Source organism: Canis lupus, chromosome 29 (assembly GCF_003254725.2).
Source record: "Canis lupus dingo isolate Sandy chromosome 29, ASM325472v2, whole genome shotgun sequence".
NCBI classification, from domain to species: Eukaryota; Metazoa; Chordata; class Mammalia; order Carnivora; family Canidae; genus Canis; species Canis lupus.
This window is the reverse complement of record NC_064271.1, coordinates 4610340-4898697: the sequence shown is the minus strand read 5'-3', so window position 1 is coordinate 4898697 and position 288358 is coordinate 4610340. Positions and strand designations below refer to the sequence as shown.

At 36.9% G+C, this 288358-nt stretch overlaps 2 protein-coding genes and 3 pseudogenes across 5 annotated transcripts; 2 read left to right on the top strand and 3 right to left on the bottom strand.

The window, feature by feature from the left end:
• Positions 1-50482: 50482 nt before the first annotated feature.
• On the bottom strand, positions 50483-52643 carry LOC112678443 (heat shock cognate 71 kDa protein-like; annotated as a pseudogene).
• Positions 52644-57264: 4621 nt separating this feature from the next.
• Positions 57265-180753, bottom strand: LOC125753964 (collagen alpha-1(I) chain-like). Its single transcript, XM_049103733.1, has 7 exons — positions 180608-180753; positions 180272-180538; positions 178954-180193; positions 123494-123550; positions 122309-122428; positions 67532-67657; positions 57265-58475 (listed from the first exon to the last, which is right to left on the bottom strand). The coding sequence occupies exons 1-3, from the start codon at positions 180751-180753 to the stop codon at positions 179173-179175; spliced, it is 1434 nt and encodes a 477-aa protein (XP_048959690.1). The 3' UTR covers positions 57265-58475; positions 67532-67657; positions 122309-122428; positions 123494-123550; positions 178954-179172.
• On the bottom strand, positions 71472-72647 carry LOC112678355 (40S ribosomal protein SA-like; annotated as a pseudogene).
• On the top strand, positions 86940-88745 carry LOC112678354 (meiotic nuclear division protein 1 homolog; annotated as a pseudogene).
• Positions 179893-277981, top strand: RB1CC1 (RB1 inducible coiled-coil 1). 4 transcript variants are annotated; one of them, XM_035708324.2, is made up of 25 exons: positions 179893-180033; positions 193763-193846; positions 205791-205905; positions 206979-207100; positions 208348-208474; positions 208648-208818; positions 222546-222748; positions 224076-224502; positions 229884-230054; positions 239067-239251; positions 239421-239607; positions 239691-239772; positions 240025-240086; positions 241410-241513; positions 241945-242071; positions 242161-244061; positions 256568-256733; positions 259483-259591; positions 259692-259932; positions 267973-268027; positions 269109-269156; positions 270887-270945; positions 273058-273194; positions 276165-276235; positions 277026-277981. In XM_035708324.2, exons 4-25 carry the CDS (start codon positions 207030-207032, stop codon positions 277101-277103), a joined length of 4782 nt encoding a protein of 1593 aa, XP_035564217.1. In that variant the 5' UTR covers positions 179893-180033; positions 193763-193846; positions 205791-205905; positions 206979-207029; the 3' UTR covers positions 277104-277981. The 4 variants fall into 4 exon arrangements, with proteins under 4 accessions (XP_035564217.1, XP_025333515.1, XP_025333514.1 ...); XM_025477730.3 differs by lacking the exon at positions 193763-193846 and having other exon boundaries at positions 256589-256733; XM_025477729.3 differs by lacking the exon at positions 193763-193846 and having other exon boundaries at positions 273058-273185.
• Positions 277982-288358: the final 10377 nt, after the last annotated feature.

Sequence of the window (288358 nt, the reverse complement as noted above, 5' to 3'; positions counted from 1 at the left end):
GTTCAATATTTTGTAATTGTAGAAGCAAATACTTTTTAAAATTTTTGTTTTCTTTTGTATTGAAGTATATAATAAAAGCAAATATGTTAAATACTTAAATGCTTAAAGAGGGAAAGCCTCACTAATCGTTTCCTTTCCAGACCAAACATCTCAAATTCCTCCAACTAATGAAACATGGATTTTGCCTTTTTCACCATCCAGATAACTGTCATTTTTAACAAGTGCCCCTTTAATACATCTCTTTTAAGAAGTTGAAGGCCTTCTTCCATATGTGCTCTGACCACTCAGGGTAGAACATGGCTACCATTCCTTAAACAATAGAATTTCTTGCCTAAGCAATTAGAAGGATTATCTTCAATGGAGACTCACATGTTAGCTATTCAGAAATGGCATCCAGAAATCTCTCTGAAGTTCATTGTTAGTCTAGAAAATGGTCAGCTTTTGTACACTGTATTAGTTTGCTAGGGCTACCATAACAAAATACCATGTACTGAGTGGCCTAAGTAATAGAAATTTATTTTCTCACAGTTCTAGAGACTAAAAGTTTAATATCAAGGTGTCTTCAGGGTTGGTTTCTTCTGAGGCTTCTCTTCTTAGGTTGTAGATGTCCATCTTCTCCCTGTGTAGTCTTTCCTCTTTACCTGTCTGTGTTTTTTTTTCTCATAAGGAACCAGTCATATTAGAGCCCACCTAATTATTTTATCTGAATTACCTCTTTAAAGACTATCTTCAGTCACATAATAATGTACTGGAAGTTAGAACTTTAATACATGAATGGGAGACTGGGGGGACAAAATACAGCATATAAAGTATCCGGAAATCTCTCTGGGGTTCATTGTGATAAGTCTAGAAAATGGAATATGGGGGAGGAAGGAGGGAAATAATATCCTCAAACATAAACTTTAATGGGTAAAGATAAGGAGCTCAGACTTCGTTCCTTCCCTTCTCTTCTCTTTCATCAACTCCTAGCAACCTTTAGACAAGCAACTGGCAGGCAACCAGATCTGCCAGGGATTCAACAGCAGGATTCCGTTTGGAGAGCGGAAGGCCCCTCTGGTTACAATTGTGTAGTTTTTCTTTCCAAACCTTTGGCTAAAGCCAAGTGAGCAGAAGATCATTTGAACCCGAGTATTTTGTCACTCTCTGGTACAGGCCCACAATGTACCATGTAATGACACCACAAATTGTCACTGGCTTTGAGGGAATGCTCTACTTTATCTCAAATGTCACTTTTGGAAATGATTTGTGGTTATCAACATAGCAAACTATGTGCCCAAGGAATTGACAGATTGAAATGCTAAAGAATTTTTTTTTGAAATGCTAAAGAATTTAATGAGTCACTGCCTCTTTCCTATAATTTGACTTTTATGATCTATAATCCACTTTTTGATCCAGAAAACAGCTGCTTCCTCTTTTCAGCCTGTCACTGCTTAACAAAATTCTTCAGCCAAAGCAGAAAGAAAACAGTAACACACTTGTAAGAGAACGAACTAAAAGCAGAAGTACCAGTATAATGGTGTGGCTCAAAGTGTGGATCCAGGGGAGAAGCAGACTTGAGAACCAGTCCCAGCACTGGCCTCGCCAGAAGTGACCTGGGAAAAGTGACTGAACGCTATGAAGCTTCAGTTCCCTCCTCCTTAGAATGGGCACAATCACAATGCCTGCCTCATTAAAGAGTTGTACAGAGTAGATGAAATCATGGACATTCTCTGTACAGTCAGCTATTGGTCCACAGTGACAGGGAACAGCTAGGTATGGTGTGAATTTTTTCCCCACATAGATGGCTATGCACAATCATTCATACACCCGTGTGCCCATGATTATGAGAACAGAATGCAAAGAGGGCACAGTGTTGGAGCTTGTTTATTCATTCAGTCTTTCAGCCACTGCTGCTAGATCTAGAGGGGCTCACAATCTGGTAAGGGACAAAAGCACATAGACATGTACAAAGCACAATGATCAGTGCTGTAATGGAACATGGGCTGGTTAGAGCACAACCAGGAAGACACTACCTGGAAGAGCTGGAAAAGGCTTCTTGGAGCTGCTGGCTGAACTGAAGGAGGGAAGACACTGTACACATAGAAAACAGAATGAGTCAATGCAAGAGAAAGCCGTGATGCACTGCGAGGAATTGGAAAAAAATTTGGTTTGTCTAGAGAGTAGGAACACCAATGAGAGAGACCTAAGGGAGGGCCAGGTTGGGCAAGGTCAGAAATAAAATGCAATGATGCATTTTGACTGTATCCATTAGTAAGGGGTAATCAGGCAAAAGTGAGGCATTTATAGTTTTTGGTTTTTTTTAATAGCTATCTAGACAGGTGTTTCACAAGGAGTTGCAGGAGTCATATTGGGAATAAAGCCCATTGGGGAAATACAGTGGATTCAGAGGATGAGATCCCACTTTCAATTCTGGTTTACACACTAACCTATTGTGTGAAATTGATTGGGTTTTAAATTTCTTCATAAAATGAGAGGAGAATACTAGATTAATTACAAAAGATCATCAGACATTAATGTCTTTACGTATTGCTGAAAAACAAAATTTCACTTTTCTAATAGTAAGTTATTATTATTAATATTATTTTAGAGAGAGCACATGCACACGTGACGGGGAGGGGAGGGAAGAGAGAGAAAGAGAGAGGAAGAGAGAGAGAATCTTAAGCAGGCTCCATGTCTAATCCAGAGCCTGTCTTGTCTTGATCTCATGACCCTGAGATCATGACCTGAATCATAATCAAGAGTCTGATGCTTAATCAACTGAGCCAACCAGGCGCCCCTTTAATAGTAAATTATTATTTAAGCTAGAATTTTCTAGGTTATTCAGTGCTCCACTCTTTTTCCTTCCGTATCATGTTTCCTTAAAAGCTTAAATAGAAATAAAATTACTTTGTGAGGGCTAATTTTAATGGTGAAATTTGTAGGCATGTAAAATGTTTTGCCCAAGTATTTGCTTCCATGTGCTTTACCCAAAAGTGGCACAAGTAAGTAATGAAAAATACATTTGTAAAATTGGGTAAACTTCTAAAGGCACTGGTAAATGTACATCATTTCATTTTATTTCACTTTATTTGTGCTTAATCTGACTACCAAATGCCCAAAGGGAATTTAGCATTTAGAATTTGTTGAAATCATCAGCAATATATGTATTTCTGTGTATTCAGTTATGATCACATGGTTGCAGGCTTGGAAAGTGGTTTCATATTTTAAAAATTTTACCTTTGCAGAGAGGAAGGTGAAGTTGACATCTTAATTTTGAAAGTTATTAGCAAAATGCATATAATATAATTTACATGGAAACATTTAAATTTTTAAATTAAGTTGTGATAAATTCTATGCCTCCAAAGTTTCTTGTGGGTGCAGTGTTCAATAGTCTTCAGGCTCTTATTCTGTGGGTTCACCTTTTCTATAATTACTGGCATTTCTCTTAAGGTTACAAAGGAAAAAAATCTTAAAAATAAAGTTAATGAGTCTATTTTCTGGGCCTCCAAAAGGAAATTGATGTTTGATGACAATCTAACTGCCCTGTACAAGGACAGTTAAGATGATAATATGCTTTCCCCCTTATCAGCTAGGCTCTTCACTGTTTAGCCACTGACCTTCTGAATGGATTTGAAGCAATCAGGGAGGATATATCAAGCAGTATTTTTATCTCCGATCCATTAAGTGACTACATTTAAGCACACATCCTGACATTTACTTTAAAGGTGTTGCCTACAAAATCCTGTCATTAATTTCATCAAAATCTGCTTTAAAGTGCTTATTTTAATGGGCATATTTTGGCTCTGCACCCCGAGAATTTCACTGTTTCAAGTGACTCATCGATGAAAAAAAGAGTAAAGGAAAACTGTCTTCTTTCTCATTTAATTCAAGTCGGTAGGCATTTATTGAGCACTCATATAATGTAGCCACTAGCTTAGGTAAGTTTCTCTCTTTTTTTAATTGAGGTATAATTGGCATATAACATATTAGTTTCAGGTGTACAAAATAATGATTCAATATTTGTATATATTATGAAATTATCACCACAATAAATCAACATCCACTACCACACATAGTTGCAAAATTTCGTTTCCTTGTGATGAAAACTTTTAAGATCTATTCCCTTAGCAACTTTCAAACATCCCCCATATGTATCTTGACAGGCAAGCTTATCGTTTGCTCCCATAAAGGTGTTCCTCTTTCTATATTCTTAACTTAATGAAACTATCACTTAAATGATCATTACTTATTTCACTTCCTCTCCTCCTCCATCTAGATTTAAGCGGTTACCAAAATGTGCTGATTTTCTCAAATCCCTAGCCTTCTTTCCAACCCACTCTCCACTTTCAGGCCTGTTCTATTACAACAACTTTATTATCATTCTTTCTGCCATCAGACTTGTCCTGCTTCATTCTGGACTTCATACAAGTTCCAGACTGCTGTGCTTGCCACTGTCCTCCAGCCACCTTTTCATGGGGGAGTATTAGCTACATCAGGAGGCTGCAAGGCCACCTTGATAGGGAGTCAACACATTACTGGTATTGTTATTCTACTTTCAGCCTCACTTCACACTTCCAGATCACCAAAAGGCTGGTAGTTTTTGGCACAAATCACACTGCTTTTTACTTCATTTATTCATTCATATGAGAAAAATTTATTAAGCCACCTGCTCTTTACAAGGCCTAAATATTATGGTGAACTAAATATCTATGCAGAGGCTGGAGTCTAGTGAACTCATCTAAAACTCCATCTTCTCGCTCCAAATCTAGATGGATTTTACTTATTGTTAGATATCATCTACTTCTCCTGACCAACCAGGATCCCCAACCCCCACCTGCTTCACTCATACCTATCTCTCTCCCCATCTCCCCCATCATGCTGCATGCATGAATGAATATATAAATTAATATATCTGCTCTCAGAGACCTATAATCCATGAGAGAAGATAAGAAACATGTACATGTCCCCCCAAAAATGCAGAGAAACAAAGTGTCCATACTACAAAAGGGAGAGATTATTACAAAGAAACATTCCCTGGGCACCTGCTGAGAACTAACTATACATTGGGATGAGAGGAGGAAGAGATCTGTCACACTTTTGAGGGAATTAGAATCATGTGGCTATCAGAAGCCTGCATAGGGGGGAAGCATTTGCAATGGGGAAAATTTCTAGAGAAGAAAGTGAGGAAAGAGAGAGCTTTTTAGGCTTGAGTTTGGATCACCATAGCACGGAATGCTCTTCTGAGAGGTGTGGATTTCATGAGCAGACAATGGGAAGCCATTTCAATTCTTGAGCATGGAGTGAGCCAATCCCAGGTGCACTTAAGAAGGTATTGAAAGAGAGTGGTGTGAACTGGGGAGAGAAGAGTTCGGATAAATTTTTAATTATCTGAAGTAATAAAAGATATCACAAAAGATAATTTTGTGATAATCTGTGTGAAAGATGTTGAATGCCTGAGCTTGGTGGTGGAAATAAAAATATTAAGACAGAAAGAAAGAAATATGAGAAATATAATAAAAAGAGACCTAAGAGCAAAAGAAAATTTTCTTGGGTGATAAGAATTCATTTGGAATGTGTCCAGACTTCTAAGAAATAATACAGTTGACTCTTGAACAACACAGGGGCATAAAACTTTTTACTCCCCCAGAATTTAGCTAATAATAGCCTACTGCTGACTGAAAGCTTTACAGATAGCATAAACAGTCAATCAACACATTTTATGTGTTAACATGTGTTATATGATGCATTCTTACAATAAAGATAGAGAAAAGGAAATGTTATTAAGAAAATCCCAAGGAAGATACATTTACAATATTGTACTGTATTTATTGAAAAAGATCTTACTTAAAAGTGTATGGTTCAAACCCATATTGCTCAAGGGTCAACTGTGTATGTTGCTAGAATCTATTTATACCTTCCATTCCCAGGGAGAGCTGGGAGCTCCTGGAGGGCAGGGACCAGACCTGTTTTAGCAACTTTGTGTCCTCAATACCCAGCAGAATTCCTGGTTCCCAATGAACACTCAAGGACAGTTTTGGATTAGTAAATTAGCTATCAATTGATGGTATATTCTATCTTCCCTTAAAAAAATATCAGTTAATAATCATGTAAACTTTGGAATCCCACCCCATTTTCCTTTTATGTCTACTAAGAAGAAATATATTTAGAAGAATTGTAAATCATTCCTTTTTTTTTTTTCAACAATTCCATCTAACATTTTGACTAATGGCTATTGTCTTGAATCCATAAATTAAGTTGCTGGAGAACAGGTGCTCTCCTTCATGTGTAGACTCAGACTCTCAATATCTTTTAACTGTCTTGGAAAGAAGTATAAAACATTGACTAACTGCCCTGAAATGTATCCATCTGCCTGGCTTCCAAACACAAGGCAAGAAAAATAACTTTAATTTCTTCTGCTTGCCTAGTGTTAGTGCCTGCTTTGAAAAAGTTTATCTGTACGGCTGGCTCAATATTTGTCTAGTTGCATATTTCTGGTTAATTTTTAGGAATCTTTATTTGAATGACTGAGGTCACTGCCAATTCAGTACAAAATACCAAACTGCTGATTTTTCTCCTGAATCCTTCTTCCCCACATCTTTGTTGCTGGTGGGAAGAATCTATTTTTCAATCCTAGATTTCAGGATAATTTCTGATTCCTGAACTGTGCTGGGGAAAGATGATCTCTAATATATCTTTTTAGTTTCCCTCTCCTTTTTGTCACTGTTCTTTCCATGTTTCTGCAGCTTAATATCTCCATGCACATGCACTCTCAACAATGCACTAATTTCATGCCTTATATGATGAGAACAGCCTAGGACAAAGCATCAAAAATCTAAGAACTGAGAAAAAGGTGATAAGCACTTAAAATTGTGACTGTCTAATCAGAACTATCCTTTAATTTTGTTATGTACTTTCTTTTCTCCCATAGAAAAGCAAGTTATATGTCAGGCAAAATTACATCAGCTCAGCTTCAGAATAAAAAGAACAATTTTTTATATTGTTTTAGGATCATTAGAATAAAAGTTATATGAAATGTATAACATGAATCACAATCCAAATCAATTGCTGTATATTTTTTATTTAGTGGAGTAGGCTGCCTAGATTGAATCTTAATTGAAAGTGTGGCTTATTGCAGCAAGTAGAATTTCATATTTGGAACTTTTAAATGAAACACAGTAATTTAATAGTTACTGCAAAAACAAGCATGTACTTAAAATTGTTACTTTCAACAATCAATACCAAATTTATCTCTTTCGTCTACCACCAGCATTTTAAGGCCATATAATGTTCTTCAGTTGAGAAATATTACTTTGCTCAGATCTATTTACAAGTCTTCAGTACCCACTTCCAAAAAGGGACACTCTCCAACCCATGACTCTTTCAGCTCTTTTCATAGACAAGAAGACGTAGCAGATTCATCTCTTGTGCTAAATATGTTTCACTTTTAGCCATTTATCCTAGTAATCTCTGAAACTATGAACTTTATATGTTTACAGGATGTTTATATTGAGGGAAAAATACTTCCAAACAGTCCTCTGGAGATAGTGCAGAGGCAGTGACAGGGCCTTACAGCAGCTCATCTCACCCCTGGGCCCTGGATATATGTTTGCCTCACGTCAAGAGATGCTCAGACCCCTGCTCCCAGACTGAATGGTGCAGTCTCTGAGAAAGAACTCAGGTATCTGTATTTGTTAAGCTCCCAAAGTGATTTTGACACTCAGAAAGTTCAGAGAACCACTGATATATTTACAATTTCTGCATTTCTTAGCAGAATGTCTGCCTTCCATATTTAAAAGAAAAATCCATTTTCATTAAGAGTAGTGCCAAATTCTCCTGCTGCTTTTTTTTTTTTTTTTTAATTTTAACATATTGGTAATGCCCCGCTAGCTCTATTCTTGTCTTTGTTTCAGTGAACTAAAACGATGAGTCCAAATTTTTGGCAGCTGGGTATAATTTTGTTTAATGTCAAAAAAAAAAATTTTGTTTAATGTCAACTGTCATAAAGAAAATAAATAACAAGACACTAATTTCAAATTCAGTAAAATATTTACTTTTTCAATGATATTATTGAGTGCCTACTGTGTGCTATGTGCTTTGCACCTATTAGTGAACACTGCATGTAGTCATGGCGCTGCCCTCATGGCAACTGAATTCTTTTGTTGTTGCTGTGGTTGAGATGTGTGGGTACAAGAGCTCATATTTATTAAGTGTGTGTCACTGTGCTAAGTGCTTTTTCTACATTGTATTGTCTAATCTCTTTTTTTAAATAATAAATTTATTTTTTATTGGTGTTCAATTTGCCAACATACAGAATAACACCCAGTGCTCATCCCGTCAAGTGCCCCCCTCAGTGCCTGTCACCCATTCACCCCCACCCCCCGCCCTCCTCCCCTTCCACCACCCCTAGTTCGTTTCCCAGAATTAGGAGTCTTTATGTTCTGTTTCCCTTTCTGATATTTCCTACCCATTGCTTCTCCCTTCCCTTCTATTCCCTTTCACTATTATTTATATTCCCCAAATGAATGAGAACATATAATGTTTGTCCTTCTCCGATTGACTCATTTCACTCAGCATAATACTAGCAACCTAAAAGGTGAGCATTATAATTATGCCTTTTTTTACAAAGACTAAACTGAATTTTAAAAAATTCCTCTACTTCCACTGGCCCCAGCCGAGATCACAGACCCCAGGGGTGACAGTGCATAAGATTTATAGAAGTGCATATGCTTCTAAATACAAGGCTTTCCTCAAGAATTTGCAATAAATTCTCTGATGTTCGCATTTTGAGCCAAGTCTTTAGAAATGCTTAACATCATCCAGTAAACCCCACTCAGTAAAAGAACGTCACAGTCTGGAATAAAAAAGTTAACTAATTACTTTAAGTTACATTTATTTGAAGTTTTCTCACTAAAAATTGTATTTCACTTATTCGGTTATTAAGGTAACTAAAAAGGTAAAACAGTTATTTTTCTCCCACTGGAATTATTTCCATATAAAATTCAAAATGGCCAGGTTGTTATCTAAATAACGTATCACCTGCACATTCACTGCCACACTTTGAGTCAGACTGAGTCCCTCTTAACTGCTTTCTGGTACCTCTGGCACGTTAGGTGAGATCATATTTGCCTTTCCCAATTCATTTACAACCATTCATCAAGCACTCTCTGTGTGCCTTGTATGGCAGGTACTGGAGACTGAGCAAGGAGCAAATCCAACTTGCACGTATACTTACATTGTGTATGTGATGACAGTGTTGACAAAAGCTTCTAAGAGGAATAAGGCAGAGAAAGGCCATATACAGTGCTGGGAGAACTAAAAGATGTTCTTACGTGAGTAATAGAAACTCCAATGAGGTGACATTTAAACAAAGTCATAAAAGAAGTAGAAGGGCAAGTCTTATGGGCTGATTGAACTAGGAGTCAAAACTCTCCCAATGAAGTAAAGCCCAGAACCAGATTATCACCTGGTAAATTATACCAAACATTTAACCGATTAATGCCAATCCTTTTCAAACTCTTCCAAAGAATTGAAAAGGAGAGAACTCTCCTTAACGTGTTAGGAGGCCAGAATCACCCTGATACCAAAGACAGACAGAGACATAATAAGAAAAGCACTACATCACAATATCCCTTATAAATATAGGTTTTAAAAATTCTTAACAAAATACCAGCAAACTGAATCAGCAATACAACAATATTACTCTTCATGAGAAAATGAATTTTTTCCAGGAAGATAAGGTTGACTTAACATCCAAGAATTAATTAATGTATTATGTCATGTCATGTCAGCATAACAAAGAACTAAAATCACATGAACATCTCAATAGAGGCAGAAAAGGCACTTGATGAAATCCATTTTTTATGAAAAAAAAATTTTCAACAAACTAAGAATGGCAAGAAATTTCTCAGTCTGATAAAATCCATCTACAAAAAAACAAAAACAAACAAAACAAAACAAAACAAAACAAAACACTACAAGCATCACACTTTATGAGAAAGCCTGGTGCAGCCACTCTGGAAAAATGTGTGGAGGCTCCTCAAAGAGTTAAAAATAGACCTGCCCTACGACCCAGCAATTGCACTGTTGGGGATTTACCCCAAAGATACAGATGCAGTGAAAAGCCGGGACACCTGCACCCCGATGTTTCTAGCAGCAATGTCCACAGTAGCCAAACTGTGGAAGGAGCCTCAGTGTCCATCGAAAGATGAATGGATAAAGAAGATGTGGTTTATGTATACAATGGAATATTACTCAGCTATTAGAAACGACAAATACCCACCATTTGCTTCAACATGGATGGAACTGGAGGGTATTATGCTGAGTGAAGTAAGTCAGTCGGAGAAGGACAAACATTATATGTTCTCATTCATTTGGGGAATATAAAGAATAGTGAAAGGGAATAGAAGGGAAGGGAGAAGAAATGGGTAGGAAATATCAGAAAGGGAGACAGAACATAAAGACTCCTAAGTCTGGGAAACGAACTAGGGGTGATGGAAAGGGAGGAGGGCGGGGGGTGGGGGTGAATGGGTGACGGGCACTGAGGGGGGGCACTTGATGGGATGAGCGCTGGGTGTTATTCTGTATGTTGACAAATTGAACACCAAAAAAAAATAAATTTATTATTAAAAAAAGAAAGAAGTAAAACTATCCTTATTGGCAGATGACATAATCTCGTATATAAAAAATCCTAAGAAATTCACTTAAAAAAAGAAAATAAAATGAGTGCAACAAAATTGCAGGATGTGAAATCAATTTGCAAAAATAAATTTCATTTCTCTGGGCTATCAACAAACTATCCAAAAAATAAATTAAAAAAAAACTCTATTTACAAGAGCATCAAAATAAATAAAATACTTAGGTAAATTTAATGAAAGAAGTACAAAACATATTCTGAAAACAACAAAACATGTTGAAAGGAATTTTTTTAAAAACCTAAGTAATTAGAAAGATATGCTAGGGTCATGAATTGAAACATTTAATAATGTTAAGATGTTAATACTCTCCAGTTTGACAGATTCAATGTAACCCATAACAAAATCCAAGCCAGTGACTTATTTTTTGCAGAAATTGACAAACTTATCTCAAATATATAAAAAATTTGGTTATTTGCAAATAGCCAAAGTGATGTTGGAAAAAGTTTTGGAGTCACACATCCATATTACAAAACTTACTACAAATCTACAGTAATCGAAACAGTGTGATACTGGCATAATAAGGGACAGAGAGATGAATGAAAGAGAACTGAAAATCCAGAAATAAACAGTCCCCTTTATGGCCAATTGATTTTCAATAAGGGTCTCAAGACATCTCAATAGAAAGAACTGTCTTTTCAACAATTTGATGTGAGACAATAGGATATCCTACCTCATACCATATATAAAAATTAACTCAAAGACCTAAATATAAGTGCTAAAACTATAAAACTCCTACAAGAGGCATAGGCATAAATTTTGGTCATCTTGAAATACCAAAAGCACAAACAACAACAGAAAAAAATAGAAAATTTCACTTTATCAAAATTAAAAACTTATACTTCAAAGAATACCATAAAGAAAGTGAAAAAAATCACACAACTGGAAAAAATATTTGCTAATTCTGTATCTAATTAGGGGCTTGTATCTAGGCTATACACAATTCTTACAACTCTAAAATAAAAAGATAAATAACCCAATTAAAAATGGGTAAAATATCTGAATAGATATTTCTCCAAAGAAGATACAAAAGTGGCTCATGAGCACATGAAAAATGCTCAACACTATTAGCCATCAGGGAAACACAAATCAAAACCAGTGAGATGCCACTTTACACCCACCGCAATGACTCTGATCAAAAAGAAAGATAATAACAAGCGTTGCAGAGGATGTGGAGAAATTGGAACCCTTATACACTGTTGGTAGAAATGTAAAATGGTACAGCTGCCTTGGAAAACAGCCTGACAATTCTTTAAAAAGTTAAATATAGTTACCATATGGCCCAACTATCTACCCAGGAAAATGGGCATATAAAAACTTGTTCACATAATGACTTGTACACAAATGTTCATAGTAGCTTTATTTGTAATAGCCAAAAAATGAAAAAGAAAAGTGTCTAAGAGGCAAACAGATAAATATAACATGGTACAGCCATACGGTGGAATATTATTCCATAATATAAAGGACTAAACCACTGATACATGCTAAAATGTTAATGATTTTTGAAAAAAATGGGTTAAGTGACAGACATCCATCACAAAAGAGCACATAATATATGATTCCATTCATGAAATGTCCAGGATAGGCAAATCAATAGTCAGGAAGTAGATTAGTGGTTTTCTAGCATGGGGATGACTTCTAATAACAAGGGGGGTTCCTTTCTTGGGTTGACAAAAAATGTTCTAAAACTGACTGTGGTGATGACTGCATAACTCTGTGAACATAATAAAAACCACTTAATTGTACGCCTTAAAAGTGTGACTTGTGTGCTACGTGGATTTCATCATAATCAAATTAAATTAAAAATGTATTTCTTCTCAATATCTGTGTACACACATATAATTAATTCAAAATCAATTCATCCTAAATATATAATGTACATCTGAAAAGAGTTTATGGGGTGGTAAAAATTGCCAATGAAGCTTATTTCCTTTGTTATTATTTAATTAAAAATTTCAAAACTTTATCATCCCTAAAAACGATGTCTCTCAGAAAACTGATTATCACAAGAAAAGATATTGTGTCTATAGCTAACAGTGAATTTTAGGAATGAAATCATTTTTAAAAGAACTTTATTTCCAAAAGCAGATTTTTTTCCAGTTTTACTGAGAAATAGTTGACATATATCACTATATCAGTTTAAGGTGTATAGCATGACGATTTGAGTTACATATATTGTGAAATTATTGCCATAGTAGATTCAGCTAACGTCTATTATCTCATATGGATATGATAAAAAGAAAAGAAAAAAGCTATCATTGTGATGAGAACTGAGAGCATTTACTCTTTTAACAACTTTCCTGTAAGAGCCTGGGTTAGCTACAGTCGGCATGTCGTACATTATTTATCTAGGACTTATTCATCCTATAACTGGAAGTTTGTACCTTTTGACCCACTTCCTCCACTTCCCCATTCCCCCAACCCCTATCTCTGGTAACCTGATTTCTTTTTCTATGAGATTGGTGGGGCTTTTGTTTTGATTTGTTTTTGCTTTGTTTTGTTTTATAGTCCACACATAAGTGAGATCATACAGTATTTGTCTTTCTGTGTTTGATTTATTTCACTTAGCATAATGCCACTGAGGTCCACACATGTTGTAGCAAATAGTAGGATTTCCTAATTTTTTATGGCTAAATAATATTCCTTTGTGTGTGTGTGTATATATATATATATATATATAATCTTCTTTATCCATTCATCCATCAGTGGACACTTAGGTTATTTCTATAAATTAGCTCTTGTAAATAATGCTGCTATGAACAAGGGGATGCAAATATCTTTCTGAGTTGGTGTCTTCATTTCCTTTGGATAAATACACAGAAGTGGGATTGTCAGATTATATGGTAGTTCTTTTTTTATTTTTTTATTTTTATGATAATCCTCCATAGTATTTTCCATAGTTGCTGTACTAATTTACAAATCTACCAACAAGTGCACGAATGTTCCCTTTCCTGGTCTCATAGAATGAATTTGGAAGTTCTCCTTCCTTTTCTAATTTTTGGAATATATCGGATAGAATGGGTATTAACTCTTCTTTAAATGTTTGGTAGAATTCACCTGTGAAGTCATCTGGCCCCGGACTTTTCTTTGTGGAAGTTTTTAAATTAGTGATTCAATTTCTTGGCTGGATATTGGTCTGTTCAAGTTTTCTATTTCTTCTTGTTTCAGTTTTGGTAGTTTATATGTTTCTAGGAATTTCTTCATTTTTTCTGTTGGCATACAGTTTTTCATAATATTCTCTTTGAAAAAAAATATTCTCTTTGAATTGTTTGTATTTCCATGGTATTGATTGTTATTTCTCCTCTTTAATTTGTTATTTTATTTACTTGGATCCTTTCTATTTTCTTTTTGATAGGTCTAGCTAGAGGTTTCTCAATTTCATTAATTTTTTTAAAGAACCAGTTCATGGTTTCATTGATTTGTTCTATTGTTTCTTCCGTTTCTGAAACATTTATTTCTACTCTAGTCTCTACTATTTCCTTCCTTCTATTGGCTTTAAGCTTCATTTCTAGCTGCTTTAAGTGCGAGGTTAAGTTGTTTATTTGAGATTTTTCTTGTTCTTTGAGGTAGGCCTGTATTGCTATGTACATCCTTCTTAGGACCGCCTTTGCTGCATCACAGAGGTTTTAGACCATTGTGTTATCATTTTCATTTGTTTCTATGTATATTTTTATTTCCTCTTTGATTTCCTGGTTGACCCATTCATTGCTTAGTAGCCTGTTGTTTAACCTCCATGTATTTTGGTTTTCCTAAAATTTTTCTTGTGATTGACTTCTGGTTTCATATCATTGTGATCAGAAAGAAATGCATAGTATGATTTAGAACTATAAGCCAATATCCCTGGTGATATGGATGCAAAAATTCTCAATAAAATACTAGCAAACCAAATCCAACAATATAGTAAAAACATAAAACACCACGATAAGGTGGGATTTATTCCTGGGTTGCAAGGTGGTTCAATATTCACAAATCAATCAACATGATACATCACATTAAAAAAAGAAAGAGTAAGAACCATATGTTCTTCTCAGTCGATGTACAAAAAGCATTTGACAAAATACAGCATCCATTCTTGATAAGAACCCTCAACAAAGTGGGTTTAGAGGAAATATACCTCAACATAATAAAAGCCATCTATGAAAACCCCACAGCTAACAATCATCCTCAGTGGGGAAAAACTGAAAGCATTTCGTGTATAGTCAGGAACAAGACAGGAAAGTTCACTCTCACCACTGTTATTTATTTAACACGGTACTGGAAATCCTAGCCTCAGCAATCAAACAACAAAACGAAAAGACATCCAAATCATCAAGGAAGAAGTGGAACTTCCACTCCTTCACTATTCGATACTCTATATAGAAAACCCATCAAAAAATCATTAGAACTGATAAACAAATTCAGTAAAATCACAGGATACAAAATCAAAGTGCAGAAATCTGTTTGACTTCTATAAACCAATAATGCAGCAGCAGAAATGGGCAGAAGACATGAATATACACTTTTCCAAAGAAAACATCCAGATAGCCAACAGACACATGAAAAGATGCTCAACATCACTCATCATCAGGTAAATACAAATCAAAATGCAATATCACCTCATACTTGTCAGAATGGTAATATCAAAAATAAAATCCTCAACTTTGCTGCTAATCATAGAAAGGAAAACTTAAACAGCAATGTGATTTTACCAATCATATTGACAAAAAATAGGAATTCAGCTAAAATCAAGTGCTGATCATTATGTGAAGAAATGGAACCAAAAAAAAAAAAAAAAAAGAAATGGAACCTACATGTACTGATCACAGAGTGTAACCGGGGGACACTTTGTGAAGTACATTCTATCAATACTTAGTAAAACTAAACTCAATACATATTGTAATCCAGACATCCCACTCTTGAGTATGTCACCAGGAGAAGCTTGCTGATACGAAGACATATAAGGATGTTTGTTGCAGAATTGTTTGGGAGAGCAAAAGACAAGGGCATTTGAACTAACCAGATGTGTACAGACATGGTACAGATAAATCTGTGAATTTTGACAACATGGATAGATCTTAAAAATAATATTGTGTAAAAAAATATGTAACAAATATCTACAGTGACATATTTTATATACAAACACAGAACAAGAGGATTTATCTTTCTGGGATGCATATGAGCTAAGAACACTAAAGACATTAGACTGGTTGCTCATAAAAAAGAAAGAGAAGAATAGGAATGAGGGGAGAGGCATGGCATGAAAAGAAAAAAAATCTGAAAGACCATCCAAGACACCTTGCACAAATGGATGATGACAGTGTTCCATGAACCCAGGAGTATAACTAACTCATCTCACTGTTCTAGAAGTCTATAAAGAACAAACAAACAATAAAGTTAAAGTTTTCAAATGCCGATCATTTGATGCTTATTTAAATGCTCAGCTTGGTAGGAATTCAAATATTTTAGCAGGACCCCCAGATAAATCAAAGCCTATATATTTCTCTTGGCTTCGGTCATGTTCCTGATTAATCTCTAACATATTGGTTATGACTTTTTAGTAGCAAATATTCCATCAGAGAATTAAAAAAATATGAAGTGTCTGAAACCTAAAATTTATATATTATATAATTTTTAATATCTATATCTGTAACTTACCTTTCCCATTTTAATTCCCTCTGAAAGTGAATTCTCCAGGAAAAAAATCTAAGTATTTATCAGTTTTTCATACACTCTTATCTAAACACTAGTTCCAACCTAACAAACATATTATAGAAAATAATAGGATTAGCTTGCATCTAACATTTATATTCTACCAAAGAAGGCAAGAAATCATAGTGATTGTGTTGTAATGTGGGATGTACAAAATCTGGAGTCTGGTTTAAACCCCTAAATGCCTTCTTACCAGCCAAATGAGCAAATTACTGGGTCATTTGCTGCCTCATTTTTTTTCTTTATAAAATAATATATTAATGTTTTGAGGAGATTGAAAAAGTTACTATCTATATTTAAAATACATAAAGAAAAACCCTTCAGCCCTACTGATAATGATGATGAAAATTGTAAGCTTGCATAAATAGTAAATACATATATGTATAGACCATTCTACCAGACAATTTCATTTCTCTGACTCCTAAATAATCCTGCCACTTTTAGTTGGGTCTGTATAAATAAATAGCAAAGCTATTTTTGATTCAACTTGGAGTAAGCCCTCTGGAAGGGAGAGGGGTAGCCAGAGAATTGATGTCTTAAATAAACAAGTAACCAATCTCTTAGGAGAATGTATAACCACAAATTGGTTAAATCTGCTTGATTCTGTTTTATTTAAGTTTTCTGAGTCACCAGGGGATGGGCACCATCAATTTAGAGTGCTGGTGTCCAGGCAACAGCTAGTGATGTCAACTTACATGAATCATTCAGTAATTTACTTGTTCAATCTGGCTTTCAGAATATATGTTTTTTTCTCCTCTCTGAGTGCCAAGCATGGAGTTAACACACAATTATTGTTGGGTTTATTTCAGTTCTTGTATAAATAGATCATGTGCTTTGGTGCTGCCTTTTGAGTTATGTAGTTTTATTCCTCTGTTCTTTACCTTTAAATTTGATCTATTTAAAAGTTAAAGAAATAAATGTCTAATAAATTATCAAAAAATTCGACATGTAAAATTTCACATTTAGTTGTTAATTGTGCATTTTATAAAACCTGTTTATGTCCCAAAAAATTCGACATGTAAAATTTCACATTTAGTTGTTAATTGTGCATTTTATAAAACCTGTTTATGTCCCAATCAGAGATGGCACTATACCTCTTTACTTTCTAACATCTCTAAGTTATTCAATTTTTGAAGCAAATGAGGTGACAGATATTAAGTCTGGGTAAAATGTGTGCTCTTCTATAGGCTTAATGAATCAAACCAAACAGCCCACTGACCAGAGATTTTTAACCAGAGGCCCACCGACCTGCAAGAATTTCATGGGTAGCATCCAGTCATAAATTTAGATGGAGAAGGAAAAAAAGCAATTTCATTTTCACTACCCTGTAACTGAAGTTTAACATTTTTGTCCAATTATAAATGTAAGCAACAAATCAAAATTCTATTATCAGTACTTATGGTTTTGTCACTAATAGAAATCACTGATATTTTTACATCAAATTAATTCTTGTGAATATTGCAAAATTATGTTTATATTTCTCAGTACATTAAAATTATAATGAATGGGTTTTGTTACTATTAAATAAATACATATATTTACTTAAATATTTGAAACTATGTCATTATAGTTTATTTCCTTTGAGATCCTATATATTTTATCTAAAATGTTATTCTGAGAAGGTTGTCTATGAGTTTTCTTAGGTTAAGAGTATTATAACATAAAAAAATTTAAGAATTTATACTCTAGACCAATTTGCCTAATGTTTTCCAATTGTTAAAAATTGAAATTTAAGAATTTGTCCAAATTTCTAAAACTGAAATTCAAGATCTGTGATAATTTTCCCCTTCTCCCCATCATAAACTTGATCTATTCAAATGTGCACAAATCCTGCTCACTCACACTCTAAGTAGTCTCCATTCACATTTTGCCAAACTGAAATGCCCTCTGACTCTTGTCAATTGTCCAGGTATTAGAGTCAGTGCACCAGGGTTGCTTGATAGCTAAAATATAAGAGCTTGTTAGTGAGGGAAATGTGACAGGTCTCTGAATACTCAATCATTGAAATGAACATAAATGAATCAAAGGACAGGCAAAGACATTCTGAAGAAACCAAAGTGTAACAAGACTTGAGTATTCTGTGATTCTATTAACATATTTAATAAATGATTATGTCTTTCTGGATTCTTGGTAAGAATTAATGAGAATTAAAGTGTTTTGAGTGTTTGATATATTACAGAGACTTCTCTGAGCACTTTGCATGTTTTTTTTTTTTTTGCATGTTTTAACTATCTCATTTTCAAAGCAACTCTATGAAGCAGGTAGTTTGGTTGTGTTTATTTCATAGGTAAAGAAATGGAAATGCTACATGATCTGCTGAAGACCACATAATTTATCAGAGGCAGAGCCAGAACTCAAAGCCAGCCAACTTAGCCCTAGTTCACACTACTATTGACCGGGCTATATAGTCTCTTGGTTGGATAGAGAGGAAAGATGCCTAAGTTGGCAATGAAGTCCTGATGGAAAGATGATTGCATCAAGCTGCATTAGTCTGGTGCCTTTAAATTTTATTTGTTAATCCAACAACCTAACCCTAATTCCAAACATACTCAACAACCTCCTGATTACAATTTGTCTTCCCACATAGGAAAACCTACACAAGAGAATATGCTAGCAATGTTAAAACAAACTAGATGTTCTGGTCTCCATGGCAATTACATTTTATCAGAAAATTTTAAACCTGGCCCTTTAGCCTAAAAGAAAAAAATAGATATCCTTTTTTTTATTCCTCCCCCAAATACAACTATATATTATATAAGTGTATTATGACATTATGTAAAACAAACATAAGACTCTGAAGGAGAAAAGGCAGACTGATGAGAAATCTTAGGACCCAAGGAACAACATGGTACAGAGAATAAATTCTCTGCATTTTCTTTTTGCCTCTTGTACCCCAGACTGAAAACTGGAGAAGCTGACAGCCCAATTATGCCAATGGATGAATATTAAATAACAAATAAAGCTTCAAGGAAAACATGCTCTCTCCAGTCAATAGACCAGGCAAGAAGCAGAAGATTTTTAGACAATAACCATTTTTTCTATAACCAACACCAAATTAAAAAAGAGTGGCCTCTAATTCCCATCAGCAAAGGTCAAGTGAGGAACTTGAACCTTCACTCTCACTGGATGGTATTGGTGTGCCGCAACTTTTCCACCCTTGCAAGAGTGGCTGTATTAGAGAAGGTAAAGGAGGGATTGTCACTTCACTCCCATTAGGATGGCTACTATAAAACAAACAAACAAACAAACAAAACAACAGACCAGAAAATAACCAGTGTTGTTGAAGATGTGAAGAAATTGGAATCCCTGTGTAGGTAAGATTGCCAAATATTGCAGTCGCTATGGCAAACAGTACAGGGCTCCTCAAAGAATTAAAAATAGAACTACTGCATGATTCAGCAATTCCACTTCTGAAAATTTATTCAAAGCAATTGAAAGCAGGGTCTCAAAGAGTTATTTGCACATCCATGTTCATAGCAGCACTACTCACAATAGCCAAGAGGTAGAAGCAACCCAAGTGTCTGTCAATAGATGAATGGAAAATTAAAATGTGGTCAATATATACAATGAAGTATTATTCAGCCTTAAAAAGGACGGAATGCTGTCACAAGCTACAACATAAATGAACCCTGAGGACATTATGCTAAGTGAAATAAGCCAGTCACAAAGAGACAAATGCTGTATGATTGTAATTATATGAAGTAGCTGAAGTAGTTAAGTTCAAAGAAACAGGAAGTGGAATGGTAGTGACCAGGGGCTAGGGAAAGAGGAAAAAGGGAAGTTATATAATAAATATAGAATTTCAAATTTGCAAGAAGAAAAAAAGCTCTGAAGATCTGCTTCACAGTTATGTGAATAATACTTAAAAATACTTAACTGTGCACTAAAAAAAAGGGTTAGATAAATTTTATGGGTTTTTTTTACACTAAGTATTTTACAATTATACACCATGGCCAATTTGAGTTTATTCCAAGGATTCAAGGCTTATTCAATATTCTAAAATCAATAATGTAATATACTATATTAACAAGCTACAGAAGAAAAATGCAATAATCTTATTAATTGATAAAGAAATAGCATTTGAGAATGCAATACCCATTCATAATAAAAATTCTCATAAAAACAAGAATGGAGGGGAACTTCCTTAATTTGACCAAAAACACTTACAAATGGACCCATAACTATATGGTCAACTAATCTTCAATAAAGCATGAAGGAATATCCAATGGACAAAAGACAGTCTCTTCAACAAATGGTTTTAGGAAAACTGGACAGCCACATGCAAAAGAATGAAATTGGACCACATTCTTACACCATACATGAAAATAAATTTAAAATGGATGAAAGATCTAAATATAAGCAAGGAAACCATCAAAGTACTCCCTGGAGGAGAACACAGGCAGTAACCTTTTTGACACTGGTCATAGCAACTTCTTACTAGGTATGTCACCAGAGGCAAGGGAAACAAAAGCAAAAATAAACTATTGGGACTTAATCAATATAAAAATCTTATGCACAGCAAAAGAAACAATCAATGAAAGTAAAAGGCAGCCTATGGAGTGATAGAAAATATTTGCAAAGACATGTCTAATAGAGAAAGTATCCAACATCTATAAAGAATTTATCAAAATCAACACCCCCAAAAAACAAACCCCCATTTCAGTTAAGAAATGGGCAGAAGACATGAATAGACACTTTTCCAAAGAGGACATACAGATGGCTAACAGATACATGAAAGATGCTCAACATCACTCATCATTGGGAAATACAAATCACTGAAATATTATCTCACACCTGTCAGAATGGTTGAAATCAACAATAGAAGAATTCATAGGTGTTGGCAAGGAAGTGAAGGAAAACAAATCCTTGTGCACTGTTGGTGGGAATGCAAACAGGTACAGCCACTATGGAAACAGTATGGAGTTCAAAATTAAAAATAGAGCTGCCCTATGATCCAGCAATTGCACTAATAGGCATTTACCCAAAAGATACAAAAATACAGACTCAAATGGATACATGCACCCTGACGTTTATAGTAGCATTATTTACAATAGCCAAACTATAGAAAGAGCCCAAATGTCCACCAAGCAATGAATGAATAAAGAAGATATGGCATATATATATATATATATATATATATATATATATACACACAACCTTGACACTTGCCATATTGTTTTCCATTTTCAAACTCTGTAAATTCTAACATTAACATTCAAAAATGAATTCAAGTGCCACTTCTCAATGAATTTCTGCTGCACGTTCCTTGATCCTTTTCTGAAGGCCTCCAGCACTCTTCATTTATATCTGTAAGTCTAGAACAAAACAATTATATATATATATATATACACACACATATATATATATGTATATATACATACACACATATATATATAATGGAATATCACTCAGCCATCAAAAAGAATGAAATTTTCCCATTTGTAATGATATGGATGAAGCTAGAGTGTATTATGCTAAATGAAATAAGTCAGGCAGAGAAAGACAAGTACCATACTTCTCTCATATGTGGAATTTAAGAAACAAAACAGGGATCCCTGGGTGGCGCAGCGGTTTGGTGCCTGCCTTTGGCCCAGGGCGCGATCCTGGAGACCCAGGATCGAATCCCACATCAGGCTCCTGGTGCATGGAGCCTGCTTCTCCCTCTGCCTGTGTCTCTGCGCCTCTCTCTCTCTCTCTGTGACTATCATAAATAAATAGAAATTTAAAAAAAGAACATCTTTAAAAAAAAAAAAGAAACAAAACAGATGAACATATGGGAAAGAGGAAAAAAGAGAGAGGGGGAAGCAACCATAAGAGACTCTTAAAGGTAGAGAACAAACAGGGTTGATGGAAGGAGGTGAGTGAGGGATAGACTAAATGGGTGATGGGGATTAAGGAGGGCACTTGTTATGACGAGCACTGGGTGTTATATGTAAGTGATGAATCATTGAATTCTACTCCTGAAACCATTATTGCACTGTATGCTAATTAACTAGCATTTAAATAAAAATTTAGGAGGAAAAGTGCTTACAAAAAACCTATAGCTAGCATTATACTAAAAGACTGAAAGCTTTCTACCTGACATCAGGATCAAGGCAAGGATGTTTCCTCTGTCCATCCTGTTGGCAGAGCAATAGACATATAAATTGATGAAATGAGGATCCCAGAAGTAGACCCACACAAATAAGAACAACTTTTTGGTAAAAGTTCAAAAGCAACTCAATGGAGTAAAGATATATTTTTCAAAAGATGGTGCTGAAGCAACTGGACATCAATAGGCAAAAGAAAATGGACATTTACCTAACCTCACACTATATTTATACAAGAATTAGCTCAAAATGGATCACCAATTCAAATATAAAACCTAAGATAGTAAAGCTTTTGGAGAAAAAAAACCTACAAAACTATCTTGCAATCTAATGGTAAAAAGACTTCTTAGACACCGAAAGCATGATCCATAAAAAGAAAAATTACTAAATTGGACTTCATCAAAATAAAAATTTTGATCTATCAGAAGAATAAAAAGACAAGCTACTACAGATGAGGAGAAAATATTTGCGAATTGTGTATCCATCAAAGGACTGGTATCTAGAACATATAAAGAACTATCAAAACTCAACAGTAAAAAACAGACAAACAATCGATACAGAAAATGGTTTTTATTTACTTTCACTGAAGACAATATACAGATTGACATTTCACTGAAGACAATATACAGATGGCAAATAATCACATAAAAATGTGTTCAATATCATTAGCCATTAGGGAAATGCAAATTAAAACTGCAATGAGATATCACTACACACCATACAGAATGGCTAAAATAAATAATAGTGACAACACCAAATGCTGATGAGGATGTAGAGAAGCTGGATTGCTCATACATTGCTGGTGGAAATGTAAAATGGTACAGCCATTCTAGACCACAGTTTGGCAGTTTCTTTAAAATCTAAACATACCACAACCATAAGAGCCCAGCAACTGCACACTTAGGTATTTATCCCAGAGAAATGGAAATTTAAGTTTACACTAAAGCCTGCACATAAAGCTTTTTTGCATTGTAGTGGGTAAGATAAAGGAGTGGGTCCTAGAATGGACCTCTCCTTGAAAAAAAAAAGTAAATAAAAATCCTGTACATAAATGTCTGTTGTACCTTTATTTGCAGTAGCCAAAATATGGTAAACAACCAGATGTCATTCAGTAGGTATAACAGTGTGACATTCATACAAGAGAAATACATCAATAAAAAGGATCAAAACTATGATACATGCAACAACTTGCATGAAATTCCAGAGTGAAAAAATCCAGCCCCGGAAGTTTATAATACTGTATAGTTCTATTTATATAATATAATTGAAAGGGCAAAATTATAAAATAGAGAGCAGTTTAGTGGATGTCAAGCATTTAAAAAAAAAAGAGGTGGTAGCAGGGGGGTAGGTAGATGTGGCTATAAGAGGCAGCATGAGGGATCCTTTGGTGATGAAAATGCTCTATATCTTGACGATATCAATGTTAATATTCTGGTAGTGATACCTTGGTTTTGCAAGATATTATCATTGGGGGAAACTGGGGAAAAGGTGCATGGGATCTCTCTGTCTTATTTCTCACAACTACATGTCAATCTATAATTATCTCAAAATAAAAATGTTAATTTTTTTAAAATGTTGCTTTGATTTCATGTATTAATGTTGCGATGTTGGCTACTATGCATTCATCTCTATGAAAAGAAGAACTCACTGTGTTTACAGAATTAGGTTCCTGAGGGTCAGGTTCCAACCTGGGCAAACCCAGCAAGGGCAACCAGTCTGTGAAGACTTCTGAGACCTTTAAAAACAACCAACCTTGACACTTGCCATATTGTTTTCCATTTTCAAACTCATTTCAAAATTCTAACATTTTGAAGATTAATTCGAGTGTCACTTTTCAATGAAGTTCTGCTGCACCACCCTGGGGCTCCTTGATCCTTTTCTGAAGGCCTCCAGAACTCTTCATTTATATCTGTAAGGATAAAACAAAACAAAACAAAGAAGGGTGTATGGATGAGGCTATGGCCGTTTTCATGTATGATACTTTCAAACACTCAAAGGTGCGGGAAGTCTCATTAACCTGAACCTGGATAAAGAGCTTCCTCCCAAGACCCTGTGGCTCTTGAACTCCACAGTCTTAAAAACATTATACTTCTTATTTTCCCTGTCTTCCAGCTAGGACTTTACCTGGTGGGGGATGGGCTGGGTCTTGGCAGTGCCAGGTGCACATCAGCCAGGTGGTGAGTGGACAGAGGAGCAGGAGGACCTGGCATAGAGTGGAGGAGCAGCGCACGTGCCGGAAAATTCAAAATATTTTTTAATCTTATGTTGAGATTCTATGATAAAAATGATAATATTCTGGATATATTGGGTTAAATTATAGTAAATTAATCTCAGTTGCTTATTTGCCTTTTTAATGTGGGGACTATAAAATGTAAAATCACATATGACTCACATTTGTAGCTCACACTGTGCTTCCTATGGGTGGCACTGATCTATACACACTCAATGAACATGTGCATATGTTACTGCAGTCTTTTCTTTACCCACCATTAATAACTGCTTGTGATTTAGTATTCACATATACTACCTGTTGATGGAGAAGGCTGAAGGCTGGCTTGCTTATGCCAATCACCCTTCCATTCTGTCTTCCTGCAGTACCATAACGCTAAAATTTCATTTCTCTAAGTTCTTTGTAGCAAAGTTCTATATGAGATCAAGCTTCTACCATCAGGTTGCACAGTGTACAAACTAGAAACAAAAGAGAGAATGTAGAAGGAGTCACAGAAAGAAGATTCTCTGACAGAGAATCTGTACCACCTGGTGGTACAAGCATGTTGTTTCCTAGGACACCTGTGGCAGAGGATCTAGAGTCTAGTCCAAGCAACACAGCTGCCACACCATGGGCTATGGCCACTGTGTTGTATCTGCTCAACAGCCTGTTATGAAATTGGGCATTTCTCCTGGCTGAGTTGTTCCTTCTTATATATCTTTTGACGATGTGGCATCCCTAACTGCTTGTCAGGTCTTCTTAGGGATTTCATGAGCTGCTAATATGCTATACTATGATCTCTTTATGCTCAAATGTACTAGAATAGATGACAGGGCCTGTGGCCAAACTCAACTGTATGTTTTTTAAGGAAGTTTGAAACTAGCAAAATTTGCATGACTTAGTAAAGAGGTCAAATTTTATGACAACAATCAGTATAATGTCAGATTCTGTTGCAGTAAAATAGCCATGGGCTTTTAAGAATAATACATAGCAAGGAAAAGTTTTTTTTTTCCAAAAGTCTCAATTCTTATGCTAAAGTAGGAAAATTTTATTTGGCTTACTATACTGTGTTGTAGGAAAACATCAAGTGATAATCTAAGTCTCCTTTTGTATTTGTATGTTTAACTAACAAATATTTTTTCCACTCACTTACTTTTTTCTCCAAGGACATTTATCAAGGGTCCTAATAGCCAATGTTCTAAATTCTGAAAGCTAAGACTGGTGTCCTTGTTACCTTAAATATAAATCTTATCTGACATAGATTGGGAGAGGTAATCTGTTGTGTGACCTAAGTGTCCCCTGCAGGTTCTTGCTGGGTATGTCTAGAATACAAAGCCCTGTTTTCTTGAACCATCTCTCTGGGTTGTATTTGCAGCAGTTTTAAGGAGGGATAAGGCCTCCTTGCAGCTCAAAGAGCAGGCTCTTTGGAGGGCTTCCCAAACTCAATGTTCCTTTGCTGTGACACAACTCACTACATGTGTGGACATCCACTGGGGCCTTCATCTTCCTGGGACTTGGAGGACAAGACAACCAATGCAAATCACACTACTTGCTGTGCTGTGAGTAATAAAGTCCTTTGCCTCTGATCCAGGAGTCTTGTGTCTTCTGTCAGTATTCATCAAACACTAACAGGATAACTCACAAGCTTAGTAAGTAGGGTGACATCAAATGCCAGACCTGAAGACATCTAATATTTAAATGATTCTGTTTGGTTCTTTATACCAGTGATGAAACGTTCAAGCTCTATAGTAATAATTTCAAAGCAATTCAAAGGACTGGGACATTTCTGAATCTCCAGGAATTATGGTTCCCTAATATGGGTAATGGAAATGCTTTAAGATTTACTGCCATAAAGCCTGTTTAATTTTCAGAAGCTATTAAAAAATGATTGCATTTTATTCTAACTATTATTACCTTTTGGTCTGTTTAATTACTCAGAAAGAATATTTATAGCTTAATCTTCTTGTTCATTTTCAACAGAAGAGCATTTATAAATTGCAATTGCAATCTTTCCCTATCTGGGTTGCCACTCATACTTCAGAAGTGCCCAGCCAGCACACTTCTTTTTACTGATTTATTACACAAACATTTGTTGAGTATCTATATTTCAAAAGGCATTGTGCCAAGTGCTGTGGGAAGCATGGAGTTGTATAAGGCAGGAACACTATAATACATATTATCCACATGTTCAGAGCTCATGTTGGAGGGGAGAGACCAGAGTCAGTAAGACTCAACAGGAGGCACAATCCTGAGCTGCCAATATGCTAAATTAGTGAGTATAAAAGGAGGAAGAGTCTTATTAGAAAAAAGGTAGGTGCAGGACTAAAGGCAAGAGACAAGTAGCCTGGATGCCCATGATACCAGCTGCCTGAATAGAGAATTTTGAAAGAGTGTCTCGGAGGTGAGAATGGAAGGGACGATAAAAGGAAGGACACAAGTGGGGCAGAGAGTTTGTATAAGACAGTGAGTCCAACACCAAATAGGAAAGTTTCCAGAAGTAAGAAGAGCCAACACTTCCAAATGCTATAGAAAAGTCAAAGAAGATTCCTGAGAAAGACCATGGGGTAGGTGAGTATGTCTCTGGAGATTTACATGTGCAAAGAAAAAGTAGAGCCATGCAGGGGATGAACTGTGGAAGCCACAGGTGAGTGGCAGGTCCCAGGCACCTGGCTATTATTACTAACTTCAAAAGAGACTGCCAGATTGTCTGCCTTTCAGTCCAGTGTGTTATTACCTCTATGTCCCCAAGACTTAACTGGCTTCACTTAAAATCCAAAATCAATAACCCTTCATCTGCCATCTGCTGCCCACCATCTGGCTCCTGTCAACCTCCAGTTCCTGATCCTTGTGGTGACATCTCCTGCTAAGGACTCAGTACCCACCCCAACCCCCAAAAAAGGCCTTGGAGCTGCCCAGCTGCTCCTACCACCAACTCCTGGCTCTACTGAGTGGATTTGCTAAGTCAACACTGAACCATTTAGAGATGGCTCTTTGCCAAAGGCCTCAGGCCTCTGGCAATATTTGTGGGGCTTCACAACATACTCCAACCAAGATATGATAAGTTTTCTACTCAGTGACATGGGTTCCAAGACAATGTTGCTTTTTCTTGTCACTCTGGCTCAAAAGACACTGCTGTGGTAGCAGCCTATTTAATCTGTAGTTTGTAGCTGTCAGCTCCTCTTTGCTTCTCTTTGCTCAGGCACGTATACGTAGAGCTAAACCACAGGACAGTGTGCTGAACAATCAGAGCTGCTCTTATCCCAAGCGTACATGTCCACTCTCTCTTTTTTTTTTTTCTGTTTTTGTTTAAATTCCAGCTAGTTAACACACTTTCAGGTGTAGAATTTAGTGATTCATCACTTCCATACAACAACATTAAGTGCCCTCCTTAATCCCCATCACCTATTTCACCCATCAGCCTACCTACTTGCCCTCTGGTAACCATCAGTTTGTTCTCCATAGTTAAGAGTCTGTTTCTTGGTTTACCTCTATTTCCCCCACTGTATTTACCTGTTTTGTTTCTTAAATTCCAAATGAGTGAAATGGACTGACTTATTTCACTTAGTATAATACTCTCTAGTTCCATCTACATCACTGCAAATGGCAAGATTTCATTTTTTCTTAGCTGAGTAATATTCATTTTTTTCATAGCTGAGTAATATTCATTTTTCACGTGTGTGTGTGTGTGTGTGTGTGTGTGTGTGTGTACATCACCTCTTCTTTATCCATTCATCAGTTGATGGACATTTGGGCTATTTCCATATTTTGGCTATTGAAGATAATGCTGCTATAAACATCGGGGTGCATGTTTCCTTTCAGATCAGTATTTTTGTATCCCTTTGGTAAACACCTAGTAGTGCAATTGCTGGATCATAGGGTAATTCTGTTTTTTAGTTGTTGAGGAAACCACCCATATGGTTTTCCACAGTGGTTGCACCAGTTCGCATTCCTACCAACAATGCAAGAGGGTTCTCCTTTCTTTGCATCCTCACCACACCTGTTGTTTCTTGTGTTGTTCATTTTAGCCATGCTGACAGGTGTGAGGTGATATTTCATTGTAGTTTTGATTTGTATATCCTTGATGATGAATGATGTTCATGTGTCTGTTAGCCACCTTTATGTCATCTTTGGAAAAATTTCTATTCATGTCTCCTGCCTATTTTTTATTGGATTATTTTTTTTTGGGGGGGTGTTCATTTTTATAAACCCTTTATAGATTTTGGATACTACCCCTTAATACAAATATGTCATTTGCAAATATCTTCTCCCATTCTATAGGTTGCCTTTTAGTTTTGTTGATTGTTTCCTTCACTGTGCAGAAGCTTTTTATTTTGATGAAGTCCCAATAGTTTATTTTTGCTTTTGTTTCCCTTGCCCCTGGAGACATATCTAGTAAGAAGTTGCTGTGGCCAATGCTGTGTTCTCCGTCAGGCAGAACTTTGGTGGTTTCCTGTCTCACATTTAGGTCTTTCATCCATTTTGAATTTATTTTCATGTTTGGTGTAAGAAAGTGGTCCAGTTTCATTCTTTTGCATGTTGCTGTCCAGTTTTCCCAACACTGTTGAAGAAACTTTTTTCCATTGGATATTTTTTTCCTGCTTTGTCGAAGATTAATTGCCCATATAGCTGTATGTTCATTTCTGGGGTTTCTATTCTGTTCTATTGATCTATGTGTCTGTTTTTATAACATTTAGATTAAATTGTTTTTTTTTTCTATCAGAGAGCAGTTATTCTTAATATCTGTCTCAGTTTTTGCATCCATGACTCAAATAGGCAAACATGCTAAGCATTGAGTTATTTTCTTTGCAAAAATGTAGCAATTTAAATGACAGTAGCAATGGGGATGTCTCACAAGAGGAATTCATATTACTGCAGTGAGCCTTCTCTCAGCAATTGGACATTACTTCAGGCTCAAACAAACATTACTTGGCCACATTGCTCCCTTTATGAGAGATCTTGGTGTCTCCAAATGTGTCCTTTCCATGTGCCAGATGGATTCATTTGTGAGTGGGACTGATTTGCCTCAATTGTCCCAAATAGTCCACCACCCCATACAAACACAGGCACACACAGACAGGAAGATACTTTCTTTTATTGCAAAGAACAAGTTCTGCCTGAGGTCACTCCAGATTGAATTGTATTATATATGCCATCCATTTCAGCAGTCTTCATTTTAGAACATGTCAAAATCATGATTTTTTAAAGTTTTGCTGCATCAAATCTGGTGCAAACAATCCTGCTCTCTGACAGGTTTTTCTCAAATCCATGGTACCACATTGACATTGTTCAGCTTTGCTCAACATTCTATAAATGTCAGTGTGTTGTCAGTTTTGTAATAGACTTTGTAAACCTGTTGGGGAAACAAAACTAATCCATATGAATTTTTAGGAACTCTGCAACAGAGGCCTTGACTCTCTCAGCCCCTCGCCTTCCTGACTCAGTGTCCCATCCTGCACCCACCTCAATGCCCAAGTCCCTGAGCCAGTGAAGTGTATTTTCAAACAAATCTGCCCCTGTCTCCTCCATCACTTACGTCATAAATGTGGGTTACAAATCATGTCCTTGAATTTCTCCCTTGGCCACTACAGTTGTAATGTAGTTATTTCTACTAATAAAAGCAATAGCCATTCTTTATTTCTTATTAACTAAGCACTTTGCATATTCTGAGGACTTGTAACCCCAATTAATAGTCGTACTAATAAAACTTATCATTTATAAAATACCAACATGATGCAGATGTTTGATCTGTGGTATCTTTTTGGACCCACAAAAATATTTTATGTATTAGGTAAAATGTCATCCTGATTTTACAGGTTAAAAAATATCACCACCACCACGAACAACAGAAAACCTCTCTGCCCACTTCCTGCAGTCACACACTAGTAGAGCTGAGGTTCAGAACCAAGCCTGTATAGCTCCAAGAAGCCTCTCCTGACTCTTCCTCTATTCTTACAGTTTATTATCTAGGGAACTCCATCTTCTTCTTAGGCTTCCTACTCTTTCTTGCCCCCTTTGTTTTCCCTGAGCACAATGATGATCCAGAAATTTTAGCTCTGCTCAAGACCATTGGGGTCTGATTCATGGTCAGCCAGCCACCAAGAGGCCAAGTCAGAGGGCACAGGCATAATTGCTTCAAACACTATATACATACATAATAACATACACTCTCAGTTTTAAGAGGGAAAACCAATAGAGACTTTGAAAACTAGAATTATACTTTGTACCTATTTCTAATGATATAATACATACTCATGAAAAACAATTATAAAAAATTTAACCAATTCAAATATTTCAAAAATAAATTTATTATCAAATTATATGGGATATTGAATAAAAACTGATGTTAGGGGCGCCCGGGTGGCTCAGCACTTGAGCGTCTTCCTTCAGCTCAGATTGTGATTCTAGGATGCTGGGATCGAGTCCCTAATTGGGCTCCTCACTGGGAGCCTGCTTCTCCCTCTGCCTTTGTCTCTGCCTTTCTCTGTTTCTCTCATGAATAAACTGTGTGGAGGTTCCTCAAACAGTTAAAAATATACCTGCCCTACGACCCAGCAATTGCACTGTTGGGGATTTACCCCAAAGAGACAAATGCAATGAAACGCCGGGACACCTGCACCCCGATGTTTCTAGCAACAATGGCCACTATAGCCAAACTGTGGAAGAAGCCTCGGTGTCCAACGAAAGATGAATGGATAAAGAAGATGTGGTTTATGTATACAATGGAATATTACTCAGCTATTAGAAATGACAAATACCCACCATTTGCTTCAACGTGGATGGAACTGGAGGGTATTATGCTGAGTGAAGTAAGTCAGTCGGAGAAGGACAAACATTATATGTTCTCATTCATTTGGGGAATATAAATAATAGTGAAAGGGAAAATAAGGGAAGGGAGAAGAAATGTGTGGGAAATATCAGAAAGGGAGACAGAACGTAAAGACTGCTAACTCTGGGAAACGAACTAGGGGTGGTAGAAGGGGAGGAGGGCGGGGGGTGGGAGTGAATGGGTGACGGGCACTGGGGGCTATTCTGTATGTTAGTAAATTGAACACCAATTAAAAAAAAAAAAGAAATATAAAAAAAAATAAATAACATATTAAAAAAAACTCATGTTGGTATATTTATTTGCAGCCCCCACCTTCAGCACACACACCTCACTCTCACTCAGGCCCACATTCAGGACAGAGTGATGTCTGTTGTCTACACTGATCCTGTTATCAGCATCGGTAAAGAAAAAACTCAATGCAAGGAATAGGGTGGGACCCTTCCTCTGCAGTTACTTGGTGTGAGCAGTTGTTCTTGTGATGGCTCCAGTTCACAAAGAAAATTCAGCAGGCCATACATTGTTCTCCTGGTGCAAAAGATCAGGGGGCTAGGGTGGGAGTGACCTTTCCAGGAAGGTCACTTGGGCTTAGATTCTCTCCTCTGAAGTCTTAAGATGAGCAAAGTCCAGCAGAAGACAAATTAGAGTTTATTTGGGGATCCGAGAGAGAAGGAGTGCAGAGAACTCAGCCACCACAGTGGGAGACTCCTCGTAATCCCCAAATTCCTAGCACAGGCGACCCAGGTAGCAAGAAAGAAATGCAGAAAGGTGTTGTGCCCAAGATTGCGAATCCGAGAAACCACCAAGGAGCTGACACCGATGCAAGTGCACAAGGGTTTATTATCAAGCTCGAGATTGGGTCCAAGTATACCTGACACAGCAGAGCGGGGACTTGAACTCCGAGGTGGGTTACAGCTGGGTTTTTATGGGCTGGTCTAGGGGATTTTCAGAAGGGGTGGAGGAACTTCTTCTTCTTCTTTTTTTTTTTTTTTTTAATTATTTAATAATTCTTTATTAAGCATTTTCTTTTTTTTTAAATAATAAATTTATTTTTTATTGGTGTTCAGTTTACCAACATACAGAATAACACCCAGTGCTCATCCCGTCCAGTGTCCCCCTCAGTGCCCGTCACCCATTCACCCTCACTCCCCGCCCTCCTCCCCTTCCATCACCCCTAGTTTGTTTCCCAGAGTTAGGAGTCTCTCGTGTTCTGTCTCCCTTTCTGATATTTCCCACACATTTCTTCTCCCTTCCCTTATATTCCCTTTCACTATTATTTATATTCCCCAAATTAATGAGAACATACAATGTTTGTTTTCTCCGATTGACTTACTTCACTCAGCATAATACCCTCCAGTTCCATCCACGTGGAAGCAAATGGTGGGTATTTGTCGTTTCTAATGGCTGAGTAATATTCCATTGTATACATGAACCACATCTTCTTTATCCATCCATCTTTTGGAGGAACTTCTTCATTCTGATATGGGGAAAAGGTGGGGGAGTTTCTTAAGCTTTTAGTTCCTCATTCCAATAAGGGTGAGCTCTATGGTTTTTCTTGTTGCTTATCTAGGGGCCAGGGGTGGGGAACATTTTCTGAATTTCTTGGGTCCCACAAAGGCTCCTGGTAACACATTTTGAAATCTGGCCTAGAACAAGTCCTATGCAGAAAAAGGGACCAGAAATGAGCCTTGACTCTCATTTTCTTTTCCCTTCTGTTCGAAAATATGTTCCAAAATTTGAACAATTAAGTCTCAGGACATGCTACTGTTATCCCTGGAGCAAGAAAACAAACAAGTAATAAATGTGAGTCTCTCCCATGAGACTTAGAGCATGTTCATAGCACAAGCCCTGAGAAATTTTCCTCTTTTTAATTTTTTGATAACTTATATTGAACTTTAAAAGTGATTGCTTTTACAGGGAACCCCACACAAGACATGGCCTAATCAGTTAGACTTTACGTGTCAATTTGGCTAAGTTAAAGCCCTCAGCTATTCAAAAGCTCATCTAAGTGCTGTCAGGAGGTACATTGGATGTGTGATTAAAGTCCATAATTAGTTGACTATTAGCAAGGGAAATTATTTTAGGTAATCTAGGTAGGCCTGATTTGATCAGTTGAAAGACTCAAACTGAGTCTTCCCTAAGGAAGAGGAAATTCTGGCTTGGTATTCAGCTTCACCCTGAGCTGAGTCCGAGCCTGCATTCCTATAATTTTCAGACCAGCTTGGTCAGACCCATAGTCATGTAAGCCAATTCCTTGCAATAAATATCTTAATACATCTATCTCCTACTGTTTCTCTGGCTGAATTCTCATGATACTACAGACACTAACTGTGTATAGGACAGGGATACCTCTTTCCTGGGGTCATAGACAGTACAGCCAGGGGTACTAGAGGTGTGTCAAAGTAAACACCAGGTTAATAAGAGCAGGAAGAAATGAAGAAAAATCACAGCAGATTAGGCAAGGTTGACAGCTTCCATGTAGAATTAAAGCAAGGGAGTGCTTACAAAGCAAGAAAGGCTGATATCAGGAGTAGGGGGACAGTGGTTTAGATCTAGAATACTTCCAGACACAGGTGGGACTGGGATTGGTAGATTATGCACTGACCCCAGACATAAAACTTAAGAGGGGGTGCCAAAATCTCAGTCATCAAGATAAATAATACTTAATACTAATTTTTAAATCAAAATTAATGCACAAAATCCATGATGAATAAAATATTTAAAATTTTAGATAAAGATAGGATCAGAAGGATCAAAATGCATTCAGTGGCTGCACTCTATGTGCTGTGGTCTCTGAAATTGCATCTCTCTGATTTGATGGGCTTGGCTGCTGGTCCCACAGGATTTAGGGGAAGATGAAGAGTTTGTGGTTCAAAGACCGGAGAGTAGATAGATACCAAAAGTAAGTGATGACCTAGAAAAACTGCTGAAATTATAGGCACATTCAAACTGAGGTCATAATCAATCATCTAGATAAAGCAGTGAGCCAAAGGGTTGGATCTGGAAGGGAGGTAAGGGTAAGGAACCTAGTGGGAAAAACAGTACAGCAGAGAAGCTAGGGCCCTGTAACATTGACAATTGAACAGCACATAATAAAAAGCATCTCTTTATAAGAAGCATTTCAGAAACTAGCAATAGAGATTCTAGTTAGAATCAGCATATACTATTTGACTGTGACTTGCTTGAAAGTTAACTGAGGGGATGCCTGGGTGGCTCAGTCGGTTAAGTGTCTGCCTTGGGCTCAGATCATGTAACCAGGGTCCTGGAATTGAGGCCCAGGTCCAGCTCCCTGCTCAGCAGAGAGTCTACTTCTCTCTCTCTCTCTTTCTCTCTCTCTCTCTGCACCTTCCTCTACTTGTGCTCTCTCTCTCCCTCTCAAATAAAAACTAAAATCTTAAAAAAAAAAAAAAGAAAGTTAACCGAATCCAAATCAAAGCCAAGTAGAAACTTCACAGAGCTAAGGAGAGGTATTAGCATGTCACATTTTAATTTCTTTATTCTCTTCATTTCACAAGGATGAAACGTTAATGTTGAATAGCTGTATAGCAGCACTTTGTTGTGACGTATTAAGAACCATCCAAAAAAAAAAAAAAAAAAAAAAAGAACCATCCAAATACAAAACTTGGTATAGACCAGAGGAAGAGCTGATCAAGGAGAGATGTTGGGTCCACATGACATACACACACACACACGCACATACACTCACACATGCACATATGCACTCCACCATCTTATTTAAATTTAGTACAGAAATAATATTCTAATGCACAAAGCTTTATTAATTTAATGGAGCAAAAGCTATATTTATTTTTATGCATTTTATTATTACTGCATTTATTTTGTTACCAGAAAATGTAACAAATGTAATGTGTAATCATATAACAATGTCATTATACATCAGTTATATTCATTTTGGATAATAGAATTCTAACAAATAAAAGTCCATGCTATCCTGAGGGGCATGAGAGGTTTTGTCCTAAATTTATTTCTTTCAGAAAGTACTTTATATAACCAAAACATGTAAGCCTCATAGCAATTCATGCTCAACAATATCATTTATAGTTAAAACCAAATTTTCAATAAGATTCCTAAGTAACAATAACTATATAATATATAAGCATTTGACCAAAAATAATTCCATACAATTATTATTATTAGAATATAGGCAGATCTTAAAATAATGGACCAAATAATTATCCTAATTAACACTTAAAACCACATTTTCAAGTCCTGAGTGACCAGGCATTTGCAAGCTCACGGGAAGGATTAGTAGTAGACCAAGTGAGTCAAAGACATTCAGGTTCAGGTGCAGACTCTGCCCTTCATGAGTATCCAATCTGCTCACCTTAACTTCTCTGAGCCCATTTCCCAAATGCAGAATGGGAAGAGTTAAAATAGCTTCCCTGGGTTATTATAATGATGATATAAGATAAAATGTCACGAGCATAAGATCTGGCACTTGTAATAATGTTTGTTCCTGCCCTTTGCTGACAGAAGAGAGTGGTAGGGGGAGGCATTTCCTTCATTTCTGATGAGGAATGGACAAGGGCTAAAATATGCGAGTCCTGCCTTTCTAAACTTGAAATGGAATTCTGACAAGTTAGTAATGATGCTCAGGGCAGCAGCTGTCTGATGTCGTGAAGTCCTCTGAGGAGAGGCTGGCTCCCAGGACGTTCAAAAAAATCCCAAAGCCTCATTACCCAGCATGCTCTGTACTGTTGCTCTGGCTTATTCACATTAAAGCCAGAATGACACTGATTACTTTCATCAGGTGTAGCCAAGATGGGGAGTGCACAGAGCCTTGGGCTTCTAATAGATTAGCCATTTCTAAAAGCACGAAACATTCCACTCATACCTAATAATATTGCGTTAATGTTTTTATCACTATTTAATACCCTTTAAATATTATCACTGTTTTTATGAACTGTTTGATTGAATCATCTTATTGAATCTGAATCAAGCAATTGGGGTCAGATCCATTCCAAATAAATTTTCTGAAAGGCCATCTCAGTAAGAAATTTAGACTGAAATAATGATAAGTATTTTATATAATAACACAATTAGCATTTCCTAATAAGTATTTATGGACACTACGAGGTAATTTTTTTCCCTAGAAAAGCAGAACCAGTTTTGAATGTAAACTAATTTACTAATTAGTAAATTAGCTCCTTTGGATACAGGAGCTTTGATTCAAGTTTTTCTTCTCCAGTTTCTTCTCACTGTTACATGAGTGTAATTTACATGAATGTAACTTAAAATTTCTTTGAAGTGGCTAAAGCAACCAACAGACTTGACAAGTGTTGACAAGTCTGTTGAATCAACCCTGGTATAGACTGGCATATGCAGTATTTAAAAACAATTATTTAATTAATTAATTCACACAGTAAGGAGTTGTGTAAGAAGTGACATTGTGTGGAGAAGTAAACCAAGGGTTTTGCAAAGACCAGCAATTTCATTCCAATCTCTGTGACCCAAAGAACTCCCTTTTCTTCTCTAAACTCCAACCCCCTTATCTGTAAATGAAGTTCTATTACTAACTCCTCACATTGTCACAGAGATTACACTTTATTATATGCCTAAATGCCTCAACATCACATTGTAATAACTATGGTCTCCTTGCCTTTGCAGGCAGATACAGAAAAATAGCACAATGGCCAAATTTGGTGACATTCCAATACTGTTGGAGGAAGAGAATAAAGGAGGGATATATCAGGACCATGCATTGGATTTTCCTTCATCGCAGCATTAGTCAATACTATGCAAGTTGCAAAAGACTATCATCCAACCAGGCTATTTAGGGAAGTTATCTGAAATTTTCAAAAAACCTTAGAAAAGGCAGGTACAGAACAGGACCAGAACAACTGGAATCAAGGATTATGTTGTCACCAGGAGTCTTTGTACAGCTTTTATTTGCATTTCTGTATGTTGATTTCATTTTCTCTTCCACATGGCCAGTCACAAATATGGAAAGGAGAAAGAACAAAATGAACTCTGGAGTGTTGAATTGGAAGGAAATAGAAGTATTGTATCAGTATGACCAGATTTTTATTTTTTTAAGATTTTTAAATAGATATTTAAATATACAAGTGTGCTTTGTGTTATGTGTGTATTATCTATTTGTGTGTGTATGTGAGTACATGGGTGTGTATGAACGTGTCTGTGTGTGTGTCTGTGTGTACATGGGTGTGTATGAACGTGTCTATGTCTGTGTGCTTATGTTTTCTTTATCAAGAGAACTTAGAAGCAATGACATTCCAGTAACAATGAGCGCATCTAGCATCCAAATCTTGGTTATAATGCTATTAAAAGGAAGCAATGCTTCTTTGAGAGATAAGGATGAGGCTGGAAAAGTACCAGAGGAGCATAAAATATCTTCTTCTACCAGAAAATAAGGAAATGCTTAAAAGAAAACAAAAACAAACAAAAGAACAGAAAGTGGGAGGAAATCAAAAGGACCTAAGGACAGCCGAAGTGACTACCTTTGACCAAATGTTGCATAATTTGAGCATAAAACAAACAATAATTGCCAAAACTTGGAAGCAACCAAGATGTCCCTCTGTGGGTGAGGGGATAAACAAACAGTGATACATCCAGACAATGGAATATTATTCAGTGCTAAAAAGAGATGAGCTATCAAGCCATAAAATGATATGGAGGACACTTCAATGTGGATTTCTAAATGAAAGAAGCCAGTCTGAAAAGGCTACCTACCATACAATTCTAACTATATGACACTCTGGAAAAGACAACTATAAAGACAGTGAAACAATTAGTGTTTGCCAGGGATTAGGGAGAGAGGGAGGGATGAATAGAGCACAGAGGATTTTTAGGCCAACAGCATCATTCTGTATGATACTATCATGGTGGATACATGTCATTAAAAATTGGTCCACATCTATAGGATGTATACCATCAAGAGTGATTCCTAATGTAAACTATGGATTTGGAATGATAATGATGTGTCAGTGTACATTCATCAGTTATAATAAATGCATCATTGGTGGGGATATTGATAATGGGGGAAGCTATGCATGTGTAGGGCAGGAGGAATGTGGGAAATCTCTGTACCTTCCACCCAGTTTTGCTGTAAGCTAAAACTGCTTTGAAAAAAAAAAAAGTCTTAAAAACAAACCCCCCCCCCAAAAAAAAATAGTGGGGATACCTGGGTGACTCAATGGGTTAAGTGACAGAATCTTGATTTTAGGCTCAGATTATGATCTCAGGATCCTGCAGTCAAGGCCCGTGTTGGGCTCTGTGCTCAGCACAGTCTGCTTGTCTCTCTCCCTCTGCTCCTCCTCCTGCTCTCTCTCTCTCTCTCTCTCTCTCTCAAATAAAGAAATGAAAAATTTTAAATGCCCAAAAGAACAATAATAGAACTGTTTATGACTGTTTGAATTAGATTTTAAAAATCAATAAGACCATATAGATATTAATAAATAAATACATTGGAAAAAAAGAAATAGTTGTTCCTTACAGTAGAATGCCAACTAATAAATGTAGAAGTAATGAAATAGGCATTTCATGTTAGTGGTTTCAGATTCTGTTACACTACCCTGTTAATATATGAGCTATTGACCTGCTTTCTTTGGGACAGTAACAAGTTGGGACAATATCAAGACTTGAGACAGGTTATTGCTTTTTTCCAACATTAGAATAATAATATCCATACCTAGTAAAAATTACAACAGCAAAGAAAGGAATGAAAAGAAAAAATGACCAGGGGATCCCTGGGTGGCTCAGTGGTTTAGCGCCTGCCTTCAGTTCAGGGTGTGATCCTGGGGTCCCAAGACTGAGTCCCACATCAGGCTTCCTGTGTGGAGCCTGCTTCTTCATTCATCTGCCTGTCTCTCTCTCTCTCTCTCTCTCTCTCTCTCTCTATATATATATATATATATATATATATATATATATATATATATAAAATTCTTCTTTATTGTTTGAATATTTGAGTAAACATATTTGTAAGTTGGCACTTGCCATTTTGAAGATAGAGGAAATTTGCTGTGGAGGAGAAGCTAAGAATGTAGAAGTTATCCTTTGTTGTTTATGAGAAACCCAGGTTAACAGAATTAAGGAATTTTCAAAATGTCACACACATCAAAATGTCACTTACAAGTGGCGGACAGAAACTCTTCACTCTTTTGTCATCATTATCATTAATAGTTGAACATTAAACCATATTAAACCCCTCAAACTGACTGGCAGAGAGTCAGTTGATATCAACGTTACTTTGAGTTGTGTTTTTCTTTCAAGTTCCTTCATGGTCCAAAGTATACATTTACAAAGGTGCACCTCCATCAATAGCTTCACTTTTGAACATACATACATATGTAGCCCAAAAAATAAATATATAAATATAAATACACAAGGCATAATAGACCCTGATATATATGTGTGGATATGTGTGTGTGTGTGTGTGTGCATTTAAATGCAGGTTCCATGCAGAAAAACTATTCTTTTTCTTTTTTTAAAGATTTTATTTATTCATGAGAGACACAGAGAGAGAGGCAGAGACACAGGAAGAGGGAGAAGCAGGCTCCATGCAGGGAGCCTGATATGGGACTCGATCCCGGATCTCCAGGATCAAGCCCTGGGCCGAAGGCAGGAGCTAAACTTCTGAGCCACCCAGGGATCCCCAGAAAAACTGTTCTTTTAACAATTTTAATATGTTATTTTTCTCTCCATTTATGTGACAAAGTCTGAATGTCCTGGGTTTACCTTCTATTATCCCAACCCCCACCTCCCATCATCATGTGTGCCATGAAGAGGTAACTCACCCAATACTTCCAAAGGATTAACTTTTTCCAGTTATGACCCTGTCACTTGAAGTCACATGAAGCTGCTCTGGAGCAGAAATCTTCCAGAAGTGATGCTCTCCTGTCCCCTGTCATCACACCCTGCAGATAGCCAAGATCAGGATGAACATGATGAAAATACAATTACATAAATAAGACAAGCTTCAAGATTGGATAAAAATATTAATTAGCAGCAAGTAGGAATCATCCCTGGCTGGACATAATATCTTAATCATACTCCATTGGAAATTACAAGTCTTTTGATGAAATAATTAAATGCTTGCATTTAAAATAGCTCTAGCTATCTTATAAACTTGATAAAATTGTCTGAAGCAAGCTCACTTAAAATAATTTGTTCTTATGTCAAAACACTCAAGAAAAATGTCTCATAATGTGCCTTCTTCCTACCACCTTCTGCTCCAAACAGCAGGCAGATATTAAACATTTTAATTATGGATATACTTTGTTGTTTCCTTACACATCTCTCCTTTTCCCCCAGTAGTGCAGCCTAGTTTAAACTCCAGACAATCTAGCTTTCTTTCCTAGCTTCTTTTTTACTCTTTCCTTTTTTTAACTGACTATATTTTCACTTGGCAACTTTTGACACAACTTTTTCTATCAGCCACAACCAGTTCCCCGTATCCCTGAGCTCCATATAACTGTGCTGAGAGTCCTTAAGTTCTGGACCAAGAAGTGCTGGAAAGGTCGCACACAAAAATGAGTTAGCAAAGGCTGTGCTCAACCTGCCTCAGGAAGCTGTAATAATTGTGGAGAGCTCAGATACCTGGATATCTTACTCACAACTAGAGGCACAGCTGCCTGATCCCATGAAGGTCTTCTCCCCTCTTAAAATTTTGCCCCCAGGGTTAAATGAATGCACTCCAAAAGCTTGTTCACTTAAAGGTTCAATTTCATATTGTTTCTCCAACAACTGTAAATATTAATGAAAATTCTTGAGATTAACATTTGTATTGAGGGTACATATGTATGAAGATGATGAATGTCACCCCATCTTCATAGAGTGTCCCCCTTAAGTTGGCCGTTTGACTACACCATCAGGAGGCTGCTGCAATGTTTGATCAGGCTGGCTGGTAAAATCACCAGTGGGTCTCATTTTTGCAATCCCATTCCTATATCTAGTTTGTTCAGAAATGAATCCTCTGGTCTACTATGACCTTATATGAGATGCAGTGAATCATACACCTGAAGACTTCAGACAGTCATCCTAGCTGAGACCTTGAAAGCAGGAAAGAAAAACCTATACCTGGAGCTCATGTCTATTCCTATTAGAACAGATCTCTGGTTCTTCCAGGATAGAAGGGATTTGATATAGTCAACTTGCTGCTAAGCGGTGGTTGGTCTCTCTGTGGAATGAGATTGTACCAAGGGTTCAGTGTTGGTCTCTGTTGCAGGTAAATTGAACATTCTACAACTGCAGAACCTAAATAAGCCTTTTTAAGTGCGAACACATACTGTTGGGCCAATGCATAACCTCTCTCTCTCTCTCTCTCTCTCTCTCTCATTCTATTTATGTGCCTATCATACAAGTACTGGGGTGGCCAATGACTAAGGCTGATATCACTTGGCCAAATCATCCTGTCAACTCAGTTGTTTAGTAATAGACGTTTTTAATTGAACATTAATGTGTGATACAAAGCTTTTCATACTTTATTCCATTCCTACGTGCATGTCTACATTCCTCTACCTCATACCTCCTTATCCTAATTTTCCAATTCTTCTTCCAGGCCCCTGACCAATCACTACCTATGAATCTAACTTGTATACCTATTCCAACTTAAGATGCAATATTATTTTTGATTGATTATATTGGCTGGGGGTAGAAGGTAATCAGAGATTATCTCTTGGACTTCCCTACTATAATAACACTAGTTCCATAGGTAAAGAACCCAAGCTGGGGATTGCATCAACTACTAAGTATGTATATCACAGACACACATTTGAGAATGGAGAAAGTTCCATCAGGTGGGGCTGCAAATCCAGGGGATCAATTTAAGCAGAAATATAGACAAAACTACAATCTTTGCCTAGCTTCCATATACTCCTATTCTAGCAGGGGGACTATGATGACTCTTCAGGTCTTTGGGTTTCAGTGGTAAACCAGACTCTATATCCAAATTGTTGAAATATTCCCTCTTCCTCAGTTAACAATTATCTTAGTAAATAGCCTTAGGCCTCTTTGAGGAAGGATTTGGGGAATCATAACCATTTATGCTTGTCATGGTGTTGCAAGGTCTTTCCTCCTAGGGATTCAGCTTCCCCTTCAGTCAACAGATCCTAAGTCTGACTCAGATCCAGAAAGTAATTGTGACTTTATGGAGTGACTGCCCTCAGACTCCTGGTCATCTATCTTTGACTTCTTCTGAAGTACAAAACGAGTAGTGTCCATTAATCTTATCTTTAGCAATACTACATCCTATTCACCATCTCTTTGCAAGTCAGTCATCCTTGGTGATCACTCTAACACTATGCCTCATTATAATAGTTGCATACATATGATTTCTGGAAATTAAGTGTCATCACTTGGCCTCCATTGTTGCAGGGTTCTATTATCCCTTTTATTATTGGTGAGCCTAGTTTTTTAGTGGTCTCTTTGCAATCAGTCTTGGCTTATAGAGAGCCATCACTGAATATTTTAGTGAATCTCCTTGTCAGCACTTTGCTTAAAACTGGTAAATAGCTATCCTTTGGGCCAGCCCATGGAGCCAAATCATCTATGGGCTTCCCAAACTTTCATGGTATATCCATTCTAATACTCCAACTACTTAGAGACTGCTTGACCTTTGGATGCACCTGGAATATGATTTTTTCATGTTTCTAGTAACCATCCTAGCACTGGGACTGCACCATTTCTGGAATATAGGATAATAAATTCAGCATCTGGGTCAAGTGTCCCCAGAACAATGAACTCCTCCCTTTTTTTTATGTTCTACGTTGACCACTTTGACCAAGTACCATCAGAATCCCAAGTAGTCATCTAGTACATGATATCTAGGCCCTTGTAGCTGCTGTGAAGTATAATTTATTTCTCCCTTATCAGGTCCAGTATGCCCCTAGATGAATTATACTGTAACTTAACCCTCGTTAGAGATCTACTGGCTAGAAGGAAAGGTGGGGGTAAATCCTGAAGTGGATATATATTGTCTACCTAGAGCTCTGACATCATTGTGAGGTTGAGGTAGCCAACACAAGAATTGCCTGAATCTTCTATTCTTATGTGAAATTGTATGGCGAACTTTACTGTTAAGCCATTGTTAGTTGGATATTTTGGTCACTTACCAAAAATAATTTACTGGTTGGCAGAATCTAACCTGGAAGGTGAGAAAAAAGTGGCTTTTTGGTTATTCCGATAATATTGGTTAAATTATTGTCAGTTTCTAAGAGTACTAAATTCTTATTTATAGACATTAAAATCAAATTTAATGATGCTTTTTTTTTTCAACTCCAGCATACAGTCTTACAATCTTACATTAGTTTCAGGTGTATAATATAGTGATTCAGCAATTCCATACATCACCCTGTGCTCATCACAAGTACATTCTTTAATCCCTAATCACTTATTTTACCCATCCCCCCACCCACCTCTTCTCTGGTAACCATGAGTTTGTTCTCTAGAGCTGAGTAAATTTAATAAATTTTGTATTAATTTGATGGAATTTTAGGTAATTTTATTTTATTCTAACTACTTATTTCTTTATGGGATATTTAAACAAATAGAGAAATATGTTATAAATGTTTAAAATGGTGAAAATTGTGCCACTAAACTCTTCATTAATATTGTTTTGAAACAGATTATTGGACATAATCTTACTATTTACCTTACTTCAAAACTTACATATCATATTACTGTCCCCTCTTTTTTTTGTATGCTTTTTAGAAAGCTCCTTTTTTTGTGTGTTTTTCAGCTTTATTGAGTAATATTTTACAAACAAAAAATTGTGCACATTTAATGTATATATTTTGATGAGTTTCAACATATACATGCACTTATGATATCAACATCATAACAGAGATACTAAATATACCCATCACTTCCAAAACCTTTCCTATGTTCTTTTATGCATATTTTATTGTAAGAAGACTTAATGTGAGATGTATCCTCTTAACACATGTTAAAATAATCAAAGAGAGCAATTTAGTTAATCTAAGCAAATTTTATTTCATATTTCATGGAGTGGATAGTTTTTATTCTCAAGAGTCCAGAACACTAGACAGCAGGAAGTTTTTGCAGAAGAAGCCAATCAGGGAATAAAGAAAGAGTCTTCAGCTTAAGTTAACTGTATATCTAACCTTATTAAGAACAAGGAAATCATGATAGATATTGGCAGCTGGGGACTGACTGGCCGGATATACTGTATTTCTAGTCATGCACAGCATTTATGGGACCAGGAAAGTTACATAGATTTCGGATTGCTGACGTGGCACTCTGGGCAAGAGCAGCTCCATCTTGGACCTAGAAGTTTCAATACACATTTTTTAAATGTACAATACCATATTCTTTACTATGCGCACTGTCATCTTCCGTTACAGAAACTTTATACTCATTGAAAAACAGTTACCCACTCCCCCGTCACCCAACCCTTGACAATCACCATTCTATATTCTGCCTTTATGAGTCTGGCAATTTCATACAAGTAAAGCCATGCAGTATTTGTCTAAGACTCGTTTATTTCACTTAATATAATAAACTTAACCAAGGAAACAAAAGACTTGTACGTTGAAAATTCTAAAACACTGATAAAAAAAAATTAAAGCAGACACAAATAAATGCAAAGACATTCCATGTACATGGATTAGAAGAATTAATATTGTTAAAATGTCCATCTTACCCAAAGCCATCTGTATATTCAGTGCAATAACTTTTTTTTTTACAGAAATAGAAAAACAATCTTTTTTTTAAAGACTTCATTTATTCATGAGAGACAGAGAGAGAGGCAGAGACATAGGCAGAGGGAGAAGCAGGCTCCTCACAGAGAGCCTGATGCGGGACTCAATTCTGGAAACCCGGGATCACACCCTGAGCCAAACACAAACACTCAACTGCTGAGCCACCCAGGTGTCCCAGAAAAACAATCTTAAAATTCATTTGGAACTACAAAAGATCCTGAATAACCAAAGTGACCTCAAACAAGAAGAATAAAGCCAGAGGCATCACACTTCTTGATTTTAAAATGTAAAGCTATAGTAATTAAAACAATGTGGTACTGGCATAAAGACAGTCATATAGACCTATGAAACAGAATAGAAAGCCCAAACAATCAAGAAAGGATAATCTCTCCAACAAATGCTGTTGGAAAACCACAAGCAAAAAAATGAAATTAGACCCTTATCTTACTAGTGTAAGACACAAAAATTAACACAGAATGGACTAAAAACTTAATATAAGAACTGAAACTATGAAACTCTTTAAAGAAAATATAGGGGGAAAAACTTCTTGACATTGGTCTTGGCAGTAATTTTTTGAATTTGACACCAAAAGCACAGGCAACAAAATCAAACATAGACAAGTGGGACTGCATCAGACAAAAATCTTCTATACAAAAAAAGAAGCCATCAGTAAAGCAAAAAAATAAAATAAAATAAAATAAAATAAAATAAAATAAAATAAAAAGGAATGGCAGAAAAATATTTGCAATCTATTTGATAAGGGTCAATATCCAAAATATATTTAAAAACTCATATAACTCAATAGCATTAAAAAATGACCTGATTTAAAAAATGTTAAAAGGACTTGGCTATTTCTCCAAAGAAAACATACAAATGGCCAACAGGTATATGAAAAGATACTCAATATTACAAATCATCAGGGAAATGAAGATCAAAACCACAATGAGATATCACCTTATCACTTGTTAGGAAAGCTATTACCAAAAGGCAAAAATAGCAACTGCTGCCAAGGATGTAGGGAAAAGGGAATTCATACTTTGACGGGAATGGTACAGCCACTAGGGCAAATTGCATGGAAGTTCCTAAAAAAAAAAATAAAAAAAATTTTAAAGATCTACCATATCATCCAGTAAACCCACTACAGGGGAATTAATCCAGAAGAATTGAAATCAGGATTTCAAAGAGATATGTATCTTGGTGTTCCTTATAGTATTATTCACAGGACCCCGGGATCACAACCTGAGCTGAAGACAGACGCTCAACCACTGAGCCACTTAGGTGCCCCTGCCCATGGCATATTTATTGGGTAAAACAAAGTTGTTTTCTTTGGATGAGGACCAAAAATATCTAAAATAAGATGTCTAAAAATATCTCCTACTAAAGCTCCAGGAGACATGTGTGACCTAAAAGATAGCCCTGAGGGCACTAGCAATTCAATAGTCCCTGGTAGGAGGCAAAGCCTGAAATACACCTCCCCAAAACTCAAAAATCATAATGCTGCCTTCTCGCATCTAGAATGAGCAGCATTTTAAAATGAGGAAATCTGTGAACCAAAATATATGGTGTCTAGTCAATATCATTTCCCAAGCTTATCCAAACCCTCCATGCAGTCTATTACATAGCATGAGAGGGAAGTGTGTGCGGGGTCATATTTGGGCAGGAAAACAAATGTTCTGCCTCTGTAAGCTGAAGTTTCAAAGATAGCCAGGTGGCCTTGAAACTTGGCCTCTTGAGAAGAAGCATTAGAAAACCTTTAGCAAATAATTAATATACTTTTTAAACAATTCTTCGCAAATCAATGAGAAAATAGAAAATTATTTTGATCATTCTCAACAGACTATATTAATTGGGAGTCATTATGCTTCTCTTTGGTTATAAAAGAACAAACAACAAAATCCAGAATTCCAGACTACCATTAAATAAAACCAGCAAGAACACTGACAATATGTGCACCATGTACACACTTGTCAGGCTTGTGCACATCACAAATGTGGTTACATTCTTCTCAGGTCATGATCCCAGAGTCCCAGGATCGACCCCCACATTGGCTCCATGCTCAGCGGGGAGTATGCTTCTCCCTCTCATGCTCTCTCTCTCTCACTCACTCTCTCAAATAAATAAATAAAATCTTTAAAAAAAGAAAGAAAGAAAACAGCAATCAGTGCAAGAATAAACAAATCAATGGGGTAAATTAGGTAAATTTTAAAGAACTCTATTGTATGCTATAATTTGGTATATGATAAAGGTGACAAATGACTGTATCAATAAATGTATAGTGTCTAAACAATTGGTTAATCTTTGGAAGACAAAGTTGGAATCTTATTTCCCACAACATATAATAAACTCTAGCTATAAATCAATATTAACTATTTTTTTAACATTGTAAGTGTTTTTATGATGTCATGAAGGATCAATAAAAATGTTGAGTATTTGTTCTGGAAGCAGAAAACTATTTCTTTAGCATAAAATGAATTACAGAAATTAAAAAGAATTGTCATTATTCACAGATGGCATGATTGCTTAGGTAAGAAATCCAAAAGAATTTATAAACTCTTAGTATTAATAAGAGAATTTAACAAAATATATAACATATAAATATAATACATAATATTTAATTACTGTATGCCAGAAAATCAGTATATACCATTAATAAATGAACAAACAAACCAAGAAACTAAATCTTTAAAAATACCACTAATAGCTTCAAAATTATCAAGTAACTAAGAATAAAGTCAACCCAAAATCTGTTCGAAAGCTCTATAGAGATAAGTATAGTTATATATGAAACATATTTGTTATATATTTGTGGATTGGAAAACCCATGGGGAGGAGCAGTTAAGATGGCAGCATAGTAGAACACTAGGTTTGCCTCATTCCTTGAACATAGCTAGATAACTAGCAAATCCTTCTGATTACCCAAGAAATCAACCTGAGGCCTGACAGAACAAACTACACAACCAGAGGGAGACAAGAGGCCACATCAAATAAGGTAGGAAGTGCAGAGATGTGGTTTGGGGGAAACCAGACTGTGGTGCTGCAGTGGGAGGGAATCCTGGTCATTGAAAGAGAGAGAGAGAGAGGCCGGGGGATGTATAAGAACATTTCCCCCAAATCATTGGCTGGGAAAATAAGAGGGGCTGATTTTTGTGAGTTTTTACAACCAGTTCTCAAAGACTATAGTTTTGGAGGTTGGTAGGCTTGGCTAGGCTAGAACCCTGAGAGTGCTGACCTACTCCTGGAGAGAAGATGGGCAAACAACCCTACCTTCCCCTACCCCTCAGCATAGGTGCAGAGACACCTGCTGAGGGTAGCTAACCTGTACACTGGTTATTTAGCCTGCTTTGCTCCAAATCCCACACCCCTCTGCTCTGGTGGAACTGTCCTTCTTGGTCAAACCTACATTCATTCCAGCAAGTGAGACCTTCCCCCTGAAGACCAGCACAGGCCTCCACCACAGCATGTCCCTAAAGTTTGGAGTTTTAAAAAATCAGCAGGTTTGACTGGGATAGAGCCCAAAGTGCAGTTAACTGCCCTAGGCAGGCAAACAACCCAGAGACAGATTATATGAAAACAGCTATCTGAAAACACATGGGATTCACGAGGGAAAATTATTAATTTTTCAATGGGGTGCTTCCTTGAAAGCAGCAAGCACAGAGTTCGCTCTCTCAGGACAAAGTTGCTGGCTGGTGCCACTTCCTTCCCCTACTCTTCAGTATAAACAAACTTCAATAAACGGTGTAGCACCAACACTGGCTGCCTAACTTGCTTATACCAAGTCACGGCCCCCTGCTTATCTTGGACAAGTGTGCCTAAGGACCAGTGCAGCAGGCCTCTTCCCCCAGAAGACCAGCAGAAATCTCTACACACACTGTGTCTACCAACCGTAGAGTTCTGCAAGGCTTCAGTTTGAGTGGAAGTAGTGTCAGGTCTCATTTAGCAAGCAAACCAGAGCATACCTAGTTAAAACCCATCAAACTCTAGATAAGGTCCAAACACTGCCCACTACAAATAAGGACAGCCTCTTCAGGTAACTAACCTGAGGTAAAAAGAGTAAAACCACAGAAGTAGAGTGCACACATCAGAGACCCTCACTGAGGGTCAGGCCCTGGACACTATATGGCTTCTTCTTCATAAAGCCATTACTCTCAGGAGCAGGAAACATAGAAGGCTTTTCTAACACAAAGAAGAAGGTAGAGACCTAGACAAAATGCCAGGATAGTGGAATTCATCCCAAAAGAAAGAACCAGAAAATGTCACTGCCAGACATCTAATCAAAATGGGTATAAGTAATATGCCTGACAGAGAATTTAAAGCAACAATCATAAGAATACTCACTGGCCTTGAGAAAAGCATGGACAATATCAGGGAGAGCCTTATTGCAGAGATTAAAAAAAAAAGTTAAAGAAATGAATCAGACAGAAATGAAAAATACAAAACCTGAGATTTGAAACTAACTGGATGTAGGGACCAAATTGATGGAATAAGCAAAGGACAAATAAGTGATGTAGAAGATAGAATAATGGAAAATAAGAATGCTGAGCAGAAGAAAGAAAGAACTATAGATCATTAAAGAAGACTTAGGGAACACAGCAACTCCATCCAACATTACATTTGTATCATAGGATTTCCAGAAAGAAGAGAAGGAAAAGGGGACAGAATGTTTATCTGAGGAAATAATAGCTGAAAAAGTCCCTAATATGGAGAAGGAAATAGACATCCAAATCCATGAGGCACAGAGAACTCCTGTCAAAATCAACAAAAACAGGCCAACACCAAGACATAGAGTAGTTAAATTTGCAAAATTTACTGATAAAGAAAAAATCCTAAAAGCAGCAAGACAAAAGAAGTCCTTAACTTAGAGGGAACACCAATAAGGCTGGCTGCAGAACTCTCCACAGAAACTTGGCAAGCCAGAAAAGAATGGCATGATATATTCAATGTGCAGAATAGGAAAAATCTGCAGCCAAGAACAGTGTGTCCAACAAGGCTATCATTCATAATAAGAGGAGAGATAGTTTCCCAGACAAACAAAAACTAAAGGAATTCATGACCAGTAAACCAGCCCTGCAAGAAATATTAAAGGGACTCTTTGAGTGGGAAGGAAAGACAAAAAGTGACAACGACTAGAAAAGAAGAGAGAAAATCTCCGGTAACAACAAAACAAGTAATAAAATGGAACTAAATACATATCTATCAATAATTACTCTGAATGTAAATGTACTAAATGCTCCAATCAAAAGACATAGAGTGTCAGAATGGATAAAAAATCAAGACCCATCTATATGCTGCCTACAAGAGACTCATTTTATTTTTTTTCCAATTTTAAATACAGTTTTATTTAAGACATTGCATTTTCCACTTAACAATACAGTGCTTATAAAGTGCAATGTTTATTTCCTTTCCCTGTGCACATATTCCATATTCAAGTATCAAGAATGCCCAGTATATTTACTATAGCAGCTTGACTTTAAAACTGCCATGGAATTTGCTACAAATTTGGGTCCTTCAAATGTGTGGAACAATGCTAGACCTGTCATCAGGTTGGCTTAATCAACCTCTTCAATGGTAGGCCCAGAGGATGCACCACCAGAGGGAGGAGCTCCACCACCAGGAAAGCCTCCGGGCATTCCTCCTGGCACTCCTCCTGCACTCTGGTATAGCTTCATACCGATGGGGTTGCAGACTTTCTCCAGCTCTTTCTGCTGATGTTCAAATTCTTCCTTCTCTGCAGTCTGGTTCTTATCGAGCCAGTTGATGAGTTCATTGCACTTGTCAAGAATCTTCTGTTTGTCTTCGTCATTGATTTTGCCCTGAAGTTTTTCATCTTCAACAGTTGCTTTCATGTTGAATGCATAAGACTCAAGTGAATTCTTAGAAGACACCTTGTCTCTCTGCTTCTCATCTTCCACTTTGTACTTCCCAGCTTCCTGGACCATGCACTCAATGTCCTCCTTGCTCAAGCAGCCCTTGTCATTAGTCATGGTAATCTTGTTCTCTTTTCCTGTGCTCTTATCCACAGCAGACACATTGAGGATACCATTAGCATCAATATTAAAAGTGACTTCAATCTGAGGAATGCCACAAGGAGCAGGAGGTATGCTGGTGAGTTCAAACTTGCCAAGTAGATTGCTATCCTTGGTCATAGCACACGCTCACCTTCATAGACCTGAATAAGCACACCAGGCTGGTTGTCAGAGTAGGTAGTAAAGGTTTGTGTCTGTTTGGTAGGAATGGTAGTATTGCGCTTGATGAGCACAGTCATGACTCCTCCAGCAGTTTCAATACCAGGAGGAAGTGGGGTGACATCCAATAGCAGCAAATCTTGAACATTTTCAGATTTGTCACCAGAAAGAATTGCTGCCTGGACAGCTGCACCATAAGCAACGGCCTCATCAGGGTTGATGCTCTTATTCAGTTCCTTTCCATTGAAGAAGTTTCTGAATCTTGGGGATACAGGTAGAACCACCCACCAGGACAATATCATGGATCTGAGACTTGTCCAGCTTGGCATCCCAAAGAGCTTTCTCTACAGGGTCCAGGGTGCCACGGAACAGGTCAGCATTTAATTCTTCAAACTGGGCACAAGTAATAGAGGTATAGAAGTCGATTCCTTCATACAGAGAATCAATCTCAATACTGTCCTGGGTGCTGGCCCATTCGCATGCAGTACGGAGACAGCCCTCTTATTTTTGTTGATATCCTTCTTGTGTTTGCGCTTGAATTCTGCAATAAAATGATTGACCATACAGTTGTCAAAGTCTTCTCCACCTAAGTGGGTGTCTCCAGCTGTGGACTTGACCTCAAAGATCCCATCTTCAATAGTAAGGATTGACACATCAAAAGTGCCACCTCCTAAATCAAAGATCAACACGTTCCTTTCAGCTCCAACCTTCTTGTCTAAGCCATAAGCAATAGCAGCAGCATTTGGCTCATTGATGATTCGAAGTACATTAAGACCGGCAATAGTTCCAGCATCTTTGGTAGCCTGACGCTGAGTCATTGAAGTATGCAGGTACCCTGACAACTGCATTGGTAACAGTCTTCCCAAGGTAGGCCTCTGCAATTTCCTTCATCTTTGTCAGAACCATAGAGGACACCTTCTCTAGATAGAAACTTTTTGTCTCCCCCTTGTATTCTACTTGGACCTTAGGCCTGCCATCATCATTCACCACCATGAAGGGCCAATGCTTCATATCAGATTGGATGACAGCATCATCAAATCTACGTCCAATCAGCCACTTGGCATCGAAAACCGTGTTAGTGGGGTTCAACACAACTTGATTCTTCACAGCATCACCGATCAATCGTTCGGTGTCTGAAGGCGACATAACTTGGGGTGGTTCGGTTTCCCTGCTCATTGGCAATTATTTCCACTTTCCCGTGCTGGAAGACACCCACGCAGGAGTAGGTGGTGCCAAGATCGATCCCGACTGCGGGTCCTGTAGACATAGTTGCTTCTGTGTGGGCCAGACTCGGCCCGCTGAAACAACAGCCGCCTGCAGATCTGGCGCCGCATACAACTGAGACTCGCTTCAGACTTAAAGACACCTGCAGATTGAAAGTGAAGGGTTAGAGAACCATTTATCCTGCAAACGGATTTCAAAAGAAAGCCAGAGTAGAAATACTTAAATCAGACAAACTAGATTTTAAATCAAAGACTGTAACAAGAGATGAAGAAGGGCACTATTTAATAATAAAGGGAACTATTCAACAAGAAGATCTAACAATTGTGAATATTTATACCCCTAACTTGGGAGCACCCAAATATATAAATTAATAACAAGTGTAAAGAAACTCATTGATGATAATGCAATAATAGGGATTTTAAAACCCCACTTATGTCAATGGGCAGATCATCTAAGCAGAAAATCAACAAGGAAACAATGGCTTTGAATGACAAACCAGGCCAGATGGAACATTCCATCTTAAAGACCATAATATACATTCTTTTCAAGTGCAAATAGTACATTCTCCAGAATAGACCACATATTGGTCACTAAGCAGGACTCAATAAGTACAAAAAGATTGAGAATATGCATACCATGCATCTTTTCTGACCACAAGGCTATGAAACTTAAAATCAACCAGAAGAAAAATTTAGAAAGACTACAAATACATGGAAGTTAAACAACATGTTACTAAACAATGAATGGGTCAACCAAGAAGTTAAAGAAAATATTTTTAAAATAAATGAAAATGAAAACATGATAGTCCAAAAACTCTGGGATGCATCAAAAGCAATCCTAAGAGGGAAATATAGAACAATGCAGGCCTATATGAAGAAGCAAGAAAAATCTCAAATAGCAACCTAACCTTACATAATAATTAAGGGAAATAATAGAGATTAGATCAGAAATAAATGATATAAAAACAAAAAAATAATAGAAGAGATCAATGGAACCAGGAGCTGGTTCTTTGAAAAAATTTAATGAAATTGATAAACCTCTAGGCAGGCTTATCAAAAAGAAAAGAGAAAAGATCTAAGTAAATAAAATCACAAATGAGGGAGGAGAAATAACTAAAACTTCCAAAAAATAGTAATGGAAGGAAAATTTCCACTCATTGTATAAGGCCAGCATTACCCTGATTCCCAAACCAGAAAAGACTCCACTACAAAAGACAACTGCAGGCCAAACCCCTGATGAACACGGATGCAAAAATTCTTAATAAAATACTAGTAGGGATCCCTGGGTGGCGCAGCGGTTTGGCGCCTGCCTTTGGCCCAGGGCGCGATCCTGGAGACCCGGGATCGAATCCCACGTCGGGCTCCCGGTGCATGGAGTCTGCTTCTCCCTCTGCCTGTGTCTCTGTCTGCCTCTCTCTCTCTCTCTCTCTTTCTCTCTCTCTCTCTCTGTGAGACTATCATAAATAAATAAAAATTTAAAAATAAAATAAAATAAAATAAAATACTAGTAAATCGAGTCCAACAGTACATTCAAAGAATCATTCAGCACCATCAAGTGGGATTAATTCCTAGGTTGCAAGGAACAAGTGTTGATTGATTTGTGAATATTGAAATCAATCAACATGATAAATCATATTAGGTAAAAAAAAGGATAAAACCGTTTGATCCTCTCACTAGATGCATTAAAAGCATTTGACAATGTACAACATCCATTCATGATAAAAACCCTCAACAAAGTGCGTTTAGAGGAAACATACCTTAACATAATACAGACCGTATGTGAAAAACCCACAATTAATATCATCCTCAATAGAGAACAACTGATAGCTTTTCCTCTATAGTCAGGAACAAGACAGGGATGTTCATTATTATTTAACATAGTACTGGAAGTCCTAGCCTCAACAATCAGACAACAAAAAGAAATAAAAAGCATCCAATTAGCAAGGAAGAAGTCAAACTTTCACTATTTGCAGACGACATGATACTCTATATAGAAAACCCAAAAGACGTCACCAAAAAATTGCTAAAACTGACACATGAATTCAGTAAAGTCAGAGGACACAAAATCAATGTACAGAAATCTGTTGCATTTCTATACAACAATAATAAAGCAACAGAAAGAGAAATCAAGGAATCAATTGAAGATGACATGAAGAAATTGAAAAACATTCCACGTTCATGGATTGGAGGGAAGAGCAAATATTGCCAAAATGTCTATGACCTAAAACAATCTACACATTTAATAGAATTCCTATCAAAATATCAACAGCATTTTTCACAGCATTAAAACAAACAATCCTAAAATTTGTATGGAACCACAAAAGACCCTTTATAGACAACATAATATTGAAAAAGAAAATCAAAGGTGGAGGCATCACAATTCCAGACTTCAAGCTTTATTACAAAGCTTTGGTCATCAAGACAGTATGGTACTAGCACAAAAGCAGACACGTAGATCAGTGGAACAGAATAGAGAACCCAGAAATGAATTCACACCTTTATGGTCAGTTAATCTTGGACAAAACAGGAAAGAATATGCAATGAGAAAGACACAGTCTCTTCAACAAATGGTGTAGGGAAAATTAGACAGCAACATACAAAAGAATGAAAATGATCCACTTTCTTACACCAAACACAAAAATGAATTTAAAAAGAATGAAAGACCTAAATGTGAGACAGAAATCTATCAAAATCCTAGAAAAGAACAGACGATATCCTCTTTGACACCAGCGATAGTAACTTCTTACTAGATATGTCTCCTGAGGCAAGGGAAACAAAAGCAAAAACAAACTATTGGGACTTCATAAAAAAAAAAAAAAAAGTTTCTACACACCAAAGGAAACAGTTAACAAAACTAAAAGTTCACCTACAGGATGAAAGAAGATATTTGAAAATGACATATCTGGATAAAGGGTTAGTATCTAAAATATATGAAGACATAAAACCCAATACCCCAGAAATGAATAATCCAGTTAAAAAATGGGCGGGAGACATGAATAGACACTTTTCCAAAGAAAACATCCAGATGGTTAACAGACAAGAAAGAATGCTCAACAACGTTCATCATCAGGGAAATACAAATCAAAACTACAATGAGATATCACCTCACACCAGTCAGAATGGCTAAAATGAAAAACACAGTAAACAACAGGTGTTGGTGAGGTTGCATAGAAAAAGGAACACTCATGCACTACTAGTTGGAATGTGAACTAGTACAGCCACGGTGGAAAACATTATAGAAGTTCCTCAAAAAGTTAAAAATAGAATTACCCTATGAGGGGCACCTGGGTGGCTCAGTGGTTGAGCACCTGTCTCTGGCTCAGGTCATGATCCCGGGGTCCTGGGATTAAGTCCAGCACTGGACTCCCCACAAGGAGCCTGCTTCTCCCTCTGTCTATGTCTCTGCCTCTCTCTGTGTCTCTCATGAATAAATAAATAAATAAAATCTAAAAAAAAAAGAACTACCCTATGATCTAGCAATCGCACTACCAAGTATTCACCCAAAGAATACAAAATACTAATTTGAAGGGATGCATGCACCTCGATGTTTATAGCACCATTATCTACAATAGCCAAAATATGGAAATAGTCCAAATGACCATTGACTGATGAATGGATGAAGAAGATGCGGTGTACATATATACGATGGAATATTTCTCAGCCACAAAAAAGAATAAAATCTTGCCATTTACAATGACATGGATAGAGCTACAGAGTATTGTGCCAGGTGAAATAAACCAGTCAGAGGAAAACAAATAACATATGATTTCACTCATACGTGGAAATTAAAAAACAAAACAGATGAACATGGGAGGAAAGAGAGGCAAATTGGGAAACAGACTCAACTATAGAGAACAAACTGAGGGAAGTGGAGGGGAGGCAGGCAGGGGGATGGTGTAATTGCGTGATGGATATTAAGGAAGGCACCTGTGATGAGCACTGGGTGTTGTATGTAAGTGATAAATCACTAAATTTTACATTTGAAACTAATATTATATTGTATGGTAACTAACTGGAATTTAAAGAAATGTTGGGGGGAAAAGGAAGACTCAGAAATGTAAAGATGTGAATTCTAATTTATACAATCTCAAAACCTCAAGTGTTTGTCAGTGTGTGTGTATGTGTGTGTGTACAACTACATGAGCTCATTCTAAAATGTATATAGAAATGCAAAGAGAATAAGCAAGATACTTCTAAAAAAGAAGTGGAAAAACTTGTTCTTTTACATATTGAACCTCATAATAAGGCTATAGTAAATTGAGACAGTGTGGTATTACTGCCTGGATAGAAAAATAGATCAGTGGAGTAGAATTAGTACCTAAAGACAGGCAATAGTTTGCAAACAAAGCAGAGCAGTGGAGGAAAAAAAGAAGTGAGTTTTTAATAAATGGTGCTGAAACAATTAAGTATCCATGCAGGAAAAAACAGATTTGACTCATACCTTACATCTATAGCAAAAAGTCCACTTAAGAAGGATTAAATGCCTAAATGTAAAAGGCAATACTAAAAAATATGATGAAGATAATATTTCAGGATCTCTTGATAGGGAAAGATTTCTTAAACAACACAAAACTTTTGTTCAAATAAATACACCATAAGAGTGAAAAGAGTACCAACAAATTGGGAAATGATATTTGTAACGTACAACCACACACACAAAAAAAACCCTCTTATACAGAGTATATTTTTCAATTTTATTAATCAATAAGAGACAACAGATCCAGTTAAAAAATAGACAGACTCACACACTAGACAAAGATAAAATCCTATTGGCCAATAAGTATATAAAAAGCTTCTTCAGGGGATCCTTGGGTGGCTCAGTGGTTTAGTGCCTGCCTTTAGCCCAGGGCATGATCCTGGAGTCCTGGGATCGAGTCCCACGTTGAGTTCCCTGCATGGAGCCTGCTTCTCCCTCTGCCTCTGTGTGTGTGTGTGTGTGTGTGTGCCCCTCTCATGAATAAATAAATAAAATCTTAAAAAATAATAAAAATAAAAAGCTTCTTCGTTGCATTATAAAAAAAGAAACGAAAGCTGAAACCACAATGACATAGCACCATACACTCACCAGATTGATTAAATATTTAAAGTCTTAAAGGATTGACAAGAAAGTGGGACAAAACAATTCTAATAACTTGCTTGTGGAAGAATAAATTAGTACAACACTTCAGAAAAATAGTTTTAACATCTGAAGATATCAATATTTTATGACACAGCAAATTCCACTGCTAGGTACACATACAGAGTGTATGTATGTATAGGCGTACCACTGTGCATGTAGAAGAATGTTGACAGAATCATAGTTCATTATAGCCAAAAATATGAATTAAATTTCCATCAACATTTAGTGAATAAACTGATGTACTTTTAAAATAGAATACCATACAGCCACAAAGATTAACAAACTATAACTACATGCCACAAGATTGAAAAGTACTTCAATCATTATGTTGCAGAAGCTAGATATAAATAATGGTAGGTTATACCTATGTATCAATTTTCAATTTTAGGAAAGCCAAATTTATATGAGAAATAAAAAGAAGAGCAAGTTATTGTCATTAAAATGAGTAATGTATTGGTTATCTATTGCAGCATAACAAATCATCCCCAAACTTAGTGACTAAAAACAGCAAACATTTATTATCTCATAGTTGCTACAGATCAGGAATCCCAGTGTGTCTTAGATGTGTGCCTCTCACAGGCCCAGTCAAGGTGTTACAGGGGTTGTTGTCATCTCAAGGCTGGACTGGGCCAGGATCTTCTTCCAAGTTACTCATGTGGTCGTTGGCAGCCTCAGATCCTCAATGGCTGTTGACTGGAGATATCAGTTCCTTGTCCCTTGGACCTTTCCATAAGGCAGCTTACAACATGGCAGCTCTTCTGCTGAACAAAGACTAGGAGAGGGATAGGGAAGAACAGAAAATGAGAAAGGAGAAATAGAAACTACCACCGGACCTAATCTTAAAAGTGCCACAGCATTGTCTATCCTGGATTCTATTGGTTTGAAGGAAGTCAACAAGTCCAGCTCATACTGAAGGGAAAGGAATTACACAAGAATATGAATAACATTGGAGGTCATCATAAAGGCTGCCTATACCACAGGCAGTTATTACCACTAGAAGGAAGAGGAGTCCTGTGACCACAAAGTGAAAAAAGTGACAAAGGAGGGCTTCTGAGATGTTGGCAGTTGTATTTCTTCATACATATGAAATTGTGTGTGTGTGTGTGTGTGTGTGTGTGTGTAAAACACTCTTCAGTATGTATGTTATAATTTGCCCCAAAGGAAGAAGTAGGAAATTACTTATGTGCAGAAATTACTGATTTGAATAATAAAAAATATCTTAAACATCTTTATACCTAAAATCATTATTTAATAAATTAAGAGAAAAAATTTGGCAGTAAGAATAGCACAATGATGAGATCACTAAATTCCTTCCTCTATTTAGACCTTATATAAGCCAATTACTAAAAAATACTAAAATCACTAAAGTAGAAAAATAGGCAAAAATATAAGTAGTTCTTAGAAGAGAGTATGCACACACGCAAAAACCCAATAAGCATATAAAAATGTTCAACCTTACTGCAAAAGTGCAAAAACTACAACAGAAAAAAAAATTCATGCTTCTTAAATTAACAAATGTTAATGTTTTGAAGGACAGCTCCCACTGGTGGGGAGCACGTGATGTATCAAGGCTCTCATGCCCTCTATTAGGGCTATGTCTGTCAATTGGATGATATATCAGGATTTTTCAAATTCAAACTGCATTACCATATTCTTGAGCATCACTCATTTTAAGATTTAAATAGTATAATTGTATTATATAGAATTTGAAAATTACTAAATGAAAATTGATATTCTATAATCTATCTTTATTACCACCCAATTGGTATCATTTTTATTCATTTCCTTGAAAGATCTTTTGAAATCAGTGTTTTACATAGCTGTAATTACAGCATACTTAGTTGTGATTTTCAGTGAATAATATATAAATTTTTTCCATGTTGTCCTGTATTTTATTGCCACAAAGTGTTCCTTGGAACAAAAATAACATGGCTTATTTAATTATTGTTCCATTTTGAACATTTAATTTGTTTTCATAAATTTTATTCTTTTTCAATAATGTTGCATAAACATCCTTCAGATAATTTTGTCCCCCTGTACTAGATGATTTCTTCAGTAGAATTCATGAAATGGTGTAAGTTAATAGTGCTTTCTCAATGCTTGATATAGTCAAACTAATTTCTAAATGTTTGAGTGAACTTATAAAGTCATCAAGGAAGCATGAGAATGAATTTAAGTCCATTTTGACAGCTATGGATATTATTATTCAATAATAGTGGTCTTTTTTTCTAATTTGGTGATTCAAAAAAGCTCTTTTTACCCAGGCTTCTGATAAACTTTAATAGAGGAAAACTTGAGTTAGCCATGCTCCTCAACAGTTAACATTCTAGGACCAGCTTCAAATTGTCTGACACAAGGACAATTAGAAACAGAATACCAGCACTGAAGAAACACAAACAATTCTGAGAGAATATTATGAGCAATTATAGGCCAATAAATTAGGCAATCTGGAAGAAATGGATGCATTCCTAGAAACATATAAACTACCAAAACTGAAACAGAAAGAAATAGAAAACCTGCACAATTCTAAAACAAGCAAAGGAGTTGAATCAGTAATTAAAAATCTCCCAACAAACAAGAGTCCAGGGCCAAATGTCTTCTCAGTGGAATTCTACCAAACATTTAAAGAATAATTAATACCTATTCTTCTGAAACTTTTTCCTAAAAATATAAATGGAAGGAAAACTTCCAAACTCATTAAATGAAGCCAACATTACCTTGATCCCAAAACCAGACAAAGACCCCACTAAACAGGGAAATTACAGATTAATATCCTTGATAAACATGGGTGCAGAAATTCTCACCAAGACAGTCACTAATAGGATCCAACAGTACATTAAAAGGATTATTCACCATGACCAAGTGGAATTTATCCCTGGTTCAACACCCTCAAGTCAATAAATATGATACATGACAGTAATAAAAGAAAGGACATGAACTATATGATCTTCTCAATAGATGCAGAAAAAGTACTTGACAAAATACAGCCTCCTTTTTTGATAAAAACTCTCCACTGTGTAAAGATACAGGGAACATACCTCAATATCATAAAAACCATATACAAAAGACCAACAGTGAATATCTCATCAATGGGGAAAAATAGAACTTTTCGTTCAAGGTCAGGAACACGACAGGGATGTCCACTTTGACCAGTTGCTCAACACAGTACTGGAAGTCCTAGCTTCAGCAATCCAACAACAAAAAGAAATAAAAGGTATCAAAATTAGCAAAGAAGAAATCAAACTTTCACTCTTCACAGATGACATGATAATCTGTGTAGAAAACCCAAAAGATGCCACCCCAAAATTGCTAGAACTCATACAGGAATTCAGCAAAATTGCAGAATATAAAATCTATGCATGGAAGTCAGTTGCATTTCTATACTATAACAATGAGACAGAAAAAAAGAGAAATCAAGGACTCAACCCCCTTTACAATTGCACCAAAAACCATAAGATACCTAGGAATAAACCTAACCAAAGAGGCAAAGGATCTGTACTCAGAAAACCATAGAATACTCATGAAAGAAATTGAGGAAGACATAAAGAAATGGAGAAATATTCCATGTTCATAGATTGGAAGAACAAATGTCATTAAAAAGTCTATGCTACCCAAAGCAATCTATACATTCAATGTAATCCCTATCAAAATATCAACAGCATTTTTCACAGCACTAAAACAAACAATCCTAAAATTAATGGATCATTCCCCCCATCATTCCACAAGACCCTGAATAGCCAAAGTAATGTTAAAAAAGAAAACCAAACTTAGAGGCATCACAATTCCAGACTTCAAGGTGTATTACAAAGCTGTAATCATCAGGAAAGTACAGTACTGGCACAAAAACAGACAAGTAGATCAATGGAACAAAATAGAGAACCCAGAAATGGACCCCCAATTCTGTAGTCAACTAATCTTCAGCAAAGGAGGAGACAATATCCAATGGAAAAAAAGACAGTCTCCTCAACAAATGGTGCTGGGAAAATCAGACAGCCACATGCAGAATAATGAAATTGGACCATTTTCTTACACCATACATAAAAATACACTTGAAATGGATGGAAGACCTAAATGTAAGACAGGAATCCATCAAAATCCTAGAGAAGAACATAGGCAGAAACCTCTTTAAACTTGGCCACTGCAACTTCTTGCTAGACACGTCTCCAACGGCAAGAGAAGCAAAAGAAAAATAAACTATTAGAACTTCATCAAGATAGAATATTTTTCCATCTCTTTGTGTCTTCCTCAATTTCTTTCAGAAGTGTTCTATACTTTTTAGGGTATAGATCCTTTACCTCTTTGGTTAGGTTTATTCCTAGGTAGCTTATGCTTTTGGGTGCAATTGTAAATGGGATTGACTCCTTAATTTCTCTTTCTACAGTCCCATTGCTAGTGTATAGAAATACCACTGAATTCTGGGCATTGATTTGTATCCTGCCACACTGCAGAATTGCTGTATGAGTTCTAGCAATCTTGAGGTGGAGTCTTTTGGGTTTTCTATATAGAGTATCATGTCATCTGTGAAGAGCGAGAGTTTGACTTCTTCTTTGCCTATTTGAATGCCTTTTATTTCTTTTTGTTGCCTGATTGCTGAGGCTACGACTTCTAGTACTATGTTGAATAGCAGTGGTGAGAGTGGACATCCCTGTCTTGTTCCTGATCTTAGGGGAAAAGCTCCCAGTGTTTCCCCATTGAGAATGATATTTCCATGCTCATGGATTGGAAGAATTAATATTGTGAAAATGTCAATACTACCCAGGGCGATTTATACATTCAATGCAATCCCTATCAAAATACCATGGACTTTCTTCAGAGAGTTGGAACAAATTATCTTAAGATTTGTGTGGAATCAGAAAAGACCCCGAATAGCCAGGGAAATATTAAAAAAGAAAACCATAGCTGAGGGCTTCACAATGCCAGATCTCAGGTTGTACTACAAAGCTGTGGTCATCAAGACAGTGTGGTACTGGCACAAAAACAGACACATAGATCAATGGAACAGAATCCAGAATCCAGAAGTGGACCCTCAACTTTATGGTCAACTAATATTTGACAAAGGAGGAAAGACTATCCACTGGAAAAAAGACAGTCTCTTCAATAAATGGTGCTGGAAAGTTGGACATCCACATGCAGAAGAATGAAACTGGACCACTCTCTTGCACCATACACAAAGATGATAAACTCAAAATGGATGAAATATCCAAATGTGAGATAAGATTCCATCCAAATCCTAGAGGAGAACACAGGCAACACCCTTTTTGAACTTGGCCACAGTAACTTCTTGCAAGATACATCCATGAAGGCAAGAGAAACAAAAGCAAAAATGAACTATTGGGACTTCATCAAGATAAGAAGCTTCTGAACAGCCAAAGAAACAGTCAACAAAACTAAAAGACAACTTACAGAATGGGAGAAGATATTTGCAAATGACATATCAGATAAAGGGCTAGTATCCAAGATCTATAAAGAACTTATTAAACTCAACAGCAAAGAAACAATCCAATCATGAAATGGGCAAAAGACATGAACAGAAATCTCAGAGGAAGACAGAGACATGGCCAAAAAGCACATGAGAAAATGCTCCGCATCACTTGCTATCAGGGAAATACAAACCCAAACCACAATGAGATACCACCTCACACCAGTGAGAATGGGGAAAATTAACAAGGCAGAAAACCACAAATGTTGGAGAGGATGTGGAGAAAGGGGAACCCTCTTGCACTGTTGGTGGGAATGTGAACTGGTGCAGCCACTCTGGAAGACTGTGTGGAGGTTCCTCAAAGAGTTAAAAATAGACCTGCCCTATGACCCAGCAATTGCACTGCTGAGGATTTACCCCAAAGATACAGATGCAATGAAACGCCAGGACACCTGCACCCCGATGTTTCTAGCAGCAATGTCCACAATAGCCAAACTGTGGAAGGAGCCTCGGTGTCCATCGAAAGATGAATGGATAAAGAAGATGTGGTCTCTGTATACAATGGAATATTACTCAGCCATTAGAAATGACAAATTCCCACCATTTGCTTCGAAGTGGATGGAACTGGAGGGTATTATGCTGAGTGAAATAAGTCAATCGGAGAAGGACAAACAGTATATGGTCTCATTCATTTGGGGAATATAAAAAATAGTGAAAGGGAATCAAGGGGAAAGGAGAAAAAATGAGTGGGAAATATCAGAAAGGGAGACAGAACATGAGAGACTCCTAACTCTGGGAAACGAACAAGGGGTGGTGTAAAGGGAGGTGGGCAGGGGTTGGGGGTGACTGGGTGACAGGCACTGAGGGGGGCACTTGATGGGATGAGCACTGGGTGTTATGCTGTATGTTGGCAAATTGAACTCCAATTAAAAAAATAAATAATAAAAAAAGAACTTTATCAAGATAAAACCTTCTGCACAGCAAAGGAAACAGTCAACAAAACTAAAGGCAACCTACAGAATAGGAGGAGATGTTTGCAAATGTCTTATCAGATAAAGGGCTAGTATCCAGGGATGCCTGAGTGGCTCTGGGGGTGAATGTCTCCCTTTGGCTCAGAGAGTGATCCTGGTCCAGGGATCGAGTCTCACATTGGGCTCCCTGCATGGAGCCTGCTTCTCCCTGTGCCTATATCTCTGCCTCTCTTTCTGTGTCTCTCATGAAGAAATAAAATAAAAATAATCTTTAAAAAAAAAGATAAAGGGCTAGAATCCAAAATATATAAAAAACTTATTGGGATCCCTGGGTGGTGTAGCAGTTTGGCGCCTGCCTTTGGCCCAGGGCGCGATCCTGGAGACCTGGGATCGAATCCCACATTGGGCTCCCGGTGCATGGAGCCTGCTTCTCCCTCTGCCTGTGTCTCTGCCGCTCTCTCTCTCTCTCTCTGTGACTATCATAAATAAATAAAAAAAGAGTCTCTTATAAAAAAAAAAAAGAACTTATTAAACCCAACACCCAAAGAACAAATAATCCAGTCAAGACATGGGCATTCACATATCAGCTGGTGGAAGCACAAGTGACACAAATGGGAAGTGAAAGCAGTCTCACCTGTGAAGGTCCTGAGTTAGGATTAGGGTTAAGCTCATCATTATCATGCAGTGGTATACATTAATTCTTTCTTTTTTTACTGATATTTTTTATTTCAGTTAATTAACATATAATGTATTATTTGTTTCAGAGATAGAAATCAGTGATTCATCATCAGTCTTATATAATACCCAATGCTCATTACATCATATGCCCACCACATATCTGCAATTTGTTCTCACATCCTTCAGAAAAATATAGAATAATGTGTATGTATGTAGATGTGTAGAGTGAGAATGTCAAAGGTATACAGAAATCTTTTGTATTCTTCCTTCAAATTTTTGCACATTTGAAATTATTTGAAAGTAAAAATTTTTAAAAACTAATTTTCTGATATCTTTTTTCCAGTTTTATTGAGAAATAATTTACAGACATTACTGTACAAGGTTTAAGTTGTACAGAATCATGATTTGATTTACATGTAAAGTGAAATGATGACCACAATAGGTCTAGTTAGCATCCATCATCTCATGTAGACACAATAACAAGAAAAAAAACAATTCTTGTGATGAGAACTCTTAGGATTTACCCTTTTACCAACTTTCCTGTATACCACAGAGCAATGTTAGCTGTAATTTTCATGTTGTACATTATATCCCTAGTATTTATCTTATAACTGGAAGTTTGTACCTTTTGACCACTTTCTTCCAATTCCCCTTTCCTCAACATCCTGCCTCTGATAACTATAAGTCCAAACTCTTTTTCTATGAGTTCAGTGAGTGTTTTTTTGTTTTTGTTTTGTTTTAGATTCTACCTAGAAGTGAGATCATACAGTAGTTGTCTTTTCTGACTTACTTCACTTAGCATGATGCCATCCAGGTCCAAACAAGTTGTTTACTTGTTTTTATAGCTGAATAATATTCCACTGTACATATATACCACAACTTCTTTATGCGTCATCAATGAACATTTAGCTTGTTTCCATGTCTTGGTTATTGTAAATAATGCTGCTATGAACATGGGAGGTATGCAAATATCTTTTTCAGTTAGTATTTTCATTCTCTTTGGTTATCTTCCCAGAAGTGAAATTGCTGGATCAAATGGTATTTCTATTTTTAATTTTTTGGGGTACCCTATACTATTTTACACGGTGGTTGCACCAATTTACAATCCCACTAACAGTGCACAATGTTTTTTCTCACATCCATGCCAGTATTTTCTATCTCTTATCTTCTTGGTGGTGACCATTCCAGCATGTGTGAGGTGATATCTCAATTTTGGTCTTAATTTGCATTTCCCTAATGACTAGTGATGGTGAGCATGTTTTCATATATCAGTTGGCCAATCATATATCTTCTTTGGAAAATGGCTACTTTTTATAAAAAATAATACGTGGCATTTATGAACTACAAAGAAAATACATATGAACAAAAAAAAGTATAGAAAACATCATACTTCTAGTCATCAGAACTAATTACTCTTAACTTTTTGGTATATATTATTTCAATATTCCTAAACTTTCTAATGATTGAGAAGTCAACATTAGTTACCGGCAAGAACCCTAGATCCCTCCATTAGCAGAGCAAAGAAAATGAGCAGATAACAAGGACTCCAATTTTGCATCTTGAGAAGGTATCAATGGAGATATTCCCTCACAGTGTCTCCCGAGGAACAATTGCCCCTGCACATGTTGAGAATGACCTAGAGAAAAAGGCAAACTGAAGGCCACTCCTGCACATCTGCCTAGACACACATGGATACGCAACTCAGAAGAGAGGTGGGTGAGGAGAAGGGAGAATCCATTCTCAACAACTCTCAGGAAACATCTGTTCCAGGTCACAGAGGGACCACACAGAATTCTGACTATATTAATGGATCCTTCTCACTCAATCTCATTTAAGCTCCTGGTTGCACAACTATCTTACTATAAACTTTAAGAATCTAAGAACTATGCTTCGCAGGATTTTCCAGTGCCATGGAGGACTAGAAAGAGGAACAGGAAAATCTAAGCCAAATTAATTACAAAGTTTGTGCTTTGTCTCCGTGGATAGGTTTATAAAGATACAGAAAAGAGTGTGCTAAATGAGAAATGATGACACCATAAACCACAGCATAGGAGAGCAAACATGGAAGAGCACCCTGATGTTATAGGTATTGAGAGGGACAGCTGGCAAGAGTCAGTGGTTGACTGGACGTGTGTGAAGAGGCAGGACAAGGAGGCAAGGACAGAAAGATTGAATATGATGAAAAAAAAAAAACACAATCACAGAGAATTTCAAACATTGTAAAAGTTCTAAACATCAACATAATTTATATTTGAAGCATTATATTTGTTTATACTTAAGAAAGCAACCTTGACTTTTGGGACTTTTCAAGTTAATGGATTTAGGTTAATCTTGGCCAAGTGTCTGTTCCTGATATGGTTGGATCTTGGGCAAACTTACTTAACTTCATTATAATTTAAAGCTAGTTGCTAGGTAACTATATCCAGGGTTCTTTCTGATCCCTAGATCAAGATATCCGTGCCAAAATGTAGGTAAGCTAATTTGAAAGTTAGAGAGAGTTGATACACTTTTATGAGAACTTTAATCATCTTCCATCTGTGGAACTATCTGTGGAACTATCTCTGCTTGAAAAAAGTTAGATATTTTCCCACAGAAGCTGAATGATCGTTTGCCCGGTACACTTAGCCCTCGTTTGTAAAACATGAGGAAATAGAGTAGACTCCTCCCACTGAATGACCAACAACTCTCTGTCCGTGGTTTCATGAGGCCAAACAGTTACAGAAGAGTGAGGAGCATCATGTGAGCTGAAACTACAAATACCTTTTCCTGGAGCTTCTTATTGAAGAAATGGTAAGTCAAAGGAAAGAGCTTAAGTTGGTGAGGAAGAGAGCAGCCCCAGGAGGGTTGCCATGGTGATGGGCTTGTAGGCAGGTAAGTTAGGTATCCCTGGAAAAAGAAAGATAAGACATAGGTATCTTAATATAAGAGACATCATTTTAGGCTCCCCAGCTATTTTGTGATCTATTCCTGACCAGCACTATGTGTCCAAGCACATTTCTTGCAAAACTGCCTGGGATATGTTCAAATTGCAGAAAAATAGACTGCAATTGTTAAAGACTTGAAGGAAATAAAGAGAATGCAAAAACTCAAGTGTCTACTGACAGGCCACAAAATAGCCTGACCATATCAGAGACAATAAATCAATAGTAAAACAATTTCAGAAGTAAAGATTGACCTAACACAGATTCTTGAGTCCTTTTTGCTGGATTTAAATCCCTCTGAGCACTCAAGCTCCATACTAACTGGATCCAGAGAACTGTTGATGTGGATGGACCCTTGCTGGCCCCAGTGACCTCAATCAAACAGGACCTGGTTTTTGTTGACCTAGGATTACTTTGGCTCCAATTCTGCACTGAACTCTCCTTTGCCAAGCCCTTCCACAAATATGCCTGCACTCTCCACCTAAAACTTCCTTAATTTTGTTGTGGCAGAAGGCGTGGGCACTGACTTGGGAAATATTCATGGTGTTCTCCTTACTTGTTACAAGTAAAACCCTTCTTCTTCCCACTCTTTTGGCTTGACCTCCACCAGGAGGTAAACAGGTTCAGGACAACTGACTTTGTCATTGGGACTCTGGGTCTGTCTGTAGGAACCAAGAAAGGAATGGGATAACTAAAGGTGGAAACACGGTGCCTAGAGGACACATGAAAGGCATCCTATTTATGAAGTTACTTGTCAGCGTTGTTCTGGGTCTTGTATAGGTACTGATTAGTGATCAACATCCTATGAATAAAAGCATTCACTGTGCATATATTTTTCTAACGGCATGATACAAATATAATGGTAAATACTTCCTGTAGATTTATCTGACCAAAAAAGCCACAAAAAATATAGTGTATCCATAAAGACTATAGAGAAGCGTGTTAAGTGCGAATGCTTATATTGGAGAAATAAAAAAGAATACTTTGGAGAAAGTCACCAGAATAGGGCCATGCATCAAAACATACTTCACAAATTATATATGAACAAAATATGCCTGAGACATGGTGCAGTTGATGCAGTAAACAAAATCAAATGAGACCAGCGAATGTTTCCCATAAAATCCTGATGGTGCATTCAGTCACTCCCTTTTCTTTGACTTTATTTTTCTCATTAAAATCCAATCTATGACACATTTAAAGTTCTTTCCCACCTAACAGTAACATCAATAAAGCAATAAGCTGCATACACCCTAGGGGAGAATACTAAGTGAAGACTCTCTGATTTCCAAACTCTATATAACACCTCAATTGACACAACCTAAGATCATTACTGATTACACAAATCTGACACACTGCCTGGTAGGAGTGGGTAAGATATGTTGATAATAAATACAAGAATGTTGAGAGTCACATAATTATTTCCTGTCTTATGGGGAAGAAAAAGTTTTAAACAATTCAAAATTAAGCTTGAGGGAAAATTACTTCTATCCTGGATGGCTAAAAGCATGGATGGCAACTTAGCCCATACTATTATAATTTTTGAACTAAATCTGGTTTTCTTGCCAGGCTTTTCTTACTTAGGCTTTTTAATTCATCAGTATTCTTGCCTGAAAGCTCAAAAACGAATCATCTTTTTCATGCTGTTGCCAATAAGTTTAGCTATTCTCAGAAGCATTCCCCTCTTCCAATAGGAACCTACAAATACAGAAAGTACCCTAAATGATTTAAGATCTTCTTTTCATTTCTATTTACTACCATGGGAAAATAAGAATTCAATTTAAAAATATATTTACAAAGAAGCTCATCATCTCCTTAAGTGAACTTATTGTGGGATGTTTCCATGCTTCTCCCTAAGCAAGGTCAACATGCTATATAACTGAAGCTAAGGGAAATTCACCCTTGATAATATGTCGGACAAAGGATAGAAGGAGGTTGCCATGCCACTTCTGTGGTATTTGTGCTGCCAGGAAATAGGGCTTAATGGCCTTAGTGCAGTACTGTCATTCTTTTTAAAATGTCAGGTTTGGAAGAATCACGAATTGAGGGCGAGCCCATAAGGAACTCATCAGCTCATACAGGAGAAAACAGTGAACAGGTAGTGACAGCATAATAAATTTCTTAGCATGTACAAAGAAAGGGAGTTTACTCACTAACAATTGAAGAGGTGATGAGGTTTCCCAGTAGACCCCACTTGTAAACTGCAGTGTAGAAGAGAGGGATAAAAACCACGTAGGGATGGAGATAAGGAAGGCAGAAGGCAAAAAATGGGAAGGAAATTCCAGGTAATGAACGTAGCACATGGAAATGTTAGAGGTTAGCAGCATGAAGCTTGGAGAAAGAATCCTGCATTCAGCCTGAGCAGCAGAATTTCTCCAGGTGGGCCCAAGGGCCACCTCCACATGAGTCACCCAGCTTGTTGCAATGCAGCTTCCCGAGCCCTAAAACCCATGTACCATCTCAGAATCTGGAGCCCAGGACTTTGTATTTTAAATAAGCATTCCAGAGAACTCCTAAGCCCTGGATCGTATATCCTTAAGGAAGGCATTAAGTCTGGGAAGGGAGGAAGTGGCAATAGAGGATTCTGGTGAGGTGAGCAGTGTTGAACCACAAGATCCTTGAACACTAAAAGTTTGGGACTTGGGACTTTCCTGAGTGCAACAGAGGACCCACAGCTAGAATCTACAGAACAAAAAGGGAACAGAATTCTACTTTAGAAAAATCATTTACAGGCAGTCTGGGAAAATGGATCGGAGCTGGGAAAGACTCGGTCAGAGTCATCAAGGGACAAAAAAGCTGAAGAGAAATAGTAAGAAAGCAGAACTGACTAGAACTGGTGATTGGTCTAATGGGATATGGCAGTGAAGGGGAGGGGACATGGTTTTAGAGACAGGGAGACATCAAGCATGATCCCTTCCTAGGATCCTGGCTTGAGTATTGTTTATAGGGTGCTGATCACAAGGGGTGGCAAGGTGAGTAAGTTCAGCTAAGTTCGAAGCATCTATAGAACTCAGGTTCAGGAGACATGGGATGTAATTAGAGACCTAGAATCATCAATACACAGATGGCAATATAGAAGCGTAGGGAAAATAAAAGTTTACGTTGGCACTTTTCTTCATAAACTAGAAAGTGGAGTTATTTTCCAATACTAAGAAAAAAAGGGAGGTGTCAGAGAATGAAGGAAATATACAACAGTCCCTATGAAGACACAAGAGAAAATGCAGATTAGGGAAACAGAAAGCATTAAAGGCTCATCAAATATGGAAGGACAACTCGCAGTGGCTCCAACTGTGCTGTGTCTCTCCCACAGCATTTGCCCACCAGTGGGGCAGGAATGGAGAAAGAAGGCAACTAGAATGCTAGGGACCTAGCCTCTCTGGATAAGCAGAGGGACTAGAGGGCCCTCTGGTCTTGAAGGCTCCTCTCAAGACTTCTTACTGTACTTCTTGCTGTTCTTACTCCCCAAATTCATATCTAGGAATAAAAACCTGCCATGTTTCTCTTTAGTGTGGTTCTACCTTGCTGTTGCTTGTTAGTTTCCCTGAGTGTGCATATGTGCACGCTAACATGCACACCCACCACCTTTCTGTGAACACAAGCACGGACCCTTGACTACTTACCAGCCCTTCTTAGGCAGCAATGAATATTGAAATTTCTCCTATGTTATGGTTATATTTATCAATAGCCAAAAAGCTAGTGTGATGATTAAGCAGAACACTCAACAATTTGCAATCTCCTGATATCCTCCCAGTAAATTTTCTCAATTTTTTTTTATTTTTTATTTTTAGAAACTGTTTATTTTCCGTCAACCTTATTTCCATTCTGTTCCTTCTGTGGAAGAGCAGCTTAAGACCACTCAGTGGTGTTCCTACCCATTCAGTGGCCTGAGCAGTGGGAGCTGCAGACCAATCTTCAGTGGCTGGCTGAGCGCTCCAGTCTTCAGTAGGGAACTGCTGAATAGGCACAGAGGGCACCTGCACGCCTTCAGACCAGTCTGCAACTTCAGGCTGAGTAGCAGTGAACTCAGGAGCTGGAGCCGTCCATTCACCCTGAAATTCCTCCTTAGTTACAGCCTTTTCAGCAGCGGCCTGTTTTTTGTTGTTGTTGTTTTTTTTTTTTTTTTTTTTTTTTTTATGATAGTCACAGAGAGAGAGAGAGAGAGGCAGAGACACAGGCAGAGGGAGAAGCAGGCTCCATGCACCGGGAGCCCGACGTGGGATTCGATCCCGGGTCTCCAGGATCGCGCCCTGGGCCAAAGGCAGGCGCTAAACCACTGGCGCCACCCAGGGATCCCCGGCCTGTTCTTCCTTTTCAATCTCTTCAGGATCTCTGTAGAAGTAGAGATCAGGCATGACTTCCCATGGGTGCTCACGGGAAATGGTGCCAAGCATGCGCAGGACTTCCCGGGCCAGCATCCACCACATCAGACCCACTGAGTGAGCTCCCTTGTTGTTGCAAGGGATGGCAATGTCCACGTAGCGCAGAGGAGAGTCTGTGTTACACAGAGCAATGGTAGGCAGGTTAAGGTAAGATGCCTCTGTGAGAGGCTGGTGGTCAGCCCTGGGATCAGTAACCACCGGAAGCCTTGGCTCTGGGAAGGCTGCCTGGATCTGGTTAGTGAAGGCTCCAGGAGTGAAGCGGCCAGCAATAGGAGTGGCTCCAGTAGCAGCAGCAAATTTCAGCACAGCTCGCTGGCCAGTATTCCTGGATGATGTAACACCGACATCAGCTGGGTTTTCAATGGCAACAATGGCACGAGCTGCCAACAGAAGCTTCTCCCAGGTTCTCTTCAGATTTATGGTGTAGATACCATCACTTTTCCTTTTGTAGATGTACTGTTCCATTTGGAAGTCAAGGTTGGTGCCACCTAAGTGGGTTCCTGCTGCAAGGAATTTGAGGACATCCTCCTCCTTCATTTGCAGAACATCAAGGGCTCCGGAGATTGTTAAAGTTTCCCTTTAAGTTACGATGGGAACGCAAAACAACGCCGTATGGACCCTTCCCTGGGTAGCGCAGAAAGGCAAGTTTTCTCAATTTAAAAAATAATTCAGTCCTGCCTGCTTTCCCACTATGTTCACATCTTTCAAAATCTTCTAGGGTTCTGTAACGTAAACCCATGCTTTTTTTTTTTCTGTCATTTGAAACTGTATTCTGATTTCATAGCTAATTACTACTTCCATCCCCATGTGACCAAGCATCAGTTTCTCTGCTCTCACCCTTCTTAGACATCTTCTTCTCTGTTTCCATAATCTACTTACTCCACAGAGCCAAATATTTCTATTTTTTAAAGACTTTATTTATTATTTACAAGAGACACACAGAGAGAGACAGAGACACGGGCAGAGGGAGAAGCAGGCTCCTCACAGGCAGCCTGATGCGGGATCACCCCTGAGCCAAAGACAGACGCTCAACTGCTGAGCCACCCAGGCATCCCTTCCTTGTTTTTTTCTTTCTGGAAACCCTTTTAATTGTATGAATCCTCCATAATCCTCTAGTTTTCTTTCTTTTCTTTTTTTCTTTTTTCTCCTATTCTTTTCTCTTTGTTTTGTTATAATGTCCTGCAAGATTTCTTCAACTCTGTGTTCCAACACTTTTACTTGTAATATCATATTTAATTATTTTAAGAACTCCTTCTTCCGTTCATAAGCCCTGTTCTTTTTGTGTGTGCATTCAATATCTAATCTCTCTGAGCACATTATATGGTTTTTTGAAGTTTTCTTCTGCTCCTGCATTGCAGGTATTGCTCTTTCTTGGTGTTTGTATTGGAGGTTCTCTACTTTTGTGTTGGTGATTTTCCTCAAGTAGGATTCTTTGCTGTTGGCTGATAGATCTAAGAACAGGGACAAATAAAGACCGTTGGAGTTTCTACATATTTGGGCACACACATTGATTCCTGAGCCTCATTTAGAATGACTTGTTATTTCACTGGGAGATCTCCAGTTTTCAGAATCTGTGAAATATTTTGGGGGGGACCACTGATTTTCTCCAGAAAACAATTGGCCAACCTCATGCTCACAGAGTATTAACCTGGGTGCTGATGTTCTAGAAGACCAGGATAGGGGGCTGGAGGATACTCCTTATTGAGCTTTCACCTCTCAACTTTTAGTGCTATACCTCACTGCCCTCTCAGTAGTGGTTGGTGTCCTAGTCGAGAGCCTCCCTGGTTCATTGCTTCCAGAGTGAACCCTCAGTGTTCTGTAGGGGAGGAGGAATTGGAGAAGATGGGAGTCTGTCTATGTGAGGTTAAGAAAGACTTAAGAGAGGAAGGGTCATGCTCATATAAAAGATTAGCAGCTGGCATTATTTTAATTTTAATATCACTTTTGAGCAATGTACTGATTTCCTTTTGGAAAATTACTTCTCCCTTTGTCACCTGCATGGCAGAGCAAATTGGGTGCCCATTTCCCACTTTGGAAGCAAAGAAGCTGCTTTTTCTTTCCACTCCCTAATACATCCAAGGAGCAGAGACATGACTTAAACTCAATCACATGGTTTGTCCTTGAGGGAACATGATATAGAGAGGTATTTTCATGGTTGAAGGTGGTGGCAGCATTCTGGCCACATTTTTCTGATACAAAAGATATTCTGTAAGTTCTAGAAAATAGAAAATATTTCTATTTCTAACCCTCTGGAGATGCTTCCATTCGTTCTTGTACATTCTTGTTCAAATTCAAGATTCTCAACAATCTGCAATCCCCTGATATCATTACCATAAATTTTCTCAAGTTAAAAAAAAATTCAGCCCTGTTATCTAAGAATAGTCCTGATATTACTTGAGCTACATTCCTTCATTTGCTTTTCCAAATGTTTTTGACCTCTCAGGTGTGTTTTTTACTTCTTGTCTTTTTTTTTTTTTTCCTCATAGGTTATCTCTTTTCTATTCCTTTACTGTCATTTCGATAGATGTTGGGGAAAAGCTAGAGATGAATTCATGATTCAAGCCACTATGTGCCATCAAGCCTCTAAACACGTTGGGTATCCCATGTATGGATTTCTAGAAAACATCAACATTGTAGCTCAAGTAAATGAAATTTTCAACATTCCAAGAAGCAGAGAACAATGTTATGGGCAAATAAATAAATAATGATGTTAGATGAGGATTTATAGTCTAGCAAAAATCCAGTTTGTATAGAAATCAAATCCTATTATAGCATTATAGGGAAAGCTACATTATTCTGGACTGAGTTTTTGTGGCTGTGGATTGAGCCAATTATTTTAATTATACTCGTGGGAAAGTTATTGGAATTCAATTAAAGGTGATTGATTTCCACTGGCATTCAATTTAGCACATTACTTTTGAGTAAAAAGACCTGACACTTGGCTTTAAAATGTTAATACTATGCTTTGATGCTGAAAAACAAAAAAATGTGAACTTTTAGCAATCCAATTAAGAATTTCAGGAAACACCATTGAAACTCAGAGGATCAGGGATCCCTGGGTGGTGCAGCGGTTTGGCGCCTGCCTTTGGCCTGGGGCGCGATCCTGGAGACCCGGGATCGAATCCCACGTCGGGTTCCCTGCATGAAGCCTGCTTCTCCCTCTGCCTGTGTCTCTGCCTCTCTGTCTCTCTCTGTGTAACTATCATGAATAAATAAATAAAATCTTTACAAAAAAAAAAAAGAAACTCAGAGTATCAGACTACATGAGGCCACAGGGATCATTTATAACACAGATGCTAATATTCTTTCTAAGCAAATATATTCTTTATTTTAAAAATCTAGGTATCTAAACAGGAGAATAACCTAATAAACTGAGTTAAATAAAAACCATAAAATACAATGAGCCCATTAGAAACATGGTTGCTCTATATAGATAAACATGGCCAGACATCTAAGATATAGCATTGAGAGGGAAAAAAAAAAAAAAAAAGCTATTTAGAGCAATAACCTCCAGGAAATCGTGGGGGGGGGAGGGGACTGAGACAAGACAGTTTAATTAAAGGAATTTTTAGCCTTAACTACTAATTAACTAGTGTAACAAGAATTATTAATACATCACCTATATAGATAAAAATTATTTTAAGAATAAATTTGGTTTCTAATTTATAAATGTCTTCTTGAAAATGTTTGTAGTTTTCTAAACAAGCTGAGATACAATAATCACATTAAAAAGAAGAGGTTCCAGTTCCAGGTTAGACAGAATAAGCACATCCACCCTGACTCTTCTGCTGAAAACCAGTGCCTCCTCATTTTTCCTTCCCTGTTCCCTGGCCTAGGCTCTAGGCAACCCAAAACAAAGACAAATATTATGTGATTTTTCTTATATGAGATTTTTGCTTATATTGCCTATAATAGGCAAATCATGAAGACAGAAAGTAGAATAAAGATTTTAAGGGGCTAGGGGAAGGAAAGAATGGGGTTACTGTTTAATGTTTAGGATTTACATTTGGGATGATGCAAAAGCTTTGGAAATGGATAGTGAAGATATTTGCATAACAATGTCAAGATACTTAATGTCACTAAATTGTACATCTAAAAATGGCCAAAATGGTAAACTTTGTGTATATTTTACCACAATGAAAAATATTGAGACAACTGAAAGAAGTAGAGAAATTCACAACTATAGTTGTATTAACACTCTTCTCTCAGTGATCAATGGAACAAGTAGAGAGAAAATGGATAGAGAAGGGATATAAAAGAATTGAGCAATCAATCATCTGAATGTAACTGGTATGTATAGAATACTATACCCTAACTGGAAAAATATGTTCTTTCAGGTGCACATGAAACATTTAACAAGATAGACTACATCTTAAGTTTTAAATAAACCTAACAAATTTAAAGTAATTAAAATTATACAAAGAATGTTATTTGACAATAATGGAGTTAAACTAAAAATTAGGGCAGCCCAGGTGGCTCAGCGGTTTGGTGCTGTCTTCAGTCCAAGGTGTGATCCTGGGGACCTGGGATTGAGTCCCACGTCAGGCTTCCTGCATGGAGCCTGTTTCTCCCTCTGCCTGTGTCTCTGCCCCTCTCTCTCTCTGTCTTTCATGAATAAATAGATAAAGTCTTTAAAAAAAAAAAAAAGTACAAATCAATAGCAGCAAGATAACAGAAACATCTCCAAACACTTGGAAATTAAACAATACACGTCTGAATAATTCATGGGTCAAAGATCTCAAAGGATATTAGAAAACATTTTGAACTGATCAAATATAAAAGTACAGCAGATAAAAACTTATGGGACATAGTTAAGCAGTGCTTAGAGGGAAAGTTAGAGCATTAAGTGGTTAAACTAGAAAAAGCAGAAAAGTTTCAAACCAATAATCTAATGTCCACATTAAGATAGTAGGGAAAAGAAACAAGGAAAAAAAAAAGAAGCAAGGAAACAGAAAGAGGAAATAATTTTTGAAAAAGAGCAGAAACCAATAAAATGGAAAACCAAAACGAGATAATCAATGAAACGAAAAACTAATTCTTTGAAACAATCATTAAAGTTGGTAAACCTCAAGTAAGACTAACAAAGAAAAAAAGGAAAGGTACAACTATCAATATCAAGAATGATAGGTGGGCAGAAGGGGGGTGGGAAGATGTGGGAGAGAAGATGGAAGGGAGTGTAGGAAGGGAGGTAGGAAGGGAGGTGGGAGGGGAGATGGGAAGGAGTTGGACCATCACAACAGACTCCAAAGACCTTCCTGGAAGAAGGGGTTGCTCTGACAATTCCACACACATAAATTCAACAACTTAGATAAACGAACCAATTCCTGAGGAAAAAAAATGTAAAACTTGACCTAAACCTCACAGCTTATACAAAAATTAGCTCAAAATAGACCATAGACCTAATGTTTATGTTTTACATAAAACATAAAATTATAAAATTTTACAAGAAAATAATGGAGAAAATCCTTGTGACTTAGATACTAAAGGTACAATCCATAAAATAAAAAGTATTGATCAATTAAATAATATTAAAATCTTTGAACTGAGGACATTGTTAAGAGAAGAAAATCATTTGAACTGAGGACATCGTTAAGAGATTGAAAAAGTAAGTTACAGACCAGGAGAAAATATTTGTTTGTACAAACAACTTGTATTCAGACTATACAAAAAAAAAATGCATCTCTGTATTAAGAAAACAATCGAATTTAAAAATAAACATGTACATGTTTACATGTACAATTCACCAAAGGGGATATAAAGATGACAAATAAGCATACAGAAAAGATGTTCAACATTATTAACCTTAAGGAAAATGGGAATTATAGCCACAGTGAGATTCACACCAATTAAAATGTCCAAAATAAATGGCCATATCAAAAGCTAAAAGGATGTGAAAAAACTGGAACTCTCCTATATCACTGACAGTAATGCAAAATCTCACAGCCACTCTGAAAAATAATGTAGCAGTTTCTTAATAAATTAAACCTACATTTTACCATATGACCCAATAATCCCACTCCTAGGCATTTGCCTTAGAGAAATTAAAATTTATATCCACAAAGGGGCACCTGAATGGCTCAGTCCGTTAAGAGACTGACTCTTGGTTTCAGCTCAGGTCATGATCTCAGGGTCACAAGATCAAGCCTCACATAGGGCTCCCCACTCAGCACAGAGTCTGCTTGAGGTTCTCTCTCTCACTCTGCCTCTGTCCCTCCACTACTCATGCTATCTCTCTCCCTATTATAAAATAAAAAAATAAAATCTTTAAAAATTTATATTCACATAAATACCTTCAGATAAATATTTATAGCTGTTCAATTCATAATTGCCCAAAACTGAAAACAATCCAAATGTTCTTTGGTGGATAAATGGCTGAACAAATAGAGGCCTAAGCATATAATAAAATAATACTGTAGCAATAAAAAGAAATGAACTATAAATATACACAACCTGGATGAATCTCAAAGACATTATGCTGAGTGAAAAAAAGCTGGTCTCAAAAGTTACTTACTGTACGATTCTATTTGTATGACATTCTACAAACACAAAATCACAGTGGCAGAGAACAGATCAATTGATGCCGATGGTTAGTAGGTCTAGGAAGGAAATCATGACAAAGAGGCAGCATGAGGGACTTTTTAGTGATAAAACTATTCTATGTATTGATTGTAGTGGTGGCTTTATGAATCCATATGCATTAAAACTGTACATAAAAACAGTCCAAAAACTTGATGGCAGCTTTCAGTCAAGTCTATCTATATTTTTTCAACTACTTTTGTCAACAGGTAATTAGAATTAACCATCAAATAAATGTGAGTTCTTAATGGAAATGTCTTTATCCTTGAAATTCTCTTTTCTGATTGGCCCTTATAATGTACTAGGAAAATTAAAAGGGATTATGTTTTACAGAATCAGAAGTTTGTCAAGAGGATGCTTAAAATCCATCCATAATATTTTCATTTATATCTAAAGCTGCTGCTTGGATTTTATTCATAACATTTAGCATATGAAAGAAATGTACTCTGGAATTCCAGAAATTTATTTCTGTCGATCAAGTATTTTTGAGATTATTTTTGAGATTTCTTGGGAGCATTTTTATGAAACTGAAATGTTCCTAGTGTTTTTAATATTTAATAGTCAATAATTGTTAATTAAAATAAAGAAGCAAATTTACGTTATGTATAAATATCATAAATTGCATTTGATGACTTTCTATGATTCAAAAATCTGTACTGTTCATCAACAGAAATAATTCCTTTGCAGTGGTTCTTGAAAGCATTGCTCCATACATGTGACCTTTGAGTTTGAAAAAAAATCTAATGTCTACCTTTTATATAACATCAAAATACCCTTTAAAAAGGGCACAACTTGAAGAGAGTTGTACTTTTAGAAAATCATATTCTCTTTGTAAACCCATTCCAATTATCACTTCTCACCAGTTTAATAATTTTGACTAAAACAAAAGCAAAAACAAAACACCATAAATCACAAAGTAGGAGCTCCAGAAGGATTAAGTCTTACTAAATCACGAATCAAAAGCAGATTGGAAAATGATGAGTTGCTCCAAGAACAGAAGTGTGCTATCCTATAGAATTATTTCAGTGAGCCAATTGCCCAGATTCAGTTTCATACCAAATGTGCTTTTCTAGTTCGAAATTTATCTAAACATACTCTTTTTTTATATATAAATTTATTTTTTATTGGTGTTCAATTTGCCAACATATAGAATAACACCAAGTGCTCATCCCAACAAAGTGCCCCCCTCAGTGTGCATCACCCAGTCACCACCAACCCCCACCCACCTCCTTTTCTACCACCCCTAGTTCGTTTCCCAGAGTTAGATGTCTCTCATGTTCTGTCTCCCTCCCTGATATTTCCCACTCATTTTTTCTCCTTTCCCCTTGATTCTCTTTCACTATTTTTTATATTCCCCAAATGAATGAGACCATATACTGTTTGTCCTTCTCTGATTGACTTATTGCACTCAGCATAATACCCTCCAGTTCCATCCACGTCGAAGCAAATGGTGGGTATTCGTCGTTTCTAATGGCTGAGGAATATTCCTTTGTATACATAGACCACATCTTCTTTATCCATTCATCCTTCGATGGATGGAGGATCCTTCCACAGTTTGGCTATTTGGACATTGCTGCTAGAAACATCGGGGTGCAGGTGTCCTGGCGTTTCACTGCATCTGTATATTGGGGTAAATCCTCAGCAGTGCAATTGCTGGGTGGTAGGGCAGGTCTATTTTTAACTCTGAGGAACTTCCACACAGTTTTCCAGAGTGGCTGCACCAGTTCACATTCCCACCAACAGTGCAAGAGGGTTCCCCTTTCTCCACATCCTCTCCAACATTTGTGGTTTTCTGCCTTGTTAATTTTCCCCATTCTCACTGGTGTGAGGTGGTATCTCATTGTGGTTTGGATTTGTATTTCCCTGATGGCAAGTGATGCAGAGCATTTTCTCATGTACTTGTTGGCCATGTCTCTGTCTTCCTCTGTGAGATTTCTGTTCATGTCTTTGGCCCATTTCATGATTGGATTGTTTGTTTCTTTGCTGTTGAGTTTAATAAGTTCTTTATAGATCTTGGATACTAGCCCTTTATCTGAGAGGTCATTTGCAAATATCTTCTCCCATTCTGTAGGTTGTCTTTTAGTTTTGTTGACTATATCCTTTGGTGTGCAAAAGCTTCTTATCTCGATGAAGTCCCAATAATTCATTTCTGCTTTTGTTTCTCTTGCCTTCATGGATGTATCTTGCAAGAAGTTACTGTGGCCAAGTTCAAAAAGGGTGTTGCCTGTGTTCTCCTCTAGGATTTTGATGGAATCTTGTCTCACATTTAGATCTTTCATCCATTTTGAGTTTATCTTTGTATATGGTGAAAGAGAGTGGTCTAGTTTCATTCTTCTGCATGTGGATATCCAATTTTCCAGCACCATTTATTGAAGAGACTGTCTTTTTTCCAGTGGATAGTCTTTCCTCCTTTGTCGAATATTAGTTGACCATAAAGTTGAGGGTCCACTTCTGGATTCTGGATTCTGTTCCATTGATCTATGTGTCTGTTTTTGTGCCAGTACCACACTGTCTTGATGACCACAGCTTTGTAGTACAACCTGAGATCTGGCATTGTGATGCCCCCAGCTATGGTTTTCTTTTTTTAATATTCCCCTGGCTATTTGGGGTCTTTTCTGATTCCACACAAATCCTAAAACAATCAATGTGATTCATCATATCAGCAAGAGAAAACACAAGAACCATATGATCCTCTCAATAGATGCAGAGAAAGCATTTGACAAAATACAGCATCCATTCCTGATCAAAACTCTTCAGAGTGTAGGGATAGAAGGAACATTCCTCAACATCTTAAAAGCCATCTATGAAAAGCCCACAGCAAATATCATTCTTAATGGGGAAACACTGGGAGCCTTTCCCCTAAGATCAGGAACAAGACAGGGATGTCCACTCTCCAACTGCTATTCAACATAGTACTAGAAGTCGTAGCCTCAGCAATCAGACAACAAAAAGAAATAAAAGGCATTCAAATAGGAATGAAGTCAAACTCTCCCTCTTCGCAGATGACATGATACTCTACATAGAAAACCCAAAAGACTCCACCCCAAGATTGCTAGAACTCATACAGCAATTCGGCAGTGTGGCAGGATACAAAATCAATGCCCAGAATTCAATGGCATTTCTATACACTAACGATGAGACTGAAGAAAGAGAAATTCAGGAGTCAATCCCATTTACAATTGCACCCAAAAGCATAAAATACCTAGGAATAAACCTAACCAAAGAGGTCAAGGATCTATACCCTAAAAACTATAGAACACTTCTGAAAGAAATTGAGGAAGACACAAAGAGATGGAAAAATATTCCAGGCTCATGGATTGGCAGAATTAATATTGTGAAAATGTCAATGTTACCCAGGGCAATTTACACATTCAATGCAATCCCTATCAAAATACCATGGACTGTTTTTCAGAGAGTTGGAACAAATTATCTAAACATATTCTAATACAAACTTTGTCTTTCATTAAAACACCTTCCCACCCACTTCTGGTAATCATATCACTGTTATTCCTTTCTACTAAGGTAAAAATTTGTAAATATTGAGCTCTTCTTTCCTATTCAACCTTTCACATCCTATTTGTGTCTTCTTTGGAAATGACTTATTTATTTACTACATTGTTTTAGGCTCTTTTTTCTATGAAAGTATATTACTGAAATAGCCTTTTAGTGGACTACCTTGATTCCAAATTCCATCCAATATGCCAAAAAAAAATTCTACAACTCCCAAGTTTTAAATGTCTCTTCTCTGACCCCAAAATGATTCCTTTTATTTATTGAGTTAAATCCCAAATACTCACTTAGAGGAGATTTGAGGAGTTTCCATAATCACCTCCACCTTTTCTTTTGGTTTTCTGTTATTGCTGGGTTTTAGATTTCATCCTCCAATCTGTCCAGAAATGCTAATCATTTTTAAGTATGTATCATACTCAGTCTCATCTCTCTGACATTATTCACTGTAACCTGTTGCTTACATAGCTACTTCTTCTTGAAGAACCAGGTCAAGCCTTGTGTGACCATGATAAGCTTTCTTGAACCCTTGAGAGCTCTGAAGGTAATTTATAGATTACAACACACAATTGTGCCTCTAATTATCCCTGTGTTCTAATTTAAATATTAGCTTTTCTTTGAATTAAATTTGTAAATTCTTGGGGACAGGGCTATTTCTTAATGAGATGCAAGAAAACAATAACATTCTTGTATATAAAAGCAATAATCGATTATAAAATGTAATAGAAAAGAATCCCACTTATAATACCAAAACAATACTACACTTAGGAATGTAACTAAAACAAAACAAAAACAAAACCATGCAATTCCACTATTAAAAAAACCTTTATTGAAGGACAATATAGAAAACCTGAAAAAACAGAGATATACCATTGTTCCTGTAGGAGTCTCAATACTCTAAAAAAAAATCAGTATTTCCCAAATCAAGCTATCAATCTAAATCAGACCCCAAAAATTACATATTTTGACAAGCTGTTTCTAGTTCATTAAAGAAATAAAGCAAAAGGCAAGAAGTACCTAAACACTTTTAGAGGAAAAAAATTGTAATATAGATTAATTTGCTGGAGCAAATAATCAAACATTTTATAATTATTTAATAATTAAAATTGTGTTGTCCTGGAATAGCAATAATAAAATAATAAAAGTGATTCAAGAGGCAGAATTAGGCATTGTATTGTAAAACATAATGAAGTAGCATTCAAATTGATAAAGAGGATTGTTAAATATATGACTAAGAGTCTTATCTCATGTTGTTTATAAAAATAAGTATCAGATAGGTTAAAATCTAAACATTAATAACCAAAACTAACAATTTTACTTTCTAAAATCATAATAATGGCAAAATAATTTGAAAAGGACTGCATGTTTATCACAGTAGAAGTAGTTAAATAACGTATAGTGTCACACTATGCAACAGCATTCAGCCACTAAAGAGTAAGGTACAGTTATTTGTACTGACATTTAAAGTTTCCAAGAAACTAAAAAGTATAAGGATAGACTTATTTGTCCTGACATTTAAAGTTTTGGAGACATACTGCTGCATGGAAAAAGTAAGTGAAAAAAGCAGACATAAATCTTGACCTTACTTATGTTTTTATAATGAGAGATACAAATGTATCTCTCACAGTGAATGTAGCTCACAGCGAATGAGATAGGATGCTAGGTACCAAGCAGTAAATGCTGGTTTCCCAGGTAGGGGCAGTAGAGGTGGGTAGGTAGTTAAGAGATGGAAAAGTAAAGTAGACTTTCATGTTTCACTCCAAGTTCTTCTGTATAGTTTAAAACTAGGACTTATGTGATAAAAAAAGAAACATTTAATTAATTCATACCAAAGTGCCATTTCCTATTAGCAGAGATGGCAATCCTAAAAAATATACAAACTTTTAAAAGGAAAACATGTATGAATCCATACATACATGCATACATAAAAATGTAAGACCTCTTTAGGTCAAAATAACCCACAAACAAAATAAAACACAAATCATATCTGAAAGAAATATTTTAAAATGTATAACAGATGAAGGATAAACAGTCATAACATATAAATAACTATTATGAATAAGAAAAAGACCAAAAGCTCAATAGAAAAATGGATATCTGATATAAAATAACATTTCACAAAATTACTTGTGAAACATATGAAAAGATGTTCAAACTGTACAGTTATAAAAATGTATATTAAAACACTAAATTTGTCCATCAGGTATACAAAATTTTAAAAAACATTGATAATATTCAAAGCTGGTGAGTGTTGAGATTGACAGTCACTCTCAAGTTCTCTTCCTGTGAATATAAATTGAGCCTTTTGGGACCACTATTTGCAATATTTTAAAACATACAATTGGCTTACACTTCGACCCATAAATTCCATCCCTATCAATCTATCCCTATAGAAATAATCACATATATTTAAAAAAAGGTATGTTTGCCAGGATATTCAATGCTGTAGTGTATATGATAGCAAGCAACTGGAAGGAGCTAACCATCCACTAAAAATGTGATGGTTAAGTGTTATAGATTACCTATACTAGGAAACGTTGTAGTCCATGAAGAGAAAAACTATCAACATTGAAAGATCTTATTATATTGTTAAGTGAAAAACAAATCACAGGAAAATATGTATACTGTACTCCTGCCTATGCTGGAAAAAGTGCATTTATACGTAGTGTTATGGACTGAATTGTGTTCCCCCTAAAATTCAAATGTGGATGACTTAACTGCCATACATCAGAACACGACTATATTTGAAGATAGGGTCTTTAAAGAGGTGATTAAGATAAAATTAGCCTGTTAGTGTGGGCCCTAATCCAATCTCACTTATATCCATATAAGAAGAGGATTGGACATACAAAGAGACCCAGGGGGAAAAAGATTATATGAAGACACAGAAAAAAAGTGGCCATCTGCAAGCCAAGGAGAGAGGCTTCAGGATAAACCAGCCCTGCCAACACCTTGATCTTGGACTTCTAGCCTCTAAAACTATGTGACAATAAACTTTGTTGTTTAATGTCCCCTATCTGTAGTATTTGTTATGGCAATCCTAGGAAACTACACATAGTAAGGATTTTAGGAAGATGCACACTCAACTGAAAATAGAAGTGGCCTCTGGAACTCTGGAATGAGGGGGGAGAAAGGAAAGAAGTCAAAAAGCATATATATATATATATATGGGGGTGGGTGGGTAGGTGTGTATATGTACATATATAAATATATATGCATGTATATATTATATTTTCCACATGCTTTCATGTTTCTAGAGATGTTAGAGCAGACTTTTTATAATTAAAAAAGAAAAGAGAAAATATCACTTAAATAAGGAAACATTCATAGATGGTACACCAAGTGATACTTTAATCCATTACACAATTTTTTAAAAAGTAGAATGTAGACAGAATGCTTTGAGATCAGTTATGCAGGAATCTCAGAGACTATATATATGGGGTACATATTTTTGAAAAGACTTAAAATATCACTTCTATTTTCAGAGGGTACATTTTCAAAAAAGAAAACTCACCAGCAAGTCTAATTTTAAGTCCAAGAACTCTAGAAGGCCTAGGAGAAGGCTGTTATTTCCATTTCCATTTTCCTTGCTGCAATAAGTCAACGCCACATTTTGCAAAATCAAAGTTCTCAGAATTAAATAAACACCAACCAGAAACATCTGCACCCCATAAAGGACAGCAGAATCCACAACAAGGCTCTCCTGACTTCATCAGATGCAAATATTTCTATTACTATAGGAACATAGATTCTGATAGGTCATTTTACTGGATAGTTGTCTCCAAGAACTTTATGCCTAGAAGTCTAAAGGACAAATTCAAGAAAAAAGAAGCAGAGGTATGAAGAAGTTGTCATTTCTCCTAATTTTACAATAGCTGGAAACTTTAAATTGTTGGCTTAAAACATAAAAATTCCACTCATCAAAATGTCATTCACTTATATTCAACTGCCACCTATACCCCCATCCCACCTCACCCAGTGATTAGAGGTTTGGATCCAGTAAATGATATAGATTAAACTGAATTTTATTATGTTATTTTTGCCAATATAAATCTTGATCTCTTTAAGCTGATTGCTTCATATCACTTTAACATCCAAAATCATAAAGCAAGCAAAACACTAAAAAGTATGGAAAAGAATGTGCACCATTTAAAATCTTCTTTTAGTATAAAATCAATTTATATGTTTTTAACAGTACCCTTTAGAGGTGATGACTTTCTTCTCTTTCTATCATCACTGCATGGGAAAAGAATTAAGATTGTATTTGACTTTTAAAGCACTGAAAACATTTTGAGAGTTTGATATATACCAGACATTGTACAAGCAAAGTGAAGGATCTGGCTGATAATGGAGTAAGGCTGTCAATAAAAATAAATAAATAAGGATCCCTGGGTGGCGCAGCGGTTTGGCGCCTGCCTTTGGCCCAGGGCGCGATCCTGGAGACCGGGATCGAATCCCACATTGGGCTCCCGGTGCATGGAGCCTGCTTCTCCCTCTGCCTGTGTCTCTGCCTCTCTCTCTCTCTCTCTCTCTCTGACTATCATAAATAAATAAATTAAAATAAATAAATAAATAGTGATAAGTTGAGGAGCAACAATATTACAAAGGTGTGAATGGCATAAGAACAGGCGCTTTTTTTCTTCTTGGAAAATAAAAGGTTGAGGGGAAGTGCAGAAAGGCCTTCACAGAAAATGTTAGCTTTGAGCTTTGGTCAGTAGGAGATAATTCTGTAAGTACCTGGAGTAAAGCTTTCCAGGCAGAGGGAGCAGCTCACAAAAAGTCGGAGGTATGAGCATGTTGCCTTTGATGTTTACAAGCAGCGCTAGAAGGCAAGCATCCAGCCTGGGGGGAGAACACTGACCCCACTTGCCTGGAAAAGAATGATAACATGATTCATGTGCAGTTCTTTCCCTTATCACAAACCAACAAACTCCTCTAAAAAAGGAACTTTGAGGTGAGCCCAGTGTCATCATGTCTCTCCTTCTCAGTGCTCCTGGGCCACACAGGAGGAAAGCCTGGGGACCCACCACCTACCTTCACTCTGACCTCATCACTATCCCTGGTGCCCTCCAGGGCAGGTTCCATTAAACATTAAACAAGCTGAGCTTTGAAGAACATGATCCAATTATCATACAGCCTCAAAACGACCACAAGTCACCTCAGCATCAGTGCCCCAGGCTCCTAGATTAGGGACACCAAACGTGCAGCTGCTTATCAGGACCCAGGAAAGAAAATGTCAGCCAGCTGCTGAGCAGGCAATGTGGGACATCCCAGATCCTGAAACGCTCTCTTGATCTTTTGACAAATGAGTGGTTTTATGTTTGGTAACCTGTAGAGCACATTTACAAATTACTCACAATTTCAAATGTAACTTAACGAATCTTTATGCTAGTTAGATGGTTTCTGTGAAAGTCCATTGGTTTTCACTAAAGGACAGGAATCCCTGCCCTTCTGTGCTTCAGCTTCTGGTTAATAGGAGTTAGTCTTTTAGTCGCTTTATTTGGGAAACACCACACTGAGTTAGTCTTTTTTGCATGCCATGATAGTTTAAATCCTGTCAAAGGAACAAAGGACTGAGTGTAGAGGAAAAGAGAGCTCGCCTGATGGAAATATTTTTTTGAGATGAAAGATGTACTTCAATTAAAGACAAGCAGATTATTTCCCAAAAGAAAGGCATGAGTGCTCTGTCTGTAAAAGACGTCCTTATGGTGTGGTTGGCTGGGAGAGGATTGGAACGTCTAATGATTGTTGGGCTTTCTCAAGTAAAGCTCTTCATGTGAGAAAATGTAAGTTGGAGGCTCTGGAATCTCAGTAATCTGAGAGAAACCAAAAGGACACAGACCTACCAAAAAGCATCTAGAAACTAAAATTAGTTGACATGAAACGACCATGCTAGCAAAAGAGCTTTTTTTTATCCATTTATCTTTCGATGGACACAGAAGATGTGGTTTATGTATACAATGGAATATTCCTCAGCCATTAGAAATGACAAATACCCACCATTTTCTTCAACATGGATGGAACTGGAGGGTATTATGCTGAATGAAATGAGTCAATCGGAGAAGGACAAACATTATATGTTCTCATTCATTTGGGGAATATAAATAATAGTGAAAGGGAATAGAAGGAAAGGGAGAAGAGAGAGGTAGGAAATATCAGAAACGGAGACAGAACATGAAGACTCCTAACTCTGGGAAACGAACTGAGGGTGGTGGAAGGGGAGGAGGGCGGGGAGTGGGGGTGAATGGGTGACGGGCACTGAGGGGGGCACTTGACGGGATGAGCACTGGGTGTTATTCTGTATGTTGGCAAATTGAACACCAATAAAAAATAAATTTATTATTTAAAAAAAGAGCTTTTTTTACTTTGAGATCAAAGGGAACAGCTAAAGGCAGAAATAGAAAAATACAAAGAATGTGACCCGGAAGTTGTAGAGGAAATGCACCAAGAAACAAAGTAGCCAAAAAAGCTGCAGGCAGATGGAGTATAACATATTTTCAATAAAATCTTGGGCCAAAAGAGAATTTGGATTTGAAGAAAATAAAACTGATAAAAAATTTTGGAATTCCAGAATACTCTGACCTAATAGATTGAGATGTTCGATGTTAGTGAAGGACCCATGTGCTTGTGAATATGTACATTTTTATATAATTCAATGAAATGTATTGAATTGTCACTTGTCTAAGTCTGTGTTTATCATTTCATTAATTTTAAATAAAGTACAAAGTGTAAAAAAAAAAGAAAGAAAAAGTCTCCTTGCCTCCTGCTTCATAGCACTACCTTTTATTATTTCTTTCATATTGTCCTGGCTTTAGGGTCTTGCTTTACCCATGTGTCTCCACCCTCTACCAACCCACCCCTTTTCCAGATAGCTTCTCCTTTGAAGAGGACTACCTTTGTACTAAATACATGGCACACTCTGGTGTAGCCCATGAAGATTTCTCCATGCTAAGGCCCCTTTCCTGAGCTCCCATCTTTTACTTTTTTTAAAATTTCATTCTTAAGTAATCTACACCCAACTTGGGTTCTAGTCCACAACACCAAGATCAGGAGTTGCATCCTCTACTGACTGAGCCAGCCAAGCACCTTCTTTAGCTCCCCATCAAACAACATCCAGCCCCAAGTGGATTGGACATCAGACCATATATACTGTGCTAAGGTATTTGGACTTGAGCATGCAGGCCACTGAGATCCAACTAGCCTGAAAAAGACACATCCCTCTAGTAACTGGATGAGAATAGATTGCAAAGGGGCCAAAGCCATAGGTTCAATGATAAATTTGTCCTTAAATTAGTTTTTATAGGAAATAACAACTCAAATTAATCTAAGGTGATAGGAATGGACATAAGAGATATTTGGACATAAACAGCAATCTTTTTTCCTGACCAGGTGTTGTCAGAGTACAGAGAGAGAATGAAGTTTAAGATCACCTCCCGGTGATCACCTATACCCTAGCTTTGTAGGATTCCCTTAGTTGAGATAAGGAACACAGGAAAAGGAGCAGTTCAGAAGAAATGTGCACTTAATTTTAGGTCAAATACATTTGAGGCATCTGTAAAATTTTGTCAAAATCATAGAAGAGTAGAAAATAAGCAAATGGTTTTAAATTTGAGTAATATTCTTAGGCACCTATGTACTATTACAGCACTGTGCTTTTAAAAACTGTATGATTTGCAGTAAAGTTTTGGGTCTTTTTAGATTTATTTATTCATTTTAGAGACAGAGAGTACCTGAGTACGAATGTGAGTGGGGGAAGGTGCAGAGGGAGAGGGAGAGAATCTCCAGCAGACTCCCCACTGAGTGAAGAGCTTGACATGATATGTGGGGCTTGATCTCACCTGACATCACGATCTGAGCAGAAATCAAGAATCAGGCACTCAACCAACTAAGTCACCCAGGAGACCCAGTAAAGTTTGTTTCTAAAACTTTAGCAAGATGGGTAATATTAAATGTTAATACAATACCTGCTATTGATTAAAATAATAAATGGTATATCCACCATTTAGAAAATTATTAGTAATTTATTTTTTAAATCTAAAGCTATTATAAAATCTTAGCAGGAAAGGAAAAAACATCTAGAATTAATGCTATTTACTTTTTTCCACTTAATATTAAACATCAAAAAGCAATTAATTTTATAAAAATGAAAAAAAATTCTAAAAATGATCTTTATTATGTCTTATGAAAGGAAATGGGAAATGCTCTATTTAGCCTGAAACACAGTGGCTGAGATACCAGCAGTCTCTAGAGACCATCTATGTTCTTAAACATGAAGAGTGATACTAAAATGTGTGCTAACATTTTCTAGAGAAAAACACAATTTTTAAGTAATTGCATTGAAAGTTTCCTAAAATAATATTTTAAGAAAAATAACTCAAGATATTTTCATCTACAGGTACAACTACTAAGATCTTAATATTCTCAGTAGGTTTATAGGACCCCAAGTTGCATTCATGCATCCACTGAACGAACATCTCAGTATCTGCTGGGCAACAGGGACCCGTCTAGGCAGGGGGTACAAAACAGTGAAAAAAAACAGGCAAAAAATCTCTACCCCTATGGAACTTGCATTCTAGTGGGAGAACAGGTAATAAACACAAAAAGTAAGTGAAATAATATGCTAGTAGGAGATAAATAATTAGGAGAAAAAATAAAGCAGGGAGGAGGAAAAGCCATTGCCACAGGTCAGAGGGGCTGAGGCTTTAAATGGGACAGTCTCAGAAAGCTTCATGATGAAGGTAACATCTTAACATAGGCTTAGAAGCACTGAATGAGATAGTTGTTATGAGGACATGTGGAGGGAGAGCAATACAAGTAGTAGAATGGGGATGTTGCCGTGACTCTGACATGAAACATGTCCAGTGGTCAAGGAGGGCCAAGGTAGCCAGGAAAAGGAAAATAGTAGCAATGAAGCCAGAAAGCTTGTATCCTGAGGTTGGATGATGTTGGAAGGTTTGAGCAGAGAGACAACATGCCCAGAATTCATCTGTAAAGTGACATTCTGGTTGACAATAGACTGCGGGAGGCAGTAGAGGGAAAGAAAGCAAGCAGATGGAAGAGTTAAGTTCCATTAAAATAGTTTAAGTAAAGGGCACCTGGGTGGCTCAGTCGGTTAAGCATCTGCCTTTGGCTCAGGTCATGATCCCAGGGTCCTAGGATTGAGCCTTGAATCAGGCTCTTTGCTCAGCTCCTCTGCCCCTCACCCTACTTGTGTGGCACGCTCTTTCTCTCTCTTTCTCAAATAAATAAATAAAATACTTTAAAAATAAAATAAAAAAATATTTTTAAATAGTCTAAGTAAGATGATGGTGGTGGCTTAGACCAGGGCATAAGAGTGGAAGAGTGAGAAGTAATCCAATGCTGGATATTTTGAAGGTAGAGCCAAGAGTATTTCCTGAAGATTCAATTTGAAGTGTGAGAGAAAAAAAAAATAAGGATAACTTGGAATTTGGGGCCAAGCCAACTGGAAGATTAAGTTGAGAGATGCAGGAGATTTTGGAGAATCCAAGATTGTGGTTTGGGGATATTTTGAAGATTTTACATAGAACACTAGGTATATGATCAGAGTGTAGAGAACAGTCTGAGCTGAAGATTTGGGAATGGACACATATTGATGATATCTAACACCACGAGCCTATATGTGATACAGATGAGGTCCAAAGAGAAATGAGGAAGGTGAGCTGGGTATATGAGAGAAAGAAGAGCATGAGATCCTGAAGGAAACCCAAGTGAAGAAAAATCTTCAGGGATCAGAGGTAACCAGTTGCATCCAACTCTGCTGTTAGAGCAGGTGGAGACAGGTAAAGGTCACTGGTTTCACATATTGCAGTTATTGGGGCCCGTGAATAAAACAGTCTCTGGGTAATGGTGGAACAAAGCACTTTCAAGTGGTTTAAGACACGATGGCAGAAAAGGGAGTGGAATGAACATGGATGCAAAAACCCTCATTAAAATGTTAGCAAATCAAATCCAACAATATATAAAAAGAATTATACACCATAACCAAGTGGGATTTATCCCAGGAGTTCAAGATTGGTTCAATGTTTGAAAATCAGTGTAATATATCATATCAACAGGTTGAAAATGAAAAAAATCACATTTATCATATCAATAGATGCAGAAAAAACATTTGACAAAATCCTACCCTCATTCATGAGAAAAGTTCTCAGTAAACTATGAACAGAGGGGGATCTTCTTCAACTTAATAAAGAATATCTATAAAAAATCTATAATTAACGTCATACTCCATGGTAAGAAACTCAATGTTTTCCTACTAAGATCTGGAACAATGAAAGAATGTCTCCTCCCAATGCTTCTTTTCAATATCAAAGTAGAAATTCTAGCTAATGTAACAAGACATGAAGAGGAAATAAAAAGTATACAGTTTGGAAGGAAGAAAAGGAATTGGAGAGGGTAAGGAGGCAACTATTTAGTAGTTTGGGTACAAAGGGTGGCAACTGGAGAAGTGGTGTCAAGGGAGGTTCACTTGTGTTTTTAAGATGGGAGCAATAATTAAGTATGGAAAGAAACGGTGATGCTACAGAGGAGAGAACTGCTGAAGAAATGCCCCTATTCAATATGCTATGCTAGTTCTAGCCACCAAGGTGTTAAGAACCATCTATGTATGGTGATTTTGTCATCATTGGCTATGTCTTTTAAACATGATTCTCTGTAAGGATCAAGCTCTCTCTTTCTCTTTCTATATTTCTTTCTTTTTCTTTCTTTCTTTTTTTTTTTTTTTTTTTGGACATTTCTCTAGTATATATTTCAACCCAAGACAGAAGTAAATTTTGAAATTATTTCTTCTCTAAGGATACTGACAATGACAATTTTATGATGGGTATTTTGGTAATCCTATGCAAGTCCTTTTAAAATATGCAAAACTGGAAAAATTGTTATAGTTGCTTTTGTATATATGTTGTGTAAAAGATATGATAAAATTTAATCTTATTCAACTAACAGAAACACTTCCACATTATATTTTTAAAATATAATGCACTGTTTATTGCAATCCATGTGTGACTACTGAACCAGATTGCAAAGTATTATTTTCTGTTTCTTTTATATCATAGGATAAAGCACATTAACAATAATATTATCTGGAATCATATTTCTGATAATATATTGATAAAAATCTATGTTGGTATAATAATATATATATATGTATATATATATACATATATATATATAGAAATATTTTTAATGAGAAGAAACCATGGAGCCATAGATAAAAATCACAGAATCTTCTAATGAGTTTATTTTTATCTTTTAAAAAAATTCCTTCCTACTAAATCTTTATCAAATCTACCATAGAGTACAAAATCAATTGACTGAGGGTCTACCTTCCAGGCCTATCAGATACAATTAGCATATGTTTTAAAATAGAGGCAAGATAAATGAGGAAAAGCAGTAGCCCTGGATAATCTCCAAACTGAATAATTAATAACCATTAAAAAGCAACTGTGGTTCAGAGAAAACTGGTATTCAGATCCCAAGGCCTGTATTTCTTTGTTGACTTGGCCACTGGCTAGCTGTCTAAACATCGACAGGCTACAAGTCTCCTGAGGCCTCCATTTATTCATTTATAAAATGAGAGAGTAAAACCAGAACTTCCAGTTCTAAAACTCCATAACCCTATACCAGCATTATTGCCATTCAGAGCAATCTTTAAGGTTATACATGAGTGAACTCCATTTTTGTATATACATTTTAAAGACAGGGTAGCATTTTTATATTCAAACTTGACACTACGAATAGCTTTATTTCCCAGTACTGTATTCTCTATGCAAATGGATTGACTCATGGATGTATTGGACTGATGTGACTCTGTTGTATTCCTATGTGCAGAGAATGCTCAAATATTTACACCTTTTCCTTCCTCCCCAGAATCAGTAACTTCAGAAGATTTAGTAATAACAAGGGACAATTTCACACAACAGTCATGAGAATGGAAATGATAACATTGTCCCCCAGGGACCTCTAGGGGCTACAGCATAAATAAAATGTTTAGTTTGCCCTTCCAGCAAAGGGATCCTAAATATAATATCTCAAGTTTTTTGTTGATATAGCTGACTGGAAAGAAAATCAAATCAAAATGAAACACAAAATTCATTACAGGTGAAAGGCAAGGGTGAGATGAAGGTATTTTTGACTTTCAGAAATAAGTAACAAAATGCAGATGCATGGTTTATAAACATTTACTTTCCTCATGAAATAGAATCAAGAAAACAATAGATAACAAAAATGCAAATCAGCACTCTAGGACGATAAAAAATCTGAGGAAAGAACAATATTTATTTTCAAGTTCTCATTAGCTGTCAGAAAAGATTTTTAGCAAAAAGAGCAAACTGCTACTTTGCCTAGCATTTTTAGAAAATAGCTTAGCAAGACTGAAAGGCGGTTCACCACGCCCACTCCTTCCCAAGTACTCATAAAGGGTTTCACTTCATCATAAACAAAATAGGAAATGGTGGATGGGCTTCATCATGGAGTAGAACATGACCAACAGCAACAATAATATTACACATACCCTGTTTATTGATGAGTAGTTGAAACTCCTAATATCTTGAGGCACCTGAGTGGCTCAGCCTGTTAGGTGTCTGCCTTAGGCTCAGGTCATGATCTCAGGGTCCTGGGATCAAGCCCCATGTCAGACTCTCCACTCAGAAGGGAGTCTGCTTCTCCCTCATCTTCTCACTCTCCCTCTGTGCTTATTCTATCTCTCTCAAAAATAAATAAATAAAATCTTAAGAAAAAAACTCCTAACATCTTTATGCCATTTTAATTTATAATAAGCATTAGGGACATTACCTTGTTTAACCATTCATTCATTACAATCATGTTTGTATGAGGGCTTCCCAAAATCTGGACTTTTACAAGACACCAGGCAATTGGTAATGAATGAGATGAGCAAGGCCATTATCCTTATAGAGATGACAGTTGACATATTCTCAAACCAGTTTTCCAAGTTTAGCAGATTAAGTATTTTTGTCTGTGGTTTACAGAGGAAGAAATTGGTAAGCAGCAGAGTCTAGATCTAAATTCAGGCCTTCTATTCCAATGTCAAAACAATTTACACTAGATTCTACTTGATTTTAAAAGGTAGGCTTAAGACTGAAACAGTATGATCAATGAGAGCCAAGAAATAAATATTACATGATAGATTTGCAGTGTAATTTTAATGGCCATGCCTTATCTAGAGCAAGGGTTGAGTTTAGTACCTCAGTACATACTGATGAATTTAAAAAAACATGAGGTTCACTTTAGGGAAAACTGGGAAAGCGTATGTGGGAATTTTCAGTACTATCTTTGCAACTTTTCTGTAAATCTGAAAATATTCCAAAATAAAGAGTTTAATTTAAAAAAGGGTATATGATCTGAATAAACATATTTCCAGAGAAGACAAGACATGGGCAAGAGGTACATGAAAATATAATCAATATCATTAATCATCGGGGAAATGCAAATCAAAACTACAATGAGATATTATTTCACATTTGTCAGAATAGCTATTAAAAGACAAGGAATAACAAGGGTTGGGGAAATTGGGAGCCCACATCCATTGTTTGTGGGAATGTAAATTGGTGCAGCCACTATGGAAAACAGTATGTTCTGGGGACAGGACACCTGTGGCTGGGCATCCTGAAAGTGGAGCAGAGTGGGGTACCAGGAGGGAGGCTAGTCTCAAAGCAGGACCCAGCCAAGGAGCTGGACTTTGGGAAACTGACCTGATGAATGTATAGGAGGGACAGAGAGAGAAGTATCTGTAAAACTACACTACACTAATTCAAGCTGTGGAATTTAAGAAAAATAGAGCCCTGACGTCCCTCTAGAGGTTAGAATTACAGGGATTTGTTTGAGCTCCTACAGAGAGAGTTTCACACCTGATTTCACTGCCCAGTGGAGAAGCACTTATTAGACACAGTACTAAATGCTTATACTCCTTATATTTGTTGTTCTCTATATGCATGAGTGAATTTATATATTTATAATATATTATATTATTATATATTATAATATATATCTTTTTTCTTTTATTTTCCTTTTTTGCAATAATTGAACCATTCTCTACATACTATCTTATAATTTTATTTTTTTATCTTAAACAATTTTCCATGTCAATAAATATAGATTTATTTCATAAACTGGACAAGTGCATAACATTGCATTATGTACATGGATCAAAATTTATCCACTCAGCCATCTATTAAGATGGATATAAATTACTTTCTACTTTTATTCTCATAAGCCAAAATGTGATGAACATCCTTGTGTTTTTCCCATCATTTTCTATGATTAAGTTTCTAGAATTGAATTTATCCTAGGAGTTCAGATGAGAGTTGAGTGGTGACGTTTACTTTTAAATTTTGTGTATTGCCAAATTGTTCTCTGGAAAGTTTGTACCAATTTTCACTGTCATCAGCAGTATATGAGATAGCATCTCCCATTTCTGAAACTAAATAAAATAAAACAAACTCCCCATTGAGATAATAACATCTGTGATCTCTCTTTCTCTCTCATACACACACACAGCAGTTCTTCTCAGAGCATTTATCTATCATTTTTAAAATATAACGTAAACATGTATATAACATTTTGGCTAAAAGCAATTTTTAAATGAAGAAATATGTACAGAATGCTCTAAATCTCATCAAAATGTATACACAAGGAAAAGTATGGAAAACCATCCTCCAAAATATTAATAATGATTATCTTTAGATAGTGGCAACCTCAAATGTGATTTGTGTTTTCTTCTTCACAATTTTTATAGTTTCCAAAAAAATTTTTTTAATGATTTTATTTATTTATTCATGACAGACACAGAGAAGGAGAGAGAGAGGCAGAGACACGGGCAGAGGGAGAAGCAGGCTCCATGCAGGAAGCCCAATGTGGGACCCGATCCCAGGTCTCCAGGATCCGGCCCTGGGCTGAAGGCGGCGCTAAACCGCTGAGCCACCCGGGCTGCCCAGTTTCCAAATTTTTAACAATTCATCATTATGAAGCTATATTATATAAAAAGAAATGCATGCTGTTAAGAAAAATATTCATTGGTCAATTTTCCATTGAAAAGAATTATTTTCTTTAAAGGAAAACTCTCTTTGCTAGTTCTCCCTGGGGATCCTTATTCAGGTGCAAAGAGGTGCTAGTGAGCACTTGAGCCAGTAAGAAGTCTTCACTTTGCATTAGTGTGGAGCTGCAAAATGACCATGCACGCTGAAACCATACAAAGTAAACTTAACCATCAAAGGAGAAAAGTAACACTGGTCTTTGCTTTTAAAAGTTTCTGTCAAAATATTAAAAACTGTCTTACTATCAGTTATAAATGTAAAGGAAAATGAAAAATAGACAAATACTTGTTTCCTGTAATTTAAAACATTAGGAAGATTGAGAATCATAATGTTTTATTTCTTGAAAAAAAAAAAGATTTTGAAAAGTGCTTGCTTTCTTTTTCTCATATGACTTACAATGCAAAGTAAACATCTTTTTCATGTCTTTGGTCATTGTCATTCTCCTTTCTATATGGATCAGCTTCTAATATTTTATCCTTTGTGGTTTTGATGCCATGAACATTATCAAGAATTCCTTTAATGTGAAGTTTTTACCAGCATCACTTCTTCTGGTCACCATCATCATTTTCCCACATTACTTTTCCTCATTTATTTTGATAAGTTCCCTTCACTAACTTCCTTGGCTGTACATCTAGGTTCTCCCCAATGGTGACAGTGTTAACATTCCCACAGCTGGGTATTTATCCTATAATTCCATTTATGTTTGATTCAAATTTCACTTCCAACATTATAAATTTTTGTTTCTTTGTTGAAATTTCAACTTTGTTGACCAATTCATTTTTTTGAGTATCTATTTTCTCAAAATGGCACATGAGTTTATCACTGTGAGACAAGGAGGCAACACAGCTACATGCTTTACTGTCTGTGTGTGAATTGAATAATGGGTGTGCAGTAACCCATTATAGACAGACTTTGAAAGATGTTGTATATCATGGTTAGTGGTGTACATCTGTTGTTTATGTAATGATGTGTGTATTAGAGTTAGCAGTTAAATTTGTACTCAATCTGGCAACTCACAGTTAACGTATCATGGTAACTGAAATGTGAACTGTGTTGTTGTGGGACTGGCTTATTAAGCCAAACTGGGTAACTGAACATTCATGCATATTAGAACCATGCAAAATAAGAACTGCATGTATTTGGCTTTGACTTGCATATGCCAATAATGAGAAGGAATTTTAGGGAGTCAATAAAACCTAATCCCTACCTCCTATTCCCCATTTCTGTGAAAAATCTTTACCTGATTGCCATAGTCACTAGAATTCCATTGAAGATCAGCCATCCCTTGGTGCTAATACACTGCCCTCATTTGATCAATACTTACTGAGTATTTATCATTCTATGCACAAGGAACATCATGGGAAATAAAGTAAAGATAGCCCCTTACAAATGCAGCTTACATTCCAATGGAGAAAGTCAGAAAACAAAATTAACAAATACATCAAAAAAAAAAAAAGAAAAGAAAAAAACAAATACATCTAAGACATGATTTTTGACTGTGAAACTTTCTTTGGAAAAAATGGAAAGATGGTGTGATAAATGTAAAGTCAATGTTGGATGGAGAGGAACTGTGTAAGGGTGAAAGGTGAGCAAGGCTCCTCTGAGATTTTAAATGAGCTAAAAGCTCTATATGATGAGAAGGAACCAGGCTACAGCTAATGAAAATAAAAAGGAGTTTGGAGTGTTTAAGAAAAAGCAAGGAGTGTGGCAGAGTCCCAGGAGTGAAGAGAAAAGTCATGAGACATGAAATGGGCCAGATCACATAAGGCCTTACAGGCTATGGCAAGGAGGTGGGGTTTTTTCTAACTACAATGGGAAAACATTGCAAATTTTCATGCAAAGGGCTGGCATGATAAGAGCTTCATTAAGATGGAAATATATCTGGGAAGGGTGACAAGCTGTTGCCAGTTGGAAATAGAAATTATAATTCTGTAGCTGAGCAGAAAGAAATAATTTTGGATGATGGGTGCCAGCCACATTGAGTAAGACTAATTGGAATACCACAATGCAAGGATGGGTGATGCGCCAGGGTGCCAACGACTGCACAAACACAGTAGGTGCCTTCTGGGCAGGAGGCAGAAATACACTGCCAACTTATGCTGGGTGATGCTGGACAACAGCAATCACTGCACTGAAGACATAGAAACTTCCTACTAAAAATGGCATTTCTGCTATCCCAAAGGTTGCCATTTTCATTTTATATCCTTTGTCACTAACCCAGATCCCCCATTCCTAACAGAATTAGGAGGCAGCTAAGAAAGAAAGAAGATGTAATAGTGAAAACCAGGAAAAATTATTACTTAACTCTGCTTCCAAAATCTCTAAAAGAAGCTGAGTCTTTCCTCAGTGCTTGGGGTCATGAAAGTAAATTTGGAGTTCTATAAACTTGAAAGAAGTCAGACTGAGAACCCTTCCTATAATATTGTGAAACACGGTTCTTTCAGCATTGGTGCCTTTTGTTCTTTGTGTAAGGTGGTGGAATAGAGACTACTTGGGCTTCAAAGTCAAATAGGCTTAGAGTCTAATTCCAGGGGTAAGTCATTTCATTTCTCTGAACCTCAGCTTCCTATTTATATGGAAATTATGTAATCATATTGACCCCACTGGTTCCTCTGGAAAGCAAATGAAGGAAATATATAATATATGAAAATATCTGGCATATAATGAGCATTCAATATATGAACTATTCAATATATGAAATATGGAATATATGAAAACTTCTAGTACCTAAAAAGTGCTTAATTCAATTAGTTAACTTATGTCTCCCTCCTGCTTTACTCTCCTTCTGCTTCTTTCCTTGAATGGGATGCATGACAAGCCCAGAGTACACTGAATATTTTCAGTATTAAAATATTAAAATAAGGTGCCAGGATAGGAAAGAAAGGAACAATTAGAGAGTCAACAGAAACACTCAATTTTAATCAGTTCTGGGGGAGATGGAGAGAAGATCCTACCAGTACTTTTCTTCTAGGGCTGTTTTATGTGACAGAACATGTAGCAGTTTGTTAGAATGATGGCTATTGCATTCAATCCTGTCCCAGCCCTGAAGCAGTAGTAGTCAATTCCATATGCACAGAGCACTTTGGCGCAGATGTTCTCTCAACTGCATGGGTAAGAGGGCCCTCCAGGCAGGCTCACAAAAACATTCTAAACTTTTTAAAAGATCAAATGACTGTGAAATTGTATTGGATGCTAAAATCAAAATGGCAAGCTAGACAAGAATCTGGAAAGGTCATCCTGTTAATTTATTTGTCTTTCAGACAAAATAGGGAAGACCCCAAAGATTAAGGATATTCAATTTAACAAATATTTAATAATGCACATGCTAATTTTAGATACCAAGCTAGGCAGTTAGACTATAAAGATGAGTGCACACAAAGGGAAGGAAATTCTAAAGATCCAATAGGAAACTACTTTTCCATTAATAATCCTTGGCCAAACTGTTGCTGACCCTTACTCTGTTCTCAAAATCAAAAAGCCCAGTAATGACCTCTCTTATGGGAATACTGGAAATATTAAAAGACAGACTTTTAGCCTATTTCAAAGTTTTGGTCCTAGCAAACAAGGCAGATAAGTAGAAGAGATGGTGTCAAACTCCAAACTATCTGCTCTCACAAAATGTTTAATACATATACCTAGTATGATATTTGGACACATTGAAGAGATATTTTCAGCAAAACAGAAAATTAATCTCTTTAGACTTATAGTTAACTGGTCTACTAGCCTAGAACAAACTTCTGTCTTAAGTGTATCCCTGAATTTGCATGATTTGAATATAAATTTTGCCCAATTTGGAATTAAATATTATTTTTTTAAAAGCTGGATTGAAATAGAATAGAAAAAGTAAATAAATTGTCCCTTCTGGCTTATTATTTCTTTCCATTTCCATTCTAAGGTTGAGTTATGCAGACAAAGATTCCTGATATTAAATGGGCAAGAACCAAAAGAGAAGAGAAAGACACAGAATGATAGAAAAAAATGTCTCAAATTTACAAAGGGAAGTTGACAAACAGGGATACTGTAAGAATTTTGAGGTTAAACCCCATCCTGGAGCAGAATTTTCTACTTATGTTTGAATCAGGTGAGCATACATTCTATTGTCATTCTTAGTGTAAAAACCATAATACGATTAGTAAATAATTTTGGAAGCAAAGTCAGACTGAGCTCTGTGGTTTATTTTGTGCTTTATATAATACACATATAAGAATCATCAAACAATTTTTAAAAATACTAGGCAAAAATTGGGAGGAAATATGCCCCTTATAGACACTCTTTTCTTTTTCCTATACTCTTTCCTTGTTCCTAGTTTACAATTATTTAATCACTTTGATCTATCTTTATCTTATATTGTATTTTCTCTTTATTCCTGTTAAAAGTGTGATCAGAATAAAATCAAATACTGAAATAATCCACCAACATTTTCTGCATTCAAAAATAAATGAGATTCATTACAAGTCCAATTGTAATCCCAAGTGGTCTTTGTTGGAATTGACCTTAAATCGTATGGAAATACAAAGGACCTAAAATATGCAAAGCAATCTTAAGAAGACTAAAGTTGGAGAACTTACACCACCTGACTTCAAGACATAATAAAAATCTTCAGTTTTCAAAACAGTATGATACTCACAGCGATCATACGGAGAAGAAAAATAGGCCCAAGCTTATAGGGTTATTTGATTTTCAGCAATGAAGACAAAGAAATGAAATTGGGAAAAGATGATCTCTTCATCAAATGGTGCCAGAACTGGATATCCATGTAGAAAAAAGAAAAAAAAAAAGGCTTGGGTCTTACCTCACACCATACACAAAAGTTAACTTGAGATGGATCATATACCTAAATGTAAAAATTCAAGCCATAAAACTTTCAGGAGGAAATGTAAGAGACTACCTTTGTGACTTGAGAGTAGCTTGGGATTTCTTAGAAAAATATACACAAAACAATAAAAAAAATCATTAAAAGCAAAAGAAACTTTAAAAGAGAAAACTGAGAAATTGGACTTAATCATAATTTAAATTTTTTTATTAAAAGACACCTCTAAGAAAATTAATAAGCAAGCCACAAGCTTGGAGACACATATATCACAGGACTCGCACTCAGGATAAGTAAAGACCCCAACAACTTAAGAATTAAAAACAACCAACCGGGAACCCTGGGTGGCGCAGCGGTTTAGCGCCTGCCTTTGGCCCGGGGCGCGATCCTGGAGACCCGGGATCGAATCCCACGTCGGGCTCCCAGTGCATGGAGCCTGCTTCTCCCTCTGCCTGTGTCTCTGCCTCTCTCTCTCTCTCTCTGTGACTATCATAAATAAATAAAAAAAAAAAAATTAAAAAAAAAAAAAAAAAAAAACAACCAACCCAATTTCAAACCCATTTTGAAAAAATGGACAAAAGAATGGAACAGATACTTCATGCAAGAAGATATATCAATTGTCAATAATCTCATTAAAAACTACCCAGTATCGGGGATGCCTGGGTGGCTCAGCAGTTTAGTGCCTGCCTTTGGCCCAGGGCGTGATCCTGGAGTCTCAGGATCCAGTCCCCCTCCTCAGGCTCCCTGCCTGGAGCCTGCTTCTCCCTCTGCCTGTGTCTCTGCTCTCTCTCTCTCTCTCTTTCCCTTTCTCTGTGTCTATCATGAATAAATAAATAAAATCTTAAAAAAAAAATTACCCAGTATCATTAGTCATTAATAATATGCAAATCAAAACCACGCTAAGATATTACTACATACCACAGTACCAAGTGCTAGCAAGGAGGTAGAGCAACTGGAGCTCATACATTATTGGTGAAAAGTGTGAAGTCAATTAACCATTTTCTAAAATGACTTTACAGTTTCTTTGAAAAATAAATATACACCTACCCTAGCAATTCTACTCCTACCTACTACCCAAGAAAAATTAAAATGCATATCCACAAAACATAAGAATGTTCATAGTAGCTTTATTCATGATAACCAAAAACTGGAAACAGTCAAGTATCCATCAATAGAATAATGGATAACCAAGTTATGGTATATTCATAAAATGGAACACTAATCCACAATAAACAAGGAACAAATTACTAATATATGCAGCAATTTGAAGGCAATCTCAAAAGCATTCTGCTGAATAAAAGCCTAACATGAAGGAGTACATATTGTATGATTCTATTTATATGAAGGTCTGTAACAGGAAAAACTAACCTGGAAGTAGAAATGAGCATAGCGACTGCCTCTGCATGCGTAGGAACAAAGATTACCTGGAAACAAGAGTGAGGGAACTTCCTTAGGTGAAGGAGATGTTCTATATCTTGACACAGGTGTGGGACACATAGGTGTATGCATTTGTCAAAACTCACAGAAAACTAAACTTAAAGGTTTGCTCATTTCATTATGTGTAAAAATAATTTTAAAAATAACTGTAAACAATATTGAGTTCAGGGGAATTATAGCACTGTCTGCACTGACTTTGTAATGCATCAAATCATAAAATGGGTTGATGGATGACAGAAGGATGAACAGACAGATTGATAGATAGTTAATAAAGCCAGTATAATAAAATGTTAATGGGAAAATCTAGGTTATGGCTATATAGGTTTATAATGTAAAATGAAACTTTTCTGTATATTTCCATAATAAAATGATGGAAAATATGAACCTAAAAGGTTTTCTATACTCCTTAAAAGTTTAGAATTAATATAGCATTATGTTATTATTATTAACATTCATCTGGGATTGTCTACATCTTCTAAATCCTGGGCTATATTTGGCATTGTCAATCATGTTCTCAGCCAAATACCCCTCTCTATGTTTCTAGTTCATTTTTCTCCCCATGTGCTCTATACTCTACTCAAATCTGTTCAGAAGCATCATGATGATTATTGATCATGCCTCCATCTTAACGGTCATTTTGAAACCTACACTTATCAATTCTCCACCCCCAAACCAGAGCAGTGGTTTTTACAGGGCTATTTATCATGTCTGAACTCTGTACAGGAAAAATAGCAGTCTCCTGGGTGGTCAATAATTAGCTTGTTTGCGCAGATGCCTAATTTCAAAACAGCTATCATATTGAGATTATTTTTAGCCCCATAACTTTTTCAACCAGCAGGTACTTTACACACCAGATGGTTCCCTGCTCCTGCTTTTCTCAACGGGGTCTTCTAATGAGACTATTATATGGCTTGCTTAGGATATCACAATTAGTCAGGGGTAAAACGAATAAAGAAATCCAGGCTTGATTCCACAAATACCCTTCTAGTTAATCCCACTGATCTCAGTTACTCTAATATCATTTTTTTAAAAATGGGGTACCAGTAAGGGGAAAGTTTGTCTTAATGTGGTTAATTCAGACAATATAGATGTTATTTCAATGGTAATTTGTGGAAATAATGTTTTATAAGTACACATTTACTTCATCATCTTATAAAGCACAGTGGGATTTCTGTGTGGTTAGAAGACTGGGTGTCTGCTAGCCTATGAAGGCACTCATTAGAAGGAACTAAATTGTTTGAATGCCAACAGCCAAGTGCTATCAGGATCAGGATTCCTAGGTGAACAAATATGGATGGGGAGAGAGTCAGATAAGAAAAAAAAAGGGAATAGAATAATTAAAATGAATATTAAACCTCTATTGTAATCTTTTCAACTCTATAATGCCATTTTCTATAATTCTATAATGTTAAAATGTTATCTTATTAATGACCATGAGCATGTCTCAAAAGATTCCAAACTTCTCCCCAGTCTGGTCTTCCAAAGATATTTTTCACTGTAAATTCAGAAACTCTCTGTGAGACTCTGGAGGAAGCCTTCTCTTCTCTCCCAATGCCCAGGGAGCTTCCAATCAGGCTACAGCAACTAGAATGACAGCATCTAGCATTCTGACCCAGTACACATCTTCCCTTTAGAGCCCAATCTATTCTTTTTTTCCTATCAAATCTACTTTCTATGGTGAATGAACTTACCACTCTCCCTTTGGTCATTTTCCTTTTGACTTATCACCTAACTGAAACATGATTTTCAACAGTCCTGTGTTGTTGGGCCATCCCTTATTTTGGGCAATTCTTTGCATTATGGTTTACTCCCTTATAATTCCCTATCCATTTGTGACCTTAGGCCATTGTTTCTGTGTCATAGTCCCATGACTTTTTCTATTGGTATTTACCCATCCATTTATATTTTCCTGTCTCCATCCTCCTTGCTGTGATCGACCAACCTTGTGGACAAGAACATATCTTGATTATAGGGATTTAGTATAGGGATTCAAGACATAAGGAAAGAACATAGAGCCTGAAGTCACAAGACTACTTCAACCAGAGACTAGTTTAGCTTCTTACTATGTGGGTGGCTCTGAAAAGTGCATAGCCTCTGTTTCCTTTTTTAAAAAGGAAATGACAATAAATAAATAAATAAATAAATAAATAAATAAATAAATAAATAGGAAATGATATTCTTTTGCTGTCACATGGTGTGTTCCGATGAAAGACGAATGATATTACTCAGAGTCCAATATCTTGGAACAAAGAAGCCCCAAGGGCTACACCATGAGGCACCACCAAGAAGTGTAGGCATTGAGGTGAAGCCTTGAGTCTGAGTTGGCTCTTGGCAGGTAGGAACAAGGAAGGAAAAACAACTCAAGAAACCAATCAGTGAGGAGCAGTAGGAACTGTATACGTGACTATCTGCATGGATCTCAGAGGAGCATTAACTAGGGAGCTGCTGAGGACGGGAGGACTGACTTCAGTGGGCTTGCCTATTTATCCACCATCATTCATGTACTGTTTTCAGTATGGACCGATGGCAGGAATAATTGTTTTTTGCCATACCCATAAAGCTGTTGCCATTTGTGTGTCCCTGTTCTTTTTTCTTTTCCTCGCTGAGATTTTACTCTCCCACATCTCCCCCTTTTCTGTTTATATAATTTGAACTTCAGGGGGAGGTTACAGGGGGGCAGTTTGAGAATCAGCTGATAGACTGTTGCAAGAGGATCATCATGGCTTTAGCAGGAAGAGTTTTATGAAACAGGTAGCAAAGGGACTTTAGCACTGCAAGAAAATATAAAAGAAATAGCATACCAAGACCTATGAGAATTCATATTTGGAGGTTTAGTCTTGAAAATTAGTTTTGAGAGTTGAGCCAATGAGCTAAATCATTAAGGTGGTCAAGCATGGCATTTTGTGTCTCTTCATGTAATTTAATTATTTGCCTATGTAATCAACTTTGAAGACTGAGACTATCTTGACCCAGGGGAGAGTGAAAGCTCCCTGACGAAGCCTTTGAACATCCTCCCAAGAATTGGAACTATTAAAGGGGATAGAAGTGATAAACATGGAACAATATCCCAGGTCCCAGCTGAGACGGCTATGAGTCCAAAGGGCTTGTTGATGCTCTCCTAGCCAAGAGACCACTGCTTTTAACACATTAAGGTGCTGTAGGATTTCCTGATCAACTGTGGTCTGAGTGATTAAGTCAGAGGTCACATTTTGTAGATAAGTGTTCATACGATGGGCTGTTTTGAATAGAATGGGAAAGAGCGACTACAGCTGTAGCTGCTGTAGTCGCCATGGCGGTGACAGCTATAATGGATGCTATGAGGTGCCTGAGAAATCTTCTGTTCCTAACATAGAGTATTAACACGTTGTTCTAAGGCAGAATCTCCAACCCAAACCCTAGTTAGGTTGATTGGGATCCATGCCTCAGCTCTCTGTTAAAGCACAAAAATAGGAGTGATGTTTAGTTGAGTTATATTTAAATGTATAATACAGGGAATGAGCCATGTGAAATTGGCAGCCAATGTTACATTAAGGTTTTTTATCCAGGGATAATGAGAAGATGAGGAATTTGAGAGATAGAAGGCTCACAGGAGAACATAGCAAGTATGTAGGGGTGAGAGGTGTAAACCATAACCTGTTCAGTGGTATCTTTGGCAACCCAAGTTATCTTCTTACTCCTAGACCTTAGTATTCTCCTTGATGCACTCTGCAAGGAAAAAAGACAATTGCCAGGTGCCAGATGTATTTTTTCAATCATGACCAGTGAGAGTGCTGGTGCATACATAGCTGGGGCTCTGCCAGACCCAGTTTCAAAATATAGATTGTCCAGGATAGCTATAAGGGAGGCTATAACACCATGTGATGCTAGAGTTTTGAGCCAGGAGACCCATTAGGCCCAAATTGTCTAGCATTCATCCCTCAAATAGTGGATTTTCAGTGAAGTTTTTGATCTACGGAAGCCCCAGCCAAATCTAGGCCTTCTCCAATTTGTACTCAAGGGTGGGAACATACAGAAATGTTAGGTTCAGAATAATTTTTTCCCAATTTGATTTTACCACCTATCCTGGCAGTCCTGATGAATATCTGATACTTTACAATCCTTATACAATTTGTCTCTGTGAAGATGTATGCATATACCACTGCAGTTGAAAATGTAATATGCAGGGTAGTGTGCGCTATAGCACAGACAGATAGCTCTTCAGTAAGAAAGAACCAATTATGAGTGAGTCTATGCCATCCACTATGATACCCAAGTTTGCTGCAGAATTTTCCATAGTCCTGAAGGCGGCCAGATGGGGAAGCCAGTTACCTTCTGTGTAAGTGGTGTTATTGATGGAAGTGGGGGGTTCAGGATCCCCCAATAAAGAAGGTCAAAGACTAGAGGGTTTAAGATATGTGTCCAATAGATGTGACTTCCCATGGAGATAGGGAAGAAGTCAAGGAATCCCCATTACATGAATAGCACGGATACCTTGGGAGCTTTGGAGTTAATGGTTATGTGTGAAAAATGAAAAGGAGTAAATTTTCAAGGGTCATAGGTGTTCCCCTGATTTCTAAGGTTTTTTCTGTTTGTGTGGTGAGTGTTTTCAGGTCACCCCATGTTGGCTCAAAGGCAGTAAATCATGGAGGTAAGGGATTGCATCCTCCTTTTCTTTGTCATCATCCTGGGGGGCAACTGGGCTGCAAGCTGCTAAAGTTCTGGAACTGGGTTTGATCCCTGTAGATGCCAGCCCATGGTAGGGTCATACAGCTTTTGCCAGGATCCAAAGGGATCCTGAAGGAGACAGCACAGAAGCATACCCTCTTCCCTATGTTAACAATGATACTGGCCCCTGCCATTGAAGTCCTTGAAGGACATGCAGATAGAGGACTAGAGGCCTGGGCCTTTTTTGTGCCAGAATAAAATATCATTCTATGCCTGTAAGACCTGATGCATGGCAATTTTTAAAATTTAGAGTAAATAGGGCTTTGTAAAGTTGTTCCTGAGGGGAGGTATATCTCTCCATATTTCCCCCTTTTTGTTTATGTAGTTGTGTTTTTATAAGGCTGTTGGCCCATTCAACAATGGCTTGTCCAGTTAGGTTATATGAGATGCCAGTTACGTGTTTAATGTTTTATGTTTTGAAAAAGATTGCAAGGCCCTTGGAGGTATAAGCAGGACCATTGTCAGTTTTAATCTGTTCAGGAAGGCCCATGGTGGTTATTGCAGTTAGTGTGTATTTAACATATTTATTTGCTTCTCCTGATTGGGCTGTCACATGGAGTAGGCCAGAGAAAGTATCAATAGTGACATGGAGGTATTTAAGGCATCCAAGGGGCTCATAATGGGTGACATCCATTTTCCAGATCTCATTTTATGTTAATCCTTGTGGATTAACCCCTCCTTCGGGAGCAATCTTGGAGTATGGTTAACAGTTAAGACTGGTTTTAATGATTTCTTAAGCCTGCCATAAAGGTGTTTAATAGGTTAAGGCCAAAGCTTTGGTAGCTTTGTGGGAAAACTGATGAGAAGAAAGTGCTTTTTGTATGGTTGTAGAAAACATTTTTATTTGTTAGCTTTTTTATTACCTTCTACCAAAGACCTGGCAGCCCAGAACAAGGTCTGATATGGGTGATATAGACTAACTTTGTCCTGGTCTGTATCAGATGTTGGAGGTGCTTAGACATATTAAAAATTATTTCATTATTACTATTATGAGTAAGGGCTATTTTAATGACCTAAACAGTACTCACTACATAAGAAGAGTCAGCAACAATATGTAAAGGGTGGTCATGAAAATGTTGAAGTGCTGCAGTGACAGCACCCAGCTTTACCCGCTGAGTGGAGCTGTGGGGTATAGTTAAAAAAAAAAAAAAAAAGTCTCTAAGTACTTTGTTTAAGCTGTGTGATTGAGCCCTTACCAATTTTTCCTATCCATTGGCAAAGAGTGTTAAGACATCAGGAAAAGGAGTGGCAGATAGGACAGTAAAAGGGGCAAGAAGGAGTTGAAAGCCTAGCAAGATTTTGTCTCATGGAAAAGAAAAATTAATGTTTCCATAATAATCAGCTAATGCTATTTGAATCATTTTGGATTGGTCGAGAGCCACCTAAAAATTTGTCATATTGAGTCCTGGAACAATTATATCTGGGTCTCACCCAGTAAGTGTTTGACATTGGTGCCGGCCCCGTTTAATTAAGTAAACCAATTGTTAAAATTGAGTACATAATTTCTTTTTGGGGTGATGAACTTGAAATATCCATTCTAAGCACCCTGATATGAGGGAGAAGTTGACAGAGGAGGCCTATGACACTATGAGGTGTGTTTAAGATTATTAAATGTATCAGACTACCAAGGATGACTTGTTCTAAGTGACAAATATTGAGCCATTTAGATATTTGTTTTAATTTTTGCTTTCTTTGTGGGAAGAAAATTCAAGGAGAAAAGAAGTTGGGGTCCCCTGTTAGGGTGTCAAAGAAATACTATAGGCTATAAGTGGGACTGCCCATGGAGGGCCAAAGCCGATTAATACTCCCTAGCAATTTTTGAAGGTTGTTGAGGGTCATAGTCTCCTTAATTGCAATAGTGACCCCCTGTGGTAGGATGTGTTTTTGAGTAATAATATAGCCCAAATATTTCGTGGCTTTGTCTTTTGTACCTTTAGGGGTGAAATAGGTAGGGGTAAACCTACCCTGTTGGTATGATCTGCCGAATGGGCATATATTTTAGCCAAGGTGACGGCATCTGGATGTATCAAGAGAATATCATCCATAAAGTGACATATCAGAGCTTCAGGGAATGTAGTATGGGTAGACCGTAGAGTATGGTCCAGTAAATCCTGACAAATACTGGAGCTGTTGACCATTCCTTGGGGAAGGACCTTCCATGGGTGTCTTTTTAGTGGGGCTTCTGAATTAATACAGGCAAAGAGTAAAGCAAAATTCTTCCTATCATCCTGTTGTAGAGGAATAGTGAAGAAACAAATTTTAAATCAATTATGATGAGGTGATAACCTTTTGAATTGATGCTGGGTTTGGAAGACCTGGCTGTAGTGGTCCCATAGGGGCTACATGGGTATTTTTTTGGCAGGGATCATGGAGGAGCCTTCATGTTCCTGATATTTTAGGGATACAAAAAATGAGTGTGTTTCAGGGACTATGTAAGGGCTCTAAGTGGCCTGTTTCTAGTTGCTCTTGAACTAAGAGTGCCACTTGTTGCAATTTCTCCCCTTTTAAAGGCCATTTTATAGGCCAATTGTAGTACTAGATCCTTAGTTTTTGGGGATTATCAACTCGCCTTACAACAGCATTTTGAGCTTATTAATAAAGTCAATGAAAGGTTCTGTGAGTTTTTGCTTGATTGTGGCAAGGGACCCAGTAGGTACATTGACTTTAGGGATCTTATTCTGTGCTCTCATGGCTGTCTGATATGTCTGACAAAAACTTGCCTCTGTAATTGGGCCTGGACATAAGGGTCAGCATAAGAGCCAGACCCAGTGATCATATCAAACCCTACAGAAGTTGTATTCCCCAGATTTTTCAAAGAGATACATCATTAATGATTCTTCTAACCAAACAATAAATTGGGCTATGGTTAAAACTGTCTTAACTAAAGTCTTCCAATCCCAGGTGGTCATTTTATAACCATGCCCAATGGTTTCAATCATCCCCTTAGTAAATGAGCTCTGAATCCCATTATCAGCTATGCTCTTCCTAAATTATTTAAAGACTGGAAAGGGTAGACTTTCATGTCTGGGACCTTGATTTCCTCCCCTTATTAAAGGGGAGATTTGCAATATTTTATCTTCTGTTTGTCATCCTTCCCGAAAGCTAGAAGGGGAGCGGGTGGTGAGACCTAAGAGTCTTTGCTTAAACATAAGACATGGTTACAAGATGATGATTCAGGAGTGAAAGAAAGAAGCAGTGGAAAGAAGGGGTCACTGAAGGGGGAGGAGAAGGCAGTGGTAGCAACAAAGTTGGTGTCTCAGACTTAATACAGGAGTTTTTACCTAGTCCCTGGATGAGCCACAAGTCTTTTCTACATAGATGCCAAACCACGAGATGTGAAACTTTCACAGGTCTTATAGCTTGGTGTACCCAATGGCCGATCTTCTCCCAGTCCTCTAAATTCAAGCTTCCCTCTTTAGGGTACCAGGGGCATTGCGGTCTAAAAACTACAAATAACTAGTAACTTAGTTATCTGTTTACCTGAGACTTTACATTCTGCTGCCTTTAGGAGACTAAGCAATTGCAATTTGTGTTGTTTTCCCTCACAAGAAAGACAGCCACCCATGCCACTGGAGGAAAGAGACATAGCTTTCAAAGAAAAGGAAATGCAGAGAAAAATAAGCCAAGAAGAAAAAAAGCCTTTAGGTGAACTGCCTAAAATGACCTTGCTATAGGCATACCAGGCTATTCCAAGGCTGCTATGTTCCTTACCAGAATGAAATTTGGGTATCCTTCTCCTTTACCAGGCTTGGAAGTCAGTCTTCTCACTCCGTCATGTCTGAGTCACCACTTGCCACATGGTGCGTAGACGAAATGATTATTCAGAGTTCAATATCTTGGAACAAAGAGAGACCCAACACGGCTATACTGCCCGACACCACCAAGAAGTGTAGCCAGGGAGGTGAAGCCTCGAATCTAAGTTGGCTCTTGGCTTTATTATCATAGAATGTAAAATATGTGGAAACCAGGAAGGAAAAACTATTCAAGAAACCAGGTAAGTGAGGGGCAGCAGGGAACTGCATGGGTGACTATCTGTATGGGTCTCAGAGAAGCATTAACTACTGGGCTGTGGGGGAAAGGAAAACTAACCTTCGCAGGCCTGGCTATCTATCCACCATCATTGCTGCTTCCAGCATGTACTGTTTTCAGTAGGGACCAATGACACGAATAATTGGGTTTTACCACATCCATAAAGCTGTTGCCATTTATGTGTCCCTGTTCTTATTGTTTCACTTACCCAGTGAGGTCTTGCTCTCTCACATTTTACCACCCTTTTGGAGTTATCCTGATGACCAAATGACAAAATGTTAGTGAATTTGGGTTGCCCCTGCCCCGCCCCCCATGCAGACTGAGACAAAGATTCAAACACAAACCTTTATTTGGAAGGTTCTGGAAACACTGCAAGGGAAGGGGAAAAGTAATACCAGGAAGGGAAGAAGTAACAACAGAAAGGGAAGGCAGCAAATAACTTCCGTGTAGGTCACTGGAGTTTGATCCTTCAAGGAAATTGTGGGTGAAAGTACAAAACCTATGTCTCAGAGTTAAACTACCCAGGATGCAAGGAAGCTAAGTTGTCAGTTGAGGAATGTTTCCCACTACTAATTTCCCAGCAATTCTGGCCTGCACTAGACCTGGGCAGAGCCCCTGTGTGCAGCTTCTGGGCAATGAAATGGGAAGTGCTGAGGAATATGAACAGAGCACTAAGAATGTGCTCATAAACTTTTCAAAATAAAACAAACCATGACTGTTATTCCTTAAGAATCTCAGCATTTGAGTTAAAGGCACCTTCTCACCCTATATTCTGCAACCCTTGTTTCTGTTGGTTCTTCAACACCCTCCTAGCAAATGTCACAGCTGCCTCATCTCCAAAAATCTTTATCTCAACTCCATTTCACCAACCCATAAATATCTGGCAACACCTGTCACTTAAACTTCCTCCCCCTCCAAGATCAGTAGATCTGATATTTTCTTCTTTGTTTAAAGTCATGTATCCTTTAGCCTTTTCTGTTCCCTCACGCCTTATGGACTTTATTCATCTTCTTCTTGATCACCAGTGCTTCAGTCCTTCTTTCATATGCCCATTAGGATACTCAGTTCCATCTGCTTCCTATTTACCAGATGATCATTTGTTCAGTCTATGTTCCAGATGGCAACACAGAATCCCACAGTCTAGTGATCTAACAATTCACATCTTCAGCTTCTTCTTGCATGTTCTAAACATCTTGCAATATTATGTTCAATATCATGCACCAAGAACATTGCTCAAGGCCTCCCTCATGTCAGCATTAAGAGATCTGACAAATACCAAAAGACACAGAGAGAGAAGCATTGCTATATGTCATAGTGAGCAGAACTACTTAAACTCTTCATGGGTGGTATGTGAAAGTAGCACTTCAAGATCAAATAATTTTAGGAAATTATTGGTTAAATAAAATTGAGAGGCTTATCATTTAATTTCTCAAGTCCATTAAATATGTTCATAAGCATTATGAATATTTAAGAAGACATAGCTGGCAAAGTTTTCTAAATTTACTTGACCCTAAGGGTTTTATAAAACAAACTTTGAGACAGACTGATTTATTATGATAACCAATTATTCATGTTACAACCTTCTAGGAAAAGGTGCATGATATCTGGCTATTGCATGTGGTTTGGAACAGGGACTTTGGAACACAGCTATCCCCTAAAATATATACTCAAATATATACTTTATTTTGACTGATCTCTTTTTCAGCTCTGTTCATAGAGAATAGAAATTTTGCTCCACTTTAAGTAAAGTGTAAATCTTTTTCTTAAAGGGAGACTGCTTGGGCAGCCCAAGTGGCTCAGCGGGTTAGCGCCGCCTTCAGCCCAGGGCGTGATCCTGGAGACTGGGGATAGATTCCCACGTCAGGCTCCCTGGAGGGAGCCTGCTTCTCCCTCTGCTTGTGTCTCTGCCTCTCTCTTTGTCTCTCTCTGTGTCTCTCATGAATAAATAAATAAAATCTTTAAAAAAGGGGGGGGGATACTGTTCTAGTAACTTTTACATTAGGATGATTCAATGACATTGGTAATTTTCATTTCAGGAAATTTTATGTCTGTTCCTTAGGGACATTCTGTATTGTGATTATTGCTCAGAGCATGGTCTTTCTCTTGGTAACCAAAATGCCTCACCAGTCTGTGATTAAAGCTAAGATCATATGTCCTCCAATGTCCAAAGTGCTTTCCCATTTCTAAGAATCCCACTTATGTCTCAACCCTACCACAAATATTATCAGTATTTGTCCATAAGTTGGTCCTCCAGGTAGCTTGCCTGCTGCCCACAGAGAGAGCAGAACTCAGATGCTCCCCTAAAGGTAGACTGCAACTACAATCATCAGTGCACCTTTCTAAAGATCCTGCTTGTCCGCAGTGCCACCAGTTGGCCGTCTGCTTTGCCAATGCTAAAGCCCTCGGAGTTCTGGAGAGATGTGACTGATAGGCTAACTGTTCCTATTGACCTGCAGGGGCTTACCCACCATTGCTGTCTTGACCTGCAGAGGCTTACCCACCATTGCTGGCTGTGGCTACTTTCCAACTACCTGGCAGTTCACAGAACTGAGATTCTATCTGAGCTACCAGCTTTGCAAATGCAGTTTGTGTCCAATTCAACCACATTTGAGGTGGTCTGAAAAATACAGTGGAAGACACCTTCTAAATCCCCTTCATCTAGAGGAAGGGCTATGCATTCACTTTCCTCTGAAGAGTAGTTTGAGACCCAAAACAGGTCAGGTAGATGTTTCCAACTCTGGAGAAGCTCCCTGACCTTAAAAGCAGATCTCATAAGCTATACCACTTGAAGCCCTGGATCCCAAACTCAAATGAAGATGTGATAATTCTACACTTAAAACTATCATTCAGAAGAAACAAAAAAAAATCATTCAGTAATAGAATGGAATGGCAGGAACTAACTAGTTTATGTGAATCACAGGATAGTGTTGCACATAACAAGCTCCCATTCACCTTCCTTTTAATACTGATAATATGAATATATCAAAATCTCTCAAAAGAGAGCAGAAAGTTTTCCCCGAACAGCACTCAGGAAGAATTGCAGGACTTCCTCTCTCCATGGGCCTGTGGAACATTAAGGTTGGTACACAAAGTATATAGATTAAAGCTGTGGTTTCTGCTACAAAATACCCTCATAATAAAGAGGAGATAAAGACCATCACAATGATCAATAGAGCAAACATTGATTTTTTTTATACAGTCACCTAGTAAAGGGAGACACATCAATCCCTCAGGGGAAGAAGTCAGTGTGGAAGTGAAGGCGAGAACGAGAGTTACATTTAATATCAGCAATGGGTGGGTCATTGTATCTACACAAAATAAGGACCAAAGCTGCTCCCCGGATCAGATGAGTCCATGTGTCCATGCACTGTTGCTTAAACCAATTCCAGCTGTTCACTGGTCAGGAGAGTCTTCATTTGGCTGGTGTTTGACAGAGGGGTGTCACAAGATTCCCACTGCTTCCTCATCTCCAGCTGGTACTGAGACCTGCTCTGTACCCTATGCCACTCTAGGCATTTGGGTCCCACTGACGGAGAGAGCATTAGCAAAATAGTGATCAACTCATACAGCTACATCTTTAGAATAGTGAACCTCATGGGGCTTTTTCTTATAATGTCCCTGGAAGTATGTCAAGTTCATAAATCCAAAACAATTCAGATAAAGCAATTCCATGAAGGACCCAAGCCATGAAGCCCAGGCATGCAGCTTATGATCATCTGTCTTTACAAGAATTAGAGTAGAAGGAGGAAGAAATTCTACCAAGGCAAGGAAGGATAATGGCAAGAAAAGGAGAGAAGGACCCTTTAGGCATGAGGAACAGCATGACCACCTGAAAGTGCATGATGCATCCATGGGGCACCATGAGCTTTCCCTGAGACCCTGTCAAGTCCTCCACGCCCTTAACAGCCAGAAAGCCTAAAATTCCCTCCATAGGAAACAGTGAAGTATTGCTTAAAATGGGTATTTCAGAAGCTACATAATTTTTAAAATATATTCCAGTGAATGTGTAAGACTATTAAAATATAGTCTTTACTAACATTTCCTCTCTCTTTATATGACATAGTTCTTGCAGTGGCTGTAAACAGCTACAACTTTCATGAAATATGATTTCTTTGTGTATTATGAAGGGCCTGTGGTAGGCTAGTTGGCTCTTCTCTCAAACCTTAATTGCACACTAGCCACTCAAGGATCTTGTCAAAATGCAGATTCTGATCCAGTAGCCTGGGGAGGAATGTGAGATATAGTATTTTTCACAACTCTCAGGTGATGCCCATGCATTTGATTCAAGGACCACACTTTGATTAACAAGATTTCAAGTCTTAAATTTTGATCACCTCGAATCAGACATGACACTGATTTATTTAAAACCTTAATTATGAGACAAGAATCGTTACTTTCTCAGACTTGCCTCTTTCTCTCTCTCGCTCTCAATTTAAAGTGATCTTAATAACAGTAATAATAAAGTAATTGTTTCTACCTAACCTGTAGTTGGCCTCTTATTCTAAAAAAAAAAAAAAAAAAGAAAAAAAAAAGATTCACAACAGTTGTGTTTTTGGTTTCAAAGGAGAAAAAAACACTTTATTGATATTACAAAAATCTAATAGAAATGCAAAGAAGAAAAGGGAAATCTACACATAGAAGAGGGAGATAGTAAGCAGTAAATAAGAATAAGACAGAGTTACATCAAATCAAATACAACACCCAACTTCATCAGCTGGGGAAGCCCCTTAGAGAGAGCCAGGCTGGAGTCCTGATTGAGAATCCTGGGCAGAACATCCTCCCCTCAGGTAAGACCTCCAACTGATCATCCCCATGAAGGGCCATATTTATAGTGCAAATGATGGAGTCTGAAGTTAAACATTTTTTGCCTACATGCAGTTTGGAGTGAGTGGCATTTCTATGTTATCATATCTTTACATCTTCAAGGAGCCTGGGCCTTACGTGCTTGCCTCCTCTTCCACATTCTAAATTTTTTTTTTAATTTTTATTTATTTGTGATAGTCACAGAGAGAGAGAGAGATAATGAGGCAGAGACACAGGCAGAGCGAGAAAAAGGCTCCATGCACCGGGAGTCCGACGTGGGATTCGATCCTGGGTCTCCAGGATCACGCCCTGGGCCAAAGGCAGGCGCCAAACCGCTGCACCACCCAGGGATCCCATCTTCCACATTCTATTCATGGGGGGCCAGCCCAGCCCAGAGCTAGAGGGGAGGCAAGGCAAATTCTATAGCTCTCGGTCTCCAGACGAGAAGGGCCAGTTCTGACCTGGAGGCCAGCGATGTAACCTAACTGGGCTCCAGAGGTCACTTATGCAGCACAAGTCTTATTGACAACATTCTTTAGTCTGCCTGCATACGAGCAGGTCAGGGTGGTTAGTTACACACGACAAATCACAGAAACCTCCAAAGGCATTCAAATTGGCAAAGAAGAAGTCAAACTCTCCCTCTTCGCAGATGACATGATACTCTACATAGAAAACCCAAAACACTCTACCCCAAGATTGCTAGAACTCATACAGCAATTTGGTAGCGTGGCAGGATACAAAATCAGTGCCCAGAAATCAATGGCATTTCTATACACTAACAATGAGACTGAAGAAAGAGAAATTCAGGAGTCAATCCCATTTACAATAGCACCCAAAAGCATAAGATACCTAGGAATAAACCTAACCAAAGAGATAAAGGATCTATACCCTAAAAACTATAGAACACTTCTGAAAGAAATTGAAGAAGACACAAAGAGATGGAAAAATATTCCATGCTCATGGATTGGCAGAATTAACATTGTGAAAATGTCAATGTTACCCAGGGCAATTTACACGTTTAATGCAATCCCTATCAAAATACCATGGACTTTATTCAGAGAGTTAGAACAAATTATTTTAAGATTTGTGTGGAATCAGAAAAGACCCCGAATAGCCAGGGGAATTTTAAAAAAGAAAACCAGAGCTGGGGGCATCACAATGCCAGATTTCAGGTTGTACTACAAAGCTGTGGTCATCAAGACAGTGTGGTACTGGCACAAAAACAGACACATAGATCAATGGAACAGAATAGAGAACCCAGAAGTGGACCCTGAACTTTATGGTCAACTAATATTCGATAAAGGAGGAAAGACTATCCATTGGAAGAAAGACAGTCTCTTCAATAAATGGTGCTGGGAAAATTGGACATCCACATGCAGAAGAATAAAACTAGACCACTCCCTTGCACCATACACAAAGATGAACTCAAAATGGATGAAAGATCTAAATGTGAGACAGGATTCCATCAAAATCCTAGAGGAGAACACAGGCAACACCCTTTTTGAACTCAGCCACAGTAACTTCTTGCAAGATACATCCACGAAGGCAAAAGAAACAAAAGCAAAAATGAACTATTGGGACTTCATCAAGATAAGAAGCTTTTGCACAGCAAAGGATACAGTCAACAAAACTCAAAGACAACCTACAGAATGGGAGAAGATATTTGCAAATGACATATCAGATAAAGGGCTAGTTTCCAAGATCTATAAAGAACTTATTAAACTCAACACCAAAGAAACAAACAATCCAATCATGAAATGGGCAAAGACATGAAGAGAAATCTCACAGAGGAAGACATAGACATGGCCAACCTTCACATGAGAAAATGCTCTGCATCACTTGCCATCAGGGAAATACAAATCAAAACCACAATGAGATACCACCTCACACCAGTGAGAATGGGGCAAATTAACAAGGCAGGAAACAACAAATGTTGGAGAGGATGTGGAGAAAAGGGAACCCTCTTACACTGTTGGTGGGAATGTGAACTGGTGCAGCCACTCTGGAAAACTGTGTGGAGGTTCCTCAAAGAGTTAAAAATAGACCTGCCCTACGACCCAGCAATTGCACTGCTGGGGATTTACCCCAAAGATTCAGATGCAATGAAACGCCAGGACACCTGCACCCCGATGTTTCTAGCAGCAATGTCCACAATAGCCAAAGTGTGGAAGGAGCCTCGGTGTCCATCGAAAGATGAATGGATCAAGAAGATGTGGTTTATGTATACAATGGAATATTACTCAGCCATTAGAAACAACAAATACCCACCATTTGCTTCAGTGTGGACGGAACTGGAGGGTATTCTGCTGAGTGAAGTAAGTCAGTCGGAGAAGGACAAACATTATATGGTCTCATTCATTTGGGGAATATAAATAATAGTGAAAGGGAATATAAGGGAAGGGAGAAGAAATGAGTAGGAAATATCAGAAAGGGAGACATAAAGACTCCTAACTCTGGGAAACGAACTAGGGGTGGTGGAAAGGGAGGAGGGCAGGAGGTGGGGGTGAATGGGTGATGGGCACTGAGGGGGGCACTTGTCGGGATGAGCACTGGGTGTTATTCTGTATGTTGGTAAATTGAACACCAATAAAAAATAAATTTATTAAAAAAAAAGAAACCTCCAACCACACAATATGCCTTTGTAGATATACCTTTGTAGATGACCAATAAATAGAAACTAAAGCCACACTAAGAAACATTTCTGGAGCTTTAGGCCAACTGATGTTTCTTCAATATTAAAGCATATTAGAATCATCTGGGGAGCTTGTTCAAATCCAGATTCCTGGGTCTCACCCCCAAAAGTTTGGATTCAGCAGGTCTGGAGTAAAACCTGAGAACGTGCACTTCTACTAAGATGATGCCACTATCTACGGTCTTCTTTCTGGGTATCAACGAGATAGGCTCATTCATCAAAGGACAGGCTCAAAGCAAATTTTATTGTTTAACTCAACATTGAAAATGGGATAACAATAAATTGTCTCTAAGTCAGAGGAAAGGAGTAAACGAAGTGATTTTTTTCCACTTTATTAGGAAAATTAACAAATAAAATTTTAAGTGTAATAATTCCCAGAAAAATAAATTCTTATATGACTTTGGAGTTTCAGAGATGATGGTAAAGACTCAAAATCCTGAAGCCTGAAATTTTCCATGTTGGGCAACTGCTCCAGGTCAGTTTTCCTGGTGCAAAGAACTAGGAATGGAGAAACAGGAAAGGAGGCTGAGGAAGGACAGACACAACCTGAGGCGATTGTCCCATGCCTGGGAGATCAGGTTTATTCTGGATTCTAAGACCTGCTAAAGGTGTCATGATCTGATGGATTTTAGAAAGTTATTTTGAGGTTGAAGTATGGAATGTTTAAGACAAATATGAAACTAAAAACCAGACATATTCTGAATACGACAAAAATCAGTTCTTCCCTTTTTTTTTCAAGTAAACTCCACACCAAGCTTGGAGCCCCCCAAGGGGCTTGAACTCACAACCCTGAGATCAAGGCCTGAGCTGAGATCAAGAATGGGATATTTAACTGACTGAGCCACCCAGGTGCCCCTAAAATCAGTTATTTTCAATATCCACGAGGTGTGGGAGGACACAATGTTTTATGAAAAGTCTTAGCTAGTTTATTCACCTTCAGTACATATCAGAGCACAAAAGTCTTTCAGTGGTTGCTTTTGGAAAGGAGAATTCCTGTAGAAGTCTAAAGGCTCACAGATACCTCCAACGCATTTTCCAAATAATGAAATCTGATTGTAGCTCAAAGGCACTGAAGTCAATCTACAACTAAATCAAGAAAACAGGTTTGATGATGGTAATAATGTTCAGTGACCATTGGTGATACATAAACTTACAGTGTTAATATAAACTTCAAACACAAAATTCCAGAATTTTTAATTAACTAAAAATCTGTTTACATTAAGTGGTGATTTAGAGAACCAATCATGTGTCTTTTAGGGTAAACACTTTATAACAGCATTTTTAAATACATATACACCACTAATCATGTGCTAAAAATGTTCTGCCCAAGGATAAGAGAGGTGAGATAGGTAAATGTGCAATTTGTTGTAATTTTTTTGTCCAAATTGGCACACTTTTTGAAAGTGAGGTGGGATATGTATTAATAATTATGCCAGGATACATGGTTTCCTGACTTTAGGTATAATGTGACTGGTGAATTTCAAAACATTTGTAATCTTTGTGTGAATAAACATGGCCTTAGGGTGGTGTTAGTCCAATTTAAAAGTCTCATACAAAAGCATTCCATGATAAATAATCTCATAACAGACACCCTCTGAAATTTCCAACTGGGAAGTAAATACGAGTAATCCTTTTTCCTGTAGTTGGGTGGTTTCACACATTCATATCAAAGCTATAGTTCCTATTGGTTTGAGGCTCTTTGATGAGAAAACTTTCTAAAATAAAACACAAATACAACTTCTCTTTAATTTCTATTCTAGGTTTGACCTTTACCAATAGCATTTAGTTTCTTTTGCCTTTTGACAGTAGCTTGGAAAGTATTAAAGGTCTGTGCAACTATGTTTTAATAATCTCTGCTATTCCTATTGTGTTATTCAAAAATGCTAACTTTATAGGTCAAATTTATTTGTATTTTCTGTTCTCCTTCTTTGACAATATAGCTAAATTCTTCCTAACTTTATTTTATTTTTTTAAAGATTTTATTTCTTTATGAGAGACACAGAGAGAGAGAGGCAGAGACACAGGCAGAGGGAGAAGCAGGCTCTATGCAGGGAGCCTGACGTAGGACTCGATCCCAGGTCACCAGGATCTCGCCCTGGGCTGAAGGCGGCGCTAAACCGCTGAGCCACCTGGACTGCCCTCTTCCTAATTTTAAAATAAAATATGGGTAAGCTTAGCTTCATAGCATACACACACACACACACACATTTTTGCATGTATTTATTGTTTTATGCAAAATCACTAAGCTCTACGTGCTAGCGTGCCACAGCTTTCTTAAAAACATTACTATCTTTTTTTTTTGGAGACACTAAACCTTTATTTATTTATTTTTTGTATATTTTTTTATTGGAGTTTGATTTGCCAACACATAGTATAATACCCAGTGCTCATCCCATCAAATGCCCCCCCTCAGTGCCCATCACCCAGTCACCCCATCCCCCCACTTACCTCCCCTTCTACTACCCCTTGTTTGTTTCCCAGAGTTAGGAGTCTCTCACGTTCTGTCACCCTCTCTGATATTCCTATCTCATTTGTACCCATGTGATTTTAACTTATGGAAGTGACTGTCACCATGAAGATGTCAATGCCATTGAAAGAAGAATTTATTACCTACATTTCCCAACAGAAGGGGGTGTGCTGATGCCACACAGGGCCACAGGCGCAGCACCAGGTTCTGGTCAGGAGTAGAAGTGGAGGGAGGAGAAAGCCTAGGCCAGATCCTTTATTGGGATTTCTGCAGGAAAGGCAAGACAGAACAGAGTGAACAGTTTAGGATTGTCTCATTTGGATAATTCTGGCAGGTTTTGGACTATGAGGTGGTCTCCAGTAGTCTGGTACCTGGAGCTGGAAAGATTTAGATAAAATATTGGCTTTGGGAAGTGGTCAGGAGTATAGACTGGGGATAGATGTTTGCATATGAAAAGCACACTCTATGGGTGTCTTTTGTTGTCTCTAAGAAATGGTTAGCTCCAAGATGGGCTATCCCAGCAGTTCCTACAAGATTTTTATGATGTCAGAATATCATAACATACAAAAAACTTTTAAAACATGATTATTATAATTTCATATTAACCCTAATGAGTTTATAGATTTAGTGGAACAAGAAAAAGAATAGTTGATATACAAATATTTGCCAAATACTGAAAAGGGCTACACAAAAGGCAAAGATTATAAAGATACTCTTTCTACTATTTTCCCCATTTCTGAGCTGAGTTCACATGACTGAATTGACAGTTGAACTAATTTAAGTGTGATTATCTTCCCCAATGGTCTTTATACAATCAATATGATCTACTGTGTTTTCAAAGTAATTCTATAACTGAACTCAAGGGGTTCACTTCTTGGAGTGCATTGAATTGAACATACCCCCAAAGAAATGTTAAAAGCAACAAATTTCTTATTGCTTGTTATAAGTAAAGAGACAGTGAGATAGCTCTCAAAGTGCTGTCTCCTGTGGGGTTAGTAAAAACAAAAAACAAAAAACAAAACAAAAAAAAAAAACTTTTATTCAGTGGTGTATATGAGGATGGAGATAGGGAATATGAATATACATTAAGAAACTTACACATATTCTATTGCTTAGGCACTTAGATTCAATTGTGTGTGCCTAGCATGTCAGCATGCTAGTTCATACATCTGTGTTCCAAAAATGGCGGAAAACTCCACCCATAGGAGGAGATCCTGGTATTATAATGAGTGAAATGTAAGTTCTAGAAAATTGAAGGGGGCTTTTGTGCAGGTGCTTAGCTCCAATCTGGCTCTAACTGGTACATACAACAGGTTATCAGGTGAGACATACCTTGCAAGGGGCTCTTATTTGAAACACTTAGCAGTCCCTGGGCTGGAACTGTTGGTTCTGCAAAACAAACAAACAAACAAACAAACAAACAAACAAAAAAGAAAACACATTCCTTCCCAGTTGTGTCCCTTCCTCCTCCTCCGCTTTCCTGATAGCTTTCAACCTTCTGATTTGAGTAACTTCCTTGTTGCATCCTCACTAACAATTCTGTCATGAATAGTCACTAAGTACTACTGTTGAGGCACAGGCTTGTAACTAGCTCTTCCTCATCATCAAAACACATGTTCTCAAAAGCTCAAGACTGCAGAACAGAAAACTTCATTAATAAATTCCAACTCTGGAGGGGAGGAGGGGCAAGATGGCGGAAGAGTAGGGTCCCCAAATCACCTGTCTCCACCAAATTACCTAGAAAACCTTTTAGAAAACCTTCAAATTATCCTGAAAATCTATGAATTCGGCCTGAGAATTAAAGAGAGACCAGCTGGAATGCTACAGTGAGAAGAGTCCGCTTTTCTATCAAGGTAGGAAGACGGGGAAAAAGAAATAAAGGAACAAAGGCCTCCAAGGGGGAGGGGCCCCGCGAGGAGCAGGGCTGAGGCCGGGGCGAGTGTCCCCAGGACAGGAGAGCCCCGTCCCGGAGGAGCAGGAGCTGCACCGACCTTCCCGGGGGAAGGGGGCTCGCAGGGAGGTGGAGCAGGACCCAGGAGGGTGGGGATGCCCTCGGGCTCCCGGGGACACTAACAGACACCTGCCCCCCGGAGAGTGCGCCGAGCTCCCTAAGGGCTGCAGCGCGCACGGGGGACCCGGAGCACCTCGGGGGGGCTCGGGGGCGGCTCCGCGGAGGGGGCTGCGGGACGGGAGCAGCTCGGGGGACTCGGGGGCGGCGGTGCGGGGCGGGAGCAGCTCGGGGGGGCTCGGGGGCGGCTCCGCGGAGGGGGCTGCGGGGCGGGAGCAGCTCGGGGGGGCTCGGGGCGGCTCCGCGGAGGGGGCTGCGGGGCGGGAGCAGCTCGGGGGGGCTCGGGGGCGGCTCCGCGGAGGGGGCTGCGGGGCGGGAGCAGCTCGGGGGGCTCGGGGGCGGCTCCGCGGAGGGGGCTGCGGGGCGGGAGCAGCTCGGGGGGCTCGGGGGCGGCTCCGCGGAGGGGGCTGCGGGGCGGGAGCAGCTCGGGGGGGCTCGGGGGCGGCTCCGCGGAGGGGGCTGCGGGGCGGGAGCAGCTCGGGGGGCTCGGGGGCGGCTCCGCGGAGGGGGCTGCAGGGCGGGAGCGCGAATCCAACAGCGCAGGCCCCAGAGCACAGGGCGCCGGGACACAGCCCAGGATCCGGCCTCCCCCGGGACAGGCAGAGGCCGGGAGGCCCGAGGACAGCAAGGACGCTCCCGCCCCAGCTGAGCAGATCAGCGGCCCCACCCGGAGCCTCCAGGCCCTGCAGACGGAGAGCTCCGGAGTTCCTGCGGGGGCTGAATCCAGGTTTCCAGAGCTGGCCCCGCCACTGGGGCTGTTGCTCCTGGGGCCTCACGGGGTAAACAACCCCCACCGAGCCCTGCACCAGGCAGGGGCACAGCAGCTCCCCCAACTGCTACACCTGAAAATCAGCACAACAGGCCCCTCCCCCAGAAGACCAGCTAGACTGACTGACAACTTCCAGGGGAAGCCAAGGGACTTAAAGTACACAGAATCAGAAGATACTCCTCCGTGGTTCTTTTTTTTTTTTTTTTTTTTTTTTGCTTTTTGATTTGTTTCCTTCCCCCACCCCCCTTTTTTCTCCTTTCTTTCTTTTTCTTTCTCTTTTTCTTCTTTTTTTTTCGTTTTTTTCTTCCTTTTTTTTCTCTCTTTTCTTTCCTTCTTTCTCTCCTCTCTTTTTCTCCTTTTCCCAGTACAACTTGCTTTTGGCCACTCTGCACTGAGCAAAATGACTAGAAGGAAAACCTCACCTCAAAAGAAAGAATCAGAAACAGTCCTCTCTCCCACAGAGTTACAAAATCTGGATTACAATTCAATGTCAGAAAGCCAATTCAGAAGCACTATTATACGGCTACTGGTGGCTCTAGAAAAAAGCATAAAGGACTCAAGAGACTTCATGACTGCAGAATTTAGAGCTAATCAGGCAGAAATTAAAAATCAATTGAATGAGATGCAATCCAAACTAGAAGTCCTAACGACGAGGGTTAATGAGGTGGAAGAACGAGTGAGTGACATAGAAGACAAGTTGATAGCAAAGAGGGAAACTGAGGAAAAAAGAGACAAACAATTAAAAGACCATGAAGATAGATTAAGGGAAATAAACGACAGCCTGAGGAAGAAAAACCTACGTTTAATTGGTGTTCCCGAGGGCGCCGAAAGGGACAGAGGGCCAGAATATGTATTTGAACAAATTCTAGCTGAAAACTTTCCTAATCTGGGAAGGGAAACAGGCATTCAGATCCAGGAAATAGAGAGATCCCCCCCTAAAATCAATAAAAACCGTTCAACAGCTCGACATTTAATAGTGAAGCTTGCAAATTCCAAAGATAAAGAGAGGATCCTTAAAGCAGCAAGAGACAAGAAATCCCTGACTTTTATGGGTAGGAGTATTAGGGTAACAGCAGACCTATCCACAGAGACCTGGCAGGCCAGAAAGGGCTGGCAGGATATATTCAGGGTCCTAAATGAGAAGAACATGCAACCAAGAATACTTTATCCAGCAAGGCTCTCATTCAAAATGGAAGGAGAGATAAAGAGCTTCCAAGACAGGCAGCAACTAAAAGAATATGTGACCTCCAAACCAGCTCTGCAAGAAATTTTAAGGGGGACTCTTAAAATTCCCCTTTAAGAAGAAGTTCAGTGGAACATTCCACAAAAACAAGGACTGAATAGTTATCATGATGACACTAAATTCATATCTCTCAATAGTAACTCTGAATGTGAACGGGCTTAATGACCCCATCAAAAGGCGCAGGGTTTCAGACTGGATAAAAAAGCAGGACCCATCTATTTGCTGTCTACAAGAGACTCATTTTAGACAGAAGGACACCTTCAGCCTGAAAATAAAAGGTTGGAGAACCATTTACCATTCGAATGGTCCTCAAAAGAAAGCAGGGGTAGCCATCCTTATATCAGATAAACTAAAATTTACCCCAAAGACTGTAGTGAGAGATGAAGAGGGACACTATATCATACTTAAAGGATCTATTCAACAAGAGGACGTAACAATACTCAATATATATGCCCCGAATGTGGGAACTGCCAAATATATAAATCAATTATTAACCAAAGTGAAGACATACTTAGATAATAATACACTTATACTTGGTGACTTCAATCTAGCTCTTTCTATACTCGATAGGTCTTCTAAGCACAACATCTCCAAAGAAACGAGAGCTTTAAATGATACACTGGACCAGATGGATTTCACAGATATCTACAGAACTTTACATCCAAACTCAACTGAATACACATTCTTCTCAAGTGCACATGGAACTTTCTCCAGAATAGACCACATGTTGGGTCACAAATCGGGTCTGAACCGATACCAAAAGATTGGGATTGTCCCCTGCATATTCTCAGACCATAATGCCTTGAAATTAGAACTAAATCACAACAAGAAGTTTGGAAGGACCTCAAACACGTGGAGGTTAAGGACCATCCTGCTAAAAGATAAAAGGGTCAACCAGGAAATTAAGGAAGAATTAAAAAGATTCATGGAAACTAATGAGAATGAAGATACAACCATCCAAAATCTTTGGGATGCAGCAAAAGCAGTCCTAAGGGGGAAATACATCGCAATACAAGCATCCATTCAAAAACTGGAAAGAACTCAACACAAAAGCTAACCTTACACATAAAGGAGCTAGAGAAAAAACAGCAAATAGATCCTACACCCAAGAGAAGAAGAGAGTTAATAAAGATTCGAGCAGAACTCAACGAAATCGAGACCAGAAGAACCATGGAACAGATCAACAGAACCAGGAGTTGGTTCTTTGAAAGAATTAATAAGATAGATAAACCATTAGCCAGCCTTATTAAAAAGAAGAGAGAGAAGACTCAAATTAATAAAATCATGAATGAGAAAGGAGAGATCACTACCAACACCAAAGAAATACAAACGATTTTAAAAACATATTATGAACAGCTATACGCCAATAACTTAGGCAATCTAGAAGAAATGGACGCATTCCTGGAAAGCCACAAACTACCAAAACTGGAACAGGAAGAAATAGAAAACCTTAACAGGCCAATAACCAGGGAGGAAATTGAAGCAGTCATCAAAAACCTCCCAAGAAACAAGAGTCCAGGGCCAGATGGCTTCCCAGGAGAATTCTATAAAATGTTTAAAGAAGAAACCATACCTATTCTCCTAAAGCTGTTTGGAAAGATAGAAAGAGATGGAGTACTTCCAAATTCGTTCTATGAGGCCAGCATCACCTTAATTCCAAAACCAGACAAAGACCCCACCAAAAAGGAGAATTACAGACCAATATCCCTGATGAACATGGATACAAAAATTCTCAACAAGATACTGGCCAATAGGATCCAAGAGTACATTATGAAAATTATTCACCATGACCAAGTAGGATTTATCCCTGGGACACAAGGCTGGTTCAACACCCGTAAAACAATCAATGTGATTCATCATATCAGCAAGAGAAAAACCAAGAAGCATATGATCCTCTCATTAGATGCAGAGAAAGCATTTGACAAAATACAGCATCCATTCCTGATCAAAACTCTTCAGAGTGTGTAGGGATAGAGGGAACATTCCTCGACATCTTAAGAGCCATCTATGAAAAGCCCACAGCAAATATCATTCTCAATGGGGAAGCACTGGGAGCCTTTCCCCTAAGATCAGGAACAAGACAGGGATGTCCACTCTCACCACTGCTGTTCAACATAGTACTGGAAGTCCTAGCCTCAGCAATCAGACAACAAAAAGACATTAAAGGCATTCAAATTGGCAAAGAAGAAGTCAAACTCTCCCTCTTCGCAGATGACATGATACTCTACATAGAAAACCCAAAAGTCTCCACCCCAAGATTGCTAGAACTCATACAGCAATTCGGTAGTGTGGCAGGATACAAAATCAATGCCCAGAAATCAGTGGCATTTCTATACACTAACAATGAGAATGAAGAAAGAGAAATTAAGGAGTCAATCCCATTTACAATTGCACCAAAAAGCATAAGATACCTAGGAATAAACCTAACCAAAGATGTAAAGGATCTATACCCTCAAAACTATAGAACACTTCTGAAAGAAATTGAGGAAGACACAAAGAGATGGAAAAATATTCCATGCTCATGGATTGGCAGAATTAATATTGTGAAAATGTCAATGTTACCCAGGGCAATATACACGTTTAATGCAATCCCTATCAAAATACCATGGACTTTCTTCAGAGAGTTAGAACAAATTATTTTAAGATTTGTGTGGAATCAGAAAAGACCCCGAATAGCCAGGGGAATTTTAAAAAAGAAAACCAGAGCTGGGGGCATCACAATGCCAGATTTCAGGTTGTACTACAAAGCTGTGGTCATCAAGACAGTGTGGTACTGGCACAAAAACAGACACATAGATCAGTGGAACAGAATAGAGAATCCAGAAGTTGACCCTGAACTTTATGGTCAACTAATATTCGATAAAGGAGGAAAGACTATCCATTGGAAGAAAGACAGTCTCTTCAATAAATGGTGCTGGGAAAATTGGACATCCACATGCAGAAGAATAAAACTAGACCACTCTCTTGCACCATACGCAAAGATAAACTCAAAATGGATGAAAGATCTAAATGTGAGACAAGATTCCATCAAAATCCTAGAGAAGAACACAGGCAACACCCTTTTTGAACTCGGCCATAGTAACTTCTTGCAAGATACATCCACGAAGGCAAAAGAAACAAAAGCAAAAATGAACTATTGGGACTTCATCAAGATAAGAAGCTTTTGCACAGCAAAGGATACAGTCAACAAAACTAAAAGACAACCTACAGAATGGGAGAAGATATTTGCAAATGACATATCAGATAAAGGGCTAGTTTCCAAGATCTATAAAGAACTTATTAAACTCAACAGCAAAGAAACAAACAATCCAATCATGAAATGGGCAAAAGACATGAAGAGAAATCTCACAGAGGAAGACATAGACATGGCCAACATGCATATGAGAAAATGCTCTGCATCACTTGCCATCAGGGAAATACAAATCAAAACCACAATGAGATACCACCTCACACCAGTGAGAATGGGGCAAATTAACAAGGCAGGAAACAACAAATGTTGGAGAGGATGCGGAGAAAAGGGAACCCTCTTACACTGTTGGTGGGAATGTGAACTGGTGCAGCCACTCTGGAAAACTGTGTGGAGGTTCCTCAAAGAGTTAAAAATAGACCAGCCCTACGACCCAGCAATTGCACTGTTGGGGATTTACCCCAAAGATACAAATGCAATGAAACGCCGGGACACCTGCACCCCGATGTTTCTAGCAGCAATGTCCACGATAGCCAAACTGTGGAAGGAGCCTCGGTGTCCAACGAAAGATGAATGGATAAAGAAGATGTGGTTTATGTATACAATGGAATATTACTCAGCTATTAGAAATGACAAATACCCACCATTTGCTTCAACGTGGATGGAACTGGAGGGTATTATGCTGAGTGAAGTAAGTCAGTCGGAGAAGAACAAACATTATATTTTCTCATTCATTTGGGGAATATAAATAATAGTGAAAGGGAATATAAGGGAAGGGAGAAGAAATGTGTGGGAAATATCAGAAAGGGAGACAGAACGTAAAGACTGCTAACTCTGGGAAAGGAACTAGGGGTAGTAGAAGGGGAGGAGGGCGGGGGGTGGGAGTGAATGGGTGACGGGCACTGGGGGCTATTCTGTATGTTAGTAAATTGAACACCAATTAAAAAAAAAAAAAGATTTCCCCAGAAAGCTGTACAAAAAAAAAAAAAAATTCTAACTCTGTAGACTACCAGAAATAGACATCCAGGAAAAACCTAAATCTGGAAAAGAAAAATCTAAAATAATGATCATAAAGCCTCTGTAGCTGATTCTGGCTTCTGACCACACATGTTTGCATTAATTTTATGCCAGAAACCAAAAAAAATCAACAAGCCTATGTTGCTGATCTTCCATTAGATTTTTTTTTTTAATTTTTTTTTTTTACTTATTTATTTATTTATCATAGTCACAGAGAGAGAGAGGCAGAGACACAGGCAGAGGGAGAAGCAGGCTCCATGCACTGGGAGCCAGATGTGGGATTCGATCCTAGGTCTCCAGGATCGCGCCCTGGGCCAAAGGCAGGCGCCAAACCGCTGCGCCACTCAGGGATCCCCTTCCATTAGATTTTATACAGATTTTTAAACCAGGGCAGCCCCGGTGGCGCTATGGTTTAGCGCCCCCTGCAGCCCAGGGTGGGATCCTGGAGTCCCGGGATTGAGTCCCGCGTCAGGCTCCCTGCATGGTGCCTGCTTCTCCCTCTGCCTCTGTCTCTGCCTCTCTCTTTCTGTGTGTCTCTATGTATAATAAATAAAACAATTATACTTTCTCTGTAGCTTCCTCGGAATGTGAAATAAAGATTTTTCTTTTTCCTTTTCTCTCCTATGTCCTCTAATGCTCTCAGCCTTTCAGAGCCAAGAGGATTTTCCTTTTCAGTTGGAGCATCTTGCACTCATTCACTCATTTATTCATCAGTCCAGTCACTCATTTACTCAACATTTAGTTGGTAGCTACTAGGCTTTAGGTGCCATTTGCAATTTAGGGCATTCCTAGTGTTCATACTGTGAACATTTCTAGAATATTTTGATAAAAGTTTAAAATTAGACTGCAAGAATATAATCGTAGTTAAGGATGTGCATCTTCTTTTTTAAAAAAATATTTTATTTATTTATTTATCCACAAGAGAGACACAGAGAGAGGCAGAGAAAGAAGCAGGTTGCCTATGGGAAGCCCAATGCGAGAACCGATCCCAAGATTCCGGGATCATACGCTGAACCGAAGGCAGACACTCAACCATTGAGCCACCCAGGCGTCCCAAGGATGTGTGTCTTAAATCCAAAGGAATTCCATGACCTACTGGCTTTTTGACCGTTAGCAGATAAGTCATCCTCTCCAGGTGTCAGTTTCACTATCTATAAAATAGAGACATTAATATTATATACATAAGATAGGGATTGTTGTGAGGAATAGGTGATTTGGCAGAATGGATGATGCTTCCAGAACTGCCCCTGACAATCAGAAAATCTTGACACCTTTTGTTCTGGGTTCGCAGCATTGCTCACCCACATCCAACTCTAGAGTTTCTCTTCCCTCAAGGGTGTTTGAATCACACCTTAAATGGCAATATGCGCATGCTCCCCTTACACCCATGAGTAACAGGGTAATTTTGTACTGTTATAAAGTCTGGGTAATAAAAAATTCCTAGAAAATTATATATGAACCTCTGGTCTTACTGAGCATTATGGGCTGAGCTTCTAGCCTGGACTCTATTCCCTTCATTACAGGAGCTTTTGTTAAAGCCATACTGTTTCATGTAGCAGACTTCCTCTTGTGCTTAGTCTACTTCCTTTTCGAGCATGCTATTCTCCATCTTCTCTGTTTTTTAAAATTCTATCAAATTTTTCAGGGCATGGTTCTAACATGACTTCCTCCATGAAGTTGGCTCTGCTTGCCCCATTTGTACCATGGCACAGACCTGACAAATTCTTAATAAGGTTCCATGTAACTTTGACCATACAAGAATTTGGTGGGTTTTTTTTTTTTTTATATCAGGAATATCAAGAAGATGCTAAGTGGGTTTGTAACAATTGACAAGAACATCTTTAGTATAGAGATGGTTGTGCCTTTGTCAGATTATTTCTCTTAGAAGAAAGATGGAGGAGTGCCTGGGTGGCTCAGTCAGTTAAGCCTCTAATATTAGGGTGCTGGGATCAAGCCCCAGGTGGGGCTCTGCACTCAGTGCATTGCTTGTCCCTCTGCCCCCCCGCCCTCACCACTAGTGTGTGTGCACATGCGCTCTCTCTCTTTCTCAAATAAATTTAAAAAAAGAGAGAGAGATGGAAAAATGCTCAGATTCCTTAGCAACAGGAAGCCAGCAATCCTCCTGACAGTACTCAGCTCCATCCATCTACAGGGCTCCTTGGAGGAATGTCTTTTGCAAAATTTTTTTTTAAAGAAAAATAGGAGATTCTCCTGGACAAACCTTTAGCTCTTCAGAGTAAATTGACCCCCATATGGCCGTTGAATCAAATACCATATCCTCCTTTGGAAGCACATCTGATATTTTCAGTATTTTCAACTTCTTGATCAATCTATCTATTCAATATCACTTGAGATCCCACTTCCTGAAAGGGGGCCTTGGTTGCAATTATGTCTTCTAATCTACCCATATTTTCTTTGTCTATGTAATACGTAAAATGTCTATGTAATTTTGTATTTAGGAAAATGTTTAATTCTACTATAGAAGGGACAAAAAATTAGATAGATAAATGAACTCATGATATGAGTTAAGTATAGATAGTAAATACATCCGTAACCCAAGATATATATTAAACAGTTAAGTAGATCATGTGATATAGATAGGAAAGGATGGAAAGGCTCAATGTTCAGAACATCTTAAGTCAGACACCTAGTTGTAACACCTTTCAATTCATGTGTCCTCTACCAAAGAAACATGAAGAACATGTGGCTGTCCATTGAGCTAATAGGAGAGCCACAGCTGTGGCCAGGAGTACTTATCACCATGTCTCTCTGCTAGAGCAAGTGTGTGTCATTGCACCTCAGTACCTTTTGTCCATAAGCCTCTTGCATGAGCCCTATGTGTGGTCCTAATGACTATACCCCCAGTGGGGAAGGCTGATAAGGTATTAAGACAGACAGGACACATGAACACCTGCACACTAGATTCAGGTGGTATGTCTTTCCACCCACAGGCACTCTTCCCTAAGTGCATTAAAGTGCTCCTTCTTCTTCCCCTTGCTTCTCACTGTGTTTCAAATTCTTCAAATAAAATGGTCACTCCAGCATTTTAATCTTGCCTACAGAATTGACATGGGAGTCACCTGAAAGGGCTCTTAATGGCCAAAGCTGGAACAATTTGAACAACAAATACACGAGATAGTGTTGGATCATAACCTAAAGGAAAAAGTAAGTATCCATATATTCATATTGATATAAATAAATGACTGAATTTTTTAAAGGGGGAGAATAAATGAATCTCCTGTGCAGAATTCCAAATAATTTCTATGGATCTCTGCCCTCAAGGTGGTAAAGCATAACTCTCCATTCTTTAAGTGTAGACTGTGCCTAGTGACTTACAAAACTATGAATGAAAGAGTAATGAAAGAGGGGTTGGGAGAATAGAATAACTTTACAGTGGAGAGACCTGCTACCTCAGCCAATTGATCAAGATTAACATTGACAGCAATAAGTCACACTGATGGTATTATTCTTGATGTATATGATACAAATGGCATTTTACCTCAGTAGTCTTCTTCCCTAAAACACATAATTCCATTCTAATCAAGAGAAAAACATCAGACAAATCCAACAGAGGGACATTCTACAAAATAACCCACCAGTACTCCTTAAAATTCTCAGTATCATGAAAAACAAAGAAAGTCTCAGAAACTGTCACAACCAAGAGGAGCCTAAGGAAACATAATGACTAAATGTAATGTGACATCCTGGAAGAGAAAAGGGTCACTAGGCAAAAACTAAGGAAGTCTAATTAACATATGGACTTTAGTTAAAAGTCAGGTCTCAATATTGGTTAATTAACTGTAACAAATATACCATACAATGTAAAATGTTAATAATAGGGGAAACCGGTTATGGGGTATATTTGAGAGTTCTCCTTCACATTTTTTTCTAGATATTTTCTATAAATATATTCTAAAATAAAAAGTTTACTAAAAAGCAAAACAAAACATGACAAAGCCTGAAATTTTGAGAGACTAAGCTTTTTAGTAAGCAAAAGTTACCTTCAAACAATTTGGTTCCTACACTTGTAAATAAAAGTGGTTTTAAAAAAATTAATAATCTATATGCAAACTTTTATTTTCTGACTGGGTCAATTCACACATATCATTGGCATAGACAGATGGTGAATTAGATAGTGAGGATAGAAGAAAACATTCTGTCACTTGACAAATTATTTTCTGATGTCTGACGCCTTGTCAGCTTTCCCTACACAGCTGAGGAAGTGCAGAACTCTGGAATTCCAACAATCTTAATGCCAAGTCTATCCAAGTCATGGAAGCAGAGAACAAACCTGAGGCTATGAAAGTTTTTCCAAACTGCCAGCCGCAGAATGACACACTGGCCCTTCAGAGGACAGAATTTCAGCTCTGCAAACACAATACTTTTACAAGGATTATGTATATGCTGAAAGTAAAACAAAGTTAAAAGTTCAGGAAAATGATTGTACCTCTCTGCAGAAGTATGTGTTTATTTGTACCTCAGTTTCTGTGTAATCACTTAGAACTGATGGGGAGAATAGTGCTATTATTAATCATAACAGTTTTTGTCGTTTTTCCATCAATGTAAGAGTACATAGTGAAAATAAACTGTTGCTAAATCATGAATCATTATGCACCACCTTGTGCTAAACAGGATTTGATGCAGTACACCTGATGCGCTGGACCACCTAAGCACATTCCTTATATGTGCATGCATGGGCTTGAGCAACCCAGATCCATAACAAGTAGCCCCTATAAAGCTAACTAATGTAACAGGAATTTGTGCTGGCGTTGCTATGGAATTACTGCTAAGATCCCACATTCTAAGTTCAGACTGTTGCCTAGGCCAGTCATTTTCTCACTGTACTTACTGAGATGGTCAGAGAATAGGTTCCACTGCCAACCACCCTCTCATATAACCTCCTCCTGCCATCCTCGGTCTACAGGAAGGGAGATACAAATTAGGGACCACATTATTGCTGAAGAGGTGCTATTCTCGCTCTTCCTTCAGAGGAGGTTCCCCTCCCTTTTGCTGAGGGAGGAGGGCTTCAGGGAGTCAATTGTAAAAACTGAAGGCTTTTACAAAAAAGGACAACCAGTATTCTGTTCTCTCTTTGGATGTCTGCTTACTGTAGACTTGGGAAATTTCCTCTAGGCTACTGTAGCAATGGAAAAGAAAATTGAGATTAAGGTGGTAGAGAACTGCCAGCCACTCACTTCTTAGTTCCAAAGAGATATGGAATGGATCCTGAAGTGTCTGGAGTTTTAAAAGTTGGCCTCAGAAAAGCAGACATTTTGCAACTATAGCCTTACCAAGACCACCTGGTACATCAGAGAATTCAGCATGCTGTCCCTATGAAATCAGAACAAAGCTATTGAAAGTCTGCAAGGCCAGAAGAATTGCAGGGAATTGCATATCACTATGGGGACATGTTGGTTCATCACACAACCCAACTATATCCACAGATAATGAATTTCAGCACAGTTACCACCAACCAAATTGAAGGGTGAGACCTGCCCCCTGTGGGCATCTCTTTAAACATTTTTCTCTCCCTTTTCCACTTCCCTAAGGGAACAAAAAAGGAAGTAAATTACCCACTGTTCTGGTCTGCCCTGGAGGAGGGAAGGGGGCTTCAAAATTAGAAGAAAAAATGAGAGAGAGAGAGAAACCAGAGGATTTAATCATGCCTACTGGAATGAGTATTCCAATATCTGACAATGACAATTCCAATATCTGGTAAGGTGTGGAATATGGCCAAGGTGGTATTAAAGAGCCACGTTCCCAGTGGGAGAGGTGAGTTTATAGGTTTAATTTTACACATTTGGGATACATGTATTAGATAAAAAGTATTTTGTGTTTATACCCCACCACATTGAGACTCCTTGGTATGCAAGTAGCACCAACAAGAATATAATGCCCACAGGGATCTACATGCATTGATAATTTTCAAAAAAATTGAAATAAATTTGAAGAAAATAACAAATGGTGGCTACACCGATTTCCCTCTTCTAACACCACAGTTAGAAAATAATACTATCTTTAAAATTGGTTAAATTAATTCTATCTAAGTACAGTAGAGCTAGTTATCATTTCATTTACTAACATGACCGTAACTTTTATGGGAAAAGATGCATCTACCTATTTTGATTTTCTTTACAAAGTAGGGTGAAGAATATTCTTTAAGGCTTTTCTTTAAAAAAAAATACATAGCCCCATGACAGGACAGAAATAAAAATTGAATTGTATTAGCTATCATTGGCCTCTTGAAATGTCTGGGAATCTTATATTACATCTGATCAGTGTCACTTCCAGCTCATTGTAACTCCAGAACAGGGGAGTGACTGACATGTCTTATTAACTGCTGCTGTAAGGTGACAAAAATGTAGAGTATAAAACTCTGAAAGAAGGCATGCTTTTTTGAGAGGCAGCCAAGTTAAGTGTACATGATGCCAAATATACAGATAAAAACATAATTCCTTGAGATATATTTTTGCTTACAGGCATCTGGGTGTTTGACAGTACGTAGACAAAACATGTGAATGACTGTCTAAATTCAACACCTATTTTCCAAACATTGTGTGTTGCTTGGAAACAGCCAAAGACCTGTAGTATTAAGATACAAAGTGAACTAATGTCTCCTTTGAGGTTAGTGCCCAATACAAATGTGACATCTGGCTTTTTGTACAGTCACTCAACACTGAACAACTTTTAACAGACAATTTATTTTTAAAATTAGTCTGAATACCCTATAGCTTAGACTGAGTTCCAGAAATGTGAAAACAAATACATTTTATATTTTCTGTATTCCAACTTTATAATACAATTATTTTGTATTGTTTTTAAAACAATTTTCTGTACTAATCTAAGATCAATATTTTCCCAGAGTTGCCACCAAAAATAACATTTTTCTGGCTTCACTTAACAAAATCTTATGAATAAATGAGATACATTGGTATCAATAAAATGAAGTAATAACATAACCTATTTCATAAAGTTGGTGGGAAGAATGTATCAGTTGATATATGATCTTCCAAAGTGGAAGTGCATTTAGAATTAATATAATTGGTGATTGGTTAAAAGATACTAATATTTCTAATTAGAGGATTGATAGTATGTCCAAATATTTACCTAATTTGAATACTCAAAGAAAAAAAGCAAACTGAAATGAAACTAATATTTTAAAATATAATTCAAGAAAATTCCCTGACAGAAGAGAAATCTTATGTCTACATCCTGAAAGGCCAGGGAAAAATCACGTACCTGGGGAAAAAGTGTCAATTGACTCTGAGACATTTCAGAATAGAACTATAAGACTTTTAAAATAAAGAAGAGTTCTCTCTTCCAATCCGAAAGACTAATAAGACGGGGAAATTTTGGGGTTGACAACAGACTTTCAGATAGCAACAAACAGCAATAGCACAACAGTACTTTCAAGAAACTAAAATAGAAAGTATGACCCAGGGATCTTATATCCAACCAAGCTCTCCATCAACTATCAGGCAATATGTATAGGATATTAAGTAAGTTTCTATCCAAGGTAATTGGGAACTTTAGCAAAAGTAATTTTAAGAGTTAACAAAGGTGGGGTAATGAAACAAAAAAGTTTGCAAATGTTAAATGCTCTAACACAGCAGAAATAACAAAGCTTAAAAAAAAACAGATACAAGAGAAATGGGGAAACAGAATGTTTTTTATCATTGCCTAGGAAATAGGTAGAAGTCAAAGCATATCATTTAAACTCACCAAATTAAATAATAAAAAGAAAAGAGAGACAGAGAATGGTACAAAAGTTACTAGTCAAAAGATAACCATTAGGATTAAAATATATGCCTTCCTAAATATCAGAAAAATATTTTAAGTAAATTAATTTTCAAAAAAGAAAAATTAACTTCCAGGATCGATGACCAAGTGGGAGGATCTCAAGCTCACTTTGTCCCATGGATACACTTAGATGATACCCACATCAGTGTAAATAACCCAGAAAATAACCCAAAGACTCTCAGAACAGGCTCTCCACAGCTAATCATAAAGAAGAAGCAATATTGAAAAGGGTAAGAAGGAGATGCAGTTGAACCCTAACTGACCCACAATATTAACCACAAGATTAACCACAGGAGGGAGGGACACCACAGGCATGGAGAAGGAAGCAGAGCAGACCCTACAACAAGTACACCAGGCATAGGGACCTGTGCTGAGAAGACAAAGTAATGGAAAGCCATCAAATTGAACAGAGGAAATAAGAAAGAATTACAAAAAATGAGAATAAGTTAAAGGAACTCAGCAACACCATCTAACATAATAACATTCACATTATAGGGATTCCATAAGAAGATAGAGGAAAGGGAACAGAAAATTTATTTGAAGAATAATAGGTGAAAACTTCCCTAATCTAGGGAAGGAAACAGAAATTTAGATCCAAAGATCACAGAGAGCTCCCCCAAAATCAACCCATATAAAACACATAATAATTAAAATGGCAGGATCCCTGGGTGGCGCAGCGGTTTGGCGCCTGCCTTTGGCCCAGGGCGCGATCCTGGAGACCCGGGATCGAATCCCACATCGGGCTCCCGGTGCATGGAGCCTGCTTCTCCCTCTGCCTGTGTCTCTGCCTCTCTCTCTCTCTCTCTCTGACTATCATAAATAAATAAAAATTAAAAATATTAAAAAAAAATAATTAAAATGGCAAAGGTAGTAACAACAAGAGAATTTTAAAAGAGCAAAAAAAAAAAAAAAAAAAAAAAAAAAAAAAAAAAAAAGCTGAATACATGGGAAACCCATAAGTCTAGGAGCTGATTTTTCAGAAAAGACTGGCATTTTTCAAAAAGACTGGCATGATATATTCCAAGTGCTGAAAGGAAAAAAAAAAAACCCGCAACCAAGAATACTCTATCCAGCAAAATTATCATTCAGAATAGAGAGAGAGATAGAGTATGCCAGACAAAAAAATATTAAAGGAATTCATCACCACTAAACCAGCCTTAAAAGCAATGTTAAAGGAGATTCTTTGAGTGAAAAGGAAAGATTGTGAACAGGAGTAAGAAAAATAGGAAGCACAAAAGCAGTAAAATCAGGTAAAAATCAAGGAATTCACAAAATAATAGGATATAAAGTATAACATCATATTCATGAAATATGGTGGATAGAGGAATAAAAATGTTAGTGCTTTTTTTCTTTGTATTTTTTTATTGGAGTTTGACTTGCCAACATAAGCATAACACCCAGTGCTCATCCCATCAAGTGCCCCCATCAGTGCCCGTCAAGCAATCACCCCGACTGCCCGCCCACCTCCCTTTCCACCACTCATTGTTCGTTTACCAGAGTTAGGTGTCTCGCATGTTGTGTCACCCTCACTGATATTTCCCCACTCATTTTCTCTCCTTTATTCCCTTTCACTATTTTTTATATTCCCCAAAATGAATGAGAACATATAATGTTTGTCCTTCCCCGATTGACTTCACTCAGCATAATACCCTCTAGTTCCATCCACGACAAAGCAAATGTTGAGTATTCATCATTTCTAATGGCTGAGTAATATTACATTGTATACATAAACCACATCTTCTTTATCCAATCATCTTTCGATGGACACCGAGGCCACTTCCACAGTTTGGCTATTATGGACATTGCTGCTAGAAACATCGGGTGCAGGTACCCGGCGTTTCACTGCATCTGAATCTTTAGGGTAAATCCCCAGCAGTGCAATTGCTGGGTCGTAGGGCAGGTCTACTTTTTACTCTGTGAGGAACCTCCACACAGTTTTCCAGAGTGGCTGCACCAGTTCACATTCCCACCAACAGTGCAAGAGGGTTCCCTTTTCTCCACATCCTCTCCAACATTTGTCGTTTCCTGTCTTGTTCATTTGCACCATTCTCCCTGGTGTGAGGTGGTATCTCATTGTGGTTTTGATTTGTATTTCCCTGATGGCAAGTGATGCGGAGCATTTTCTCATGTGCTTGTTGGCCATGTCTCTGTCTTCCTCTGTGAGATTTCTCTTCATGTCTTTTGCCCATTTCATGATTGGATTGTTTGTTTCTTTGGTGTTGAGTTTAATAAGTTCTTTATAGATCTTGGACACTAGCCCTTTATCTGAGAGGTCATTTGCAAATATCTTCTCCCATTCTGTAGGTTGTTTCTTAGTTTTGTTGACTGTTCTTTTGTTGTGCAGAAGCTTTTTATCATAAGTCCCACTAATTCATTTTTCTTTTGTTTCCCTTGCCTTCATATATTTATCTTGTAAGAGGTTGCTGTTGCCTGTGTTCTCCTCTAGGATTTTGATGGATTCTTATCTCACAATTAGATCTTTCATCCATTTTGAGTTTATCTTTGTGTATGGTGGAAGAGAATAGTTTAATTTCATTCTTCTGCATATTGTTGTCCAATTTTCCCAGCACCATTTATAGAAGACACTGTTTTTTCCAGTGGATAGTCTTTCCTGCTTTGTCGAATATTAGTTGACCATAGAGTTGAGGGCCCATTTCTGGATTCTCTATTCTCTTCCATTGATCTATGTGTCTATTTTTCTGCCAGTACCACACTGTCTTGATGATCACAGCTTTGTAGTACAACCTGAAATCTGGCATTGTGATGCCCCCGGCTCTGTTTTTCTCTTTCAATACTCCCCTGGCTATTTGGAGTCTTTTCTGATTCCACACAAATCTTAAGATTATTTGTTCCAACTCTCTGAAGAAAGTCCATGGTTTTTTGATAGGGATTGCATTGAATGTGTAAATCCCCCTGGGTAGTATTGACATTTTCACAATATTAATTCTTCCAATCCATGAGCATGGAATATTTTTCCATTTCTTTGTGTCTTCCTTAATTACTTACAGAAGTGTTCTGTAGTGTTTAGGGTACAGATCCTTTACCTCTTTGGTTAGGTTTATTCCTAGGTATCTTATGCTTTTGGGTGCAATTGTAAATGGGATTGACTCCTTAATTTCTCTTTCTTCAGTCTCATTGTTAGTGTATAGAAATGCCATTGATTTTTGGTCATTGATTATGTATCCTGCCACACTGCCAAATTGCTGTATGAGTTCTAGCAATCTTGGGGTAGAGTGTTTTGGGTTTTCTAGGTACAGTATCATGTCATCTGTAAAGAGGGAGAGTTTGACTTCTTCTTTGCGAATTTGAATGCCTTTGATTTCTTTTTGTTGCCTGATTACTGAGGTTAGGACTTCTAGTACTATGTTGAACAGCAGTGGTGAGAGTGGACTTCCCTGTCATGTTCCTGATCTTAGGGGAAAGGCTCCCAGTGTTTCCCCATTGAGAATGATATTTGCTGTGGGCTTTTCATAGACAGCTTTTAAGATGATCAGGAATATTCCCTCTATCCCTACACACTCTGAAGAGTTTTGATCAGTAATAGATGATGTATTCTGTCAAATGCTTTCTCTGTATCTATTGAGAGGATCATATGGTTCTTGTTTTTTCTTTTGTTGATATGATCTATCACATTGATTGTTTTACGAGTGTTGAACCAGCCTTGCATCCTGGGGATAAATCCCACTTGGTCATGGTGAATAATCTTCTTAATGTATTGTTGGATCCTATTGGCTAGTATCTTGTTGAGAATTTTTGCATCTGTGTTCATCAGGGATATTGGTCTATAATTCTCCTTTTTTTGGGGGTCTTTGTCTGGTTTTGCAATTAGGTGATGCTGGCCTCATAGAACAAGTTTGGAAGTATTGCATCCCTTTCTGTCTTTCAGAATAGCTTTAGTAGAATAGGTATTGTTTCTTCTTTAAACGTTTGATAGAATACCCCAGGGTAGCCATCTGGCCCTGGACTTTTGTGTTTGGGGAGGTTTTTGATGACTGCTTCAATTTTCTCCCAGGTTATTGGCCTCTTCAGGTTTTCTATTTCTTCCTGTTCTGGTTTTGGTAGTTTGTGGTTTTCCAAAAATACGCCCATTTCTTCTAGATTGCCTAATTTATTGGCATATAGCTGCTCATAATATGTTTTTAAAATCGTTTGTATTTCCTTGGTATTGGTGGTGATCTCTCCTTTTTCATTTGTGATTTTATTAATTTGAGTCATTTCTCTTTTGTTTTTAATAAGGCTGGCTAATGGTTTATCTATCTTATTAATTCTTTCAAAGAATCAACTCCTGGTTTTATTAATCTGTTCTACAGTTCTTCTGGTCTCTATTTCACTAAATTCTGCTTGAATCTTTATTAACTCTATCCTTCTGCTGGGTGTAGGATTTGTTTGCTGTTCTTTCTCCAGTTCCCTTAGGTGCAAGGTTACCTTACGGATTTGAGTTTTTTTCCAATTTTTTAAGGGATGCTTGTATTGCGATGTATTTCCCTCTTAGGTCTGCTTTTGCTGTATCCCAAAGATTTCAAATGGTTGTATCTTCATTCTCATTAGTTCCCATGAATCTTTTTAATTCTTCTCTAATTTCCTGGTTGACCCTTTAATCTTTTAGCAGGATGCTCTTTAACCTCCACATGTTTGAGTTTCTTCCAAATATCTTGTTGTGATTGAGTTCTAGTTTCAAAGCATTATGGTCTGAAAATATGTGGGGGACAATCCCAGTCTTTTGGTATCAATTGAGACCTGATTTGTGACCCAGTATGTGGTCTATTCTGGAGAAAGTTCCATGTGCACTTGAGAAGAATGTGTAGTCAGTTGCTTTGGATGTAAAGTTCTGTAAATATCTGTGAAATCCATCTGGTCCAGTGTATCATTTAAAGCTCTTGTTTCTTTGGAGATGTTGTGCCTAGAAGATCTGTCATTTGCAGAAGGTGCTGTGTTAAAGTCTCCCAGTTTAAGTGTATTATTATCTAAGTCTGTCTTTACTTTGGTTATTAATTGATTGATATATTTGGCAGCTCCCACATTAGGGGCATAACTATTGATTATTGTTAGGTCCTCTTCTTGGATAAATCCTTTAAGTATGATATAGTGTCCCTCTTCATCTCTTACTACAGTTTTTGGGATAAACTTTAATTTATCTGATATGAGTCTCTTGTATACAGCAAATAGATGGGTCTTTTTTTTTTTTTCCACTCTGAAACCCTGCATCTTTTGATGGGATCATTAAGCCCATTCATGTTAAGAGTTACTATGAAAGATATGAATTTAGTGTCATCATAATACCTAGTCAGTCCCTATTTTTGTGGATTATTTCTTTGGGCTTCCTCTTTCTTTTACAGAGTCCCCCTTAATATTTCTTGCAAAGCTGGTTTGGTAGTCACATATTCTTTCAGTTTCTGCCTATCTTGAAAGCTCTTTATCTCTCCTATTCTGAGTGAGAGCCTTGCTGGATAGAGTATTCTTGGCTGCATGTTCTTCTCTTTGAGTACCCTAAATATATCCTGCCAGCCCTTTCTGGCCTGCCAGGTCTCTGTGGAGAGGTCTGCTGTTAATCTAATATTTTTCCCATATAAGTTAGGAATCTCTTGTCTCTTGCTGCTTTAAGGATTTTCTCTTTATCTTTGGAATTTGTAAGTTTCACTTTAAATGTCAAGGTGTTGAGGAGTTTTTATTGGTTTTGGGGGGGGACTCTCTCTATCTCCTGGATCGGAATGCCTGTTTCCCTCCCAAGTTAGGGAAGTTCTCAGCTATGATTTGTTCAAATATACTTTCTGGTCCTCTGTCCCTTTCAGCGCCCTCTGTAAACCCAATTAAACGTAGATTTTTCCCTCTCATGGTCTTTTAATTGTTTTTCTCTTTTGTCCTCAGCTTCCTTCCTCGCCACACAATTGTCTTCTATGTCACTCACTCTTTCTTTTACCTCATTAACCATCACCGTTAGGACCTCCAGTTTGGATTGCATCTCATTTAATTGATTTTTAATTTCGGCCTGATTAGATCTAAATTCTGCAGTCATGAAGTCTCTTGAATCCTTTATGCTTTTTACTAGAGCCACCAGTAGCTTTATAATTGTGCTTCTGAATTGACTTTCTGACATAGAATTGTAATGCAAATTCTGTAACTCTGTGGCAGAGAGTACTGTTTCTGATTCTTCCTTTTGTGGTGAGTTCTTCTTTCTAGTCATTTTGCTCAGTGCAGGGTGGCTAAAAATGAGTTTTACTTGTTAGAAGCACAAACTCTTCTCTGTGTAGCATTCCAGCTGTTCTTTTTTTAAATCTCAGACTGAATTCTTAGGTTTTCAGGATGATTTGAAAGCTACCTAGGTAAGTTGGTGGGGACAGGTGACTTGGGGACCCTACTCCTCTGCCAACTTGCTCTGCCCTCTGTGTTAGTGTTTTTATAATGGATTCAATCTTAAGTGACCATCAACTTACTATGTAGACTGCTATATGCATAAGATGTTATATACTAACTTAATGGTGACTACAACTCAAAAACCGGTAATAGATATGCAATAAATAAAGAGAAAGGAATCCAATTATATCATTAAAGAATGCCATCAAACCACAAGAGAAGAGATCCAGAAAATAAAAAGAACTACAAAATAACCATAAAACAAGTAACAAAAATGGCAGTACACAGCTATTGATTATTACATTGAATGTAAATGGTATAAAACTCCAAGCAAAAGACATAGGATGGTGAAATGGACAAAAAAAGCAAGATCCATCAATATGCTGCCTACAAGAAACATATTTCAGATTTAAAGACACATGCATGTTGAGAATGAAGGGATGGAGAAACATTTATCATGCAAGTGGCATTGAAAAGAAAGTCAGGGAAACAATACTTATATTGGACTAAATGGACTTTAAAACAAAGACTCTAATAAGAGACAAAGAAGAACATAATATAATTATAAGAAGAAGAATCTAACAAGAATATATAACAATTTTAAACATTTATGCACCCAACATAGGAGCACCTAAATACATAAAGCAGCTATTAACTAACATAAAGGAAGTAATTGATAGTAATACAATCTTGAAAAAGAAAAGTTGGTGATAGCAGAATTCCAGATTTCAAGTTAGCTGCAAAGCTGTATTAATCAGAATAGTATGGTGCTGGCACAAAAATAGACACATAAATCAGCAGACCAGGATAGAAAGCCCAGCAACAAACCCATGACTATATGGTCAAGTAATATTTGAGAATGGAGACAAGAATATGCAATGGAAAAGAGACAGTCTGTTCAACAAATAGTGTTGGGAAAACTGGACAATCATGCAAAAGAACGAAACAGGACCACTTTCTTACACCATTCAAAAATAAACTCAAAATGGATTAGGACCTAAATGTGAGACCTGAAACCAGAAAAATCCTGAACGAGAGCAAAAGCAGTAATGTCTCTGACATCAGCTATAGCAACTTTTTTTTTTTTTAGATATATCTCCTGAGTCAAGGGAAACAAAGCAAAAATAAACTATTGGGACCACATTAAAATAAAAAGCTCTGCACAGCAAAGGAAAATAATCAACAAAACTAAAAGACAACTTACTGAATGGGGGAAGATATTTGCAAATGATATAACTGGTAAGTGGTTATTACCCAAAATAGGGCATCTGTGTGGCTCCGTCCATTAAGTGTCTGCCTTCAGCTCAGATCATGATCTCAGGGTCCTGGGATCAAGTCCTACATCAGGCTCCTTGCTCTGTGGGGAGCCTACTTCTCCCTCTCCCTCTGCCTGCCACTCCCCCTGCTTGTGCTCTCTCTCTCTGTCAAAAAAATAAATAAAAATCTTTATTAAAAATACCTAAAATATATTAAGAACTTATACAACCCAACACCAACCCCCCCCACAATAATCCAGTTTAAAAATGGGCAGAAGACATGAACAGACATTTCTTTAAAGACATAGAGATGGCCAACAGACACATGAAAAAAATGTCCAACATCACTATCACTTATCATCAGGCAAATGCAAAGCAAAACCAAAATGAGATAACATTGTATACTTGTCAGAATGGCTAACATAAAAAACACAAGAAATGACAAGTGTTGGCAAAGATATGGAGAAAAAGGAATTCCTAAGCACAGTTGGTGGGAATGCAAACTGGTACAGCCACTGAGGTAAAAGTATGGAGATTCCTCAAAAGATTAGAATGCCACATATTATATAGCATATTGCTCAGCCATAAAAAGGAATGAAACCTAGACATATATGAATATGGACCTAGGAGTATAATTCCAGATGAAATAAGTCAGAGAAAGAAATACCATATGCCTTCATTCATATATGGAATGTTTCATTGTAGTTTTTTGTTGTGTTATTTTTGTTATTGCTGCCCACTTCATGTTTCTCCCACTAAACTCTGACATGGGATTGTCACTTGGATAATTCCATATTTACAGCAGCCATGATGAATATATGTGTTATGAAAGGCAGTGAGTTATGGTACAAAGAGTGTGGTGTCAGGATCCAAATCCTATATCCCTCCCATGTCAAAACTTTGTGCAAGTGATTATCCTTTCCAAATCATTTCCCATCTATAAAAAGGAGATGAAAATATCTACCTTATATTGTGGATGAAGTGAAATAAATATATATTAAATATATATGTTATATATATTCATAGATTTTATTAATTGGCTGTTAAACACACAAAGGTTGTCTGGATATATAATAATTCAGTTTTGCTCAATACTGAGCAGGACTACTGGGTGTTACTTATGTTTCTATGGTACATATCTAGGTCATCTATTTCTGTGGTTGTCTGCTTTAAAAAAACAAACAAACAAAAAAAACACCACAGGCCCCAAATGGAGTCACTTATGCCTCCATTCTCCAAAGGGAGATGAGGTCAACCACCTAATAAGATCTTTCCTCCCCCAAAGAAAGAGGACCTCATCCGAAATAATCTTTTTTTTCTATTTATGACTTTCTTGTTCTACCCTTAAAACCTTTCCCTTTTGTAGTCCTTCACAGCTACAGAATGCTGTAGCTGGATGGGATGCTGCTCAAGTTATGTATCAATCAACACCCATTTCTTTACAATATATTCAGTTGAATTTGTGTTATTTAATATCACTAACCTTTAGATCAATTCCTTATAACTTCTTTTTCCTAAATTCAAATCTCTTCTGTTTCTCACCTTCCCAAGCTTTTCCACTCTGTGTCTGAACCTACTCCTTTGGCAATTTTACATTATGGTAAACAAGTTCTTGTCCACAACTGGTTTTCAAAGTCCCTTCTATATCTTTGCCTCTCTTCTGAGGACATCACTTCCTCCATGGCCCTCTCATCATTCCCTATCAGTGATGTCACTACCCTAAAAATCCTTCTAGATCATTAACTGCTCCCATGTTCAACAAACCCTCTTAAATTTCTAGCCACCCATATTCCTGTATTACTGCCAAGCATAGATTTCCTGATCACTCCTCACCTTCCATGGTGTGTTTGGGGATTAGATAACATACTCTGTCTGAAATTCTTTTTTTTTTTTTTTTAAGATTTTATTTACTTATTCATGAGTGAGAGACACACACAGAGAGAGGCAGAGACACAGGCAGAGGGACAAGCAGGCTCCACACAGAGAGCCTAATGCGGGCCTTGATCCCAGGACTCCAGGATTATGTCCTGAGCCAAAAGCAGATGCTCAACCAAAGCCAACCAAGCATCCCACTCTATGAAATTCTTAGCATTGTGGCAGGCACATACTAATAGCTCAACCCTTACTAGCTATTGTCATTGTTATTAATCTTAGACTTTGATGCATAGTCTTCCCTTCCTTCCCCAATTCTGCCATCATTCTAAGTGGCTTTATTGTGAAATGGACAATTTATCCAGTCACACGTTAGCCTTCGAGACTTGGGTTGAACCATTTGATAGCCTTCCTGTCCTTTGTATATTAGCCATACATGCACATGGCCTCACCTTGGAATTCCTGCATTTTGTAAACATTGAGTTCTAGCGTCTCTCTACCCCAAGCTGATGGGAGGATGAAGGGTGGGGCATGATCTTCCCACAGTACCAATCTCATTATGTCATCAACTAATTAAAAACCTTTCAACAGCTCTCTTTATCAAATTCAGAGCCTTTAGTTTGTCATAAATTAACAATCTTGTCTTAATTTATGTCTCCCTTCTGCTGTATATTCTACATCCTCTAATCTTAAAACTCTCAATTCCAATGGTACTTTATCCTTTTTCTCTGTCTAGCTTTGGGTTTTTGCAAACACTGGCGCTTAGGCTGGGGAGAGGAAAGAGGGCTTTCCCTCCCTCTAGGCCAGATTTTCGTTAATCTTTCAATTTCATAAAGTACTCCACAGCCTGCCTTTCTAAAACCCTTCTCTGACTCCCATCTCTCTACCCTTCGTTTTACCTCAAAGTGAGCATCCCTCCTGTAACCCAGTGCATTGGCATATTGTAGCTCTTACCTTACTGAATTGTGATTGTGCCCTGATAGTTTATTTATTAGTCCTTTTTACAAAAATAAATTACTCAAGGACAAGATCAGGTCTGATTGGATTTTGTTCTTACATTTCTAGTGCCTACTGATTGCTGGAGCACAAGAGGGACGCAATAATTATTCATTGAGTCAATGCAAAAATCTAGTCTATTCTAGCACAGAACTTGATGACAATCTTTCACAAAATTTTACAAAGTATGGCTGCCTCCAGTGATAAATCTATATCCCATCTCCTCAGGGGAATAAGCAACTCCTACCTGAAGACCAACAAGCTCCTTTGTCTTTTAAATTTACATTAGATAGTAAGAGGTGGGGCATATACATAAATCTCCAAAGAGAGTTTGAGAATTATTAATTTACCCTATCACTTCTATAGCATTTGCTTTCTTCTGCTTCTTTACATCTACCAAGGTGAGTGAAATTAGATTTTTCAAATATTACTGAGATATTTTTTCCAATTGCTTTGCATTTCAAATATTAACAAAAAGTACTGAATTTATTTCTTTCCAGTAAAGAAAAAAAGGAGAGAGGGAAATAGTTTGGTTTCTTGACTATTTAATTTGATATTAAATCAAATGAATTTTAAAAATATATATAAAATTTAAAAAAATTTTTCCTTGCAGTTTATCCTTTAACTGTGAATTAGATAATTTTCAAACAACTATATTTTGAATGTGAAAGCTAAGTGAGCTTTCTGTAGACGTGTATTCAAACCAAAAATGTTTTCAAAATAATCTTAATGGCTCTATCTCGTACAAACTTGAAGTAGAGCAAAGTTAAATTTTCCTTCTTAGAGAAGAACAGCTTTTAGTAGGAATGGACTAAAGTATTTTTTTTCCCCTGGAGAAATTATACGAGTTTTGACAATTGAAATAGATTTCCTGTGATTAGAATACACACTTAAAATTTTTTGAAATTTCTTCAGGTTGCTTTGATTATCTTGTGCTATGGGATTTCTTAGTTTTTTGACATTTGTGCATGTATAGGCATAAACATAAGCAAGCATGTTTGATTTAGAAACTTCTTTGCAAAGCAGCACGTAGAAGAGTTCAATGGAGAGGGATTATTCTAAAATAAGCTGTTGTCAGGCACAGTTGTCAAAAAGTCTTAGAATTATTCTTAGCTTACTAACTGTTCCCCAAAGGAGTCCTTTCTGGTTTTATCTAAGGAATGAGATACTAAATTAATCCTTAAATCATTGACCCGCTAGAGTGTGTTAAGATGGGCAGTATGTTCATCTTGAATATAATTATTTTTAAAGTTTAATACACATGTTTTAGATCAAATGATTGTGAACACTTAGAAAAGTGACTTTGATGGAAATGTGCCCCATGAGCAAGCAGTCCAAGTGTTTACTGCTTTCTGTCATAGCATTCTGGTTCTTTGTATTTGCATCTACTTCTAAAAATGTGCTTAATTGTCATGATCTATTTGCAGTTCTCTTAATGACTCAAGAGCCCACTTTCCTTTCCCTTTTCTGTCTCCAACCAAAGTCTTATTGACTACATTTACTCCCTTCCTTTGCTCAGGTTAGATAAAAGTTAAACTCAGCTCCATCCTTGCAAACAGACCAGTTCTTGTCACAATTTCAACCTAAATATCTCACTAACCCTTAGGAGCAAGCAGAGCTTATCAAAGATTTCAGACTCCCACTTTAGCCTATTTCTCCTATTTTACTGTTTTGATCATAGCTTCTAGAATATTCCCTCAGTCTCACTTTGATTACCTAGAATTTATAAAGAATAAAACACACCAATCTTAAGTTGATGTTGGCCAATCTAAACAGTTGTGTAGTTACCACCCAAATTATGAGATAAAATATTTCCTTCACTCAAGAAAGTTTGGTCCCTTTGAAGTCAGTATCCTGCTTCCATCCCTGGATCCTATAGATCTGCTTTCTGTCTCTATCCATTTATAGAATTTTATTTAAATGGGACCCTACAGAATACAATCTTCTGTGTAGAGCCTAGGGGAGTACTTTAGTGTTTGACTCCTTTCACTTAGCATAATGCTTTGGAGATTCTTTTGCATTGTTGCCTGAATCTATAGTTTAGTCCAAATTAACAAATCCATTGAATGGCTAGCCATACTGTAATTTACTTATTCACTTACCTATTGAAGGACATTGGGGTTGTTTCTACGTTTTGATCGTTGTGAGTAAAGCTGCTTTAGGGATTTGCTGTACTGGTGTTATGTGAACATAGGAATTTATTTCACATACAAATAAATACAAGAGTGAGACTACTAAATTAAGTGGGGCTACTATATGGTAAGTATTTAATTTTATAAAAGATGATCAGACTTTTTCCAAAGTGGCTGGGCCATTGTATATTCCCACCAGAACTATATGAGAGTTACAGTTGTTTTGCCAACTTTTTATATTGGAAGTCTTTTTAATTTTAGCATTTAGTTGGTATAATTTCTCATGACTTTAATTTTCATGTCCCTTGTTAAAAAAACACTCGAGTAAATTTGAAGATAAAATTAACTTTATTCAATAATTAATGAACTGAGCAATATCCTATCTAGCAAATAGAAAGTCACTCCAAAGAGATGTACAAAATAGAAGGCTTTTATAGGCAGAAAGGGGACAAGACAAAGAGTGTGTTGTTTCAGGCAAAGTGATCATCCTTTGGGGAAAGGCAGAGTTTACAGGGCAGATTACGTCACTAGTGCTGTCTCCATAATTCCATATTGACTGGTTAAAGATTACTTTCCTGGGAGAGGTTGAAACTGCAATTATGTTAGGTACTAAATCTCAGTTTGCTAACATGGGGCTTAGCACAAGTGACTCTATTTGGACCTGTTATTTCTTTTTTTAACACCCTAATGACTAATAACCATGAGCATTTTTTATGCATTAATTTACCTTCTACTTTTTGCCATGTATTTGGTTAGGTTTATCTTCCTGTTTCTTTTACTTGGGGTTTGTTGAGCTTCAATCTGTTGGTTTGTAGTTATCATGATAAGTGATAAATATTCAGCCATTATTTTTCAAGCAATTTTTTCGTTTGAATTCTCACCTCCTCTTTTGTGAGACTCTTCATTATGTGATGTATTTTAGGCCACAATATGGTGCTCTATTCATTTTTAAAAAATATTTCCGCTAAGTTTCATTTTGGATATTTTTGATTGCTTTGTCTTCAATTTCTTAATTCTTTTTTCTGTGATGTATTGTGGTGTCTTATCTACTGTTAATCTCATAAAGTTTTTTCATCTCAGATGTTATATTTTTCACATCCAGAAGATTAATTTGGATCTTATCATTTCCAGTGATCTTCATCAAATGCGTGCTTTTCTCTAAACTTCTTGAGCATATGAAGTACATTTTTAGCATTTTGTCTGCTGATTCGATTAGCTGTCTCCATCTGTCTTAATTTTTTTTTTCCTTGGCATTGGGACATGATTTAGTGCTTGTTTATACACCTGGCAATCTGTGATTAGATGCCACACTGTGTTTTATGTTTTGGATCTTGGTTTTTGGTGTTACTTGAATATTTTTTTGGTTTCAGATTTACCTGAAATCCACTTGATCCTTTTGGGGCTTACTTTTAAGCTCTATTAGGTTGAGTGTAAGGGCAAACCCAATCCTTCTTATTCCATCATGGCCAAAAGTAGAAATCCAGAGTCTCTTTTTTTTTTTTTTTAAGATTTTATTTGTTTATTCATGAGAGACACAGAGAGAAAGAGAGGCAGAGACACAGGCAGAGGGAGAAGCAGGCTCCATGCAGGGAGCCCGACGCAGGACTTGATCCGGGTCTCCAGGATCAGGCCCTGGGCCGAAGGCAGCGCCAAACCACTGACCCACCCGGGGTGCCCCTGAGCTAATATTTTTAAGCTTTGATTTACTTATATATAAAATAAAGTAACAATACAGTTAATCCTTGAACAATATGGGTTCATGAGTTTATAATAGATTTTTTTTTACAATAAGTACTATAAATGTAGTTTCTCTTCAGAATGATTTTCTTAACCACATTTTTTTCTCTAGCTTACTTTATTATAAGAATACAGTATAATACATGTAACGTACAAAATATATGTTAATTGATATTTTATGATATCAGTAAGGCATCCAGTCAAGAGTAGGCAATTAGTAATTCAGTTTTGTGGGAGTCAATATTATACATGAATTTTCAATAAGCAAGGCACCCTGTGTTGTTCAGGGGTCAACTGTAGTAACTTTCATGAGATTGGGTAGATTAGGTAAAATAAGGAATGCAGCATATTTTGTGTCGTTACCATAATTTAAAGCACCAGATTCCTTAAACGTGTCAGGTAGCAGGAAGGTTTTATTCAGAAAAACTTAAAAGCAAACATCTAAGTGTTACCAAGTATGTTAACTAAATAATGGGTACTGATTAAATATCAAAAGATAAAATACTGTCATAACACCCAATTTCATAGTTTAGATGGTTAACCAGTGAGTGGGAAATGCACTGAAAACCTACTAATAACGATATGTAATCTGGGCTTTAATCCCACTAATTTATCTCCAGTCTAACAAATTAGAAATGTATTTCACAACACGTTGAAACAAGAAAGGATCTCAGAAAATATTTATAAACCACATGTCCAACAAAGGACTACTACTACCTAGGAGATATATATATATATATATATATATATATATATATATATATATATAAACTTTCAAAACCCTGTTTTCTGTCAGTAAACAGAAAATTAAATTAGAAAATGAACAAAAGACATAAAGAAACTTTTTACCAAAGAGGATATACAGATGACAAATAAGCACCTGAAAAGATGTTCAGCTCCATTAGCCACTAGAGAAATGAAAGTTACAACCAAAATAAGATGGGGTACCTGCATGGCTCATTTGGTTAAGCGGCTGCCTTTGGCTCAAGTCATGATCCCAGGGTTCTGGGATGGAGCTTTGCATGAGGCTCCTTGCTGAGCCTACTTCTCCTTTTCCCTCTGTTCCTCCCCTTGCTTGTGCTCTCTCTCTCTCAAACAAATAAATAAAATCTTAAAAAAAAAAAAAAAGGAATGCTAGCAGTTGTTTTAAAGCCAAGTAAGTACTTGGTGGGGCATGGTGGGGTACCTGGGTGGTTCAGTTGGTAAACCATCTGCCTTCAGCTCAGGGGCTCAGGTCATGATCCCAGGGTCCTATGATTGAGCTCCAAATTGAGCTCCCTGCTCAGCGGGGAGTCTTTTCTTCCTCTGCCTCTCTTGCTGCTCATGCTTGTTCTCCCTCTCTCTCTCTCCGAAATAAATAAATGCAATAAAAAAAGAATGTTATTATACATCTGTCAGTTTAAACTTAAAAAAATAGTGACAATATCAAATGCTGGTGAAGATTTGGAGAAACTGGATCACTCGTGTCACTGATCGGAACATAAAAAATTGCAAAGCCACTCTGAAAAGCATTTTGGCAGTTCCTCAAAAATCTAAACATGCAACTACCATATGACCAGCAATTGCACTCCTGGACATTTACCCCAGAAACATGAAAATTTATGTTCACACATAACCCTATACATGAGTTTTTATAGAAACTTTAATGGTAATAGCCAAAAGTTAGAATCAATCCAGATACTCTTCCATGGGTGAGTGGCTAAACTGTGTACATGAAATGCTACTCAGCACTAAAAAAGAATGATACTGGGATGCCTGGGTGGCTCAGCAGTCGAGCGTCTGCCTTTGGCTCAGGGCGTGATCCTGGGGTCTCCGGATCGAGTCCCACATCAGGCTTCCTGTATGGAGTCTGCTTCTCCCTCTGCCTGTGTCTCTGCCTCTCTCTCTCTCTCTCTCTCTCTCTCTCTCTGTGTGTGTCTCATGAATAAATAAATAAAAGCTTAAAAAAAGAAAAAAATGATACTATTTATCTATGCAGTGACCTAGAGGAATTGCTGGAGAATTATGCTGGTGAAATAAACCAATCCAGGGGACGCATGTATGGCTCAGTTGGGTTAAGTGCCTGCCTTCAGCTCAGGTCATGATCCCACGGTCCTGGGATCAAGCCCTGCATTGGGGTCCCTGCTCAGTGGGGATCCTGTTTCTCCCTCTCCCTCTGCCCTTCCCCCTACTTGTGTTCTCTCTTTCAAATAATTAAATAAAATCTTAAAAAAGAAAAGAAACCAGTCCAAAACATTACATATTGCATGATTCCATTTATATAATATTCTTGAAATGACAAAATTATAGAAACAGGATAAATAAGTAATCGTCAAAAGCTAATGAGAGGTTTGAGTGAGAGGCAAGTGGCATGGGCAAAATGAAGGATCTTTGTGGTAATGGAAATGTTTTGTATCTTGACTGTATCAACATTAATCTTTGTAATATTGTAAGGAAAAATGAACACAAATGAAAAGTTAGAAAACATCAATGGGGAAGTAAATACTCATATGCTGCTGGTAAAAGTTCAAATTCCATTTTGGAGGACATTTTGGTAATATCTCAGACATAATGTTAAATGAAAAAGCAGTGGGCTTAAAAGTATTTTCAGTATTCTACCTTTTGTGTAGAAAGGGACATTTAAGACTATCAGGATTCACCAGTATATGTTAACGGAACTGTGTACATGCACCTAAAATAATAACATTGGGTATGTGGTCATCAATGTGTATGTTTTGGAGGGTTGTTGAGAACCAGATGAATAGAGAACAGGACTATGAAAGAGACTTTAACTGAATACTTTGTATTTCTTGATTTTTCAAAATGTACATATTACCTATTCAGAAATTAAGTTAAAATGAAATATATCAACTTAATCTAAACCTGGTAGATAGAGAAAAAGGTATTCATCACATAATTTTGATGGATATGAGCACACTAATTTGTTTGCTAATATAAATAGACTATATATTAAATATTCAATGTAACTGTCAATCTGTTAGCACAAAATTCCATATAGAAACACTTTTTTAAAATACTCTTTTTAAAAAATAGAGCCACATAGATAATATGTGATCACATCTGGCCAAAGGATATTATTTAGCACTTTTTTAGCAATGTGATTTTTATCACTGAGGTGCGTATGATTTTTATCACTGAAGAGCACATACAGGAAGCCATATCCTCATGTACTGTGCACTTCGTGGATATTTTCTCTTTGATCGTCATATGGTCCTCTTCTGACACTTTGGAGGAAACTCCAATGTACCCTGAATAGATCTACTGACAACCAAATCAACGAGCTGTAAATGGAAAACCCCAATAGTATTTAACCAAGACAAGGAGTTGTTTGAATTCAGCTTTTTTTTTTTTTTGATGTTCTAACCAAAATAATGAAAGTCAAATTATAAGACATATGCTCTATATCCCAAAAGAAACCCCCAAACTTGAAGCTGTACACCCTCACATTAAAATGTAGCTAAAATTTAGTTCAAGGATACCCAAAACTATAGGAAAAAATATGTAACATATGAGCTCTAAAAATGGCTCTAGGTCAGCACTGTTCAGTGGAAATGTGATGCTGACCACATATGTAATTATAAGTTGTCTAGGAGCTACATTAAAAAGCTGAAGTTATATATATTATTATATTACATATATTATATATTAATGATATATATATAATTCCTTTTTTTCTTAGAGAGTGCAAATGCATGCAAGTGGGGAGAGGCAAGGAGGAGGGAGAGAATCTCATGATCTCAACCCCAAGATCATGACCTGAGCTGAAAACAAGAGTCAAACACCCAACTGACTGCACCACCCAGGCACTCCAATTCTTTAAATATATTTTAACAATATATTCAAATAATATTTCAATGTACAATTAATATTTAAAAATCTGATCCAGATATTTTATACCTTTCATACTGAATCATCAGAATCCACCATGTTTTATGCTTAAAGTACATCTACATTCAGGCTCTAGGTTTTATTGAAATATCTGGTCTGTATCTGGATTTCAAAAATTTACAGTTGAAATAGTAAACTTACATATCCAAGTTGTTTTAAACAAAGTTAATGGTCTTTCCATAATCTCATCTTAGAACTAAAAGTTTGTACCTTTTTACCAACCTCTCCCTATTTCCTCCACCTCAATCCCTGGCAACCTCTTTTTACTGTTTCTATGAGTTTGACCTTTTTTTTTTTTTTAAGATTCTACAAATAAGTGGTACCATGCAGCATTTAACTTTTTCTGTCTGGTCTATTTCACTTAGCATAATGCCCTCAAGGTCCATCTATATTGTCACAAAGGGCAGGATTTCCTTCTTTTTTATGGCTATAAATATTCTATTACATATATGACATTTTCTTTATCCATTCATCTGTGTATGGATACTCAGACTATTTCTTTGTTTTGGCAATTGTAAATAATGCTATGAATATAGGGGTGCATATCTCTTGATTATGTAATTACCAAAGTAGATGGGATCTCAAAATATCATACATCTCTTTGTCTTTAGTAAGATTCATTTGTATATTTGTGTTGCTTGGAGGGAGAATTGGGGCAATAGCAAACTTATAGGACTAAATCTTTAACCTACTGGATCTGACGCCACCTCTAGGTATAATTGAGTTACATTTTAAGACACTCAGCTGCTATCACAGAATTGCTTGATGTGTAGACAATCCATACACCTGGTGTTAGAGTGAAGCAGTGTTGAAGCAGTGTAAAGTAGAGGAGACACAGAAGTGGTTTTTTCGGGGATCCCTGGCTGGCTCAGTGGTTTGGCGCCTGCCTTTGGCCCGGGGTGTGATTCTGGAAACTCTGGATCGAGTCCAGCGTCGGGCTCCCTGCATGGAGCCTGCTTCTCTCTCTCTCTCAAATAAATACATTTGAGGAAAAAAGAAGTGGTTTTCGCTTTACACTGATCTTCTAGTTCTATGGCTTTAGTGCTTACAGGTGATCCTTCATTCCTGATGAGAATTGTGGGAGATGAGCATCATTGTGAATGCCCCTAAGATTTCAACACCAGATACAAAGGAATTTCTCCACATTCCTCCTATACTAAATTCCCAACTATAGGAATTTGTCTCTGAAATCCTCAGTAACTTTTCCAAAAGTGTCACATGTAGGAATTGCAGTGGAATTCCATTCTGGAATGCAATGGTTAAACAAAGGTTCAAATAAGTTATAGCTTTGTTTCAGGAAAGAGTAGTGAGGTTTTATAAAATGCTCAAGGCTAAGCACTATAAAATCACCCAAGATACAGTTATTGCTCAGTAAATACTCACTTATTGAAAGGAGAAATGAAGAAAAGCAATTGTGTCTTCAGGTGGAATGAAACCAACTTTAGGTGTTCCTCTGATTTGTGGACTCCCCATAATTAAATAGAGTTCTTAAGGACGATTTGTTAGTTTTCCAATAATTCCTCTCCCCCATTTTTAAAAAAATCGATAGGGAAACTGCATTGTAAGATTGATAGTGATTCTCTTTCATTTATTGTTAAACATGTGTTTATATATATGTATATAGACTAAGATGGCCTTTTTGTTCATTTAAGCATTTGCATTTGAAAAACTGAGAAGTGTTTGGGGTTTATGAGATCTAATTCTAAAGAAGTATATAACCCAATTTAAGTAACATTGAGGTAAATTAGATGTGGCCAAAAAGTAGGAAGTTTTGTCATTGATATAATAAATAATCCACAAGTCCTATGAGGTAAAAATAAACAATAATGTTTTATTCTGTCCTCCAGATTTACTTTCCATTGAAAGTTGTTCTATGCTAGGCTGTTGATTGAGGGTCTGTGTTATAGTATGACTTGGCCACTTTTCATGGAAGTTTAAAATTTTACTGGAGATGAAAATATACGTCTGTATAATAACTACCTGCATACAATAACTAGATTATTGTGTAAGACAATGAAAGAGTGGTGAGGTGGGTGGCACAGACAATAGCTTAGTGGACTAATTGCTCTGAGTGTTCACCAAACACATGAATCAGTGCTTTGGGAAAAGGTAATAAAGGAGGAGAAAAACTTTGAGGGAATGAGAATTAGCAGGAAAATTAAAGAGGTTATCAATTTATGGAAGGCAATGACTCCATGCAGTAAGACTGGCTTAAGGAAGGACTGATAGTTGGAAAAGCTTGAAGACATGGCTGAAAGAAACCTTAGGAAGTCCCTTAAAGCCCTTGGTTCAAGACCTTGATGTAGAGACACATTTCATTTCATCCATTGGCTTGGGTGTTTCCAAGGAGTTGCTGGGGAATAGAGGGCAACCACATGCTGGATGGTAAGTGAATTATAATTTATTAAATGGAGATGGAGATCTGTGTAAACATATGATCTGAAGAAAATCATTAGGGTTGGGCTATGTGGAGATTTGGCTCTTTTCAAGAAAAGATTTTATGTTGTCCTCTTTGGTCATGAATCCTAGAAGTGTCTCTTTATTGGATTTAAATCTCTAAAATAGCCCCAGGTCTAGTTCAGTTTTCCCCAAGCCTATTCCTAAGCAAAATGGCCCTCTATGAACATGAGGAAAATTCTGCAACATTCTGCAGATTATTAGAATACTGAAAGCAATAGATGTTCAAGTTTAATTGTGTCATCACAAAACTACCAGATGGGTAGAATTTTTGAAATCCTCTGTCTCTTCCTACCAAATGGAAATTTAGGCAAAAAGATTATGCTACATGCAGCAGATTTAAGAATTCATCTTTCTTAATTTTAAATCTGGCTTTACCTACTGAACTATGTTATCATATCTAATTTTGATGGAAGAAAAGGAATTCCTAACTTTCTTGGAAGAATAATATTTAGTTATTACTGATCTGATTGTAGCAGCACTACTAAACATTTTTTTTTACTACTAAACATTCTAAAGGAAGTTTTTTTTTTCAGTTGAGTTGAAATTGGACAATTGAACTATAATTAAATATAATATGGGCTGTTATGAAACCGAGGATTAAAATGAGCTCATCAATAAGCAAGTATTCAGATAAAAATCCTGTGATTAACAATAACTCCACATGTCTAAACATATTTGAACGTTTCTAGCCTATAGTGACCCCTGGTGTTATTTTGAAAAACATGCAGTATGCGATTCATCTTTCTTTTCTTTTTTTTTTATGATTTTATTTATTTATTTCAGAGAGAGCACAAAGAGGGAAGCAGCAGAGAGAGACGAGAGACGGAGAAGCAGACTCTCGGTTGAGCAGGGAGTTCAATGTAGTGCTCTGAGCCGAAGGACTAATCTTAATCAACTGAGCCACCCAGGTGTTCCTATCTCTCTTACCTTAAAGACTTAAGTATTAAAATAGTTCCTAGGGTACCTGAGTGGCTCAGTGGGTTAAACACCTGATTCTTGATTTCATCGCAGGTCATCTCAGGGTTGTGAGGTTGAGCCCCACATCAAAGACTGCACTAGGCATGAAGCCTGCTTAAGATTATATCTCTCCCTCTCCTTCACCTCACCAAAAAAAGAAATAGTCCCGGCAAGAGTGGGCAAACTCTATGAAACAGTTCATTCCCAATAGTCCATGAGGTAAAGAGCAAATTTCGCCATTGGAATTAGATTCTGTGCACTAAAATACAAAAAAGCAACATTATATTAGGTAATATCTATAAATGTTACTTTAAAAATTTACAATAAAGCCACTTGGGAACTAAATTCATTTTATCAAATCTCAATCATTAGAGCAATTGGAAAAAGAAAAGTGATCATTGGAATTCAAACTCATCTATCCCCTAATGTAATAAAAGTCAATATCCCAAAAGATGCATATAAAAGATATCTTCCAAGTGTCTTAAAATCCATAATTATGCAGAATTATATGTCCTCCCAAGAATGGAAAATTTAAGATTGGTCATCTAAATAATATTTATGCTGTACATAAATTCACATGTAACTCATGCTGTACATCAGGACATTTAAATCTGAATATGTCATTGTAACGAGAACAAAAGTTTTCACCTCACATCCTTCATGGAACATGGTGAGATGAAAAAGGAGAGAAGGACAGAGGGAAAAAATGGGAAGAAAGGAGGGAGAGAGAGAGAAGAAAGGAGGTAGAAAAGAAGAGGAAAGAAAACAGTATGTTAAATGGACTATTGCCTCCTGAGAGTTTGTGCCCAATGATCACTGAGTCCACTGGGCCTACTGTAATGCCTAACATCAGGTTGAAGAGGTGAAAGGCATTGAAAGAAAAAAATTATTCAGTGACAGTTGTTAAAGGGTGGTAAGTCAGACTTTATTCAGGGGGATTGCTGTGATAGGTATAGGGATTTCTATGGTGAGGTTTGAAATAGGGGAGAGAGATTAGCCTCAGCTCTGAATGCCACAAGGAAAAGTGGGAATGGATAGCAAACAAGTAGGGTCAGTGGTCAACAGGTAGAATATTACTAAGAAGAAACCTCAGGGGTAAGGGAGGGATATTAGCTAAACTGACCTAGTAGCATTCTTTCTGAAGGCAGGCCAGTGTGGTCAGATATCACTTGAAGCATGGCAGAGAATGAGGAGCCCAATCAGATATGGAGGGTGGTCAGATATCAAGGATGGATGATACTGGCTAAACTGACTCAGCAGGATTCCTGCTAAAATGGGACAATGCAGAGACAAACACAGAAGCCCAAAAATTGAGGCCTCATTGGGAAGGAGAGTCAGAGGAGCCTGACTAAAGTTTGGTCAAGGAGAGACTCTTAGTCAAAGGGTTGTCTAATATTGGCAATTTCATTAATCTATCTAAAGTTGACTGATTGAAACATATATGTTTTGAAAAATATATGTTAATGTATACGTTCAGGCCAATGTATTTAGAATAGAGTAGATGGGTGTAGTGCTCCCAGTTGGAAATTTGGCTTTTAATTTTGGCTTAACCATCAGCTAGCCCTGTAATGAGACAATGTCTGTAGTAATTGTAAAGCTGTGTATAACCGCAAAGTAATATGCCACTATGGTGCTAGTACAGAATCCCTGGAGAGACACAGTAGTGGTAAGGTGATGTGTAAAGCTTATAGCCCAGCAATAAGGTAAAACATACAAATAGGTCTTGTGTTTTTATTTTTATTTATTTATTTATTTTTTTTTTTTATGATAGTCACACAGAGAGAGAGAGAGAGAAAAAGGCAGAGACACAGGCAGAGGGAGAAGCAGGCTCCATGCACCGGGAGCCCGACGTGGGACTCGATCCCAGGTCTCCAGGATCGCGCCCTGGGCCAAAGGCAGGCGCCAAACCGCTGCGCCACCCAGGGATCCCAGGTCTTGTGTTTTTAAATTAGGATCATAAGAATACTCCACAGCCCAAAAGGTTTCCACTAGTTACTCAGATGATTCCCAACAATCCATATTTTCACAGGGTTCTTACTAAAAGTATGAGAGATAATATAAAATGAAGAAATTTCATTCTTCACACAGGGTGTGAAGGTTCTTACTAAAAGTATAAGAGATCATGTAAAATGAAGAAATTTCTACTAAAGTCTAAGATTACACTTTTCTGAAGAGCCTGAAATTGAAGGATGGGAGAGAGGAAAGAGGAGGTTAAGAAAACGAAAGAAAAAAATGAAAACAAAATCCGGGGTCAATAAACAATTTGTTACACGTACATGAAGTTAGGCTCAATGAAAAATACAAGAAAAAAAGAGAGCAGGTGCTGAGTTAGAGGAACCAAAGGGGCAAGTAATGGGAGACCAAATATGGTCAATACCAACATGCCCAAAGAGCATAAAGAGCACTCATGTGTTCTAAATAGTATATCAGATTGTGGTTTCTCAGAGATAGAAATCACAGCAATGTTTTTTCACTATAAGACCTTTGGCTGTACAAAAAAACCTTGATTGTGCGTAGGAGTTTAACCATGACATAATGTGGAGAAAAGGAAGGAAAGAAAAAAAAAAAAACATTTTCACATAATAGTATGATTAAGTTATAGGAGCAAATGTATATAGAAATATTCCATATGATGGAATGCTACAAAACATGTCTAGTATTTTTGCCGTATCTTTGCGGAAAGCATTTTCTCTGCAAATATTTTTTCCACATAACTAACTGGCCATAAGGCAATTTTACTGTAAAATATAAAATTACCCAAAAATAAAAGAACATATGAAAAATTAACAACAAAATTAAAAAGATCACCAAATACAAAATATTTTAGTACATTTAAAACATGTTTAGATTCATGGCAACACTATACAAATAACTGATTTGTGGATTATACCTAAGCACTTGTCTTGAAAGTCTTTTGTTCATAGTATTGTCAACCTAATACTGTCAGGAAGCAATAATTAATCAAGATAATTTATTTGGGATCAAAGAATTGCAATTTGGGCACACAGATTTGGGTAGCAGCCCAAATAGTGTCTCAGTAGGGAGCAAAAGTCAAGGGTTCTTAAAGCAAACACATATATGTTGCTTACAAAAGAATTTTTTATTGGTGTTGATGGCAGAAAGCTAATCTTAACTGAATGTAACTGGTGGCTAAGTCTATCACTAAGCAAAATCTCTTACTGTAGCAGGTTGTAGACATCCAGGCTGACTCCTTGGAATATTCACGGTTTAGCCCAGTTCAAAAGTTCCACTGTTGGGGATGTGCATGAGGCACATCTCTTTTTTTTTTTTTTTAAGATTTTACTCATGAGAGACACACACAGAGAGGCAGAGACATAGGCAGAGGGAGAAGCAGGCTCTATGCAGGGAGCCCAATGTGGGATTTGATCCTGAGAATCTGGAATCAGACACTGAGCCAAAGGCAGATGTTTAACCGCTGAGCCACTCAGGCGACCTGAGGCCCATCTCCTTAATGTCCTCCCAGCTCCATTTGAAAACTCCTTGTCATAAGTGAGCCCAATCGATTTCACCTCTCACAGTATTAGTGTTTTTTTTTTTTTGCTTTGTTTTTTGCTTGTTGATTCATCTCCTTGTTCAGCATTACACTCTGTTTTTTTTTTTTCACTAAAATTTCCTTTGAGAGGTATCAGTTTCCAAATACTAGGATGTATATTTGTAACTGAGGTTGGTATTACATTATGAAAGCCTTCTACACTATTTATTATTGGCATATTGTCTCATGTCCATTGATAGATGTTCCCAAGTTATATGGAAAATATACTTCCAAACTCTGTATCACTGTGTAGACTATTATGAAGGCTGACAATTATATAAAAATAAGCACTGTGAAAGGAGCCTCGGTGTCCAACGAAAGATGAATGGATAAAGAAGATGTGGTTTATGTATACAATGGAATATTACTCAGCTATTAGAAATGACAAATACCCACCATTTGCTTCAACGTGGATGGAACTGGAGGGTATTATGCTGAGTGAAGTAAGTCAGTCAGAGAAGGACAAACATTATATGTTCTCATTCATTTGGGGAATATAAATAATAGTGAAAGGGAATATAAGGGAAGGGAGAAGAAATGTGTGGGAAATATCAGAAAGGGAGACAGAACGTAAAGACTGCTAACTCTGGGAAACGAACTAGGGGTGGTAGAAGGGGAGGAGGGCGGGGGGTGGGAGTGAATGGGTGACGGGCACTGGGTGTTATTCTGTATGTTAGTAAATTGAACACCAATAAAAAATAAATTAAAAAAATATATATATAAAAATAAGCATTGCATCAATGGAGAAATGAAACCAAATTGTCATACCAGTTATTTTTTATCTTTTATAGAAAAATTACCCTGTAGCCAATTAGTTATGCAGTGAAAATGTTCTTAGCAAAAATGCTTATGGCAAAGATGCTTACAGAGAAAGTACATAGAACCACTATAAAGGCATTAAAGGAAATAAAATCTGTCCAGTGATGTGTGTGTGTGTATACATACAGACACATATATATGCACACATATATACTTAGAAAAACATTTGTAAGATACATGCATATATATTTATATATGTCGCCTTTACCATCCCCCCGGTAATGTCTGATCACCTTGGTCTGCCTTCAGCAAGAATCCTGCTAGAACAGTGAGTGTGTGTGTTTGTGTGTAGATGGATAGATAGATAGATATAAAATGGAGGAGACAAGTTCTCAGATAACCTCAGAAAGGCAGAGTAGAAGTACCACAGGTTTGTGTTTCCATGAAGGCTCAGAGAACAAAGAAATGACATTCAGTTGAGCCAACCAGGGAAAAGTTTTTAAAAATTGGTAGCCTATTGACAGGTGACCAGAGAAAATTCCAGGATAAGTGATATCCTAAGCAAAGGCATAAAGCTAAAAAGGGGAAATAACAGACAATAGTAATTAAGCACTTACCATATGGTAGGTATTGTCTTCAACTCTTTACATGTGTTACTTCACATTATCCTGACAAAGTACTGCTATGGTTTTCATTTTAGAGTTGAAAACACAGTCACAGAGTAAGGCACTTGGTCAAGATCAGCCAGCCAGTAGGAAATATTGGCAGGATCCAAAGCCAGATTGAATCCTTAGCCTGCCCACAATTCTCCCTCATGTAGGTCAGGATCTTCATTTGAAGGACCTAAAAGGCTACTTAAGGACACTTTAAAATAGAGTAGACAGTAAGGCATTACTTGGGCCAGATGAGAAATCATGAGATTAAAGTGGAAAGCCCAGTTCCTTCATCTACTGTCCAGCGCTATGAGAGGTCAAGTTCACCTAAAGTTAGGCACTGTGAGAAGTTACAATTCTTCATGCCTCTCCCCTCCAAAAGAAGGTGAGCTGCACCTTGAGGGGAGTTGAGGTGCCCTGTTCTCCCATCAACTGTGTAAATTGTTCAATAATAATATTTCTCTTTATCAGTATTAAATCTCTAAGAGAAACAACTTCTTTCTTTTTATGATCCCTGGTAATACCAACATATTTAATATGAATACATATGAACATATTCATATGTCCTCAATATCTGATCACAATTTTCCCTTTAGAAATAGAAAATATTTCAAAGAGGGGTGTCTGGGTGACGCAGCAGTTGAGTGTCTGCCTTCAGCTCAGGGCGTGATTGGGGGGTCCCGAGATTGAGTCCCACATCGGACTTCCTGCATGGAGCCTGCTTCTCCCTCTGTCTCTGTCTCTGTCTCTCCCTGTGTTTCTCATGAATAAATAAGTAAAATCTTTAAAAAAATTTTCAAACAAACACAGGAAGGATAGATACTAACATAATGAATACCCAATCTATCCATCACCCACATTTAACACATCTTAATATAGGACTTTGTATACATTACATATATATGTATACGTTACATACATAACTGAAGGTCCCTAGGTCAGCCTCTCTTATTCCAATTCTCTCCTCCTACCTCACCATCCTGATTGTGGTATATTTTATTACAATGTGTGTGTCTATATTTTGATTATACATTTTGATTGTACATTATTTTGTTTTGTTTTTTCCCCACTCGACATTATCTCTAAAAACATGCAATCAATTTTTCATTTTATGATTAGATATGGTTCAAAATTCAAATGATTCAAGGGAGTATGCAGTGAAAAATTTCTTTCCCACAAAGCTGCTCAAACACCCAGTTTTATTCCGTGGAAGCAACTAGTGTTTCCTGTTTCCTCTGTATCCTTTCAGAGATGTTCTATGCACATTAAGCAAGTACACATATATTCTTTTTTTTTAATTTAAATGGTAGCATGCTGTTATGCACCTATTTTTTCTATAAGATATGTCTATAGCATAAATTAGAGTTGACACATTAATGGTAATATTAATCATAATGGGTTGCTAATTGTCCTTACTTGAGGTAGTAATATATTAGATATCCCTGAAGTGCCCATCTTCTCACAGCCTTTCCAATATTATCAAATGTCTTTATTTTTTACTTAAATATTATGTTTTTGAGACATCATAGTGGTACATGTAGTCATGGTTCACGCAATTTTAACTACTAGGTAGGGCACAGTTGTATAAATTGAATATATTGCAAGTTACTTATCCACACATCCACTGATGGGCAATTAAATTTGTCCCATGTCACTTTATCCTTGTTAGAGTGCCTGGTTCATGATAAATGTTTTTTAAGTGAATGGATAAACTAATGAATCCATGAATAATAAGAAACTGATTTTGAAGCATGCTAAACATGCTGGTATGAACTGTAAGGGACTATAGATGATAATCCCCACTATGAATCACAGTGGATTTTTTGAGACCTTAGAGGTAAATGGGAGGGGTTCAACAAGAATAGCCTTTTATAGCTTTTAAATTCTGGACTTTTTCAGCTTTCATAATTTGCATTAATAGCCTCAATCACCAGTTGGTCAAGGAAACAGTATACACATCAAAGATAATTTTTCTAATTTTAAATGTAAACAGTACTTCGTTAGTCATCTTTTGAATTGCAGAGGTACACCCAGCTGGCTAAGGGTCACCACACCCTGTCTATATTTACTGAGTTAAGAATAAATCTGGCTAGGTTGCTTTGTTGTTAAAAGAACAAACTAATTATTGAAAGCTCAAGTTCAAGTTCATATATTCTGACTTCCTAGTTAATTTTCATATCATGACAAGGACAGCTTCTAGGTAAGAACTTTATATATGCTGACTAACCACTGATGGCAAGTTTTGGCATAGGACGTTATTTAATATTTGGATACGTCGCATTTTGTGGCTGGGGCAAAGGAGCACTTAATGTGCTTAATTTTACTGAGATCATGCTAAGAAATTTGTGATCCCAAGGCAAAATGCCACACATATTTCCTCCCGATATTTAGTTTTCTGCCCTAGGAATATAATTCAGCTAAAAGATTTCAGTCCTGCTTCTTTCCCATCCTAAGTTTTAGATTGGAACTTTATCATAATGATTGTACCTATTATAATAATTATTTCCTTTCAAATTAAAATTGTGCAGGCTTTGGCGATAGAAACACTTTTGAACAATTTTTCTTTGAGTTGACTTCATGTTGTTCAGGCAAGTCACAAACTTAATCCCTTATTCACTCAACAAGGGTTAATTAAATGCACACCAGATTAGGTATTTATCAGAGATGCAAGTATTAATGTCTAAAAGGTTCCTTTTAAAATATGTGTATGTACTAATAGACAGAATACTACTAATTTATGACTCGCCGCGAATTCTTAGAAAGGAATTCTTAACTAAATTATGAGCTAATAAAAGTGCACACAGTTTAAAATTTACTAATTATATTACAATAGCCATGATATGGAAACAATCTAAGTGTCCACCAATGGATGAATGGATAAAGAAAATGCAGTTATATGTACACAATGGAATATTACTCAGTCATTTTTTTAAATGAAATTTTGCCATTTGCAACAACATTGATGGGCCCTGATGGCATTATGCTAGTGAAATAAGTCAGAGATAAGCTATGTGATCTTACTTATATGTGGAATCTAAAAAACAAAAAACACAAAACGCAAAAACAAAAAAACAAGCTCATAGCTACAAAGGACAGACTGATGACTACCAGAGGTGGTGGGTGGTGGAAATGGGTGAAGGGGATCAAAGGAACAAACTTCCAGTGAGAAGCCATCAGGATGGAAAGTACAGCATGGTGACTAGAGTTAATATGTTTTGCATATTTGAAAGTGGCTAAGAATAAATGTTAAAAGTTCTCATCACAAAAAAATAAAAGATTTCTGTGTGTGTGACCATGTAAGGGGACAGATGTTAACTAGACTCATTGTGATCATTTCCCAATGCACACAGATATCAAATCATTATGTTGTACCCCTGAAACTAATAAGTTGTCTATCAGAAATATATACATTTTTAAAGTTACTAATTATATTATACAAGTAGCATATCATTATATTATTTGGGTTTGAGAGAGCAGTAACTTGCTCAAGACTGATAGTAAATTGCCAATGCAAATTATTCATGCTATTTAGAATTTTAAATAGAATTTGAGGAAAAAGTTAAATTTGAGCTTGTTTCCACATATGTAAACGGCAGTTTGTTGTGTTAGGTTAATAAGGTATAAGGCACCTAGCATGATACCTCACACATGCTCACTCAATTTTGTTAGCTACTTCCACTTTCTCCAAAATTAGTAGTATATCTAGCACATTTAACACCTTCTTCCTCTGAATGAGAATTTTTATTAATCATAAAATGAAATGAATATGAGCCAGATAGAAATGTAGACACTGAAAAACATCATTAAAATTTTTTAAATAAAAAGTTGATAATAATTATGATACAAAAGAGGAAAAAATAGAGTAATACTTTTCATTAAAAAGTTTTTTTTGAAAAAGGAAAAAGATAAATGTTTCAAAAAAGGGTTTTAAAAGTTTGGAGAGGGGATCCCTGGGTGGCTCAGGGGTTTAGCACCTGCCTTCGGCCCAGGGCGTGATCCTGGAGTCCCGGGATCAAGTCCCACATCAGGCTCCCTGCATGGGGCCTGCTTCTCCCTCTGCTTGTGTCTCTGCCTCTCTCTCTCTTTGTATCTCTCATGAATAAATAAATAAAATCTTTAAAAAAAATAAATAAAAGTTTGGAGAATGATTTGCACACAGAACGATAGAATTTAAATAACTCCATTTCTGCTTAAGTATCTTTACAATCATGGTGCTATCATTGTATATTTTGAGTCTACTGTTTAAAGGGAGGGTTTATATTGTACCACAGAGGTTGGAGACATGAATTCCCCATAGAATACAATGTTTGTTAAAAGATAATAAAAATTACTTTTTTTGAGGCTTACATATGTTATTAAAATTTAATAGGAACCACAGCATTTAGTAAGAATTTACATCAGTGGTTTTGTCTTGGTGATTTTGCCTCTGGGGACATTTGGCAATGTCTGAAGCAACTTTGGGTTGTTACAAGTGTGGGTAAGACAGTGCTATTGAAATCAAATGGATAGAGGCCAGGGGTGCAGCTACACATGCCATGGTGCACAGCACAGCCATCCACAACAAAGAATTATCTGGCTCCAAATGACAAAGAGGTTGAGAAACCCTGACTTGGACTAACACAAGTTTTTTTGGGGGAGTATTTTTTCATTGGCATTAAGGTTAATGGCTTATTTGTTAAGCAACTATGTAGACAAAGCAGTACCTTATTATGCCTGCACCCATGGTTAACTATGACATTTCCATTAGGTTCTCCTAAAGGACTGCCAGCCACCTCAAGGGAGGGTTAAATCAGACTTCTACTTTTAAAGTACTTTTAAAACCAAAGCTTTGCAACAGGCGATTTATGGGGGTCTTCACTCTATGCTACTTATTAGATTTTTTAAAAATATAACGTTAAGATGTTAAGTAACAGTTTTACTGAATTACAATTCACATACCAAAGATTGATCATTTCAAAAGTTTACAATGTGGTGGCTTTTTGGATATTCATAAGTAAATCACCACTAATTGCAGAACATTTTCAACATTCCCAAAAGAAATGTCATGCCCATCAGCAGTTATATCCCATTTATCCCTTTCCCCAGCTCCCCACAACCACAAATGTACTTTTCTATTTGCCAATTCTGAACATTTTATATAAGCAGAGTCAAAGTATGTGGCTTTTTCCGATTAGATTCCTTTACTTAGCGTATTTCCATGATTCATCTCTGTTGTCATGATTCAGCCCTTTTTTTCTTTATATTGCCAGATAATATTCAGTTGTATATACAGGGCACATTTGTTTATCCATTCATCAGTTGATATTGGAATGCTTCTATGTTTTTTGGCTACTAAGAATGCTGCTATGAACATTTGTGACAATTTTCTGTGAAGACAGGTTTTTCGTTCTCTTGGGTATATAACTAGAAGTGGAAATGCTGGGTTCATGTGGTAATTCTGCTTACTCTAAGGAATGGACATTTTTGCATTATATAATTTTATTGTATGGATATGCCACATTTTGGTTTATTGATCAGTTGATGGGACATTAGGCTTACTTCCTCTCTTCAGCTGTTAAGAATAATGCAGTTTGAACATGTATGCACTAGTTTCTCTAGGAGTGGAATTGCTGGGCTATGTTGTAACTGTTCATTCTTCTGAGGGACTGCCAATCTGGTTTCCAAAGGGACTGCAACATTTTACAATCCCACCAGTAATAGAGTGCCAATTTCTCGCATCCTTGTTATTATCAGTCTTTGATTTTAGCCATCCTGGGGACTTGGAGTGGTAGCTCACTGTGATTTAGATTTCCATTTCCATAGAGACGAAGATTGAGCATCTTTCCATGTTTTTATTGGTTTCATGTCTTTAGAGAGGTCTATCCAAATCTTAAGCCCATTTTAAAAAATGGGTTGTCTTTTTTTGTGGTAAGAACTCATTATATATTCTGAATACTCGTTCTACGGTGATAGGTAACTCACAAACACTTTCTCACACTGGATGTATTTTTTTTTCTTTTCTGAATGAGGTCTTTTGAAGCATAAAAGTTTTTTTTTTTTTTTTTAAGATTACTTATTTATTCATGAGAGACACGTGGAGGCAAAGATGTAGGCAGAGGGTGACGCAAGCTCCTCAAAGGGAGCCTGATGCGGGACTCGACCCTAGGACCCCGGAACCACGCCCTGAGCCGGAGGCAGATGCTCAACCACTGAGCAATCCAGGCGTCCCTGAAGCATAAACGTTTTTTAATTTTGATAATTTTATCTATTGTGTGTTGCTGTTTTTGGCGTCAAATTTAAGAAACCACTGCCAAATCCAAAGTCACAGACATTTACTCCTGTGCTTTCTGCTAAGTTTTATAGTTTTAGCTACTACATTTAGGTTTTCAATCCAGTTTAATTTTTGTATATGATGTAAGGTATGAGCCCCACTTTTTTTTCCCTGTCAATATCCCATTGTCTCAACACCATTTCTTTAGAAGGTTATTCCTCTGTTGAAAGGTCTTGGTACCCTTTTTGAAAATCAATTAACTTTAAATTTGTAGCATTGTATTTCTTGTGTTGAATCTGCGTATCAATTTGGAAAGTACTGCCATCTCAGTAAGTGTTTTGATTCACAAACCAGGGATGGATGTTTAATTTAATTTCTTTCAGCAATATTTTGCGATTTTCAGTGTACAAGTCTTGCATTTCTTTGGTTAGATTTATTCCTATTATATTCTTTTAAAATGGATGCTATGTAATTTTCTTTACATGTTTCGTATCTTTTATTGCCAATATACAGAAATGTGATAAAAATGTTTTTGTATAGAAACCATACTACTGAGTTTCATGAAATAAGAGAAAGGATAATTTCTTTAATCACTTAATATAGATTTTTGCTTCTTTTGAATCTGTACTATCCACTGTGTTGAAGACATATATATACTTTAACTTCTTTTCAAAGACTGGATGAACTTCCTCTCAGGAAACCCGTGATTCTCAGTTTATTTCTTAGTGATGGTGGCTATTTTAAAAAAGCCAACCTTCTTGAAACAGGAATGTAAAATGTTCTTAGGAGCCTTTAATATAGAAAGAGACGAGCATTTGACACAACCATCTCTTTGATCAGTTTCTAGAATTTCAAGAGTATAAAGGAATGAATGGGAGAAGTACAGGAGGCAAAAAATCTATAATGTGAATATAAGAAAAATATAAAATTAAATAATTCTTTTATGTTTTAAATGTAACTAGATGTTTGTACTAAATACATACATTTTATTAATTTTAAGAACTAATAGAGTTACATTTTTCAAAAAAGCATGAGTAGCCATTGTTATTATTTTGGGACCATACAAAATGTCCAAAGTATATTTTATTTGCAATTTTCATTCTAACCTGTAGAATAATGTGAGAAAGCTAAAACAGGTATTGCAAAACACCATTATACAAGGAGCAAATTGAAATCATACATATTATTGAGTGATTTTCTAGATCCAAATGAGGTCTCAGGTTTTCCAACTCCTAAATGCAGACAACTTTATGATTTAGTTGTGTAGAAACAATGTACACAATTCCAAAAAATATTAAAACATATTTGAAAATGACTAACTCAAAGTAATCCCTTGATCATAGTACAAAGATACAGAAAGTGCTGAGTACTCAAGATTAAGATTTATCTGACGATTTCACCAAGAGAGAGTGCCACCTATGGATTTAAAGAAGGAAGACTTAGTAGGATTAAAAGGATCTTTATAGATTTTGTATTTTGTTTCCCAAGGCTAAGTCTGCACTAGAATTCCCTCTAAAGTTTATTTTAAAAGGGAGTCCCGGGCCTTGTCACTGTACCATGTGTTTGATAGTCGGAGTGGAGAATTTTTTTTAACACTCCATTCTTCTATATGATAAAATTAGTTTTGGGAAGCATCATGAAACTAGTAGAAGTAATGGCCACAAGAGACAGTGAAAATTTTTTTTGAAATTTCATATGAATTCCATACTTGAAACTAATATTACACTGTATACTAGCTGGAATTTAAGTAAAAACTTGCAAAGAAAAAGAGATTTCATATGATCAAGGCAGTCAATAATTAGAAGTTAAAATAACTATTACAAAGGGGAAAAGAAAAGCACTTTTCAATAGTTTTTGTATCTTCCTAAGAGTTTTTTAACACTGATCTTGTTAGCAGATCAATATGGCATTTTATGCAGATAATTGTCTAGTAACTGAAGTAAATTTTAGTAAAGTTGGTACATCAAAAGATACTTTAGGGTAACTACTATTAAGGACAAATCCAATTTTAAAGATATTCTTTAAATTCTGCAAGTTGTTTCACAAGAACTAAATTTTGCATGTACCAAGTAGTCCCACAGAATGACACAATGAGATGACAGGATGGAGTTAAAAGCCCACGACTATAGAAGGGACAGAACAGTGACTGGAGAGGAGGCTAAGTAGGTGCAGATGGGTTTGCAGACTTTAAGGCAGAAGGGTGAACAAGTTTTTTTCTCATAGCTTCTATTTCCTCAGTGATGTAGGAGGTGAGATTATTTACCCAGAATGAAAGAATTGCAAAGGGGGATGGGTTAGGGATTTAAGAACAGTTTGACAGTTTGACAGAGTAAAAGGAGCTGACCACTAGGGAAACAGAGCACAGAAGAGTGAGGCAGGGATTGGATGTGAGGTTTCCAGATGACCAGTTCGATGCTCCTTTTAATAAACCACATTGAACAGCAATGTAATGGGACAGATGCTAGCTACACTTGTGGTAAATATAGCACAATATTATAAACTTGCCAAATCAAAGTTGTACACCTACAACTAATGTAACGTTGTGTCAATTATACTCAAATTAAAAAATAAACAAACCGCATTGAAAGAATGCCTCCTGGGGAAAGTTTTTTTGCATGCATGGACAGCAGGTAGTGTTAACTGAAACAAAAGGATGATCTGAGGAAGTAATATCAAAATTAGAAAATTTTGAATTAAAAAAAAATCTTGAATTTTGTGTACAACAATGTAGAATCACTTGAAGTCGCAAGAGTAAGGACACATTTTTAAGGATCTTGAGGTTTGGAAAATGCAGAAATATGTACACACAGAAAGGAAATATCGCCTATTTTTACTTATTTAAAAAGCTTCGTTAGACTTCATTTGAATGTTTACCATTGCTCTCGTACATACATAAAAAGGAAAATATAAGTAAATATTATACAAGTAATATAAGTAAATAAAATACATTGCTTTTTCCATACGATTCATCCTTTTCACCAACCAGTGAAAGCATTGGCAACAGGTATTTCCTGTGAATCCATAACGGAGCAAGTCATGGTGCTACTCTCCTGTACTGGCTTTGCAATTCTTTAGACAAAGCATGCTTTGGACTGCCTTTCATTATGCTGTCCAACATGTCTGATTCATCATCTTTCCCATCCCTCTCCACAAACTTTTGATACCTTGTGTTCAAAAGAACGCTCCACCATTGTTCTTAGGACTTTTTTTCTAAGCTAGTGTTTTTGATATCTTGAATAAACAGGTAATGGAGGCAGTTGGTTAATAAGATTGTACGGCCCTATCCATTGTTAAATGCACACAAATTTCAGAGATGTCAACATATGAAAAAAATAGTGCAACTTAAAAATAGGACAGTAGTTCTATATTTTAATTTAGAATATTTCCCTTGTCATTAGTTTTCTAAAATACAATTTTAAAGGCTGCAATTCATTTCATTATGGGTGCACCATGCTTTAGTCTGTGGTTCTGTGAAGGGCGTGACTGGCCCTTTGGGAACATCACAACGTGTCCAGAGACATTTTGGGCTGTCATCACTGAGGAAGCCACTGGAATCTAGTGGGTAAAGGTTAGAAATGTTAAGCATCCTGAAACGTAGACGGCGGCCCCTTATAACAAATTATCTGGCCCCAAATCCTATTAGTGCTGAGATTCAGAAGCCTAGTGCTAGACTTAAAATTTTTCAGTTTTCCCTCCTTCAGGAAACCACCATATTAAGGGACAGCATAGTATAGTGTTTAAAGATATTGCCTGTTGAATTGGCTGGGCTCATATTAGCCATAACAGTTACTAGCTGAAGAACATTACCTAGAAGGAATTAGTAATCTAACTTCTCAATTCCCCATCTGTGAATATAGAGAAAATTAATTGAAAGTGGATAGTACTATCAAGACAAATAGGTTTATAAATGTAAAGCCCATGTCTGTCATCTAAGATACACTTACTAGTGTTGGACTGGCTTCAGTTAGGTTATGATTTTTTTTTTAATAAACATAATCACAAACTTCACTATGGAGGGGTGTAGTCTAAATAGGAAGAACTGATGGAAAAATCAGAAGCAAAGAATTTCAAGGTTTGGGGCCTATGTCACCATTCCAAGAAGTTTCAAGTCACTGGAAGTTTGTAAAATCAATTTAGTGGGTCAAGACTAGCATTGGAACAAAGATAGATTAGAAAATATCATGGTGCATTCCAAGAACTCTTTTCATAAAATAGGGTTTCATTGATAGAAGCTTCAATGTATGCACCAGGTCACAATGTTAAAATGTATTTTGTAACGTGAGTCACAATAAAAGACCTTTGAAAGGCACCACCCTTAGTCCAACTACCACTTGATGTTTCAGTCTAATCTATATCTGCATGAACTGATGAGCTTCTGCTTTAAGACAGTCCGGCTGTATCTTTGGACATTTTATTAAAAAAGCTCTTTAAGGTAATGAGAAACAAACTTAATGTGAAAAATGACTAAAAATATTTTGTCTCAATCTATCGCTTTAAATCTGTTGGGAAATTAAGCATGCTGGAAGTACTGTATGTGCCGTGGCATTGGAAACAGTGTTGCTCACTAGCTCATCAAGCTCATCACTAGCTTTGAAGATAAATAGCCATAAGTTTACTATCATCATTATCATGAATAATATGTGAGTACCAACAGACCAATTGAGTAAGGCAGCTTTAATGTCTATAAACAATACTAAAAACATTAACTTAATAACCATAGTGCCAGAAGTCTCTAAGTAGTACATGAGCATGTTTTATGCATCATTGGCTATGATCTTAAAAACAAAATCCAAAACTTTTTAAAAGGAGTTAATCTTTAAAAATGATTAACTGATTCATTCTTTGAAAAAAGTCAAATTATGTTAATCGCAGTTGCTGGCTGGCTGAATATAACCTAAAAGAAAATGAGGGTAGTGACACTATGTTGAGAAATACCTAATGCATGCATAATAAAATCCCAAATCAGGCAGAGTTAACAAAATTACACTGTAAACTGTGATCTCCCCAATATCGTGATGTATTCTGGATAAGGAATTAATGTTATTTAAATCTGTTACTACAGTGATCTTTGAATGATCCCTTATACAAACCTTTTAGATATTTGAGAAGAGGAATTTCCCCTAATAATTTCTTAGTCAACCTTCAATATAAGTATTTTATTAATTGCTATGTGCCAAGCCCTCTAGAAAGTTCTAGGAACTTAAAAATAGAAAAAATTCATAGTTCCTAAACTTAAGAGTTTCATAGACTTAGAGAAACTAAAATTTATAGTTGTGTAGTATGAAGCAGAGGTAGGTAGTAGGATATGTGGATCACTATTATTGCCCAGAAGTTAGAAGTTGGCTGATGTCCAAGCTGTTTTTAAAAATGACTTTGAGGGATCCCTGGGTGGCGCAGCGGTTTGGCGCCTGCCTTTGGCCCAGGGCGCGATCCTGGAGACCCGGGATCGAATCCCACGTCGGGCTCCCGGTGCATGGAGCCTGCTTCTCCCTCTGCCTGTGTCTCTGCCTCTCTCTCTCTCTCTCTGTGACTGTCATGAATAAATAAATAAAATCTTAAAAAATAAAAAAAATAAAAAAAATAAAAATGACTTTGAAAAAATGGGCAAAATGGGATGAACAATCCTGGATGAGGAAACTCCTAAGTGTAAAAGGCAAAAGTGCCAGGAGAAATAGCAGGAGAGATTGGTTGCTACATAATGGGTTGGATGGAGTAAACAGTAAAGACTAGTTGAGGTGAGTCCAAGTATAAATTGAAGGCCTGAATAAAAGTATAAAGCATTTTCAGCAAATGTTTGTACGTACAACACTTTACCCCACATTGGGGAAACGGTTCCTCTATTAAAAAAGGACTCTATTTCAACATGTTAGACAAATAGTAAAAGTTGTAACATAATATTCTAAAGGAACTACTGGCATGTTAGGGAAGGACTCTGAGAAAGTGACACTGAAATGGAGACCTGAAGGAAAAATAAGATTTTAAAGGTCTGATTTGAGATATTACAGTGTTTCTCTGTAGACTGTGAAATCCCTACATACTCCTGAAGAGAACCAGTCTCTTTTGCCCACACTATAAATCTATTAAAAGACATAAATGTTTATTAAAATTAAAAACTAATCATGTAAAAAAAACTAATCATGTAATTGAGGACAAGATTAAGTCTCTCATCTCTTCTCCCATAGAGAATATTTGCACCATTTATGTCATATTACAATTACTTGAGAATTTGGAAGAGAATCAAATGAAAGGACAGATTTAAGAGTGAAGAGGGAGCCACTGCAAAAGGGGAGTTAAAAGATTATAACAAGTGCTTTAAAAAGTGCAAATAAAATGTCAGCACTGTCCATTCAACACAATAATTTGGAGGTCCTTATTAACTTGTTTACAATTTCAGTGAGAAAAGAACAGTAGGTGGACATGAGGCTGTAGATTGTGGAGTTCCTATCAAGAAGCTTGGTAGAGTAATGTTGCATGAAGGATTTTTGCTGCTTTAATTTACTAAGGAAGGGAGAGTGTAGAGGGTTTTCAATACCTTCCCTAAAAAAGAAAATGTAACTTGTTGAAACTTATTACTGCATACCTTAAGCAGTAACTTTTTTTTTTTAAGATTTTATTTATTTATTTATTCATAGAGACAGAGAGAGAGAGAGAGGCAGAGACACAGGCAGAGGGAGAAGCAGGCACCATACAGAGAGCCTGACGAGGGACTTGATCCGGGGTCTCCAGGATCACACACCCTGGGATGCAGGTGGCACTAAACCGCTGCGCCACCAGGGCTGCCCAGTATCAGTAACTTGTAATAGTATTTACTCCAGATACCTGCATATATATAACAAAGCTAAGGTTAACACATTTATACTTACCACTAAGAAACAACATTGAATGTATATAAACTCTTAACCTTTATACTCTGGAGATGTAAATCTTTAAGGTATGAACCAATTACTTTTGGTCATTTCTTCCAACTTATGACTAAGATTTGAGAACTGAATTTCTTTTTCCAAAGAAAGAGGTCAGAGAGACAATGATCATTTAAAACATTTTATTTTTTAATAGGTTACCACTTGCATAAGTCAGTGATGTTTTCACATTCTAAGCTGTATTGTATTTGTAATGAATGTCAGTGGTAACTAAGAAGTTTAAACACCCGTATATTCTTTACAGGCCTGACAGTGTGTTTTGCTTACCAATTTTCTGGCAATATCTCTCCTCACTACCTATTTTCTGTGTGCTGGTTCCTATGCTGTGACTAAGAAAATCAGCAGCCTACTTCAGCCTTGTCAGTTCGTACCTCCCTCTAGGCATAAGAGCAATTTAGTCTCTTAATTTTCACTTCTTTCTGGGTGTATAAAACTCCAGCCTAAAAAAAAAAAAAAAAAAAACCACCAACAAAAAACACTAAAGTGAAATGATTTGCCAAATACAAGATTCTCTGGGATATGAAGGAGTGTAAAATTAAAAACAAAGTGGTAAAAATAAGCCCTTCTCAAACATAACCCAGATGCCGGATAAGTGTGTAAGGAAACTGAAAATCCCTAATTGCTTACCAGTCGTTCAATGTTTTAAGTCAGTTTCCACCACTGACAAATAAAAGACTGCAAACTTCACTACCTAATAGAATTTATTCTGTTTTGTGCTTTTGAAGACGGTGATAATACTCATTTTTATGCAAACCCAACAAGAGCCCTTTGACAGCGGTAGCACCCCTAAGCTTTTACTCGTACCAAGTGTCTGGACATACCAGGAACTTAAAGAGCATTATATAATTATTCTACATCTAACTTCTGCTCATCACGTTTTAATACTCAAAGCCTTGTGGCCTCAAGTCACTGCTTGTGACTTACCGGTCTTCACAAATTCGGGATTCCCCCGAAACTGTCTTCTGTCCATTAGAGTACTCGTGCCAACCTACTGAGAACAAACTCAGTATTTCCAGGGCTGAAAATAGGAGGTCTTGCCGCTGACACCTTCATTCCAATCGACACAACCTTAGCTCTCTGGTCTCTGCCTTACCTGGTCTGAGGCAAAGTGTGCCGCCCCACACTTGCAGTTAGCTGAGACACCTATGGGCTGCTCGCAGGTGCAGCGGCGGGGGTCGCGGTCGGGGTCGGGGTCGGGGTCGGGGTCGGTGGCGGGCTGGCCTGGCCGGGCATAGACCCTGGCCCGGGAGGCGGCCCGGAGACGAGAGCTCGGAACCTCGGCGTGCCCGGCTCCTCCGCGACCGGCGGACAGACACGTAAGCTCTTGAACCTGGGGCTAATCCAAAATCCGGCGGGGTCGGCGCAGCTCAGGCCAACTCGCTGCAGAAGGAAGGTCAAAATCACCTTGGGGCAGCACGCGCCCGGACGACGACGCTCGCACCGCCACAGGCCGCCCCGCGGTCTCCCTGGGTCACCGGAGGACAGCCGAGTCCCAGGCGGGCCCACGGCGGCCGTGGGCGGGGCCGCCCCCTTCCCGGCTGCCCGCCGACTTCCGGACCTGCGCGCGCCTCCCCGCACCGCCCGGGTCGCCCGGCGCGCCCCTCCCCCCGCCCACCGTTTCCCGGCATGCTCCGCGGAGGAAGGGACGGAGTCGACAATAACAAACCCCACCGCGGCGGAGTCCGCGGCCCTGCCGAGCCCTCGGCGCTGCCTTCGGGTTCCCGCGTCGCTCCGGCCCCTCGGCTCTGACCGGCCGCGGCCCCCTGACTCCCGGCCCCCGACCCAGAGCCGAGGGGCCTGACAGCTTACCCCCTCTGCCCCGACCCCTCCCTCCCGCCCGGAGTCTGGGGCCGTGACCGGCACCCGGGACGCCGGCGGTTGTGTCGGTTGGCGGTGCCCGATGGGCGGTTGGTAGCCGCCGCCGAGGAGGAGGCGGCGGCGGAAGATGGTGCCAGGGGCCGCCGGCTCTGCTGCTGCCACCGGCAGAGGAGGCGGTGCTGCCAGGTGAGTGCCGTCGCCGCCCGTGGCCCCTTCCCCCATCTGGCTCCGCGGCTGCTCGGCGAGTTCGGGCGCAGTGGGCCGGGGGCGCCGCCCGCGCGCAGGTGTGTGCGCATCCGGGCGCGGCAGGTGCTGCCCTGCGGCTGCCGCCCTGGCTCGACGGCCCCTGAGGAGACGCGCGGTTGGAGTCGAAGCCCCCGGGGCTGCGGGCGGGGTGGGGCGGGCTCGCCCGGTGCGGGCCTACGTGCGGCTCCCGTGGCGGCGGCCCCGGGGTCCCTCCCTGTCCGCGCCCCGGGCCAGCCGCGATTCGGCGATTCGGCTTTCGGAGCGGCGGAGGGCGAGGGAAGCTGCCTCCTGTCTCGTCGTCACTGTGGCAGGCGTCGCCTTCACGCCGTCTCTGACTTGAGAAACCGGAGAGCGGAATTGGGCCGAGGCCGAGCGAAGCGCGCAGCGGGAGGATCGGAGGATGCCTTTGTCCCGACCCCGGAGTGCGATGGGTATAAAGTTACTCCTAGCAATGACTCAGCCTCCGCCAGCCCCACCGATAAGATTTGGGATGGGGTGTGTTTGCGGATTTCACAACTTCCTTAGGAGGAGCAGAAGAACAGGAGAAATGGCAGCTTTTGAGGGGAATAGTTTCTTCCACCGCCTGGTGGATGTACTATGTTTATTGTTATGGTTTCGTAATCTAGTCTTTTCCATCATGACTCTTGAAAGTGTGGTCATAGCACGAGGTGGTGTGTGCCAGGATGCCAAGGAGGACTAATATGCTCTCTGTTGACAGAGTCATTACTGCAAGAATTTAAGCTAGGTAACAATGTTTGCTTCCAGTTTACTGTATGTACATAGAGCAGTGATTTGGGCCCTGTGAAAATGTGCCTATCGTTTTATTGTATAGGTTCTGGGTTTTTGTGTTGATGCTGCTTGCATGATTTATCCAAAGAATTGGGAAGTTAGGAACTTAGGAGGAGACGACTTTTAAATAGACAAATCTATGTTTAATCAAGAATCACATTATTATATTTCTGTATTTGATACAAAGAGGTCTCTCCCATTCCGAGTACCGTGGGGATTTTATTTTGGAGGTTATTTGGTTTATAAGCTAGGGGTGAGAAGATATTTTTGCTTTCTAGTTCTAACAGAATGACAGAATGTGGCCTAAGTGAACACATTTTCTCAGTAACATTTGTCATTTTAGTGTTCATGTTGTGTTTCAGACCTAAATAGAGTTTTATAAAAGAAATGTTTTATGTTGGTGTTTGTTGATAAATATCTGTTGATGAAAATTAAATGTAAACTCAGACTACTTTTTATTTATTTATTTATCTATTTTTATTTTTTTAAGATTTCATTTATGAGAGAGAGAGAGAGAGAGAGGCAGAGACATAGGCAGAGGGAGAAGCAGGCTCCATGTAGGGAGCCCGATGTGGGACTCGATCCCGGGTCTCCAGGATCAGGCCCTGGGCTGAAGGCAGCACTAAACTGCTAAAGCACCCGGGCTGCCCAGACAATTTTTTTTTAAAGATTTATTTATTTATTTATTTATTTATTTATTTATTTATTTATTTATTTATTTATTAATTATAGACATAGAGAGAGAGAGAGAGGCAGGGACACAGGAGGAGGGAGAAGCAGGCTCCATGCCGGGAGCCCGACGCGAGACTCCATGCAGGGACTCCAGGATCGCGCCCTGGACCAAAAGGCAGGCGCCAAACCGCTGAGCCACCCAGGGATCCTCCCCCCCCCCCCCCCCCAAGACTACTTTTTAAAAGTAATTTAATTTTTATTTTATTTTTTTATTTATGATAGTCACAGAGAGAGAGAGGCAGAGACACAGGCAGAGGGAGAAGCAGGCTCCATGCACCAGGAGCCCGCGCCCTGGGCCAAAGGCAGGCGCCAAACCGCTGCGCCACCCAGGGATCCCTAAAAGTAATTTTATTTAGTTGATTTTGAATCTTTTCATGTCAGTCAAATTTAGGGTTAATTATTGACCTAGTTCTTTTGATGTTGGATGACAGGGTGAAGCAGTACTCTTGTCTCAAAAAGTTTTTCTGGCTCTTGCTAACAAATACAAGTTCAGAATGCGTGGCAGATTGACTTTTAGCAAATCAAATTCATAAAGTCCAAAAGGGCAGAGGACACAAGACCTTTGTTTTTGAAAAGCCACACTTCTGAACCTAAATTTTTATTGTATTAGCCTGAGAAGAGCTTGTATTTGGCTTCTGATTTTGAGACTGTCTTTAAATCTTCATGTATTCATCAAATGTTCGAGCACCTGCTACAGGCTTTACTTTGCAGATACATGGGGCTTTTGTTTTTTAAAACAGGAATATTGGGCAGCCCCGGTGGCGCAGCAGTTTAGCGCCACCTGCAGCCTGGGGTGTGATCCTGGACACCTGGGATCGAGTCCCACATTGGGCTCCCTGCATGGAGCCTGCTTCTCCCTCTGCCTGTGTCTCTGCCTCTCTCTCTTTCTCTCTAAATAAATAAATAAATAAATAAATAAATAAATAAATAAATCTTTAAAAAAATAAAAAATAAAACAGGAATATCTAGTAAAATGTTCTTTTTTTGCATAACACTCTTTTCTAATCCCAATTAAGCTTTTCATTTGTAGTATAGATAATAGTGGCTCAAGAAGCTCAAGTGAAAATCTGGCAGTACCTCTCTCTATACATTCATTCATGCAGTTAATATTGACTTACACTGTTGGAGCATTATTGCAAGTTTGCAGTATTTGCAAGTTTGAAAGAAAGTTACTAAAAGGAGATTTGGGTTTTATGGAGTGTAGGGGGATATTTTAGAGGCATGATCTGACATGAATAAGTCACATCACTTTTCCTTAAAAAGATGTCCTAGTCACCTCAACACCTGTTGGCTTGGGATTTATCACGTACCTACTCTGTGCTAGGTACTGGTCAAGAAATGCTAGGAATTTGGCAGCAAACAAGCCAAATCCCCATACTTATTGGAGAAAAATAAGTAAGGAGTAAAAGATACATGCTAGGAAGTGGAGGAAAAGCAGAAGAGAGGAGATGAGTATCAGGATTAGGGGATTGAAACTTCAGAAGTCCTCACTCATTGGTAACTTTGGAATGAAGACCCAGGAAAAGTGAGAAAGCTAGCTGTGTGACTATCTGGGGCAAAAACATTCTTGGCAGCAGGAATAGTAAACGGGAGGGCTCTGAGATAATTGGCATATACAAGAAAAAATGGAAAGGGTACTGCAGGTGGACTAATAGCAATGAACGGGAGGGTACTCTGAGAATGGTAATAGTGAAGACTCTACAGATACTCGGGGGCCTGCGGTAATAGTAAGGAAACAGTACCATACTGTAACCATCCCGTTGCAAAAGCCACAGAGATTTGTTCCAGAAAACCCAGCAGCATGAAAGCTTTCTAGCATGAAAGGCTAGAAGGCAACTTGTACTACATTCAAGAAATGTTAAACCCCTGCAACACAGTTTTAGCTCCTGCAACATGAATGATGAACAAGAACTTTGTATGTAACCTTTGAATAAAAGATTGTAGGAAATTTTGAACCATGGGGAATTTTAAAGAAGATAAATTGCGAATGTTGGCTGCTTTGAGAGACTGGAATAGATAAAATGCTAGAGAAGCAGATTGTAGAGTGCTAGGTTGATGTTGTACTTACTGTTGTACATAAAAGTATGTAAATTTTAATTGTCACATTTCTGATTTGTTTATTATTGTGGGCCTAATAAACCTAATTGCCTGTAAGAAGACCTCTGTGGTATGGTCCCTGAGAGGATGGCATTTCTTTCCATCCCTCGGTAAAGTTGAGGTCCTTTTAAATTACTTTCTCCTAATATGAGTGCTGTCATGCACCCTTTCTTTCATTGATTTGTTTCTTCTTTCATAGCTGTTTAGTGAGTACCCTGAGTATTATGAAATGACACCCCACCCTCTTTCCCACCTCCAAGATTTTGCTCTTTTGAATTCTAATATTCTATTGGCTTGTAATTATGATAAGGGATGAAAATAATTGCAATCCCTTTTCCATTTCTTTGTTACTGGTTTGGGACTATACACATTATTTTTTCCCTCATATTCTACATGTAGTTGATCAGCAGCTATCCAGAATATCTGTTAAAATATTAGTCAGATTAGTACCGTATTGTTAATATATCCATGGTTGTTTTAGCCATTGTATGCAAATTCCAGATGTGCACATCCTTTTTTTTTGATGTTGCTATTGTGTTTACAGATGGTCTTTGTTTAATAGAACAAAGCTAATTCAATATTTGCTATATATAATTTTGATTTCATTTTCAAACTATCATAAAATGAAGCGTAGAAATGTAACACTTTTGCTATAGACATAATTATGTCCATATATTAAAGAATTTAGAAAACCTGAATTCACTTTTAAAGGGAATGTCACAACTTGGTATTGCCATCCCTTAAAAATTATACTGTGCACAGTCCTGGATGTTTTATTTTAATTGCTGACAAGAATACAGAAAAAAATGGATGTGGCTTCCATACGTGGCATAATTTAGAGGAAGAACTGTTATCTAGTAAATTTGACTGAATTTCATTTTAACTTTCTTTTTGTATTTCTGTTAAGCAGAAGTTACGAAGTGACATAGCATATATTAAAAAAAACATGTTTAAATACCCTAATAATTACAAAGTGAATTAAGTTTTTTATGAGTGAGGCTAATTCAAAATGACATCTAGTGATATTCTGTATTGGGACTTTTGTTTTTTAGATTTACTAATATTCCAAATTCAAATTATCTGCAAGTCATGCATTTTACATAATTTTTATGAATGGCAGGACAGCAAATGTGAAATACATTAATATGTATTGATGGAAATATTCCCACATTGTATTATTCAATTCAAACAAGCTGTATAGCATATGCATGATGTTCATCATCTCATTTTTATAAAACCAAACTGTTTGTATATACACATACATTTTTTTTTTTTTTTGGTATGAATAGGGAAAAAAAGCCCAGAAGCCATACTATTAAAAGTATTCCTGTTGTCTCTATTCTTTTGGTGCTATCTGTATATGAAGTTGCTTGTCTAGTTATAGCTTTGTTTAGGAGGCTCTGAACTTCTATGGAAAAGGTTCTCTTTGGGAGAATGTGAGGAAAATGGCTGACTTACTCTTTTTCCCCCCCTTGGCAGAGAAAAAGGTAGGATCAGATAGAAATAATCTGATATGGAGGGTTCGAAGTCCCATTTTCAGTCCCCTGGGTAACCTAAGATTTTCCATATGTGGTGAACATTATTTTCATTGGTGCAGCACGCAGTGACCCCTCCATGGAATCATATTCTGCAATTTGCAGAATTACAAATCAGACAAAATTATTCCTAAGTCTTGTTCTTTCTCCATGAAACTTTTGGTCCAACGTATCTAGTTTGTCCAGATTTTGTGAATTCTACTAGACTTGAAAGCAACTTGTGGGAAATTGTAATTCCAACACCTAGCACAGTTTCTGGCTAATGTTGGATGTTTAACAAATTGAGAGTGAGTAATGACTTAAATGTATTCAGTTTGGGACATCAGAAATTGAAGTCTTTCCCTTTGTTTTCCCCATAAGGAAGCTAATTTTAAATTTTAAATAGTTGACAGTAAACTGGAATAGCTGACCTAATCATTATGGTGGCAGCCTCTCAAAGAGGAAATTGTAAATCTCCGGTTGATAAATTGGATAGTGTTTTACATATATATATAAAGGAGATGCTTTTATATCGCTACTCGCCCCCTCACTTATAGCTGAATGTATCCCAAGAGTATCCAAGCAGGGCAAATGTCTTTTTATGATGTGAGATTTTTTTTTTTCTTCCTCTGATAATTCCTACTACCTTATGTAGCTAGTAAGAGCTCTGTAAATTCAGAGGGAAAAGAGTGCTTGTGGGCCACCCACGGTTAGGGAAAACTTCCCAGTAGTGCTAATGAACCATGTTTTTGCACTGTACTTGGATGAGTAAAAATCAGATTAGCAGAAATTGGGGAAATTGATTCCAGCAGGGCAATATAAAGTGAGAGAATATAAGTTTCATGTAGAAGAGTAGTTGGAAATATTTCTAGAAAGGTAAACTAGGGCTTAATTATGAAGTCCATGAATGTCAGAGTTAAAGTTATAATCGCCACCATTTTTAGAGCTTTTATTATAGTCCTTGCGCTGGAAAGGAGTCTGAAATACATTCTGTAAAAGGTATCATTTCAGTTTATGGGTGGTCAACTGAAGTGCAAAGGTTATTTGAGCCTCATTGGGAGAGATGGGATTCACACAGAGGTAAATCTTGCTTCAAAGCCTGTACTTTTATTTTAATATTTATGTAGCTTTAAGCCAGCGTTGGCAAATTCACATTCTTCAAGGAGAAGACATAATGAAATTCAGTGAAACTGTGAGGTACTATACTTGAGGTCACAGGAGAGAGCTACAAAGAAACAAGCTACAGAGGGTGGTAGGCCATTGATTTGTGTCTTGCTGTAGGCAACTGTGAGGATCTAGGGAAGGTTCTTGAGGGGTGCAGCCTGGAGACAGTAGTTAATAACTGGTGTAACTGGTTCTAACTGCTCAGGAAGACTTGGAGCAAGATGGAGCCTTAAAGGCAGCAAGAAGAGTTTCCAGGCTCTAAAATAAGAGTTATGTCATTGGAAAATTAAGGATTGGATTCTAAAGGAAAAATGGATAGGCTTTTAGATGGAAATAACTGAAGTTGTGAACAATGGGAGAATGATAGCTTTTTTAACAAAAGAAGTTAGGGAATAGTTTCAAAGGAGAAGCACTGAATTGAAATGTGGATTTGTCAAGTTTGTGGTATCAGAAGCATGATTGCTAATGGAGGATATTTAGCATCTGCTGAGTGCTAGTCCTGTGCCTGGGGGCAGAGACCTGGGTTAGTTAACCAACAGTATCTGACTTTTGTATTGCATTATCAGTTTGCATAACTCCTCAGTTTATCTGTAGGTTCTTTGCATTTTCACATCAACCCTGTGAGATTGGGAGTTTCTCTTTGTAATGAAAATAACAAGTTTAAGGGTGCTTGGCTGGCTCTGTCTGTGGACTCCTGGTGCTGTGAATTCGAGCCCCATGTTAGGTGTAGAGCTTACTTAAAAAATCTTACCAAACAAAAAAATAATAATAATTTAAGTTTGATCAGGTTAGTCTGAGTCACACAGTTGTTAGTGGGAATAGGACTTACATACAGCTCTTCTGATTCCAAATCTCATTTTCTTTTCACAGTTCTGTTTTCCCTCTTACATATATGTAAAGGTAACAGTTGGACAACTAAATATGAGTGACCATGTAGGGAAGATAGTTGAATGGGAAGGCAAACCTACACTGGGATGGCAGATTGGGGGCTAGAATGGGAATAGTAGGTGGGGGTCATTGTCTTATTCTTTTAGTTGGACTGGCTCTTCAAGGGCAACATATTCAGGTTCTTTATTTCTTGGTGTTGCATAAAAAGTGTTGTCTTTTTTTCTTTTTCAAAATGGAAATAAGTATTTTTACCTCTGATTATAAGTGTGATTTTTTTTAAAAGATTTTATTTATTCATGAGAGACACAGAGAAAGAGACATAGGCAGAGGGAGAAGCAGGCTTCTCACAGGGAGTCTGATGTGGGACTCGATCCCAGGGCGCTGGGATCATGCCCTGAGCCAAAGACAGACGCTCAAACTCTGAGCCACCCAGGCGTCCCCATAAATGTGATTTTTAAGGAGACCAGGGAAAGTGAAAGTCCTGCATCCAGAAATAGCCGTTGTAACAAAATTGATGCTAAAAATGGTTCCAGAATTTTTTTTTTTTTAGGTTTTAATTTTACTTCTAGGTAGTTAACACGGTGTTATTAGTTTCAAGTGTACAATATAGTGACTCAGTGATTCTGTATATCATCTAGTGCTCATCATCATAAAGGTACTAATTAATCCCCATCACCTATTTAACCTATCCCCCCAACTTCCTCCCCTCTGTTAACCATCAGTTCTATATAGTTAAAAAGTTTGTTTTTGGTTTTCATCTCTTTTTTCCACCTCTTATTTAATTTGTTTCTTAAATTCTGCAGATCAGTGAAATCCTATGGTATTTTTCTCTGACTTCTATCACTTAGTGTTATACTCTCCAGCTCTGTCCATGTCATTGCAAATGGCAAGATTTCATGCTTCATGACTGAATAATATTCTTTCTTGTGGGGAATGTGTGTGTGATACATCATATCTTTATCCTTTCATCAGTTGATGGACACTTGGACTGCTTCCATAATTCGCTATTGTAAATAATGCTGCTGTAAACATAGGAGTGCATCCATCCCTTTGAATTAGTGTTTTTATATTTTGGCGGTAAATACCCAGTGGTGTAATTGCTGAATCATAGGGTAGTTCTGTTTTTAACTTTTTGAGGAACCTCCATGCTGTTTTCCATAGTGCCTGCACCAATTTGCAGGAGTGTTCATTTTTCTCCACATCCTTGTCAACACTTGTTTCTTCTGCTTCTCATTTTTGCCACCCTGACAGATGGGAGGTATTATCTCATTGCAATTTTGATTTTCATTTCTCTGATAAGTGATGATGAACATCTTTTCATGTGTCTGTTGGCCATTTGAATATCTTCTTTGGAGAAATTTTTGTTCATGTCTTCTTGTTTTTTATTTTGTTTTCTTTGTGTTGGGTTTTATAAGTTCTTTATATAGTTGGGATATTAATCCTTTATCAGATATGTCATTTGCAAATATTTTCCATGCAATAGGTTGTCTGTAGTTTTGTTGATTGTCTCCTTACTTGTGCTTTTGTTTTCTTTGCCTCAGGAGAAATAGCTAGAAAAAATTGCTGCAGTCCAGACTTCTTTAATGCTTTTGTGTACATGTACTCCTTCACCATTAGTTAATAAAATAACAATAAAATCCACAAACAGAATCACATGATATATACTATAATTACTTTTCCTACTAAATAATAAATGCATCACTAATCAGTATGTAAAGAGCTACCATTTTAAATGTCTAAATAATATATAGCTGTACCGTAATTTGACAAATCATGATTGATAGCTTTCTGATTTTTCATTGTTAAAAATAAAAATTCATTGGGTATATACCTTGGTACATTTGTTTGTTTATTTGCTTCCAATATTTTCAGAGGTAGGGTGGTGGTTTGTACATTTTAATTTATACAATTTAAATTTTGATACATATTGCCAGATTAAATCTCTTTATAAATTGTACCAATTTCTGTTCTTGTCAAAACTGGCAGTGTGCTCATTGTGAGATATCAAGAATCCAAGAATCAACACTGTTCCTTCTGGTCATCAGAAGTAACCTAAAGGGTAAAAACTGATGACATTTCAGTAGAATTAATCTTTCTGCATGGTGTAGATAGCCATTTGTCATAGTACGGTTGCATGAACATTTTATCCTTTCCCCCAATTTGAAATTCTGTTATTGTTTATATGAAGATATATTTGAATCTATTGTTCCATAAGTTATCTATTAATGGGCCAGAATCGCAGGTTTAATAGCTGTTAGACTATGTTTGACATGTTTTGATAAATACTCTTTCCTACAGGGTCTCTGTCTCTCTCTCCCTGCATGTATAGATGTAGATACGTATACAGGTGTATATATATATACAATGGAGACTTAATAGTTATTGTCTCAATGGACAGAAACTAAAGACACTGTTTAGGCAAGGGGGACCACATAATAATTTTAAGAAAATCTATATCAGGGCGCCTGGGTGGCTCAGTGGTTGAGCATCTGCCTTTGGTTTAGGTCGTGATCCCGGGGTCCTGGGATCGAGTCCCTTATTGGGCTCCCTGCATGGAGCCTGCTTCTCCCTCTGTCTGTATCTCTGCCTCTCTCTGTGTCTTTCATGAATGAATAAATAAATAAAACCTTTAAAAAAAAAAAAGGAAAGAAAAAAATCTTGTCAATTATTTACTTGTCTATTGCTTTTAATTTAAAACTGGGTTAGGGTAGCCCAGGTGGCTCAGTGGTTTAGGGCCGCCTTCAGTCCAGGGCCTGATCCTGGAGACCCGGGATCAAGTCCTATGTGGGGCTCCCAGCATGGAGCCTGCTTCTCCCTCTGCCTGTGTCTCTGCCTCTCTCTCTCTCTCTCTCTCATGATTAAATAAAAAAATTAAAAAAAAAAACTGGGTTAGCTTGTGTCATACTTATGATTTCATTTTATAAAAATTAATTTTTATAGAAAATGAGTATGGGGCAGATTTTAGCAAATCTTGACTTTGGTAAAAAGTAATACTGTATTATGTACTAGGCTGAAATTTTCTGTCACATAAAGTTAATTTGTAACTCAGCAGCAGTTGACTTAAATGCTGGCAATTTACCATTGTGTGTAAGAATATAGTTCTTAGATCATTTAGATGCAATCCACTTAGAAGTTTGATAGATTTTATGTAGGTCAGGGGAAAGTGTGCTTAATGAGCAATCCCAACTTCGTAAATTGATAAAAGGGTTAACACTTCTTAATGTTTGATTTCTTCAAGGAGATTAGTGATTTGCTAAGCTTATCTTCTTAGATTTTAGCAAATGTGATTGGGGAGGGTAAATCATTGGTTTCTAGCAGGAACTCAATTTTACATATCCTTTTTGGTATTTTTTGGAATGACACCTCCTTTACGTGAACTCATGCTCGTTTCTTCTCAGTACAACTTTTGCATATCTCTATTGTATGTACCGCATTGTATTGTCATATTCATTTTATGTGATTAAGCTTTTTTTAAAGATTTTATTTATATATTTATTCATGAGAGAGACACAGAGAGAGAGAGAGGCACAGACATAGGCAGAGGGAGAAGCAGGCACCATGCAGGGGGAGCTGGACATGGGACTCCATTCCCCCCCCCCCCCCCATCAGGCCCTGGGCTGAAAGGGGCGCTAAACTGCTGAGCCACCTGGGCTGCCCTGTGATTAAGCTTTTTTTTTTTTTTTTTATATGATAGAGAGAGAGAGAGAGAGAGGCAGAGACACAGGCAGAGGGAGAAGCAGGCTCCATGCACTGGGAGCCCGACATGGGACTCGATCCCGGGTCTCCAGGATCGCGCCCTGGGCCACAGGCAGGCGCCAAACCCAGGGATCCCCTGTGATTAAGCTTCTTCAAAGGAGATAGCATATACTTCTTTTTTTTTAATCTTTAGAAGCTGGCACATTAAGTAAGTTAGAACGGAATTTAATGTGAATCTGACATTTTATAAAAACTTGGAGGAATTAGCCAGTGTACCCTTCTCAGTTTTTAGTTGAAGAAACTGAGATTTGGTGAAATTAGGCTCTCGTGTCACAGAAGGAAAGATGTGAATCTAGGGCTAAAACCCAGATCTATCTTCTGTTTCAGTATTTTTTCAGGATGAGTTCTGTTCATTTTCACGATGCCCAAAGATGTGCTTGGTTATTAATGCCTAATGCCCCTTTTGCTTAAGATTTTAACAATTATATACCAAGGAGTGAATTCAGCTTTGTTGGGCCATCTTATTTTGATAGCAAGCATAGAGGATATATAGTACATTCTTACAAAATATTCCTGTGGATTCTCTTTGAGCCACTTTGTATTTGTTTTTCACAGTTGTGGTTCTTGCACTAGTCCTTCTCCATAGCCTTGGCCTCATTCATTGATTATCTAATGTCTTGGTAGTAGGTTAGGTACTGTAGTGTCTTGAAGAGAGGTGTAAAGCATGGCCAAGTTTTCTCTAGCTGTTTACAGTATGGTTTGGGGAATGTAAGGCATTTCACCTGTGGGGAAAAATATAGAGAAAGACATTTATTTATGTTCTGGATACAAACACTATTTGATTAGTTGAAACTTAAAGTTCTGGGCTCTAAGTGCTTTAGGTACATTGTTGACAGCCAGTAGATTGAAGACTTTATGATAGGGTGTTTGTGACTTCATGGTTATAAAATAGAGACAATGAAATGACATGAGTAAGGCAAGAATTATTATCTCTCTCAGGCTTATGATTTCATCAAGAGATCAGTTTAAATGGTATGGAGTTTCATGTAATGAGGCACAGGCACAGAAAGACAATATTGGATATTTACTCCAAAAAATTTAGACAGTTGAGTAGATGGTATGAAGCATTTTTAGTTGGGGAGAGTTAAAGTGACATTAAAATAAGACCTCTAACATTTTTTGTTGGTAGTATTCTCCAGGATGTATTTGAAATGAAATCTACTGAATAGAGGAGCTCAGTTAGATTGTTGTCAGAGCTTGGATACACAGTAGTAAGCTCTGAATTAGATAGCTTAATTGGGAGTAAGTAGAAGAGAGTGGTTTGCAGACCAAAGAGTACTTACTATATATATGACATCAGAGTTGATTACCATTGGTGAATCCCGGTCAGCAGGAGAAACTCTGGAGATGTTTAAGGTAGAGAAGATTATTATCTTTCTTTTTTAATTAAAGAGCCTTGGGATACCTTGGCTCTAAGGAAACTACCAAAATTTAGCAAGTTGGATGAGGTCTTTCTCAGTTAACTACTTGACGTCTGTTTTGTTGATCACTTACTGCTAGTAGTATTCTAACAATATGTCTACTTGTGAGAGCCTACTCACTCAATAGGTGTTCTTGAGTACTTTTTACGTTGCAAGAGTTACTTCCTGTTCCTAGGTAACATTTTGGACTATGTAATGTGCAGTTGGTATTGTACTAAATATTAAGCTCTTTGCATAGGTAATTTTACTTGTTTTCCACAAAGCTTTATGAGATAGGTATTACTAACATTCCCATTTTATACATTACCAAATGGAAATCTTGATGTATAGGGATGAGGACGTTTTTTTAACTACAGATTTTTAGTTGATAAAGTCATGTGGCTCATGGATTGTCTAGAGAAGATATAATTAAATAAAATTTCATAACTGACTTAAATTACAGTCTTTATGGAAGTTATTTATTTATTTATTTATTTATTTATTTATTTATTTATTTAGAAAAGATTTTGTTCATGAGAGACAGAGAGAGAGAGAGGCAGAGACACCGGCAGATGGAAAAGCAGGCTCCATGCAGGGAGCCCGATGCGGGACTCGATCCCCGGTCTCCAGGATCACATTCTGGGTGTTTTATATTTTAAGAAGAGAATTTTAAAAATTATGAATAAATTTTTTGGCACCCATTTAGAGCATATAATAATTTTTATAAACCACACTTTTCAGTTAGAATCTGAATTAAAACTTTCGCTTACACAAAAATTTGTTCCATCACCCATTGTGTCCAATATGTGAAATATGGAAAAAAAATAAATACAGAAATAAAATTATTCTTGAGCCAAACAAACTCTGCTGTGAGTAATATGAGTAAACACATATATTCAGAAATATAGAAATCAAACTTTCATTTTGATTGAAAATGAAACTCTGCTGTGAAACTATGATGTGATCACATAAAAATTTGTAATCCAGGGTCAAAGTAACAGCTAAAGACAGAAGTAGATTTTTTTTCAGGAAAGACTTTCGCAATTTAGGAGCTAAGGTACAGAAGAGAGAAGTTAAGGTCAGGCAAGTTTATAAAGAGATTTAGGTGATGGGAAAAATGGTGATCTGTATGCTATCCCTGTGTATGGAATAGGACTGAATGCTCATGTGAAGAGTAATGAAACTCCAGGACGGTAACTGTTTATTTTCACATTAGGTAGTTTGAATTGTTAGTTATGTTTTGTTAACCTCACAAGATTGTCTCTGTCTTGAAGAGACACTTTGGTCTCTTAGATGGCTTGAGCCCTGTACATCAACTTTATCTTACAGAATCTTGAATAGGCAGACATTTTCGATGTCCTCAAGGTCAAAGTTCTTCTCATTGCAGTGATAATCCAGGAACACTTGTAACTTGTAAGTAAATTTTAATTTTCATGTCTGTGGTGATCTTTGTTGAAAAATTAAAGGCGTGTAGTTTGAGAGTCAGAAAACTGCAAATCCTTTGTATGTTGATAGGTGTTGGTATAAAATGAAAGTTTGATTTCTATATTTCTGAATATATGTGTTTACTCATAGGAAGCTGGGATTTTCATTTTATTTGCCATTATTGTTCACAGAGCCCCTATATATTATGTATTGTATATTATTTGTATATTCGCTTGTTCGTGGATTGGCTGCAAATATGATGTGCTGAGATTTGATATATATGCTAGGTCCAGACTTTTTCAACAAGTTCACAATTCTCTGAGAAATTACGGAAAAGAATTTCTTAGCACTGTCTTAACACAGTGAAAAGATGCTTTCAGAAAGTGTTTCAGTAACTTGCTATCAACACGCAAAAAAAAGAACAACAGCTGTGGGGGGAAATTAAATTTTTGTCCAGCATGAACTTCAGGAAGTGTGGGACACATAATTTCTAACATGCATGTCACCCTTATATAGGCATTGTCAGGAGTTAGGTTTAGAGCAGACAGGGTTCCTTACAGCAGCCTTTTATAGAATGGACTTGCGTTAGTGAATAACTCCTAGTATTGCTCAAAAAAGCAAAAACAAAAACATAACCAAAATGCAGAAAAACCAGGTTATTGAGCCAAGCTTTTAGCTATACTATTTTTGTTCTCTTGAAGGTGTGAGAAACCTCTGGAAGTGTTCTGTAAGTTTTGTTTTGTTATTGTATTTTTATATTTACTTATTATGGAAGTTAACAGAAATAGGCAATAGAATATTGATCACATGTAACCATCATTTTGTATGAATAGTTATTTCATGGCCTAATCTTGTTTCAGTTATATGTCATGGCACCCCTATCCCCATCACCTCCCCTTCTCTTACAACTTGTGTCTTGTAAATTTTGAAGAACAGTATACCTTCAATAACCCAGCAAGGAAAATGTTTCCTCTACTTTTTAGATGAGAAAATTGAATCTTAGGGAGTATAAGGTACTTTTTTCAACTCAACCTATAAGTAGCAGATTAAGAATCTAAATCAGGGGGCGCCTGGTTGGCTCACTTGGTTAAGCATCTGCCTTCAGCTCAGGTCCTGGTGAAGCCCTATGTCAGGCTTGTCAGGCTCTGTGCTCAGCTCCCTCTTCCTGCTTATGCTTGATCTCCTGCATGCTATTTCTCACTGTCTCTCTTGAATGTTTCTTAAAAAAAATTAAACCAGGTCCGTTAAGCTCTTGCTATATGAGTCAGTTGTTTTTCCTTCACATTAGGTCAGATTATAACCAGGAAGGTGGTGTATTCTGGCAGCAGCTAAATTGTTTTTACTAGGTTATTACTAATTCCAGTGCTAGAGGTATTTATTTACCATTGTGTATTTCTCTCATGTTTTTACACATTTGTGGTCATATTATGCGTATTGTTTTCATTCAACATCATAAGTTTTTAAAAAATTATTGTATATCTTGTTTTACTGTATGAATAGATGAATGAGTAGCCAAGTATTTTTAACACTCTTCACAAGTAGTGAAGTATTTTGTATATACTTGAACTATAATTTTATGGTACAGTTATTAGGTTAAGAGAAATGTATGTTTATGAAACTTCTACTTACCTACTCATGAACACCAGTTGCTTTTCCAAAAAGTCAGAATTATTTATAGTGGATCTCCAGCTATAATATATGAATGCTGAATATGATTATCAAAATGCTTGTGATAACTTTTGTACTATTTTGTAGAAATTTGCAAACGTACATAAAAGTAGAATATATTTTAAGTTTTTATTTTAATCCCAGTTAACGTATAGTGTTAATTTCAGGTGTACAATATAGTGATTCAGCACTTCCATACATCACCTGGAGCTCATCAGGACAGGTGTACTCTTTAATCCCAATTTCCTATTTAGCCCATCCCTCCACCCCCTCCTGTGTATCCCTTCTAGTAACCATCCGTTTGTCCTAAGTAGAGAGACTACTACAGTGAATCTAATCTGTCCATCCCATGTGCTTTAATAGTTACTGGTATTTTGGTGATCCTAACTGTCCTTCTGCCTTACTTACCTTTCCCTCTCTCTCCCCCTTCTGCTTTCGTTATTGCTAGACTGTTTTAAAACATCTCATATCATTTTACACACTAATTTTCCAGAATGCATTGTTTCATAACTAAAATGCCATTGTCATGACCAAAATGGAATAGTAATTCTTCTGTATAGTCTAATACTTAATTCATCTTCAGATTTCCATGCTTAATTTCAAAAGTATATTTTATAGTAGTTTTATTTTAGGATCCAAAGAAGTCCACACATTTGATTATTATCTCTTACATTTTCTTTAATAGGTAGACTTTTTCCTGTGTTTTTGAAGCCATTAAGTTAGGTCATTGTCCTGTAGAATGTTTATTTCTGAATTTAGCTGGTTATTTTCTTATAATACTGTTTTTCTTTTCCCCTACACCACATGTTACCTATAAACTGGTAACTACATAGATGTAAAAGTTTTTTTAAATTGGGGTTTGTGTTTCTTGGGGAGGAGATAGGCAAGAATATTTCATAGGTAAACTGTATACATCCGGTTGAGACACAGAAACTTGATAGCAGTGTGACAGGTGATCAGTATGTTCATGTTTGTCATCAGGCTTAATCTGTCAGATTTCTTCTAATTATTTTAATGTCTATTGATGTATAGATCCATTATTTCATTGCAAAATTGTCATCTTCCATATTTTGCCTGTAGTAATAGTTGGAGCTTTTCTACAAAAAGCTATTTCTTCATTATATTGGTTATCTGAAGTATAATTTATGTGGGAAAGAGAGCATAAGTCCTTAAATCCTTCCCTTTTTTATTTCTAGAATAGGTGCTACTCTAACTCAGTGAAGGTTGGTTTCTTTTTTGTATCATTATGAACATGAATATTTACAGAGTTTATACTAATTGTAGTATATAACACAGTATTTGTAAGTATTCTTTGTATGCTTAGACAGTGCCATCTTAGTCACGAAAGCCTGTTGAAGTTGATTTCTTTCCCTTTTGACCTGGTCTTATTATTCTTTTGTAGCTTTTTTGCTTAATGGCATATCTTAATTTTACAGGCTTATGTGATCAGTACGTTTTTCTACTTCAGATTTTTGGAATCAGACACTTCTCCAAAGGTCCCATTTAGAAACCACAACATGGGTACAGTGATTTTAGAGTTATATGTACAAATATTCTGAAGTTAGATGGAACAGTCTCTATAAGACTTCTCTCACTTTGAATACCAGCCACCTGTTTGGTGGTGCCCAGGACCATGCACTTCGGATCAGCTGACTACAGATTTGGTGTTCCTCCAACCACCTTCAGGTTGGAGAATTCACTAGGATGGCTCACAGACCTTGGGGAAATGCTGTACTTAATTATGATTCACTTAATTATGATTTCCTTTTCCTTGATTAGCAAAAGGATGCACATTAAAATTAAAAGCAGGCAAAGGGGGATCCCTGGGTGGCGCAGCGGTTTAGCGCCTGCCTTTGGCCCAGGGCGTGATCCTGGAGACCCGGGATCGAGTCCCACGTCGGGCTCCCGGTGCACGGAGCCTGCTTCTCCCTCTGCCTATGTCTCTGCCTCTGTCTCTCTCTCTCTCTCTCTCTCTCTCTCTATGACTCATAAATAAATAAAAATTAAAAAAAAAAAAAAAAGCAGGCAAAGGAAGATGTGCATGGAGAGTCTGGAAGGGTTTGAAATGCAGATCCTCTGGTTGCCCTCTCCTGTGGAATCATGGACAGAATTACTTCATCTTAGCCAGAGTGTGTGACACTACATTAGAGTAATGCTAACTCGGGAAGCTTACCTGAGTCTTTGGTGTCTGGGGTTTTTATTGAGGCTCTATCATCTTTATATGGTAGAGACCTTTAGTCTCTAGCTCTTCTTGGAGGTCGTCCAACTAATGGCTTTAGTTTCCATTTTTTCTGGAGATGGGAATGGATACTGTATATCCTAAAGCTGCCATCATAAATCATTCACATTGTTAGACTGTTCTAAAGCCCCCAAACAGACATTCCTTATCAAGCAGAACATTCCTCAGGTTCCCCTCCTCATAGCCAAGAATAAAGGCCAGACCTCTCTTTGATAAGGGTAATTCTTTTTTTTTTTTTTAAGATTTTATTTATTTATTTGAGAGAGAGTACACCAGCAGGAGAGAGAGAGAGAAGCAGGCTCCCCACTAAGCAGGGATCAGTGGGGTTGGATCCCAGGACTCTGGGATCACGACCTGAGCCAAAGGCAGATGCCTAACTGAGCCACCCACGTGCCCCTGAATAAGGTGAATTCTTTACCCTACAAGGTACTGTGGCTACTTGGTTATTGCTCTAGGTTGTCACTGCCTTTATTTCAGTGGGGTTATAGATGATGTGTTTTTATGCAAAGAGAAATTTTGTGCAAACTAACATTTTACTTTATTGTATATCTTTTCTCTTAGATTGAAAATCTAGGAATCTTAGTCTGAAACTCTTGCTTGTTTAATAGGTGAAAATAATGTCTTTTTCAGATTTGTATTCCTTTACTGAGAAGGTTTCATGTATTTTTCTCATTTGTTAACTACTTGAATCACTTTCTCATGCACTATTTATTGTGGATTTTTAGGATTTTCTTACTAATTCATAGAAAATTTTTTTAAAGATTTTATTTATTTATTCATGAGAGACACACAGAGAGAGGCAGAGACACAGGCAGAGGGAGAAGCAGGCTCCATGCAGGGAGCCTGATGAGGGACTCGATCCCGGGACTCCAGGATCACACCCTGGGCCAAAGGCAGGGGCTAAACCGCTGAGCCACCCAGGGATCCCTGAAACTTTTTTTTTTAAGGCTGTTAACCTTTAATTACTTGTTGTAACACTGTCCCATTTACCAGTTTTGAGGAGAAAGTCAGATCCCATCTTTTGATATTTGGATTAAATAAATGAAGTGCAGGTAATGGAAAGATTCATCCATTTTTTTTGATTTCTCCCCTTTCCCCTCCCCATAAGTCAGAAAATGAGTAACTCCTGTGACCTGCCCAGAAACTGGTCCTGTGTTAGAAAGCTAGCTGGGAAATTGGGCCTGTCTCCTGGAGGGCTTCCTCTCTGCTGTTGTTGCTATCATTTCCAGGGAGTGTTGCGGTTGCAAACAGCATGTGTTCACCATTAGGCTTCAGTTCTTGACTGTTAGATGCCTGGTGATAACCCAGGTATGTGCAAGCTCTCAGTGAATTGGCTGCAGTTGCTCAAGCCTTAGAGCAGAAGCTGGCAAACTTTTTTTGTAAAAGACCAGATAAGTATTTAGGCTTTGCTGGTTAAGATGCAAGATCAAGGCTGTTTATGTAGATTTTTATGTAACAGAAGAAACCTCTCCCTTGCCTTGTCCCATGAGTCCAGAATGAGCCATCCAAGGTGGTATGCATGCTTTGTGCTCATGCTCAGTTGCTATCAGTTGGAGATCTTTTTTCTGGACACACAGGGACCACCTAAGTGATCATGGGCCTGGCAGGCTGGGGATAGAGGCCAACCCAATACTTTCTGCCCAGGGACTCCCAGATCCTGAGTTGCCTCGCTCTCTGAAAGTGTGGCTTGAGACAGGTGACTTTCTGGGTCCCCCATTCTCTTGCTGGTTATACTCTGCTGCCAGCAGAAGCTGTGGAGTCCCTGCCATGTTGGTGGCCCCCAGTGAGTACCCTGAGTAGTGAAAGACAGCACTGGTAAAGGAATGGGTCTCTGTGACTCCACTTCTACCTTGGAACCATGATGCCTGCTTAGCTCTGGGGGCTGCAGAGCAAAGGAGACCACTTTCAGTATTTCACTCAGCTGTGTTCTTGGCTACCATACGTAAGTTCTTCTGTGTACATACATTCCTTTAGCTGTGAAGTTTTTGGAGAATCCCACTGTGTAAAGATGACCCACAATATGGAAGAATTTCCAGTCTTTGCCCCCTGCAAGGAACCATGTTATCTGTGTACCCAGGGGAATCTTGTTCTCCCATAACCTGGGACTACACCAGTTCTTGGCTGGTGACTCATTTTTCACTTGAAAACCTTACCATTTGTCAAGTTTTGAAGTGTTCTGCCATTCCACTCCCCTTACATAATCTTGATATTTTTTTGTGTTGTATTTAGGAAGTACAGTTTAGGAAAATGAAGGCTTAAAAATGGTTCTAGAAAGTGGTAGAATTGTTGGGGGAAAGCAAGTATTGGGATTTCTAATGGAACAGTAAAATGGCAAGTCATGGGATGTATTTACTATATGTGTTTTAGTGGTACATTCATGTTCTTTCCTTCTAGTTCCAGCCATAGATTTGAACTGATTGTTTCGGCTATTGTGACTTTGAGAGATGATTGAACTTTTTTTGATGGGGATGATACTAGCTTTTCTCACAGAAATTGTAAGGATATGTAGCTGTTACAGTTTTTAGTTCTTGTTAACAATCAATGGCAGTTACTGTTAAGTCAACAATATTCATATCTTTAAAGAATAAAACAAAAGTACAAGCAGATATTTTAGAGTTATGTATAATTACAAATAATTGCATTTTTGTAGCTATTCTTCTTGAAAGTAGATAACAGGAAATTTTTGTATAGATAAAAAATTTTCATGTTGGGACACCTGGGTGGCTTAGTGGTTGAGTTGAGCATCTGCCCTCAGCTCAGGTTGTGATCCTGGGGTCCTAGGATCAAGTCCCACATCAATCTGTCTGTGTCTCTGCCTCTCTCTGTGTCTCTCATGAGTAAATAAGTAGAATCTTTAAAAAAGTTTTTTTTTTTCATGTCATCTAGCTAAGATGTAGCCTTTGTGAGAATAGGCAACTTTATCATATTGTTTGCTCTTATATATCCAAAGCTAAAAAAGGGCATCCTAGCTCCTCAGGTGAAATTTTTATTGAATAAATGTTGTAAACTGAAGTTGGTCCAAACTCTTGGATCTCATACTAACTTTCTGCTTTTGGGCAAGTTGTATAATTTCTGTATCTTTTTCCTCAACCCCAAAAAGAAATAGTTAAAATGGGTATCTTACATGTTGCAAAAAATAAGGGAATTATTATGTATAATATTACTTAGCGTAATTACTGGCATATAATGAATCACTCAGTGTTACTTATGATCATTTTGTATGTCATATATATAGAACATATGAAATTAAATATGAGTGTTTTGTGACTGGAAGCTATTAGGTTTTTTTGTTTGTGTGGGGTTTTTTTTTTGTTGTTGTTATTCCCTTTTAGTTTTTACTTTATGCTTTTGGTTTTGTTTTTCAGTTTCAGTATAGAGTGTTATTAGTTTCAAGAGTATAATATAATGACTCAACAGTTCAACACATTACTTAGTGCTCTTCCTAAGTATACTCTCTAATCCCCTTTACACCTATTTTACCCATCCCCCACACACCTCCCCTCTTGTAACTAAGAGTCTGTTTTTTGGTTTGTCTTTTTCTTTGTTCACTTGTTTTGTTTCTTACATTCCACATGAATGAGATCATATGGTATCTGTCTTTCCAACTGACTTATTTCACTTAGCTTTATACCCTCTAGATCCATCCATATTGTTGCAAATGGTAAGATTTCATTCTTTTTTATGGCTGAGTAATAGTCCCTGTGTGTGTGTGTGTGTGTGTGTGTATACAGCCCCTCATTTTTCAGTGGAACCTAGGTTGCTTCCATATCTTGGCTATTATAAATAATGCTACAGTAAACATAGGGGCACATATATCTTTTTGAATTAGTGTTTTTGTATTCTTTGGTTGAATACCCAGTAGTGGAATTACTGGATCATATGGTAATTTTTATTTTTAATTTTTTCCCTCCATGCTGTTTTCCACAGTAGCTGCACTAGTTTGCATCCCCACTAACTGTACATGGGGGTTCCTTTTTCTCCACATTCTTGCCAATTTTTGTTGTTTCTTGTATTGTTGATTTTAGCCATTTTGACAGGTATGAGTTAATATCTCATTGTGATTTTGATTTGCATTTTCCCAATAATGAGTGATAATGAGCATGTTTTCATTTGTCTTTTGGCCATTCCTGTCTCTTTGAAAAAGTGTCTGATCATGTCTTCTCTCTTTTTATTTTAGATATTTATTAGGGGAGAGAGAGAGATGAGCAGGGAGGAGGGGCAGAGGGGGAGAGAATAAGAGAGAGAGAGAGAGAGAGAGAGAGAGAGAGAGAGAGGGGCAGACTCACTGCTGAGCAGGAAACCCAACATGGGGCTTAGTCCCAGAACCTGGAGATCATGACCTGAGCCGAAGGTAAACATTTAACCTAATGAGCCACCCAGGCGCCCATCATTTTTAATTGGATTATTTGGGGGTTTTTTGGTGTGGAGTTGTAGAAGTTCTTTATATATTTTGGATATTAATCACATATGTATCAGTTGCAAATATCTTCACCAATTCAGTAAGTTGTCTTTTAGTTTTGTTGATTGTTTACTTTGCTGTGCAGAAGCTTTTATTTTGGCGTAGTCCCATTACTTTATTTTTGCTTTTGTTTGCCTTTCTGCAGTGGACAGACCTAGAAGAAAGTTGCTATAGCTGATGTCAGAGAAATGCCTGTACTCTCTTCTAGGATTTTTATGGTTTCAGATTTCACATTTAGGTCTTAATCCATTTGAGTTTATTTTTGTGTATGGTATAAGAAAGTGGTCCAGTTTCATTCTTTTGCATGCAGCTATCCTGTTTTTCCAGCAGCATTTGTTGAAGAAACTTTTTCCCATTGCATATTCTTAACCTCTTTTGTGAAAGATTAATTGATCATATAATCTTGGGTTTATTTCTGAGCTCTCTTCTGTTCTATTGATCTGTGTGTCTGTTTTTGTGCCAGTACCATACTATTTTGATTACTACAGCTTTTGAGTATATCTTGATATCTGGCATTGTGATACCTCCGGTTTTATTCTTTTTCAAGATTGCTTTGGCTCTTCTGGGTCATTTGTGGTTCCATGCAAATTTTAGGAATACTGTTGGCTGACATTTACTCAAAGACCACCAGAGCTTGTAAGACCCATGGGGCAATGATGACTCACTTTACGAGTTAGATTTTTCTCGTGTTATTTTAACACAGGCCCTGGGTGGTAGATGACAATAAATAGGATATAGAGTGAAGATTCAGAGGGAGGCTTCTGCTTAAAGTTGCCAGAGCTGGGCAGCCCGGGTGGCTCAGCGGTTTAGCGCTGCCTTCGGCCCAGGGCCTGATTCTGGAGACCCAGGATTGAGTCCCGCGTTGGGCTCCCTGCATGGAGCCTGCTTCTCTCTCTGCCTGTGTCTCCGCCTCTCTCTCTCTCTCTCTCTCTCTCTCTCTCTCATGAATTAAAAAAAAAAAAAAAAAAAAAGGTTGCCAGTGCTTTGGCTTCAAAGGTAATGGATGAAAACATGGGATGTTACATCAGGATAAGTCAGGAGGTCCTTCTCAAAATGATGCTGTCATTAATATCACTTAGGAACTGTTAGAAATGAGCTAAATGAAAAAGAAAAAAAATAAATTACTTAAATGACAGTGTCAAGTGTGCCTATATAGTGGAGTAAAATTATAGCCTAAGTTCTAGAGCCACAGCAATCAGAACTGTCTGTGAACTCGTTTTACATTATTCGTGAATTGTACATACAGACTAATTTTCAAAGAAAGTTTGTTTGGGTAGCTGTTTATGTAAGCATTGTTAATGATTGTGGTTTTTAGGTTGAGCTATTTGTTAGGGTGAACACCAGGTGAAAAGTTTGGTCTTTTTGTAAGGCACATAGTAGCTGCTACATTTAACAGAGTTTCCTTCATTTACTGTAAGTATTATGGAACAAAGGAATGACACTGAGTCCATCTTTACAATAATTTCTGAAGCCTATGATATTGAGAGCAATATTGTACCTAGCTCATGAAAAGAAAAAGATAGAGTGTTCCAGATTGAAAGAGATTAAATAGATTTTACAGTTAAACACAATATATTATCCTGAATTGGATCCTAGATTGAGGAGGGAAGACTGTAAAACATATTGATGGCAATAATTTGAGTAGAAACTATGGATTAGATAATAATATGGATCTATGTTAAATTTCATGATTTGATGAATTTACTTTGATCATGTAGAGAAAATCCTGTTAGGATACATCTTGAAGTATTTATGGATGAGACATTCTGTCTGTAGATTGCTCTCAGCTCAGAAAGAATATATCTTAATGTGTGGTGTATATGTATATATAGAGAGAAAGAGAAATCAAATATGTAGCATGAAGTGGCCCAAATGATAAAGCAAATGGAGCAGTATATGTTGTTGATAACACTGGGTAAAGGGTGCAAGGAGCTTTTGGTACTATTTCTGTAACTTTTTTCTAAGTGTGAAGTTATACCAAAACAAGGTAAATAGTATTTAAAAGGAAACAGAAGTAAAAAACTTATAATATAATGATTATTATAAAGATTTTATATTGAGATTCACAAATGTATTTTCTTGTATTGCTTTACCCACCTTTATAGAACAGGCTTTTGTTGTCCTTCCTATGACCTTATTTAAATGTAACCCACATGGAGGCCCACTTTGATCACCCAAATCTAAAGTAGGTCTTTCTTGCTACCCAATCCTCTTTCTTTGCATTTATTGCAACTTATAGCATGTTTACTTTCTTCTTATTTCTTTTTCTTCAAGACTGTGATCTCTATCAGGGGAAAGATCATGTCTATTTTGTTCACTAAATACACAGTCCTGACACATAAGCTCAGTAAGTGTTTGTTCTGTTTGGATGAATGAATGATCTCTGCTGCCAATACTCCTTCCATTTGAGTCACCATACTTTTAGCTACCTAATCCTTCAGAAAACAGAAGAACTCCTTTTAACTTGTAAGATAAAGTGTACTCTTGGACTTGGAGGTGGTGGTGCAGTCCCACCCAAACATTGGAGAGTTGACAGAGGAAAAAGAGCCCAAGAAGGAGTGCTAAATTCTTATTCCCTGCCAAGTAGCAGGCTAATACATTGAATTTTTTTTCATACTTTTTCTCCCTTAATTCTCATAATATCCCTATAATGTAGGAAACTATATTAATTATCTTTTGCTGAGTAAGAAATGTTTTAGGTTACATTTTCTGGATATAGGTTGGCTGGGTCCTCTGCATTGAGGTCTCTCAGAAGATTGCAGTGAAAGGTGTTTGCCGGGACTGGAATCTTTTCTGGTGTTCAACCAAGGAGTGGTTTGCTTCCAAGCTCTGTGGTGGTTGTCAAGATTAAGTTCCTTGCAGCTTGTCAGACTCAGACTGTCAGCTTCCCACTGAGGCTAACTTAAGTTTCTCGCCACATGGGCTTCTCCATGGCAGCTTATTACTTCCATCAAAGCTGGCAAGGGAAGAAGTCAGCTGGCATGATGGAAGTTATAATCTTGAGTAGCAGTCATGTGACATGTCATTAACCTCAGAGACAGATCATGGGCTCTGCCCATACCAGTAGGGGTAGGAATTTCACTGGAATATGGATACCCAGAGGTGGAGGGGCTATTTTAGAGGTTGCCTGCTACAGGTACCATTTTGTATTCATTTTACAAAACAAGAAATCAAGACCATTAAGGAAGTTTCCCAGGATCATTTATGAGTAATGAGGCCAGAATTAAACCCTGTGGCAGTCAGACTACAGCCAGGCTCATTTTTGCCATTATATTTTAAATATATAAATATATAAATATATAATTCTGCACCTAAGAAATAGCTGCACAATTTGGCAGTTTTGGAGAGTTTTTTAGATACTTTTGTGTCTTTTAATGGAGTGTTATAGGTCAAAGTTATGCTTTTATGGTTTTAGTGAATGTCCAGATAGGAAGAGAGATTAATAGAAATTAGTCTTTCTATTATCTGAAGATGGGAATTTTTAAACAAAGAACAATAACCATATGTTGTTGCATACTGAATTATTTCTCTCTAGGATAATCCAGATTTTTTTTTTCCTTTTTCAGTTTACTGAGTTTAACCAGTAATGCCATTCAGTTGCCAACATCAAGCAAAGCAAACATAAACCAGTTTTAATCTGCTTCTTAAGAAAAGTGGTAGTCCTTTTCACAGTGCCTGACGGTAAGTCACAGTTCCTAAATTCATACGTTTTTCATATAACTCATTTAAAGAATAATTTTGGAAACTTTAATTTTAAGACTGTATTTATTTTTTTCTTTCTTCCCTGATTTTACTCTGAAGCTCACTGGAAAGAATATAAGGAAAGATATATTCTATTGTCTGTTAGTTTATTGTTTCTCATCACTTCCATTAATTTGGGAGATTTTTACCTCTAATGATAAAAAAATAAATTGCTAGATTTGAAACCTGCCCCTTCTTATAGATGAGGAAGTTTATTTTATTTTTCAAAGATTTATTAATTTTTTAGAGTATGTGTACACATGAGGAGTTAGGTGGGGGAAGGGCATAGACAGAGCTTGAGAGAATTTCAAGCAGACACCCCACTGAGCATGGAGTCTGTCTCAAGCGTTAATCTCACAAACCTGAGATCATCACCTCAGCCAAAACGGAGAGTCAGCCACTCATCTGACTGAACCACCCAGGCACCCTGAGGAAGTTTATTTTATATATGAAGTTTTGACTTGTACAGCTTCTTAAACACACAGTTGTTTTAAATATTCTAATTTCTGGACCTGTCATTTTCAACTGTGCAACTAGATGATATAACTGTTAGGGTCACAGTTTTTATGGAGCATTTCTAACTCAGTGTGGAGGGAGACTTTAGATTAAGAGGCAGCTGTGGAAGAACTAACTCATTTCCCCTAACTTGCAAGTAGTGGCTGCTCTTACTTGCTATTAGTAAATTTAACCTTAAGACAGTTTCCTGTGATACAGAGAGAAGCAGGGAAGAACTTTGTGAGTTAGGAAGAATCTTTGATCAGATTAATTATTAATGTAGAAGGGTACATGAAGACAGTATGAAATATACACATAATTTTCTAATTGCTGACCTCTTCCTTAAATTTTTTTAATGTAGAACAGTTATGCTTTTCACTTATCTCACTTCTGTAAACAGAAAAACTATTGTTTTGTTGTTATTTATGTATTACAACTATGCCATGTCTTACATGAAGATATTTGTATTTGTAGTTGTGTTTGTAAAACTGACCATTTTTCTTGTCTGTTTCATTTAGTAACCAGATCAGAGTGTGAGGTAGACGCTCACAGAATTCAGAGAAATCATCATGAAGTTATATGTATTTCTGGTTAACACTGGAACTACCCTGACATTTGACACTGAACTTACAGTGCAAACGTAAGCTGTATTTCATTTAATCTCATCACTTTTGCATTTCTGTATGCAAAACGTTAAACTACTTTATTTGGGAAAAAAACTGTTTCTTTGTTAAATAAGAGTAGCAGTATCTTAAATCTCTATCTCAGCATAATATGTATATAGTTGTCATCTTTCACTAAAACGCTAAAAGTTAAAAATTCATAAAGTTGTGCTTTGTTCTGTTTGTGTGAATGTATTATTTGCAATAAACAAACAAACTGATTTCAAACTAAAACTATCAAATAGAAGTTTTCAAAGCTAATTGCTCTTCTAAATTTCCCAGGACCTTGCTAAGGAAGTTATTGCTAGCAATATAAAGCAGCATGTGTCCAGTCTCTTGTATTTTGGTGATTTGTTTTTATTCCCTTGTATGAATAAATTCAGTAGTATTTTTGTTTGTTGATGCAGGAAGAAAATCAGTTTAATATTTTTAACCAAGTTAGTAGGTTAGTAGGACTCATAATCTAATAATTCTCCAACTTTGCAGGGGATTCCAGTATTCAATCAATGAATGCCCATCCTCTTATATTTGTGAAAGGTGGGGAGAATTGTCAGGGGGAGGGAGGATATATTTTGAGGCCAAACAGCAAGGAAGAAAATACTAACAACTATTCCTGCTTGTATTTTGGTAGTGGCCCTCATAGCAAAGACATGCTAGCAATACAGAATAAATAAATCTGACAGCGGAAATATTATAAGTATCTTGTGGAATTAATATTCTTAGCTTCAAAAATGGAATTTGAAATTATTTTTTTTAAGTTCTGGTTTTTTAAAATACAATTTTACCTGTAAAGAAATGATTTTCTGAAGGATAGGGAGAGGAAGTAATTTCATAGTTTATACTTAATGTAGTTTGTGTAATGTGATGTTGGGATTTTAACAGACATCTGTGTTCTGAGGATTTTAACAGACCTGATGCTAATTTGAGCATATTCCTTTGCTGTGTTATATAAAGAGCACAGAAATAAATATGTCTACTGCCTGTATTTTATAGACTCATATTTAGATGTGCCACATGCGTAATTTATTCACCTAAGATCAGCCAGTTGATTATGGAATCTGATTCCAGAAACAAGAAGTATATTTTAATACTGTTTTTGGGGAAATTTTTAGAGTGAAATTAATATCAAATATTTTTACACAGTGCTACTTTGATGATAAAAAAGTTTTCATTGGGAAGTTATGTATAACTGACTTTTTGCCTTCTACCCCAACCCCTTTTAAAGTGTGGCAGACCTCAAGCATGCCATTCATAGCAAATACAAGATTGCAATTCAGCATCAGGTGCTGGTGGTAAATGGAGGAGAATGCATGGCTGCAGATCGAAGAGTGTGCACCTACAGTGCTGGGACGGTATGTGTCCATGAACCCTTTTGCACAAACATGCTTCAACTCCACATTACATAGGGAACTGGGAACTCAACATTCAAAAGTAAGGTTTATCTGCTTCATATATTGAAGGGAGTGTGCATGTTCAGTGTTTATAACATTTTACTTCAGTTTCTTTTACTTTTTTATTTCTGTAGGACACAAATCCAATTTTTCTTTTTAACAAAGAAATGATCTTATGTGATCGTCCACCTGCTATTCCGAAAACTACCTTTTCAACAGAAAATGACATGGAAATAAAAGTTGAAGAGTCTCTTATGATGCCTGCAGTTTTTCACACAGTTGCTTCAAGGACACAACTTGCAGTGGTAAGATAAAAATAATTGTTTTTTGAAATTATTATGCTTACATCTAGTATAATTAAAAAAAAAAAGAAAATTAGTTACTTGACAAAATGATGTCTTATTCATATACTTGGTAATATTTTCATGAAGTATTAGCCTTTTTAAGGCATCGAATGGTCTAATAAATCAATAATTTCTAATAGCATTCAAATCTAAATAGCATAGGGAACAAAGGGATGGTTGTCACAGGGGACAGGAGTTAGGGGGGTGGGTGAAGGAGAACGGCAGATATGGGCCTCCAGTTACAGAATGAATAAATGAGAATAAAAGATACAGCACAAAGAATATAGTCAGTAATACTGTAATAGAATTGTATGGTGACAGATGATAGCTACACTTGTGGTAAGCATAGCCTAAAGTATAGAGTTGTTGTATCACAAATCTTGTACACCTGAAACTAATATAACATTGTGCATCAACTCTACTCAGATAAATAAGTAGCTAGCAGAGTGGTCTGAATTACAGAGGAAGCATGCAAAACACAAAGTTGTGGGGGAAATATTTTGCTAGTTAATATGTCTGGTTTTTAAATTTTAGACTCCTACATTATTAGTTAATCCTGCATTTGCAAAGAGTTACAAGATCTTAGAGTGGAAAAGCTGTTTTAAATGTGATCAGGTTTTTTCTAAATGATGATACACAGTTAATGACTTCTGAACATTACTATAATCAATAAAATTACCTGTGTTAGAGTAGACTGAAACAAAGGGAGCTTACATAAATCTTAAAAATGTGATTCTTTAATTCAATATCTTTAATTCATATTCATATACTTAGGTCCTAGAGGAGAACAAAGTTTCTTTCCAACATATACCTCTTATATTGCTTTCTGCAGTGTCCATGGATTGTTTCATAGTCCTTTGGTTTTACTTTTTGAGTTACCCATACCTAATAATGTAATACTGGCTCTAAGTTATCATTAGTAAGACACATTTACTTTACTTTGAGATGAAAAAATGTTATCTTTTAGAACCTAATAACAGTATTTACCATTTATAAAAATAAGCAAATTAACAAAATAATTACATTGCTTTAAGTAAATCAGCAGTTTGTTTTAGTGTAGTATGTACATGTATGAAACTATCATTTTTTTCACATAGGATGCAACATAAAAAGAATAACCTCATCTTTCTAGAACATAAGCATCAGTCTAGAAATGTTTTTGTAATAGCAGAATTACTTTTTAAAAACAAATTCTGTAAACAAATGTATATAATACAGTCCTTTAGTTTTTTTACTGAAAAAACAAGAATATTGATGTTCAAATAAGCTATTTATACTTTAGCCTACACATTTGTATACCATTTAAAAAGTAATATTTTTTATTTGGGTGAAAATATAGGTAATACGTGCTAATAGAAAAATGTGATATTACCAAAAATTAAAGGATAATCAAATAGGATATGTAAATTTTTAAGTGATTAGAATGAAGTCAAAAGAACAAATAAAACTAGATTAAACAAAGGCATATCAAAATGTATTACAAAACTTTTAAGTTAAATAGATGAAATGAGAAAGAGGATTAATCTAGAAATAGTTCTAGCAATATCTAATGACACAATTTAAGTTAAAGACTTTAAAGGTTCTTGCAGGCAAAGATCAAGACAGAAATAGGAAACAGAGGGCATCAAGAGTAATACAGAGGAACAAGGAATGAATAATTTATTAATCTAACAAAACTCTAAAAAGGATGTAACAGAAACAATACTAAAAATAATTAGATTAATACAATCCAGTATGTCACTTGTTAATTAATGTAGCCAACTTCTTAGAAGAAGAAAAGTTTTATGAAGTGAAAAAAAAAAAAAAAACTATATCATCACAAGACATACAGTTAAAACAGTTTGCTAAAATATAAAAAGAGGGATGCCTGGGGAGTGGCTCAGCATTTGACCATCTGCCTTTGGCTTAGGGTGTGATCCTGGAGTCCCAGGATCAAATCCCACATTGGGCTCCCTGCACGAAGCTTCTTCCTCTGCCTATGTCTCTCATGAATAAATAAAGAAAATATTTTTTTTAAAAAGTATAAAAAGAAATGCACAGAACTGGTAGGTTAAATGTACCAAAATTTTAAATGGCAGTATTCATTTTTGATAAACTTGATGTTAAAGCATTAAACAGAACAAAGTTATAAATTTATAATAAAAGATTTAATTTGTGAGAAAAAGAAGTCAGATCTGTATTTGCCTACCAACACAGGCTAAATGGTAATAATTATAGGAAAACTTAATAAAACATAATTATGTACACCAGTATTCATAGCAGAATTATATCCTACAGCCAAATGGTATAAACAACCCCAAATGTCCATTGGTAGGTGAATTGATAAACAGAATGTGGTGTGTACATACAATGGGACATTATTTAACCTTGTCAGGAAGAACACTGATGTGAACTACAATATGGATGAACCTTGAGGACAAATACTGTGCAATCTCAATTATATAAGGTACCTAGAAGAGTCAGATTTATAGAGAAAGAAAATAGAAGAATACTCACTCAAGGCTGGGTGGTGAGGAGAGAGTTGAATTAATTGTGTATTGGATACAGTTTCACTTTGGGATGATGAAAAAATTCTGGAGATGGATGGTGGTAATGGTTGCACAGCAATAAGAATAACCTAATGCTTCTGATCATACACTTAAAAATGGGTTCAAACAATAATTTCCATGTATATTTATCATAATTTAAAATGAGAGATTTTTGATAATGTCTCTTTATGGGCTAGATTTAATATTTTATAACGTGAAAATACATAATATATTCATTTCTTTTTTACAGATAATACCAGGAGAGTATTAAAAGAGTAATATATTAGCAAAAAGGGGGTATATTATAAGAATGGGTGCCTCAATACTTGGAAATGTATTAATATAATTAGTTGCCTCAATCATGAATATTTATAGGAGAAAACCTAGTCATATTAATATTATCCAGAAGAAGCATATGTTAAAATTTAGCAGCTATTCTTAATAAGTAACATTACTCTACAAGGAAACAAAATAAAATACAGAATTGACCAAATAGAAAAGATAATCAGCTTTCAAATCAACAAAACATTAGAGCCATTTTTGCATCAATCAGAATCCTGTCTACTCAGTATTCTTTGGAACTTCTAAAAAACGTACTGAAATAAAATGAAAGTGAAGTGAGTGGCAAAATTAATGGAAAAGAAGTGAAAAACATCCATTTTAGATGATGATACGGTTGTATATTTGGAATATCATGAGGATTTAATAAAGAGCTATCAGAAATAATTTTGGTAAGGTGGTTGGATATGTGATAAATATATAAACATTCACATTTCTCCATACTGGAGCTTGCTTTGGAATGGAAATGGAAAATATATTACAATCTAAGTATTAACAAGAAATATATAAAATTCTGTTCAAAAACATAAGTTATAAGCCAATGAAAAAACATATTCTTAAACTATGAAACAGTGTAGGGGTTCCTTAAAATTAAAAATAGAACTGCTGTGTGACCGGCAATTGTATTACTAGGTATTTATCCAAAGGATACAAATGTAGTGATTTGAAGGGGCACATGCACCCCAGTGTTTATAGCAGCAAGGTCCACAATAGCCAAACTATGGAAAGAGCCCATATGTACATCAACAGATGAATAGATAAAGATGTGTATGTGCATACATATATAGTTACATAAAATGGAGTATTACTCGGCCATGAAAAAGAATGAAATCTTGCTATTTGAAATGACATGGATGGAACTAGAGGGTATTATTATGCTAATACTATATGACAAATACTATATGACAAATATATAAGACAAAAATATAAGACAAATACTATATGAATTTCACTCATGTAGAATTTAAGGAAAAACAGATAAACATAGAGGAAGGGAAGGAAAAATAAGACGAAAATTGAGAGGGAGGCAAACCGTAAGATTAAGATGCTGAACTCTAGGAAACGGGGTTGCTGGATGGGGTAGGGAGTGGGGTAATTGGCATTAAGGCGGCACTTGAAGTAATGTTGTCCACTGGATGTTATATGCAACTGGTGAATCACTAAATTTTACCTCTAAACCTAATAATAAGATTCTTAATATATTCTTAATTTTCACAGTCGTAATCTTAATATATTCATGAACTTAATGAATTGCATTTAAAGTTGCCATGAAAAGCATCGGCATGGGGGAAAAAGGAATTTTTGCTTTGGAGATTGAGGAGGAACTTTGAGTTTTTTTGTTTAGTTTGTTTTAGATAAAATGGACTTTAAGTTTATGGGGAAGTAAAAAAAGTTTACAGGGAAGCATCAGTGTTCAGGAATAGTTAAGAAAGTTAAGAAAAAGAAGAATGGAAGGTAGAGGGGTTAATATTCTTCAGATTTTAAAACATAGGGAAAGGCTACAATAATCAAAACAGTGATCATGTCAGACAGTGCATTTTATGAGGAATTAGAGGCCCTGTAGCAGTGGCAGGAGTCTGGTCTTCTAAAGTCACATTGCCAAAGTTCACATTTGGTCACCCCAATTGTGGTATGTGACCTTGGATTCAGATATCATCATTAGAGAAATTAATAATTTTTATTTACAAAATTTTATTTTGTGAGATATATACATATTAGAAAATGTACAAATCATAATTGTACATTTATTTGTGGCACATTTTCACAAAGTGAAATTCTAAAATATGTTATCACCCTAGAAGCCCTACTTAATGCTTTCTCCCATTCTTTCTCCCATCATCCCTCTTCCATAAAATCAACCAATATCCTGACTTTAAAACCATGAATTAGTTTGCCTCTTTAGAACTTTGAATAGATGGAATCATAGTTTGTTTTCTTTTGTATCTGGCCTCTTTTATTTAACATTATGTTCCTGAGATTCATTCATGGAATTGCATGAATTAACGGTTTACATTCATCGCAGCATGGTTTCTGTGTATGAATATGCCATGGTTCACTTAACTATGTTGATAGATGTTTCTGGTTATAGACTATTGTGGGTAAAGCTGCTGTGAATATCTTTGCAGTTGTTTAGTGCACCTTTTGAATTCTGTTGGGTATGCCTCTTCTTAACTTTACATGCTGCTAATGTTTGAAGTGGTTATATCTGTTTATATTCCCATCAGTGTATGATTGTTCTACTTGCTCAACAAACCCACTGATACTTGGTTTTCTTGGTGCTTTTAATTGTATTCATTCTGATCTGTGTGTACTTGTAGGCCATTGTAACTTAGTTTATTTTTTTTTTAATTTTTATTTATTTACTTATGATAGTCACAGAGAGAGAGAGAGGCACAGAGACACAGGCAGAGGGAGAAGCAGGCTCCATGCATCGGGAGCCTGATATGGGATTCGATCCCGGGTCTCCAAGATCGCGCCCTGGGCCAAAGGCAGGCGCCAAACTGCTGCGCCACCCAGGGATCCCAACTTAGTTTATATTAATAAGGATGAGCAGGTTTCCACTTATGAGACTTTGCATATACTTTTTGTGAAGTTATTCTTCTAGTTTCTTATTCTTTATTGAGTTGCTAATCCTTTTGTAAGTGATTTTAATTGCCTTTATATAATCTTTATAAAGCCATGTGCTTAAATGTTAAAATTATCTCCTGCCTTTCTGTTGCCTTTTCATTCAACTAATGATGTCTTGTGATGAGTTAAAATTCATTATACACATTTTTTTTCCACATTATACTTGAAGATTTATTTCTCTCAGTAATTGACACAATAAATAGGTGGAAAGTCAATAGAGATATAGAAAATGTAATCAGTATTATAAATCAATTTGATCTCGTTGCTGTTTAGAGAAAAGAATACCTGTTCAAGTACACATGGAGTGTCATCAAGGTAGACATATGCTGCCATAAAAAAATTAAGTAGATAATTGGAATCGTATAGAATTTTCGGATCACAATGGAAATTAGAAATTAAAAACAGAAAGATATCTTAAAATTCCCAAATATGTAGAAAATAAACAATATACTTTTTAATTATCAAAAGCCAAAGTAGAAATCATAAGGGAAATTTGAAAATATAATGAAGTAAATGGAAATTAACAAATACATAAAAATCTGTGGGATATAGATCTCTATCTAATCTCATAATATATGATACTGTGCCATAACCAAATGTGTATATTCCATGACTGTAAATCGTAATATCCAGGGTAATATCCGATGGGGGTGGCAGGGGACCCGTATCCCCACCCAGCAGTAACAAGGAGGTGTTTTCATTTACCACCAGGTGTCAGAGACACAGGGTTAGGAACTTGAATTTCTACTCCACTCTGGCCACAATGACTCCCTTTTCCCTCTCCTGGAGTGATGAGAGAGGGTTCCTAAACACAGGATTTGAATGAGATTCAGAGTCTCTTACCATTAAAAAACAAATGGTGCTGGAGAAATTGGACATTCATAGGACAAAAAAAATGAAGATTGCCTTATTTCATGCCTTGCAAAATTAACTCAAAATGGATCATATATTTAAATGTAAAGTTACAAAACTTTTAGAAGATAACATAGAAAATTTTTGGGACCTAGGGCTTGGTCAGGAGTTCTTAGATATGACACCAAAAGCACAATCCATAAAAGAAATAGTCAATAAATTGGAATTCAAAAACAAAAAATCTTTTCTCTGCAAAAATAAATATTTTTGACCTTGTCAAGAAGATAAAATAAGCTACAGATGGGAAAATATTTGCAAACTACATATTACAGAAAGGACTAGTATTTAGATTATACAGTTGACTCTTGAACAACATGGGGGTTAGGGGTGCCAACATCTCACACAGTAGGAAATCCGTGTATAGTTTTGACTTCCCCAAAACTTAACCAATAGCCTACTATTGGCTGGAGGAAGCCTTACTGTTCACATAAACAGTAGCTCAACACAATTTGCATGTCATAGTTATTATATACTGTATTCTACAATAAAGTAAGAGAAAAGAAAATGTTATTAAGAAAATAATAAGGAAGAAAAATACATTTACAGTGCTATAACTATAAAAAAAATCCACATAAAAATGGGCCTGTGCACTTCAAACCCACGTTGTTCAAGGGTCAACTGTATTTATCTATTTTTTTTTATTGGAATTCAATTTGCCAACATACAGCATAACATCCAGTGCTCATCCCGCCAAGTGCCCCCCTGAGTGCCCATCACCCAGTCACCCCCACCCCCCACGCACCTCCCCTTCCACTACCCCTTGTTCATTTCCCAGAGTTAGGTATCTCTCATGTTTTGTCACCATCACTGATATTTTCACTCATTTTTTCTCCTTTCCCTTTATTCCCTTTCACTAATTTTTATATTCCCCAAATGAACGGGACCATATATTGTTTGTCCTTTTACGATTGACTTACTTCACTCTGCATAATACCCTCCAGGTCCGTCCACAGAAAGGAAATGGTGGGTATTTGTCGTTTCTAATGGGTGAGTAATATTCCATTCTATACATATACCATGTCTTCTTTATCCATTCATCTTTTGATGGACACCAAGGCTCCTTCCACAGTTTGGCTATTGTGGATATTGCTGCTAGAAACATTGGGGTGCAGGTGTCCCGGCGTTTCATTGCATCTGTATCTTTGGGGTAAATCCCCAGCAGTGCAATTGCTGGGTCCTAGGGCAGATCTATTTCTAACTCTTTGAGGAACCTCCAGACAGTCTTCCAGAGTGGTTGTATCAGTTCACATTTGCACCAACAGTGCAAGAGGGTTCCCCTTTCTCCATATTATCTCCAACATTTGTTGTTTCCTGCCTTGTTAATGTTCCGCATTCTCACTGGTATGAGGTGGTATCTCATTGTGGTTTTGATTTGTATTTCCATGATGGCCAGTGATGCGGAGCATTTTCTCATGTGCTTGTTGGCCATGTCTTCCTCTGTGAGATTTCTGTTCATGTCTTTTGCCCATTTCATGATTGGATTGTTTGTTTCTTTGGTGTTGAGTTTAATAAGTTCTTTATAGATCTTGGACACTAGCCCTTTATCTGATAGGTCATTTGCAAATATCTTCTCCCATTCTGTAGGTTGTCTTTTAGTTTTGTTGACTGTTTCTTTGGCTGTGCAGAAGCTTTTTATCTCGATGAAGTCCCAGTAGCTCATTTCTGCTTTTGTTTCTCTTGCCATCATGGATGTATCTTGCAAGAAGTTGCTGTGACCTGTGTTCTCTTCTAGGATTTTGATGGATTCTTGTCTCACTTTTAGATCTTTCATCCATTTTGAGTGTATCTTTGTGTATGGTGTAAGAGAGTGGTCTAGTTTCATTCTTCTGCATGTGGATGTCCAATTTTCCCAGCACCATTTATTGAAGAGACTTTTTTCCAGTGAATAGTCGAATATTAGTTGACCATAAAGTTGAGGGTCCACTTCTGGATTCTGTATTCTGTTCCATTGATCTATGACCACAGCTTTGTAGTACAACCTGAAATCTGGCATTGTGATACCCCCAGCTCTGGTTTTCTTTTTTAATATTCCCCTGGCTATTCGGGGTCTTTTCTGATTCCACACAAATCTTAAGAAGATTTGTTCCAACTCTCTGAAGAAAGTTCGGGGTATTTGGTAGGGATTGCATTAAACGTGTAAATTGCCCTGGGTAGCATTGACATTTTCACAATATTAATTCTTCCAATCCATGAGCATGGAATATTGTTCCATTTCTTTGTGTCTTCCTCAGTTTCTTTCAGAAGTGTTCTGTAGTTTTCAGGGTATAGATCTTTTACTTCTTTGGTTAGGTGTATTCTTATGTATCTTATGCTTTTGGGTGCAATTGTAAATGGGATTGACTCCTTAATTTCTCTTTCTTTGGTTTCATTGTTAGTTTAGTAATGCCCCTTATTTCCGGGCATTGATTTTGTATTTTGTAGTCTGCCACACTGCTGAATTGCTGTATGAGTTCTAGCAATCTTGGGGTGGAGGCTTTTGGGTTTTCTCTGTACAGAATCATGTCATCTGCGAAGAGGGAGAGTTTGACTTCTTTGCCAGTTTGAATGCCTTTGATTTCTTTTGGTTACCTGATTGCTGAGGCTAGGACTTCTAGTACTATGTTGAATAGCAGTGGTGAGAGTGGACATCCCTGTCATGTTCCTGATCTTAGGGGAAAGGCTCCCATTGTTTCTCCATTGAGAATGATATTTGCTGTGGGCTTTTCGTAGATGGCTTTTAAGATGTTGAGGAATGTTCCCTCTATCCCTACACTCTGAAGAGTTTTGATCAGGAATAGATGCTGTATTTTGTCAAATGCTTTCTCTGCATCTATTGAGAAGATCATATGGTTCTTGTTTTATCTCTTTTTGATATGATCAATCACATTGAATGCTTTACGAGTGTTCAACCAGCCTTGCATCCCGGGGATAAATCCCACTTGGTCATGGTGAATAATCTTAATGTATTGTTGGATCCTATTGGCTAGTATCTTGTTGAGAATTCTTGCATCCGTGTTCATCAGGGATATTGGTCTATAATTCTCCTTTTTGGTAGGGTTTTTGTCTGGTTTTGGAATTAAGGTGATCCTGGCCTCATAGAACGAATTTGGAAGCACTCCATCTCTTTCTGTCTTTCCAAACAGCTTTAGTAGAATAGGTATGGTTTCTTCTTTAAACGTTTGATAGAATACCCCTGGGAAGCCATCTGGCCCTGGACTTTTGTGTTTGGGGAGGTTTTTGATGACTGCTTCAATTTCCTCCCTAGTTATTGGCTTGTTCAGGTTTTCTGTTTCTTCCTGTTCCAGTTTGTTAGTTTGTAGTTTTCCAGAAATGCATCCATTTCTTCTAGATTGCCTAATTTATTGGCTTATAGCTGCTCATAATAAGTTTTTTAAGTTGTTTGTATTTCCTTAGTATTGGTGGTGATCTTCTTTCTCATTCATGATTTTATTAATTTGAGTCTTTATTCTCTTTTCTTTAATAAGGCTGGCTAATGGTTTATCTATCTTATTAATTCTTTGAAAGAACCAACTCCTGGTTTTGCTGATCTTTTGCACAGTTTTCTGGTCTCTATTTCATTGAGTTCTGCTCGAATCTTTATTAATTCTCTTGTTCTTTTGGGTGTAGGATCTGTTTGCTGTTTTTTCTCTAGCTCCTTTAGGTGCAAGGTTAGCTTTTGTATTTGAATTCTTTCCAGTTTCTGGATTGATGCTTGTATTGCGATGTATTTCCCCCTCAGGACTGCTTTTGCTGTATCCCAAAGATTTTGAATGGTTGTATCTTCATTCTCATTAATTTCCATGAATCTTTTTAATTCTTCCCTAATTTCCTGGTTGACCCTTTCATTTTTTAGCAGGTTGGTCCTTAACCTCCACATGTTTGAAATCCTTCCAAACTTCTTCTTGTGATTTAGTTCTAATTTCAAAGCATTGTGGTCTGAAAATATGCAGGGGGACGATCCCAATCTTTTGGTATTGGTTAAGACCTGATTTGTGACCCAGTATGTGGTCTAATTCTGGAGAAAGTTCCATGTGCACTTGAGAAGAATGTGTATTCAGTTGAGTTTGGATGTAAAGTTCTGTAAATATCTGTGAAATCCATCTGGTCCAGTGTATCATTTAAAGCTCTTGTTTCTTTGGAGATGTGTGCTTAGAATATCTGTCAATTGTAGAAAGCGCTGTATTCAAGTCACCAAGTATAAGTATTATTATCTAAGTATGTCTTTGTTATTAATTGATATATTTGGCAGCTCCCACATTCGGGGCATAAATATTGATGATTGTTAGTTCCACTTGTTGGATAGATCCTTTAAATATGATATAATGTCCCTCTTCATCTCTCACTACAGTTATTGGGATAAACTTTAATTTATCTATATGGGATTGCTACCCCGGCTGTCTTTTGAGGACCATTTGAATGGTACATGGTTCTCCAACCTTTTATTTTCAGGCTGTAGGTGTCCTTACCTCTAAAATGAGTCTCTTGTAGACAGCAAATAGATGGGTCTTGCTTTTTTATCCAGTCTGAAACCCTGCACCTTTTGATGGGGTCATTAACCCCATTCATGTTCAGAATTACTATTGAAAGATATGAATTTATTGTCATCATGATCCCTATTCAGTCCCTGTTTTTGTGGATTGTTTCCTTGGACTTCCTCTTTCTTTTACAGAGTCCCCCTTAATATTTCTTGCAGATCTTGTTTGGTGGTCACATATTCTTTCAGTTTCTGCCTATTTTGGAAGCTCTTTATCTCTCCTTCTATTCTGAATGAGAGCCTTGCTGGATAAAGTATTCTTGGCTGCAGATTCTTCTCAGTTAGGACCCTGAATATATCCTGCCAGCCCTTTCTGGCCTGCCAGGTCTCTGTGGAGAGGTCTGCTGTTAACCTAATACTTCTCCCTGTAAAAGTCAGGGATCTCTTGTCTCTTCCTGCTTTAAGGATCTTCTGTTTATCTTTAGAATTTGCAAGCTTCACTATTAAATGTCGATGTGTTGAGCGGTTTTTATTGAATATAGGGGGGGGGATCTCTACATCTCCTGGATCTGAGTGCCTGTTTCCCTTCCCATGTTAGGGAATTTCTCTGCTATGATTTTTTCAAATACACGTTCTGGACCTCTGTCCCTTTCGGCGCCCTCTGGAACCCCATTAAACATAGATTTTTTTCCTTCTGAGGCTGTCATTTCCCTTAACCTTTCCTTGTGGTCTTTCAGGTGTTTTTCTCTTTTGTCCTCAGCTTCCTTCCTTGCCATACAGTTGTCTTCTATGTTACTCACTCTTTCTTCTACCTCATTAACCCTCATCGTTAGGACCTCCAGTTTTGATTGCATCCCATTTAATTGATTTTTAATTGCAGCCTGATTAGATCTAAATTCTGTAGTCATGAAGTCTCTTGAATCCTTTATGTTTTTTTGTAGAGCCACCAGTAGCTTTATAATTGTGCTTCTGAATTGGCTTTCTGACACTGAATTGTAATCCAAATTCTGTAACTCTGTGGCAGAGAGTACTGTTTCTGATTCTTCCTTTTGTGGCGAGTTCTTCTTTCTAGTCATTTTGCTCAGTGCAGGGCCAAAAAAAGTTGTACTGGAAACGAGAAAAAGAGAAATAAAAGTGGGAGGGGGTGGGCGACAAGCAAAACAAAAAAAGGGGGAGTATCCTCTGATTCTATATACTGTGAATCCCTTGACTTCCCCTGGTACTTTCAGTGCTGCTTGCTGAATAAATTGCTTTCCCCTGTCCTTCCAGGTGGTCTTCTGGGGGAGGGGCCTGCTGTGCTGATTCTCAGGTGTGTGCACCTGGGGGAGCTGCCCAGCCCCCTGCCAGGTGCACGGCTCAGTGGGAGCTTTTTATCCTGTGAGGCCCCTGCTCAGTCCCAGGTACAGGATGACCCCAGGGGGAACAACAAAAGTGGTGGCGGCCAGCTCTTCATCCCTAGAGTCAGCTCCCGCAGTAACTACGGTAGCTCCGTCTTTAGGGGGCCTGTAGCTCGGGGTGGGGGGGGCCTGGAGGCTGGAGCATCCTTGCTGCCCTGTGTTCTCCTGGCTTCCATCTGTCTCAGGGAGAGCGCTGGATGTTGGGCTGTGTTCCCCCAGCACCCTGGGCTCTGGGGCCTGCACCACGCTCCCAGGGGCGCGCAGCCGCCTCCATGCAGAGCCACCACCTGAGCTGCTCCCGGGGCCGCGCAGCCGCCTCTGCGCGGAGCCGCCATCCGAGCTGCTCCCGAGGCCCCGCCAGGCACGCACCAGCCCTTTATGGAGCTCAGCCGCGGTGTGTGGGGTGCTCTCCCCCGGGGTGCAGGTCCTCTGTTAGTGCCCCTGGGAGCCTGGGGGCATCACTGCCCCTCCTGGGATCCTGCCTGGAGCCTGCTGTGGGATTCGATCCCAGGACTCGAGGATCATGCCCTGAGCCAAAGGCAGAGCTCAACCACTGCGCCACCCAGGCATCCCTCATCTACCCCTTTTGTAAAAACAAAAACAAAAAACCTTACATTTAGGTCTGTAGGGTCACCTATAACTGATTTGTCATATAGTAGTAGTAAATGTAGAAAATTCATTTTATGAATCTAGCCTACCTTTTAAATTTGCTGTGTATTGATCTTTTCCTATTTTTATAAATATATCTTTTTCATCTTAAATATCTAATGTTAGATAAATTCTGTTGTATAGATGCACATAATTTCTTGATAGACTTTTTTTTTATAGTTGAAGTAAAGAACCTTTAAGGGCACCTTGGTGGCTCAGTGGTTGAGTGTCTGCCTTTGACTCAGGGTATGATCCCGGGCTTCTGGGGGCGAGTCCGGCATTAGGCTCCCCTCAGGGAGCCTGCTTCTCCTTCTGTCTATGTCTCTGCCTCTCTCTGTCTCTTATGAATAAATAAATAAAATCTTAAGAAAAAAAGAACCTTTTAGTATTTTTGCTTATTTGCTTAAGCTTTTATTGGGTAAATTTCTACAAGGTGAATCATGCTGCCAAACAATAGACACCATTTTACTTTAGATAGTTATTGCTGAACTGCCGTCTATAGGTATTCCACCAATATATATTTCCAGCAGTATTGAGTTAGAAGTTCTTCTTCCTTAGTGTCATAACAACAAGCAGAACCACTTAAGATAAACTGAAACATTCCCTTGTCGGTGCTTTGTTTAAAATATTCCCTTGTCAGTGCTTTGTTGAAAATATATTTAGGCTATGTTCATACATACAGGTAAATATATATATATATATATATATATATATATATATATACACAAACATGTGCATACAAACATTACCTTCTTTTACTGTGTTTCTTCACTTTCAATATAGGAAATGTATGAAGTTGCCAAGAAACTTTGCTCTTTCTGTGAAGGTCTGGTCCATGATGAACATCTTCAACACCAAGGCTGGGCTGCAATCATGGCCAATCTGGAGGACTGTTCAAATTCATACCAAAAACTACTTTTCAAGTTTGAAAGTATTTATTCAAATTATCTGCAATCCATAGAAGACATCAAGTTAAAACTTACTCAGTATGTTTGCTTTTAAAATGGATAATAAGATGTTTGTTTAAAATACTTTGGCAATTTATCAGTTGTTTAGTAAATGTGATTTCATTTCTAATTGTTATAATTCTTCACTTTTTGAGACTTTTATGATGACTTTTATAGACTCTAAAATTTTTTAATTATGGTCAGTTTTATTTACATCCTATTTATGGATCTCCCACATTTCTTTTTCTTATCTTGTTTTATGTAAAGGGCTCAAAATTCTTCTAAATCATTTACAAACTCAAGAGTCTTTGCCTCCTTCTTGCCCTGCTATCAACTTCACAATAAAGGCAAAATATAAATATAACACATCTGACAGAAATGGAAATTTTTTCAATATTCATCAATCAAGGAAATTTTTATTTTCCTTTTTAAATATTGCTCTAGGATATAGGCTTGCTAAGATGGAAAGAAGCCATTTTGATGGCTTTCTGGTTCTATGCAAATAAGCACATCTGATAGTCAGTGGTTGTTTTTTAAAAGAGCTATAATGAATCTAAAAATATAGTAATGATTCAGTACCAATATAGCCCTCTGTTGTCTTTGTGTATGCTTTCCACATTTTACAGTCATTTTTTAGTTTTTATATTTTTTATTACTTTGACTTGGAGGGGAATAACATCATTTTAATTAAAATGAACCTTATTCAAATTTTTCTGTTTTGTAGTATGAATTAGGTTTTGGTGTTGCCAATGGAACTGATCTTGGGAAGAAAGGGAATGATTATTTGAGACTAGAAAGAGTATACAACAACATTTTCAAGTAACTCTTATTTGGGAAGTTATTTTAGATATAATTTTGTGTACGAGCCTAAGCCCCTTCACAAATGTTTTTGCATAAATCAAGTCATTGATATCATCTCCCCCAGTGCCTTTTGACAACATATATCTACCTGTCTGTAGGGTGTAATGAATGTGAGAGTTACCTTAATCTTTATTAGGATTGTTAAGTTGAAAGCACAGAATAAAATTATCAAAAAATACTTGATTGATTTAACGTCATACTTTAGGGGACTGCTTTCGTAAATCTTTTTTGTAAAGTTGAATTTTTTATATCTTAAGGTTTGATGAAAACCAAGTGTCTACTTCTTTAGTATAAGCTGGCTCCCTTTACTTGAGAGTGAAATTTCAATGTGTTAATGATAACCCTTTTCTGTCTAACTAGGTTTCTTTTAAAGAACCATAACTATATGCATTATAGTAATGGTAAATATTTATGTGTATAATAATTGAATGCTATTTCTTTCAAGATGCTAATCTCTAATTAGAGTGGTCCCATAATTTTACTGACAGATCTTTTGTGTTTTAAGTTTAGGAACTGCGGTTTCAGTAATGGCCAAGATTCCACTGTTGGAGTGCCTAACCAGACATAGTTACAGGGAATGTTTGGGAAGACTGGATTCTTTACCTGAACATGAAGGCTCAGAAAAGGCTGAAATGAAAACCTCCACTGAACTGGTGCTTTCTCCTGATATGCCTAGAGCAACTAACCAATCCTTGTTAACCTCATTTCACAAGTCAGTGGAACATATAGCCCCAGATACCACAGATGCTGAAATTGGAAAAGAAATTAGGGAATCTTGTCAAAATACTGTCCAGCAGGATGAAACTTCAGTAGATGCTAAAGACGGTGATCTGCCTTTTTTTAATGTTTCTTTGTTAGACTGGATAAATGTTCAAGATAGACCTAATGATGTGGAATCGTTGGTCAGGAAATGCTTTGATTCCATGAGCAGAGTAAGTCATGTCAATTTAATATTTCTTATGTCATTTCAACTGTTATTTATACTAAATATTTTATAAACTTGAGAATGGTAATATTATTATAGTGGAAATAATGAGCCTTGGTGTAAGACTTCAAAACCAAGGATTATGTAAAATCATCTTGTAAAAGCCTTGGACAGATTAAATCTTTTCCTTTGTAACCTTATTTATGAATTAATAGTAAATTTGTGAAGACTCTTAGAGGTCATATATGTAAAATTTCTACTGCACTGCAGAACCTTGAAGTGCCTACTCAAATGGTGTAGATTTTGGTGGTAGCACTTTGAAATAAATATGTTTTTTTTCTGAACTTGTAACGTATGTAGATATGCTAATATCTCCTATCCTCTAATTTGTTCTTACAGTTAGGCTCTTTCATCTGTTAAGTAAAACTTGTGCAGTCTTAATGTTTTCATTCTTGTGCCTTAAATACATAGCACTCTCTAAATATAAGTAAATAGGTAAATAGAAATGGCCACCTCTAGCCTACCATATTTTTAAAAGTTAACTTAATAATGGATCAGATGTTCACATTTACAAATTCTATAGAACTTGGAAGGTCTTTTGGAAAATATTAAAGAATTTTGTTTTTTACAAAATTAAAAATATTAAAAATATTTTTTTAGCAGCGAGAATGATTTATGGTCAGTGAAATATACAGGTTCTTGAGCGGTTAGGTCACGAAGTAATGACCACCCAAAGGAAGATACTGAACACTTTCATCTCCCTGAAAATCTGGTGTGCATCTTTCTAATCACCATTCCTCCTAAAAGGAACTTCTTCCTTTTAAAAGAAGTTTTAAATACTTTATCTGCCTGAGATATTTTAAAATTCAAAATTTCAATATTGTGGTCTGAGTTGTATTTTGTAAATTATAGTGAGCTTGTATTTTAGATTAATAAGTTCTTCCCCAAATATATTAGGAAAACATTTAGGTCTGGGGAGTAAATATCTCTTAAAATACGATCCAGGGGTCCCTGGATGGCTCAGTTGATTAAGCCGACTCTTGATTTCACCTCAGGTCACAATTTCAGAGTCCTGGGATCAAGCCTTGTGTTAGGCTCCATGGTCAGTGGGGAGTCTGCACGGGATTCCTCTCTCCTTCTCCCCGCCCCCCCTTACCCCACGTCAAGGAGGAGCTTCCGCTCTCTCTCTAAAATAAGTAGATCTTTAAAAAAAAATAACATGATCCGTAAGCTGCTAGAAAATCTTTGAAGTCAAAGTTGATGGGACACATATTTCACTTACACAGAGATAAGATAATATTTTGAAGTTTGCTGTTGTCTAAAGATGATGGGCAGGATAGTTCATCTTTTTTTAAAGGGCACTCCATTGGAAAAGAGACTTGATCTTTGAATACTGAGGAAGGCAGTGCATTGTTTGGGATGCCTGGAAATAACACATACCTTTCAAAATGGAAAACTTAAATAAATCCTAGGTTTCTTCTTATTCTTTAAATTTCTACTTCCTTGATGAAATCCTTTAAAGGAGGCATTTCTTTTTGGCCATTTATTTGTCATTAAAGACAGCTTCAATAAAGACATTTGCCAGGGCATGGGAGTGTGTAATATATTATGCAAAGATTGCTACCTAAAAGGATTGAAAACTAGTGTTCCTATTTAAATTGTTGACATGTTAGTAGCCTAAAACTTATAACCTATGATTGTGGAAAGTCAAGCACATGATTGTAAATAGAATAATTGAGGTATATATATGTGTGTGTGTGTGTGTGTGTGTATTTCTGCATGAGTTAGAGAATAGGGCTGTAGACTGAGGAGAACCCCCTTTTAAAAGAACTGTAAGTTGGCTTTCCATTTGCATGTTTAAGTGAAATCCAGCACAGCCATACAATTTTTATTCACTTTTCATGACAAGAGAAAATAAACAATGATTCTTCTCTGGCTTAATGAAATTCCACAGGAATTTATATCTACAGAAAACGGAAGTTAGCTATAGTATTATTACTAAGGTGTCACATTACTGACCTAAGTTAATGTTTACTTTCATAGTGTATACCAAGGGTCTTTGTGATACATTACATGACCATTATATTTTGAAAGCATAATATAAATTTTTATTTGGTTATAGTCACTTGATATAAAATGAGGTAGCATAGTTTAAAATACTGTCTGTAATACAGCACTCTTAAGTTGTGCGTGTCAGCTTAAAAACTTGTGAAAAGGAATGATAATACATTCTGAAGAATTTATATATTTCTGCCTATATATTACAGTGTAGGATGTTACAGTAATACGATACACTGCATAATAAACAGTACTTTGTCATGATTTTTTATTAGATTAATATTTTTCTCCTCTTGGTAGTTTTATATATTTATTCTTAATACCACTATAGCATTTCTAAAGATAGAATAAACTGAGTATGGAACTTCTCATCAGAGATGCCTTCCATTTATCTCATGTGTATTACATAGTTACATATAACTCACCTGCTTGATTATCTGATAGTAGTAGTGTGCTATTTGCCAGTGAATTTTAAAATGCTCCAAGGTTTGATTTTCTATTAAAAAATCCTGTTTAAAGCCATCATTTTTACATAGTAATCCCAGTTTCAGCATCTTTGTAACATGTATTTCCAATTGCCATAATCTAAGATCTTTTTCAAAAAACTAGTCAAGACATAGGTATTATGGAACTTGCGTAAGATTGGGCAACATAAGGGCTCATATCCTAGCACTGCCATTCATTTATTATCTGTATCACCATCCATCTATCATTTGAATATTCTGTTTCATAATACTTGGGTAGATTGGTGGCTTTTTCATGACCTTTTCTCTCCTATACTGAGAAAAATTTAGAATTGTTCCTACATTTTTGTGTATTCACATATTTTCTTGGGTTGTAGTATATTCATAATTAGAATGAGTCTTGGATATTCTGGTTCAGATTATACTATAAAAGGCAAACTTTCGGGCAGCCCCAGGTGGCTCAGTGGTTTAGCGCCACCTTCAGCCCAGGGTGTGATCCTGGAGTCCCGGGATTAAGTCCCACATCAGGCTCCCTGCATGGAGCCTGCTTCTCCCTCTGCCTGTGTCTCTGCCTCTCTCTCTCTCATGAATAAATAAATAAAAAATCTTAAAAAAAAATAGAAAAGGAAAACATTCATATATCTGACATTGGAAATTGGTAATTGGAAATATGTGCATTTAGCTCATTTCTAAGCTGTCCAGATTAATACCAGCATAATTTATTGAATCTTGTTTTAGTGTTTTGTTCAGGATTCTTGTGATCTTATAGAATTACTGTTGTTTGCTCTGTGCAGTGGGTGTGGATTTAGAGGTGGGATGGAAAGAATGGAAAGGGTAAGAAAATTTTCAGTTTCTTCTAAGATGACAGTAACATTAATCTTTGTAAATATCAATGGAAAAACCCAAGAGTAAAAAAGTAGCATAGCACTGTGTTCAGTTACTAAAAATTTCCTAAATAATTAATAGAAATCTGTGGTTTGAAATATGTATTTTAAAAAAATTCTCCAGTGACTCTTTGGAAATTTTAATTTTTATTACTTGGAGGCAAATAAAATATTAATTAGAATCAGCTTTTAGGAAGTCAGGTTATATAATCTGTACTCAGGTGATTCACAAAATAGTCTTCCACGTTGTCAGTGTTGTTGTATTATACTTTCAATGAATTATGAAATACAAACTATCATAATCAGGAGCCCTGGTTTTGGGTTTGTTTTTTCTTCTTTAAATCATTGCCATGTGAAGTCCATGTGTAGTTATAATTCTGCATGAGCTAAAAATTTGAATCCGTTTTAATCCTCATTCCTAGCCCTTTATCACCTTAGTGATTTAAAGCCAATCTTGGTTTGTACAGTACTTTGGACCAGAAATGTGTGCAGATTGAACTCAGTTACCATGAAGTTAAGAAAAGTGAGAAAATGTTAACATACGTATGGTTTTTGTTAGTATTGGGCTACCGCTGCCAGTATTTAAGTAGTGGCTCTGTTAGCTTTTTTGTAGTGATGCAAATGTGCAGCCTCTTATTAATTAAATTGGACTATGGATAACAATAAAGTAGTAGTTCAGTTTTAATGGCTTTTGTATGTTCTTTGTGTACCAAACACTGTCCATTAAATATTGTACGGTCCTTTGATTGTAGAGATAAGGGAGGGCATCAAGAAGGAGGCAGTATTTGACTAGGACCCTTACATAGAGACAGAGATGGCCTTTCAAACACCTAGGTAGAATGATCAGTTTGAAGAAAGATTAGAGCTAGAGAAATACAGGGTTTGTCTGGATGTAATGGGCAATTCAGTTTGAAAAGAGGATAGGTTTGGAAAAATTTACTAGTATCCAGTCACTGGAGGCTGTACTGTATGCTGTGTTTTTTAGATGTCATAGTGGGCAGAAGAAAGCCATTTAGGGATCTCAACAGGAGACAACTGTAATGAGTTAATAGTAGAAGATAACAGGTTGATACTCCTGTGGAGGTATAAAGAAGTGATCAGAAACACAAGCTGAAAATCTGTGAGGAGGATCAGGGATTACAAAAGGGTTGGGATTGCATAGAAATTATGCTTATGCTGAAATCATATAAGAAATAGTACAAATGGGCTAAGCACAAAGTCCTTCTGAATTATCTGTATTCATGGATTAGACAGGAAAAGGAGCCAAAGAAGGGTACTGTGGAGGAATCCGTGAGGTAATGCCCCAAAGCTTCCAGTGTTTGTGAGAGGTTGTCTTCAATGTATACGAACTTCAAGTGAAAGGAGGTTGGTTATAGGTGATCTTCGGCAGAGTGGTTTTTGTGGAGACTGCATGCAAAAACACTGCCAATGTATTCTTTCAAGGAAAGGGGAAGAGTGTTGAGACAAATTTGTTAGGTTCCATGATTTCCAGAAAATTTGTGGATGTAAGCCAGGGAATAGGAGAGATTGAAGAGTAAGAAAGTTGGGTTGATCAAGCAAATTCCTTTAGGAGATAGAGACTGAAAATAAAGATACCTCCAGGAAGGAAGGAACTTGACCTTGTTTTGAGGGAAATTAGAGTTTTAAGACAATGACCAAAGAACGTGTTTTAACTCTGCTTTACTTTATAAGACCTTAAAGATAACATTTTCTCTGTGACACGGAAGATTGATTAAATTGTGGCATTGATCGGAAGATTATAGTTCCTGGCACTGTATTCCTAATTATGGATTCTGATATAATCAGTAATTTTTTATTAACATAACTATCCTCCCAGTTTTGTGGAAGTATAACTTAGACTTCCTGTGCTTTTACTTTTCTATGTTTTTCATTTTCTTTCCTCTGAAGCTGTGTATCAAAATAGTGAGAAATATATTAACTATTTGCTAAAAACTTCATTCATATGTTTTGTTGTCATTTAGCTTGATCCAAGGATTATTCGACCATTTATAGCAGAGTGCCGTCAAACTATTGCCAAACTTGATAATCAGAATATGAAAGCCATTAAAGGACTTGAAGACCGGCTCTATGCCCTGGACCAGATGATTGCTAGCTGCAGCCGACTAGTGAATGAACAGAAGGAACTTGCTCAGGTGCTCATTTCAAACTTCTCTCAGAAAAAGCAATTCATAGTTTCTTTATACCAATATTTTATATGTAATATCAGTTTGTTGTACACCATCATTTTACCTCATCCTTAATTATTGTTAATGCAATAATATTGTTTCCATGTATTTTAAGACAAGTTCTTAATGTTCATGTTTGATAAAGTGAGCTGAGGCCACTTTAGGTAGTAAGTAAAAGATAAACTGTGAAAATGCTGTGAGCAGCTGTGGAAAAAAACAGAAAGTAGTCATTGTACTAAACATTTAAGTACTTCCTGCTCTCCCCCTCAGAAAACTGAAAAAGAATTAGTGAGATTTGTTAAGGACAGGAAGAAAATACGAAATCTTAGAGATTACTAATACTTAGGTTTTTAGGTCTCATTTAATGCAGTATTCCAAGACCTCTCTTCTCAGATTTATAACCAAAAGAAAGTGATGGAGTTGCTAAGAGTGATTAGCCTACACATTTTCTGCCACGTTAGTGACTTTGTCCTCCACTCAGTCTGGCAAAACAGCAAAAGAGTTAACTTGTATAATCTTGATTGAGATGTACACTTTTCTAGTTTAACTTTCCTCTGCCAGTATTTTTCCTCTGATTGTACTCTTAACATTAGAACATACAAATCATCTTATTGGTTGCAAATGTTTTATTTTACCTGCATGGCATTACACTGTGTGTAGGTAGATAAAACGTGTATGTCCTTGCTTTATTCTTTTTAAATAAATTTAAAAATATTTATTGCATTTTTATAGTTTCCTAATTGAATTCATCTGTAATTCTCAGACTCTTTTTTTTTTTTTTCTCCTGATTTTGGGTCTAGCCATCTTATTGTGAACTGAACCCCTTTATCCTACCCTCTTGCACTGACTGAGAATCCTAGTACCAGCACTGAGTAGATTGTTATAGTGGGTCCCTTTGTTTAGTTCCTGATCTATAGAAAGTAGTATTTCACAATTATAATGTTTCTGGTAGCTAGTTTTTTCTCTTTGTGTTAATAGAAGGCCCTTATCGGATTACGAATGTTATAGTCTACTTTTAATCTTGAGCCTCCTTGGGATTCTTGGAAGAAACTCAACATAGTCATAATATATTGTCTTTCTTAATTAATTTTGGATTGAGTTTAGCATTTTGGCAAACTGAATTATGTTGACGTGTGTGTGTATTATTCATTTGGTATATATTTCTCAAGTTTGGGCATCAAGTTTATGATGGCCTCAAAGTAAGGTGAAAAATTTTTTGATTGAAATATTTAGTCGATTTATTTAATATAATTGCTGAGTATTTGTTTTTAATTGTACTATTTCCAATTTTTCTTCCAATCATATCTCTTTTTACTTTTCCCCTTTGGATTATTTTTATCATTAAAATTAAAATTTAAAAATTGGCGTGGTTCTTGGGTAGCTCAGAGTTAAGTGTCTGACTCTTGATTTTAGCCCAGGTCATGATCTCAGGTTTTTGAGATTGAGCCCCACTTTGGACTGGACGTGGAGCCTGCTTAAGGTTATCTCCTCCTTCTGCCCACTCCCCATTACTTGCTGTCTCTTGATAAAAATTTCCTTTTTTATTTAAAAATTTATCATTAAAAATTATTTATTCAGGCACCTGGGTGGCTCACTCAGTTAAGCCTCTGCCTTCAGCTCAGGTCATGATCCCAGAGTCATAGGATCGAGCCTCACATTGGGCTTCCTGCTCAGTGGGGAGTCTGCTGCTTCCTCTCTCTCTGCTAACCCCCCTACTTGTGCTCTCTCTCTCAAATAAATAAATAAAATCGTAAAAAAAAAGAATTACTTATTATTCTGTTTTCCATATCAGCTTTTTCCCTTTTATGTTACACATGCATCCTTCTAAGTTTGATATGCATTAAAACGATAGTATCCTTTAGTTGCAAATTTAGTTTTTGTCATTTGAAAATCTCTCTAAATCACCTTTTCTTTCTTTTTTTTTTAAAGCATTTTTTAAAGATTTTATTTATTTATTAATAAGAGATACAGAGAGAGAGGCAGAGACACAGGCAGAGAGAGAGAATCAGGCTCCATGCAGGCAGCCTGATGTGGGACTCGATTCCAGGTCTCCAGGATCATGCCGTGGGCCGAAGGCAGGCGCCAAACCGCTGAGCTACCCAGGCGTCCCTAAATCACCTTTTATTTCTTAAGGATATTTTCTCTGGATATAGAATCTAGGCTGTCAGTGATTTCCTTTAACACATTGCCTTTAGTTTGGTTTTTATTTATTTTATTTATATTTATTTATTTTTTAAAGATTTATTTGTTCATGAGAGACAGAGAGAGAGAGGCAGAAACACAGGCAGAAGGAGAAGCATCCCAGATAGGATCCTGCCCTGAGCCGAAGGCAGACATTCAGCTGCTGAGCCACCCAGGCATCCCTTTGGTTTGTTTGTTTGTTTGTTTTTTAAGATTTTATTTATTTATTCATAGACACACACACACACACACACACACACACACAGGCAGGCAGAGACCCAGGCAGAGGGAGAAGCAGGCTCTATGCAGGGAGCCCAATGCGGGACTCGATCCTGGTTCTCCAGGATCATACCCTGGGCTGCAGGCGGCGCTAAACCTCTGCACCACCGGGGCTGCCCTTTGGTTTGGTTTTTAACAGTTTTTACTATAATACAAGATGTAGTTTTCTTTGTATTTCTCCTGCATTGGGATTGTAGTACTACTGTGGCTTAATGGCATATCTTGGAAAATTCCCAGTTTCTCTTCAGATTTTGCCTTTGCCTTACTCTTTTCCTTCTCCTTCATTGATTCCAATTATATATGTATTAGACCTTTCATCTTATTCTTTTACCCTTGTTTCCTTTATTTCCCATCATTGCAGATTATTTTTTTTTTCTAGCTGTGAATAGCTGTTATTAAAAACTCATTTATTGGGACGCCTGGGAGGCTCAGCTTTAGCTCAGGTCGTGATCTCCGGATCCGGGATTGAGTTCCGCATCGGGCTTCCTGCTAGGAGCCTGCTTCTCCCTCTGCCTATGTCTCTGCCTCTCTTCTCAATCTGTGTCTCTCATGAATAAATAAATAAATATTTAAGAAATAAAAATAAAAACTCATTTATTGATTGATAGTTTTTATTTTTTAGCTCTGCAATTTTAATTTGATTCTTTGTTTATATAGTTTCAATTTATCTAACAAGATAGTCTCATCCATCATCTCTGATCACATTAGCCATGTAGTAATTTAAAAGTCTCTGTTAAGCCTATTACTTGTGCCTGTGTGTGTGTGTGTGTGTGTGTGTGTGTGGCTATTCCTATAGTTTTCATTCTTGTGGTTTTGCCTTTTCGTGTGCCTAATTATTTTTTATCAGAAAGGCCAAGGAAATACAAAGCTTAACATAACACTTTTGGAGAAAATTTGTTTTCATATGGTAAGGGCTATTACAAACATATCATTTTAATTCAATTTTAGGGATTTAGGTGATTGAAAATTGGTCTTCCAGTGTTTGTGATGGCCAGTCTACTTTTTGTAAACTTTACTCCATAGAATATAGCTTTTTGGGATACTAATACAAAATGTGTTCCATTGTCTTCCTTTGGTTGGCACTGATCTCCAGTTTTTTTATTTGTTAGCTCCTTGAGGATGTCAAAGGATTGCTTTTTTTTTTTTTTTTTTTTTTTTTAATTCTTAGCCTTGGGCTGCTCTTCAAGAATCCACACTTGTCTCTAGAGAAAGCATTGCTGGTTGCTTAACTAGCCTCCCCAGGTTTCTTCCACCTCCTAGGTCCTGGCCCTTGTCCTTCACTGCTTTCTTAGGTCTCTAGTAACAGGAATGCCACAGGACATAACCATTAAATTATAGTTTACCATTACATGAGATAGCTCTGAATTCCTGATGTTTTTTTGTTGTTTCTTTGACAAAACCCTCAATAAAATGAATCAAACATAATTTATTTAACAAGACTTCTTTTGATGGTCATTTAGGTTGCTTCCAGATTTTCTTGTTACAAACATTGTTCTAATATGCCAGTACATTTCTATCTTTATGTGCATGGCCTAGTATTTCTTTAGGGACGATCACTGTAATGGGATTGCTGAATTAGGGTGTTTGTGCATTTTAAATATTAATTAGTAATGTGTAATAATATATCCTCCGTAAAGGAAAAATCTGTCAACACTCTTCTCATTAATTGAGAACAGTTTACTTTATATCAGTGTTTGCCATCTATTTCCTCTGAAATGTCATTTGCCAATTTTTTTATCCTAATGTTTCTGTAAGAATTTATTATAGTCTGGATAATCCTTTGTGTATTGTAAATAATACAGATACTATCTCTCTCTTTTTTAAGATTTTATTTATTTGACAGAGTGAGAGAGAGCACAAGTGGGGTAGAAGGAGAAGCAGGCTCCCACCGATCAGGGAGCCCAATGCGGGGCTCAATCTCAGCATCCAGGGATCATGACCTGAGCCAAAGGCAGACGCTTAACTGAATAAGCCACCCAGGCGTCCCACAGATACTATCTCTTTGTTGATAGTGTTATAAAGATTGTTATACAAATTTTAAATTTTGATCTAGTCAGATTTATTGGTCTTTTTTTTTTCATATTTTATGAACTCATCATTCCTTTAAAATCTTCAGATTTCTTTATAGCTGTTTCTGTAACAGAAACAGATAATAGATAATAAACAGGTAATAGATTATCTGTAAGATAATCTATTTTCTCTCCTTTGCTCTCTCAAATCTCTTAGGGTATGTGTGAGTGTGTGTGTAAGTAGATGTAATACTACTACAGTCAGGGAACTACACTGAGTGGTTTAACATTTGGTTGTAATTTTTTTTTTAATATGATGCTGTTGTTATCCTTATCTATATTCAATTCAGCAAATGGAGTTGTGTAATATGAGGATAAGTCATTTTTCTGGAAGTGTAGTTGCTGTGATGAAGGGGCTTCTGGTATTTTTTAATTTTCTTTAAAAAACAGAGCAGGGCTGACCCTTAAACTTTCTTGAAACCAAACTGAAAAAAATTTAGTAGACATGTCCTGCTCTGTTCCTGTGAAAATTTGAAGACTAATTTTTGGTGTCCTGTGATCATTGAAGCACCCTGTCTAACCATCTTCTTTCCCCCTGCTTTATTTGCAGCTTTTGCTAATGTTTTAAGCTGCGATAACTCATAGAATTTAACTTTTAGACATCATAACTGTTAAATATTCAGAATAATACTGTAAAATAGACATCAATGGAGGCCCTAAGATAAAAGTTGTCACCTGGGCTTGCCTGAGTGAATGGCTCTGAGAGAAACTGGTTATAATGTAATTCTAAATGGGCTCATGAGAGACAAACCATATCCTATTGAAGTTAGATGGTATGTGGCTGTTGGAACAACCTTTCAATCCTATATTTATGTGTTTGGCTGCCAAGAGATGTAAAGCGGCAAGGGTTTTAACTGAGACATCACTTCCACAGACAAGCTTTCTCAGATTTTGCAGTCTTAATCAGATCAGATTTATTTTCTCTTAGCATGTTGTACTTATCCTATATCATAATTACATTGAAGTGATTACTATTTTTTTAATGCGATTTCTTTAAGAATATAAGCTTCGGGGCACCTGGCTGGCTCAGTGGGAAGAGCATGTGGCTTTTGATCTTGGGGTTGTGAATTTGAGCCCCACATTGAGTGTAGAGATTAAAAACGAAAGAATATAACTCTAATCAGCAGGACTCTAGTCTCTCTTCCTCATTGCCCTATTCACAATGCCTTATCACGGTTTCTGAACTATAGTAGGTACACAGTCAATACTTCTTGAATGAGGGACACCTGGATGGCTCAGTTGGTTAAGGGTCTAGCTCTGGATTTCTGCTCAGGTCATGATGGGCACGGAGCTTGCTTAAGATTCTTTCTCCCCCTCTCTCTGTCCCCCACTTTCCCTCCCTCCCTCCCTCCCTCTCTCTTTCAAAAAGATATATATATGTATATATATGTAGATATACATACCTACATATATACACATACACATGTATGTATATTGAAAACCTGGGTTAGTGTAGCCTTGGGTTTGTGAAATTAGACTTCTCTTTAATCTGGTTTGAATCTTTCACATTTATTATTTGCAGATATCTCATCTGTTAGTTTTGTTACAGCTAATATTTTTTCCATTGCAGATATTTTTATCAGTATTTCCTTCAGAATGTGGTGGGTGAAAGTAGATAAATTCAGATTAATTGATTTGAGGAGTTGATTTTAGATCTTACATAAATACAATTTTGTGTGGTTTCTTCTACCTACATAGCAATTAAATCTTCTAGCCGGTCTTATAGAAAAGAGAAAAGAGACGCCTTGGTCATTCAGTCTGAAGAACCTATGACTGTTAATCTCAGCTGAGGCCATGATCTTAGGGTTGTGATATGGAGCCCCGCATTAGGCTCCAGACTGAGCATGGAGCCTGCTTAAGATTCTCTCTCCCTTTTCCTCTGCTTCTCCCCCTACCCCATTTGTTCTCTCAAACTCTCTCACACACTCTCTCTCAAAAAAAAAAAGAAAAGGAAAAAGACAATGGAAGGAGATTTATTGCCTAAATATCTTCTATGTTAATGACCAGTTCAGGCAGCTTTAAGAGAAAAAAAACTTTTTTTTTAACCACAACACTTCTGAGGACATTATAGACCCTTCTGCCTGGCCTGACAGAAACTTCAACCGATCTGTGAAGCTACATTAACACTGGAGCCCTGAAAATTTATTCACTGTGTATCATTTTTCTAGTAATCTTCTTATCTTTAAAGATTGTCAGCAAAATAAGAAAACAACAGGGAATCTGCTTCCTAAACCAAAAGTTAACAAAATACAGCTTGAGGGGAGTTGTAAAATTTATTCACTGTGTATCATTTTTCTAGTAATCTTCTTATCTTTAAAGATTGTCAGCAAAATAAGAAAACAGGGAATCTGCTTCCTAAACCAAAGGTTAACAAAATACAGCTTGAGGGGAGTTGTAAATACTGTAGTTGTAAATATAACTAACAAGTTACATTTCTTTCAAATATAGTCATGATTATTTAATTCTTACTAGATAACCTAGTGAAATTCGGAATTAGGATATGGTATAGCTTAAGTTCTGCCTTCCCTCATCACTCAGTCAGCCATGTAATTTTCTTTTAAACTTAAACATCATGTAGCTATCAATCCTCATATTTACACATAAAAAATTAATTAATACTATGACATCAAGGAAATTTTACTTAACTTTTTAAAATTGAAGTACAGTTGACATAGTGTTAACATTAGTTTTAGGTCTACAATATAGTGACTGAACAATTCTATACATTACTCAGTGCTTACTGTGATAAATGTAATCACCATCTGTCACCATAACATTATTAAAATATTGTTGGCTATATTCCCTGTGATTTTCATTTCTATGACTTATTTTAAGAGGCTTGTACCTCTTAGGAATTTTTCTACTTAGTCTAAATATTATACTAAGAATGCCTTAACAAATAGAGAATTTATTTTATTGAAAATAGATTTATATTTTTTCTTTTAACAACATTTGCATGTATATGTTTTTCCTGTCAGAAGATTATTAGTGGTCTAGAATTTATTTTGAGGGGATTGATTATCTGGGGTTTTTTTTTGTTTTTTGTTTTTTTGGATTCAGTAGAAAGTAGTTAAACTTGTAAGGTTTTAACACAGTTGATAAAAGCAGTAAGTTATTTTTAAAGTCAGAAAAAATATAGCCACAGTGGAGCGTATGGCATATTCAAAGGTAAGTAAGTTATAAAATTACTGTTGAAATTGTCTTATTTTCAGATAAAAAGTGATTTTGACTTTAACACACATCATTTAAATTTAAATATTTCCTTGAAATTTAGGAAGACACAAAAGCAGAAAGGAGAGAGAGGACTACCAAAAAGTTAGAAGACATGTTGTTGCTGGCCATATTAAGTTCCTAGAAAGATAATTATTTACAGTAGCAAGTATGGCAGTCAGACAGACATGCAAATCATAAAGCTTCTATAACACACTAACCGTTTAGTAAGCAGAGTAGGAAAAAGAACCTATAAATACAATAAAAATACTTAGTAATAAGCTTATCAAGATGGCTTTGTACCTTTTTTTTTTTTTTTTAATGTTTTGCACATAAAACTACCTTATTTTAAATATGGCACATCTGTCTAACTTAATTTATAGCCCAAACACCATCCCTTCTTAACAAAATGATGCAGAGTTCACCTTTGAAAACAAGTAGGTAAGGATAGCTAAGAAAAAATATAATAGCTATTTTTCCTACCAAATAATAAAAGGTATTGTAAAATTGCATATTTAAGTTGTTATTGTTCTAACAACATGAGCATATACGTACACATGTATGTGTGTATGTGTATACATACATGAGCATGTATAGACACATGTATAACATGAGCATGTATATACACATATATAAAAACATGAGCATGTATATATACATGTATGTGTATGTGTGTATGTGTATACATACATATATATAGTGGAACAAAATATAGTTCAGAAATACTGGAGAGAGGAATGATATGTATACACATACATATACATATAGAGTGGAACAAAATATAGTTCAGAAATATTGGAGAGAGGAATGACTTACTCATTTGGAGAATTGTACAAAGTACTGTTGAATATCATTGGTTAGATTAAGTCCGTTATTTCATGGCTTAAAATCAGTGACCATGTTTTACTTAATGTCATGCTCTGACTGACCCATGGTATAGTAGGAGCCTTGATACAGAGGTTCTAGTTCTAATTTGACTTTTAAAGTATGTCCTTGGATAAATTACTTTATCTTCCCAGTGGGTTTCTTTTTTTTCCCTCCTTGCATGAAAATGTAATAATTAGATGAGCAGAGACTTCTTAAAAACAATCGTTTTTAATGAACATATCTACATTCAAGATAGTAGATTTTAAAATCTTGTTTAAAAGTTAGAACAGTTCATATAACAAAGGTTTTCTCTTAAATGAATGTTGATATCTTTCATGAAAGTTAATGTTCTTTAAAATATTTTCTCTCAAAGGGATTTTTAGCTAATCAGATGAGAGCTGAAAACTTGAAGGATGCATCTGTATTACCTGATTTGTGCCTGAGTCATGCAAATCAGTTGATGATTATGTTGCAAAATCATAGAAAACTGTTGGATATTAAACAGAAGTGTACCACTGCCAAACAAGAACTAGCTAATAACCTACATGTCAGACTGAAGTAAGTGTTTCTCTAACATCTAATTTTGGATGTTTAGAAGTGGTTTTTTAGTTACTGCCAAGCAGTGGAGTAATTTTCCCTTATCATTATATTGAAATACTTGATAGGTTGATTAATTTGGGATTAGATCATTTTTATAGAGTTTGTGTGTCTCAATTCCATCCTATAGGTGGTGTTGCTTTGTAATGCTTCATGCTGATCAAGATGGAGAGAAATTACAAGCTTTGCTCCGCCTTGTGATAGAACTGTTAGAAAGAGTCAAAATTGTTGAAGCTCTTAGTACAGTTCCTCAGATGTACTGCTTAGCTGTTGTTGAGGTTGTAAGGAGAAAGATGTTCATAAAACACTACAGGGAGGTATGGAAATTAAATTCTATTTTCATTGTGTATGAGCTTTATGAATTGGTGTGTGATATTAACATAAACTTTCCTCCTCTTAGTGGGCTGGTGCTTTAGTCAAAGATGGAAAGCGATTATATGAAGCTGAAAAGTCAAAAAGGGAATCCTTTGGGAAATTATTTAGTAAGTGTTATGCACTAATAAATTTATTTTTAATGAAAAATGTTTTTATTTGTAGATATGAGTATGTTATGTAGCATGTATGTGATATTAGTTACCATTGAAATCTGGAGAAACATTCCTTTTAAGGTCTGTAGAGTTGAGTCCATTGTTAAAATTTAAATATGAAGAATTGATCATTTGTTTTTCAAAAACCAGAGTTTTTTCCCCTGAAATACAATATAAAATAACCATATTGCTAATTTCTTTACACAGGGAAGTCCTTTTTAAGAAATCGTCTGTTTAGGGGATTGGACTCCTGGCCCCCATCCTTTTGTGTACGTATTTATTTTCTAACCATGACTGAATTTTGTATGTTTTCAAACCTTTATTTGAGAAATAGTGATATTTTTAGAAACATAGAATGTTCTTTTATCAACATAAAAATGGTTTTAAAAGTCAGTTGTCATGAAACTTGAAAATATATTCATATTTTTTGATCAAGAGTTTTCATAACATAGGAGGATAAGCCACACTACACTGTTAAGCTGTTAATTGGTAGGAGATTTTCTTATTATTTTGTGTTTGTCTCTCGCCGTCTTCTCATTCCCTTTATCTTTCCCCTCCTTCTTTCTCTCTTCCACCCTGTCCTTTCTTTTCCTTCTGTCCTCTCCCCCTTTTTATTCTCTTTACTCTTGTTTTAATCCTTTGTTTACGAATCAGAATAGGGTGATTCTTCAGGTGGCCTTCATTGAAACTCTGAAAAGTAAGTTTGTGTTTTTAAACCAGAATTACTGGGGACCATTCATTTTATTTCATGAGAAACCAATGATTCTGCAGGTCATAGAAGTTTGGGAAGTGCTTTAGGTTTTTTTGTTTTCTCTTCAGATGCATTACTTAGATAACATGTTTCTTTACTGCAGGATTTCTTAGAGCTTTAAATGTATGTATTTTTTAATGTAATAGGGTTTCCTGCACTCATTTCTTTAGGACCCCTGTTTAATGAAGAGCATCTTGATATCTAAATCTACTTAGGTAATGATTGAAACAGAGTTACTTTAAAATTTGTATTTCTTGACAGTATTATAAAGAAATGGTAGGACTTACCAGATCATTTCTTTTTAAGAAGCTGAAATTGACTAAGGTATTTTTGGAAATATAATGGAAAGGTCAAGGGAAAGGCAAAGAAGGAAATGTTACCTAGGAAACACCTTTTTACCATTTTAAAACAACAACGCATGTTAGTTAATTGATAGGAATAGACGTAGGGCCAAGGCTAGAGAGATCTTCATGGTCATGTCACAAGTTAAGGAAAAATTTGGGAATAGTCTATGTGCTGGTGAAACAATTGGGTTCCTTTAATGTTGATAGGATGCCATCTCATTTTTAAAAACCTGATGAGAAAAGGAGGAACAGTCACATCAGTTGATCACCAACAGCTATGGTTCCCCATTATTTAAGACTCAGTAATATAGTATATGTGTTAGTTTTTGAATAGTTCATTTTTATTTTATTCTATTTCTTAAATGTCAGTAGATAATTTATAGCATTTTTGCTTCTTTCTTATATTGAAATTAATTATAGTAAAAAAGCCTTTATAAATTTGTCCTGTACGTTTTTTGGGTTTTTTGTTTGTTTGTTTGTTTGGTTTTTTTGTATAGACTCAGAAGCCTCGAAAGTTTGACTGTGAACTTCCAGATATTTCATTAAAAGATTTACAGTTTCTGCAATCATTTTGTCCTTCAGAAGTTCAGCCATTCCTCAGGTAAATGTTACTAGTATTTTTAACTTAGTTACCACCCTAAAATGTTTTGTTTTGGAGCTGTGGAAAGAAGCACTGATAGTCTTAGGAGATGCCAGAATATAGAAATATTTTAGAATAGGCTGGCTTTCCTATACTGCTTTAGGAAGTTTCTGGGGAATATGCAAATAATCAGAAAATGAAGATAAAGTAAAAGGAAATTAATTGCTTACATGTAACTGATTTTTTTCAAGTAATTACTCTGACACGTAACTGTGGGAGATTGCTAATTTATCACTTTAATGATTATATCTAGACCTCTTAAGCTATTTCTGGTATTGATTGAAAGCAGATATAACCATAGTTATTTTTCACATAGATTGAAATATTTGGTTGTAGGTATCCATCTTTTCATTACGAAATCACAAATCTAATTTGATTGTATTCTGTTTCAGGGTTCCCTTACTTTGTGACTTTGAACCTCTTCACCAGCATGTACTCGCTCTACATAATTTGGTAAAAGCAGCACAAAGTTTGGATGAAATGTCACAGACCATTACAGATCTACTGAGTGAACAAAAGGCAAATTAAGTTCTTTCAAGTGATTTGCTTCATTAGTATAAAATGTTTATGTTGCTGCAGCTCTGTAAGCCTGTCCCTCTCTTTTTCAGGCATCCATAAGTCAGACATCCCCACAGTCGGCTTCCTCACCAAGGATAGAAAGTACAACAGGAATCGCAACTACTACCTCACCGAGAACTCCTCCTCCACTTACTGTTCAGGATCCCTTATGTCCTGCAGTGTGTCCCTTAGAAGAATTATCTCCAGATAGCATTGATGCACATACATTTGATTTTGAAACTATCCCCCATCCAAACATAGAACAGACTATTCACCAAGTTTCATTAGACTTGGATTCATTAGCAGAAAGTCCTGAATCAGATTTTATGTCTGCTGTAAATGAGTTTGTAATAGAAGAAAATTTATCATCTCCTAATCCTATAAGTGATCCACAGAGTCCAGAAATGATGGTGGAATCACTTTATTCATCAGTTATCAATGCAATAGACAGTAGACGGATGCAGGATACAAATATATGTGGTAAAGAGGATTTAGGAGATCATACTTCTCTAAATGTCCAATTGGAAAGATGTCGAGTTGTTGCCCAAGACTCGAATTTCAGTATACAAACCATCAAGGAAGACCTCTGCCACTTCAGAACATTTGTACAAAAAGAACAGTGTGACTTCTCAAATTCTTTAAAATGTACAGCATTAGAAATAAGAAACATTATTGAGAAAGTAAAATATTCTCTGGAAATAACACTAAGTGAAAAACATCAAAAAGAACTGCAGTCTTTAAAAAGTGAATATGAAGGCAAGCTTGATGCACTAATAAAGGAGAGTGAAGAAAATGAAAACAAAATTAAAAAGCTGAAAGGAGATTTGGTATGCCTTGAGGAGGTTTTACAAAATAAAGATAATGAATTTGCTTTGGTTAAACATGAAAAAGAAGCTGTCATCTGCTTGCAAAATGAAAAGGATCAGAAGTTGTTAGAAATGGAAAATATAATGCACACTCAAAATTGTGAAATTAATGAACTGAAACAGTCACGAGAGATAGTATTAGAAGACTTAAAGAAGCTCCATGTTGAAAATGATGAGAAGATGCAGTTGTTGCGGACAGAACTTCAGTGCTTAGAGCAAAGTCATCTAAAGGAGTTAGAGGACACTCTGCAGTTTAGGCACACACAGGAGTTTGAGAAAGTTATGACAGACCACAGAGTGTCTTTGGAGAAATTAAAAAAGGAAAATCAACAAAGAATTGACCAGATACAAGAGTCTCATGCCACAGTTATCCAGGAGAAAGAACAACAGCTACAGGAATTAAAACTCAAAGTTTCTGATTTGTCAGACATGAGATGTAAGTTAGAGGTTGAACTTGCATTGAAGGAAGCAGAAACTGATGAAATCAAAATTTTGCTAGAAGAAAGCAGAGCCCAGCAGAAGGAGACCCTAAAATCTCTCCTTGAACAAGAGACAGAAAATTTGAGAACAGAGATAAGTAAACTAAACCAAAAGATTCAGGATAATAATGAAAACTATCAGGTGGGTTTGGCAGAGCTAAGAACTTTAATGACAATTGAAAAAGATCAGTGCATTTCAGAGTTAATTAGTAGACATGAAGAAGAATCTGATATGCTTAAAGCTGAATTAAACAAAGTAACATCATTGCATCAGCAAGCATTTGAAATAGAAAAAAACCTGAAAGAAGAAATAGTTGAACTGCAGAGTAAATTGGATGCAGAATTGAGTGCTCTTGAAAAACAAAAAGATGAAAAACTCACCCAACAGGAAGAGAAGTATGAAGCTATTATCCAGAAACTTGAGAAGGACAAAGAGAAGTTTGTCATGAGCAAGGAGCAAGACAGAGAACAGTTAATTCAGAAGCTTAATTGTGAAAAAGAAGAAGCTATTCAGACTGCCTTAAAAGAGTTTAAATTGGAGAAAGAAGCTGTTGAGAAAGAGTTATTAGAGAAAGTTAAACATCTTGAGGATCAAATAGCAAAAAGGTAAGAATTACTGTAGTCTGTAATTATAAAATTAAAATACTGGTGATTCAAATTTTATTTATTTATTTTTTGGTGATTCATGTTTTAATTGTATATGTAATCACAGTACCTTGATTTACTTATCTTAGGCCAATATAGTAATTGAGATATTTTTATAAAGTAAAACCTTTTACTTTAACCTTTTACTTTATAGTTAGCATTTCTTTCAAACATTTAAAAAAGTAACAGACTGCATAAGCTTATTAGTGGCTTTTCAAAATGGATGAGTATCATGGATTTCCAGAGAAACAGATTTTTTTGAAAATTTCAGATGTTTTCAAGGGCTTCCTTTTTAATTCATTAATTTCCTTCTTTTGGTTTATTTGAAGTCTTTTTTCCTAATTTCTTTTGTTGAAACATTCTTTTTAAATTGTATGTATGAAAGGTAACAGTTTCATCTGAGCAGTGCTTGCTTACTTAGTAAAGACTGAATTCTAAATTGGGGCTAAATGTTTCAGCACTATTACTTCCTTGATACTACAATTTCAGTTATTCCCTGTGTTATTCAAAAGATCCAGGTTTTTATACAGTCGCGGGTTTTTTTGTGGGTTTTTTTTTTTTTTTTGCATGTTTAATATTGTGACTGATATTACTACCTTTTTTTTTTTAAGATTTTATTTGTTTATGAGAGACAGAGAGAGAGAGAGAGACAGAGATACAGGCAGAGGGAGAAGCAGGCTCCATGCAGGGAGCCTGATGCAGGACTTGATCCTAGGACTCCAGGATCATGCCCTGGGCCAAAGGCAGGCGCTAAACCGCTGAGCCACCCAGGGATCCCCTGATGTTACTACTTTTTGATCAGTATTTCTGCTTTTTTTAAATTTCACTGAGGGTTTTATGACCTAACGAACAATTTCTAGAACATTATCAATTAGTTGTATCATTAATTTTTCTGAGTGACTATATTTATAGGTTTGTATACCTTATATATTTTAACCTGTTTCTTGCCTTACTGCTTCTGTAGTCTCTTGTGGTAGACTCTCTGCTGTGTAATATTCATATATTGGTATTTGATTAAACCGCCCCTTCTGTTTTAAAAATAGGAACTCTATGTATTCTGGGGGGTTTGGAGGATTTAATACAGAAATTAGGGCCTGCACGAATGTTTACAGAACAGGTCAAGGGAATGACTGCTGAAAACCAGGAAAGCTCTGGGTGAAATATCAGGAAAAGAGATGCTGAAGTACCCACCAAAGCTGACAGTTATTCGTTTTTCACTGGAAAGCTGCTGTAGCAATCAAGAGTCTCTTCAAAGCTCCAGTAATGTGGCTCATTCCACAACACAAAATGGGTAGTTCTCAGTTACTTGACAGGAAACTCCTGTGAAATTTCATCTGTTTGCATATACCTTTGGAGAGTAAGCCTGAACTGCTTTTCTGTTTCCCGATTTGTGCATGTTCTTTTTATTGGCAAACTTGGAATTAGAAGGGATTTTGGGAAATAACGCATCTCTGCAATACAGTGCAGATGAGATTCTAGAAGAGGGGTGAGAACAATGGCTGCATGATGATAGTCTAGCACTATATATACATTTGCAGCTCAGGGATCCTTCGTGTCTCTTTTACCCATATTGAACTTCCAGATGGAGACACTTAGAATGTCATGTTTTTGTTGGACATGATTCAACTTATGTCTTTCATATCACCTCAGATAGTCTCACCTTCTTCAAAAGGTGAGATTCAAACTTAAGTCATTGTAGCCATCCTGTTCATTTATCTTTCTGCACAGACTCAATCTCTCTTTGGTAGTCTGCAGGTTAAGTATTGAAATATAAGGTTAACTACAATTGTCACAACACTTATTACATAGTAGGATACTGAGAGAGGGGGATAAAGATAAAAAATTCATCCATATATATAGGCTTAATTTGGTAGTCTCTATTTCTATAACCAGTCTTGTACCTCTGGTTGATATTTACAGCTTCCTTCTGTTTGTTTTGTTTTGTTTTTTCTTAGACATTACCTCACCTGATTTTACTTGACCTGAAGAAACTGCCATTAATGATTCCTCCTATAATATAGTTGCTGTGGTTTCTCATTTGACTGTTTATCAGTGGACATGGCAGTTCTAAGAGTTTTCTCAGCCGAGAAAAGCTGCTGACTTCTAGGCATATTCCTCTGTGTTACAGTGTAGGAACTGTTTTCCACTGACAGTTAAGTTGTATCAGTACATACTGCAGTTTCCTTCTTGGTGTGTTGATTTAGTGCTGTGATGAACCCTAGGTATCTGTGATAGTTTAAGCTTCCAGTTGAATGGGACCCTGGTTGTGTCTCTTGGCAAAGGAATTCTTTTGGGGGGAACTAAACTGGCGAAGTCCAAAGTTGTAGGGACAGGAAGCAAAATTTTCACTCTTGGCTCATTGAAATAATAGTTACTCCAATTTTTTTTCTTTTTCAAATTTTTATTTAGATTGTAGTTAGTGTAGTTAGTTAAGATGTATGTTATTCCAATTTTTATCCTTGGTTCTCCAACCTGTATATTGTAACTGTGGAGGAATTAGTTTCACAAAGTAGTGTCTGGCTCAGGGCATGTACTGTATTCTTTACATTAGCCATTCAGAATTACAAGGTGCCTGAGTGGCTCAGTCGGTTAAGTATCCAACTCTTGATCTCAGCTCAGGTCTTGATCCCAGGGTCATGAGTTCAAGCCCCACATTGGGCCTGTAACCTACTTAAAAAAAAAAAAAAAAAGTCACCCATCTGGTACTGTAATGAGTTATTAATACATTGATCCACAGTTGTATCAAACCAGCTGCTTTAAGGATTGGCATACTAGGTAAGATAAGTGACTTCATGGACATGAGGCTATTGCTACATATCTTTGCACAATGAAATTCCTTGTTCAGAAGCAGTTCAAGTAGAATATCGTAACAGTGAATAAGCCTTTTTGTATGTTCAGGAATGGTTCTTGTAGAAATAATATGGGCATGGAAGGTAATTGTTTTTTTTTGTTTTTTTTTGTTTTTTTTGGAAGGTAATTGTATATGGAGAATAATAGACTATTCTTGTGAAGACAGATTACTGTCCTTTTTATGAAGAAGCGGTCCAGTGTAATCAGCCTGCCATCCAGTAGCTGGCGAGTCTCCTAGAAAAGCACAGCAGTATCGAGTTCACTGCTGGTTACTAGATGTATAGAAATCCATATTGCTGAGCCCATATGTAACCTCACCTCCTGCCTGTATGGACAGTCAGCCTTTTGAATAGGACTGGTTGAATAGTCACAGAATAATCAGATTGCCCATCTGATTATTAAGAGATTCTTCATAGTCAGACATAGTATACTCAGAGAATTTACATGTCCTTATTCTTACCTACCCTGCACATTTCAGGAGGCTGATCCATATTTCATTTCCAGAAATATTCCTACCAGGTTTCAGTCCAGTTTCTTCCACCCCTCACTATCTAGCCAACACCTTGGCTGGCCAGTCTCCATGAATCACTGCAAATCTTTGCCCTGACCATTTCTCCTCCTAAGTAACTTCAAGTATACTGCTTGACATATTCCTGCTGGGAGGATTTCCCTTCACTACTGTTCTTTAGAGCCACTCTCCACTGGGTCTCTAATACCTCAACTATACTTTTGAATAGTGTCAGTATATTTTGCAGAATCATATGAACCCAGGCCTACCAGTTTTTTCCACTCATCAGAGTCATGTTGGAGAGAAAGGAGGCAATGTAGCAGTAGAAGGTACCTTGGGAACCTGAATCTTGATCTTTTTGTACTTGTGCCATATTTTGTTGGCTCTAATGTATGCCACGTTTAACTTATGATGGAATGTTGCTCTTTATACCCAACTTGATGGCTTAGTGGCTTAGACAGTATTAGTACCCACTTTATGATGAGTAGCACAAGACACAATTAAATTGGGGGACCATGATTAGTCTTTTAATCTCTACATACCCAATAGCAGGCCATGGCTACTTTACAATAGGAAAATAGTTATACACTTCAGATTTCTAAGAGTCTCAACTGTGGTTCTCCTACAAAACTTGCCAGATGTTCTAAACAATATACATTTGTGCTACAGACACTTGAAGCATCTTCAGGGAAGTGTAGCTCAAGGGGCAGAGCCACACAGAACAGGGAGTTATTTCATAAATGAGTCAGAGCAGCATGCCCAAATGTACTATATATATTGCCTCCAAACTTCAGAGATGCTCACCTACAAGCAGCTTGTCCCTTCACTTTAGAGGGGACATTCATTGATTGGACCATTGGATACTTAGAAATTTCACTGTGCTGACAAGGTCCTGAATTCATGGACTTTATTGTTCATCCTCTGGCACTCATGTGTCTTGCTTTGGTAGCTCAGGTAGTTGCTGCTTCCTGTTTACTCAGCCTAAGGAGCACAAATGCCATAAATGTATTGGATTAGTATGATATCTGTTTTTCCCCACCCCTATCTCAGGTTAGTATTGATATCTTAAGGAATAGCAGGAAGATCAATATCCCCTGCCAACTAGATTTTAACACAGGACTGGAGAACTGGTATGATCCAGAGATAAGACATTGGAAGTGTATTGCTGTTGCCATAGGTAAAATCTTACTGCTGCTTGTAGTTGACTAGCGATTGACAAACTGGCCGGTGAGAATCTGCTTACCACTCAAATACAGCTGTATTTGAATACACAGATGCCTGTTCCTTTACCTATTTGTTGCCTGTGGTTGTTTTTGGAAGAATTAAGTAGGTATTGCAGATCATCTCACTTACATTTACTCTTTTTTTCCCCCCTTTGTAAAAAGTTTTCAACCCCTAGTGTATGCTTATAGCTATGAAGAGGGAAGAAATCACTAAATCATTAGTTCCATGTCTAATAATAGTGCCTTGTTGATTCCTCCAGCAAAGAAGTCATATGTGAAATAACAGTTTTCTTGGAGTCACTACCTGATTAAATTTATGAGAATCCATCGCTTGTTTTTGTATGTTTTCTACAGGACACATACTTAAGTTGACTAAGAATGTTATAGAAATTATACGAAGTGAGAGATTGTTTTAGGGATTCTACTTGACTTCTTTATCATAGTAGTTTTAGGAAGGGAACCAACAAGGAGTTTCCAACAGTTGCTTTTATGTCTGTTCCACTAGAGATTCTAGATGTAAGGATGTATCGTGTGTCTTTGGTAAAGGGACCCACTGGACCCAAACTCCATTTATCACATGGCTATCAGTAATCTCCTGGTGGACCACAGTGGCATTAGAGTCCCCTCAGAGTCAGTATTCTTTAGTCCCCCCAAAATTGGTTACTTTCCCAGAATACACACTCAGCCTGAAAAGTAGGCATAGGTTCTGTGCCAAAGACTATAAAGGAGACAGCATTATAAAACTTCGGCATTATAGTTGGTGACTGACTCAAATCTTGGGATTAGGTAAGGGATGGTGATTCTCTTTAATTAATTAAATCAGCTCTCTGAGCACTAGATACTGAGTTTTTAAAAAACAGCTAAAAAAAAAAAAAGTTTAATCATCCTTTATCATCCCATTCTGTCATAGCCTTGTGGACAGCCAGTGCCAAAGATTTTTCTGGGTCAGACCTTATGATTACTGCTCTGGCTCTGCTGCCTGAATATACCACCTCATGTCTTTGGTTAAGTGCCACTAATTGACCTCTACCACTCCAGAATCCTGTCATTTCCATTAAATTCATTGAATTTCAGTGATTTCATCTCCCTCTGCTATCCCTGTCCTGCAGAGCACCACTACGGAGTTTTTTGAAGTTGACTTTCTTAATGCCTTGGTGAAAGGCATATTCTATGGATCCACCCAAGATATAAATAATGAACCACTTCCACTGTGCCTACCACCATCATTCTTTGGATGCCTTCCTCAAGACCAAGGATCAGTAAATGTGTTCTTTAAAAAAACTATTTTCTAAAAGAAAAGAAGAGTGTCGTTTTATATGTTTGCACATCTCTTTAATGTGTGCCTTAATGGATTCTCATATCTGCTTCTGCATCCAATCTATTGCAGTATCTTTTGATTATGATAAAAATGCAACCTTTCACTTACATATAATTTTCAGATACTTGTGGATATTTCCTTGACGCTAATTCAAAATCCAACAAATGATAATTTCTTAAACATTAGTTTCAATATAGAATATGAAACTGTCAGATGGATTTTTCATGCTGTTTATGCTAATATTATTGAACTGTCTTCCACTTTAAGTGGTTATTTTACCCATGCATGATTTTTATAGCACAATGAATTAGTCATTTGAAAAACTGGTTCACTGAGTTATGCACATCTTATAAATACTGACATATTTTATTGACAGAAAAATTGGATGTGTTCACACACCTACCAGTTTTATAAGAAAGATCTTAAGGTACTAGAAAGTTCTCAAGCTCATAGTGGCAGGTAAAAGTTTTCTTTTTTTTTTTTTTTTTTTTTTTTGGTTTTTAAATAATTTTTGTGCCCATTGTAGGGCTTGAACTCATGACCCCAAGATCAAGAGTCGCATACTTTATTGACTGAGCCAGCCAGGTGCCTCAAGATTTCTAAAATTCTAATTTATTTTTAAACAATCTATTTTGCCATTGGTAATAAATGATCTTAGTTGTTCATTGAAGTAATAAGCCCACATTGGTCATTTTTGAGAAAATGTTCTATTGAAAATCCAAATCTAAACAACCAAAGATTGTCATTTTTCAAATAGAAATAGTAGAGCATGAAAAAAGTAGCAAATTCACATAGCAAAAAAAGTACAAGTACTTTTCTGTGAGACAGACATATTTCTATAAGTGGCAGAACTACTTTATATGTACTCATCACACTGAATACTAAAAAGGTGCATACTCAGTGGTCAGGGTTCAATAGTAATAATTCTTAATACATCATGTATATTCCAAAATAAACCTGAGTGCCTTGATGTAAAGGAAACAATGACTCCTTTCCCCACTTTGAGTGCCTTGATGTAAAGGAAACAATAACCCAAAAGTACAGTTTGGCACTATCATCTTTATGTTAAGGTGTCAGCAATTTTATCACCTGTGCAAATGTTAACAAGGTGTAAAAGATAAATATCATCTTAGTATTATTATGAAAATAGTTTTGATTTTGCTGATCTCTTGAAAGTGTTCTAGTCACCCCCAAGGTTCTGTGGATCACAATTTGAGAATCCTTGATACAGAGACCGGTTGACAAACTTTGTGTGAAGGGGCCACGTTGTAAATATTTAAGACTTTGTGGGTGATATGGTTTCTAGCCATGCTACTCAACTAGCAAGAGAGAAGTGAGACAATATAAATGAATGGTATGGCTGTGTTGCAGTACAACTTCAACTGTACAAACAGGTAAAGGCTGGATCTGGCCTGCAGGCTATTGTTTGCCTGCCTGTGGTCTAGAATATCTTATTTTGACATTTATCTTATTTTGACATTTTATTTTCTTTTGATGTTGGCTGTTAGGTCCAAATTTCCAGCAATAAATTTAGCAAGCTGTTAACATTGAATCAATCTAGAGTCTCTGATTATTGTATCAATACAGATAATATCGGCCCAAGTTACCATTATGTTTGCCTTTCCTTTTCTAACTCCTGTTGGATCCATCCCCATATATATTTCCTATATTGCTACCAAAATAAATGCAAAATTTTGCAGTTGTAATTCCTCCTTGGTTTGATTTTCAGCTCCTCTGGGATCTGGGGATTTGAAAGTAGAGATGAGTCTGTAAGTAAATAGTAAGGGAGCCACTTGAGAAGGATCAGCTTGTTGAAAAGATCTACTTGTTGAGATAGGGACCTCAGGCAAGATGACACTAATCTTCTCAGATGAGGGAAAAGAGGCTGTGGCTGCTGGGGAAAAAAGACTTACTGGGATAGTAGGGACAGCTGTGCCATCTCTAAAACCTTGCCACCTTTAGTCACCTGATCCACACAACTATAGGTATTAGCTGTTCTGCCATGGAACCCTAATCTCCCAGAGTTCCATTTTGTACTGGCAGTGAGGCCAGTGTCTTCAGATCGAGGATCAGAGAATCAATTCCGGACTCCTATCTTTGGTTTTTTTTTTTTTCCCCCCAAAGACCATATCTGTTAGGATTGAGTTTAGAAAACAATCTCTTTTGAATATTCCAGGATTAAAGGGTTTAATATTAGAACTCCTGTGAGTTTGGGGAGACCTAAGGGAGGGATGTGGTTAAGGGAGTTGCTGACAAAACCTGGGAATCTAGGTTCAAGGCTATCTGAAGCACCAAAAGTGAGTGGCCAATCAGAAAACTATTCTAGTTCCTTGGAGACTTCCACAGTTGTCTACTGTGATACCACTGCAGGTAGTTTACTTGGAAACCCCTCATGTAGCCCACATGTCTGGTCATAGTCACTTCTTAGAATGACAAACTCTCATTTAACATTCCAGATCTTGTGTGGGTATCTTTCATTGACAAATTTGAACTCAGAACTTACTGGGAAGGTCGTCCTGGACAAATGTAGTTCTAGGTTTCTCTGTCATGCAGTAGAAACGCTTGAAAAAGAATGAGGAAATCTTTAAGAAGAAATGATGCTGAGGTGATGACACTACCTAGCACACCTCCCTCCTTTCCACCACTTATTTGCTTGTTCATATGCCAGAAATGGCATGAAGAAACCAACTGCATGGGAGAAGCATCAGCAAAATATAAGATATTAATTGTATTCATAATGTTAAAAAGCTCCCACAAGTCAATGAGAAAAAGGCGGCAAGTTGTTCATTAGAAAAATGAACAGAAGATATGAACAACCAGATCGATGAAGAAATACAAATAGCTAATATGTGAATAGCTTTCCAATCTACTTGGGATTATGGAAATACAGAATTAAAATAAGATGTTTTTTCCTATATAACTGGGGAAAATTAAAATCAGTAATATACATTATTTTTAACAGGGAAAAAAGGCTTTCTCATACACCTGTGTACAAAGAAAATGAGTGTAGAGAATGTGCACGTGTGTTGAGTTGTTTGCAAATCTATGTACAACACTGTTCATTGCCATGCCTCCTGGGAGTTGATGTAGATTTGGATGAGTACAAGAGGAGCACTTCAGTTTTATAATTTTCATCTATTTTTAACATCATAAAAACAGTTTAAAAACTCCATGATAATATTTGTTTGGTAGACCCAAATGATAGGAAATAGTTCAAGCATTGTGACAATCTACTTTGTATTCAACACAAGTTTTCTAGTTCCTAGAAGTGTTGAGTATAATAGAATCTTTTTGCTAGCATACATTAATTTGTTAATGGTGGGGTAACCTATTAACCAGAAATGCTTTATTTCAGGTTCTGTATAAGGGTAGGAAGTGTTCCAGCTGATAACAAATGTATCCGCTTCCTTTAGTTCTAATTTCCAGGCCTTTTTAAGGGTATTAATATAAGACAGGATTATTTAAGTTTAGTTTGGGGTAGCAAACTGTATTGATAAGTGTTTTTAGATTTCTTAAGGTTTTATTTACTCATCTAACGAGAGCATGCGCACAACCAAGGGAAGCAGCAGACAGAGGGAAAGGGAAAAGCAGGCTCCCCTCTGATCAGGGAGCCCAGTGCAGGACTTGATCCCAGGACCCTAGGATCATGACCTGAGTGGAAGGCAGACACTTAACCCACTGAGCTACCCACACACTCCAGATTCCTTAGATTTCTATGCCAGTATTGCTAAACCAAATATATTCTTAATTATGAGATACTGTAATCTTTTCCTCGTGTCTTCCCTCTCACCCAGCACACACACATCTACTTACTCCCTAAAGAAAGTGAGGCGGTAGTGCTATAAAAAATAAAACTTTAGCTGTTACTATTTCATTGCTAGGGTTAATTCCCCCTGATGACAGAACCATTTGAGGTTGTACAGTAATGTTAAAGCACAACAGAATAATGTGGCCAACAGTTCCCTGGAACCTTTTCTGATAGGAGCCTCAAGCAATGTGACATAGCAGCATATAAAACCCCAAGAAACCCGTCTCCAACACAGTATGATTATTGACCTTTGTGTCATAAGCTCTCTTTTATTTGCTTTTGGCACCAAGAGTCTTTTTACCTTATGAATCAGCATATACCTAATCATTTAATGTGCTCATTCTGGGTATTTGGAATGATTGTGTATTCACAAAGAGGCAATGATGTCTTTACATTCTTGTGTGCTGAAAACTATCTTCTCCCATACCTGCCTCATCTTAGCACAGCACTGATCCTTGAGGTAAAGGGAACACTTCCCCAGGGTGTACCAGGCAACCCAAAGTTTCAACACACTTAGAAATTATAAATACCACTCATCTTTGTGCATGCACATGCAGTCAGACCATACTCTTAAAGGATTTTTAGCATCCTTTCTCATGCTGAAACCTCCTACTCTTTTTTTTTTTTTAAAGATTTTATTTATTTGAGAGAGAGCAGGGAGGAGATTGAGAAGCAGACTCCCCACTGAGCAGGGAACAGTGACAGGGCTCCATCCCAGGACCCCAGGGTCAAGATATAAGCCAAAGGGAGATGCTTAACCAACTGAGCCATCCAGGTGCCCCTCCCTTCTTTGTTACTCTGTTCCAGTATTCTTACCAATATCCTCAGAACAGTCTTTTACAAACCTAAATTTATACTTTGTCATTCTCTCTAGAAAAAATTCTGTAATGACTTTACATTGTACTTCTAATAAAACCCAGAATGTTTTCTGGTCATGATTGGATTTCCCCCTGCTTGTCTGACTTCATTCACTTCATTTACCACTATGGTCAGCCTTGCTTACCTGTGTGAAACATGGCTTTTTGCTTTTCTTATAACACTTCACCTGTTCTATAACTGTAGGGATAATTATTCAAAGTGTGTTTCATAATTGCCAAAGGTAGATATTAGCCAAACAGTATTGAAGAAAAACTAGTACATAAATCCTGCCTATACCAATTTTAATCCCTAACACTTTATTGTTACTAGTTGAGTTCATATTTATATTCTAGTTCCTAACACTAAAATTTATGTAACTTGTCAGGGTTTCCATCCATGCTGTAATTTTTACCTTCCATACCCCTCTCCTAGCCCTAAAGAAAAAAACCTTGAAAACAAATCTTACCTTATCCTTTCACTGCATTACAGATTAGGTTTTTTCCCAATTGAAGCCTTTCTGTAAACTCAGAATCTGTCTCAGACTTTGATAGAGGTAATATGTCTCTAACTTGCATATTTCATGTGTGGCCATTTAAAACTATCCCTTAGGAGAAAATGAATTAATATATTTTGTTAATAAATTTGGAAGAATGAATCGCAGCTAACAATTCTTTGTATGATTATCAATTGCTGTAATAATAGTATGATAATTTTATGAATTATGAAATTATATCAATAAATATAAACAATTTCAGTATCCACATTGATTATAAAATGCCTCTTGATCCCATAGGGTACATGAGTGGCTCATTTGGTTGAGCATCAGGCTTTTGATTTCAGCTCAGGTCATGATCTCGGGCTCCTGGGATCCAGCCTCGCATCAGGCTCTGCCCTCAGCACAGAGTCTGCTTGTCCCTCTCCCTCTGCTTTTCCCTCTACTCTTTTTTTGTTGTTCTCTCTCTCTCTCTAAAAATAAATTTAATTTTAAAAACTTCAATATGTCTCCCGATTCCCAAAACATTAAAGTGTGATTTAAAGTTGTGTAAATGTACATTTAAAGCAATCAGTTGACTTAGTCACTAAAATACCTTGGGAATATTTGCTAACATGATAGCCTCTCTCCTGTGGCTTAACACTTGTAACTCCTTTGGTGGGATTAATTACTTCATGAGCAAACTTTTTTTAATGTAAAAGATTAGTAGGTTGAAAGCAGATAAAATTAACTTCTGTGTCAGAAATTACAATACTTACTAACTTATGTTTGTGCCTTTTCTCCTTGCCTTGTCCTCTTATCTCTGGTGCTTTGCCAGCAACCCTTAGGGCTAGCTAGTTTCTAAGATTAGCAGAACTGAAATTTGAAGCTGAGTTCTTGAGGCATATTGAGTTTTTATATTGAAAACATTTGCACTTCCTGGCAGAAGCAAGTTATGAATTTATCAAATATAATCATAGTCTTTCACCATGTTTGTATCTATATTTATTTATTTATTTATTTTAATTTTTATTTATTTATGATAGTCACACACAGAGAGAGAGAGAGAGAGGCAGAGACACAGGCAGAGGGAGAAGCAGGCTCCATGCACCGGGAGCCCGACGTGGGATTCGATCCCGGGTCTCCAGGATCGCGCCCTGGGCCAAAGGCAGGCGCTAAACCGCTGCGCCACCCAGGGATCCCTGTATCTATATTTAATCTCTGTTAAACTTTTCCATTTTACTTGCTTCCCTTTCCTTGGCAGATAAAAGGGGGGGGGTTTACATAGAAATATCTCTAACAGCAATTAATTACTGTTAGGTTTAAGGAAGATACATAGCCTTTCTGATATGAACTAATTAAGATACTTGGTATACTTATGATTACATGTTATTTTCAAAAAAATTTTAATACTCTATATAATTTTCAAGTCTTGCCATTGAATCTACCAGAGAAGATTCTTCAAGCCTAGTTGCTGAACTTCAAGAAAAGCTTCAGGAAGAAAAAGCAAAGTTTTTAGAACAACTTGAAGAGCAAGAGAAAAGAAAGAATGAAGAAATGCAAAATGTTCGAACATCTCTGATTGCTGAACAACAGGTATGTTCCCTCACCCTAGTTTCATTTATTTTAGAATTAAAGTAGATAAACGTAAATTAACAAATATAATTTTTTTGTGTAGCAACGGTGGCTTAAATCATAGATGTGTTTTTCCTGCATTGACCCTGATATTATTTATTAGACATCTTCATGATAAAAGCATTTTCAATTCATTTTTTTTTAAAGCATTTTCAATTCAGATTAGTTTTTTATAACGTGAAGTGCTTCTACTGCTTCACATATATTTGAACTTTTCCCCCAAGCTCTCAAATTTTAGTATTATAAATTACATGCTGATCAGTACAAATTTCTTGTACTTTCTCTAATTTATATCATGTGACAGGCTAGTGGTACATAATGGTGGGCTACTGCTGAATTTTGCTGATTCGCTTATTAATAATATTGAGGAATGGTGAGAGGGTCAAGCTTGTGAGGGGAGCAAGAGCCAGACCACTAAGGACTAGGTTGCCTTGTTTGAGAGCTAGTGCTTCACCTCAGGCATCTGGATGACAAGCAGTTGGAGAGCAAATAAAGGAATCCACAGTTGGATTTCTATGTAATCAGCATTGCCCACTGGGGTGGGAAGAAAGTGGAGAACTGCCAGACATGGGCACCTGTGGGGACAGTGGGTGTCTGCTGTGACAGCTCAGGCCAGGGAGATAGTGACCTGATTTTTTTACCCTAAGGAATGCATTTCTGAAACAAGCACATTACATTAATGTCTTTGATTACATTAATGTCTTTGTAGTATTCAAGAAAAATACAGAAATATAGTTCAAAACCTGAAGGAACTTTACATTTTACTTAAACTTTACGTTTTAAGTTTTAAGGCCTGGGGAAAGGAAGAAGAGCCTGAAAAGGGGGAATGAGAAAGAGTAACCAAAAAAAGGAAAAACGTGGCTTTATGGAAGCCAATGAAATTAAGTGTTCAGGGAGGTGGAATTGCCAGTTTTAAGTAAGAATTACCAATGAAGAGATCATTAATGCTGCCTCTGCTTTTAAAAATCTGAGGTTGTACATTTCCTTTGTATGATTCATTCTATATAAAATGTATCTTTCACTCCCCGCTTTCTTTCTCTCTGTGCTCTTTGTGAGCTCATGGGCAATTTTAGATTCCAAAATTAAGTAGGGGATGAATTCATTGGCTGAAATAAGCTATTATAAATATTTGAGATGAATTAACTGAAACACAGTTATAAATATTAATCTTCTGTACATGCATAATATATAGAGAAATGTCTTAACAAAAGACATCATAAATGTTTTTTGAGGCATCTTCATTTCTGACTAGAGATGATTTTTTTTTTTAATTTTATTTATGATAGTCACAGAGAGAGGGAGAGAGAGAGAGAGAGAGGCAGAGACACAGGCAGAGGGAGAAGCAGGCTCCATGCACCGGGAGCCTGATGTGGGATTCGATCCCGGGTCTCCAGGATCGCACCCTGGGCCAAAGGCAGGCGCCAAACCGCTGCGCCACCCAGGGATCCCCTAGAGATGATTTTTAACTCCATCTTTAATGAATTAACTAATCTTGATCTAAAAATTCCATATTGCTATTAAGTCTCTGTTTTTAGCATTGTTGGCATTATGCATTGATTGAAGGATCATAGATTCTTAATTTTGGAATTGGAAATACTAGGCCTATGGGAAGTCAGTTTAGATCACTTACCATTCATCTATTGCCTTTACGTTTCAAGAAGATCTTAATGGAACTCTTATAAATGAATTTGTTCACAATTCAGTCATCTTTATAAAAGAAACTGCACTGAGAATTGCCAAATGGACTTATATGATCTGTGCAGGCACTTTGTTGTGTTTTTTTTTTTTTTTTTTTAAGATTTTATTTATTTATTCATAGAGACAGAGAGGCAGAGGGAGAAGCAGGCTCCATGCAGGGAGCCCAGTGTGGGACTTGATCCCAGGTCCCCAGGATCACACCCCAGGCTGCAGGCGGCGCCAAACCGCTGCGCCACCGGGGCTGCCCTGTGCAGGCACTTTGATACATGAGCTTCACAGTAGGAAAGTTTTTATAAAAAAATTGAAGAGGGACAAGTCAGTTAATATTAACCTGATGTGCAGTGGCTCTTGTAAATGTCCAGAAAAGAGAAGATGTGATAAAGTCATCTCTATAAAATATTATTATATTAATCAGGATTTAGCTAAATACAAAAGGAAGATTCCAGGAGAGGGAAGGTTATTAAAGAAAACGTAAACAGCACTTGTTAGGTTGTTGTCTTTCTTTCTCTCAATTTTAAAATCAGCTGCTGGGGCACCCCGAGTGGCTCAGCGGTTTAGTGCCACCTTCAGCCCGGGGCGTGATCCTGTAGACCCGGGAACGAGTCCCATGTCGGGCTCCCTGCATGGAGCCTACTTCTCCCTCTGCCTGTGTCTCTGCCTTTCTCTCTATGTGCCTATCATGAATAAATAAATAAATAGAATCTAAAAAAAAAAAAGTAAAATCAGCTGCTAGTGCTTTGACAATAAATATGTAGACCGTGATGAAAAAATAGAATTCATTTCCAAAGTATTAAATTGGAGCATATCTTAAATAGGAACCAGCATATCATAACACAGTTTCATTGTACTTAAAACAGTATAGCATTCTTATTAAAAAATGAACATCATTTGTCATTTGCACTTTATCTTCTCCACATACTAGTGTGCCATGTAAAAATATTTGCCAGTTTCTTTAGCCCTAGTTGCTGTGTACATGCAGACAATTTAAGTAGTTGTCGTTCTCTTGTTCCAGACCAATTTTAACACTGTTTTAACGAGAGAGAAAATGAGAAAAGAAAATATAATCAATGATCTTAGCGATAAGCTGAAAAGTACAATGCAACAGCAAGAGCGAGATAAAGGTTAGTAATATTTCATAATGTATTTTTAAGTTTTTTTTAAATTTAAAAAAATTATATGAAACGTTTCGTAATGTTATTTCAACTTGGGGGGGTCCTTCAGATTTGATAGAGTCACTCTCTGAAGATCGAGCTCGTTTGCTTGAGGAAAAGAAAAAACTTGAAGAAGAAGTCAGTAAGTTGCGTAGTAGCAGTTTTGTTCCTTCAGCATACGTAGCTGCAGCCCCAGAACTTTATGGAGCTTGTGCACCTGAACTCCCAGGTGAAACAGAGAGATCAGCAATGGAAACACAAGATGAAGGAAAAGTGGATTCAGCAATGGAGACAAGTATGATGTCTGTACAGTAAGTACATATGTCTTCAACTGCTTTAAGTAATGCAGGCTTTTAAACCACTAGTGCAGTTCTGCAAGCTAAAAGCTCTGAAGGTAGGAAATATGTGTTGTCGTCCACAGCCCATATATCTGAAAATTGTCCCTTTTAAATTCCTTTAAGCTATGAATTTTAGAACTATCGTAGATTGTGTGTGTATATATATGAGTCACTTTGGCCTATTTCCTACTTTATGCACCAAACTCATCATAGGCTGCCCTGAGAAGGACCACTGCAGTAGTGTCAAGCTATGCTTATTAACAGGAAGTGTTTAAATTTTGAGGTTCATTACCTAAGACGAAAAGGCATAATTATAGTAATGAATATATTTCTTTGGATGACTGTGTATTGGGTGGGGGAAGGCAAAGGAATTTTTTGAAAAGTAAAAATGTATGCAGCTTTCCGCTTAGTTTAAAAGGAGAAACTGATTAATTTGAGTCTTGGAAAGGTATAAGGCTTTAAGAATCTATGTGAAAAAGACTGTTAAATAAGCTGTAATTTAAAAAGTCAAGGCACAAACCTATATAGCCCATAGTAATTAGAAAACATAAATGACAGAAATAAGTCCAAACATTTTAAAACCAACCACAACAAAACCTCTTAGGTAAAAAAGCAGCCAATTGAATTCTACATACGCAAAGCACCTAAAGAAAAATTATAAGGGAAAAAATATATAAACCATTCAAGCAAAAGGTTTTTATAAGTTTAAGAAAAAGTTTCATATATAGAAGAAGCACAGTTTAACCGTAGGCAATTGGCTATTGACTTGTAGATGCTTGAAAATGTGACTTTGATCCATTGTATAGGAATGGAAAATGGATTAAAACTAGAATGAGAACTTTCAGAGTCACGGTAACAATAGAGCTTCTTCGTCAGGACACAATGAAGTAAAAAATAAAGCAATAGAGAAACAGTTAAGAAAATTCACTATATACCAGATCACAAAGGAAGTCTCAGGGTTCTAAATATTGATATAATTACAGGCATTAAACATAAGTAATTGACAATTAGTAAGAAAAATAGAAGTGTATACATTTGGAAATTTGAATACCTGTATATTCAACATAGATATTGATTAGAAAATGGAAATTTTGTTAAAGTATAAGCAAAAATATCAAAAAATGAGAGATCTAATGAATGTGGTAACACTGGGAGAATTCTATAATCTCATATATAAGAAAATGAAATTGATAAATATATGTGAGCCATGATAAATAACAAGTAAAAAGAAATACAAGTAAATATGTGGAATGAATGGAACCATAACCACAGGTGGTGTGGTTTTAGAAATTGTAGAGAATAAGATACAGGTTAATCTCATTTGTTAATATATGTATAAGAAAAATCCAAAAGACAATATTAGCATTTCAATACAGTGGACTGTTATGATCATCATGACTCAGTGGAATGCAATAATAATAATTAAACCTCAGAATATCTCAATGTAACCATATATACTAATCACATGAAAAGGATTATGTGATCATCTGGATGCAGAAATTAGAACTGATAAAACTCAGTGCCCATTCATTAAAAATATTTTTTTTTAAACTTAGCAAACTGGAAGTAGAGGGGAACTTTCTTAATTTGAAAGAGTATACATGAGACACTTAAGAGCAAACATTATATTCAATGTTGAAACATTTAGAAGAATTTTCCACAATTTTAGGAAGAATGCCAGCATGCCAGCTGTCACCATCACTATTCTTCTGCAAGACAGTAAACAATAAATGTTGGCAAGTCTTAACCGTCATGATGTCATGATAATGTCCTTTTCAAACCACATAGACCTAACAAACTATTAAAAGTAATGACTACCTCAGAGTATACATCATAAATATATCAGAAATAGAGCAGTTTACATGTATTTACCACCAAAAGCTGATTTGAATATATATGTGTGTGTGCATGTGTGTATATATATACACATATGTGTGTGTGTGTGTATATAAGATCCCAATAAAAATTTAAGGATTAGGATTTAACAAAAAATGTGCAAGACCCTTGTGAAGAAAGCTGTAGAACTTTATGAATGATATTAAAAGTCTTGAAAGTTAAAGATGGATGGAAATACAGTATTGTAAAGATACTCTTTTCTCATCAGATTTATTTTTTTTATTTTTGTTTTTTAAGATTTTATTTATTTATTCACAAGAGCCACAGAGAGAGAGAGAGAGGCAGAGACACAGGCAGACAGAGAAGCAGGCTCCATTGCATGGAGCCCGACTACTTGGAACTCGATCTAGGACCTCAGGATCATGCCCTGGGCTGAAGGCAGCGCTAGACTGCTGAGCCACCCAGGCTGCCTTCACAGATTTATTCAGTTATTTAATCTGTACCCAACTAAAATTTCAACAGGATAAGTAGGTAAAATTTGATGTTGGATGTTAAAATTCATATAGAAAAATAAATGTGCAAAAACAGTTGATAACATTTTCAAAAAATATCAGTGAACAGGAATTTATCCTGCTGAGTGTTAAGATAATAGTCCTTTTTTTTTTTTTTAAGACTTTATTTATTCATGAGAGACACAGAGAGAGAAAGAAAGAAAGAGAGGCAGAAACATAGGTAGAGGGAGAAGCAGGCTCCATGCAGGGAGCCTGATGTGGGACTCGATCTCAGGTCTCCAGGATCATACCCCGAGCTGAAGGCAGCACTAAATCGCTAAGCCACCTGGGCTGCCCAAGATACAGTCTTAAGCTATATAGATAATTCTATATATTATTGATAAAGTCACAAGTAAATAGATTTTTATATTATATGCCAAAAATATTACAAATGTATTAAGACTAAAGATTTCTTTAACATACATACATTATTTCTTAAAGTATAGACTAATGTGGAATAGGGAAGCACAAGATAAAGACTAATAAATGTTACATCAAAATTTCTCTCTCACACACATATCCACACACACACACACAAAGAGAAATCTTTTACTTTGATGAATATACCTACTTCCTTAGTTGTAGTGGTGGTATCATGGGTGTATAGTCTATGTCCAGACTTATCAGGATGTGTACATGAAATGTGTGCAAATTTTTGCATATCAGTTATTATACCTCAATAAAACTAAGAAAGAAAATTCAGGCTAGTAATGCCAACTTGGCCCGTTCCTGATTTCTTGTTAAATGTGCTGGTTTCTTATTTCAGTTTACTTTAGGAATTTCCCCCTTAATTTTCTATTTGTGTTTCTGAAGTACTAGAACAAAACTGCTTGTTTTCGAAAAATTAAAAGTAGTGGATTAGCAATCGTTCTTCAAGTTCCTTCTCTAGATAAGCAGTATCAGAATTAGCATTAAACTCCTTAAAATTAAAATCTTGGGACCCTTCCAAATCGTACTGGATGAGAAATTCCACATCAAGTTCAGTTCTGAGATATTAAGGAAATATCTCAAAGCTATAGATGCAGATATTCTCAAAAAAAAATACTAATAAATCCAGCAATATACAAAAGGGATTCTTACTGGGTTTATCCCAGGAATGCGATATTGGCTGAATATTTTAAAATTAGTTTATGTAATAATATACCATATCAGTATCAATAAAGAGAAAGCGGGGATCCCTGGGTGGCTTAGCGGTTTCGCACCTGCCTTTGGCCCAGGGCGTGATCCTGGAGTCCCGGGATCGGGTCCCGCGTTGGGCTCCCGGCATGGAGCCTGCTTCTCCCTCTCCCTCTGCCTGTGTCTCTGCCTCTCTCTCTCTCTCTCTCTCTATCATAAATAAATTTTAAAAATTTTAAAAATAAATAAATAGATAGATAGATAGATAGATAGATAGATAGAAAGCATTTAAACACTTAGTAAAATAGGAATTGAAGAGAACTTCCTCAGCTTAATAAAAGGCATCTAAGAAAGCCCACAAGTAAGATCATACTCAGTGATGAAAGAAATGCTTTTCCCCTAAAAATCAAGAGGAAAAAGATCAATTGAGGTTCTATAAAGGGCACTCAGGCACAAGAAACTATAGGCATATTCCATATTCCATTTTGGAAAGGAAGAAATTAAACTATAACATGATCTTGTACATTGACAATCCCAGGAATTTCACTAAAAATCTAAATGTTTAACAAAAGTTCAAGATTCATACACTGAAGGTTACAAAGCTTTATGAGCAAAATTGAAGACTTCAAAAGACATGATAAGTTCATTGATTGGAAGAGTTAATCTTAGACCACCTGGCTGGCTCAGTCGGTAGAGCATGCGATGCTTGATCTCAGGGTTGTGAGTTCAAGCCCCACATTGGTTGTAGGGATTACATAAAAATGAAATCTTTAAAGAAATAAAAAAAGGAAAACTTAAGGTAGCAGTCCCCTGTGATCTGCCCTTTTTTGCAGAAGTAGACAGTGGGTCCTAAAATTCATATGGAAATGCAGTTAACTCAAAATAACCAAAACAGTATGCAAGAAATAAGAATGAAGTTGAAAATATACATATTATTTCAAAAATTAATACAAAGCCAGGGTAATCAAGACAGTATGGTAGTAGCCTGATTTATATATTTGTGTTTGTATAGATCACTGAAATAGAATTGAGAGTCCAGAAATAAGCCCTTATATTTATAGTCATTTGAACCCTTGCATTATGGTCAAAGGTTTGTATAGATCACTGAAATAGAATTGAGAGTCCAGAAATAAGCCCTTATATTTATAGTCATTTGAACCCTTGCATTATGGTCAAAGGTAGCAAGAGAATTCAGTGGAAAAGAATGAAATTGGTTCTTCTATTTACCTTATAAGACAAATCAACAAATTAATAAAATATCACACACTTAAATGTAAAAGCAAAAATTACAAGTAAATCTTTGTGATCTTATATTAGTCAAAGCCTCTTCCTGAAAGAATTAACAGTTAGAGGAAGATATAATTCCTGCCTCAGTCAAGCTGATTAAAATGTAATTGGGGAATTACACATGTGGAAGAATTTAAAACATTAAGTTACAATACTACATTACTGCTAATACCAGGCACACAATGAATCATAAGAGATTGCTGTGTACAATTATTCCCAATAAATTGGACAATCTAGAAGACCTGGAAACATTCCTAAAAACATACAATCAAATAAGACTGAATTGTGAAGAAATAAAAAATCTAAACAGGCCAATTAATACCAAGGAGATTGAATCTATAATTAAAAGGTCCCAGTCAAAAGTCCAAGACCAGGTGACTTCACTGGTGAATTATATCAAACTTTTTTTAAAGAACTAATACCAAACTTCCTGAAAGTCTTCTAAAACAGAGAAGAGGAAAGAACTCTACTGAACTCATTATACAAAGCCCACATTACCTTGATAACCAAACCTAACAAGAAAAGTACAAGAAAAATACAGAATATCCCTAATGAACAGATGCAGAAATCCTCAGCAAAATATTAGTAAATTGAATTCAGCAGTACATAAAGGTGCATAACTGTGATCAAGTAGGATTTATTCCAGGGATCCAAGGGTGGCTCAATATCTGCAAATCAGTGTGATATACCACTTTGACAAAGTTTGACAATCATTTCATCATTTCAGTCTGTGAAGAAAAAGCAGTTGACAAAATTACCAACATCTTTAATTATAAAAACTCTTAAAGTAGATAAAGAGTAAATGTTCCTCAACATAACAAAGGCCATATATGAGAAACCCACATCATACTCAACAGTGCAATGCTGGAAGTTTTTAAGATCAGGAATAAGACAAAGATGACCACTCTCACCACTTTTATTCAACATAGTGTACTGGAAGTCCTCGCCCGAGCAATTAGGCAAGAAAAGGAAATAAAAAAGACCCAAATAGACAAGGAAGATGTAAAATTACCTCTTTGTAGGTGACATGACATTATATGTAGAAAATTCTAAAGACCACAAAAACCGTTAGAAGTAATCATAAATTTAGTAAAGTGCAGGACATGAAATCAGTAGTGTTTAACTAACAGATTTGAGGAAACAATTCCTTTTATATTTGCATCAAAAAGAATACAATTCCTAGGAATAAATTTAACCAATGAGGTGAAAGATTTGTATAGTGAAAACTACACAACATTGGTGAAATTGAAGAAGACAAAAATTAATAGAATAGGTTGCAAGATTAATATTAATTGGGGGGGGGGTTTCATTGGAAGCAAAAGCAACAGTTAAATAGGTGGGAATACATCAATCTAAAAAGCTTCCTTACAGGGCAGCCCCTGGTGGCTCAGCAGTTTAGCGCCAACTTCAGCCCAGGGCGTGATCCTGGAGACCCGGGATCGAGTTCCATGTTGGGCTCCCTACATATGGAGCCTGCTTCTCCCTCTCCCTGTGTGTCTGCATCTCTCTGTCTTCTCATGAATAAATAAATAAAATCTTAAAAAAAAATAAAAATAAAAAGCTTCCATACATCAATAAAATGAAAAGGCAACCTATGGAGTGGGAAAAAAAATATTTGCAAATAATATATCTGATAAATTATTAATGTCTGAAGTATGTAAAGAACTCACATTCAATAGCAAAGAAACAACCCAATTAAAAAGTAAGCAAAAAAATAGACATTTTTCCAAAGATGACCTACAGATGGCCAACAAGTATATGGAAAAGTGCTCAATGTCACTAATCATCAGGGAAATACAAATCAGAACCAATAAGATATCAGTCACATCATATCTATCAGGATGTCTTATTAAAGAGACAATCAGTAGATAACAAATGCTATCAAGGATGTGGAAAAGAGGGAGCCCTCAGGCACTCTTAGTGGAAATGTAAATTGGCACAGTCACTATAGAAGAAAGTATGGAAGTTCCTCAAAAACTTAAAAGTAGAACCACCATATGATCCAGCAGTCTCCTCTCTGGGTGTATACATGCAAAGGAAATGAAGCCATTATCTCAAAGAGATTTCCGTGCTCCCATGTTCATTGCAGCATTATTCACAGTAGCCAACACATGGAAACACCTAAGTATTCTTTCATGGATGAATGGATAAAGAAAGTAGGTAAGAAAATGGTGAATAAAAGTATATAATGGATTATTATTCAGCCATAAGAAAGAAGAAAATTCTGCCGTTTGCAACAACATGGATGAACCTGGAGGCCAATATGCTAAGTGAAATAAGCCAGACAGAGAAAGACAAATACTGCATAGTATCCTTCATAGAGTAGAAAAGTGGTTGCCAAGAGCTGGGGGAGTGACAGACTTCCAGTTATAATTAAGACCTGAGGATATATATAACCTGGACAGAAAATGGTAACACTGTGTTATATATTTGTATATTTGAAATTTGATAGGAGAGTAGAATTTCAGTGTTTTTGTGCCTTGCAAAAAAGGTAAGTGGTAGAGGTATTAGTTAACTCAGCAGAGGGTCAGCTTTCACAATGTGTACATATATCAAGTCGTCATATTTTATCCTTTGAATGTCTCACAATTTTATTTCCCAGTTGTGCTTCAGTAAAAAATTGTAGTAAAAATATAAAATAAAAGCCTATACTCAGTTACATTTTTTTCTTTCAAATTTTTGGTTATTTTAGTGTGATAGATTCACACATGGCACAGTAACTAGCACATTTATAGCCACTTAATAGTACTTTTGAAGTCTTTATTGATATTTGGTTTATTTTTTGTACAATGAAACTTTAAATTCTATAGCTTACTCAAGGACGTGTAGCATTTTGTTTTGTCTCTATTTTTAATGGTGAAGCCACCCAAAAGATACCACTTTATTGGTAACATAGATTAACCCATAGTAAGAAAAATGGTTCTTAATCCTTGGGGAAAAAAACTTAAAATTCAAAAGACCTTATCCCTAGAAAAATGCAGACACAAAGTTTCACTTATAATTTGAAACAATTTTTAGATCTAGGTTCAATATCTGGCACAAGGAATATATATACACCATTGAAATGTATTCTAATTTAAGCAGACTGCTTTTGAAAATTTAAGTATAAACCTTTAAATTTTTATGATGCTGTGTATTAATAGTTAAGTTTCCAAATCTCACTGCAAAGTATAAAGTCCAGAATTTTAAATGACTTGAACTAAAATAAATCCTTCTCTTTTAGAGAAAATATCCATATGCTATCTGAAGAAAAACAGAGAATAATGCTGTTAGAACGAGTAAGTAAATTGGTTTCTTGAAATACAGTGTTTGCTGTGTTCATTCTGGGAATGTAGTTGCCTAAACCTTACATTGAAAACATACCCCATTGTGTTTATAAATTAGATCCTTTTTTAATAGTTACTTTTGGGGTTAATGTTTTGAGAATTCTTTTTTTTTTTTTTAATCCAACTGACTAAATGTTTTACAGTATTTCAGTCCTCTTATTTTCATTTCTTCCCAATAAATGAAGTCTCTCAGTAAGAAAGATAGATGATCTTTATAAAATGAGTATACAGAATAATGGTTTTATTCAGTAACAGTTAAGAATGCAACAAAACATTATAAATATAAACTTCTTGTATTTCAAAAGCAAGGTAAAGATTTTCTAGAATTGGGTGAAAATAGTATATGAATAATAAGAAAAGCTAAGAGGTTTTTTTTTTTTTTTGAGATAAATTGAAATTAACAGGAAATTGTCCAAGGGTTTCCTCCCATTTGTACTACCCAGGTTATATGTAATTTTGTTTCAAATTAAACATATCTTTGTTCATAGACCACTTTTCATTCCTTAGGCTTTTAAGATTTTCTACATTTTCTTTTGCTTTTTCCAAGCTTAATTGTCAAGATAAGAAGCCAAAATAAAAAAAAAAAAAGAAGCCAAAATAACTTTGTGTTCTGTTATGCATTCTTTTGTTATTAAAGGGTTGTGTGATTGTCTTTGTCAAAAATCAGCTGAAGTGTGTGTTAAAACTACAGAATCCTCCTATTAGGGCAGTCCTGTTCCTATCCCTTGTCTATCCCCCTGCAGAGTCTTTGGGGATAGATCTCAGCTATTTACTGCATATTTACAAGTGCCAAAGTAATTCTAATGCATATTAAGCTTTGAGAAATTTAAGCTTATTACGTAAATGTACCTAAAATTGTTCTAATTCTCTTGAGCCTATAAATAATTAAAACAGTTGGAAAGGACCCATAAAAAAGAATATCCATACTAGATCAGAACATTAATGTGAAGATTCAGAAAATTTTGACAATTATTAAGTTTCAGTTTAAGAAGGTACAAGGGATAAACACAGGTCTTATTTTTTTCTCCCACAGACATTACAGTTGAAAGAAGAAGAAAACAAGCGATTAAATCAAAGACTGGTAAGTTATTTTTCTTGCCCAATAGATGTTAACATCTCAAAATGTTTTGCATTATCTTTCATTATAAATACCATCAGATGTATGGCTTGAGTAATTTATTTCTAGTAGTTTCATTGGGCCATGTGGATCATTGATGACTTGATTCTCAGAGTGATGACTTTGGGTCAGATTTACCGTCTGTGGCAATAGAGGTAACCAGGTGGACTGCCTTACTAATGTACTGTTAAAATCAGTCAACAAAATCAAGGCAGTGTTTCTGATGATTGATAAGTTATGATCGCTTAGGATTCCATAATTATATGTATTTATAACATCAAGTTAGGAATCTTGAGTCAGTAACTAAGTTAGAGGTACTTTTCATAAGCCTTTTGAAAATTGACATGTTCACTTGTAAGTATGCATAATTAATATTTGGTATCCCTTCACTTTTTTTTTTTTTAACTTAAATTGTTTTATCCTGCATTTTCTTTTGCTCTTTCCAAGCTTAATTGTCAAGATTTATCCTGACACCTTGCATGAGACACTGTATGGTCTTCTGAATTAATCTGGGTTCTGCCCTAACCTGTAAACTTAACCAATTGTCTAAACAGTTCTATAGTTGATCTTACATGCTTTAATAAAGCAATTGCTTTATTTTTCAACTTTTAATAATTGTAATTTATAAAGAAATAGGAATAATCTAGAGCCAGTGTTTAATACTTTTGAAAAGATTTGAGATATTGACTGGAATTGAGCTTTTAAAAGTATTTATCTTGTAGGGAAATATCTTTCTTTTATTATGCCTTTCTTCCCCAACTTGAACAGCAAAATTACATCTGAATTCTATAGTCATCAATCACGTATTCAATTAGTCTATAGTCATTCTAGTCAATCATTAATCATCAAGATAATCGTGCGGCTATTTGCTATTTTTGTAATTAGAGAAAACTGGTGTTCAAAAAGACGGAAAGAGTTTCCTAATCCTAGACATCATTCAATATGCTGCTTTATGCTGTATTTCCAATAGAATATAGGCTCTATTTGGTAAGGATTATAGTCAGTTTTGTCTGTGTTCCTCGCACCTGGAATAGTAACTGGTATACAGTTGTTGCTTGGGAAGTGTTTATGAATGAACAAATTTTGCCCTTCAGATCCAAAGAGTACCCCACCCAGAAAGGTGTCTCAGTGTAAAGCATACTTTCATGTCAATTTTTGACTGCTTTCACACAGTGCTTTCTTAAATCTACACCCTCATTTATAATGTAAGAAAAACTTAAGCTTTTTTAAAAATCAAAATACAATTTAATATGGTCTAGAAAATGGTCAACCTTGTCTAATGAGATATTGGGCCTTCGAATAAAATTTTCCTAAAGTTTTTTGGTTCTTTTACCAAAAGGAGAAACTGGAAACTGATTTGTAATAGTGGCAAACTATTCTCCAAAACTTGTCAGTCTCTACTCTTTGATATTTCTAATATTAACTATATAATTACATATATGATTTTATATTTAGTTTTTAGTGCAACCAAATTTGATTAAGAAAATAACCATAAGTAAAAACGTAGGTGAATTTGTCCATTAAAAATCACTGTTGAAGGAAAGGAATTATATTAATGAACCTCATATTTTGGACTCTTAAAAGTTGGGACACAGATGTGAATATGTGTGACATCAAAAGAAATTTTTGCAACAAGGACCTAATAAATATATGTGGTGCTTTATATAAGCCTTATGAACTATTCATTTTTTTAGATGTCTCAGAGCATGTCTTCCGTATCCTCAAGGCATTCTGAAAAAATAGCTATTAGAGAGTAAGTATTATATTTTCTGTTTTTCATGTGGAGTAAGTTTGTTGACTTGGATAGTATTAAACTGTTAATGAAAATATATTTCATTGCCTATAATCCTTCAGATTCAGGTACATTGAGCTGAGTGTTTTGTACCTATTGGTAGTAAAAAAATTTTTAGTAAAAAGCAAAGCTTTTCTAAATTTTTACTCTTAGGAACATTAGGATTATATTCGAACTCATTCCTATTGCAGCTTCAGTTATCATTTTCACACGAATATTCCTGAAATCTCTTTGACTACTTTTCAGCTAATGCCATGTCTTTTAAAACCCATTTATCATTTTAGTCTTTTTTATTTTCAGTTGGAGAGTCAATTAGGAGATTTTTTTAAGTTGCAATGCTTCCTCATTTTATTTTTCAGACTTCATTTTATTGATATACTACAAATTCATAATACACTGTCAGTTAAGTAATTTCATAGACAGTGTTACAGGATCACATTACTATATATTGGAGTTTGGCATGGTCTTTTTGAAAAGGAGAGTCTCTGTAATACAGTTTTCAAAAAGCATTGTTACCAGCTCATGAACCCTGGTTGGTCTTCTATACTTATCAATACAGATACAAAAATCAGTAAACTAAATATTTTCATAAGACCCTTTTTTTTTTTGGTCTGTAACAAGTCTGTCAACTAAATTTTTGGGTGTCACATATCTGTGACTTTTGACCTTCAACCCTTCATTAGAATTTTATCTTTTCTCTGTGATTTTAAAAGACTAGGTGGTATCTGGTTTTATGTATTAGCTGTCTGTCAATTCAAATCCAGTTTTTGGCTTTCAAAGATTAAAGTGAGATGAGCTTTAAAAAAAAGGTTTTTTTTTTTTTTTTTTTTTTTTTTTTTTAACTGCCTAAAGAGAGGCCCTGTCTACCTTTTAAAGGTATTCTGTTTGGTATTTAGCCAAAACAGCACCTGCCACATCTTGATAGGAAGGCATCAAATATTTGTAAGATAAGCAATTAATGAATAAAAAGCTGTTATCCCTTAAAAGCTTTCCCAGTGATTTTGATAATTTATCAGGTTCAAGACCTACTGAATTAAATTATCTTGACAACTAAGAAATTCGAGGTTAACTTTTTTTTTAACACACAGTGTTATATTGGTTTAAGGAGTACAAAATAGTGATTCTGCAATTCTACACGTTATTCACTGTTCATCATGATAAGTGTACTCTTAATCCCTGTCACTTATTTGACCCGTCTCCCCTGCACCCCACCTCACCCCTGGTAACTAACCGTCACTACTCTTACTCAACATAGTACTGGAAGTCCTGGCCACAGCAGTCATATAACAAAAAGAAATAAAAGGCGTTCCAATTGACAAAGGGGGGAAGTAAAACTGATGACTTGATACTATGTAGAAAACCCTAAAGGCTCCACCAAAAAACTGCTAGAACTGATAAATTCAGTAAAGTCACAAGATAACTTTCAAGGCCTGTTGATATTTTGAACAGCATTTCTAAAAATGATTCTAAGGAGACAGAACCAATTAACGTATATGGACAGTTGTACCCACTTTCTTCCCTTGGCTTGTTCTTTCAGGCCTTCACCCTAAAGCAGTAATTTCAGTTGACTTGTTTAAACCTAATTAAGTATATGAACTGAGCACAATTGGTTTTTCTTTCAAATTGAAGAACTCTATACCTGGATATGGGAGAAAGAGTATGTAGTCTTTCTTTGACACTGTGACTGACTATAAGTAAGTTCACTCAGAATTGGTTTCATGTTCTAAGATAGAAGATGACAATGAATATCCTCTGCCTGTAATTGGTGACTATAATAGGTGCCCCCCCATCCAAACATTTTTTTTTTTATTTTTTAAAGCTATAGATAGTATTAGAAATTTTTAAATTTTTGTCTTTGATAGTCATGGGCATCATCCTTTGAACATCTGCTGTGTATGACCAGCACTCCCACTGGGAGCAGGGTAGAGTTTTAAAAAAAAATTGTTAATGTGAGTTTTAATAATGTATTGATATTTGAATATATGGCTGAACATTGCAGAATATATACTTAAAGTTTTCAGAAGGAGGGTAGCAGTAAGCCTTTAGGATAATAAATTACGTTTCTTTACTCAGTTTTCAGGTGGGAGATTTGGTACTCATCATCCTAGACGAGCGCCATGACAATTATGTATTATTTACTGTTAGTCCAACCTTGTATTTTCTGCATTCGGAGTCTCTGCCTGCCCTGGATCTCAAACCAGGTGAGGGTGGTAAGTGTCACATCCATAACTAAAATAATAAACCTAGAGTGGAGAGAATATATCAAAGACTTTCCTACCATCTTGTCTAATTATAACAGAATTAAATCACTAAGAAGGAATTCTGCTTAATGTTTTTTGTTTTGTTCTATAAAATATGCTCTGTACAGAATATTTTCCTGGATTATACAGACATTTGAAAATTAGAGTGTATTTAATGACGTTGGGTCAGATATTTCATGCCCTAGCAAAAACAGAATTATATTGTCAAAATTCCCTTAAATGCAGCTTATTTAAGTTTAGTTTACACTCATTTGTTTACAAAGGCAATAAAGACTTTTTTAGGGAAAAAAATTCTCTATGTCTTTCTGTCCTGTTTATCATCTTATGTTCCTACTTTGTTTTTAATTAAACTTGTCAATACTTAGTTTTTTTAAGGCTTTTTAAGAAAAGTTTTATTAAAATTTACTAAATGACAGTGTCTTATATATTACTTTGATCATTAAAGAATAGATGGCTTGGGATACTTTAGCTTAAATACAATTATTAAATGTAAGAATATATGTCTGTCTACATTGATGTTTGTTTGGTATGACTTACCAACATGGGCAAATACCAACTCTTGAACTAGGCCAGTGTCACATCACTTCATCATGGCTGTGGGTGATGGGTTATATAGAATGTCCATAGACTTATATAGTTTTCGTATAACCTTGAAAAATGAGAAGATAAGCTAACAACTTATTGATTTTGTGCATTGAAAACAGTGAACTTAGTATTTTTTTTTTTTTCCTGTGGATGTCTTTGTTTCTGATTTCTTTTTTGTTGTTATTGGTTTTTGTTTGTTTCGGATTTCTTTAAAGTTTTTATTTGAAAATTATATTTAAATTTACCAATGAGCAGTGCCTGGGTGGCTCAGTGGTTGAGTGTCTGTCTTTGGCTCAGGGCATGATCCTGGAGTCCCAGGATCGAGTCCCACATCTGGCTCCCTGCATGGAGCCTGCTTCTCTCTCTGCCTGTGTCTCTCCCTCTGTGTGTGTGTGTGTGTTTCTCATAAATAAATAAAATAAAAATCTTTAAAAATAAGTAAATAAGTAAGTTTACCAATGAGTTGCATGGTAAGTACAGTGAAAAACAAAAAGGACCCATACACCTTTACTCAGATTCACCTGTTCTTAACATTCTGCTCCATTTGCATTATGTACATGTGTATGTCTAAATGTATAAATACATAAATATACACAAATGTGTGCTTGTTTTTGTTGCCAGAACCATATGAGGCTTATATAACTTATATAAGTTATATCATGGATCTTTGTTTTTAAATATTTCAATATGCATTTCCCAAGAATAAGAGGGTATTGTTTAAATCTAGGAAACACTTGAGGTGCCTGGGTGGGGCTCAGTCAGTTGAGTGTGTGACTCTTGGTTTTGGCTCAGGCCATACATAACCTTAGGGTCCTGGGATCAAGCCCTGAGTTGGGCTCCATGCTCAGGGTGTGGAGTCTGCTTGAAGATTCTCTTCTTCTGCCCCTCCCTCCACATGCACATGCTCTTTCTCAAGTAAATCTTAAAAAAAATAAATCTTGGAAGACTTATAAATCTTTATAGTCTTAAAGGTTTACAATGCATATTATTTTAAAGGCTCAGAAGTCTTGGAGAAAAGAATGTATTTAACAATTTTACGTGGGGGATCCCTGGGTGGCTCAGGGGGTTAGCACCGCCTGCAGCCCAGGGCGTGATCCTGGGGTCCCGGGATCAAGTCCCACGTCTGGCTCTCTGCACAGAGCCTGCTTCTCCATCTGCCTGTGTCTCTGCCTCTGTGTGTGTGTGTGTGTGTGTGTGTGTGTGTGTGTCTCATGAATAAATAAAATCGTTTAAAAAAAAAAACAATTTTACTTTACCAAGGAACTCCACCCTTCTCTCCCCCACCCTACCCAACCACCCTCCCCCTTTTTTGAGAAATACAGAACAGAGAATACCAAATGGAGATGATGCTACCCTACCCCTGTGTCATTGCCATGGGGATTATTAGAGTGTTTTTATGGCCATGACAGTGAGACTGCTTACTCCTCAAGCAAAACATAGGCATTTAGTTTTAGATGATTCTTTTTGGAAATGATGTATTGTCTATGAAGTGCTATATTAGTCTTCAGAGTATTTCCCATATCCTGTGGTTCTTGGGCTTTTATCTTTCTATATATATATTTTTATTTCTGATAGTTTATTCATGATATCTTTCATTTATATGTTGCCAAATTATGTTTATGGAATAAAAATCAATTTTGTCTTCCCTTAGAACCTCAAAGGCTTTAGCCTAAGCTGATAATTTACTAGCCAAATACTTTTGAAACCAACTCTATTATAAACTTATCCTCTGAATTTAAAAATAGAATGAGTACTTTCCTTTTCTTAGCTTGTCACACTTTGGCTCTATGATGACTAGCCTTTTCATCCTGTCTCCTCCCACATTTTCCATCTCCCCTTCAACACAAGCAGTGCCTTTCTAGACTTTGGTTCTTAACCCTGTATTACTATTTTTTGTGTACAGTGTACAGTGTACAATGCCAGGCACTGTGGAGTAGGATATGAGGCAGGTGCATCTCCTGCCCTTGAACACTGTGTGTTAAAAGCAGTGCTTTGCTTTGAACCTAGAAAATAAACTCAGTAACTGCTTTCAGAAATGGAAATGGTCATCTTCATTAGCACTTTCAGTAGATGGCACTGTTGAGCTAATTTAGAATTCCTAGACTTCTGATTTGTGCTTAGACTATTTCTTGAACTTTATTCTATGATTGATTAAAAGTAAAATAAATTCATTTTTGATTTATAAATCTTTTTGTATTTAGTGATTTCAGTTTTAAAAGTTTTATACTTTTTTTCACTTTTGAGAACTTTATTGGTCTGTTTTGATTCTGGCAGTTATGTTTTCATGACTTATAACTGTACTTATAAAAAGAAATTAACAATTTCATTCAACAGCTTCAGGTACATCAAGAAGACCGTGGGTACTTGGAAAAGTAATGGAAAAGGAATACTGTCAAGCCAAAAAGGTAAAAATTACTAGATCAAATGATATAAAACTAGGAATTATCAAGATTCAGATTCACATGGTCCTTTATATAGAAATTATTACTGGGCCATTCATTGGTCCTTTAGCTCATTTGATTTATACCTTGAATCTAATGAATATGAGTACAAATCACCAATTTAATAAGTATTTATTATTTATCTTTATAGAGTAGATGAAGGTAGATTACCAACAATTCATCTAGCTATAACATGAAAATGACAATAAGTATCTGTTCTTTATCAAGTTGTGTTTTCTTGTGCAAGAAAAGAAAGAACACACGGCATAACTAATGATTAAAAATGAATCTATTTGTCGTAGAGTTGTTTTCTTATTTTCATATGCTGCCCCCATTGAAGAAAGTTAATGCAAAATATTTGATGGCTAAAAATATACCTGACTATAATGTCAGCAGTGTCAGTGCTATAGAATCAATGGAATCTCATGAACATTTTTCCTAACTCACTGTAATTTGGGGCCCCGCTGCTCCAGAACACTAACAAAATTTAAAATGTGTATTGAGGGTTCTTTGATACTTAAAATCATGATATATGTCTCCTTTTGTTCTATATTCTTGAGCAATGATTTCCAGCTCTCTCTTCCATTAATATTAATGATTCAGAATACTCTTAACCTGGTGAGGGGTGTGGGTCTTGTGTAGTTTGATAAAGACTTCTCAACCCCCAGTACTCCAGCAATAAGTAGTATGATAGGACAGTACCTATGTAATTTGGTTTCAACTATTTAAGTGATTCCTTTTCTTCTCTTCTTAGGCACAAAACAGATTTAAAGTTCCTTTGGGGACAAAGTTTTACAGAGTGAAAGCTGTGTCATGGAATAAGAAAGTATAACTTATGGAAGAAATTAAACATTCTGTGACATGTTTCTGATTTGTCCTACAGTGCTTATTCATCACTCCAAAAACAGCAGGCCATCTTTTTATATAAAAGTCACAGTGACAATATACTTCATTGGTGTATATCATTTACTTTTTAACTGGCTACGTTTTAGGAACAATAAATTCATCAAAACCCTCGGCTGAATTAAAATGGTTTTTGTTTTTTTACCCAAATAACTAGAAATGCGGACCAAACTAGTTCATTTTCTCAAAGGGCATACCCTGCATTGTGGCTTATTGTTAGCCATATTAATTGCCTGTTACATATACATTAGCTTGGACTTAGATATTAAATGTTAGTTATTATTACCAGCATTTGTCCTTTTGTGAAATCAATATCAGAAAACTTGCACTCTTAAACACATTCTTTATAAAATGTATAAATTCTTCAAAACTACTTAAAGAGGAGTGTTATTGCATGCAGATAATCATAACTTTGAGTTTGCCTCTGTAGATTACTAAAGCAAATTGTTTCATTTATTTTTTTAAATGCCCTTTGATGTTTCAAAACAAAAAGAAACTCTTCATTTGATTGACTGATGTTAAGATCAGCCATAATCAGCAATCTTCAAAAGCACTTTCAACAATGGTCACCTAGGTTCTAAAGGGAAGAGTCAGTGCTATTGACAATTTCAAAAGCAGCACTGGAACCTTCCCAGTCTCTATTATTTGTTTTAGAATAATCATATTGATGAAATCATAATTCATGGTTTGATTTCAGAAAAAGCATATTCATTGTACATTAACCATTTAGAGGTCATTTAAATAACAAAATATTGTATTGTAAAAGACATGTAGAATTTTAAAACAATAAAGATTTGAACCTGTAAATGTGTGTGCCTTTTAAAAAGGGATACATTTTTAATATATTTGAGTGATTGCTGGGAAGTGTGAAAAACTTGTTCTGTATCATATCAAAAGAGAAACATGTTTATTACAAAAATGTTCTTTAACTATATACTATGTAACAGGGTAAAACAGTGTTATGTAGAATAGAATTGTGTAAACTAGATATGTAGACAAATTGCTATGGAGCAAAGGTATTTAAATGAGTTAGTTGAGTTGGATGAGGCTTATTTCAGGTTTGTTGCTAGAGAACAATAATAAAATTATTCTTTTTCAGAAAATATTTAATTTCTTCTTAAAAATAAGTTAAATATTTTTTTAAATATGTATATCTAATAGTACAGAAAATGGAATAAACACCATAGTGTATAGAAAACTGAATTTGACAACATATTAATGAATAAATGAACAAATGATTTCACATGTTTCTATTCAATCCTTCCATGACATCTCAATGCAAAAAATACCAAAGCAATAAACTACTTTATATACAGAGTGGTTTTATTAAGCAGATTTGGTTGGGTCTAAGTAAGTCTGCCGGGTGGACCATTTTGACTTGCTTGGTGCCCTTCACACATATAAATATGTGGTCATTGTGCTATGGAATAACAGTGGCCTGACACATGAAAGCTATCATCTCATTAATGCTACTCTTTCATGTTGGATTTTATTGCTTATAGTTTTTCTTAGATTCTATTTTATATTCATCCTATCAATCTTACCTTTGTATGGTTATGGTCAATGTACTGTGCATTTGGGCATCAGAACCCCTGAGTTCCATTTCTAGGTCTACCTTAACTTTGGACGACTTGCCTGAACTGAACCACAGTTTTCTCATGTAATAAAATAAAATGATGTAATAATAGGTCCTACCTCATAAGGTTGTATTGAAGGTTGAGTGATGAAAATAACGTAAGGTACTTTGAACCAATTTCAAAAACAGATTAAATAAAATATTAGCTATTGTAAAGATTTTTTGCATAATCAAAACCTGTTAATCACTACTCAAACTCTAGTAGAATTGTGTCTTTATTACAGGAATGAATATTTAAATCACATTTTACTGCAAGTAAAATTTAAGCACATGTGAATCATGTGGATAATTTACTTAGCATATGCAGGTACCTCTGCATATGCTAAGAACAGAATGAGCAAAAATTATCTAAACCTTGACTTTTATTTTTAAAAATTACGGTATAAAACAAGTACATGATTTCCAAAAATAATTAATACACCCCTAAGCCCCTGTTCTATTTCACAGTTGTGCCACCTAGAGGTAAGATTTTACTTTTTTAGCCATTTTTAGTTTATATGCCAGATTATATGACTACACTATGATTGATAATTTGTTATCGATTTATTTTCTTATATGAAATTTTAGTTATTTCATTAGAACTTTATCTTTCCAATAATTAACTGTTACTTTCCAACTAGCACTCTGTAAATGGTTTCTGAGCCAACTCCTAAATCCTGATTACATTTCCTTCCTTGTGCAGCCCATAGTCTGAAGTTTTTCTGTTGTTTTTTCTTCTTGTGGTATTATTGTGTAATTGCTAGAGCCTCGATCTTTTCAAATGCTTCTTCATACTTTATTTCATCAAGTCACGCTTCTCAGAAACCTGCATTTTGGAACCATCTCTCCCCATGCCTCATACAGGTAAAATGAACCCATTGTCACTTTGAACATTTCTTGGAAATATTTTTAGCCAGAGGCACACATTTGTTAGTTTTGCTATTTATTTGGCTAACACAAAATATTTCGTCATCTTTCCAGCTTCCAGTAGCAGTTTCTCTACTTTTCCAAACTTCACAGACCACTCCTTCACTGTTCTGGCCTTTGGTCAGGCAGTGCCAAATGTTAGGTTTTTGTTAGGTCAGCGCCTCAGTCTTGGTACCAATTTCTGTATCAAGTGTTTATTGTTGTGTAACAATTATTCCAAAACAGTTGCTCACATGGCTGCAGTGACCTGTTGATTCAACTTAGGCTGGATAGTCCATAATACCTTCACTCAAGAGTCTAGAGGTTAGTTAGGGTTGTCCTCCAGAGTACTTTGCTTCCTTATGTGGCCTCTGTCATAATACTCCAGGTTTCTAAGCAATGGCAGCAGACTTCCTAAAAGAGAGGCAGCAAAAGCCAGAGACTTGCATGTCAAATTCTATTACTTTTTTGGTCCAACAGAACCAACTCAGATTCAAAGAAGTAGCAGAGGATAAAAACTGTCTTTTTTAAACCGTCACAATTCTTTTTGAAGTTATATGCAAAACAGCTATTGCCCATTAATATTTAGAAATAGTTACAGATATCCTTGAAATTTTTTTTTTAGAATAGCATGTGATTTAGTGATCTCTTAAAGCCATAAATTTAAAGTAATGTTTAATTTCCACAAATATGTATTCTACTTACTAGTAAAAACTGGAAGCAGTTAAAAATGTTATTGTCCACTAATTGATAGCTTTTATATTAGTCATAGTCTCAGAATATAAACAAGCCATCTTTGGCCAGTTTTAAAAAATACTTTGTATAATTTATAATCTTTATAAGATGGAAATTTTTTCAAACACTTCTTAACATAGTGGTAATGAGACTACAGTCAGCTGTAAGCTATTTGGTTTACATACTTCTTAGATGTCTCAGACTTGGAGATCATTCCAATTGAGCTCCACCTGTTCCATTCCTACCTTAAAATAAATAAAGCTTACTAGCAATATCAGTTCTGATGTTAATGGAAACAAGTGGCAAGACTCAGCATTAGAAAATGCAAGATTAGTTCTCCACGTGCTCTCCTCACCAAAGCAATAATTGTGTGTGTCATGTAAGAGTATACCTAGCGATGCCTCTAGTATCTGTGCCCCCAGTAGAATACTATGCCATTAAATCATTTTAACAGATGTCACCCATTCTTTTTCCTTCAGGTTCTAGGACTGCTAGAGGGAGGAATCACTCCATTCTCACTGAATTGTCACTATAATATGGGCGATTCAGGAATTTCCAGCACTTCTAGGGACTGTTACTACAAATATTAAATGTTGCTTCTGAAAGATCTCATTTTGTGCAACCTTATAGCAAAAGTGCTTCTGACATTCTAACTCCCAATTGATGTTGTAATACTCCTTAGACTGATTTAGAAATGCCACCAGTTAATTCCTCCACTAGTCAGTAATAGTATTACTCAGTGAATAGCTCATTTAAGTGTCACTTATAATCTCTGGAATTCTGCTGTACCAGTGGATGTCTACTAAACCAGTTCAAGTTTCTAACATGAACTACTTACTTAGTTTCTTAAAAAATGAGTTCTTAACTCCTACAAGTGTAAAGCCTAAACTCAACAAGCATATGTGATGCCTAAATTCTCTCAGCAATTTCAGTTACATACTACAAGATTATCTCTTCATCCAACATGTTTAGAAGTATGATTTCTGGAGCTGTCACCAGTACATGCACGTATTAACTTTTTTTTAAATATTTTATTTATTTATGAGAGACAGAGAGAGGCAGAGACACAGGCAGAGGGAGAAGCAGGCTCCATGCAGGGAGCCTGACGCGGGACTCATTCCCCGGGTCTCCAGGATCACGCCCTGGGCTGAAGGCAGTGCTAAACCGCTGAGCCACCCGGCCTGCCCTGCACATATTAACTTTTAAAACAGGTTATACATGGTCTAGTAGAAATGTATACTTGCTTTTCTGTTTTCATACCACCATATACATAACTAGATCCTAAAAAGTAACACATTTTCATGAATATTCCTCCTACTTAGTCTGTAGCATTGAAGAGTGCAAGAAAACATGAGTGAGCAATGTTTACAACTGGCCATCTTGCACCTTGGAAATCTTACCAGAGGACTCTTTCACAGCACTAAAGGCAATTGTGCATAATTTAAAATATTTTGAGTTGCCTTATAAATAATACTGTCCTTATAAGAGTATTCAAAAAGTCTACAAGAATTCTGTCATCACTCTGATTCTGACATCGTGGGGACCTGGAGTGCCAGACAAGTCACCTTCCAAGTTTGGTATCTGATACTCCCCTAATTACCTTCACATTGACTGGTGATAACTAAACAGCTATGCACTCCATCAGAGAAGCTTTTCAAAAAGTTTGATTTATTTAGTAACTGGTTACCATTATCAATAGAGTATTCACAATTAAGGTAGTTGAAATCTCACACCATGAACTAAGTGATAATTCCTAGTTTGCAACATTAAGAGGTGGGTACAGGCTTGTGGATGTAACTGGAATGTCAAGAAGAAATCTCTCCACTTTCACAGATACCAAAGTTGTGTTCTTATGATTTGAAGTCCTTACAACCTCTTAAGCATGCCATACTGCTCTGTATCCTAAATACCTTCATTCAAACTGTTTCCCAATAAATGAATGATAGTACTAACTTTTCCATAATTTCGTATGTCACAAGGGTGTGATTCTGGTATAAACCAATACCTTTGTCATTTGTGCCCGTAATACAGTTGCCTAGGGAATATAGTACACTGACAGATGAATTCTCTCCTGGTGGAAGCAGAACTATCAAACTGTAGCCCAGTGAGCCAGAAATTGGAGGAAAGTTTGGTTGTCAGGTGGCCTCAGCAGTTCAAATATGAGAGCCTAATGTGGGGACTCACCTTCTCAATGCTACTCACCGTTTTTCCCTAGCTGAATTTCCTAGCTGCCCTTTTCCATCTCCCTATGGTTAATGCTGCCTTTTTCAGTTCAGGAGTTTGCTTTTTTAAAAGTGTAAGTTCTAGTCCTGTCTCCCTAAGACTATAACCAAATCCATGTTGTCTTGATTGGACTAATTGTTTTAAAATCCCACCCCTGCATCCACAGCCTCTAGGACTATTTTCCCAGATGACTACTGAATTAATGTCTTAAACTTTTCTCATTTTTTTTTTTTAGTCTTTTTTTTCAATTTTCACTTATTTATGATAGAGAGAGAGAGAGAGGCAGAGACACAGGCAGAGGGATAAGCAGGCTCCATGCACCGGGATGCCCGATGTGGGATTCGATCCCGGGTCTCCAGGATCGCGCCCTGGGCCAAAGGCAGGCGCCAAACCGCTGCGCCACCCAGGGATCCCAACTGTTCTCATTTTTACTCAAGTTCTAGAGCGTCTCTGATTTCCTCTCTGCATATGTTGTTGTTGTTTTTAAAGATTTTATTTATTCATTAGAATACAGAGGAGAGAGAGAGAGCAGCAGAGACACAGGCAGAGGGAGAAGCAGGCTCCATGCAGGGAGCCTGACGTGGGACTCGATCCGGGTCTCCAGGATCACGCCCTGGGCTGTAGGCGGCGCTAAACCGCTGAGCCACCAGGGCTGCCCCCTGCATATGTTGTTTGTAGTGTTTATTGGAGTAAGCCAACCTGGAATTGGAAATTCCCAGGTTTTCACATAAATCTTAAAAATTCCAACAATTTAAACATACTGAAATACCTCCTCAGTGCTCACTACCATATTATTTCTAACTTTTCATAACAGAGCTTGTCATTAAAAGCTTATGATTAGAATGAAGCTCAGAAAATCTCCATTAAATAATGAATGTGTGGCTTCAAGATGATTTTGTGTATTCACATACCAGTGAATTCCAAAAAGGTTTTACTTTGGTTAGAAGGACCAAAACAAAATGCCTCCTAATGCACTTCTGGCATTCCTTAAGAGGCTACAATTGTGAAATGGAAGATGGCTAATATAAATGAATTTATTATCGTTTCTTTGCACAGTATTTTCTTACAAGTTCTTTTCAAAGTTTTTGGAGAGTCCATATACTCAAGGTTACTATAGTAACGACGCTGTTACTGAAAGTGATGTGTGGTCGCTGTGGCCCTTTCCTGGATTTAGTTCTACAAATTAAGTCAGCACAAGCATACCTTAAAAGGATATAGCTCATTAGCAACAAGGAGTGTGTTGACTATCTTCTGCAGGAAGCCTATTATAATAGTATGAACCGCTAGTCTGCACACAAAGGAGTCCACATTTTCAAAGATCACGCTTAAGCTAAGAGTTCACAAGGTTGACCTGTGTCACTCTATCTGAATCTAGCCTTTGTACTTGAAAGAAATACACCTTTGCTCTAAGGAAAAATTCTGAACCTTATCCAATCTGATAAACCAGTAGGCCACACAGATGCTTAGGCCTAATAAAACTTCAGTGACTGTGCATTCTTAAGGCACCATAAGCTGCCTATATCCAGTACTTGCAGTAAACTACTTTCTGTTCATGTTGGAATTTCAGTACTGCACCTTGCCTAGGTTTATCTCTAGCCCCCCACATCATCAGTATCCACAGTTGATCCTCAAAAATACATGATTTTAACACCGCCATCCTTATTCATTTAATGTCATTTAAATGTAAGCATCTAGAGAACTTGTTTCCTCTTGAAAATTCCAATGTTTTATGCAAATCCTGCTGCTTAAAATTGTAGGTATGATAAAATGTGACAAGGGGCAGAATGCTTCTAGTTGTTAAAACTGAGTTCAGGGCAGCCCCAGTGGCTCAGCGGTTTAGCGCTGCCTTCAGCCCAGGGCGGGATCCTGGAGACCCAGGATGGAGTCCCATGTCGGGCTCCCTGCATGGAGCCTGCTTCTCCCTCTGCCTGTGTCTGCCTCCCTCTCTCTCTCTCTCTCTCTCTCTCCTCTCTTATGAATAAATAAATAAAATCTTAAAAAAAAAAAAACAGTTCAAATATGGATTCCAAAGTAAATTACTGGCTCACCTATTTAATTTTTTTTAGCCTCAGTTTCTCTGTGGGAATTTCTATTATCTGTAATAAGTAAAACCTTAACAGTTTTTTGTGATGATTACAAGAAAAGTAAGTGAAACTATTCTGCATATTGAAAAGTGCCATACAGGCAGCCCGGGCGGCTCAGCGGTTTAGCGCCGCCTTCAGACCAGGGCAAGATCCTGGAGACCCAAGATCGAGTCCCACATCAGGCTCCCTGCATGGAGCCTGCTTCTCCCTCTGCCTGTGCCTCTGTCTCTCTGTCTCTCTCTCTCTCTCTCCCTCTCTCTCTCTCTCTCTGTGTCTCTCATGAATACATAAATAAAATCTTAAAAAAAAATGAAAAGTGCCATACAAATATTTATACATTCCTAGAAAGACTTTAAAAAGATTGTGTGCTTTCAAAACGGGTTAGAGTTGCAAGGCTCTGGTCTTCCTAAATTTCTACACAATGCTATTGTTATTCAGTGTTAAAAAAAAAAAAAAGGCACATAAGGTCACCCAAACCTCAACCCACCACCAAAATCCTACAAAAGTTAAACCATGGCACCTCAGACATTCGTAGCAGCTGACATCTGTGATGTATTTATGGATACAAAGAGGCACTAAAAACTATCTCTGCTCTCTTCTGTCTTCCCTTGGGATAAAGATTTTAATTCCCTTTCCAAAATTAAGGTGTAGCAGTACTTAGGGTGCCTGGCTGGCTCAGTCAGTAGAGCATGCGATTCTTGATGTCGGGGTAGTGAGTTAGAGACCCATGTTGGGTATACAGGTCACTTAAAAATAAAACCTTAGGGCATAAAAGGTGTAGCAGCACTAAAGATTACTTAACATCCATATTTTATAATTTAAAATAATTTTAGAATATAAATTTCTAGAATATTTCAGAAAACATGCTAAACATTTTGATCTCTATTTTAGAATCATTCACTAGATAATCGTCATTTTTATTCTGTCGGTTTTTCTCTAAATGAAGTATAATTTTTATGGAAAACATGACATGAAAAATTGTTTCTAACATGGGAATTAAAGATATTAGAGAACTAACCATATTGCACAGTAAATGGATTAAAGTATAGGTCTAGATTTAGTTTTTTCATTTCCAAACAAGAGAAGTTCATTAACCATCTTGAAATTTAAATGAGCCTTTTGGGACTGATACAAAAATGCCTTTTAAATGATTCTTACATGAGTTTACTAGTTTCAAAAATAAACTGGTGATCATCTCTCTCACTTCTTTCACATATATATTCTCCAGCTCTATTTGGATTCACAAACTAAGGTCTTTGCTCAGGCAACAATGTGCTCCCTGCTATTGTTATTCAGTGTTAAAAAAAAAAATCTTTACTTTGTGTATGTTGTGAATGCAAACAAACTGCACATTTTTCACAGTGCAAATTAACCAAAATTAGATTCTGTGGGGCAATGATTGCTAAGTTTATTCTCTTAACAAAAACTTCTTGCCTGAATGATTCAGGTAGTCCTTTATCAACAAGCTTCAGTATTAGATGGAACCTCACCTAAACAATTTGAGGAAGCACAAGTGAATCTAGAGAGAGGAGAAAAGAGAAATCCATAGTTTCATAACTAAAGCTGCACATATTGCTGAACCATTTTTAGGGGAGCCAGGTGAATTGTGAGATGGACTTAAGAAATTTTCACAAGGGGCAGCCCGGGCGGCTCAGCGGTTTAGTGCTACCTTCAGCCCAGGGCGTGATCCTGGAGACCCAGGATGGAGTCCCACGTCAGGCTCCCTGCATGGAGCCTGCTTCTCCCTCTGCCTGTGTCTCTGCCTCTCTCTGTGTGTGTCTTTCATGAATGGATAAATAAAATCTTAAAAAAAATTTTAAAAAAATTTTCACAAGACATTAAATGTTCAGCGACAAGAGCATTGAATCTGGTGTATTAGTTTCACTGGATGCATCAGAAAAACTGATCAGCACTTACACCAGGAGATTTTTTTGTTGTCAGTTTATGAAGAATATATGGAATTTCATTTCATAAAAATATGACAGCCAAAGTACATATAAATATTGCTTCTTGTACTTAATGTTTCCATTCACAAGCAAGAACTAAAAATTTACCTTTCTAATTAAAGGTAATTTAAAATACACATTGCAAATATGGAGATTACATGAATATCTAATTACTATTTTCAATGCCGAGATGAAAAATAAACTGATGTAATATTTAATTTACACATAAAAATAGGAAAAGTTAAAGTCTCCAATTATAGCACTGTTACTTCTGAGATATCAAAACATTTGTAGAATACTTTTAGTGGGTGTTCATATACAGTCAGGACTATAGAAAATGAATTATAAATAATTCAAATGCATGCTTCTTGGCATTCATGTAATTTTACTTTTTTTCTGAATATTGGGTTAAGGAACATGATTTTTTTTTTCTATTAGAAAAAGTAGACATAATAAAATTTATAATAAAAAATGAGGTCACCATTATCAGGGCATGTCCTGGAGCTCACTGCCATCTTTGTCCTTATAAAGGGATGGAAAGTAAGTGGTGGAAAAGAATCAAAAGAACTCTATGAAGGCAAAAGCATTCATGTCTCAACCTAAAAATAGCATGTTGGGAAATTACTATCTATAGCCTCACAAGTCCAGTCCTGGTTTATGCTTACAGAATAAAATGGAAAAGAAAACAGAATCCAGAAATAGACTGATATATATACACCAGTCACCTGATTTACTACAAAGGTACTGATGAAGTTTTGGAATATAGGTGAGGTCCTGAGTCAACGACCAAGAAAGAATTCTTGAGACATTTTTGGTGCAAAATCATGGTTTTATTAAAGCACAGGGGACAGGACCCATGGGTGCAAAGAGCTGCTGCCCGGGTGTGTGAGGGGTGGCTTATTATATACTTGGAAGTTGGATGAGGTAGGGAAAAGGGAGATTTCAAAAGGATTTCTGTATGCTAAGAAGGACCTACAAGATACTGGAGGCCTTGCCATTGTCAAGTTAAAGATTGTTTTCCCTCTAGCAAGGCACCAACATTAAGACAATTGGAAGCCTCCTGAGGAATGTCACAGATATCCCACCTTGAGTGGGGAGCGTTTGTGGGATATCGGCTTGTGCTTTGTCCTCCTCTAGTCCTGTTTCCCATCAGGTTCCACTGCAATTCAGTAGGGAAATGATGGTCTTCTTAATAAAAGGTACTAGATAGAAAATAAAATGAATCTTGCATACTAAGCTTGCATACTAAGGTACCAGATGGAAAATAAAATGAACCTTGACCTTGCCTGCATACTGTGCACAAAATGGATTTGAAACACAAAGTATATTTGAAATGGATCATGAAATTAAATATGGAAACTAAATACGGGAAGTTTGAAAAACTTCTTAAGTGGCACCCAAAAAAAGCAACTAAAAGATTGAAACATTACATTTCATTGAAACTTAAGAACAACAGTTCATCAAAACATCTCTAATAGAGTAAAAAGGCAAGTCACAGACTGGAAGAAGATATTTGCCATACATACATCCAACAAAGTGTCACCAGCCAGACCCCAAAATCTGACATTTAGAGCCTGTACTCACTTTACAGGCTTGTATTCACAACCTTTGCCTCACATTTTTCCTTAAGCTCTTCTTTAAGGGATCCCTGGGTGGCGCAGCGGTTTGGCGCCTG

Coding starts and splice junctions, on each gene's coding strand:
- LOC125753964 (XM_049103733.1), bottom strand. CDS start 180,753: ATGACCACACTTTCAAGAGTCATGATGGAAAAGACTAGATTACGAAAC. Junction 180,539..180,607: donor CTGCTCCTCCTAAGGAAGTT/GTGAAATCCGCA, acceptor AGTCATTGCTAG/GAGTAACTTTATACCCATCG. Junction 180,194..180,271: donor CGCCGCCACGGGAGCCGCAC/GTAGGCCCGCAC, acceptor GCGTCTCCTCAG/GGGCCGTCGAGCCAGGGCGG.
- RB1CC1 (XM_025477727.3), top strand. CDS start 207,030: ATGAAGTTATATGTATTTCTGGTTAACACTGGAACTACCCTGACATTT. Junction 208,819..222,545: donor CAAGGACACAACTTGCAGTG/GTAAGATAAAAA, acceptor CTTTCAATATAG/GAAATGTATGAAGTTGCCAA. Junction 239,252..239,420: donor AACCTACATGTCAGACTGAA/GTAAGTGTTTCT, acceptor TCCATCCTATAG/GTGGTGTTGCTTTGTAATGC.